This window comes from Mobula birostris, chromosome 14 (assembly GCF_030028105.1).
Source record: "Mobula birostris isolate sMobBir1 chromosome 14, sMobBir1.hap1, whole genome shotgun sequence".
Lineage (NCBI taxonomy): Eukaryota > Metazoa > Chordata > Chondrichthyes > Myliobatiformes > Myliobatidae > Mobula > Mobula birostris.
This window is the reverse complement of record NC_092383.1, coordinates 75,091,808-75,380,165: the sequence shown is the minus strand read 5'-3', so window position 1 is coordinate 75,380,165 and position 288,358 is coordinate 75,091,808. Positions and strand designations below refer to the sequence as shown.

Sequence of the window (288,358 nt, the reverse complement as noted above, 5' to 3'; positions counted from 1 at the left end):
TCAGCCTCTAAGTTAACCTTCTGGGAGTCTTGCACGCAGACTCCTAAGTCCCTCTGATGTTTGAAACGTCTCACCATTCAGATAATAGTCTGCGGTATTGTTCCTTTCATCCAAATGCATTATTGTACATTTCCCAACACTGTATTCCAGCTGTCACTTTTTTGCCCATTCTTCCTATTTGTCTAAGTCCTGCTGCAATTGCATTGCTTCCTCAGCGCTACCTACCCCTCCACCTGTCTTTGTAACATCCAGAAACTTTGCCACAAAGCCATCAGTTCCATTATCTAAATCACTGACAATGTGAAAAGCAGCCGTCCCACTACTGACCCCTGAGGAACACCACAAGTCACTGGCATCCAGCCAGAAAGGTTCCCCTTTATTCCCACTCACTGCCTCCTGCCTGTCAGCCATTCCACTGTCCATGCCAGTATCATCCCCAGAGTCGATGCAGTTGATGATGGTGTGAGAGACAACGGCCTGGTGTTCCTTAGTGGGGTCATGTTCAAGAGTTAAGTAAAATGTGGTGTCTGAGAGTCTGAGAGTTGCTGTCTGGCTTCAGCAAGGTAGAGCTCAGTCTGCCAGACTACTACAGCACTCCCCTTATCTGCGAGTTTGATAGTGAAGTTGGGATTAGAGCGGAGAGAGGGGACAACAGCGCATTCAAAGGGAGTGAGGTTAGAATTGGAGAGAGGAGTGTTAAAGTTGAGACGGTTGACGTCTCATCTGCAATTAACGATAAAAAGATCCTGAACAGGCAGAAGACAGAACAAGGTAACCAGGAAGAGGAGGAGGGTTAAACATGGGAGAAGGGGTCATTGGTGTGGGCCGGAAAGTCCTTGCCAAAAAAGACCAGGCACGGAGAAGAAGAGCTCGGCGTCATGGTAGGCACGGAACTCAGTGGGGTACGGGTGCAGGGAGACAAAGGTGAGGGCCTTAGTGAGGACAGAATGTTCTGCCCCAGAGAGGGGAAGGTCGGAGGGAATTGTGAAGACCTGGCATGGATGAGAGCTGGGATCAGAGGGGCGAAGAGGGTTGGCAGTGTCTGAGGAGGGAGGAGGGTTGGGGTGTTCAGGGAAGGTGGGGTGGGAGGAATATGAAGGCACTGAGGACCCAAGAGCTGACAGTGGGGCCTGAGAGACACGGGACTGCAGAGTGGTGGTGGGGGAAGGGGAGGCAGGGGTTCCAGTGGCAGCGTGTAAAGTTTCGGCCTGGAGGTGCTGTCGGTCAAGGTCCAGGCAGGAGTGGGAGCTAGTGGTCGAACAATTGCAGTTTGAAGGTGGCTGGGATCGTTGGAACTGCAATTGACAGTGGTTGAATCTGCGTTCTGAATCCTCTTGGGATTGTTGGAACTGGTGCTGGCGATGGTAATGTCTCTAGTACGGAGATGCTCAGAGCTATCGGGGCTGGGACAGTGACATTATGCAGGCATCCAGCACTGGAATTTAAGCTGGTTTCTTCAGTCCAGAGAAAGGGGAGATGTTGCAGCAAAGGTCTGGGGGAGATTGTTATCCAGGTTGTTCATTTGACCCTTGATCATAAAAAATGTTGCTGCTGTCTTTCAGAGAATCCAGGTAAAGCACTGCATGAAATGCTCAGGAGCTGCATGGGTTATCTATCCATTGCTCTGAACACATCACTCTAGCTCCTTGAGGACTCTGTAACCCCATGCTCTTGTGTTTCTTTGGTTTGATTGGCACCCATGTTTTCAACCTCCTTGATTCTGAACTCTGAAATTACCTCGTGTTGTTTCTTTACAGCACTCCTTAAAACCTAGTTTTTTGAAGAATGTATAATAACTCACCTTGCAAAGTGAAATCAATGGCTCTATTATGAAGATGTTACATGACACTAAAGACATAAATAAAATTTGCGGCTGATGTGCCTTGGCTTTAAACTTAGTCCAATGACCCAATCATGACGACAATTTCTGACATTAAAGCTATAAATGCTATTTACGTACCTTGACTACTGGGAATGGTAGGGATGCTGTGTTACTGGGTCGCATCTCTGCAACCTGGTGGGCATTTTCTGCAAAGTGAACTTTTATTACTCACAGCAATTGGAATCGGTATGTTAAAGCAAGCTTTTTATTTCCAGTTTAAAATTAAAATGCAGGTTACCACACCTACTGCATATTGGGTAGCGTGAAGCACTGGAGACCAGATTCAAAGTGACCACCAGAATGCGAGATGGAGAATAAAAAGAGATAGCTCATTAGTAACTAATGGTTTTAAAGAACCATCTAAATAAAAAAAAAGCTTAAAACACAAATTGTTGAGGGAGGGTCTACTTGTCAATTTGTTAAAGTTGGAATGATTTTAATTCTGGTGTAGAGCTCGTTCAGCCTCTCCCCTTGCACATTGAACAGGCTGATTCACCAACACAATGGCTGGGAAATTATTATCAGCATGCGGCTATTGTTCTCCAGTCACTGGGCTGTCCAAACAAAGCAGTCGTTCTGCAGACGCACGTTTTGAAAAGCAGTTGGAGGATGAGAGTAAATAGCACATTTTAGGCACTGAAAACAGGCAGGTTTTGATTCCAACAGACTGTCATCTGCTAGCTGCATCTCCACCTTGTGTTCAGTGTAGAAGTGGAACTGTTCTGGCCTGGTGATTTCGGGTAATTGCTCACACCCATCGTCCCTTGAAGTTGCTGTAACAAAGCTGACCCTTTGCCAGTTAGTTGGATACATGGAGCCATGATATGATTAAGGAAAGGACTAGGTTTGTCCTATGTTGTAAGGATCTGTCCTGGGACCAGCATGTAAGTGCATTCACAAAGAAGGGCACAACAGTGCTTCTCCATTCTCAGAAGTTTGCGTAGGTTTGGCTTGTCACCAAAAACTTTGACAAGCCTTGAGAGATGCAGAGTGGAGGGTATCCTGACTGGTTACATCACAGCCTGGTATGGAATCACCAATGCCAAGGAACGGGAGAGTCAACAGAAATTGGAGGTTACAGCCCAGTCCATTGTAGGCAAAATCCTCCCCACCATTAAGCAGACTTAAATGGAATGTTGCCTCAAATAAAGCAGTATCCATCCATCATCCAGTCCAAGCTTTCTTCTCATCAGGCAGGATGTACAAATCCCTTAGGTCCCACGCCACCAGGTTCAGAAACAGTTACAACCATCAGGCTCTTGAACTGGCATGGATAATTTCATTCATCACAGTTCTGAACTGATTCTACAATCTCAAAGACTCTTTCAAAGTCAAGTTCTTTGTATTAATTTTGTTTGCACGATTTGTCTTCTTTTGCATATTAGCCATTTGTTAGATGTTGTTTAACTGTTATTTATTATTTCATAAATACTATGTTATTTATTTTCCAGTAAATGCCTGTAAGAAAGTGTATCTCAAGGCAGTATATGAAAACATATATATACTTTGATAATAAATCTTACTTTGATGGGCTACCTGGCCAGGATACCATTTTTCCTGACTAGGCACTGGAAGAATTGTGGGATTGTGGCTGGAAACTCGATGAACTTTGGCTCATAAGGGAAACTGAGGAGATGAGGGAAGTAGTCACCCCTAAGTTGCAGGAGACAGCCGAATGTGTGACTTTCAGGAGAGGGAAGGGGAATAGTCAGCCGGTACAGGATACTCTTGTGGTCATTTCCCCCAAATAACAAGTATACCATTATGGTTACTGTTGCAGGGTGGGGGGCAACCTACCGGGGTGGGGTGTCACAGCGACTGGGCTCTGGCAGAGGAAGCATGCAGTGGTGATATGAGATCCCATAGTTAGAGGAGTAGAAAAGAGGGTCTGTGGATGCGATAGAGAGACCCAGATAGTGTTTTGCCTCCCAGGCGTCAGAGACAAGGACATCTCAGATTGTGTTCATGTCATTCTAAAGAGGGAGGGGGAGCAGCCAAGTTTCTTGGTACATGTTGGTACCAGTGACATAGGAATGAAAAGAGAGGGAATTTAGAGAGCTAGGTAGAAAGGTGAGAAGTAGGACCTCCAGGGTAACAATCTCTCGATTGCTGTTTGTGCCATGCGCCAGTGAGGGAAAGAATAGGATAATTTGGCAGATGAAAACGAAGCTGAGGAATGGTGCTGGAGGCAGAGTTTCAGATTTATGGATTACTGGGATCTCTTCTGAGAAGGTATGACCTGCACAGAAGGGACAGGCTACACCTGACCCCAACGGAGATGAAAATCCTTGTGGGCAAGTTTACGAGAGCTGTTGGGGAGGGTTAAATCTAATTTGACTGGGGGATCGGAGCTGGAGTGATAGGGCCAAGGAAAGGGATGTTGGTTTACCAGCAGAGGTAGTGTATAGTAAGACCGTTGGGAAGGACAGGCAAATAGTAGGGCAAAATTGCAGTCAGTGGGATGAGTTGCAGTGTAAAAGGGGGACAAAATTGAAAAGGGTGACAAATACAAGACTGAAAGTGTTATATTTGAAAGCACGCAGATAGAAGATCCTGTAACACATTTTGAGATTGGCAGGTGTAACTTTGTTGGTACCACTGAGTCAGGGTTGAAAGACGATTGTAGCTGGGAGTCTAATATCCCAAGGATGATACGTGACCTATCAAAAGGACCGGCAGGTAGGCAGAGGAGGAGCAGTGGCTCTGCTGGTAAAAAAAAAAGAAAAGTAATCTTTAGAAAGAGGTGACATAGAATCAGAAAATGTAGAATCCTTATAGGTCGAGTTAAGAAACTGGAAGGGTAAGAAGACCCTGATGGGAAGTATCCACACACCTCCAAACAGTAGCCAGGATGTGGTCTACAAATTACAGCGGGAGATAGAAAAAGCATGTCAAAATGCAATGTTACATTAGTCATGGGGGATTTCAATACGCAAATAGATTGTGAAAATCAAGTTGATGCTAGATCCCAAGAGAGAGAATTTGTGGAATGACTCCGAGATGGCTTTTTGGAGAAGCTTGTGGTTGAGTTCACTAGGGGATCAGCAATTCTGGGTTGGGTGTTGTGTAATGGACCAGATATGATTTGGTAGCTTAAAATAAAGGGACCCTTAGGAAACAGTGTTCAGGATATGATAGAATTCATCCTGCAGTTTGAGGAAGGGGGAAGCTAAAGTCAGATGTACCAGTACTACATTGGAGAAAAGAGAGGCATGAGAGGGGAGCTGGCCAAAGTTTATCGAAAGGGGACACTAGCAGGGATGACAGCACAGCAGCAATGGCTGGAGATTCTGGGAGCAATTCAGAAGGAGTAGAATAGATACATCCCAAAGAAGAGGAGGTATTCTAAAGGCAGGATGATGCAACTAAGGCTGACAAGGGAAGTCAAAGCCAACATAAAAGCAAAAGAAAGGGCATATTATAGAACAAAAATTAGTGGGAAGTTGGAGGATTAAGAAATTCTAAAAACCAACAGAGGGCGACTAAGAAAAAACATAAGGAGAGAAAAGATGAAATATGAAGTTAGGCTACACAAAAATATTAAAAAATATATACCAAAAGATTTTTTTCAGGTATATAATAAGGTAAAAAAGGAGGCAAGAGTAGATATTACACCACTAAAAAACAATGCTGCAGAGATAGTAACAGGGGAACAAATAAATGGCAGACAAACTGAATATGTATTTTGTATTGGTGCTCACTGTATGCTGGAAGTTCGAGTGTCAAGAGGCAGGAGTGAGTGCAGTTGCTATTACTAGGGAGATGATGCCTTCAAAACTGCAACGTCTGAAGGTAGATAAGTCAACTGGATCTGGTGGAGTACGCCCCAGGGTTCTAAAAGTTGTAGCTGAAGAGATTGCGGAGACATTAGTACTGATCCTTGAAGAATCAATAGATTTAGGCATGGTTCTGTAGGGCTGGAAAATTGCAAATGTTACTCCACTCTCAAGAAGGCAGAAGAAAGGAAATTATAGGAGAGTTACCCTGATCTCAGTGGCTGGGAAGATGTTGGAGTTGATAGTTAAGGATGTGGTTTCAGGGTACTTGGAGGCATATGACAAAATAGCTCAAAGTCAGCATGGTTTCCTTAAGGGAAAACCCTACCTGACAAATCTGTTGGAATTCTTTGAAGAATTAACAAGCAAAATAGATAAAGGAGAATCAATGAAAGTTGTGTACTTGAATTTTCAGAAAGCTTTTGACAAAGTGCTGCATATGAGACTGCTAAACAGGATAAGAGCCCAGGGTATTACAGGAAAGATACTAGCATGGAAAGAGCATTGGCTGACTGGCAGGAGACAAAGAGTGGGAATAAATGGATCTGTTTTGGATTGGCTGCCAGTGACTAGTTGTGTTCCACAGAGGTCGGTATCAAGACTGATTCCTTTTTCATAATATATCAGTGATTTGGATGATGAAATTGATGGCGTTGTGGCTGGGTTTGCAGATGATACTAAGGTAGGTGGAGGAGGAGGTAGTGTTGAGGATGCAGAGAGGTTGAGAAGGACTTAGGAGAATGGGCAAAGAGGTAGCAGATGGAATACAATGTCTAGACTATTTTTTAAATGAGGAGAAAATTCAAAAATACGAGGTGCAAAGTGATTTGGGGGTCCTCATGCAGGATTCCCTAAAGGTTAATTTGCAGGTTGAACCAGTGGTGAGGAAGGCTAATGCAATGTTAGCATTCATTTCGAGAAGACAAGAATATAAAATCAAGGATGTAATCCTGATGTTGTATAAGGCTCTGGTGAGACCTCACTTGGAGTATTGTGAGCATTTTTGGGCCCCTTATTTCAGAAAGGATGTGCTCACATTGGAGAGATTTCAGAGAACATTCAGGAGATTGATTCTAGGAATGAAAGGTTTATTATATGCGTGGCTCTGGACCTGTATTTGCTGGAATTTGGAAGAATGAAGGGGGATCTCAAATTTAATCTATTGAGTGTTAAAAGGCCTTGATAGGGTGGATATGAAGAGCATGATTCCTTGGGTGGGGGAGTCTAGGACCAGAGGGAACAGCCTCAAAATAGTGGGACGTCCATTTAGAAGAGAGATGAGGAGGAATTACTTTAGTGAGTGGCTGGTGAATCTGTGGAATTCATTGCCACATGCTGCTGTGGAGGCCAGGTCACTGAGTGTATTTAAGTCAGATGTTGATAGGTTCTTGATTAGTCAGGGTGTGAGAGGTTATGAGGAGAAGGCAGGAGAATGGGGTTGTGAGGAAAATGGATCAGTCATGATGAAATGCTGGAGCAGAATCAATGGGCGGAATGGCCTAATTCTGCTCCTGTCTTGTGGTCTTATCAATCCTGAGACAAGACCCAGTGCAATTATAACAGTAGACCAGTGGAGTCTGCCTCCATCTGAAGCTCAGTGCAGTACACAGAGTCCCCTCGGCATCCGGAGACACAAGAGACAGCAGGCGCTGAAACCTCGCACAGCAATAAGCTGGAGGGACTCAGTGGGTCAAGCTGCATCTGTGGGAGGAAAAGAATTGTTGAGATTTCTGATCGAAATCCTGCAGCAGTCCTGGTGTGGGGTTGTGATCTGAATACCCGACAATTCATTTCCTCTCACAGTTTCTGCTCAACCCCCTTTTAGGAAAAATAACTTCATATCTACAGCTCTTTGTGAGAAGAAGAACTCCCTGATTACCTTGATCGTCTATGGTTGAAGTGCTTGTTATAGGGACCCAAAATATATTAACAGGTTATATATTATTGTAATAAATTAATAGAATGGGCTCATACTATAATTTTTTTAAAGATCAGCCTTTAGAAATTATATAAGAAATTATACTGAAACATTTTCACTGCTGCCCAGGAATCCAGAATTTAATTTCCTTTGGCATTGTGTACATCTTTGGCCCAGACTGTTGCTTCAAGGTCATAAAAGAGGTTTTTTATTTCAGATTCAACTTGTGTGGGGCTGGCTGGTGCATGCTTGAAATGAGGTGGGCTTGCCAACAGAGCACCGGCTTCTCAGCCCAATCTCACGCTGTGCTTGGTCAGGGCTCTGTTCCTTCCCTACGCCTCCAATTTTAACCCTAGCAAGTCTGAGGGTGGCAACTGCATTCAGCTTCTGTATATGAATAGTACAAAAACACAGTTAGAGCTTTTATCAGCTCATTGTTTTAAAGGCAGGTATGCTGCCATTCCATGGTTTAGAAACATAGAAATCTACAGCACATTACAGGCCCTTCGGCCCACAATGTTGTGCCAACCATGTAACCTACTCTAGAAATCGTCAAGAATTTCCCGAACACATAGCCCTCTATTTTTCTAAGCTCCGTGTACCTAAGAGTCTCTTGAAAGACCCTGTTGTATCCGCCTCCACCACCGTCACTGGCAGTGCATTCCATGCACCCACCACTCTCTGTGTGAAAATCTTACCTCTGACATCCCCCTTGTACCTACTTCCAAGCACCTTAAAACTATGCCTCCTCGGGTTAGCCATTTCAGCCCTGGGAAAAAGCCTCTGGCTATCCACACTACCAATGCCTCTCAGCATCTTATAAACCTCTATCAGGCCACCTCTCCTCCTCCGTCACTTCCGATGTGCATATGATAAATAAATCTGGATCTGATCATGAATCTCAACCTTTCTTTCCTTTCAGGTTCAGGATATCTGTGAGGAAGGAAAAACATGCAAATCTGCCACATCCTTAACAACCTGAAGTTAACCCCATATACTTTTAGCAGCAACTTGAACTGATGCAATGCTGCTAACATTGCAGCCAATTTGCAAACAGCAACCTCCCACAAACAACGACGTGATAGTAATCAGGTTTATCAGTATTTTCATGCTCGGAATGGTGTGTTTCAGATGCTGAACCTGGAATGCTGAATTCAGAGAGGGGATAGTGCATGCAGAACAGTCCATCATACGTCAAACAAAATTGATAAAAATGCTCCATTTAATAACCATAAACCGGCCAGGCTAATACTGATAGTGCAAAAGCTTCTAGGGGCCAGAAAATTTGATTCAAATCAATGCATCGCCCTGGAAGACAAAGGATTAATTAAGAACAGCCAGAACAGATTTAAATACAGCAAGTCACGTATGACAAATTCAATAGAATTCTTTCAGGAAACAATGCAGTGAATTGTGAAAATGAAATGCAGTGGGTGTTTATGTCTGGATTTTCTAAAGGCATTTGATAAGGTGCTGCATAGGAGACTTGCTCATAAAATGTTGGGATATGGCATTAAAAGGGAGTGTGACAGCAGAGACCGCAAATTGGCTAAGTGAGTGAAAACACAGAGTATATCTATTTTCCACTTGGAGTTTAGTGAATGATGGCATGCCAGGCATCAGTATTGACACAACTGCTACCATAATTACATTAAAATATCCAATTGTTCAATTGCAAAACTGTTCAATTTTTTTGATGATTCGATAGAAGGAAGGGTAATACACTGAGAGGATTCAACCGTAACTCCAGAGTGGACACAGATCTGATCAAAAATGGCAGATAATATTCAATATAGAGAAATGTGAAGACATAATGTTCCAGAAGCAAAATAAGGAAAAAATGTATAGTAAACAGTAAAAAGCTTAGAATGTTAGGGGTATTTATATTTTTGTGATTATTATTTTGATTGAGAAAGGGACAGACATAAAATCCAAAACAAAAATGTGAAATTATGGATCAGGCTGGAATGGTGGTACAGATTTTCCTCAAGACTCACTTCATGGAACATAGGAACATACAAAACTGAAGATGAATAGGCTAGGCCATCCCTCGGACCTGCACAATGTGATGTCATTGAAATATGTCGTCAATTTACTGTCAGTTTCAAAAGTCAAGTAGATTTGAGAAAGGGAGAAATTTATAACTTAAGAAAGCACACTTAGAAAGATAAATTTTATGTGAACTTACTACATTCTTGCACAAGGTAGGACCACATTGAAGGCAGCATAGATAACAGAATTGTAACTTAAATCATGCTGAATTAGTATAGGATTTTCTCATTGTGATTTCCCTTGGAGCTGGAGGAATGAAAAGGCATTGCATTAAGCATAGTGTGGATTGTAAAGAGTTCGTGATAATAACATGACACTAGATTGATGGTTCAAATTCTTCTCCAGAGACTTGAGCACAATAACCTTCAACTCAGTGAAAGACACTCTTTGGCCTACCAGAAACCTGATGGTCTTCTGGGACAGAGAGCTGTCTGAAGGGGAATGCTGCCGACTGGCCCATTCCAGGCTGCAGGAGTACATACTGAGGGATGCACTGAAGCTTGTTGCACCAGCACAAAGGCTCTGTAGGGGAGGAGCACAGTCTAGGCTCCTTCTGCTATTGGGCATGGAGGGCTGAGTCAGGTGGGAAAGCCCTCAAACACTGGAAGGGTGTACAGCCCCAGAGGGCCACAAGATTGATAAAGTGTAACTCTATGGAATGTATTGACCATAACGACATTAAGAATGTAAAATACTTTGTAATGTATATTCTTTTATATACCTTAAGACCATAGGACCATGAGACATTGGAATAGAACTAGGCATTTTGGCCCATTGTGCCTGTTCCACTATAGATTATAGCTGGAATCTATAAATCATAATTGATTTATTATCCCTCTCAACCCCATTCTCCTGCCTTTTCCCCATAACCTTTGACACCCTTACTAATCAAGAACCTATCAACCTCTGCTTTAAATATACCCAATGACTTGGCCTTTATGGCTGTCTGTGGCATAAATTCCACAGATTAACCACCCTTTGGCTAAAGAAATTCCTCCTCATCTCTGTGTTAAAGAGACGCCCTTGCATTTTGAGGTTTTGCCCTCTGGTCTTAGACACCCCCACTATAGGAAACATCCTCCCCACGTCCACTCTATCTAGACCTTTCAATATTCAATGAATACATTCATTGCTACACATTTTTTATTATGAATAAAGTTTATTTTTGAAACATTAACTTCCGTGCATACTTTGTGGGGAAGGAGTGCATTCTAGTGTTCTTGCACCGGTAGACATTGAGAGGCTAAGTCTGGAGTAAAAGCCTCTCTAACACTTGTAGCTGCCCAGGAGGCCAGGTAAGCAGTAATGTGTCTGTACACACAAACTCTGCTAACCTCTACAATGTTAGAACTGATTATGTTGTTACTGCATAGACTGAGTAACATGATGAATGTAAAGAGCCATGGAGTTCTTTTATGCACTTGGACATACTTTTCAGGAATAAAGTTTATTTTTGAAATGATAAAACAGGCATATGGATAATGTTGCAGTTTTCTCATATTTACCGACAGATCATGGATGGTGGGAATTTGTGTCCAATACTAAACGGCCTCTGGACCCAGGGTAAAATCATATTCCTTGCCAAATGTTCTGACTGATCCTTTGTCCCATTTACCATCAAGTTTGATGACTTACTAGCATTGGGATGTGGTTCTGAAGTACTTGGCTATGCAGCAAGAACTGTGTTGGGGTGCACAGCCAAGGTAAAAATAAGAGCCTGAGATTATGGAGATTATGACAATAGCACTATCTTTCTGATGCAGGAATGAACCTAGCCATCTGATGTGAGGATCTCTTGTTATTGCTGCACTCTTTTGTACTGTACTCCACGTTTAGGCAATGCTCCAAGGCTGCTACCCTGCCTGAATGATTTTCCAATTAAACTGGACACCAGGAATGGATTGTGTCTTCAGAGAAAGGAGGGAAGAATGTAACAAATGTGGCCCCAACCTAATATATCCATTTTTGTGTGGTTGCACAAGGTCTGCACAATGGACGTGCTTGGGACAACCTGCAGTGGCAATGACCTGGACAGAACTTCCTCAAAGCCTGTGCAAAAAGGATATGGTAGACCTTATTGGAAAGCTCCCTGAGATCATTTGGAAGAATTCCTCATCCCCAGAAGTATTAAAGAACTGCCAAGCCCTTGCTGGGCTGACAGTGAGGACACAGACAATAACAGTATGTTTCAAGTGACATATTATTCCACTCCTTAGGGGGATGTAAACCTACTCAGGTGAGTAGGGCCAAAAGGTCTGTTTCTGAGCTGTCTAATCTGTACGCTACTTCAAAACAGCGATGAGCTTCTGGGGCATATTTATTTAGCAGCATCGCTAATGATGACTAAATCACCTTGTTATAATTTCATAGAAAACTACGGCACGGAAACTGGTCCTTTGGCCCATTTAGCGTCGTCCCATCAACCTGCACCTAGACCAGAGCCCTCCATAATCCTCCCATCCATGTACCTATCAAAACTTCTCTTAAATATTGAAATCAAAGTTGCTTCCACCACTTGTGCTGGCTGCTCATTCCACACACTCACAGCCCACTGAGTGAAAAGGTTTCCCCTCATGTTCCCCTTAAACATTTCATCTTTCACCCCTTAACACATGACCTATAGTTGTAGGCTCACCCAGCCTCAAAGGAAAAAGTTTGCTTGTATTTACCTTATCTACACCCCTCAAAATTTGGTATACCTGATTTTGTTAGATGTTGTCATGTGAAAAGTTACTGTTGTGCTTCCTATATTCTAAGATGAACTTACTTACTTTAAGGTTCTTCAGGTTGTCATAGCTGGAGGTGGTAATGGGGATAAGCTCCCACTACCTATTAAATGCTGCCAATGGCATGGATCTCGAATAGCCTCTGACAACAAAGTCTAGCTCCTGGTCTTCACGTGTGGCCTAGTCACTAAGCCAAGCGGAACCATTTCTACTGACGGGAGAAGGGGCAAAGGCTGGTTACCAGCACCTTAAAACCAGTCATTTTAGGCAAATAGGGCTCATCAGCCATAATTGGCAGCTCATTTAGAAGGAAAATGCTGATCTGAAACCTCTGCTGCCTTGTGGCTGGACCCACTCATGGAGAAGGTTTCGAGAATAAGCCTAGTGGGAAAATCCCAGAGCTGGAGTCCCTAGTGCAGTCCAACTTTGAGTTCAATGCTGAATAGCAACTCCTGTGATGCCACTAGTGCCAAAGCGTATGAAAGACTGGATGAACTAGGCTTATACTCGTTGGAATTTAGAAGATTGAGGGGGGATCTGATTGAAACGTATAAAATCCTAAAGGGATTGGACAGGCTAGATGCAGGAAGATTGTTCCCGATGTTGGGGAAGTCCAGAACGAGGGGTCACAGTTTGAGGATAAAGGGGAAGCCTTTTAGGACCGAGATTAGGAAAAACTTCTTCACACAGAGAGTGGTGAATCTGTGGAATTCTCTGCCACAGGAAACAGTTGAGGCCAGTTCATTGGCTATATTTAAAAGGGAGTTAGATATGGCCCTTGTGGCTAAAGGGATCAGGAGGTATGGAGGGAAGGCTGGTACAAGGTTCTGAGTTGGATGATCAGCCATGATCATACTGAATGGCGGTGCAGGCTCGAAGGGCCGAATGGCCTACTCCTGCACCTATTTTCTATGTTTCTATGTATTGGCCTCTGACGTTCCTTTGGACTCATCTGCTATGTGGAAAGAGGGAGCTTGCTGCCTGGGTAACAGCTTGCATACCAACTTGTGTATTACGTAGACAGCTAGGACGCAATATCATTGGTTGACCCCAACCAATGGAGGGCCTCAAGCCCCAACTTCCTTTAAGCCCATCACTACTCTGGGATATCTGCAGACTGCAGCTTGGGCCAGTAGGTGACGATCCTTCTTCTCGTAGGGAGGAGACTTTTGGATCTTCTGTTGGCACTTCTGTGACTCTGGATTTTTATGGGATAGGTTGGCTAGTCCTAAGTCCAACACTGCTCCTTTCGAGCCGGGCTTGGAATTGTTCATTGCGGAGCTTTTAATTGACAAAGCAGTTGCATTAATGACTTAGCAATTTATGGGACTGAACTTAAAGTCTAGTGAAAGAAGCTGAAGTTCCATCATGACCACTGGGAAATCCAGAATAATGATGCAGATGGATAAGTGCAAGAATCTATTGATATACTTTGGGGTTGGTGGTTTCCTTCCTTGCATCGCGTGGCTTATAGGTCAGCTATAATATAGTTGACTCTTAACTCAATGGTGCGGTGAACAGTTCAAATCCAGGGCAGTTTACAGGTAGGCAATAAATGGCACACTTGTTATCTGACCCCACATGGAAACAGGATGACCATGCATCAAACGTACTTAAATAGCTTTTAAGATGATTTAAAATGTCCATACGACTTCATGTCTCTCTTTCAAATTAAAGTCAAGCATTAGAGAAGTTTCTTCTCACCTTTTCCTTCCTCAGATCGAATCCACAACATTATGCTCTGTGTTCATTCGAGTCTTGGCTAGTTCACACTCAACCTTACAACCGTAAAAAAGTTCCAATAAACATTATCTCCTCTCATTTTTCACTGTAGTGCTCAAGCCAAGCAAACCTTGCTGAGTCGAAAAGGAAATCAGTATTTGGTTTACGAGGTGCCTTTTCCTGCCCTTTCTCTCTCTCAGTACTGCTGTGTGAATGGCTCCAATCTCTACTGCCTCTCTGCAATTATTTTAACTCGTGAATACACATTTTCAAAGGAATTCATTTCTGCAGCTTTCAAAACACATCCATGATTTGCAACCGCCACAGAAATGCTCTTTCTTTACTGAGTAGTTGCAGTCTGGATCACTGGAGGAAATGAAAAAAAAACTGAATTGAAAGCTGATCAGTCACCTCCAGTAAAGCTGAGCTGTTTCTAATTTCTTTCTACAACAGAGGGCTAGAATAACAACCCAGAGGACAAGAGTTCATGTCCCACCTGTGCAGATTGTGAGTTCAAATTCAGGTTAAGAAAATCCAGAAATCAAAATGCTACTACCAGTAAATATGACCATTAAACTCTCTGACGATTGTAAAATCTAACAGGGTCATCAACATTCCTTTAGGGGAGGAAAGCTGCAGTCTTATTCCAGGTTTATATGTAACTCCAGTTTGACCACTGACATGACTGATCATAAGAGCAGAAGTAGGCCAATCGACCCATCGAGTCTGCTCCACCATTCCATCGTGGCTCACTTAACACCTCTCTCAATCCCATTCTCCTGCCTTCTCCCTGTAATGTTTGACACCCTGACTAATCAAGAATGAATCAGCCTCTGCTTTAAATATACCCAATGACTTGGCTTCCAAAGCCGACTGTGGCAATGAATTCCACAGCTGCACTACCTTCTGGCTAAAGAAATTCCTCTTCATCTCTGTTCTAAATGGACGCCCCTCTATTCTGAGGCTGTGCCTTCTGGTCCTAGACCCACTCACTATAGGAAACATCCTCTCCACATCCACTTTACCTAGGCATTTCAGTGTTCGATAGGTTTCAATGAGATCCCCCCTCGTTCTTCTAAACACCGGTGAGTACATGCCCAGTGCCATCAGTCCTGTTTTCCTTCTCTATTCTTTATTACATTCTTCCATTGCCTGAGGCCACTTACTGTGCAATACAGATTTCTGCTGAAACATGCAGATGAATGTGTGGATGTAAAAAAAATGTTGTGCACTGCGGAACAGTTCAAAACTGTGTGAGAGGTAAACTCGACGACTTCAACTTAAGCAGGCTTCGCTCAGTAAACTGGGTGAAAGTTTGCCTGTGAAGTTAACTTAAGTGAACTTGAGTTTGTTGCTGGTCTGTCTGAAGTGAAGCAAAGGCCTCCACTTGCTCTGCACCTGGCTGACGGGGAGGACAAAATGTGTTCAGTTGTCTGTTCACAAGCTAGGGCTCACTTTCCAACAAGCTTTCACCATGAAATTAGTCTCAGCTCTGGCTGCAATTATGAACATAATAGTTTTGGTGATGAAGATTCTTCAGCATGTTTCTGAAGGCAGGCAATAATTCCCATGCATTCTTGTGATATTCTACTCCCATAATCCCTGTGTATAATTTTGGTGTGCATCTTGCAATAGTCCACTGACTGTTACTGCTGGCAAGTAGGCTTTACTTACTAGATGAGAGGCCCATGTCTTCATTTTGCTGCTCCATTGCAAAGGCTCATCAAGGTAAGCTTACCATGAAGTTTTCCTCTCTTTGGCAGTCATTTGGTGAGACCCTTTCTCAGTGCTCCTCTTCTGTGATTTGCATTGCTTTCCAGCTCTTTGACCACTTTCCCCACCTCTGTTAAGTTTTGCAACTTCAAAAATTAATCAAAAGGAAAACTCGAGAGACCAGGAAATAATGTGTCTACTCTTAGTTTAACTTTTACTTTAGTGTGGCACGCTTATGTCATGGTGGTGTGATGATGTATGCCATTCATGTACTTTTACATATAACCCATAATGAATTATGTAAACAATGAATGCTTAACGATAGATTTACAGTATTACTCAAATATTAATGAAATGTTAAATACACAACACTCCTCTCTGCTTAGCTATAAACTCCAACTCAATATAGAATACATCAGCATAGCAAATTTTAAATTGTCCCATTCAGGCCTACAGGTTTAATTGCTGTGGAGGATTTCTTTTTCTTCTGGGACAATGTCTTTCTTGACAAGGGGGTGGGGGGGTCACTCTGCTGGGTTATCTTGTGGCTGCGAAATGATCTTAGGTTCTGGGGGTTCCTTTACAGTGGTTATAAGAGTTGACTCTGGGACTGAAGGAATTGGTTCTGACAGCTCTAGACACCTTTCTTCTCTAACAATCAACTCTGCTCTCCTCAACTGATTGATGTGTCATCTCCAGATGACATCGGACGCAATCTCCACCAAGTAGAGGAGTGGGCCAGTTCTGTCCTTAATCTTTCCAAGTACCCACTTTTGATCACCTCTGTAATGCTTTGCCATGTTTGCTTGTCCCGGAGTGAAACATTAAACCTCCTTGTATGAGGAGCCCTCCATTTGTCTCAGCTGTTTTGTCCTGCATACTCCTTCTGAAATTGGGTTTGAGGAGATCCAAGTGTGAGTGCGAGGGAGGGCCTAGGAAGGGCCTAGCTGGTGAACTGTTGGGTGTGGAGTGTGCTGCATTGCGATATGCAAGGAGAAAATTGGCAAGCTTCTGATTCAGTGTAGTGTGTTCTGCTGACGTTGCTCCTCTTTCCCCACATAAGGTAACCCCCATAAAGGGCAAGTTCAATCCAGCGCTGGTAAAAAAGGGGGAACTGGAATTTCTGCTCCTCATTCTAGCCAGTTTGGGAGGCAATATATAGGTCTTTTCTGGTTTCCCTTTGGATCATCTCTGCTGTAATAGGGAGACTTTCAATTTGCATTAGATTAGATTAGATTATGAGGACACACAGTCCTCTTTTATTGTCATTTAGTAATGCATGCGTTAAGAAATGATACAATATTCCTCCGGTGTGATATCACAGAAACACAGGACACACCAAGACTGAAAAAGTAACAAAAACCATATAATTATAACATATAGTTACAACAGTGCAACAATACCATAACTTGATGAAGAACAGGCCATGGGCACAGTAAAAAGTTCAAAGTCTCTCGGAAGTCCCACATCTCACGCAGACGGGAGGAGGAAGAAAACTCTCCCTGCCATGCCTGACCACAGTCCGACTCTGAGTCATCCGAAAACTTCGAGCTCCAATCAGCCCTCTGACACCGAGTACCGAGCACCATCTCACCATCTCTATCTGAACGCTTCGACCCCGGCCTCGGTCGCCAGCAGCAAGCAAAGCCGGGGATTTTGGGGCCTTCCCTCCATAGAGTCTCGATCGCACAGTAGCAGCGGCAGCGAACCGGGTATTTCAGAAATTTCTCCAGATGTTCCTCTGTGCTTCTCACGTCTGTCTCCATCAAATCAGAATTGTCAGAATTGTCCACGGCATCCTACTTACAAATACAATACCATTTCTCCTCCTGCCATTAGGGAGAATACATCAAGAGGAATAGTCCTCTTTTGTAAACGTTCCAGGTATTTCCTTTTCCAAGGGTAAAGGGTCAGTCCGTCAGCATTTCCATGATTAGCTCTCCTCTTGAATTCGATCTTGTAGCTGTGTCCTCTAGGAAACTGAGACCATCTCTGCAATCATGCTGCTTCTGTTAGTGGATCACCCTTCTAAGGATTGAAAATGGACAAATAGTGGCTGATGATCAGTAATGAGGGCAAACTTTCTCCCATACAAAGTGAAATGAGTGAAATGTTTTACACCCCAAACTGGACTCAAGGCCTCTCTGTCAATCTGTGCTTAAATTTTCCTCTGCAGCAGTAAGGAATGTGATGCAAAGGCAATGGGGCTTCCACTTCTGTTACTCATAACATATGATGTAACTGCACCTATACCATAAGCAGAGGTGTCACAGGCAATCCTCACTGAATGATGTAGATCATAATGTGGGAGTACAGTCTCTGATGTCACCATTTCCTTTACCTTTTGGAAAGCTACCTCACACTGCTTTGTCCATTGCCATTTCTTTCCGATCTCCAGTAATGAGTTAAAGGGGTGGAGCACAGCAGTCAGGCTTGTCTACTAATTGACAAATCCTAAAAAGTACTGTAACTGTGACATTTACCAGCACTGCTTGAATTTTCTCAGCATACTTGTGCAATGCTTGTGTGTCAATGGCGTGACCTCAGAGTGATGTGTGCTTTAAAGAATTCACACTTGTTGCATCATGCTCTGAGCCCATAATCCTCTAATTAACACTGTCTTGAGATTTTGGAGATATTCCTTGTCATCCTTAAAAGTAACAATGATGTCATCCAGGTAACACAATGAGGGCTGGGCAGCATCTGGTCCATAGCTTTCTACCAGAGTGCAGGTGATATGCTACTCCAAAAATAAGCCTATTATAGCAATAAAGCCCCTTGTGATGTTTATGGTGAGAAATACTTATCTCCATCTGTAGGTAGGCTTCAGCTATGTTCACTTTCCCTCCAAGAAGGTTTGCAAAGATATCCTTTATCCTGGGCAGAGAGTATTGATCTATCCTCAGTGCCAAAAGATCCTGACAGACCCATTCTTCTTAGTTACTGGGACCACAAGCATTGTCCATAGGCTCCACTCAATCTTGGAAAGAATTCCTTAAGCCTTCATGCAATGTAGCTCACTGGCTAAGCGATCACAGATGATATAAGGAACCAGGTGGGTTTTGCAAAATGTGGGTGTGGCATTTTCATTTGTCACTTTTCTACCCTTGATATACTTGAGTTTTCCAAAGTCACCATTGAACACTGCTCTGGCATCATCCAGTACCTTCCTTAATTCACTTTCAGTTGACTTTGTTACAGATAATGTGGCATGTAAATGGCGGATCGATTTCCAATCAAGTTGTAGTTGTCTCAGCCACTCACTCTCCCACAATGTTGGCCCTCTTGTTTTTACCATGTTTAAGTCCAATGTGACATGTTGGCTGTTGTATTTCATCATTATGAATGTTATTCCCACAGCAATTATCTTTTCTCCAGTATAAGTTCTTAGTTGGATATCTGCTGGCTTCTGTTCAGTATCTTTGAAAGCCATCCAAACTCATCTTGTGGAATGATTGAAACAGCAGAGCCAACGTCCAAATCCATTTTAATAGATTTGCCATTCACTTCTGGTTTAAGTCATATTGCTTGTCCATTGTGAGTTTTCACATTATAAATATTAAGGCAACCAGTCCTGTGTCACTCACAACATCAATAAATTTTTCATCAACTGCAAACAGATTAATGCTCTTTTTGAAAATGCAACTTGACGTTTTTGTACTTTTCTCTTTCCTGTGCAGTCCATTTATTTTTGTCTACCGAAGATTCTCTTTGTATGTGTTCCTCTTTGTTGCATCTTCCGCAAGTTTCACCTTTGTATCTGCAACCGCCTGAGTGTGCGAGCCCCTGCCACAATGGTAATTTGTTTGGCCAGGCTGGTTTCTGCTTAGGTAGTGCAATTTTATTCATACTCATTTTCATTTCTGACTGCAACTCAATTACGTCTGTTGTTTCCATTGATACAGCACTTTTAGCTGCTCCTTTAAATGTGAGTTGTGCTTCAGTTAGGATCTGTTTTTGAATACTTTCTTGTAAGATTCCACAAACTGAATGATCTTTCAGTGCATCATTAAGACCATTACTGAACTGATAATGCTCAGACAACCTCTTCAATTCAGCCATGTACTCTGAAATGGGCTCTTCTCCCTTTTGATTCCACTTATGAAACCTAAATTGTTCTGCAACTAACAATGGTTCTGGTTCTAAATGTTCCTGCACTACGTTCATGATATCAGTAAAGTTCATTTTGGCTGGTTTGGATGGTGCAACCAACTTTCTAAGAAACTGTATGCTTTTTCACTTATTACATTCAGCAAAATTGGCACTTGTTTCTCATTGGCTATTCCATTTGCTTTAAAATACTTTTGTGTAATCAAACACGTCTTTCTTATGTAGCCAGCCATTTCTGCTTTTCCTTTTTTTAAAAAAAATTTATGATCTTGTACTTACTGTTTATGAACCCATGAATTTGGCTGTTTTCTGTCTTATTTTTAAACATAATTATCTTTGTGCTTTCCTGAAGAAGCATATGCCACTCTTACTTGACTGATTCTCTCCTTTTGAGAAGAAAACATACTGTGATTTACATAGTAGGGCAATTAAGGGTTATGGGGAAAAGGCAGGTAGGTGGAGATGAGTCCATGGCCAGATCAGTCATGATCTTATTGAATGGTGGAGCAGGCCAGATGGCCTACTCCTGCTGCTGTTTCTTATGTTCTTCATTTGAAACTGGAAAGTCTCCCTGCACTTCAACATGTAGGTAATCATCCTTGGGGTTTTCCTTTACTCTACTTGCCAAGGCCTTCTCATGCCCCCTTCTTGCTCTTCTCAGCCCCTTCTTAAGCTCCTTTCTTTCTTCCCTATATTCCTCAGTAGACCCATCTGATCCTTGCTTCCTAAACCTCATGTATGCTGCCTTCTTCCACCTGACTAGATTTTCTACCTCACTTGTCACCCATGGTTCCTTCACCCTACCATTCTTTATCTTCCTCACTGGGACAAATTTATCCCTAACATCCTGCAAGAGATCTCTAAACATCGATCACATGTCCATAGTATATTTCCCTGCAAAAACATCATCCCAATTCACACCCGCAAGTTCTAGCCTTATAGCCTCATAATTTGCTCTTCCCCAATTAAAAATTTTCCTGTCCTCTCTGATTCTATCCTTTTCCATGATAATGCTAAAGGCCAGGGAGCGGTGGTCACTGTTCCCCAGACGCTCACCCACTGAGAGATCTGTGACCTGACCCAGTTCATTACCTAACACTAGATCTAGTATGGCATTCCCCCGAGTCGGCCTGTCCACATACTGTGACAGGAATCCATCCTGGACACACTTAACAAACTCTGCCCCATCTAAACCCTTGGAACTAATCAGGTGCCAATCAATATTAGGGAAGTTAAGGTCACCCATGATAACAACCCTGTTATTTTTGCACCTTTCCAAAATCTGCCTCCCAATCTGCTCCTCTGTATCTATTCCACTACCAGGGGGCCTCTAGAATATCCCCAATAGAGTAACTGCTCCCTTCCTGTTCCTGACTTCCACCTATACTGACTCAAAAGTGGATCCTGCTACATTACCCACCCTTTCTGTAGCTGTAATAGTATCCCTTAAATGATACTTAGCCAGCTCCATCATGGGCACTAGCCTCCCCAGCACAGAAAACATCTTCAAAAGACAATGGTTCAAGATCCGTTGTGAAGGACCCTCGCCATCTGCAGGGCCGAACTTTATCAGGGCTAGGCTGGGCTGCAGAGGGGCCCAAAATATGTAGCTATCATCATGGCGGACAAAAAAAAAATACGACAATGGAGCACAGAAAAGAAAAAAAGAAACAAGAAAAAGAGGACCATGAGAAAGAGGCATTAAAAAAGACATTAAAATTGACAGAATTTTTTAAACCTGTTCTCGATGATGCAGCAGTACCATCGCTCTTGTCACAGTCTGAGACCGGCGGACAAATGGAGACTTGTTCAACAGCTCGTGCTAGCACCAGCATTAGCACAGGACCACCGTCCTTGCCACAGTCAGCAGCTAACGTTGAAGAGGCAGAGAGCATGACTTTGGGATCCCCGACCACAGAGGCCTCCGAACAACCAGGTTGGGCCGCCATTAAAGTTAACGTTACTACTACTAGGTTTTTTACTCAGAGAGTGGTTGGTGCGTGGAATGCACTGCCTGAGTCAGTGGTGGAGGCAGATACACTGGTGAAATTTAAAAGACTACTAGACAGGTATATGGAGGAATTTAAGGAGGGGGCTTATATGGAAGGCAGGATTTGAGGGTCGGCACAACATTGTGGGCCGAAGGGCCTGTACTGTGCTGTACTTTTCTATGTTCTATGTTCTATCTCAGAGTTGTTTTAAAACTTTCTCCTCACAGCTGTTATGTTTTGCAACTCCAGAAATTAATCAAAAGAAAAACATGGGAGAGCTGGGAATAACGTGAATAAACTCTTCTCAGGCTTCCAGCCGGGTACAGGTGTCAATTATAATTGGCACTTCGATGGCCAACTCTGACATCTTCATCAGGTTTGGCAGAATTGGTCATCGAAACGTTGGTTAAAATTGATACCCGTACCCGCCTGGAAGCCCGAGAAGAGTTTATTCATCATATATGCCGGGAAAGCACGAGATCCTTTTACCTGGGAATAACGTGTCGACTCTTATTTTTGTTTTTACTTTGCTGAGGCACACACTTATGACATGGTGGTGTGATGGCATATACCATTCATGTATTTTTTACATAAAGCCCATAACAAATTACGTAAACAAGCAAAGAATGCTTAATCAAACAATGTATTTACAATATTACTCAAATATTACTGAAATATTTAATACACAACACCAGCTCCCACACACATTTTCATACTGGCTATCTCTTCTCATTCTATCCTGTCCTGTGCAGGATCTTAACCTGAAGTATTGACTGTCTATTTCCCTCCATAGATGCCACCTGAGCCATTGACTTTCTCCAGCTCCTTTGTGCATTACTCCAGATTTCCTGCATCTGCCGTCTCTTTTGTCTCCAACAGACTTTAGGAGGCTTAATAGGCCCTCGAACTACTGAGTCCTACTATGTTTATAAATACAAGAGATTCTGCGGAGGCTGGAAATTCAGAGTAATGCACACAAAATGCTGCAAGATCTCAGCAGGCCAGGCAGCATCTATGGAGAGGAATAAACAGTCGATGTCTCAGATATGTCAGCTGCTTATTCCTCCCTATAGATGTCTCCTGACCTTCTGAGACTGATGTTTGACTCTATTCCAAGATCATTTGGTTAACTCTTAACATCTTTCAGAGTGTCTGAGGTGAGGTAATAAATACCAGGCTTGGCAATGATACCCAGATCTTAGAAATAAATAAACAGAAGATAGTCAGACTTTATGTCATGGAGTACCAGAGAGTGTTGAACTAGTCTGGAAACTAATATCTTCTTAATTGGCTGGGGCTTTTTAAATGTAAGCGCACTAAACAGGAGATGAATGATCGCTTTTTCATTTTGCCTCAACTGGAAGTATCTGCTGTTTTGCCAGTGGCTGCATTTACTGCTGACTCTGCTTAAATAGAATTGCAAAGTCTTGCGCCTGTCTGCTCCGATTTGCATCTGTGCTTACTAGCTCAGACTTGCTCTGCAGGGATGAATGCAGACAGGGTCATTTGCTGGGCATCCTCCTCTCCCTGCTGTTTCTTTCTTAAATGAAGCTGAGCAGCAAAGAGACAAAGGAAATAAAGAAACTACAGGCACACACTTAACTACTTTCAGCCATTCCATTTAGTCTATGTAGACAGAAAACGGAAGAAAGGCTTGCACATGAAAAAACCTTTCACTAATTCAGGGGATCCCAAAAGGCTTTACAGTACTTTGCAAATGTCATCAGTGCTGTAATGTAGGAAACATGACACTTAATTTCCAGTCATCAAGCTCTATAAACAGTAATGTGATAATGATGAGATAATCTACATTTTAGGTCATGGCTCATAGAAAGAAGTTCCCCCATTTCACGTACATCTGCTCTCACGCCATCCTCCCGCCACCCCACTAGGAATAGGGTTCCTCTGGTCCTCACCTACCACCCCACCAGCCTCCGGGTCCAACTTATTATTCTCCGTAACTTCTGCCACCTCCAACGGGATCCCACCACTAAGCACATCTTTCCCTCTCCCCCCTCTCTGCATTCCGCAGGGATCGCTCCCTACACAACTCCCTTGTCCATTCGTCCCCCCCATCCCTCCCCACTGATCTCCCTCCTAGCACTTATCCATGTAAGCGGAACAAGTGCTACACATGCCCTTACACTTCCTCCCTTACCACCATTCAGGGCCCCAAACAGTCCTTCCAGGTGAGGCAACACTTCACCTGTGAGTCGACTGGGGTGATATACTGCGTCCGGTGCTCCCGATGTGGCCTTTTATATATTGGCGAGACCCGAAGCAGACTGGGAGACCGTTTTGCTGAACATCTACGCTCTGTCCGCCAGAGAAAGCAGGATCTCCCAGTGGCCACACATTTTAATTCCACATCCCATTCCCATTCTGACATGTCTATCCATGGCCTCCTCTACTGTAAAGATGAAGCCACACTCAGGTTGGAGGAACAACACTTTATATTCCATCTGGGTAGCCTCCAACCTGATGGCATGAACATCGACTTCTCTAACTTCCGCTAAGGCCCCACCTCCCCCTCGTACCCCATCTGTTACTTATTTTTATGCACACATTCTTTCTCTCACTCTCTTTTTTCTCCCTCTGTCCCTCTGAATATACCTCTTGCCCATCCTCTGGGTCCCCCCCCCCTTGTCTTTCTTCCCGGACCTCCTGTCCCATGATCCTCTCATATCCCCTTTTGCCTATCACCTGTCCAGCTCTTGGCTCTATCCCTCCCCCTCCTGTCTTCTCCTCTCATTTTGGATCTCCCCCTCCCCCTCCAACTTTCAAATCCCTTACTCACTCTTCCTTCAGTTAGTGCTGACAAAGGGTCTCGGCCTGAAACGTCGACTGTACCTCTTCCTACAGATGCTGCCTGGCCTGCTGCGTTCACCAGCAACTTTGATGTGTGTTGAAAGAAGTTTCCCATTCTTTTTGGGATCTTTAGCACTCAGCTAAGAGTGTAGATGGGGGTCTTGCCCAAGAATGGAAAAGCCTACAAAAAGTAGTGTATGCAGCCAGTCTTTCCCAGGAAAAGCCCTCCCTACCATTGAGCATATCTACAAGGAGCACTGCCACAAGAAAGCAGCATCCTTCACTCTCAAGGACACCCACCATCCAGGCCATGCAGCCTTCTCGCTACTGCCATTGGGAAGGAGGTACAGGAGCCTTAGGTCCCACAACACAAGGTTCAGGAAGGTTTGCTACCCGTCAGACCCCACTTGGGGTACTGTGCTTAATTCTGGTCGCCTCACTACAGGAAGGATGTGGAAACCATAGAAAGGGTGCAGAGGAGATTTACAAGGATGTTGCCTGGATTGGGGAGCATGCCTTATGAGAATAGGTTGAGTGAACACGGCCTTTTCTCCTTGAAGCGACAGAGGACGAGAGGTGATCTGATAGAGGTGTACAAGATAATGAGAGGCATTGATAGTGTGGATAGTCAGAGGCTTTTTTCCAGGGCTAAAATGGCTAGCATGAGAGGGCATAGTTTTAAGGTGCTTGGAAGTAGGTACAGAGGAGATGTCAGGGGTAAGCTTGAGTAGTGAGTGTGAGGAATGGCCTGTCGGTGACAATGGTGGAGGTGGAAATGATAAGGTCTTTTAAGAGACTCCTGGATGGGTACATGGAGCTTAGAAAAATTGAGGGCTACGGGTAAGCCTGGGTCATTCTAAGGTAAGGACATGTTCGGCACAGCTTTGTGGGCTGAAGGGCCTGTATTGTGCGGTAGGTTTTCTATGTTTCTGTGTTTCTTCAACCATCAGGTTCCTAAAACAGTGTGAATAACTTCACACACCTCTATACTGAACTGATTCCACAGCCTATAGACTCACTTTCAAGGGCTCTACAACTCATATTCTCAATATTATTTATGCATTTATCTATCTATCTATTTTTATTTTTTTCTCAGCTCAAGCTGGTAAAACCTGAGGTACGAGCATAGCCAAGCACTCTCATTTCTCAATTGATAGGAACTTTCAGACTATTGTAGTGGTGTTTAGTATAGTGAATTTCTGGAGATTTACATAAATAGTGCTGTGTATGCCTAATTGTTTAATGCTATTTGTGTAGTGACTTAGGGATGATGCCAGTTGTAGATATTACTATCAGGACAATTTATACCCTGTTCATGTTCCAAAGTCTTTCAATTTCCTCTTTTAATTCAGCATACTTCTGATGTTTTTCACTTATTGACTTCTGTATGTTATGTGTACTTGGAATAGTAATATCTATTAAGCAAGTTGTTCTTGCTTCTTTATCCAGGCAGTTGTTATGGATTGTCCTATCTGTAATAATAGATCAGTCGTGATATAATTTGTAAGACTCTGACCCTAAATCTGTATCAGGCTTGTAAGGTATGGTTTCTTTTATGAATTTGTATTTTAAAGCAAGGTTTTGGTGAAAGTTGTTTGCCACTTGATTGTGCCTATGTAGGTAATCAGATTGAGTTAAACTGTTGCAGGATCCTGAAATGTGTTGGCTTGTTTCTGGTCTCTCTTGGCATTTTCTGCATTTATTGTCTTGAATTTATTGGTCTTTTATTATGTATTTTTGAAAATTTTCTGTGTTAACCACCTGATTCTGTGTTGCCACAAAGTTCCCCTGTGGTTCTGGGAAGAGGTCTCCAACTCTGAGCCAGGCATTCGACGCTTCCTTGTCGATATCTAGTCTGTCCAGATCGTGGGGATATTGTGCTGTTGTGTAAATTTTTATGTCTGTTGTTCCTCTTCCTCATTCTGTCCTAGGAAGTGTTAATCTAAGTGCATTTGAGTGTACATAATGTTTTTTAAAATTTGTCATTTCAGTTTTTATTTTTCTTTATAAATTTTCCAAGTTGGCTTCAAAGTAAGAAATTATGCCAAAATAGTACATGAATACAGGTATGACAAAATTGTTTATCGCCTTTGTTATATTTTTACTATTGAGCTCTGTTTGGCAGATTTTCTTAAGCCTTGAAATAAATTCTGTCGAAAGTTTTCCCTTTATCGCACTATGATCTATTTTCTTGGCAACACTCACAACATGCTGGAGGAACTCAGCAGGTCGGGCAGCATCCGTGGAAACAATGAGTTGATGTTTCGGGCCGCAACCCTTCGTCAGGACTCAGGGTCCTGACGAAGGGTTCCGGCCCGAATCGTCAACTCATTGTTTCCACGGATGCTGCCCGACCTGCTGAGTTCCTCCAGCATGTTGTGAGTGTTGCTTTGTCCCCAGCATCTGCAGAATATTTTGTGTTTACGATCTATTTTCTTTGCTTGTTGATATCGTGGATACATACATGTTTCATATTCATCCATTGGTCGTATTGCATCCTGCATTCATTCATTCATCCATCTGTCCATTTATTTCTTTCTATCTATCTATCTATTTTTCTGCCTATTCATTATTATTATTATTGTCATTATTATTTTTTTTAATCATCTCAAGCTGGTAAAGCCCGAGGTGTGGGCAGAGTGAAGCACACTTATTTCTCAATTTCTAGGAACTTTCAGACTATTCTAGTGGTGTTTAGTATCATGGCTGTGTGAAGATTGACATAGATATTGCTGGTGTAGGCCTAATTGTTTAATGCTATTGTGTGGTGCCTTCAAGATGACACTAGTTGTATTTATTACAATTGGGACAACGTTTCTCCTGTTTGTGTTCCAAAGTCTTTCAATTTCCTCTTTTAGTTCAACATATTTGTGCTGTTTTTACCTATTGATTTCTGTAAGCTATGTGTGTTTGGAATGACTATTATTATTATTATTATTATTATTATTATTATTAGTTTTTCTGTATTTGCACAGTCTGTCTTCTTTTGTACTTTGGTAGTTTGTCAGCTTATGTGTGTAACTTTTTATTTCTTTGTTCTGCTGTGAATGCTCACAGCAAAATGACACTCGGTAGTATATGGTAACATATGTGTATGTCAATAATAAATTTACTTTGAGCCTTGAACTTTGTAACCTCATCTTATTTCTGTCACTTCTTTCTTGGTACTGCTCCAGAAAGGCAGCCTAGATTTTCTGAATAAGTTATCAAATGGGACTTGGGGGTAAAAAGCTTGTCCTACATAGAAACATACATAGAAAATAGGTGCAGGAGTAGGCCATTCGGCCCTTTGAGCCTGCACCGCCATTTATTATGATCATGACTGATCATCCAACTCAGAACCCCGCCCCAGCCTTCCCTCCATACCCCCTGACCCCCGTAGCCACAAGGGCCATATCTAACTCCCTCTTAAATATAGCCAATGAACTGGCCTCAACTGTTTCCTGTGGCAGAGAATTTCACAGATTCACCACTCTCTGTGTGAAGAAGTTTTTCCTAATCTCGGTCCTAAAAGGCTTCCCCTCTATCCTCAAACTGTGGCCCCTCGTTCTGGACTTCCCCAACATCGGGAACAATCTTCCTGCATCTAGCCTGTCCAATCCCTTTAGGATCTTATAGGTTTCAATCAGATCCCCACCTCAATCTTCTAAATTCCAACGAGTACAAGCCCAGTTCATCCAGTCTTTCTTCATATGAAAGTCCTGCCATCCCAGGAATCAATCTGGTGAACCTTCTTTGTACTCCCTCTATGGCAAGGATGTCTTTCCTCAGATTAGGGGACCAAAACTGCACACAATACTCCAGGTGTGGTCTCACCAAGGCCTTGTACAACTGCAGTAGTACCTCCCTGCTCCTGTACTCAAATCCTCTCACTATAAATGCCAGCATACCATTCGCCTTTTTCACCGCCTGCTGTACCTGCATGCCCACTTTCAATGACTGGTGTATAATGACACCCAGGTCTCGTTGCACCTCCCCTTTTCCTAATCGGCCACCATTCAGATAATAATCTGTTTTCCTATTTTTGCCACCAAAGTGGATAACTTCACATTTATCCACATTAAATTGCATCTGCCATGAATTTGCCCACTCACCCAACCTATCCTAGTCACCCTGCATCCTCTTAGCATCCTCCTCACAGCTAACACTGCCACCCAGCTTCGTGTCATCCGCAAACTTGGAGATGCTGCATTTAATTCCCTCATCCAAGTCATTAATATATATTGTAAACAACTGAGGTCCCAGCACTGAGCCTTGCGGTACCCCACTAGTCACCGCCTGCCATTCTGAAAAGGTCCCGTTTATTCCCACTCTTTGCTTCCTGTCTGCTAACCAACTCTCCACCCACACCAATACCTTACCCGCAATACCGTGTGCTTTAAGTTTGCACACTAATCTCCTGTGTGGGACTTTGTCAAAAGCCTTCTGAAAATCCAAATATACCACATCCACTGGTTCTCCCCTATCCACTCTGCTAGTTACATCCTCAAAAAATTCTATGAGATTCGTCTGACATGATTTTCCTTTCACAAATCCATGCTGACTTTGTCCGATCATTTCACCACTTTCCAAATGTGCTGTTATCACATACTTGATAACTGACTCCAGCAGTTTCCCCACCACCGACGTTAGGCTAACCGGTCTATAATTCCCCGGTTTCTCTCTCCCTCCTTTTTTAAAAAGTGGAGTTACATTAGCCACCCTTCAATCCTCAGGAACTAGTCCAGAATCTAACGAGTTTTGAAAAATTATCACTAATGCATCCACTATTTCTTGGGCTACTTCCTTAAGCACCCTGGGATGCAGACCATCTGGCCCTGGGGATTTATCTGCCTTCAATCCCTTCAATTTACCTAACACCACTTCCCTACTAACGTGTATTTCGCTCAGTTCCTCCATCTCACTGGACCCTCTGTCCCCTACTATTTCTGGAAGATTATTTATGTCCTCCTTAGTGAAGACAGAACCAAAGTAATTATTCAATTGGTCTGCCATGTCCTTGCTCCCCATAATCAATTCACCTGTTTCTGTCTGCAGGGGACCTACATTTGTCTTTACCAGTCTTTTCCTTTTTACATATCTATAAAAGCTTTTACAGTCCGTTTTTATGTTTCCTGCCAGTTTTCTCTCATAATCTTTTTTCCCCTTCCTAATTAAGCCCTTTGTCCTCCTCTGCTGAACTCTGAATTTCTCCCAGTCCTCAGGTGAGCCACTTTCTCTGGCTAATTTGTATGCTTCTTCTTTGGAATTAATACTATCCCTAATTTCTCTTGTCAGCCACGGGTGCACTACCATCCCTTTTGCCAAACAGGGATGAACATTTGTTGCAGTTCATCCATGCAACCTTTAAATGCTTGCCATTGCATATCCACCGTCAATCCTTTAAGTGTCATTTGCCAGTCTATCTTAGCTAATTCACGTCTCATACCTTCAAAGTTACCCCTCTTTAAGTTCAGAACCTTTGTTTCTGAATTAACTATGTCACTCTCCATCTTAATGAAGAATTCCACCATATTATGGTCACTCTTACCCAAGGGACCTCTCACGACAAGATTGCTAATTAACCCTTCCTCATTGCTCAAAACCCAGTCCAGAATAGCCTGCTCTCTAGTCGGTTCCTCGACATGTTGGTTCAAAAAACCATCCTGCATACATTCCAAGAAATCCTCTTCCTCAGCACCTTTACCAATTTGGTTCACCCAATCTACATGTAGATTGAAGTCACCCATTATAACTGCTGTTCCTTTATTGCACACATTTCTAATTTCCTGTTTAATACCATCCCCAACCTCACTACTATTGTTAGGTGGCCTGTACACAACTCCCACCAGCGTCTTCTGCCCCTTAGTGTTACGCAGCTCTACCCATATCGATTCCACATCTTCCCGGCTTATGTCCTTCCTTTCTATTGCGTTAATCTTTTCTTTAACCAGCAACGCCACCCCACCTCCCCTTCCTTCATGTCAATCCCTCCTGAATATTGAATATCCCTGAACGTTGAGCTCCCATCCCTGGTCACCCTGGAGCCATGTCTCTGTGATCCCAACTATATCATAATCATTAATAACAATCTGCACTTTCAATTCATCCACCTTATTACGAATGCTCCTTGCATTGACACACAAAGCCTTCAGGCGCTCTTTTACAACTCTCTTAGTCCTTTTACAATTATGCTGAAAAGTGGCCCTCTTTAATGCTTGCCCTGGATTTGTCGGCCTGCCACTTTTACTTTTCTCCATAGTACTTTTTGTTTCTACCCTCACTTTACACCCCTCTGTCTCTCTGCACTGGTTCCCATCCCCCTGTAGTGAACTAACCTCCTCACGCCTAGCCTCTTTAATTTGATTCCCACCCCCCAACCATTCTAGTTTAAAGTCACCTCAGTAGCCCCCGCTAATCTCCCTGCCAGGATATTGGTCCCCCTAGGATTCAGGTGCAACCTGTCCTTTTTGTACAGGTCACGCCTGCGCCAAAAGAGGTCCCAATGATCCAAAAACTTGAATCCCTGCCCCCTGCTCCAATCCCTCAGCCACGCATTTATCCTCCACCTCATCGCATTCCTACTCTCACTATCGCGTGGCACAGGCAGTAATCCCAAGATTACCACCTTTGCGGTCCTTTTTCTCAACTCCCTTCCTAGCTCCCTATATTCTCCCTTCAGGACCTCATCCCTTTTCCTACCTATGTCATTGGTACCTATATGTACCACGACCTCTGGCTCCTCACCCTCCCACTTCAGGATATCTTGGACACGATCAGAAATATCCCGGACCCTGGCACCAGGGAGGCAAACTACCATCCGGGTCTCTGGACTGCGTCCACAGAATCGCCTATCTGACCCCTTTACTATCGAGTCCCCTATCACAACTGCCCTCCTCTTCCTTGCCCTCCCCTTCTGAGCTACAGGGCCAGACTCTGTGCCGAAGGCACGGCCACTGTCACTTCCCCCGGGTAAGCTGTCCCCCCCAACAGTACTCAAACAGGAGTACCTGTTGTTAAGGGGCACAGCCACCAGGGTACTCCCTATTACCTGACTTTTCCCCTTCCCCCTCCTAACCGTGACCCACTTGTCTGCCTCCCGTGGCCCCGGCGTGACCACCTGCCTGCAACTCCTCTCTAGCACCTCCTCACTCTCCCTGACCAGACGAAGGTCATCGAGCTGCAGCTCCAGTTCCGTAACGCGGTCCCTTAGGAGCTGCATCTCGATGCACTTGGTGCAGATGTAGACGTCCGGGAGGCTTGGAGACTCCAGGGCCTCCCACATCCGACACTGAGAACAGCAAACTGCCCTCACACTCATACTGCCCCTCTCCTCAAATAACAACAGAAAATGAATGCCAAACCTTCCTCGCCTGTTTCCGCCTAAGCCCGTTGAGCCGAAGCCCTTAAGTCTTCACTCTGCTCCCGGCTCACTCCGCCGCCCGCAAACTACGCTGCCCGCTCTATGAGGATCTGTTCCTTTTAAATCTGCTGCGCTGCACAGTCCTTTTGGCTTGGAGGTAAGTTGGTACACTTTAAAAGCACTTAATTGTGTATAAGGAGCATTGGGACATCTTTAACAAAACAAAAATTACTGGAGAAATGCAGCAGGTCAGGTAGCGTCTATTGAAAGGAATATAAACCTGACCCGACATGGAGTTCCTCCAGCCACTTGTGTATGTTGCTCTGGATTTCCAGCATCTGCAGAATCGTTTGACTTTGGGACATCTTTAACCCATGAAACAAGTTGTAAAATGCCAGTTGTTCTCTTTTCACCAATTCCAGCCTGAAGTAGTTCCCTGTGAAATGTTGTTCCTGATGTCACATGTGCTGATTAGAAATTAACAAGTACTGAAAAACCAAACAGACCTGCAGATGCTGAAAACCTGAAATATAAACAGGAGGACATAGAGTTAAATCTTTAGGTTAAAGACACTTAGTAAGGACTCATAAAGTGCTTAGTGGCAGATGTAACTCATCCTAGTTGTAAAGTGACATCAGTACAAGATAACCTCAGGTAGCCACGCAGATGGTCTAAATAGTCACCAACTGTCTCTTCAGCTCCAAATCAGTATAAATGAATTCTGTGTGGGTTGAGCTATTCTAGATCAATGCTTAAATCCACCTTGACTAGTTGTCAACACTCAGATAACTTGAGGTTTACAGTTAAGATTTTATGATTTAAATTCTTGATCCATGAAAGCTGATGTAAAAATCATCTCTCAGTTTGAGACATGACTTGCAACATTTAATAAAAGTTTGAATAAGTACATGGACTGCAGGAGTATGCGGGTGGATAAATACATGGATGGGTGGGTATGGAGATATGGGTCAATGGGACTAAGCAGAATGACAATTCAACACAGACTAAATGGACTGAAGGGCCTGTTTCTGTGTTATTAAGTTCCATGACTCTGTAGTTCCAGACAAGGTTTATGAGAATGATCCCAGGAATGGAAGCATCAACTAATAAGGAAAATTTTATGACCCTGGGCCTGTATTCGCTGGAGTTTAGAAGAATGGGGGGAGGGGGTGTGGGATCTCATTGAAACATTGGATATTGAAAGGCCTGAATACAGTGGACGTGAAGGGGTTGTTTTTTACAGGGGGTGAGTCTTGAACCAGAGGCACAGCCTCATAATAGAAGGGCATACCTTTAAAACAGAGATGAGGAAGAATTTCTTTAGCCAGAGGGCGGTGAATCTGTGGAATTCATTGCCAAAAGTGATTGTGGAAGCCAAGGCATTGAGTGAATCTGTGCAATTCATAGGGTATTTTTAAAGCAGAGGTTGATAGGTTAGACCATAAGATATAGGAGCAGAATTAGGGCATTTGGTGCATCGAGTCTGCTTCGTCATTTCATCATGGCTGATCCATTTCCCCCTCAGCTTCAATCTCCTGCCTTCTCCCCATATCTGTTCATGCCCTAACTAATCAAGGGACTAGCAACCTCTGCCTTAAATATACATAAAGACTTGGCCTCCACAGCTGCCTGTGGCAACAAATTCCACAGACGCACCACTCTCTGGCTGAAGGAAATCTTCCTCATCTCCATTCTATATGGATGCCTCTTTATTCTGAGGCTGTGTCCTCTGGTTCCTGATCAGTAAGAGTGTCAAAGGTTACAGAAGAAGGCAGGAGAATAGGTTTGAGAGAGATAATAATCAACTAGGATGGAATGGTGGAGCAGACTAGATGGGCTGAAAGACCTAATTCTGCTCCTCTATCTCATGGTCTTATGGACTCTGTGACTCCAGTTTGGAGCAGAAGAAAGTAATTTGGATTGTAAAAAATATGGTGTAATGTAGAGATTCAAGCCAAGTGCTTTTTAATTACAATTATTGCTGTACTAAAATTCAGTCCAACCATGGCACTCGTCAAGAATCTTTATTTAGTTTGGAATACCGAGCAATATTCTATTACAAATTATTTGTTGGAAGGACCTTAAAACTATAGGTCTCTTTGTCCCTGTCAAGACTTTCCTCTCAAAATGTTCAGGCCCCTGAAAGTCAACCATAGTACTATTTAATCACTGCTGTCTTAGCTACTGTTTCAGTTTTCAATCTTATTCGAGAATCTCTTTAGGACTTGACTGTGACTTCCACTTCTTAACAAAACACAAATGCCCAGCAGAAACCTGTGCGGGCCCATGAGAAGGAGTCTCCATAACTTTTCAATCTCATTCACCTAGATTTACACAGAAGAGGAAGCTCTTTCCGGGTCAGTTCCGCTGAGGTGTTGATGAGTGATCAAACTGAACCCTTTTTGAGACTGAAGAGGCCATCTTACAATAACCAAAATAAGAATCAGTAACTATTTAGTGGAGAGCATTTTGTAACATACATACCAAGGAAAGATATACTTCAGAGCCAAAAGAGGCTGCAGATGCTGGCATACGGAGCGACAAGCAATCTACTGGAAGAACGCAGTGTGCCGAACAGTTTGCTTCGGTATGCACCAGTACATAAGCATCAAGCCACTGTGGTACTTGGCAAAGTCTTAGATCACTCACTTCATAATTCTTCTAATTGATGGCCCCATTTAATTAGATTGAGTATGAAATTGCTGCTCTGGGTCTCAGTGTGTTCAGCCATCTATCAGAACGTCAGCTTTCCGCTTCATTTCTGCTATGGCTTCAGCAAGAAAGGATACCAGTATGGGGTGCGTTTGAAGACTGGAGACTTCTTCTATTGGGGAATTAAACTCTGGTTGAAATAGCTATGATGCAATTAATATCAAGGCTGTAAAGAGAGAAACCAAGTGGCTGCCTAGTTTAAAAGTGTTGTTTGCACCCTTTAAATGATATTATGTTTTGCTATAGGCTTTTGGCTTTTAGTCATCATTCTCACTATGAAATTTTAAGTTTTAAGGGCTGCTGTTTCTCATCATTGTAAATCCAGACTGACATCCAAAGATAACTTGAAGTGCCTTTTAATGTTGTTTGTGGGACAATTCATACCAGATGAATACTCTAGTAAGTGTTCCACAACTCTGCTTTTTACACTCCACAAGGGATTTCTCACATTGCACAGGGTAACCGTTCCCACCCATTCTTTGATTGGCACTTTACCTCCCAACCGTTCAGCTACAATGCCCCAAAGGTTATATAAAAGCTACAGTTAGGTTTACACAGCTTCCTTCCCAGGCTGGGTGTGGTTCCAGGAACACTGGCAACCTTCCAGTCATCATACTAAGAGGTTATTCTTCCTTTGAGAATGTTGACACAGAGTGCTCATGCATTAGTTTACTGCAGGAAGGAGCGAAAGGCCCATTACTGAAAAATGCAATCATCGAATCTTAGACATATTATAGCACAACAGGGGGATATTCAGGCCACAATGTTCGTGACACGCAGGGGAGCTCTTCAGATTAGTGTTGTCAAACTCCATTCAGGTTGAATGCTATCACACCATCTCTCATCAATCTGGTCATTATTGCATGGGCCTCAACATTGTTGACGTTCAGTAGTCGCTTCATTACACAGACCACACAACAGATCACCTGCTATTGACACAAGTGGCTCCAGGGGACATTTCTGCCCAGTTGAGTCTGTGGCAGGTACCGAACAAATCAACGTGAGAGTTGAATCTACGGCTTTGCGCTTAGCAGTTTGTTCATAGCGGATGAACTTGCCCATGTCCATAAGACCAATAAACTTAGAAGCGAAGTTAGGCCATTCAGTCCATTGAGCCTGCTCTGCTGATGTGTTGCCCTCTCAACCCCATTCTCCTGTCTGCTCCCTGTAACCTTTGACACTCTTACTAGTCAAGAAATTATCAACCTCTGCTTTAAACATACCCAATGACTTGGCTTCTACTGCCATCCGTGGCAACGTATTCCACAGATTCATCACCCTCTGGCTAAAGAAATTCTTCCTCATCTCCTTCTATTCTGAGGCTGTGCCTTCCGGTCCTAGACTCGCCCACAATAGGAAACATCCTGTCTATGTCCAGTCTATCTCGGCCCTTCAATATTTGATAATTTTTCTATGAGATCCATCCTCATTCATCTAGACTCCAGTGAGTACAGGACCAGAGCAATGGTAGAATGGCCAAGGATATAGTCCTTATGGAGACAAAGTCCCGTCTTCATACTGAGAAAGCCTTCACTCCTGTTGCACTGAATGAGAGGTCTATGTATGATCTCTGGAAAGCCATCTCATTGGTGAAGTGGCAACTCTACACTAAATGTGAATCACTGAAGGATCGTTGGCAGTTATGGAGGGGCTTGAATGCTATCGCCTCTTACAAAGTTAAATTAAGCGACGTAGGCAACAGCAGGGCATTGCTTACAGATGAGCTCAGTGCCTTCTATGCTTGCTTTGACTGTCAAAACATGGCGGAACCATATCAAACTGCCACAGCCCCTGATAATCGTGTGACTCCAGTCTCTGAGGCTGACGTGCAAGCAGCCTTCAGGAGGATGAATCAAAAATAAAGCATCCAACCCAATGGGGTACCTGACTGTGTACTAAAGACTTGTGCTGATCAACTGGCTGAAGTCATCACTGAAATTTTTAACCTCTTGCTTTGGCAGTCTGAGGTACCCACCTGCTTCAAGCAGGCTTCAATTATACCACTGCCCAAGAAGAACCTGCCTCAATGACTATTGTCCAGCAGCACTTACATCCATAGCGATGAAGTGTTTTGGAGGTTGGTGATGAAACATATCAGCTCCTGTCTGAGATGTGACTTAGATGCATTCCAGTTTGCCTGTTGGTGTAACAGGTCCACAGCAGGTGCCATCTCATTGGCTCTTCGGTCAACCTGGAACACCTGGACAGGAAAGGTGTAAACATCAGGATGCTCTTTATCAGCTACAGCTCAGCATTCAACGTCATAATCTTCTCAAAACTAATCAATAACCTGCCAGACCTTGGCCTCAATACCTCCTTGTTTTTGGATTCTTGACTTCCTCACTTGCAGATCCCAGTCAGTTGGGATTGGCAACAGCATCTCCTGCGTGATCTCCGTCAGCACAGGTGCACCACAGGGCTGTGTGCTCAGCTCCCTGCTCTATTCGCTTTACACTTATGACTGTGTGGCCAAGCACAGCTCCGGTGCCATATTCAAGTTTGACGATGACACCACTGTTGTGGGCCGAATCATAGGTGGTGGCAAATAGGAGGGAGACTGAAAATTTAGCTGAGTGGTGCCACAACAACAACCTTTTACTCAATGTCAGCGAGACCAAGGAGCTGTTTATTGACTTCTGGGGGAGGAAACCGGAGAGGATCAGAGGTGGAGAGATTCCTCGATGTTATCATTTGTGGAGGACCTGTCCTGGGCCCAGCACATAACTGCAATTACAAACAAAGCACAAATGCACCTCTACTTCCTTAGGAGTTTGCGAAGATTCAGCATGACAACTAAAACTCTGACAAGCTTCCATAGATACATGATGGAATGTATATTGATTGGCTACATCACAGCCGGGTATGGAAACACCAAGGCTCTTGGATGGAAAATCCTATGAAAAGTAGTAGATATGACTCAGTCCATTACTAGTGAAGCACTCTCCACCACTGAACACATCTACATGCAATGCTGTCACAGGAAAGCAAAATCCATCATCAGGGACCTTCACCGCCCAGGACATGCTCTCTTCTCACTGCTGCCATCAGGAAGAAGGTACCATGGCCTCAAAACTCACAATGACAGCTTCAGGAACAGATATTACCCCTCAATCGTCAGACTCTTGAATCAAAGGGGATAACTTCACTCAAATTCCTTTGCCCCATGATTGAATTGTTTCCACAAACAATTAACTCACTTTCAAAGTCTCTTCATCTCAAGTTCTTCATATTTATCGCTTATTTATTTATTATTATTCCTTTCTTTTTGTATTTACACAGTGTTTTGCACATCGGTAGAATGTGCAAATTGCTGTGGGCTTCCATTGATTTTGTTGTGGTTATTATTCTATAAATTTTTTGAGTATGCCTGCAAGAAAATGAATCTCAAGGTTGTATATGGTGATGTACAAGTACTTTGATAATAAACTTACTTTGAACTTTGAAATGAAATAGATTGATGGTGCATTATAGAGTTCACAGTTTATAAAAAAAACACATCCCTGCGGTCTGAGGCTGCATTCTTTTGAACAAGAAGATATTGCCAAATCCAGCAGAAGAGTTTCAAATGGACAAACTGGATTTGTACATTTTGGCCATTCAGCCCATTTGTGCTTGTTCTTTATCAAAATTTCCCGATGCTTTCCTCATTACCCTGTGGTTCAGATTTCCACTCAGATATTTAACCAATATTTTTCTTGAAAATTATGTAAGGCTCTCTGCCTAAATTGCTGTGGCAGTTTTTTCCATGATCCAACAATCCTCTGTGTAAAGAAATCTTTTCTTAACTCCAAGTTGGAGGATTTTATTTATTTAGAGATGCAGCGCGGTAAAAGGCCCTTCCGGATCAATGAGCTCATGCTGCCATGTGACCAATTACTGATCCTTATGTCTTTGAGACATGAGAGGGAACTGGAGCACTTGCCAGAACCCAAGCAGTCTTGGGAAGAACTTACAAGCTCCTTACAGCCAGTGGTGGGAATTGAACCCATATTACTGGGACTGTAAAGCGTTACACTAACTGCTATGCTACCACGCCTATGTACTTCTCAATTCTCTCAGTGGATTTTAAACTACCCCAAAATGTCCTTATACTGATCTATATTATTGCAATTCCCTTTCTCTAATTACACATTCCCTTCATTTGATATCATCTTATGATTTGCCTCATTCACTTCCAACAAAATAATGTGTTGTTCATTTTCCTCATAGCGTTCTAAACCTGAGACACAGTTTTTGTTTAACTGAATCCTATAAAGATGCGGGCTTTCAAACTCAAAATGCAGACCTTATAAATCCCGAAGAGAAGTAAACCTGATACGCTATCTGATTGCATTTGGCATCTTTTGAATTTTACTGTGGTTGAATCTTCCTCATTGACACTTATAAGAGTAACCACAATTTCAACCTATGTGCTTCACTTCCGCTAACATTGATCATTATTAATTCCACAGATGTCCTGTCCCTTCACCCCTAGGTGTGCTCCAAACTTTCACCCTTGTCTCCCCGTGATTTGTTGTCTGTAAATTGTTTCAGTCTGGTCACCAATATGATCAGCATTAATTATAAGGCAACACACACAAAATACTGGAGGAACTCAGCGGGTCAGGCAGTGTCTATGGAAAAGAGTAAACAATCGATGTTTTGGGCGGAGAAACATTTTCAGGATTGATGATCCTCCAGAGTCCTTATGAGGGGTCTTGGCCTGAAACATCAACTGTTTACTCTTTCCCATTGATGCTGCCTGGCCTGCTGAGTTCCTCCAGCATTTTGTGTGTGTTGCTTTGGATGTCCAGCATCTGCAGATTTTATAGTGTTTGTCGCATAAATTACAAAGCTGTTGGTTATTTCAGAACAGAATGGCCATAAACTTTTAGATCATTAATTCTAAGTTGAGCTTTGGCCTGCTCTGCCACCCAGAATCCATATAAAGTGTTAACAGAAAGTGGAGAATTGTTCGAACTAACTGGTTAGACCGCACACAGAGCATTATACACTGCTCTGGTCTTCATCATACACTAAAGTGCAAAAGAGATTACGGGAACAAAGAAATCATAAAAAAAAAAGGGAAAGAGAGCGGATGCCTGGATAGAGGTCCTTAAAAGTGTCAAGTGTTTTGTTTTGTGTCAATGTAGGGAAATTGTTCCTACTTACGGTGGAGATCAGGAGAGGGAGTATAAACTTAAACTAACCGCTGATAAATCAAGAAACAATGCAGGAGAAAATGTTTTCATCTGCATCGTGATTAATTTCTTTGGTATGTTGGGGTTGAGGAGTGGTGATGGCAGGGAAGTGTTTAAGGGATGCATTATCATTGCATGTACAGACATATTTTAGGAGAAATAGAACAGAATCATATGTTATTAGGGTTGGAAGAATTAAGTAGATTTGCACATGCTTGTGTGGAGCATAAACTTTGGCAGGGGCCAGAAGCACAAATGGATCGGTTTCAAAGATATCTGCAGCTACAAGGGCGGGTGACTTCAGCTCCCATAATAGTAATTGGCACCTCCTTAGTGCAAAAGGTTTGGATGGGGGTGGAATGTGCTAAGTGTGTCCAGGACAGATTTCTGACAGAGTGTGTGGACAGGCCAACTAGAGAGGCCATACTGGATCTAATATTAGGCAACAAACATGTTCGGATGGCAAATCTCTCAGTGGGTGAGAATTTTGGAGACAATGACCACTCTCCCTGATCTTTAGCATAGCCTTGGACAGGAAAAAGAACAGACAGTATGGGAAAGCATTTAAGTGTGGAGGGCAAATTGTGATGCTATCAGATGGGAACATGGGAGCATAAATTGGGAATAGATATTCTCAGGGAATTGTGCAATGGAAATCTGAAGGTAGCTGGGGCTTCCTTTGTACCTTTGAGGCAGGGAAAGGATGTTAGGGTGAAGGAACCATGGTTAACAAATGAAGTGGAACATTAATTCGGGAGGAAGAAAGAAGCATACTTAAGGTTTAGGAAGCTAATATCGGACAGGGCTATTGACAGTTATTAGGTAGCAAGGAAGGGGCATAAGAAGAGACTTAGGAGAGCTAGAGGGGGACACAAGAAGGCCTGGGTAAGTAGGATAAGGGAAAACCCCATGTTGTTCTACATGTACAGTATGTGAAGGACAGGAGGATGACTAGAGTAAGTATTAGTCCAATAAGGGATGAAAGAGAAAACATGTTTCTTAAGTCAGAAGAGGTAGGTGAGGTCTTTAATGAATACCTTGGCTCAGTATTCACCAGTGACAGAGACCTTGAGGAATGTAAGTTCAGCAAAGAACAAGCTACTATGTTAGAACTTGTCAAGTTAAGAAAGAGGATGCGCTGAATTTTTGAAAAACACTAGTCGCTGGAGCCAGACAGGATGTACCCCAAATTATCATGGGAGCGAAGGAAGAGTTTGCTGCATGTTTGGTGATGATCTTTGTGCCTTCTCTAGCCACAGGAGTAGTACCAGAAAATTGGAGGATTTGAAATGTTATTCCTTTGTTCAAGAAAGTTAATAGGAATAATCCTGGGAATTATAGAGCAATGAGTCTTACATCAGTGGTGGATGTACTACTGGAGATGATTCTTAGTCACAGGATTTACGAGCATTTGGAGAAGCATAATCTGATTAGGGAAGGTCAACGTGGCTTTGTGCAGGGCAGGTCATGCCTCACAAGACTGATTGACTTCTTTGAGGAAGTGACAAGCAAATTGATGAAGGAAGAGTGGTGGATATGGAGTGTATGGATTTTAACAAAGTGTTCAGCAAGTTTCTCCATGGTGGCTCACTCAGTAAGTCAGAAAGATTGGGATCCAGGAAACTTGGCCATGTGGATTTGGAATTAGCTTGTCCACAGAAGGCAGAGGGTGCCAGGAGATGGAGTGTATTCTGCCTGGTGGCCTGTGACTAGTCATGTTCTGCAAGATCTGTTCTGGAATGCCTGTTCTTTGTGACTTTTATAAATTACTTAGATGAGGAATTGGAAGGAGGATTAGTAAGTTTGTAAATGACAGAAAGGTTGGTAACATTATGGATGGTGTTGAAGGCTGTGGTAGGTTACAATGGGACATTGTTAGGATATAGAGCTAGAGGAGTGTGAAGTGATACACTTGGCAAGATTGTACTTGGAGACAGAGTACAAGGTTTTTGCCAGGATTCTTCACAGCGTGGAGGAACAGAGAGATCTTGGGGTCCATATCCATAGATCATCTAAATTTGCCAAATAAGTTGATAGGGTTGTTAAGAAGGCTTATGATGAGTTGGCCTTCATTAGTCAGGGATTGAGTTCAAATGCCATGAGGTAATGTTAAACTCTAGTTCAACCATTTCTCATTGCCTCAATATAGGAAGGCTGTGGAAGTTTGAAGAGGGTGCAGAGGAGATCTATCATGATGCTGCCTAATCTGTTGAGATTCTCCAGCGTTTGTGTGTCATGCTCATCACTAATATCATTATCATAAAATAGATCAGAATAGTTTGAAACAATTGTCAGTAATGTCAGATTATACTACCCCCTAACTTTCTCTCTGACTGAACATTCAGGTGGGAAGTTCATGCCCAATTTCATGAGGTGTATTTCTTGCTGGTGATGCTTTGTGTCAGAAGCATAAAGTCAGAGTCAGCATAAAAGAAAAAGAGAGGTCTTGGCCCGAATCGTTGACTGTTTATTCATTTCCATAGATGCTGTCTGATCTGCCAAGCTCCTCCAGCATTTTGTATGTGTTTCTTTGAATTTCCAGTGTCTGCAGAATTTCTTATGTTTATAAAAGGAAAAGAGATGGCAGTCAAAGGAGAGGGCATATAATATATTGTAGCAAAACATAGTGGGAAGTTAGAGGATTGGGGATCTTTTAAAAAAACAACAGAAGACAACTAAAAAGCCATAAAAAGAGAACAGATGAAATATGTAAGTGAGCCAATAACATAAAAGACGATGAGAATTTTTTTTTAGATGTATTGTATCAAGAGTAAAAGAGAGGCGAGAGTGGATATCAGATCTCTGGAAAATTGTGCTGGAGAGGTGGTAATGTGGACAAAGAAATTACAGAAGAACTTAATAAGTATTTTGTGTCAGCCTTCACTGTGGAAGGCACTAGCAATATGCTGGAAAATCCTGAGTGTCCGGGGGCAGAAGTGAGAGTAGTTGCTATTACTAAGGGGAAGGTGCTTGGGAAGCTGAAAGGTCTGAAGGTAAATAGGTCACCTCGACCAGATGAACTGCATCCCATGGTTCTGAAAGAGGTAGCTGGAGAGATTATGGAGGCACTAGTAATGATCCTTCAAGGATTACTGGATTCTGGAATTGTTCCAGAGGACTGGAAATTGCACTCTACTCTATAAAAAGGGAGGCAGAAGAATGGAAATTATAAGCCAGTTAGCCTGACTTCAGTGGTTGAGAAGATGTTGGAGTCCATTATTAAGGATGTGGTTTTGGGTACTTGGAGACACATGGTAAAATAGGCTGGTGAGTATGTTTTCCTTAAGGGGATATCTTGCCTGACGAATCTGTTGGAATTCTTTGAGGAGAAAACAGGCAGGATAGACAAAGGAGAGCCAGTGGATGTTGTTTTCTTGGATTTACAGAAGGACTTTGACAAGGCGCCACACATGAGGCTGTTTAACAAGACAAGAGCCCATGATATTACAGGAAAGATATTAGCATGGATAGAAGCTTAGCTGACTGACAGGAGCAAAGAGTGGGAATAAAGGGGGCCTTTTCTGGTTGGTTGCCGGTGACTGGTAGTGTTTCACAGGGGTTGGCATTAGGACTGCTTTTTTTCACATTATATGCAATGATTTGGGATGATGGAATTCATGACTTTGTGGCCAAGTTTGCAGATGACATGAAGACAAGTGGAGGGGCAGGTTGTATTAAGGGAGTAGAGAGTCTAAAGAAGAGCTTAGATTGGGCGAATGGACAAAGAAGTGGCAGATGAAATATAGTGTATGGTCATGCACTTTGGTAGAAGGAATAAAGGGATATACTATTTTCTAAACAGGAGAAGTTTCAAAAATCAGAGGTGCAAAGGGAACCTTTCAGGATTCCTGAAAGGTTAACTTGCAGGCTGAGTCGGTGGCAAGGAAGGGAAATGCAATGTTAGCATTTATTTCGGGAGGACAAGAATATGAAAATTAAACTGAGGATTATAAGGCATTGGTCTGACTGCACTAGGATTATTGTGAGCAGCTTTGGGGCTGTTATCTAAGAAAGGCTGTGGTGGCATTGGAGAGGGTCCAGAGGTGGCCTATTTCCGTGCTGTAATGGTTATATGGTTATATGTGCATGGGAATGATTCCAGGAATGAAAGAGTTAATGTACAATGAGTATTTGATGGCTTTGAACCTGTACTTTCAGGAGTTCAGAAGAATATGTGGGGGGGGGGGAATCTCATTGAAATCTATTGAATATTGAAAGGCCTAAATAGAGTGGATTTGGAGAGGATGTTTCCAATAGTGGGTGAGTCTAGGAGCGGAAGGATGTCCATTTAAAACAGAGATGAAGAGGAATTTCTTTACCCAGAGGATGGTGAATCAGTGAAATTCATTGCCATGGATGGCTATGGACACCAAGTCATTGAGCATATTTAAAGCCAAGGCTTATAGAATCTTGATTAGTCAGGGTGTCAAAGGTAGGAAAGAGGGGTTGAGATGGTTAAAAAAATCAGCCGTGATGGAATGGCAGAGAAGACTCGATGGACCTAAGTCTAAATCTGCTCTCATGTCTTATGGTGTTAAGGTCTGAATTTTATGAAATTATGTCTGCAGTTTCCAACAAACGTTATTGAAGAAACAATCAGACTATTAGCACAGTATATTCCAGAAAACAAGGACATGCCTGAATTTATGTTGTGACTTCTATGCCTTTGGGTTTGAGCAAATCTCTTTACAGTCAGCAGGTCACTGACTGCAAATTCTCACCTTGGTCACCTGCCTTCTTGTGTGATATATGGCGATGGGCACGCGGGGCACTACAGCTGCCACTAAGTTGACTTCTTTATTGGTAGGTCTATGACTGAGATAGACCTGCCAGCTCTGCTGTCTTCTTTCCCTCCCAAGCAATTAACAACCGTACAGTAATTTTACCTCTGGCCTCAAGACAAGGGAAAGGAGTGACAGCAAGCTTTCTCCTTCTGCACATTCTGAAGACATCAAAAATGCATAAGCAACAGGCTCATTCATTGTGTAAACATGCTCCCAAAGTGGGTGAGTCAAGGACTCAAGAATTATGATGTCTAGGATAGTTCATGGGCCGAGATGTGAAATTTGGAATGAAAATTGGGCAAAGTACGTTAGTGGATGCGGGGATGTGCCAAATCAGGAACTCAGAAATATTTTGAGCCTCTCAAGCCTGCTTTGTCATTGAACATCTGACCCTCAACTGCCATCTTTATTGTGATACAACTTATCATAGATTCGATTGTATTTCTTTATATTTACTGTGAATGTCCACAAGAGAATGTTTCTCAGGGTAGTTTAGAGTGACATATACTATTACATATACATTTATTTGATAATAAATTTACTTTGAACTTTCCACCTCAATTTTATTTGCTGAACTTGGTTATGTAACGTTTAAAACTGACTAACAAAATTAATCTCAGATTTGAGAAATGCAAATGAAGGACTTCACATCAAAATCAAGTCTTTTCCTATCTGCCCTATCTCCTTGGATCATCAAATCCCATTAACATTTAAGGATATTGATTAATTATCAATGATTCAAGAGTCCTAAGATTTAACCCTTATATTAGACTTCAGGAAGGTTAGGTATAATGGTGTCTTTTTACCAGGGAAAGTAACTTTGTCAAAGACAAAGTCAAGTTTATTGCCAATTGCACAGGAACGGGTATGCAGTGAAAAAGTTACTTGCTGCAGCATCACAGGCACCTACGTCAGAGGGTTCCACCCGCCACCCTTCAGATACCTCAGGTTGATGCTGGGACATAGGTTATTGAATGCTTCTTGGATTTATAAGGCACTTACAAATTCCTGAAATTCTGGGTGGCATGGTAGCACAGCTGTTAGCGTAACATTTAACAGTGCCAGCAACCCGGGTTCGGTTCCCTCTGCTGTCTGTATGTCCTCCTTGTGACTCCATTCTCTTCCGGATGCTCCAATTTCCTCCCACATCCCAAAGACGTGCGGTTGCAAGATTAATTGGTCACACGGGTGCAATTGGGTGCTGTGGGCTGTTGGTCTGGAATCGCCTGTAACTGTGCTATATCTCTAAATAAATAAAAACTTAATTTGAAAAATAATTTATACCCAATAGACTAATGTATGTAAAGAGCAAAATTTGTAAACCAAGAGCAGTAACTAAATCCTTACCCTAATCTTACAGAATCATGTTTAATTCTCACCCTGCTTGAATATCACTACTCCAAAATAAATTCAGGAGTTACACAGGCAATAAATTCTCATCTCACTTGGACTGTTGCCCCATTAGGAATTTGGCAGTCTTATTACACCAGTCTATATTAATAATCTAGTTGGATTTGTAAGCTAACTACAGCTTTCCATTGGCACGAGAATTCAGTCTAAAATTCTAACTTATTCAAAAATGAATTCTCCAATAGATGATCAAATATGTTGAACTTTATTTGCCTTAGCTCTGAATTTGTGTCCAGTAGCTGACATTCTTTATTTAAGCTGCCTTTACTCTTAACTCTCTGTAACCCCGCAGCCTTATCTTGGCTGATCTTGTTACAGTAGTACTGTCATTTTGGTAGTGCTGCAGCGTTTGTGATACTGTGCTGCTGATCCTGCTGCACCATTTGTGGTGGTGCTGCATTGCTGGTGATGTTGTATTGCTGACACTGCTGCATTTCTGTGACATCGCAGTGTTTGTGCAGGGGTGCTTTGTTGATGGCAATGCATTGCCTGAAGCGTTGCCATAATGGTGACGGTGCACCTCTATTCTGGTACTGCTGCGGTGTTTGAGATGCATCAGTCTTGGTCTGTTGCAGATTGATGTGCTTGACTTATTACGCAGGTGTTGATGTCCCTGAAGTGTTGGTTGCTTCAGTTTGTCAGAGCTGATAGTGCTCCTTTCTGATATAAAACTAAGGCCCTTCTCATTGACAAATGACGGGACCAAACGATGATAAAGCACTATGACCATTACTTGTTTACCTGGACATTTCCCTCATCTGCTTATTGTGGGAATTTACGGTGTGACATAACTGTGATCATTGAAATATAATCCTTTAAGGCTCGATGGAAGTGAGACTGTAGACCATGACTGTCAGCATTTTCTTCAAGTAACAGGATTTTTCAGCCTATGTTTGATAAAGCTTATTGTCACATGTCTCTTTATTTGACATCTTTCCCTTTCATTGCAACATGTATCTTCACAAAGCTCAAGGTTGTTTGTATACAATGAACAAAATGCAAGATTTTTTTTACATGCAGTGGCCACTTTATTAGGTACACCAATGCAAATATCTAATCAGCCAATCATGTGGCAGCAACTCAATACATAAAAGCATGCAGACATGGCAAGAGGTTCTGTTGTTCTTTAGACCAAACATCAGAATGCAGAGGAACGGTGGTCTAAGTGATTTTAACTACAGGATGATTGTTGGTGCCAGATGGATGGTTTGAGTATCGCAGAAGCCGTTGATCACCTGGTAATTTCACTCACAACAGTCTCCAGAGTTTACTGAGAATGGTGAGAAAAACTTAGAAAATACATCCAGTGAGCGGCTATTCTGTGGGAGAAATCGTCTTGTTAATGGGAGAGGTCAGATGAGAACGGCCAGACGGGTTCAAGCTGACAGCAAATCAATTAACCACGTGTTACAAAAGTAGTTAGCAGAGGTGCATCTCTGAACCTTGAAGTGGATGGGCTACAGCAGCAGCAGACTGAAAAGAAGCTTAGAAAAGTAGAGGGCTATGAGTAACCCTAGTCATTTCTAAGGTAGGGATGTGTTCAGCACAACTTTGTGGGCCAAAGGTCCTGTACTGCGCCTAGGCTTTCTACGTTTGTAAGACCAGGAACATACCCTCAGCGGCCAGTTTATTAGGTACAGGAGGTAACTAATATAGTGATCACTGAATGTACTGAATATTCCATGCTTTGGTGCTTTATTTATGGTTTCTGAGTAATATTCTTCACATTGTGTAATGGCCCTTCATCACTAAAGCAATCTTGATGGGGTGCGTCTTCTGGCCTGTGTTTGTTTTAAAAGGTAGAGTTAGGCATGTGTGTGTGCAATAAGACACACTGTGCTGGAATATGTGTCCCACATGGCTTGGTCAATCTGCCAAAGCGCCTGTTTCAGATTAGATTTTAAAATGAGTTACCACGAATTCTGGCAATTTTACAAAGAGTTGGATCTCACATTTTTTTTTCATTTCTTTTTATAAACAGGCATAGCTTTATTTTTTTCATGAACAAGATACAATCTTTCTGAAGATTCAATGGCAATCTGTAATAGCAAACTGATCCGCTGTGTGTTTTCATATTTCCATTTTGAAATTGGAAAAAGTACCTCAGAGAATTCATAAAAAACCAAGAATTTGAGTGTTTAAAGTTTGTTTCACTATCTAAGTTACTATTTGATTTGAATTCCTGATAAAACGGTAGCTGGTGAAGAGAGGTCTGTTGAACTCTAGCCTTCATTGTGATGTTTATTTACTCACTTACTGCCTGTTACGTCACTAACATTTAGGGCTGCAATGAAGGTCCTCCATCTCTGTCTGTCCTTGGCCAACTTCTTTGTTGTGCCCCAGATGTGGTTCAGGGTCCTCATTTCTGCCGCTATGGTATGATGCCAAGTTGTCTTTGGCCTCCTGCGCCTCCTCTGCTCTTCAAGGTTCCAATGAAGTGTTGTCTTGATAATGGAGTTCACCTCTCTTCTCATCATGTGCCCAATCCATCTCCAGTGTTTCCTCATGATGGTGGCGACCATGTCCTCTTAATGATGCTGAAGGAAGTAGAATACAGTTACAGATCTTTCTTGGTCAGAAAATGCGGGGCATCTTCCAGAGGCTCATGGTGTGGAGTGATGAGAGTCTGGCAAGGTCGCTCTCTGTGTTGCACCATGACCCATACAAGAGTCAGATTGCGGGCGCATGACAGAGAGCGACCTTGCGAATTTTACATAGACCAAATAACTATTGTACGTTTGTCTTACCTCTAGTAATAATGGATCAGCGAATCTCCATCAGCCTTTCAAACATTCTCCTCCATTCAAATGGATTTGGCTGATATGGTTCTAACCTCCTATGCAAACTTGCCTTTATGTTATCTGCGTCATTGCAGTAAGACTTGCAAAAACTTGTTCATCAATAGCCGACACTTCTATGCTCTTGTCCTCATTGCACTTAAGTTTAATATCTAAAGCTCCCTGAGAAACTGAAAACAATCTTCACACTCTTTGTGTTTTCCTATTACCTCCTTAAGCTCAGTAAAATATAGCTGCTAATTGTTAATTGAGGTTATCCGGAGAGCAGACTGATGAACAAGATGGGTAATGTGTTACAGACGGGATCTTCCTCTCCAAAGTGTTGAGTTAGCATTATAATCTTTCTCTTGTGGAAATTTCCTCGACTATGGGACGACATACTCAGCTGAAGAGTGGAGGCAAGGGATTAATGCATAAGGCAAGAATTTGGAAATGTTAGGGTGGAAATTCACCATCTGCTGCAAATGATGTAAATGCTGGGTACTGATTTTCCCTAAATCAAATGGCATTTTGGGAATACTTTCAATAGAAGGACTGCAGTGATTAAAGATGCCATCTGAAGGACGATTATGTATTGCCTTTCAACGCTGCCCTTGCATTGACAACCAGATCATGGCACTTAATTTAAAATGGTATACAACTGCACTTTTAAACTTCAGTGAATGGAACAGAATTTCAGAAGCAGAACTCAATGTGTGTGTGTGTTGCATGTTTATTGCATACAGTCAACTCCCCCTCTCCTGAAGGTGGCAATCTTGCTGAACATCTAGATCCATAAATGCTTGCAGTCCTCTGGCAGCTGGTTCAAGTATTCATTGTTTTTCATTAGTCTGGGTAACAAAAAGCTTTGGGTTCCTAACCTCAGATATTTGCACCAGAAAAGCAAAGGAGTAAATTATCTCCAATTTAGCAGATGTTCCAATGAATTGAGGGGTGATTTAATCACATTTCATACGTTAAATGGATTCAATGGGGTCAATGGAGAAAAAAAGTATTTGTTGGAAAGGGGAATGCAAAGGAAGAGTAAAATTATGAAGAAATTATTTGCTCAGGCACTAGAAGAAAATGTAAAAGTGCTGCAAGTCTGTAGATCCTGAAGTGGGATTGAAACCTTTAGGAGTGAGATCAGTAGATTTTTGGTGGTATGGTTATCTGGGACATGAGGCAAAACTGGAAAATGAAAGGAAGGTATAACTTAATCACAGTCTAGTTGAATGATGGTACTGAGGCCTGAATGACTTACTCTTGTTATTTAGGATGGTACTTATTTTTACTCATAAAACACTGTGTTTTAAAATGGATTTTCTGATATCAGTTCTACCCTACAGATTTTGGTTTATATTTTGAACACTTTTCGTCACCTGAAAAATTGGGGGTAGGGTTGGCTTTGGAGATGCATTCAGTCCCAGGCCAAAGTCAATATTCCAGGAAACTCATCTCCAGCACCAATCAGTCCATGCAATGGAATTTCTGATCTAGTTCTTCTCACCCAAGAGCACAGACTGGAGTGCGCAGGAGAAAGAGAGGAGATCTTATAGAGGTATACAAAATTATGAGGGATATACAGTTGAAGTCAGAAGTTTACATCCACCTTAGCCAAATACATTTAAACTCAGTTTTTCACAATTCCTGACATTTAATCCTGGAAAACATCCCCCGTCTTAGGTCAGTTAGGATCACTACTTTATTTTAAGAATGTGAAATGTCAGAATAATAGTAGAGAAAATGATTTATTTCATCTTTTATTTCTTTCATCACTTTCCCAGTGGGTCAGAAGTTTACATACACTTTGTTAGTATTTGGTAGCATTGCCTTTAAATTGTTTAACTTGGGTCAAACATTTTGGATAGCCTTCCACAAGCTTCTCACAGTAAGTTGCTGGAATTTTGTTCCATTCCTCCAGACAGACCTGGTGTAACTGAGTCAGATTTGTAGGCCTCCTTGCTCGCACATGCTTTTTTAGTTCTGCCCACAAATTTTCTATCAGATTGAGGTCAGAAAGTGATGTCAAATCTGGTTCATCCTTGGGAGCAATTTCCAAATGCCTAAAGGTACCATGTTCAAATGTACAAACACTAGTATGCATGTATAAACACCATGGGACCACGCAGCCGTCATACCGCTCAGGAAGGAGACACATTCTGTCTCCTAGAGATGAATGTACTTTGGCGCAAAAAGTGCAAATCAATCCCAGAACAACAGCAAAGGACCGTGTGAAGATGCTGGAGGAAACAGGTACACAAGTATCTATATCCACAGTAAAATGAGTCCTATGTCGACATAACCTGAAAGGTTGCTCAGCAAGAAAGAAGCCACTGCTCCAAAACCGCCATAAAAAAGCCAGACTACAGTTTGCAAGTGCACATGGGGACAAAGATCTTACTTTTTGGAGAAATATCCTCTGGTCTAATGAAACAAAAATTGAACTGTTTGGCCATAATGACCATCGTTATGTTTGGAGGAAAAAGGGTGAGGCTTACAAGCCGAAGAACATCATCCCAACCATGAAGCATGGGGTTGGCAGCATCATGTTGTGGAGGTGCTTTGCTGCAGGAGGGACTGGTGCACTTCACAAAATAGATGGCATCATGAGGAAGGAAAATTATGCAGATATATTGAAGCAACATCTCAAGACATCAGCCAGGAAGTTAAGGCTTGGTCACAAATGGGTCTTCCCTTCCAAATAGACAAAGACCCCAAGCATACCTCCAAAGTTGTGGCAAAATTGCTTAAGGACAACAAAATCAAGGTATTGGAGTGGCCATCACAAAGCCCGAACCTCAATCCGATAGAAAATTTGTGGGCAGAACTGAAAAAGCGTGTGCAATCAAGGAGGCCTACAAATCTGACTCAGTTACACCAGTTCTGTCTGGAGGAATGGAACAAAATTCCAGCAACGTACTGTGAGAAGCTTGTGGAAGGCTATCCCAAATGTTTGACCCAATTTAAACAACTTAAAGGCAATGCTACCAAATACTAATATAGTGTTTGTAAACTTCTGACCCACTGGGAAAGTGATGAAAGAAATAAAAGCTGAAACAGATCATTCTCTCTACTATTATTCTGACATTTCACATTCTTAAGATAAAGTAGTGATCCTAACTGACCAAAGACAGGGAATGTTTTCTAGGATTAAATGTCAGGAATTGTGAAAAACTGAGTTTAAATATATTTGGCTAAGGTAGATGTAAACTTCTGACTTCAACTGTAGATAGAGTGGATACTTGCAGGCTTTTTCCCCTGAGTTTGGGGTGAGATGAGAACTAGAGGTCACAGGCTTATGTTGAAAGGCGAAATATTTAAGGGGTATCTGAGAGGGAATTTCTTCACTTAGAGAGTGGGGTGAGTGTGGAATGAGCTACCAGCAGAAGTGTTAGATCTGGATACATTTGTGACATTTAAGAGTAATTTGGATAAGTAAACGGATGAGAGATGTATGGAGGGCTATGATCCCGGTGCAAGTAAATGGCACTAGGCAGGACACAAGGCTGGCATGGAGTAGATGGGCCACATGGTCTGTCTGTGCTGTAGAGACTCTATGACTCTCACTTACCAGATTGTTTTTATTCATATATTGTTTGTGAGGTAACCATCTTGCCACATCTCCTGTGGAGATAATCCATGTTGGGAAAAAGAGAAATTAAATCCTGCTAGAAAATATGCACTGGGATAGGATCTTGATATGGAAAAAAGGTGAGCCAGTTTAATCAAGTACGAGTTGTACCTGAAATTCATACTCAAGCCTAATTGTAATAATTGGGTTTAGTCAGTACCAGTTATTGGATGGACACAAATGCAAGTATAGAAATTCTGCGATTTTCTGGCACCAAGATTTGAACACGTGGAAGAGAATGTGATGAGAGCAGTCATCCAGATTGCCAGATGCTTTAGTCGAAAAGATGGAAAGAAAGGCAAGTGCCCCACAACAGAGGTAGCCAACTAGCACCTACACATCATGCCCAGTGGTACAGCTGGTAGAGACCTGGGCTCAATACTGACCTCAGGTACTATGTGTGTGGAGTTTACATTCTCCGTGTGACAGTATGGGATTCCTCTCTGTGCTCTGGTTCTCTCCAAAGTCCCAAAGAAGTGCAGATTGGTAGGTTAATTGGCAATTCTAAATTGGTTCATTAGGTGCATGTGTGATAGAATGTGGAGGAAGTTGATGAGAATGTATAGAGAATAAAAAATGGGATTAAATTAAAATTTCTGTAATTGGATGGCTAATAGGAGGTGTGGGCTGAGTAAGCTGAGGGCTCTGGTGCCATACTGCATCTCTCTAGGATGCCATGATCCAATAAGGAGCTTTGCTGGCAGACAATGAATGAGGTCAACATTAGCAATGAAAAGGCCAGTATTGGAAAAAGGTTAATTACTTCATATGCCAGTAAACATACTCTAGGTTTAGGAGGCCATTAAATGGTAAGGTGACTCTGTCATTCTCATTGGAGAATCAGAATCAGGTTTATTATCACCGTCGTGTGACGTGAAATTTGTTAACTTGGCAGCAGCAATTCAATGCAATACATAATCTAGCAGAGAGAGAGAAAAAAAATAAAATAGAAAATAATAAATAAACAAGTAAATCAATTACTTATATTGAATAGATTATTTAAAAATGTGGAAGAAAAGAAATACTGCATATTAAAAAAAAAAGTGAGGTAGTGTCCAAAGCTTCGAAGTCCATTTAGGAATTGGATAGCAGAGGGGAAGAAGCTGTTCTTGAATCGCTGAGTGTGTGCCTTCAGGCTTCTGTATCTCCTACCTGATGGTAACAGTGAGAAAGGGGCATGCCCTGGGTGCTGGGGGTCTTTAATAATGGACGCTGCCTTTCTGAGACACCGCTTCCTAAAGATGTCCTGGGTACTTTGTAGGCTAGTGCCCAAGATGGAGCTGACTAGATTTACAACCTTCTGCAGCTTCTTTCGGTCCTGTGCAGTAGCCCCTCCATACCAGACAGTGATGCAGCCTGTCCGAATTCTCTCCACGGTGCAACTACAGAAGTTTTTGAGTGTATTTGTTGACATGCTAAATCGCTTCAAACTCCTAATAAAGTATAGCCGCTGTCTTGTCTTCTTTATGACTACATCAATATGCTGGGACCAGGTTAAATCCTCAGAGATCTTGACACCCAGGAACTTGAAGCTGCTCACTCTCTCCACTTCTGATCCCTCTATGAGGATTGGTATGTGTTCCTTCATCTTACCCTTCCTGAAGTTCACAATCAGCTCTTTCCTCTTACCAACGTCGAGTGCCAGGTTGTTGCTGTGGCACCATTCCACTAGTTGGCATATCTCACTCCCATCACCACCTGAGATTCTACCAACAATGGTAGAAGTGCTTGAATGTGGTTGCTGGAGACTTTTCTGGAGACTGATAAGGAAACTTAACAACTAAGGGATCAGTCGAGGCTCAGGTCTGTAGCATGCAACAAAGGTTTATCATTCCGTACATACATGCACGCAGATGGCTGGTGAGTATCGCAGAAACTGAACAGATGAGAACATTCATGATTACACCTTTCTTTGGTCCATCCCAGAAAAATGTATTTACATCCATCACATGCAGAGCCAGCTAGATGTCCAATAAGCTATCTGGTGAACCATCTTACAGACAGCTTTGATTTGTCCCATGATGTTTACCATTCATTCTGTCCATCATTCTTGGGCATTGACAGTGACTTTAATATTCAGTAACCATGTGATCCTAGCTTGTGTCGTCTCAGCACAGATAATAGAGCGCTGTTAGACTGCTTGTAAAGCTGGAGGAATGTGGTCAGGTTGGATAATACCTCACAGATTATACCTCACAATTGCAAGCATTTCTACTAATGTGATGTTGCATTCACCCTGGCTACAAACAGCAAGACAAAGATGGGGATTGAGTTGTTCCACATGAACTGCACTTAATGTTGGCAGCAGGTCTACAGCAACATATAGTCCACAAAAAAAAAAAACAAAATCAGGTGTTTGCCCTGCATTCAAAGTTTTCACCATTATGATTGCAATCCAATTGTATCGAATTGGATTTGTGTGCGCGCTGTTAATTGGACATGATTTTATTCACTCATGATTGGGAAGCCCACTCCATTACCTGATCCCCTTGTCTTCATCACCTATATCTCACCTACAAAGGAGGAATAGATGGCTTCATTCTCCAATAAACATCCTCTGGTCATGCTCTCTACTATGGCTGAACACTATGGCAGCTCCTGGAATGAACTTGAAGGCCAGAATGCGAGAGTTGCTGGAATTCCTCTCCTAGTGCAATTCAATGGCTGAAGTCTTATTTCTAGTCACCTTAGTGGTCATCAGTATGGGGAACGTTAATTCCAGCTCATCTGTTATTTTATATGTTTTACCTGTGGGACTCAGAACAGATGCAGTGTCCCGAAACATGGTACCCAAGTGACACTGTACATAGAATATTACAGCACAGTACTGTTTTACCGACCTCTTAACTTACTCCAAGATCAATCTACCCCTTCACTATTACATAGTCCTCTATTTCCTATCCTTCATCTGCCTGCAAAGGAGCTTCTTAAATGTTCCTAATGTATCTGCCACCACCCTTGGTAGTGCTTTTCATGCACCTACCACTTTCTGTGTAAAAAAAACCCTAACTCTGACAGATCCGCTAGAATTTCCTCCAGTCAGTTAAATGTGTGTCATCTCATATTAGCCACTGCTGCCCTGAGAAAAGGCACTGGTTGTCCACTAAATCTATCTCCTTTATCTCTTACACACCTAAATAAAGTCACCTCTCATCTTCTTTTATTCCAAAGGAAAAAGTCCAAGTTTATTCAATCTTTCTTCATAAGACATGATCTCTAATCCAGGCAGCATCTTACTAAACCTCCTCTTCACCCTCTCTAAAGCTTACACATCTTTCCTATAATGAGGTGTCCAAAACTGAACAGAATACTCCTATTGTGGTCTAACTAGAGCTGCAACATTACCCTGTGGCTCTAGAATTCAATCCCTGTACTAATGTAGGCCAACATACCATATGGCTTCTTAATAACCCTATCAATTTGCGCGTGGACTCCAAGATTCACCATCAGGATTATAAACCACCACCAACAGATGAAATATGCTCTATTGTAATCCGTAACCTCAAAGCAAAGCATTTCCTTCATTCAAAGATTACTTTCAAGCCAGGGTTCACTGATGAGCGGAGAAGGCTTTGCTGGGAGAAGCATCAAAATGAGGTGTCAAATCCGATGAAGCTGCAACACAGGACAACATGTGGTAAACATAACTAAACAATCTCACTGCCAATGAATTAGATTGATGCTCTGCACTCCAGCCACACCTGTTTATAAATGGAAGAATTCAATTAAACAACTAAATGAAACTCTAGAAACATTCTCATTCTAAACAAGGGCAGGGTCCAGCTTGTGAGTTCAAGAGTCAAGGCTAAGGCATTCCACCCATCTTCAGCCATGTATAGAAACATAGGAACATAGAAAATAGGTGCAGGAGTAGGCCATTCGGCCCTTCGAGCCTGCACCGCCATTTATTATGATCATGGCTGATCATCCAACTCAGAACACCGCCCCAGCCTTCCCTCCATACCCCCTGACCCCCGTAGCCACAAGGGCCATATCTAACTCCCTCTTAAATATAGCCAATGAACTGGCCTCAACTGTTCCCTGTGGCAGAGAATTCCACAGATTCACCACTCTCTGTGTGAAGAAGTTTTTCCTAATCTCAGTCCTAAAAGGCTTCCCCTCTATCCTCAAACTGTGACCCCTCGTTCTGGACTTCCCCAACATCGGGAACAATCTTCCTGCATCTAGCCTGTCCAATCCCTTTAGGATCTTATACGTTTCAATCAGATCCCCCCTCAATCTTCTAAATTCCAACGAGTACAAGCCCAGTTCATCCATTCTTTCTTCATATGAAAGTCCTGCCATCCCAGGAATCAATCTGGTGAACCTTCTCTGTACTCCCTCTATGGCAAGGATGTCTTTCCTCAGATTAGGGGACCAAAACTGCACACAATACTCCAGGTGCGGTCTCACCAAGGCCTTGTACAACTGCAGTAGTACCTCCCTGCTCCTGTACTCAAATCCTCTCGCTATAAATGCCAGCATACCATTCGCCTTTTTCACCGCCTGCTGTACCTGCATGCCCACTTTCAATGACTGGTGTATAATGACACCCAGGTCACGTTGCACCTCCCCTTTTCCTAATCGGCCACCATTCAGATAATAACCTGTTTTCCTATTTTTGCCACCAAAGTGGATAACTTCACATTTATCCACATTAAATTGCATCTGCCATGAATTTGCCCACTCACCCAACCTATGCAATTCACCCTGCATCCTCTTAGCATCCTCCTCACAGCTAACACTGCCACCCAGCTTCGTGTCATCCGCAAACTTGGAGATGCTGCATTTAATTCCCTCATCCAAGTCATTAATATATATTGTAAACAACTGGGGTCCCAGCACTGAGCCTTGCGGTACCCCACTAGTCACCGCCTGCCATTCTGAAAAGGTCCCGTTTATTCCCACTCTTTGCTTCCTGTCTGCTAACCAACTCTCCACCCACACCAATACCTTACCCGCAATACCGTGTGCTTTAAGTTTGCACACTAATCTCCTGTGTGGGACCTTGTCAAAAGCCTTCTGAAAATCCAAATATACCACATCCACTGGTTCTCCCCTATCCACTCTACTAGTTACATCCTCAAAAAATTCTATGAGATTCGTCAGACATGATTTTCCTTTCACAAATCCATGCTGACTTTGTCCGATCATTTCACCACTTTCCAAATGTGCTGTTATCACATCCTTGATAACTGACTCCAGCAGTTTCCCCACCACCGACGTTAGGCTAACCGGTCTATAATTCCCCAGTTTCTCTCTCCCTCCTTTTTTAAAAAGTGGAGTTACATTAGCCACCCTCCAATCCTCAGGAACTAGTCCAGAATCTAACGAGTTTTGAAAAATTATCACTAATGCATCCAATATTTCTTGTGCTACTCCCTTAAGCACCCTGGGATGCAGACCATCTGGCCCTGGGGATTTATCTGCCTTCAATCCCTTCAATTTACCTAACACCACTTCCCTACTAACATGTATTTTGCTCAGTTCCTCCATCTCACTGGACCCTCTGTCCCCTACTATTTCTGGAAGATTATTTATGTCCTCCTTAGTGAAGACAGAACCAAAGTAATTATTCAATTGGTCTGCCATGTCCTTGCTCCCCATAATCAACTCACCTGTTTCTGCCTGCAGGGGACCTACATTTGTCTTTACCAGTCTTTTCCTTTTTACATATCTATAAAAGCTTTTACAGTCTGTTTTTATGTTGCCTGCCAGTTTTCTCTCATAATCTTTTTTCCCGTTCCTAATTAAGCCCTTTGTCCTCCTCTGCTGAACTCTGAATTTCTCCCAGTCCTCAGGTGAGCCACTTTCTCTGGCTAATTTGTATGCTGCTTCTTTGGAATTGATACTATCCCTAATTTCTCTTGTCAGCCACGGGTGCACTACCTTCCTTGATTTATTCTTTTGCCAAACAGGGATGAACATTTGTTGCAGTTCATCCATGCAACCTTTAAATGCTTGCCATTGCATATCCACCGTCAATCCTTTAAGTGTCATTTGCCAGTCTATCTTAGCTAATTCACGTCTCATACCTTCAAAGTTACCCCTCTTTAAGTTCAGAACCTTTGTTTCTGAATTAACTATGTCACTCTCCATCTTAATGAAGAATTCCACCATATTATGGTCACTCTTACCCAAGGGGCCTCTCACGACAAGATTGCTAATTAACCCTTCCTCATTGCTCAAAACCCAGTCCAGAATAGCCTGCTCTCTAGTCGGTTCCTCGACATGTTGGTTCAAAAAACCATCCCGCATACATTCCAAGAAATCCTCTTCCTCAGCACCTTTACCAATTTGGTTCACCCAATCTACATCTAGATTGAAGTCACCCATTATAACTGCTGTTCCTTTATTGCACACATTTCTAATTTCCTGTTTAATACCATCTCCGACCTCACTACTACTGTTAGGTGGCCTGTACACAACTCCCACCAGCGTCTTCTGCCCCTTAGTGTTACACAGCTCTACCCATATCGATTCCACATCTTCCCGGCTTATGTCCTTCCTTTCTATTGCGTTAATCTCTTCTTTAACCAGCAACGCCACCCCACCTCCCCTTCCTTCATGTCTATCCCTCCTGAATATTGAATATCCCTGAACGTTGAGCTCCCATCCCTGGTCACCCTGGAGCCATGTCTCTGTGATCCCAACTATATCATAATCATTAATAACAATCTGCACTTTCAATTCATCCACCTTATTACGAATGCTCCTTGCATTGACACACAAAGCCTTCAGGCGCTCTTTTACAACTCTCTTAGCCCTTATACAATTATGCTGAAAAGTGGCCCTTTTTAATGCTTGCCCTGGATTTGTCGACCTGCCACTTTTACTTTTCTCCATAGTACTTTTTGTTTCTACCCTCACTTTACACCCCTCTGCCTCTCTGCACTGGTTCCCATCCCCCTGTAGTGAACTAACCTCCTCACGCCTAGCCTCTTTAATTTGATTCCCACCCCCCAACCATTCTAGTTTAAAGTCACCTCAGTAGCCCCCGCTAATCTCCCTGCCAGGATATTGGTCCCCCTAGGATTCAAGTGCAACCCGTCCTTTTTGTACAGGTCACGCCTGTGCCAAAAGAGGTCCCAATGATCCAAAAACTTGAATCCCTGCCCCCTGCTCCAATCCCTCAGCCACGCATTTATCCTCCACCTCATCGCATTCCTACTCTCACTGTCGCGTGGCACAGGCAGTAATTCCAAGATTACTACCTTTGCGGTCCTTTTTCTCAACTCCCTTCCTAGCTCCCTATATTCTCCTTTCAGGATCTCATCCCTTTTCCTACCTATGTCATTGGTACCTATATGTACCACGACCTCTGGCTCCTCACCCTCCCACTTCAGGATATCTTGGACACGATCAGAAATGCAGCCCCATCATGGCTTCTGCTTGGGATTCCTGCCATCACCAAGGTCAATCTTTGGTTCATGTGATTGATGGGCTTGAGTCATGTGATAGCAAGAAGCAGCTGAGAACACAGGAAGCTGCTAAGTTTATAGTGTCATTCAGCATTCAAAACCCTTGCTCCAGAATTGTCTATGCCTCAAGACAAGCTTTTTCCAGTACAGTTGTATCACTTTCATTGACTCAATAATATAGAAAAAATCCCATGCATGGATTTAACCGTGCATAAGAAGCAGCATAAATCTAATACATCTAATCACTGCCCAATCAATCATCATTAACAAAGTTATGGACTTACGCACTAATTTTCCCCCTGGTGCTGCAGATTCTTTTCACATCCCTAAGAAGGGCTGTAGGAAAACTGATCATTATAAATTATCCCAAAGTAGGTGCATTTAAGAGAATTGGAGATGGAGGCAGGGGGACAAAGGTTGACAGGCATGTGAAAGAGAATAGGCTGGAGTTAGGGTTAGGGTTAGAACAAATTACTGGAGAGGAGTGGGATTGGTCTGAGTTTCAGTATTGACATAACAGGATGAATTAGCCTCTTTCTATGTTATGAGGAAATAACTCATCATTGGAATAACTAAATTTGATTTGGAACTTTTGCAAGACTAGTTGTGTATTTACAGTTATAGCACGGTAAGAGGCCCCTCCTTCCCAACAAGCCCATGCCACCCAACTACGAGAATGCAGAACGTGTGCATGTGGTGAATCGATCGGGCCTCCTACGTGCAGAAGGCGGCCCTCTCTTCTCACGTGGACTTTCAAATGTGCATGTCTTTTTGTCTCGGCAGGCCCGGTTCATAGCTCCTGCACTGTAAGTTGCTTAGCGTGTACAGTGGCTAACATGACTCAGTAAAATCCTTTAATCCTACTGCTCCATTGTCATTATTTCTTTGCACATGCGTAATGGCCCGTACATCTTTGGAATGTGGGAGGAAACCAGGGCACCATGGGGAAACCCATGCGGTCACAAGGAGAATGTACAAACTCCTTAGAGACAGTGGCAGAATTGAACCTGGATCACTGGGACTGTAATAGTGTCATGCTAACCACTACGCCATTGAGCCGCCCCATTGCTGGTGTTGCTTCAGACCTCATTACAGTGTTGGTGTGAGTTGAATTTGAGAGGCGAGGTGAGAGTGACTGCCCTGACATAAAGATAATATTTGATCCAATGTGGCTTAAGCAGACCCCGATAGAAATTAAGTCAATGGGAACCAAAGAAAAAAAACACTCCAATAAGGATGGTCGACATCAATCATCCTGACCCCAGAACATTACTCTTTTGGGGCAGTCTGAGGCCCAACAACCTCCACCAGGTTCATGAATGCCCAATGTTTAATCATTAGATCAGCAGCAGGGAAATATGCAGGAGGTGGCCTTCCCATTGCCACATCTGTCACCATCAACATCTTGGGGTTCACCACTGATCAGTAAATAAATACCAGACTTAAAAGAACAAGTCACAGGCTTGATAGGCTGCAACGTAATTCAGCTCCTGACACTCCAAAGTACTTTCCTTTAAACTACAAGGTATTAGACAGAAGGGTGAATCCAACTGCATGGGTGAGCGTAGCTCTAACATCCACCATGGTAAACATCCATCCCCTCCACCACCCAGGTGGAGTGGTTGACTGTCTACCTTCTAGAAAATGACTCCATATACTCATCCATCTTACTTCAACAGCACCTTCCACATCTACAATCATTAAAACTGGGCACTGGAATCCCATTCCCTATATGCTCCCTTCTAAACTGCACACCATTCTGACTTGGAAATTGAACACCATTCTTTTAACAGCACTTGGTCCAAATCCTGAAACTCTCTTCCCAACAATGCTTTGGGACTAACTTCATCAGAAGGATGAAGGAGCATAGCGTAGTGCTATTACAACGGGCAGAGACTGGATTCAATTCTGCCACTCTCTTACGTTCTCTCCATGACTGCATGGGCTTCCTATGGGTGCTCCAGTTTCCTCCCACATTCCAAAGAATTATGGATTAGTAGGTTAATTGGTAGCTTTATTATGCATGGGTGAAATTGGGTGGTGCAGGCACATATGCCGGAAGGGTGAGTTACTATGCTGCATGTCTAAATAAAATAAGGAGGAATTCAGTTGTTCAAAAATAAACCTCACTGTCATTTTCCCAAGGGCAATTAGGAACAGCAGTAAATGCTGGCCTTACCTGAAATGTTCAGATGGCTGGTGACAAATTCATTAAAATATAAACACTTGGAGGAAAGATCTCTTGAGCACAGTCCATTATTTTAGTGCTTCTTCCCTCAAAGTGCCCATGCCTTTTGATCCATGCATCTCCACCTTGTCATGCAAGGAACCTCTGAGACTATAACAAAGCATTCAATTTTGACTGAAAGTGTACATGATTGCCAATTGCAGCACGATTTTACCAACAGTACTGAAGTTCAACAAATCTGCAAGTAATTGTGAATCTGTTGGAATATCATCGACGTTGAGGGGGAGGACAGTGGATTCTTCCTGCTGCCAATGCCAGGTTTCCCCTGTGTACTACAGTTAACATGGTGCATGAGTAACTTGACTTGGCAGGAAAGGATCACTGGTACTAATGTTGCTATCACCCCAAGCTGAGAGTGTGTGTGTGTGTGTGTGTGTGTGTGTGTGTGTGTGCGTGTGCGCGCGCGCGCGCCCAGTGCAAGATTGAGAGATGGATTGAGGGCCACACTGTCCATAGGGTGCAAATATGGTGACGTATACATACCTTAACAATAAATTTGCTTTGAACTTTGACCTGCTGGATCCCGATTTGTGAACGTCATACAATTCAACACCTGTAGCATGGGGAAAGGATAACTTTGCAGTGGAGCTCAATTTCTCTGCTGGCGAAGTTTCGAAAAAATAAACTATTGTTAATTAGATAGTTGCAAAGTGAGTCATTCAGTGGAACATGGCAGGCTTGCTGATTCTGTAACTCTTCCCCAGAGAAGCTATTAAAAAAAGCAACTTCTATTTATAACAGAGGGTGTTTATGCAAGTAATTAGTTTATGAGGGGGCTCTTTTCCGAGCATGTTTGTTATACCTCTTTGCCAGTAATAAATGGAGAAACTGTTTCTTAGTATGCAAGGCACAGAAATCCTGCTGGAAGGATAATCCTACTCTGAATAAAAATGTTATTAAAGGAAAAAAAAATGAAATGGTAATTTGTATATAAGCTGCGAAGCTGTTTTATCAATCTCCTTATACCCTGCTCATAATTTTCTACAACAGGACAGTGTCCATTGAAGGCTCAGTGAATGATGTTTTACTGGACTACACATAATGTAGTTGGATTATGTGCCTCAGTACTTGCAAAGCGAGATCAGTCACATTTCTCACTCCTGTCACCGTCCGGTGATCCATCCACTAAGGGAAGAATAGGGTCTAGCCTGACTATACCATCACTAAGATGAGGGAGATGCACAAGTATAAAATCGACAATTAGCCCAAATCCAATCCGACCACAACAAAACTAAACCTATGTAGCAGCACAAGAGATTCTTCAAATGCTGGAAATCCAGAGTAACACACACAAAATGCTGGAGGAACTCAACAGGTCAGGCAGCATCTATGGAGAGAAATAAAGTGCCGACATTTCAGGCCGTGACCCTTTGTCAGGGTGTGTTGTAGAAAATGCAAGCGGGGTATAAGGAGATTGATAAAAGAGCTTCACAGCTCATATATAAATTATCATTTAAGTTTTTTTCTAATAACATTTTTATTCAGAGTAAGGTGTATATTAATGTGCTGCTTGTCCTGACCTGGAAGTATTTTGTCAATCAAGTCAGACTGGGCATTTAACCCAGAAATGGGCACTTAACCCAGAAATGGGCACACCAGATTGGAACTCTGAAAGAAAGGACAGAAAATGCTGAAAAATTCAGCAGGTTAGTCAATAGCAAATTCCTTGTCCTCCCTCAATTGTGCAAACTTGAAACTAATGACCAGGCACCCATTCCCCACTTGCCAAGAACCACATACTGTACATAATTTAACTGCTAACAATGAGTTGAATTAAGCTAGATAAGGTACTAAGCTGAATTGGAACAATCTCATCCAAATCACATGGTTTGGCAGAATGTAGACCAGACCAAATGTGATCTACTAATCTACTGTCAGCTTGTATCAGACTATAGTTGAGTCTGATATATTGGCTAGTTTCTAAAGATCTACTGAATTAGTGAACTGCTGGAACCCTTGCGATTCTAGATCTATCACTGGGACAGCATTCTTACAGCATTCAAGGAAGGAGGTAAAATGATCCTAGAAGTGTCCTGGAAATGACAGCTTTGGCTCTAGTCCCAGTGGGTTTAAATTTCAATACAGAAACAAAGACTCTGCCAGTTCCATCACAGGCACTAGCCTCCCCAACATCCAGGGCTTCTTTGAAAGGTAGCATACATCATTAAGGATCTCACCGTCCAGAACATGCTCTTTTTACATGACTACCTTCAAGGGGGAGGTACAGTTGCATGAAGACCCACACCCAACAATTTAGGAGCAGCTTCTTCCCCTCCATCATCAGAACCCATGAACCCATCACTATACCTCTTTTGCACTATTTATCTATTTTCGGGTGGTGGGGTAGAGCTATGTCTCTACCAAAGGAGTTGTAGGGTGCTCCTTCCTTCCGCTAGACTACGAGACTATGGTCATCCTTGGGCAAGATACAGCACCTGCTTATCACCTACCCCCCCCCCCCCACTGGTGTCAGGGTCACTTGAAGCTATGGGAGCAGGTGGTGGATGGTCATATGAGCAGCTGGTGCACATCACAAGTCCTGGCAAACCAGAATCAGGTTTATTATCACCGGCATGTGTTGTGAAACTTGTTCACTTAGCAGCAGCAGTTCAATGCAATACACTAAAAAGAAGAAAAATAAATTAATAAATCAATTACCGTATGCATTAGACATTAAAAATCATGCAAAATCAGAAATAATAAACATTGAAAAAGTGAGGCAGGGTTCACAGATTCAATGTCCATTTAGGAATCGGATGGCAGAGGGGAAGAAGCTGTTCCTGAATTGCTGACACGAGACAGACAATCTTTGAAGAGTATTGATAATGGCTGGGGTTACCCATCTTGTAAAGACACTGCCTAGAAGAAGGCAATGGCAAACAACTTCTGTAGAAAAATTTGCCAAGAACAATCATGGGCAAAGACCATGATCGCCTTTGTCATACAACACAGCACATGATGATGATCTATTTATTTATCTGTTATATCTTAGAGTTTTTTTTAATGTCTTGCACTTTGCTGCACAAAAACAATAAATTTCATGACATACTGTATGTCAATGACAATAAACTGGATTCTGATTTTAACACTCCCAGTGCAAACATGGGTGTGTTCTCTTTAAAAAGCTGATTAAATGAATCATTCTCCAAATGTCCAATGATAATCCTTCAAAGAAGAGGTAGCGAATTCTCCCTGTTTTATTGGATAACATGTATCCTCGACCTAATGAAATCAGATGATCTGGTTATCAGTGCTGTGTTTTTTTTTGGGACCTTGCTGTATACATCCATGCTGCCTGGCCTGCTGTGTTCCTCCAGCATTTTGTGTGTGTTACAGAGATTGACTGTTGTATTTCCTGTACAACAAAAGTTGTTTCACTTCAAACATTTTGTGTTCCTTTAACTTTGGTGCAGTGTTGCTTTGTTACACCTGCTGTAATTTGGGAACATGCTAACACTGTGAAAGGTACTAACCAGTGCAAGTTTTTCTATTTATTTATTTATTGAGATATGGCACAGAATAGGCCCTTCTGGCCTTTCAAACCACACTGCCCAGCAGTCCTCCAATTTAATCCTAACCTAATCATGGGACAATTTTACAATGACCAATTAACCTACCAACTTGGTACACCTTTGAACTTTGGGAGAAAACTGGAGCACCTGGAGGAAACCCATGTGGTCATGGGAAGAACGTACAAACTTCTTACAGGCAGTGGCTGGATGAAAAGTTAACGAGATTGGGGAGGAAGTGCGAGTTTCCACTAGATATTCCAAACATTTCAGAAGGAGTATATAGGGTAGACCTTTTATTAGACAAACATACAACGTACTTTTAATTTTTTTTTCAGAAAGATTCAGGTAAAACAGGAAGGTGAAGACCATGAAAATGAAACCACATTACATAATTCATGGTCACTGCTGTGTTCTGAGAAAGGATGGTAATGCTTATTAGGCACTCAGAAATTAAGCCATCAAAAAAGATCAATGCAAAGTGAGCAATTAATGATCCAAGACAAACCCATGAATTATACCTGCCCATTTAGAACACAACAAAGGGAAAATTTGCTTCCTCATTCTGTTCTAAATCCAAACTCAGATCCCAGGGACAAAAGAGGCTTTACAACTACTATACAGATCTCAAGTGCTCTCAATAATCTGAACAAAAATCCAAACAGAAAACTTTCTGATTCCAAAAGCTTTAATGAGCTTAGAAACATATTCAATACACTCATTAAACGATGTTGCATTTTCCCCACCATTTCCAAGTGATTGCTGCCAGGCTGAGACTGTATAAAGATGGTCATGTGGAAATATTAATTAAATGAGCGGATTTATGTCCAGCACTGTAGGTTTACTGTGTCATACTTGCTGTTAGGTCAAGCTGACCTCTGTGCTAGAGTTCCCATTATTAGCTTCAGCAGACGTAATAAATGGGCAAGAGCATTAGCATAAGTCCGCGCTCTAACTGAGCAAAGCAAAAGTTTAAGGATTAGAGACAAAAACAGATAAAGTACGATGAAATTGCAACACAATAAATCACTCATTTGAATCACATCGGGGGGCAGGCACAGTTAATACAAGTGGGCTTTTCAAACAACACGGATCTTGTCTGATTTTTGCGACAGTTATAAATAAATTAACATTTAATTTGCATTCATTATCCATTTTTTTTACAAAATGTGACTGTCAATTTACAGTCTGCCGCAAATCCCCCAGAAGATCCTTTGTCCCTTTAACCCCAATCTTTCTGACACAGACACTTCTGTCCATTGGGAATGGATGCCTTTAATTATGGTGCTAACATGTGTGTTCTGTTCTCCTACAAAGTAGTGCCACCTAGAGAAAAAAATGTCCTCCTCTAATTTCCTTCTTCTGACCCTTCCGAGACACCTATCACTTTTTGAACTGTATCTTTGTTGTATGATGCACTTCAGATTAAGGTCTGAGAGGAACAGTGAACAACCTCACCTAACTCACAATGCTGCAGTTTCTGGGGCACGGCCGAGAGTGACCCAGAACACGGTTGCTTCATTCTTCTCCTGATTTACTTACGAGGCTTGATGCGGAATTGAGCCATGCATCTCAGGATAGTCCAAGGCTCAACCTGGGACCAGCACCAGAAGAACAGAAACCAGGGAAACAGAAATCAGGATTCTTAAAGAGAAACATAAATATTTGAAACTCAAGCAAGAATAACATTGACTTCTCTAACTTCCGTTAATGCCCCTCCTCCCCTTCTTAACCCATCCCTTATTTATTTATTTATTTGTTGTTTTTTCCTTTTTTTCTCTCTCTCTCCCTCTCACAATAACTCCTTGCCTGCCTTCCATCTTCCTCTGGTGCTCCCCTCCCCCTTTCTTTCTCCCTAGGCCTCCCATCCCATGATCCTCTCCCTTCTCCAGCCTGGTACCCCTTTTGCCAATCAACTTTCCAGCTCTTAGCTTCATCCCTCCCCCTCCTGTCTCTGTTAACATTTCGGATCTCCCCATCCCCCTCCCACTTTCAAATCTCTTACTATCTCTTCTTTCAGCTAGTCCTGACGAGGGGTCTCGGCCCAAAACGTCAACTGTACTTCTTCCTATAGATGCTGCCTGGCCTGCTGCATTCTACCAGCATTCTGTGTGTGTTGCAAGAATAAGGTTATGTTGGGCCATAAGTCCACCCTTGTTTACAGAAAGGTGCTGGAAAAGGGCCAGCAATGTCATAAAGGAAACCAGCCACCCTGGACTGTTTATCCCACTCCCATCAGGGAGGAGGCAACTTAGCATCCATGCCCGTGTCACCGGATTCAAAAACAGTTCCCTTCCCCAAGCAGTAAGACTGATCAACACCTCCATCCACTAACCCCCCAGACATCCCACCTCTCCCGGAACCTCCGGGAGTCTCCCACATATTAATAGTGGCTCCGTGATGCCTGCAAATTATATACAATATCACAGAGATCAATTTTTTTGAGAGCGAGCGAGAGAAAAGCAAGAGAGAGTGCGAGAGTGACCACGAGAGAGAGCGAGCGAGCGAGAGAAAAAGCAAGTGAGAGCGCTTGACAGTGTGCGAGCGACCACGAGAGCGAGCGCGAGGCGCCATGGCAGAGTGTTCCAAAAAAAACATAAAACGTACATCACCCCAGACTACACTAAAGTGTACCCCTGCCTAACAGGGGTCAAAAATAATGACAGTGTTGCTGGCTGCACTGTTTGCAACAATGACTTTTCTATTGCCCACGGTGGGTTAAGACTGTAAAAGACATGTTGAGGTGAGTTTAACAGGTGTCATTCGTTCATTAGCATAGCTAATGTTATTTAAACTAGCTGGCTAGCTGCTAAGGAGCTATTCTATTGCAGACATCCCACCTCTCCTGCAAGTCTCCTGCAAATTGATGGTGCTACCTCCCTGAAATGAGTTTTTGCAGGGTGGGATATCTGACTAACCCACCACTGTACACCCCCCACAACCACTAATTTTGTTCTCCTTTAAACTTGTGTACTGGAATGAGATTAAAAAATCTTGTGACCCAAATACTTTTGTGGACAGCACGGTAGCGTAGTGGTCAACGTAATGCTACCACAGCGCCAGCACCCGAGTGCAATCCCACTGCTGTCCGTAAGGAGATCGTACATTCTCTTCATGACCACTTTGGTTTCCTCCAGATTCTTCCCACATTCCAAAGGTGTACGGCTTAGTTAGTTAATTGGTCATATAGGTGTAATTGGGCAGTGCAGGCTCCTTGGACTAGAAGGACCCGTTACCATGCTGTATTTCTAAACAAACCCTGGATTTGGAGGTTGACCAATAGACTACTAATGTAGCTGAAGCAAAGATCTTCTTAAATTTTAAGAGTTGGTTAGATAAATCATTAAAAGGAAGAAGTGAGGACAGATTAGTACATGTGGATTCAGATGTTGCTCTGGTGGAGAGAGAATATCACTGTGGCCTGGATGGGTCAAAGAACCTCTGTCCGGACTTGTCAGGCCACTGGAGCAGGGATTCAATTGCAGACTCAGTACTGTGCACCCAGCGATATTAATTGAGTAACAAATCCCGAGGTGCAAACCAAGTCGGCGTCATAGTTCAGGCAGAGATCAAAACATCCAGAGAAATCTGAAAACCAGAATCGGGAAACAGGCAGAGTCAATATTCAGATGGACAGAGTACAGGTATGAATGCTGGAAAGGCTCAGGAAAATTCACTGGCACAATCTGAAAACAAACAGGTGAAAACACGGGACTAAAATACACTGAGCAATAAACAGAGAGGCAGGTGATAGGTGGAGCACAATGAGACAGAAGTGACAGCAAAACAGGAAATAATAAGAAACAGATGAGAGACAGAGTACTCAGTAATACAGGGGCCGGAGTAGAGCAGGAGAAGGGACAGGAGCACCTGGGGCATGAAAACAAACAAGAGCACATGGCAATACAAAACCACAGTCTGACGGCTAGGGGAAAATACACACAAAGACAAAATTCAACTGGAGGTACTGACAAGACTGTAAATTGTACATGAAAACAAATATACAATTGTCCACACTTCATGGGTAATCTGAGACTAACCACTGGTTGGAGGCAAGAAAAGTAGCCATTCTCCAAAAATTACTTCTCACCAAACAGTACGAAAAGAATGGAGAAGATTCAAAGGTATGGGAAGGGTAAAAAAAATGCTTTTACTGGAAGCAATTAACATATTTATTCAATATCAAGAAAAATGTCATCCTATTGTGGGTTCTGAAGAATTTAAATGTAGCACACTGTCAGGTTTCACTGCTACTGTAATGGCCTCTCTGTAATGTTTCACTGCTAATGTAATGGTTTCTCTGTAGCAGCAATGTTTGGGTCATGAATGGAGATAACAGGGCTTGGAATGTGGGGGGGGGGAGGCATCCAATGAGAGAAGCGTTGTTTCTTGTGAGTCTGGAAGAGAGATTTTCGCGGTCTTTTGGTCGGCGAGAGAAGGAAGACGCGTGTGGAGAGAGAGCTGGGAGACCACCAGATGGAGTGGACTGGGAGCGAGGGTCCGAAGGTCGGCGACGCTCGGAGGAGGTCGAGGGTTGATGAATGTGAGCTGTGAGCTCCAACATGCACTTTTGATTTTTCTCTTAAAAATGGGCCTTTTTCTTTTTATTTTCTTTACTAATCCTATTTTCATATTAAGATTTATAAAGTTCAATCATTTAATTGCATGTGGTGTACTGTCTGATATTTTGTGGTTTGGATTTGTAACCGGGCAACACATCACACAGCATCCACACGAATGAGATTTCTCAGTTTGGCGGGGTCAGAAGTTGTCTTCCCCTAGACAAACATGTGCTGGCCAACCCTAAGGGGTTACATAAAATAGATTAAGTAGGTGGAAATTGGACTCAAAAGCTTTTGGATAAATTGGGAGCTTAATGCCATTCCCGAGTCTCTAGGAGGCTGTGATTGTAATGAATTTCCCTGGTTTTCCTTCAATCTCCATTACCTAAACCAAAACCATTCATCATTGATGAATCCAGATGTTAGGCACCGGCACATGATTTTTACCTGAATCCAAAAAAGGTTTACTGTGCCACCTATGGAAGCAGTACCTCAGTTAATTCCATCACAGCAAAATGTATAGAAGGCCAATGGAAAGATCAAGAGACAACAACAGCAAAATGCATTTATATTGCAACTTTAATGTTGTACAATATCCCAAGGCACTTCACATGAGCATCAACAAATAAAAATCGACACTGAGCCACAAGACAGTATTAAAACAAGTGGCCAAAAGCTTGAATAAAGAGGTAGGTTTTAAAAAGCACCTTAAAGTAGAAGACCAAGGCAAAGAAAGTTCTGGTGGGGAAGTTTAGATCACAAGGCCAAGCAGCTGAAGGCACAACCACCAGTGGCAGAGCATTGGTAGTGATCAATGCTTTAGCATTCTTATAACAGCTCATTGACCTGGAATGTTAACTCTGCTACTCTTACTACAGATGCTGACTGACCTGCAAAGTATTTACAGCATTTCAGGCTTCCAGCATTGACAATATTTTGTCTTTCTCTGTCCATATTGCTGCCCCTTCACTCCACAACATTTTGCCAGCAGTGACTTAGTGAATGGTATCTTTACAAGTCTTCACACTCTTTAGCTAACTATATTGGTGGTAGCATGGACAAAACTATGATGTTAAGATTCCACCTCCCATATAAAAGCAATATTACACTGATAGCATGACCCAGGAATATTGCCCAGGAACACAAATACAATGGACTACATTTTCAAACAATGTCATCATTCATTCAATTTGATTTTAATATTACATACTAGCAATAAATTATCAACCTGGAGTTTGACAGGTTTATGAAGAGTAGGAACTAATGGGGGAAAGAGGTGTGTGTAGTCATGGTGATAGTCCTATAAGTCAGTACAGAAGGAGGTGATTCAGGCCATTGAGTCTGTGCTGTATCTTTAGAAGTGGATTCCAGTTAGTCCCAGTTTCCCGAACTTCTTTCCCCCCTAAAATCCAGCATTTTTTCCCTTCTCAATATTTCTGCTTTCTGAAGCAGCAACCTATCACAGAGCACTGCAATGTCTGAAGCACTCATTTTATAATTCACCATTACCATCTCCGGTTAATTTGCCAATTGCCTTGGAATTATACCCTCCAGCCTTTGCTCCATTATCCAATGGAAAGAGGCATTCCCCTCATAATTGTAAATTCTCTAATTTCCTCGTTGCTTTCTCTGCTCCAAGAGCAAGATGCCCCCATCCTTCTATTTTCCAATTTTTTCCAATTATACTTTGGAATCTATACCCACTATGCTGAACATATCCTCTTTGTAGATATCCTCAATACCACATATACAGCTATGCTTTTGTGATCAAGTTGGAATGATTGGCAGGAAAGGTGTCACACCACCGGCAGATTTTTCAAATGTTTACCTGTATCACTAATTATACATGCTTCACTCTTAATAACACTCTTGTCTTTATGCTTTTAAACAGCAAAGCAGTACTGAGGAAATCCTGTACCATTTGAAGCTGTGTGTTAGGCAATCAATCCAAATCCGTTCATTCTGGTCTTCATAGTCCTGATGAATGGTCATTTGACCTGACACACCGACACCATCACAGTTGCTACCTGGTCTTTTAAGTAGTCCCAGTATTTTCTGCTTTATTCCAGTTTATTCTCTCAGGTGGATGTAAAAGATCTTTTGGCACATTTCAAAGAGCAAGGAATTAGGTGTGGTGGCCTGGCCAATACTCATTCCTCAACCAACAACGTTAAAACATTTTATCACAAAGGTTATTTTTGGAAGCTTGCTATGTGTAAATAGATTGCTTCATTTCCTGTATTGTGATGGTGTAACAGACTTAGTGGTACAGTCACACAACATGGAAATAGGTCCCTCAGTCCATCGCATCTATTCTGACCATCAGCCACTCATTTACATGACTCCTACATGCATCCCATTATATTCTTCCCACATTCCCATCAACTTCCTGCAAATTCTATCACTTACCTATACGTCAGGGACAATTTTCAGTGGCCAGTTAACATAACAGCCACAAATGCTGGAGGAGCTTGGCAGGCCAGGCAGCATCTATGGAAAAAAGTACAGTCAACTAAGTCTTGGCCCGAAACGTCGACTGTACTTTTTCCTGTAGATGCTGACTGGCCTGCTGAGTTCCTCCAGCATTTTGTGTGTGTTGCTCGGATTTCCAGCATCTGCAGATTTGTTTTGCCCCAATGCACTGTGCTTCATTTCATTTTTTAATATTTTTGTGTGTGTGACCATCTGAAAGGTCTTTGAAAAGTCCAAAAATCACACCTATTAGTTCATCCTTATCTAATCTGAGAGCTACAACCTCAAAAATTTCTAATCCATTTATCAAACACGATTTCCTTTTCATGACTCCATGCTGACTCTGCCAACCTTGTTCTTATTTTCTAAGTGCCCTATTACCATTTCTTTAATAATAGATTCCAGCATTTTCAATACAAGGGGCGGATCTGAATTTCCCTGTTTTCTCTTTCCTTCCTTTCAAAAACGATAGGGTTATATTTGCTATATTTGCAACATATGGAAAACATTTTAGATTGATGGAATTTTAGAACATGGCAATCAGTGGAAAAATCAACTTTTCTATCGGCACCCTTTCAAAACCATAAGATACAGACCATTAGGCCATGCAAATTTATCATGCTTCAGTTCAGTTCCTTTTTTATGAATGTTAATATTTCACCTCCTCATTCACCCCAAACCCACAGCTATCCAATATTTCCTGGACGTTTTATGCCCTAGAAACCATTTTCCCTTCCCAATGTAATTTCTCCTCTTTGTCTTTCATAGACCCACACTAATTTTAGCTATTTTTTACACATCTATATCAGGTCTTACAATCTCTTTTTTCCTCACTATATTACTCTTGTACCCACTCTCTTCTTATCAAATGAACATCTCATCTTCCATCCAGATGAAAGGCTTTGACCTGAACTATCGACTGTACATTTCCCTCGATTGATACTGTCTGATCTGCTGAGTGTCTCCAACGTTTTGTGTGTTGCTCCACGTTCCAGCATCTGCAGTCTCCTGTGTTTCTCTTATTAATGCCTTGGTTCTCTTTCTGCTGGATTCTGAAATATTCCCAATCCTCAGGCATATTACTGTCTTTTGGAATATTTTTAGCCTTTTGTTTTGATTTAATATTATCTTTAATTTCTCTTGACAATCTGTACCATTTTTTATGGCTTGAATGAATAATGTTTCTCAGAACCTACATATTAATTCCATAACTGTTGGCCCTTTATTTAATGTTACCCCTGAGGGATTTGGGAGTTTCACAGTTTGACATCCTAAGGAAGGAGCACTTCAGGAAAGATCTGGTGCAGCGAATCTTGATTTTAGTGTGAGGACATTGGGAGGAAGTGGAGTGCTTGGGGTGTAGCAGCATTGTAAACCGAGCAGCCCCAAACATCTGAACAACCTTAACTATTAATGTTTCATTCAGGAATACAAGAAAGGTAAAGTTAGCTACCCAAAAACTAAAAAAAAAACAAACCTTGGCAAAATATTAAATTTGCAGACAACTTGATATAGCCCCGTTCACAAGTGAGCCATTCTGCCTTGGTGACTATTGAATCTAGAGCATCATGCAGCAACTAAACGTATATTGTATCAAACCAGAATACACAGAAATTAAAACAACACTCTTACTAGTTTAACTGCATTCTGTTTCAGTGTTCTAGTATTGGAATAAACAACTAGTTCCAGTTACTATGTTAACTCAAGGAAGAATTCACAGACTACAGAAATCATTTAATTTATTAGAGCTGTGGTAGATGTTTGAAGGAGACACCTGATTGGTCCTATTCCCCTGTTCTTTTCTGCTACTATGCAAATACATCCATTTAAATAGTTACCTAAATCTTTTTATAAAATTATTGCTGTGTCTGCTTTCAGCATTCTTCAAGACAGACATTCCACACGATAGCCAGTTACCATGATAACCAAATACTCCGCTTCCCTTCTTTTTTTTAAGGTTTGGCAGCAGGGAGTACTGATACCGCATTATAAAACTTGTATTATTTTCTCATCTAATGCAAATTAGTTTCTATACATTTGTGTTGATAATATTTCCAAAGAAAATTTTATCACAGATCAAGCAGAGATTCCATCACCTAATTCACAGCTGCCATTCAAAGCACATGGTCAGATGTAATAAAGGTCAATAATCTGAGTGGGTACATCCACTGAGCAGTTTATTTCCTTCAATAGCTACTGGACTACACAAAACAGTTTTAATTCCAGCTAGGTCAAAGTTTTAGGTAAGTTTCTTTAGGGTGAAGCAGATGGCCTTGGTCAGACCGAGAGAGATTGGCCATTGCTCTTATTTAGCAAACCTTCATAGGCACAAAAATAATGAATGCTGGGGATGTTCGGCAGATCAGGCAGTATCCGTGGAAGAGGAAACAGAAGTAATGTTTCCGATAAACTATCTTTCATTAGCACATTTTATCATAGTTCAGATAAAAGTCATCAATCTAGTAGGCTAATTCTGCTTCACTTCCTTGAAATGTGGCCTGAGTTGCTAAGTATCCCCAGCATTCTTTCTTTTAATTTCAGATTTCTGCAGATTTCATCTGCAGGATTATTATTTCTTCCTTTTTGCATCCTCAACTGGTAATTTGTCTGGAAGTGGGGGAGTGGAGAACTGGAGAAGGTTATGGAGAAAAGAAATACTTGGCTGTGATCAAGCACCTTCCTATATCTGCAGTTTAATTGTCTTTTGACAAGACAAAGATAGGCAATGTAACTTTATTTGAATTTGGAGACCAGCAGCAGTGAAGGGAAGGGCCAGTTTAGCTGAAGGGGCCATTATAACATGAGGTGACCAGTGGAAGTACTATGAATTCATGAGAAAATTGGACCTTGTTTTCTATATTTTTTCATTCTTCATAATAAACTTCACATGTGGGGGGAAAAGATCCCAAGAAGTCTGAAACCTAAAACCTGTTAAGGTTAGCTTACAAGTTCTGGTTCTTCTGGTCCCAGTAGTGCTTGGTTGATTGATTGCAAGCAGCTATTTGGCTGGTTGTCCTGCCTGACACTTAACACTTAGTGCAGCATTTGTTGGTGTGAAGTAGCTTGGTGATGGGGCAGCCTGTGGTATACAATGGGTATACAATAGGTGGTCCGACATAGCATTTATTTTATATTAACTTTTTTTTAGAGATACGGCACAGTAATAGGACCTTCTGGCCCAACGAGCCCATGCTATCCAATTCCACCCATGTGACCAATTAACCTACTGTACTGACCCGTACGTCTTTGGAATGTGGGAGGAAACTGGAGCACCCGGAGGAAACCCACATGGTCGCAGGGAGAATGTACAAACTCCTTACAGCCCGCGGCAGGAAATGAACCTGGGTCGCTGGTGCTGAAATAACGTTATGCTATTGTGCCACCCTGGTAAGGAAGGGTATTTTTCAGGTGGCCACAGGATGCAGTTTGCCAAACTCCCTCTCACTATTTTCCTCATGTAAAAGTTATTGTAAGTACCTGTCCTATCGAAGGGTCTCGGCCCGAAACGTCGACTGTACCTCTTCCTATAGATGCTGCCTGGCCTGCTGCGTTCACCAGCATTTTTTTGTGTGTGTAGATTGTAAGTACCATTCCTGTCCCCAGTAGTGTTAATAGGCTTCAAGCAAGAAGAAACAGCCGTCTCTTACCCTACAGATGGGATTCAGGTTTTCAAAGGAAATCTATGGATAAGTGAGTTAGATAGGTTGAACATCCTCTCCCACTGGAAACCAATGTTATCGTGTACCACTGTCAAGCATAAGTAATGAAATTATTTTTTGCCTTCACTTTGTCAGAGCCTCTTAGTAAGTCATTCACTGTGAGGCATAAGCGGTAGATGTTGACCTAGCAGTGTGAGGATTGGGAACATAAAACTAATCCCTCCTTAGCAGTGCTCACTCACAATCTGACCAGATTCACCTCAACAACTTTCTACCTACAACAGCTCTTCCTGCCCCACTTCCTGCAGGAAGCAAAGTCAGGATCGTATCCTTGAAGACTGAAGCTTTGATTCATAATGAAATTATCAGAAGAATATTCTAATGGGTAAAGGGAAACAACAAAATCCTGTTCACAGAAAGCTTTGGAAGTTGAAAAGTTTGAGCAACAATTGGCAAACCTTCTAGCTGACTAATAAAAAAATTGAAATAGATGTCACTAACACCACAGTGACATACGTCTCATCTTTATGTCTTGACAGCCACCAAGATGAAAGAGATTTGCAAACTGTTCCTTGCTCGTCGTCGAACCTTGAAGGTACATCATGACCAACCATCCAGTCAAACTCTCATTAAGTTCTGGACGAGATTTCCAGAATTCACATTTAAGAGGAGAAGCAGAGGCCACAGCACTCCATGCAGATCTCCAGGCAGTCTGCCGACTCGCAGCACGCATCCACGATCCCGCAGTCTGGATCGCAGGGCAAGTCACAGGCCGCACATTCCTCGGAGCCGCAGCAGAAGCAGCAGCAGGAGGTGTCGGAGGTGCAGGAGCCGCAGGTCGCGCAGTCTAGTACGATATTGCACAGGGTGAGGAACTGGCAGAAAAGGCAGGCTAGAATACAGTGCACGCAGCAGTCTAAGGGAGTGAGAGTGAGAGAAAGAGAGATTAGAGTTGTTCATCACTTTGACTCTGACTAATAAAGGTCATCTACGTGTGTGTTCCATCTGCAGACAATATTAGAGCCAAGTCCAGTTCTATTCCCAACCAGTGCACAGTGAGATCACAGGGCAGAGATCACGAGCAGAATCTACGACTGATCTCTTCTCTCTAATTTAGGACTTATTTATGGTAAATCTGGGTTCAGAAACTTTACTTATTTTCACACTCTCTAACATGGGAGTCATTGGTAAGGAACTGGGAGAGGAACCTTGGCTAATAACCCTCCGTCTAACCCAAAGTTCAGCAGACAACACTAGAGTGCTGGAATCCTATGGATTTCCTTTCTTTCTAAACTAGGATAGCAAATCATGTACAGGACACTTGGCAGATTTTCCGTCCCTCTACACGAGGGGTCAATGGGTGGTAATCTGGAGTTGGGAATGGGCTTATTTCTGTGCTCCATCTAATAGAGTATGTCCTTAGTGTTACTTTAATTGACTGATCAAGAAGTTCGGATTGTGTCTGAGCATGTGGAGATCTCAGAGCCTTATTTTGTTCATAAATTCCGTGTTTTCTGAGGTGAACTGCTTCCATCCATGAGAAAACCAATTTCTACTTGAAAATACTTTCTCACACTTAATCAGTGCTTCCAGTTTCTACCCCAATGGTTTCTGTGGCAGTGTTAAACCCCACTGCACCCTAGTAACCATGTGTCTTCCTGGCAGTAACAGACTGATCAACCCTAAGTGCCGTCCTGATTCAGCCCTCACTGACTTTCCGGTCTCATCCGCTTTCTAGGGAGTCAGATAGTTTCTCAATGATGCTCACAGGCAGCTATTCTTCTTCTTCTTGGTCCCTTAGCTCCCATGGAGCATGGGCCATTGAGGACCTCCCGTCTCCATCGTCCAGAGTCGATGGTATGAAACGTTTCTGCAATCCATTGTACCCAATGTACGGGACCGGACTTATCCCTTTCCACTGCTCACGATGGAGACATAGGGTGGACTTGCTGGTGGGCACCTATGCTGCTAACCTATCCCACAAGACCAAATGATGTAGGAGCAGAAGTAGGCCATTCAGCCCATCGAGTCTGCTCTGCCATTCAATCATGGGCTGATCCAACTCTTCCAGTCATCCCCACTCCCCTGCCTTCTCCCCATACCCTTTGATGCCCGGGTTAATCAAGAACCTATCTAACTCTGCCTTAAATGCACCCAATGACAAGGCCTCCACAGCTGCGTGTGGCAACAAATTCCATAGATTTACTACCCTCTGACTAATTTCTCTGCACCTCTGTTCTAAATGGACATCCTTCATCCTGACGTCTTGCCCTCTTGTCCTGGACTCCCATACCATGGGAAATAACTTTGCCATATCTAATCTGTTCAGGCCTTTTAACATTTGGAATGTTTCTATGATATCCTCCCTCATTCTCCTGAACTCCAGGAAACATAGCCCAAGAGCTGCCAGACATTCCTCATACAGTAACCCTTTCATTCCTGGAATCATTCTCGTGCATCTTCTCTGAACCTTGTCCAATGTCAGTATATTCTTTCTAAAATAAGGAGCCTAAAACTCCACACAATACTCTAAGTGTAGTCTCACGAGTGCCTTATAGAGTCTCAACATCACCTCCTTGCTCTTATATTCTATACCTCTAGAAATGAATGCCAATATTGCATTTGCCTTCTTCACCACCGACTCAACCTGGAGGTTAATCTTTAGGGTATCCTGCACAAGGTCTCCTTTGCATCTCTGCATTTTGAATTCTCTCCCTATCTAAATAATAGTCTACCCGTTTATTTCTTCCACCAAATTGCATGACCATACACTTTCCAACATTGTATTTCATTTGCCACTTCTTTGCCCATTCCCTTAAAGTTTAAGGCTTAAACTATCCAAGTCTCTTTGCAGGCTCTCCGTTTCCTCAACACTACCCACTCCTCCACCTATCTTTGTATCACTGGCAAATTTAGCCACAAATCCATTAATCCCATAGTCCAAATCACTGACATATATCGTAAAAAGCAGCGGTCCCAACACCGACCCCTGTGGAACTCCACTGGTAACCAGCAACCAGCCAGAATAGGATCCCTTTACTCCCACTCTCTGTTTTCTGCTGACCAGCCAATGCTCCACCCACGCTAGTAACTCCCCTGTAATTCCATGGGATCTGAGCTTGCTAAGTAGCCTCATGTGCGGCACATTGTCAAAGGCCTTGTGAAAATCCAAGTACACCACATCTACTGCATCTCCTTTGTCTATCCTGCTTGTACTTTCCTCAAAAAATTGCAGTAGGTTAATCAGGCAGGATTTTCCTTTCAGAAAACCATGCTGGCTTTGCCCTATCTTGTCATGTGTCTCCGTAATCTCTTCCCTAACAATCCATTCCAACAACTTCCCAACCACCGATGTCAGGCTAACAGGTCTATAGTTTCCTTTCTGCTGTCTCTCACCCTTCTTAAATAGCGGAGTAACATTGGCAATTTTCCCAGTCATCCGGTACAATGCCAGAATCTATCAATTCTTGAAAGATCATTGTTAATGCCTCTGCAATCTCTCCAGCTAATTCCTTCAGAACCTGAGGGTGCATTCCATCAGGTCCAGGAGATTTATACACCCTCAGACCATTAAGCTTCCTGAACACCTTCTCAGTCATAATTTTCACTGTACATACTTCACTTCCCTGACACTCTTGAACGTCTGGTATTCTGCAGATGTCTCCTACTGTGAAGACCGATGCAAAATACGCATTCAGTTCCTCTGCCATCTCTGCGTCTCTCATTACAATATCTCCAGTGTCATTTTCTATTGGTCCTACATCTACCCTCAACTCTCTTTTACCCTTTATATATTTAAAAAAGCTTTTAGTATCTTCTTTGATATTAGCTGCCAGCTTCCTTTCATAACTCATTTTTTCCTTCCTAATGACCTTCTTAGTTTCCTTCTATAAATTTTTAAAAGCTTGCCAATCCTCTATCTTCCCACTAGCTTTGGCTTCCTTATATGCCCTCCCTTTTACTCTTACTTTGGCTCTGACTTCACTCGTCAGCCACGGTAGTGTCCTTCCTCAATTCGAAAATTTCTCTTACTTGGAATATATCTGTCCTGCACTTCCCTCATTTTTCACATTTTGCTGCTCTGCTGTCCTTCCTGCTAGTGTCTCTTTCCAGTCAACCTTGGCCAGGTCTCCTCTCAAGCCACTGTAATTTCCTTTATTCCACTGAATTCCTTTATTTCTTTATTCCTTTTGTCTTTCACTTGTTTAATTTAGTCAATCTAGCGACACTCTTAAAATTAGGTTTGTGAGGAATAAGACTCTGAACATTATAGATATTTACTTAATCCAACACATTATAAGAAGCCACACCATAACGAGTTGGCCCCATTGTTTTCAATGAGCATTTCTTTCTCCGGGACAAAGCTGAGGGTTATCTATATTATTGCCTGCAGGACAAAGCTGAGGGTTATCTATATTATTACCTGCAATCCAAGGCTTCAATGCATATGTAAAAGATCATGGATTTCTGTAACTTGCTGGCTGCTATTTGCCAGTGATTTCCCAATTGTACTCTGATAGTGCACTTATTATGAAGTCTAGCAAAGGAGAACAATTCCCGAGACCCACAAAGCAGAACTAGGACAAAGAACTGGTGTAGGTCTCACCCATTGGTAGGCGGTCTCCTATATTGATTAAACTGGGGAGAAATAGTAGGGAGGGATTAAGTGCTATTATTTTCCGGTGGTTCTCTAATTCTTTGAAATTATAAAGATGCTTTTAAAATGCGGTTTTGTGTTTAGCACTTTTTACATTTAGAATTTTAAAGTGATCCATGTTTTAACATTCTTGAATATATTCCAATACAATCAGGAACATTCAAAAATATTTTTAGTGTTTTGACAGCTTGACAGTCAAATGAACTAAGGGATTGGGTCAGTTACCTGTAAGATGTCTTGGCCAAACTTTCACAGATGTGGCTTGTTCTGCCTTTACCCACATGACAGGATCTGGAAGAAGTGTCTGGCCTCATTCTCAGCTTGAGCTACCAGTTTGCAGCAACTTCTCACCATGGCATTGCTTGAGGTGAGTTTGACCTACCAGTGGTGGCATGACCTTGGCCATTCTGTTTACCGGTCATTGCTTTATGGTAAAGTATGTATGTTAATAAAATGAAATACCCATGCCAGAGATTCTCACCTTCCTCTGCGTCAGAAGGGATCTGAGATGCTGTTGACCTGGAACTGGATTTGCTCTTCTTACTGCTGTGGCTGTTGATGGACGAGTAGGACTGCAGTTTGCCATGCTTGTAGTGCGAGGTTGATGGTGCCGAGTGTGCCACAGCACTGCTGTGCACTCTGGGTCCAACTGGAGAGAGGGTAACTGGACTCTGTGGCTTGTAAGCAGCTTCAGAGATGGTGCTGTTTGGCTGGGTGTCCTGTCTAACAGCATTTTGTGATGACACAGGGCCTACGGCAACCTTTCCTGGCGTGAAGTAACTTGTTGAAGGGGTAGGCTGCGGTTGACCTTTAGACAAGAGAAAATAAAAGAAGCTTTAATCTCCAGTATTAACTCCAGCTGGAAGGACAAAGGCAGTAAGCAAACAGGACTCTCACCAATCTCCCCCTTACGTCACTCACCTAACCCAGAGACCAGGGTTTCTTAACTGGGGTTCTGTGGAACCCTAGCATCCTGTGAGAGGTCGCTAACGGTTCCATGAGAGATCATGATTAAAAGAAATAAAGTTTTTTTTTTAACTTTCTGCAATGCTGGAGCTCACAGTGGTGGGCAGTGACCGAACTGCCCCATAAGCGATCTCAGGCCAGTATGACAGTGCGCAGGTGGACCGTGTTTATTTGGTTGAGTTCATTTTCAGTTTTTGTCACAAGATAGGGGAGGCCGTTGATAATTGGTGAGTGCAGTATTGCACGGAGGGGAGGATGGTAGGCTTTTGAGGAGCGTGAAGTGCATTTTCCGAGCATTGAATGGGCTCACCTAAATTGGGCTGTGACGTCAGCCTCTCCCGCTCAAATTACCTACCCCAATTCCTCTTATGTACCGCCAACTTACTTATGGGAGTGAACAAACTTCCAGTGTAGTAGGAAATTGGAGGGAAATTTTCATTCTAAAGATGGACCAGTGTGGTGATTTTTGAAGAGGAGGTGTGAGATGGAAGAGCAGGATTCTAGGCCTGGACCTACAGACAAACCTGATAAGGTTAGTGATGAAGAATTACAATATTCTGGTCATTTCACTGCACCAGTGCAACAATGGACACAAAAAAGTCCATCTTTACAATGAAAGCTACTGATCAATGGGTTTTACATGGACTGGTGATCCAAGTTGGCCTATTCCATTGTGCCAAGTCTGTGGCAAACAACTTTCACGTGTAGCAATGGCTCCAGCAAAATTGAAAAGACACTGAACTACAAATCACAGCTGTATGGCAAGAAAATTGCTGACTGTTTGAAATGACTCTTGGAATCTTAAAACAAACAGATTAAAGCTTTTGAAAATAAAGTCACAGTCAGAAAAAAGAAACAGGAAGCATGTTATTTAGTAGTTTTAAGAGCAATTCACTTGACAATATTTTTAAAAAACTGGGCAAAGAGCACACCAATCTCTTGCTACATACAGAAACCAGTGGCTTAGCAGAGGACGAATTCTCAACAGGGTGTTTGAGCTGAAAGGTGAATTGCAGAAGTACTTTCAAGAAAACAGTAGGCTAGATTTTGCTGAGTGCTTTGAAGATGAAGAATGGCTGCAGAAACTAGCCTACTTAGCAGGCATTTTTCATCATATGAACCAACTGAAATGGAGAAAATGTTTTAACTTCAAGTGACAAGATTCTTGGATTTAAAAGGAAACTAGATCGTTGGCAAAAGGAAACCTTGAAATGTTTCCACTGCTGCTTGGACTGAGAGTGAAGAAGGATATCAGAAAGTCTCGACTCTTATTGAAAACCACCTGGAAAAACTGCAGAACAAAACTGAACGGTATTTTTCCTCCTTTTCAATACAAGTGTATGACTGTGAGAGGGACCCTTTCTCTGAATCTTCTGCTCAGCCTGAGAACTGGACTTTGAGAGAAGAAGAAGAACTTTGTGAGATACACTCTGATCATGCACTCAAGATGAGAATTACTGACCTGTCCCTGGGCAAGTTCTGGGTTTTTGTGAAAGAAGAGTATCCTGCCATTCATAGGAAAACAACAAACATCTTGCTGCAGTTTTCAACTTCTTACATGTGTGAGCAAGCTTTTTCTTGTTTAAAAAGCATCAAGAGCAAGGATATTTATTGCTTATTTATTCATTATTATTATTACTATTACTACTTTTTTCTTTCTTTTTGTATTTGCAGTTTGTTGTCTTTTGCTCGCTGGTTGTCCAGCCTGTTGGTGTGATCTTCCATTAATTCTGTAACAATTATTGGATTTATTGAGCATGCCCACAGGAAAACGAATCTCAGGTGTGTATATGGTGACATATAGGTGCTTAGATAATAAATTTACTTTGAATTTTGATGCCACGAACTGTTTCTGTCACAAATACATGGAAGCATATAGTGAAATCCATTGTTTGTGTGAAGTCAAATCAGCTAGGATTGGGTATGGCAGCCCACAAGTGTCACCACACTTCTAGCGCCAACAGAGCATGTCTACAGTTCACTAACCCTAACCACACACTGTATATCTTTTGGTATGTGGGAGGAAACCGGCACACCCAGCGGGAACCTACGTATGTGGTGATAGGAAGAACATAGAAATTCCTTATAGACAGCGGGGTCTCTGAACTTACAGCTGGTGCTGTAAGTCGTTGTTTTAACCGATACAATACCGTGCCAAGCCATGTAAAGCAGCTGGAAGCATAATTTCCTCATCATTACTGGGGAAAAACATCCTGAATTTTCCGACCAGACTATTTTGTTAGCGTATCTTTACCACCTGAACTGAAACTTCAACAAATACTTCACTATCACGATTAAATGGGTCAACCTGATCCTGGCAGTAAGTGCCAAGTTTATCAGTTATGCCAAAAGTGGAAAGCTAAATCAGACGAGAAGGTCACTATTCAAAACAATCTACAAGTGGATTTCTTTCTGGAATCACACAAAGCAGATACTGATTACCATTTTGAACAATTTGATGTCTAATTTCAGTAAAAGGGACTGAAAAGGACAAAGGACAAAGGAAAAAAGGCAAAAAGCTCCCTAATTGTTTAGTAGGTGATTTTTTAAATGGTAAACATTCTTCCTTGGATCATTTTGCAGTGGGAGTGTCGTACTAATGATATTAAAACAATTCAGAATTAAAACTGCAGCTGACCTCCTGCCCAAAGTCCCATTGCCCCACGATATGTCCACCTTCTTGACATGTCTGACTGGGCATTGGTTAGGCATCAGAAACTGTTTCAAGACAACCTTTCTAGCAACCTATGCAAGACTTCATAATAATATCCATATATAATGATACCAAGAGCCCAATCAACATTTCCTACCTCATGGTTATAATTTCATATAAAATTATGAAAGGGATAGATAAGAGAGAGGCAGGAAAGTTATTTCCACTGGTAGGTGAGACTAGAAATAGGAGACAGCCTCAAGATTCAGGGGAGTAGATCTGAGACGGAGATGAGGAACTGCTTTTCCCAGAGAGCGGTGAATCTGTGGAATTCTCTGCCCAATGAAGCAGTGGAGGCTACCTCAGTAAATATATTTAAGACAAAGTTGGATAGATTTTTGCATAGTAGGCGAATTAAGGGTTATGGGGAAAAGGCAGGTAGGTGGAGGTGAGTCCATGGCCAGATCAGCCATGATCTTAATGAATGGCAGAGCAGGCTCGATGGGCCAGATGGACTACTCCTTCTCCTATTTCTTACGTTCTTATGGTACACCCTGAGGCACTGAAGTGAGTTCAATTATCAGCAAGGAGGAAAGACCACGTCACGTACCACAAAACTGTGAAGAACACCCATATGCAACAATGCTACACTCCCTCAGTACTGAGGTTAAAGCATTGCAAAACCCCCTCAGAAACTCTCAGTGTTGGTCCACTAATAAAGCCATCCCCTCACAGCACTGACTATCTGCACTGCAACATTACCTCAGTATTAACCTACAGGTACTTTAGCATTCTCTCAACCCTGACTTTGTGTCTCCATGTCAGAAACCCACAGTGCCAGTCCACTGACAGAGTAGCGCCCCTCAGAAAATGAAACCGGGAGGGTAAGTCTTGGGCTGGACACTGAGAAGAGGTCAATTGTCAGCAAGCAGGAAAGGCCATACCAGGTAGCAAAAAAACTGGAAGAAAAATTTAGGTAAGAACATCTACATCCTGACACCGTGATACCCTCAGTACTGATCCTCAGATAGTGCAGCACGCCCTCAGTACCGAACCTCTGATAATGTAGCACACGCTCTGCACTGACCCTCAGACATTGCGTACTCTTTCAGAGCTGATGCTCTGACATGACACTACACTCTAGGCACTGACCTTCAGAATGTGCGGCACTCCCTCAACAATGGCCTTCCGACAGTGTGACACCCCATCGGCAATGGCCTTCCGACAGTGTGGCACTTCCTCAACAATGGCAGTACCACACCCGCTCAACATTGACCCTCTCTCAATGCTGCAGTCCCCTCCCCGATTATTGTTTCTCAGACATTAATACCAAATGGACTATCCATCAGTGTGGCAGACACTCGGTATTGCACTGGAATTTTTGTTCACTCAAATCCTTGATTCTGGATTGACCCTACAATTTTTTAAATGCAGAAGACAAGGTATCACCCACAGAGATGTGCAAACAGGTACAGCTAATGAGATTTCAATTAAAAAGCCCTGCATGTCCAAGGTGAGATAATGGTTCCTGAATCCTGATTGAATTAATATGGCCCCATTTTATACAAATACACTACATTATCTGCCTGTGCTAATTAAAAGCTGTGCATTGGAGAGAATATAAAGACCCTGGGAAACTGAAATCAATCATCTCACTTCACATCAAGTCACTCGAGCAATTTAATTTTAACTTTTTAATTTAAGAAACATTCTGTGGTTGGTTCCAACCTGAATCAATTTGCTTTGCATTACTGAGCACTGCAGTTCTGCTCCTCACTTCCATCTGGTTTGGATACTTTATTCAACGGTTTAACTTTCTCTGCCCTCTCCTGTCCCCACTGTCTTTTCCGAGCTTGCACCACTGGGGGTTCTCAGTCAGCGGTGCCTGAGAATGGTCAGTTTTTGTTTTAATTATAAATGGGAGATCAGGAGCATTAATAAGAGAAAGGAGAATGGGAGGGATAACTCCTGGCCTGGACCTTGCTGACCTCCAAGAGGACCACAACCTTGCCTTAGGGCTCGGAGGCTTGCGTGCCTCAGTGACCTGGAGAGCTATGTTGGTTGGAGTCAGAGCTTTACGCTTTGGCTCTTGGTCGGATCATCTATGCCAAACAGGTCAAAGGGTAGAGGCCAGACTAATAGTAGTCCACCAGTCCTCTAGGTTTGGGGGGGGTTCAGCTCACGGCTAACCACCCTGACTGGTAAAACGAAATAGCCACGGAAACAGCAACACAGAATCTTTCTACATCTGAGTGCGACAGTCTCCACCCAGAACTTGAATGACTGACAGCAGCTACGGACGCGATGAACACTGCCAGAGATGGAGGACCTTCACTGCTGCCCTAAACACCAGCGGCGTAATGGACAGTACAGAGGACCTTGCTGAGAAAGTAAGAGGAAGCCAAGTTAGTTGATGGCATGAGCAAGTAGACCAGAGCGGAGATAATAACTCATTTGTGGGCTGTTCTGCTTTCACTTGTTGACACTACTCACAGGTTTCAGTCACACTATTAAATTGAGGAAAGAAATCATGGCGAATCATTCAAGGTTTCCAATGATAAACATCCCATTTAGATTTTAGCAAGATCTATCAAATTTGCCTGGTGTCCTCAATGTAATTGTGTGAGCTTTACAGCCTGTCTTTCTAAATTGTGGGTTAGCTAAGCAGCATTAGGGTATAGTGGGCAAAGGTCCATCTCTGTGTTTTAACTTATATTTTTCCTTAAACAAAACAGAATTATAGACATCTATGACACAGAGGGAGGCCACCACGTCCATATCAGCTAATAGCTTATCCTTTCAAATCTCACTTCCTAGGCCTGGATTTAGAGTCTAGTAGGTTACAGCATATAATGTGCATATTTAAATATATTTTTAAGTCCACTATGTTTAAGAGGTAGTTAAGTAGGTATGGCTTTGAAGGACATGGTCTTATCTTCGACAAGTGTGGTTAGTGCAGACGGGCAGAAAACATGGTCATGATGGGCCGAAAGGCCTATTATTATGTTCTACAGCTCCATGATTTCAATGAACCTCAGGATAGACCGAATGAGGTCTCTAGAACATGTTTCACACTCAGAGCAAAACTATAAACCAACGGGTTTACACAATAAGACAACACACAGAATAGGAACAGGATGAAGCATACAATCTCTGACATTCATTTCCATGGATGCTGCCTGGCCTGCTGAGTTCCTGCAGTATCTTGAGTGTATTGCTTTGGATTTCCAGCATCCGTAGACTTCCTCATGTCACACCTACTTGCCAAGGCTGATCTGTCAGCTAAAGCCTAGTGACATTCTCAATCCCCTAAATCACTTACTGGGTCCCCAAATTGGGGTCCACAGATGGTTGCCACGGGCAGCAGTGGAGGCCAAGTCATTGGGTGTATTTAAGGCAGAGATTGATAGGTATCTGAGTAGCCAGGGCATCAAAGGTTATGGTGAGAAGGCGGGGCAGTGGGACTAAATAGGATAAAATGGATCAGCTCATGATAAAATGGCGGAGCAGACTCGATGGGCCGAATGGCCTACTTCTGCTCCTTTGTCTTATGGTCTTATGGTTAATGGTAGGTGGCCATGGCATAAAAATGGTTGGGAACCCCTGAATTAAACAGTGTGGGTGTCCAAAAATCTTAAAGGCAGTCTCATATTTGAATAGCTCAATAATAGCATCCACATTCTTCTGCGGCAGAATTATAACTTCTTGACTGTAAAATAAATCCTGCAATATGACTGGACATTACCATTTCTTTTCCTCAATGGCTTGATAAGGAAGTATTCATGTGCTGTGTATTCACAATCTACTTTTCATGCATGTTTGATGGAAATACACCCTTAGGACTTCCCTAAACATTTCGCTGTCAGTAAAGAACTTTTAGAAACATAGTTCCTGTTATGGAGCAGGAAAAGGGCATACAGAAAGGGCTTACAGATATGGGCCCCAAGACACTGGAAGACATCCTTCTCCAATACAGTAGTTAAATGGAGTCATTTATATTTGACCTGGTACAAGGATTATTTTGTATGTACCACACAGCCTTGTCTCTCTCATACGTAAATTTCACCATTTCATGGGTTAGATAGAAAATAAACTACTGTACTCTACTGCCAAGCACTCCTTGGGCTGACAGAAGTCTTTTTACAGTTCAGAGGCACACTCCCGATTTTGGGTATATGGTTGGCTGTGGGAGGGGGAGGTGGACATGTTTTGTTGATTGTCTCCTCTCTTCTGAAGGGGGAGTACGCTGTCTCTGCTTGCTCACCAGAGGCCCTCTAGGCAGAGAGAGTGCTTTCGGAACACCAGGGACAATATTTAACTTCAAACAAGAGAAAATCTGCAGATGCTGGAGATCAAAGTTGCACACACAAAATGCTGGAGGAACTCAGCAGTCCTGCTCAAAGGTCTCGACCCGGACCGCCGACTACTCTTTTTCATAGTTGCTGCCTGGCCTGCTGAGATCCTACAGCATTTTGCGTGTGTTACCAATATTTTAACTTGGTTAGTTGATGTTTTAATAACATTATTTTAATACAGAACAGAGAAAAGAAACACAAAATGGTCTGAAAATAAAGATCAGCGAAGAGTGAGTACAGAATGAGAGATGCCAAGGTACCAACAATCAACGTTAAAATGATCTCTTTATCTCGTTATCTCATGTTCCAGTTATTTATTGCTATTTATTTGCATTTGCACAGCTGGTTGTCTTCTGCACTCTGGTTGATCTTTCATTAATCCTGTTATAGTTACTATTCTATAGATTTACTGAATATGCCTACAGGAAAATAAATCTCGTGGTTGTATATAGAGACGTATGTGTACTTTGATAATAAATTTACTTTGATCTTTGATGCAAAGATGCGACTGAGAAATGGGAGACTGGACTGCTCATGTTGATTTTAACAATCCTCTCACAATGCCAACAAGTAGCATTCCAATGGTGAATTTGTTTGTTTTGATCCAGTTCTGCCTGCAAGCTTTTAAATCTCAGTCTACCTCCTTACACTTCTGCATTAATCACCACCAAATGGCAAATGTGCAGACCATCATGGGCCACAAAATAATTACAGGAATCTTATGCACAGGATTTGAGATTCCACTTTCACTGGTCATATCGCAATCATATACCTGCTAAAAAGAGAGAAGACTGAACAAACTAGTTTTGGACAAGTTTGAGGTAGAGAAAGATAAAAACACTGACTGCTAATTCTTTTTTCGCAAATCCTGAATACAGACAATATTAAAATATAATTTGAAAAAGTTCAGATCATGGCAACAGAAGCAATTCCACTTAGTGATTTGGAGTATACAAAGCCAACCTCTTTTATACAACAGCCTGGGGCAGGTTTGATGGTTTTGACATGATATCAAACGCATATGTTTGTTGTCTGCAAAAATATTGGCTCAATGATCACTCTTCTCAAACAGAACCAAAGCTTAGCTATCAAGTAGAGGTTTTATTGTAATCCTGAAAAATCTAAAAATAAATCCAATTTTTAAAGTTCTCTCTCTCTCTCTCTCTGTCTCTCTGTCAATAGAACTTGTGGTGTTCCATGGTAGTGTAGCGGTTAGTGTGATGTTATTACAGCTCGAGGCATCGGAGACGGTCATTGTATAAATTGTCCTGGGATCAGACTACTGTTAAATAGGTGGGTTGCTGGGCAGCCTGGCTCACTGGGCTGGTAGGGCCTGTTCCGCCCTGTATCTTTAAATAAAAATAAATAAAAATGATGTCAATCCAAAATCTGCTTTGGAGGCTCCTTCATCACACAAGCACAACATACATACAATGTCATTCAGAACCTCAGACATCTGTATACAAAATTTACAAACTCTCTTTTACAAACATTCACAAACTCACAAGCACACACACATAAACCGACATACATTTAATATACACACATTTGCACTCCCACAGCCACACAAAAGCATAAAAAATTCAAATTAAATATACAGAAACACACATTAACATGCAGATAATGATGGGTGTGGTGTGACACTTCAAATTGTTCCTATATTCACTTTTTCCTTGGAATTGATCCTCACTTTCTTCAGCAGTAACCTGGCAGCTGCCTTCTTCTTGTTCCTGTTGAATTAACACTGTGGAAGGACTTGGGATGGGAACGAGGGGTCACAGTTTGAGGATGGGGGGAAGCCTTTTAGGACCGAGATTAGGAAAAACTTCTTCACACAGAGAGTGGCGAATCTGTGGAATTCTCTGCCACAGGAAACAGTTGAGGCCAGTTCATTGGCTATATTTAAGAGGAAGTTAGATATGGCCCTTGTGGCTACGGGGATCAGGGGGTATGGAGGGAAGGCTGGGGCGGGGTTCTGAGTTGGATGATCAGCCATGATCATAATAAATGGCGGTGCAGGCTCGAAGGGCCGAATGGCCTACTCCTGCACCTATTTTCTATGTTTCTATGAAACAGAAGCTGAACTGTCAGTAGTTGAGAAAGAAGATGAGCTCATGGTGCATAGGGTGGGTGGGACTTGATGCAAGAGGGAGGGGCAACCAGCGCCTGAGGGAAAGGGATGCTAAACAAAGCCACGTAGCATAAGAGTTAGGAAAGGTGATCAGCAGTACAGTGAAAATAGCCTTGGGAGCATAGAGCAAGTCTGGTAGCAAGGGAGCTCAGAAGGGATAAGAAACTAACAGACAAAAAAGCTAGATGGAGGGATAAAACAGAGGAGAATATCAGAGAAACAAACAACCTGCTAAAGGAATTAAGCAGATTTGAGCGATTGGAAGGAAAGGAACTATTGATTTTTCAGGTCGTAACCCTGCATCAGTGGGAGTATTAGAGGTGAATGAAAGGATAATCTCCACTTTAGGAACAACTACTTTATATGAGCTCTGAGCATTTCTTAGTGGAAGGTCAATGAAAGCAGGAAGAGGGACTTAGGTAGTTAAGTTTGAGGTGGAAAGAAGTAGAGAGGGATGGGGTTATGTTTTCACTCTCAGCCAATAAGGTTCCGGGTGATTTAGGCCAAGGAAAGGGGCTTTGGAAAGCATTTGGCAAACTCTAGCCAGTTCTCTAATTGAGCAGCTGAAATTAGCACATGCTGGGCCTCAAGGAGTAAAGAGGTGGATTCAATTTGTTGTGGAGAATTGGGCTCAGTTTCAGTGTGGTGGTTGAAGGTTGTGATACAATAAAAATCAATTCCTCCAACATGCAGTGCCCCCTGCAACAACAACCGTCCCCGCACCAACACAACCACATCCCCATCCCCACCCCTACCTCTGCTTATTCCACCTCCCACTCCTGCCCCACTCCTTTCCCAGTAATTCTTGTGCTTCCTCAGCAGCCAAGTCCCTGAAGCTGTCAAACTGTCATTCTGGAGTTCTGCTTCCTTTTAACCAGTCTGGTCTATTTGCGACTCCAGTGCCATACCAATATGGTTGCACCTTTTCAACACTCCTTAAGACCACTTATTCTTGCATGAATGAGGAAATAAATAAGAATGAGAGCTGCCCAACACCAGGGTGAAGTAACAAAAAAAAATTCCCTAACAGTGGTTGATAGAGATAGAGAGATTCAGAAAGACCGACACATGCAAGTGCACGTACACTCACAACCTTCGTGCCCTCATCGCACGTCGTGCATACTCAAAAAGCATAAACACTCATTTGCACTTTAACAGCAGGCAAAATATAAAGCTGTAAATAAACACAAGGTTTGAATTTGTGTACCACAAGCCAGAATAAAAACATACAAATAAAAGTGCCATTGCTAAGCTGGCAACAGTTTCTAGTATTTTAACTCCTAGCTGCCGGAGATGCTCCAGCGTTTTGAAACCTGAATTTTTTTTCCCTGTACTCTGAATTCGATCTATCCATTAAGTGGATTCTTAATCCCTAATAAAATCCATTGAAAAGGGTACAAGCAAGTAGTGGTGGTCATGCAATCAGTTGAGCTGAGTCTGATGCTCCACCATGAGGTTAGTTCCTTAATGCAAACTGCCTGTGTGTGACTTTGTTTAACTTGGGGAGACTGATGCATGGACAGCCACCACACAGTCTTTGACAGATCGGGGTCAGGATCCAGTGGCTTGGCATCCAAGACGACTGGGGACCCTTCACTGTTGCAGCCTCCTGCACGTGTGATGTGCCATCATCTTCCTCCAGCTCTGCTGCTGATCGCACTTTGTCTCGAGCTTCCGCCATGGGCGACTCTAGCAGGAGCAAAGCTCCAGACAGCATCGCTCTCGGGGTCTCAGGAACTATCCAACACAACAAAGTGACGACCCTCAGAGAAGTAAGTACATGTGAGGCAGGAGGACCTCAAACAAATTGTGTGTAACTTAGTCAGGGATTTACATGAAACTTCCAATGCACATTGATGCAGCCCACAGAGCAGTAAGTCACATGCACAATCCTTAAAGAAATGACAGCATTACATTAATAATTATTGTTCTCAACCACTGTTATATACATGACACACCGAAAAGTACTTTGAGAGATATTACAAATTTAAATTAGTCACAGTATTTCACACTCTCTATGAACTCCACATTGGTGCTAATGGTTCAGTTTTAAACTCAAAACGTGTTGGAGTACCATTCAGCTCTCAACTCAGGAATATTCCCTCATCTTGAAATATTAAGCATTTGTTTTTAAACAATGGTGGCTATCATTTCAGAAACCCCGATTATGATATTTGCTTGAGCACCACGTGCGAGGAGCAATGCTCTCATTTTCACAAGATCACTTCAAGAGCCATATACCTACAGCTGGGTGACAGGGTGGAGATACATCTCTACCAATGGAAGTGTAAGGTGCTCCCCTCCACTAGCCTGCAGGTCACCTTTGGGCAAGGTGTAGCACCCGCTTGGCACGGAAAGATCATGATTTCCCACATCATATGACACAGCACATAATATTTCTCTAATGCCACCTGACTCCAACTCAGTAGGAGGCCTCAGCACATAATTCCATTATGTGCAGACTGAACTCCTCTCCTTGTGACTTTTGTTTTAATGTTTATTGCATTTCAAGAGCCTTTCCTTTTTGCTTGCTTTCAAATAGAGGTGAACAAGACAAATACCATTTCAGTTCTTGACTGTTGAGGACTATGCCATTAATCGACGCTGTAGGTCAATGTTTCACTGCTATAGCTGAGTGATTCTTTATAACCTGTTTCTACAATGCCTCCTTATCTGCATAGTATTGTTTCTGCTACCCCACTTGAAGCAGGCTAGCAAGGAGAAGTGAAGTATTTCTTTATTTCATTGCTCTAATCTTATATAATTTCTTCTGGAATACTATGCATGCATGATTCCCACATGATTAAAGTACTGGTCAGCACGATGCTATTACAGCTGGGGCATCAGAGTTCAAAGTTCAATTCTGACATCATTGGGAAGGAGTCTGTACGTTCCTCCCTGTGAATATGCAGGTCTCCTCCTGGTGCTCTGGTTTCCTCCCACAGTCCAAAGATGTGCTGGTTAGCATGTTCATTGGTCATTGTAAATTGTCCTGTGATTAGGCTAATGTTAAATTGGTGAATTTCTGGGCAGCATAGCTCATTGAGCTGGAAGTGCCTGTTCCTTGTTGTATCCCTAAATAAAGTAAGTATTAAAAATTTCTTCCCATTTGGATGGTTATCAATCAATACTACAAGTAGGTCCTTGTCGTTTTTCACATGATTTGCAATGATATCACTGGCCACTTCACACCTAAAGCGGTGCTTTTACGGTATGTCTGCTGCAGTCCCCATACACGGTGCATCTACTAGTTACTTCATCTGTATCATTGTCCGTGACAGGACAAAGAACTAATCCCTTCAGCTTCACAGTCTCGCGATTGTGTCAGACAGTTTGTGTCTTTTATTAACTCTGTTTGATGAGCAAATCTTTCAAAACTAAATAAAGTGGTTGAAATTTGACCTTGTAATCACTGAAACACTACCACCCATAACTAACTAACTCAATAATCCAAAGCAGTGACTTAAAGCCAAAATGACTTACATAATACATGGTATTTTGGAGTAAATGTAACAGGCAATTCATTTGTTACTTGGAAAGTTGCCAATGTAAGTCAAAAAGTACTATGGAATCTTAAATAATGCTTTGCTTCCTCAAATACCTATAGTGCCGACTATGTATTTTACTTACAATTTGATTTTTTCTAACTTTCATCTTATGCCTATTAAAATGATGTATGGTAATAAGAAGGAACTGTGTATACCTTCCATTCTAGTTTCTAGTCATTATCCAATGGCAATATCAACATCTCTTAGGTAGGTATAGCGTGAGTTAGGCAAAGGGAAAGTTCCCGTTTATTCAACCACTCTGGGGAAGATACAACACAGGTTAGATAGTAAATACTCTCCATGCTTACAGAGTATACACAGTCCTGGTGGATACCGAGTTCAGTTAATCATGAGCATAAGAAAGTCTGCAGACGCTGGAAATCCAAAGCAACGCACACAAAGTGCTGGAGGGATTCAGCAGGTCAGGCAGCATCTATGGAAATTAATAAACAGTTGATGTTTCAGGCCGGAACCTTTCTTCGGGACTGAAAAGGAAGAGGGAAGACTCTGCCCAAAATCTTGACTGTTTATTCACTTCCACAGATGCTGCTTGACCCGCTGAGTTCTTCAGCATTTTGTGTGTGTTACAATGGGTACAGATTCCTCTACAAGTGGGACACGTGTGCCCAAGATGGCACATGCAAAACTTTTGTTCGCACACACCATGCAGTGCCACCTCACCCATAAAAAAGATACATAATGATTACAACAATGAGTCCTGACGAAGGGTCTCGGCCTGAAACGTCGACTGTACCTCTTCCTAGAGATGCTGCCTGGCCTGCTGCATTCACCAGCAACTTTGATGTGTGATACATAATGATTATTTTTACTGCCAAATGATTCTTTACAGCCTAAGAGCAATGAGAGGTTCACACAGGAAATGTCACTCATTAGCTTGGCTTCAGCTAGCTTGAAAGAACATGTGACTCTGGACAATGAGCCTTGAAATCCTTGCAGATTACAATATATATTAATGACTTAGACGAGGGAATTAAATGCAGCATCTCCAAGTTTGCGGATGACACAAAGCTGGGCGGCAGTGTTAGCTGTGAGGAGGATGCTAAGAGGATGCAGGGTGACTTGGATAGGTTAGGTGAGTGGGCAAATTCATGGCAGATGCAATTTAATGTGGATAAATGTGAGGTTATCCACTTTGGTGGCAAGAACAGGAGAACAGATTATTATCTGAATGGTGGCCGATTAGGAAAAAGGGGAGGTGCAATGAGACCTGGGTGTCATTGTACACCAGTCATTGAAATTGGGCATGCAGGTACAGCAGACGGTGAAAAAGGCGAATGGTATGCTGGCATTCATAGCAAGAGGATTTGAGTACAGGAGCAGGGAGGTACTACTGCAGTTGTACAAGGCCTCAGTGAGACCACACCTAGAGGATTGTGTGCAGTTTTGGTCCCCTAATCTGAGGAAAGACATTCTTGCCATAGAGGGGATACAAAGAAGGTTCACCAGATTGATCCCTGGGATGGCAGGACTTTCATATGATGAAAGACTGGATCGACTAGGCTTATACTCTCTGGAATTTAGAAGATTGAGGGGGGATCTGATTGAAACGTATAAAATTCTAAAGGGATTGGACAGGCTAGATGCAGGAAGATTGTTCCCAATGTTGGGGAAGTCCAGAACGAGGGGTCACAGTTTGAGGATAAAGGGGAAGCCTTTTAGGACCGAGATGAGGAAAAACTTCTTCACACAGAGAGTGGTCAATCTGTGGAATTCTCTGCCACAGGAAACAGTTGAGGCCAGTTCATTGGCTATATTTAAGAGGGAGTTAGATATGGCCCTTGTGGCTAAAGGGATCAGGGGGTATCGAGAGAAGGCAGGTATAGGGTTCTGAGTTGGATGATCAGCCATGATCGTACTGAATGGTGGTGCAGGCTCAAAGGGCCGAATGGCCTACTCCTGCACCTATTTTCTATGTTTCAATGTTTCTAGATGTGATGGACACATCAGTATTTGGATAGTAAATGACTGGACTAGTTGGCATTGGCCTAACTCTGCCTTTATATTTTCTTCTGGTGTTTGTGAGTGAACACTGAATATTCAGTGATAATAACAGTAAGTACTGTATGTAGTTTGGTTATTCCATGAATATTTAATTTCACATTCATATTTCTTGTTATGTATGAGATACAATAACAATACTATTTTAAAATTATATTTTTTTAATTGTCTTTTTATAAGATGAATATAAATAATTTTGTAAAATGCTTCATTTATTTCACTCTGTAAATCTAATACTTTTATTAGTAGTAAAGCACTGAATGCATGCAAATGAGCAACAGGGCTCAATCCTTTTTCCATATAAAGTCCATATTTATCATTACTAATTCATTAATTAATGATAATCTCGGCTCAAAATTACCATAACATGCCAGAGAATTTTTTTGTTCCATTATCGCCAATCTGGGCAGACGCACTCAAATAAAACCCTTGTTCGACGTTGTTCCATCAAAAGTTCCCAATACAATCAAAACGCAGGTTAGATGTAGAGTAAAGATCTCTCAGGTCAGTGACTGCAGGTGTTAAACACTGTGGTGCACAGTGCTTTAAAAATGTTCAAGGGTCATTGCCTTCTTGCTGTTTGCACATGCTTCACCTGAATTAACAGGCAGGCTGTGCATTAATTACAGAAAAAGCAAGAAGCGAAAGAAATCTCACAGCTCTGACATACAGAAGTTATTATTATGTCTGTGCTAACCACACCCATGCATTACATTTGCTAAGAATATGTTTGGGAAAATATACAATTAGTGGTTGAGATGTAAAAGGCAAATGAATAATCAGTGTGAGTAATTCTCGCTTTGTACAGTAAACACAATCAGAATCCATGTTATGTTTCATCAGATGTGAGCTGGCCTGCCTACATTTTACTTATAATGGAACAGAAGGAGAGCATTTGGCCCTTCATACCTGCGTCGGCTCCCAAGGGAGCAATTTACCTCTTCCTACAGCCCTTCTCCTTATTCTCCTGCAACTTAGTCTCTCACATGAAGAATTATCTCCTCCTTGACTTTTTATGCCACTTCTCTGCATTAAGAGATAACTTACAATTAGCCCACCAGCATGCCTTTGGGACCTGGGAGCAGTCTGGAACACACGAAGGAATTCCACATGGTCACGGATAGTGTCGAAATAGCTTCTGGGTTCAGCCTCAAACATAGGTGCCTGGAGCGTGGAGGTGGCAGCACTAACTCTCCATCTTACTATCCAATCTTTTCTGATTCTCAGTTGAGATTATTAGAAAATGGGTTAGACATGTCCGTTTATCAAGGGACACAAGCTGTAGTTCTTTAAATACCAGTTGACTACATACACTTCTCTTTCAATAATCTGTTCCTTCACATTTGCAACTCATATTAGGAAAGCTTTTATAACACTGACAGAAATGTTCCTGAACTGTTTACAACACAATCAAACATTAGAAAAATATATATTCATTTTCAATATAATTATATGAAGTCTCTCATATCTCAAAAGCACGAAAGAATGCCATAAAAATTTACTGGAATGATACAAAGATTGTAGTCATGAGTAGAATTTGTAAAAACAATTCAGTTTTCTTGGAATGACAAGAGAATTAGTGTTTGAAAGATTATTGTGGATTTTGAGTCATGAAAGTTCGTTTCCACTGGCTGATGAATAACAGAATTATCAATGGAAGAATGAAGAGAAAATTAGAAGAACATTTTTCAGTCAGGTGATAAATGAAACACAGAATCATTCTGGAGCAGGAGGAGAATATATGGTTAATTGAGTCCTTGCTGGCTCCTTGTAGAGTAGAGACAAGGGATTCTGCAGATTCCGGAAATCCAGAGTAACACACACACACAAAATGCTGGAGGAACTCAGCAGGTCAAGCAGTATATATGGAAGGGAATGAACAGTTGCTGTTTTGGGCCAAGACCCGAAATCAGTCCTGATGAAAGGTCTCGGCATGAAACATTGACTGTTTATTCCTTTCCATTGATGCTACCTGACCTGCTGAGTTCATTGTCGAGTAACCTGTTCTGTTCCAGACTAGATTTCTCCCCTCAAATTCTTGCAAATTACTTTCCTTTATGTCCCAACCCAACTCTGTTCTCAAAGCTCTGCTTGGTTCTGTTTCTATCACTATTAGGTAAGTTCCAGATCATATCCACTCTCTGCAATAAGATCCAGAAATTCCTATGTTCAGTGACATGTTTTTACGTACTACTTATTGAAAACGTATTTACTTTCTCAATGCTGAACTCAAGGCCTATAGTGAGCTAAATCCGACTTTCTGCTAGCATGATGTATTTCAGTACATTCTACCCTAGACCCTCAGGCCTCAGGAGCAGGACACAAACACTCAAAAGGCCACTGGGGAAGTTGCTCCAAGGTCAATGGCATCATTTGCACTGCTCTTTAATGCACATAAAAAACTACTGAATAGCTCAGAACCTGAATGCTGGAGCTGGTCTTAACTAGAGTGTTGAGGCCTGTTCCTTTTAGGAAACAATATCATCCCTACCTGAGCCACTACTGAAGGAACTATCAATTAGGATCTCCCAGCAGTTTTCATCAGGTAAATTCCTCATAAGAGCATGGAAGTACATTTAGAAATACAAAATAGAAGCACTTTTTAGATATTTGGTCCCTCACACTTGCTCTGCTCTTTAATGAGATCATGTCAAGAATTTCACCTCAGCACCACCTTTGCATGCCCTTTGAGCCATTTACTATCTAAAAATCTAACAATCTCCTTCAAAATATATGAAATGAATAATTCTCCAAAGCGCTATGAAGTGGAGAGTTCCTCCTAACTTTGAGGAAAGGAGAGTTGCTCCTGATTTCTGCACTGAGTGGCTGTTCTTTTATTATCAGACTGTGATCTCTGACTCTAGATGTCTCAGCTTGCAAATGTCTGATAAATCTCATCAGAATTTTTAATATTTTAATGACAGCATCTCTCATTCTTCTAAATTCTAGTGATTACAGGACCTGTTTGCTTAATCTTTCTTGATAGGTCCATCTTTGTGTCCCAGGAAGCAATCTGGTGAACCCTTTTTGAAATCGCTTTCTTTGTTGAGCATTTCCTTCCTTGTATAGGGAGACCAGACCTATGTACAATGTATCAGGTGCAGTTCACCAGGACCTTGTGTAATCTCAGGAAATCATTTTTAGTTTTGTATTTAAATCTTCTTATAGATTGCCAATTTGTTGTATATTGTGAGCAGCAGGGTCTCGAGCAGTACTCCCTACTCATAACTTGCCAATCTGAAAATGACCTGTTTGTGTCTACTTTCTCTTTTCTGTCGGTCAACCAGCCCTGCATCACACAGATATATAAACTCATTGCTGAGACTGATGGCAAGGGAGCTGTGTGGCCTTGGTTGTTGTGCGGACCAGGACCTCATGCCACATGGTGTTGCCTGTTGCAGCCGCCTATGGGGGCAGATGCCGGAGGCAGAGTGGGAGAGAGCAGAGGCCTCTGTGGGCCCACTGGAATCTGAACTGGGTTGAGGACTGGCTACTTCCGTCAGTGCTTCCCTGCAGTGTTCGCTCGGTGCTGCCCTCCGGTGCTTGACCGCTGCCAGGACAGGAGGCCAAACACAACTAGAAGAAAAGAAAACCCTCACATTCTGCTTGGGTGGCCTACAATCCAATGGCATGAATGTTGCACTTTCCATGTCTGGATAATCTACAACCTGCGTTCCTCACCCAACTCCACCAGTCCATCCAGGTTCCCTTTTCTCATCTTATCCATCACTGCACTCCACCCCACCCTCCTCTTGTTACCCTCTCCCATCTGGTTCCATCTGCCCATCATCCATGTACTTATCCACCTGAGGTTCTTCATCATTGGTTCACCTTTCCCATCCTCTTCCTTACCTTGATCTACTCAACAACCCCTCAGCTACCAGGCTTGATCTCCACTCCACCCTAACCAGTTCCATTTGCTTAATTTTATTCCCCACTCCCTTATTTGTTACCACAAATCACCAGCCATCTTTGTTGCGACACCCCACCTGGCTCTATCTACTTACCATCTCCTCATCTGGCTCCGGCTATTGCCTACCAGCTTCTACCTCACCCCTCCCTCTCACTCTGAGATACTGCTATTCTCCCTCTCCCCATGATTCAGGGTCGTGACCTGAAATGGGACCACCCATTTAGTTCCACAGTTCCTTCCAGTTGCCTTTCGCTTCAGATTCCAGCATCTGCATTCTCTTGTGTCTCCTGAATTACCAAGCAGTGTATCTCGGCCTGAAACGTCCACTATCTATTCTTTTCCATAGATACTGCCTGTTCTGCTGTGTTCCTCCAGCATCTTGCATGTGTTGCTTTGGATTCCCTGCATCTTCAGAGTGCCTCATGTTTATGATTAAGATCTGTTCTGTTCTGTAAGCCTTTGTGGGATTATGAATGAAAGCATTTCGCTTCATCTTCCATCGAGTGAGTCCCTTTTGTACTCAATGTGGGGGATGGGGTGTAGGAGTGGTTACTAACGAGTTGTACTGGGTGAAGTATTGATGGTAGGGATGTAAACTAATCGGTTAACTTTGTTGTCAATGCGCTGGATGACCTTATGAATGTGGCGAGGTTACGTTGACAGTAAAAATCCACAGAGAAAGATCAGAATGTTGAAGTCTTTCATTTTCTGTCAAGGTTGTGCTAAAGTGATGGGTTGCCATTATTGGTTTAAATTAAAAATGCTTTTCTACTACACACACAGACACACACACACACACACACACACACACACACACACACACACACACACACACACACGTCTTTGATACAGTTGTTAGGGATTGTTAGGGCAAAAATCTGCAGTTGGGAATCATCTCAAGTTCAAGGACTAACACAGCTGACAAGCCAGCAGAGATCTGAGGTAAAGCTTTATGGCTCTTGCTGGTAATGTGCGTCAACTCGTGCAAAATCATAATTTGGTGTCCAAAAGGGAGAATGATTTGCTGCTGAAATCCACTTAGATCTCTGAGGCAGATTGTGGTTATGTTTATGCAATAAAGACAGCGCCAGCAGGAATTTATAATCATAACTTGAGATAGCATCTGGAGGCCAGACTAACAGTGAGCCTGCATTACAGGCTCTTTAACCCATTCCAAACAAATCTCCAAACCAAATCCTTTACTTTATTCTCGGGTGACACTTTGATTTCTTGCACTGAGAAAGTATATCCTGAGATTTGATAATACATTCAGAGTAGGTGTTGAATATTCCAGTAAGGGTTATGGCCAACAGATCACCTCAGAGGCTAAGCTCTTCACTGACGTCCAGTTTTACATCCACATTACTGCAAGCAATGGCTCCTGTTTTGAATGACTCCTTGCTTCATCTAGAGGAGAATCCTATTTAGCTCCTTCTGCCAATAAAACACACACAATCTCTTCTGGCCATTTAATTGCACAGTCTGACAGTCTAGAAAGTGTCCGTGGCTATTGACCGAATTTACCACTGAGCTGTCAAGTAACTTTATCCTAGGATATATCATAAGACCTTTAGGGAGAAGATGAAAGAATGCAAAAGTAATCTGGTATTATTTTGCTGGTGTGGAAGGAAAAGCTAGCATGGACAGATTGATCTTAATGGATCTCTATGGTTCTCCTTCCCTTCGATTACCAAATACATCTGGGAGAGGGCAGGGGGATTATCACAACTGTGTGATGATCAGGAACAATAGACCTAATAAGCACTGGGGTTGGGCACAGGCCAATCCCGTTAATCACTAAATATTAAGGATATATAGTACACGTGTGTACATCAGGCATGTACATCTTCACTCAGCACTACACCGAACTGATCATTGAACAGAACCCATGGGCTCAGATTCAAGGACTCCACAGCTCATATGCTCAGTATTATTTATTGTTATTATTTATATTATTTGTTGCTTTTTGCATTTGCACAATTTGTCGATCGTTGTGTGCAGTTTTTCATTGACTCTGTTGCCCTTCTTTATTCTACTGTAAATGCCTGCATGAAAATGAATTTGGTGACATATAAATACTTTGATAATAAATTTACTTTGTGCTTTGTATTCTGTATGTATGTTTAGTTAAAATGTGTGTGTACAGTGGTCAACTTTTAATTCTTGTGCACATGCCTGAGGAATTGCAACGGAGTAAAAGGTCCTTGATCTCAGACTTTGAACTGAAATCTTAATTAAAATTAATACAATATTTAACAGGATTATCCACTAGATTTAGGGTTTATGCAATATCTTCCCTCACAACTGAGCATAAATAGTTGCACATACTAATCAGAAAAAGCAGGGGAGTTCTCTATAGTAAACAGGCTATTATTTGGCCTTGAACCAATTACCTACCAATTACCTTATTGCATTTTGTGGAATGCTCAAATTGGCTGTCATTTTTTCTTAGATTTCAGTAACATTACACTTCAAGCTTATTTCATTGGTTCTTCCCCTCTGCAATCAGATTTCCAAACAGTCCATGAATACTCCCTTGTTATAAACACTAGAGATGTTGCTGATGGTGGAAATCCAGAGTAACACACGCAATTGCTGGAGGAACTCAGCAGGTCAGGCAGTGTCTATGAAAATGAATAACAGTTGACGTTTCAGGCTGAGGCCCTTCATCCTTTAGTTACACTACTTATTTTTGTAATTTATAGTCATTTTATATTTTTTTACACAGTACTGCTGCTGCAAAACAACAAATTTCAAGACATACAAGCCAGTAATAAAAAAAATCTGAAGCAACACAGGCAAATTGCTGGAGGAACTCAGGTCTATGGAAATGAACAAACAGCTGACATTTTGAGCAGAGAGACCCTTCATCAGGACTGAAAAGGAAGGGGGAAGAAGCAGGAATTAAAAAGGTGGAGGGAGGGGAAGGAGGCTAGCTAGAAGATGATAGGGGCAGCCAGGTGGGTTTGAAAAGTAAAGCACTCGATAAGAAGGTATCTGATAGGGGAGGAGTGGACCATAGGAGAAAGGGAAGGAGGAGGGGACCCAGGCGAAGTGATAGACAGGTGTGAAGAAGTAACAGCCAGAGTCGGGAACTGAGGAGGAGGGGAGGGGGAGAGATTTTTTTTAAACTGGAAGGAGAAATCAATATTCATACCATCAGTTTGGAGGCTACCCAGATGGTGTTCCTCTTGCACCCCGAGGATGGCCTCTGATTCTGAAATTCTTCCATGTCCATCAGGGTGTGAAATTCAAGCTCTTCCCTTCCCGTACATTTGGATGGAGTAGAAGTTCAGACCAATTTCACAATAACTGCAGATATTCCACTCATTGCCTTTTCATTATAAATATGTTGTCCATCAGAGAAATTGATCCTTAAAATATTGTGGAAAATCACTAAAATACGACATGGGACAAATGAGTGAGACAAGGAAAGGGAAGATGGAAAGGCTTCAGAATGGATGAGGCAGTATGAAGTATGAAGTGCGATGTCCAACAATAATAGCGAGAGAGTCAGCGGGAGAAATACTGAAGTAGGCACAAACGGTGAGATTGAGGATGAAGAGTTTCTGAAGAGAAGTTGGCTGATCCTCCTAAAAATGAAGTTGTGCAAGTAGACTTCAGATATGTATATGCACATTTCACAATCAATCAATAAATAAATAAATTATATATATATAGTGGAAACAGTCAGACTGCTTCAGAGAGGACAAGTCAACCAAGAATTCTGCTGGGTGTGCAGTGATATTTATCATGATCATTTATTCTACATTTCCAGTGAAGAAATCAATATCACCATGTTGTGAGTAACAGACAGAAGCAACGTACACAAGTCTATTCACAAATGTATGCATCAGAGCTCCAGCTGACCACAGAGATTATGGAACCTCATGAATGAAGAATTAAGCACCACATGTCTTCTCAGCTCAGACAGGAAAAGGGTGGAATTACAGCACCGTGCTAAATATAACCCTGCATTTCCAGGTGAATATGTGATAAGCAAGGGTTTAAAAAGTTATTATCAGGAGACAGGAATGTGAAGCTATGGTCACTGTCATAGCAAGCAAGATCTCATCAAATTGCTAAGCCAGTTTGAGTTGTCTACACTTGTCCCAAACGTATTTGGCTCTAAGTGAAGGATTTGTACCTTTAAGAAATATGTACTTTAGAAAAGTGGATTGTTTTAGACTATAAGACCATGGGACATTGAAGCAAACTTAGACCATTTGGCCCATCAGGTCTGCTCCGATGTTCTATCATGGCTGATTTATTATTCCTCTCAACCCCATTCTCCTGTTTTCTAACCGTAACCTTTGACACCCTGACTAACCAAGAACCTATCAGCCTTAGCTGTAAGTATAAATCACGTAACCTCCACAGTCGTCTGTGGCAATGAATTCCATAGGTTCATCATCCTCTGGCTTAGGAAATTCCTTTTCACCTCTGTTCTAAATGGACGTCTGTCTATACTAAGGCTGTGCCATCTGATCCTAGGCTCCTCCACTATAGGAAACATCCTCTCCACATCCACTCTATCTAGGCCTTTCAATATTTGATAGGATTCAATGAGATCCACATTCTTCTGAACCCCAGGGAGTACAGGCCGAGAACCATCAAAAGCTCCTCAGACATTAACCCTTTCATTCCTGGAATCATTCTGCTGGGCCTCCCATGGACCCTCAGAATCAGGTTTAATTATCACTGGCATACAGTATGTCATGAAATTTGTTGTTTTGCAGCAGTAGACCAATACCAGTACTTCTTTTCTTAGATAAGGAGCCTAAAACTGCTTACAAGACTCCAAGTATGGTCTGATTAATGCCTTATAAAGTCTCAGCATCACATCCTTGGTCTCATATTTTAGTCTTCTCTTTCTTACAAGACATTTTTAAATTGGTATTTTTTTCAGCTTTCACACATCAGTGTCTGGGCCTAGAGACATAAGAGACTGCAAATGCTGGAATCAAGGAGTAAAAACGACCTTCTAGTCATGCAGATTATAAAAGTGGACAGTTGAGACCCTTCAGCTGGATTACAAGATTAGACGGAAGGTAGACCCATAGAAAGAGTGGGGAAGTAAGGGGCACAATTTGGCAACCAATAGGCAGACGAGTTGGGTATTGGGAGGGAAGGGCAGAACTAGCAACAGAGGCTGGGTGGTGATAAGTGGAGCCAACAAGGGGCTGCAGCTGATCTATTTGGATAAGTAAGGGAGGTGAAGAGTGGGCAGAAATGTTGGAGAATGGTGCAATGCATGTGGAGGCCGGTGAGGTGAAAGGACCAAGGGAAATCTATCCCTGTTCTGTCTGTGCTGAGGTGGGGTGAGAGCTGAAGTTTGGGCAAGTGTGGACGAGGGCTCCATTAATAACGGTATGGGGGAAGCTACGTTTCCTGAAAGAAGACATCAGGGAACTTATTCCCATTGAAAGCAATTGTCTGTTCCATTCTGTACTGGGTTATGAAACAAGGCTGGAACCAACCCCTGATTTAAAGACTAAATTGGTTCAGTAATGCCTGATATCCTGAGTCAGGAGTCCTCTCTCAGCCAAAGATAGAGCTCTTTCTGATAAATTATTAACCAGCAAAACATGCCAACTACCTAATCAAGCATTGCCCTGGCATCTGTTTGGAATTGTGGAAAGTTCTGGTGTTAGGGTGGGCAAGTGAAAGGAGAGAATAATTCTTGCTGGATTAACTACACAAACTAAATATGATTAGAAAAAAAAACAATGGTAGTAATTTTGTATATTAAAACAGCAATACAATTAGAAGCAACAAATTTGGTCAGCACACTGAGTAATCTCTACTAAAACCAGTAAAGAGAGGTGAGCCACCATGAGTCTTATAGTATTATCTTCCAGTTTCTTAGAGAGGCTAACCTATCAGTGGAACTTTGGAAATTATAGTGTACAATCTCCCTAGGTTCACTGGCATTTGATAAGAACCAGAATGGGAATCAGGTTTAATATCGCTGGTGAATGTCATGAAATTTGTTGTTCTGCAGCAGCAGTACATTGCAATACATAATAAAAATGATAAAATACAATTATATATAATATATAATAATTAGTGCAAGAACAGAGCAAAAAAAAGTGAGCTAGTGTACATGGATTCATTGTCCATTCAGAAATCTGATGGCAGAGGGGAAGAAGTTGCTGTTAAAACATAGTGTCTTCAGGCTCCTGTATCTCCTCCTTGATGATAGGAATGAGAAGGGAGCAAGTCCTGGGTGACGAGGATCCTTAACAGTGGATGTTACCTTTTTGAGGCATTGTCTTTTGAAGATGTCCTCAATACTGGAGAGCCTAGTGCCCTTCATGGTGCAGTAAGTTTGCAACTTTCTGCATCTTTTTTCCGATCCTGTGCAGTGGCCTCTTTGTATAAGGTGACGATGCAACCAGTTAGAATGCTTCCATAGCATATCTGTAAAATCTTGTTAGAGACTTTGGAGACATACCAAATCTCCTCAAACTCCTAATGAAATATAGCTGCTCTTGAGCCTTCTTCCTAATTGCATCAATATGTTAGGCTTGGGATATTGGCAGACATGTCGACATCCAGGAGCTTGAGACTGCTTACCCTTGCCACCACTAATCCCCCAATGAGGACTGGTGTGTGTCTCCTTGACTCCCCCTTCCCAAAGTCCACGGGCGATTCTTTGCTCTTACTGACGTTGAATGCAATGCTGTTGCGATACCACTCGACCAGCTGATCTGTCTCGCTTCCTGTCCCCATCTGAAATTTTGCCAACAACAGCTGTGTCATGAGCAACTTTATAGAAGGCATTTGAGCTATACCTAGCCACACAGTCGTGGGTGTAGACAGAGCAGAGCAGTGGTGCTGAGCACGCATTCCTGAGGTTCGCCAATGTTGACTGTCAGTGAGGAGGTGATGTTATTTCTGATCCTCACTGACCGTGGTCTCCCGATGAGGAAATCAAGGATCCAGCTGCAGAGAGAGGTATAGAGGCCCAGTTTTTGGAGCTTGGTTAGAATAGAGGGTGTGATTGTGTTGAACGCTGAGCTGCAATCAATCAACGTCAGCCTGATGTAACTATTTCTATTGTCCAAGTGATCCAAGGCCGAGTGCAGACTGCATCCGCTGTAGACCTATTGCGGTGATAGGCAAAGTGCATTGGGTCCAGGCCGTTGCTTATGCAGCTGTTTCTTCTGGTTGTGACCAACCACTCAAAGCACTTCATCATCGTAGATGTGAGTGCAACTGGGCAGTAGTCATTGAGACAGCTCAATCTGCTCTTCTTGGGCACTGGTATGATTGTCACCCTTTTAAAGCAGGTGGGAACTTCCAATTGCAGCAGTGAGAGATTGAAGATGTCCTTGAAGAAAGTAAATTGAGAGTAGTCAATATCCAAGCTTCTGCTATGAATCATGTCAGGGTTGTGGTCTTTGCACTGAGAGCATGGACTAGTAAAAATAATATATTGCACTTAAAGCTGCTGCAGCTTGATGATTTGAAGCTATAAGGAACCAAGAATTACAGCTCAAGAGACGAGTGTAAATAAGAGGGAGAATCCTGACAGATCCCATTCTCGATAGAGAGTTCCACATGCTAAGTACCCAGCCCATGGAACCAGGCAAGCAAGGCATGAACAGAAAGGGAATTATGTGTCCTTTAATTAACTGTCAGCCTCCTGATGTTCTCCTTACTTAACTGTATGGTGTGTAATAAGTGCCAGTCCTTTGTGAAGGCTTTTACTCTCGGGTTTATATTGTGCAGCCCTATATTGGGCAGCCCTATACAAAACTGGAAGAAAAGCACGTTTATAGACATTGGAGGTAATGCTGACCTGAACTGAGCTGATGGTACAGGTGAGAATAGTTGGTCATCTTACACCTACCTCCTGATTTTTATTTCTCCCATCTCTGATGCAAGCATCAGAGATGGGAGAAAATGCTGCTTAGAATTTTAAACTATCATAAAAGTAGCTGTCTGCAAACAAACTGTTGTTATAGTAAAATGTGAGATTGAATGCAGGGGTTGGCAGTGTCAATACATACCCCAATTTCAGACTATCCGGAGATCTATAGGGTTGCGCTTAAACCACAGCCCAGGATAATCATAGATCCGTCTAACAGCCATTCAGCTCTTTTGTAAAAAGAATTTAGCACAGTTATTATCTAAAACAAATCTGCATTCAATTTTGAACTAATTGGAAATGTCACCCGGAGATTCCAGAGATTGTTGCAGTTTGTAACAATGGACATGGACATATACAGTAAACCCAACGACTTTTTAATAAAGAGTAAGGCTGCCATCCTGGGATCTCATAACTTCATTACTGAGGGTTCTTTACCCAAATATGGGATTTCTTTATATTGAAATACCCAAGTTCTTCCCACTGCCTATCCCTGTTATCTGAACATATATCTTCGACTGAGTTTTTGCTTACTAATTTTAATGAAATCGCTTTTAATTTTTCCTTGTGTGACATAGTGTCAAATTATATCAAGATATCCTCCCATAAAGCACCTTAGGATAATTTCCTACTTTAAATGTTTGACAAGTCACTGACAAAAGTTAAAAATATGGAATGCTCGGAGGTAGCAGGGACGTCGGAGAGAAGGTTCACAAAAGGAGAGTAAGAGAGACGTTCTAGAGAATAAAGGAAGAATATTAATGCAGGCAGTTTAAATAGATCCATTTGCTGGTTGGCGAAGAGATTGAACACCAGAACGAGAAGCTGGGATTAATTTACTGAAAAGCCCAGTCAGTGTTGAGTTAGCGACCTTTCTGTTCTTAAAATCTCTGAAACTCTACTGTTTGGAAAATATTTGCCATCACCCAAAGGATTATCTCCTTGTTGCTGGCAAACTCCAGCTCTCCTTCATCTGGAGCTCAATCTGTTATTTATAACGCAGCCAAATGAATCTGTTTGGTATTGAAAGTCTGTGGAAAATGTGCTAGCAATTTTTTGCCATTATATTCATATGCAACTCAATACAAATTAAACAAACAACATGTTCTTACTTCTCCCGGGCCATATCAAGTCTAGAGGCACAGCCTGCACTCGGCTTTGAATAAACCCCATTGTGCTTCACAGGGCTGAGTCAGCACTCATTACAGGAGGCCATACCTAAAATAGCCTCGACTGATGTCAGAACTCAAATCAGTACAGCTGAACTTTTGGTAGCTGAAACAGAACAGTAAGTTAAAGTTTCAGGTCTAATATAAAATATTTTGTCTTTTCACTTTCCGATATTGCTGTTTGTGGGAACTGGCTGTACACAAAGTGATCATATTCCCAACATTCAACCACGAGATGTGAAATTGCATTGGGTTATCCTGAGGTTACGATAGGGAGAATAGGCAGCCGGTGGTGTCGTGGCATCTGCACCGGACTTCAAGGCGAGTGGTCCTGGGTTCGAATCCGGCCGGCTCCTTTCACGCTTTCCACCTGTGCTGGGTTGAGCATCGAGCTAGCAACTCAGCCTCATAAAAACCTGACGAGTGCTAAAGAGACACGCTATGGTTGCCACCTGATGTGCCAAAAGGCACGGAGAGGAACAACAGGATGATAGGGATGAACCTAGTTAGTTAGAGGTTTATTGTCTTTACTGAGGACAATGAGATTACAGTGCCACTCCATTCAGTGCAGAACAACATTCTGGCAATTCAGTTGCTAAAAATGAAAAACACAAGGTTGGTAGGTTAATTGGTCCTTTGTATAGGTAAGTGGGGGACTGATTGAAATGTGGGGAGACTGAAAATGGGATTGATATCAATGGATAGGTGATGGGCTTAGCATGGACTTGGTGGGACGAAGGGCATACTTCCCACACTGTATGGCTCTTAGACATACACATCATTGAAAGAAAAATTTATTTGAAGATTTACAAAGGTAACAGGCCCATCAAGCCCATGTGACCAATTAACCTATTAACCCATCTGTACGTCTTTGGAATGTGGGAAGAAACCAGAGCACCTGGGAAAAACCCAAGTGGTCACAGGGAGAACGTACAAACTCCTCCCGGACAGAAGTGGAAATTGAAACTGGGTTGCTCGCGCCATAATAGCATCACGCTAACGGCTACGCTACGGTGCAACCCCGAAGTGTTATGTTAACTGCTACACTACTGTACCACCATACATGGAGGGCTATGTGGGACGGATGGGTTAGATTGATCTTGTGGCATAGATTAAAAGATCAACACAACATTGTGAGCCGAAGGGCTTGTATTCTGCCTCACTGTTCTACGTTCTGTGTCTCCAGATTCATGATACTGCTTTCATCGACTGTCTTTATTGTTTTATCATTTTTTGACACTCTTACCTTAGCCTGAAGATTCAAAACTCCCTCTATTGCTTCGTGACATACCTGACTCATCAAATTTAGTGCAGAAAAGAATGGTCAAAATTACCTATTTAGAGATACAGCACAGAATAGGTAGACCCTTTTGGCCCTTAGTCCACACCTCTGAGCAACCCCCGATAACTCTGATTTATCCCTAACCTAATCATAATTTACAATGACCAATTAACCTACCTGCAACTTCTATGGCCCGTGGGAGGAAACCAGAGCTCCTGGAGAAAACCCACGCATTCTGTGTGGAGAATGTACAGAGACTCCTCGCAGAGGACGCTAGGATTGAACTCTGAATTCCGACGCCTTGAGCTATAACTGTGCCGTGCTAATCACTAGACTACTGTGGTTCCCCAGCCATTCTTCAGATGACTGCATATGACAATGCCATTCATTTGTTCAAATGGCCAAAGTGGATGTATAAGATCCCAGAGTACTAATTTGAAAATTGCTGTGGATTCTTGTTCAGGTTTATAAAAGCCAGCCCTGGTGTCTCCAGTCTATTTTGGAGCCCTCAGCACAGTAGGTTTGCAAAGAATCAGGCTGAGATTGCCTGAAGTCATTTGAAATACAGCTCTTAAAGCTGGCAGCAGGGTGAGACTTTCACAATGTCGGTCTGTGCCAATCTTTTCAGTCTCATATCGCTTAGTGTGCCACATCAACAACTGAGATAGACTGCCAAGTTTTGATTCCGACTGAGTTACTGAAGCTTGGTAGATTGTCATCAATGAGTTATGTCCTTTCCTACAAAGACAAAGAAGAGTAGCAGATTGGGAAAATTGAGTTTTAAACTCACTGCCTGAAAGAGAGATGGAGGTAGCAAACCTTATCACATTTAAAATGTACCTGATGGAGCACTTGGTGATATATAACCTAAAATGGAAGTAAGCGAAATCATTCTATTTGGTGCTAACATGTGCAAGATGGGCTGAACAGCCTTCACCTGTGCTCCAACATATCTGTGATTTAGGAGAGAAGAAATAAGAAAAGATATTCAGCCCTTCTAACTTAATTATCCCAGGAAGTACATGCAGTCTAATTCTTCATGCACAAATCCACCAGCGCCTTTACTTCCTGAGAAAACTAAAGAAATTTGGCCTGTCCTCTAAAGCCCTCATTAATTTTTATAGATGCACCGTAGAAAGCATTCTTCTAGGGTGCATCGCAACCTGGTATGGAAGTTGTCCTGTTCAAGACCGGAAGAAGCTGCAGAAGATCGTGAACACGGCGCAGCACATCACACAAACCAATCTTCCGTCCTTGGACTCACTTTACACCGCACAATGTCGGAGCAGTGCTGCCAGGATAATCAAGGACATGACCCACCCAGCCAACACACTTTTTGTCCCTCTTCCCTCCGGGAGAAGGCTCAGGAGCTTAAAGGCTCGTACGGCCAGATTTGGGAACAGCTTCTCTCCAACTGTGATAAGACTACTGAACGGATCCTGACCTGGAACTGGGCCATACCCTCCAAATATCCAGATCTGCCTCTCGGTTTTTTTCACTACCTTACTTTCCATTTTTCTATTTTCTATTTATGAATTATAATTTAAATTTTTAACATTTACTATCGATTTGTAATCCAGAGAGCGGGAAGCGCAAAATCAAATATCGCTGTGATGATTGTACGTTCTAGTATCAATTGTTTGGCGACAATAAAGTATAAATCCTGTTCAAAGTGTATAACATTAATAGCTGCAGAATCTAATACACACATATTAGAGGGCAATTTGAAGAGAAGGATGCAGGAAAGGATCCTTCTTCTCCAGCCCTTGACCTTTCCCACCCTATCCGGCTTCACCTATCACCTTCCAGCTAGCCTCCTACTCCTCCCCCCGGCTTTTATTCTGGCATCTTCCCCCTTCCTTTCCAGTCCAGATTACGGGTCTTGGCCTGAAACGTTTAATCATTTCAAACATAGATGCTGCCTGGCCTGCTGAGTTCCTCCAGCATTTTATATGCCCTGCTCAGGAGAAATAAATGTATTGCTCCATTTTCGAAATGGAATCCACAGTGTTCCTGGTTCATCTGATATTCAACAATCAGACTGTCCCTAAGTTACAAGTGTCTGGTTTATAAACATCTCATACATATGAACAAGTTCCTATAATCCTATTAAATTAAAAACCCTGACAGACATGTATATATGCATTTACAACATAGAACAGCCGAGCATGGAGACAGGGCATTCGACCCACAGTATTTGTGCTGACTATGATGCCGGATTAATCTGAGCCTATTTGCCTGCACGTGATCCCCATCAGAATCAGGTTATAATCACTTTCCTATGTCACAGCAAATTTGTTGTTTTGCAGTAGCAGTATAGTGCAAAAACAGTAAAATGACCATAAATTACAAAATAAATAAATAGTGCGAGGTAGTGGTTGGTTGGTAAATAAATAGTGCGAGATAGTTGATAGGTCCGTGGCTCTCTCCATTCCCTGCCTGTTGATGTATCTTTCTGAGTGACTCTTAAACACCACTATTGCGTTCACTTCCATCGTCACCCCTGACAGTGCATGCCAAGCATCTACCACTCTCTGGGAAAAATAAGCTCATCCTCTCACACCTCCTGGAAGCTTTACTGTGAGAAGAGGAAAGTCATGTCCTCAGGTATTTAAATTTTCTAGCCAGTTAAAAAGATTCACACTGCCTACCCGTTCTATGCCTTCCATAACTTTATAAACCTCTGACAGTCCACTTCTCAGCCTCCGGTGCTCCAGAGAAAACATTCCAAGTTTGGCTGACCTGTTCTCGGAGCTGATACCCTCTAATCTAGGCAATTTCCTGGTGAACCTCCTCAGCACCCTCTCCAAAACATCCACATCCTTCCTGCAGAAGAGTGATCAGACTACACAAAATCTTCCAAATATACAGACCAATCAAAGATGGCAGAATGAGTTTCCTTTCTCTCTTTTAGTAAATGTTCCTTTTTATCAGTCTGATGACATTCATTGCAGTACTGTGGAGATATTTTGACCCTATTGAATATTTTCTGACCTACGGACAAAATAAACTTAAGGGCCTCTATAAAAACAAAACCAATAGGACACCTGGAGACTGTCTGTAGTTCAGCAATCAGAGTTTGTGAGATTGAATCTCAAAAATCACCAAAAACAATCATGGCAGAAATATCTACTTCATTAAAATGTGCTGTCAAGATAGCAAGTGACATGTTTCCTCTAACTATTTTTAATGAGTCTAAACCTTTGCAAAGTTTGTAGTTCCTCCTAAAGATAATGAAATGGTGGTTGAAGCAGAAAATGTTGTAAACCCTCAGCAGGTCGGACAGCAGCTTTGAAAAGAGAACTAGAAAATAACTTTTGGGTCAAAGATCCTTCAATCAGGTTTGAAATGTCAATTCTGTTTTTCTTTCTACATATACTGCTTGATCTGTGGAGTGCTTTCAGCATTTTCTGTTTCACTTCTTCAGATTTTCACCTGTAGTTTCTAGGATATTCATCTATCTCTAGGTGGTTGCAAAGGGCCACTTCAAAGATTCAGGAGTTGGTTGCTTGGTATTGCTGGATATTCTGAAGGAACGGACTTGGAAGGCTTTAAATCCACAGTATAATCTACATTCTTTACAACCAGCCCACTTTTCAGCAGTGCCATAGATCACCAGTGACGCAACTTTACAGCAGTTAGTACGGATCTCACCCCCATCCAGTTACCCGCTTTTGAAACTAATCTCTGTCATTTGCATGGCATGCACAAGTTTATCAGTGCCCCAGTTTCCTCCAATAACCCAAATACATGTAGGTGGGCCAGTGGGCCCTCGGTGCAGGAGAGATCAAAGTTCAAAGCAAATTTATTCTTCTTTTTATTTATTATTCATCGAGGAATGAGACTGATGGGTATATTTTGTGGGCTGACATAGACTCAACGGGTTCAATGGCCTCCTTCTATATCATAGGAAAATATATCAGTTATCCAGTTGAACAGAAAACTAAATGCGTATTCATGCATTTGTCTAGATGAAATATACACTTCAATCATGCGATTGGTTGGCACACTTTTTCCTGGCGGCTGAGAAAGATTGGTTGAGGCACTGGGGAGCTGTCTGATTTTCAAAATCCTTCTCAACCAAATCTCACCCTAACGAAAAGTCCGGACTCTGATAGCTCAGATAATGGGGGACCTCTGCAGGGAACATGCCAGCCCTGACACCAGCTTTGACCCACAGCCTTGTGATCTGGAGATGAGAATGCCAAACAGATCTGTATGTGGTAAAGAGCATGGAATGTTTTAAAAGTGAAGAAACGTTTCTTGTAAAATGAATTTAAGGACTATAAAAACATTAGAACACAAAGTGGCCATTCATCCCATTGAGTCTGCTCCACTTAATTAAACCTGCACCACACTGCATTTAACCGCCTTTCCTCCATATTCTTTAATCCACTCACCCAACTTAATGTTTTGATGTCTGGTTTGATTTGAATTGCTCCTACATATCACCGAACCTTTGGGAGATATAGCTCCAGATCTCCAATAATCCTACTATGGAAAAGTGCTTCCTCATTTCATCTAAGTGGCTTGATTCTAGTTTTCGGATAGTGCTGCCTTTGTTTGGGATTCCCTTGCAGCAGAGAAAACCATTCCTCTGCATTTACTCAACCAACACCCTTTAATGTCTTAAACACCTGGATTAAGATTGCTATTCAACCACTACCCTCACGAGAATACAACCAACGTTTTGAAATATATTCTTGTAAATTAACCCTTTAATATCCACTCTGCAAAGAGTTTTTAACAACTTTTGTAATGTCAGTACTAACTCTTTTTGTCTTGTATAATTGTCCCTTTGACAGTTAGTCTCCCTTGCTTTTGAGCATGATTGTGATTTTGTTCTTTCTTCTCTGAATTTCAAAACCCGAAACTTTATCCAGTTTTGACGATGGGACATTGAGTTTAAACTTCAACAGTTTCACTGCTCACAGCTGTTGCCTTATCTCCCCAAGTGTTTTTTGTTTGCTTTATTTCAAATGTCCAGCAGCTGCAGTATTTTGCTTTTGCTTTTACAGTTTGGATATCGGTTAAAGATTACTGCCTTTTTCTATAAACTGCTGAATTACTGATGAAATCGATGAAAGGGGAAAATAGTCTTTGTTTCACAAAATAATCTGTAGATGCTGGGGTCAAAGCAACACGCACAACATGCTGGAGGAACTCAGCAGGTCGGGCAGCATCAGTGGAAAAGATCAATTGACATTTCGGGCTGGAACCCTTCGTCAGGACTGTAGGGGGAAGGGGCAGAGGCCCTATAAAGAAGGTGGAGGGAAGGTGGGAAGGAGAAAGCTGGTAGGTTCCAGGAGAAAAACCAGTAAGGGGAAAGATAAAGGGGTGGGGGAAAGGAGACAAAAATGCCATTCCCTATTCCCAGTTCCCCCATCTCCGCCGCATCTGCTCCGAGGATGAGGTTTTTCATTCCAGGACATCTCAAATGTCCTCTTTCTTTAAGGATCGTGGTTTCCCTTCTGCTGTCATTAATGATACCCTCACCCGCATCTCCTCCATTTCCCGCACTTCGGCTCTCACCCCATCCTCCCGCCACCACAACAGGGACAGAGTTCCCCTTGTCCTCACCTACCACCCCACTAGCCTCTGGATCCAACACATTATCCTCCGCAACTTCCGCCACCTTCAACAGGACCCCACCACTAAGCACATCTTTCCCTCTCCACCCCTCTCCGCCTTCCACAGGGATCGGTCCCTCCGCGACTCCCTGGTCCACACGTCCTTGCCCATGGATCTCCCACCTGGCACTTATCCTTGTAAGCGCAAGTCCTACACCTGTCCCTACACCTCCTCTCTTGCCACCATTCAGGGCCCCAAACAGTACTTCCAAGTGAGGCAACACTTCACTTGTGAGTCTGTTGGGGTCATCTATTGCATCCGATGCTCCCGGTGCAGCCTCCTCTACATCGGTGAAACCCGACGCAGATTGGGGGACCGCTTCGTCGAGCACCTCTGCTCCGTCCGCCAAAACAGACAGGATTTCCCAGTAGCCACCCATTTCAACTCTGCTTCCCGCTCCCACTCAGATATGTCCATACATGGCCTCCTCTACTGCCATGATGAGGCTAAACTCAGGTTGGAGGAGCAACACCTCATATACTGTCCAGGTAGTCTCCAGCCCCTTGGTATGAACATAGAATTCTCCAACTTCTGTTAATTCCCTCCCCCTTCCTTCCCCTAGCCCTATGTCACTCTGCCCCCTCCCCCAGCTGCCTACCTCCTCCCTCTTGGTTCCGCCTCCTTCTACTACCCATTGTGTTTTCCCCTATTCTTTCTTCACCTTTCCTGCCTATGACCTCCCTGCTTCCCTTCCCCTACCCCTTGATCTTTCCCCTTACTGGTTTTTCACCTGGAAACTACCAGCCTTCTCCTTCCCACCCTCCCCCCACCTTCTTTATAGGGCCTCTGCCCCTTCCCCCTACAGTCCTGACGAAGGGTTCCGGCCCGAAACGTCGACTGATCGTTTCCACGGATGCTGCCCGACCTGCTGAGTTCCTCCAGCGTGTTGTGAGTGAGTCTTTGTTCCAATAAGCACAAATGTTTTGAGAACATAGAAGAGTACTGCACAGTACAGACGCTTCAGCTGATGATGTCGTGCCAACCTCTTAACCTAGCCTAAGATCAATCTAACCCTTCCCTCCATTTATCTATCCTGTTTTGGGAGCGACTTGAGTCTTTCACCTACCCTAACAGTTATAAGTCATTTGTAAAGGAACACAGAACACAGAATGGGCACCAGATGCAGGACTTGAGACTGTGTGAGTCAGTTCCGTACTGTTGAATTTTCTTTCATCATCATTTCCAGCAAGGACTTTTCGGATGCCAGTAACACAGTGTTTTCTCAAAAAAGAACTTTCTCCAAACTCAACTCAGTTTCATTTGTCAATTTTCTGAACTGTCCACAGATTACTAATCTTTTAGTAACTGGAATTGCTCATTCTCTCTATCAAAACTTTCTTAATTCTGAACATGTTGAATAATTCTCCCTTAACCCTTTTCATCTTTAAGGAAATCAATCACAATTTCTTCAGTCTTACTGCATATCCACAATCCAAATATATATCTAGTAATCCCCTACATACTTACCAAGGCCTTGAAAGACATCAAGTCCTATACTTCAAATTGGACAACATACTCCATCCAAGATCTCACTCTTGATTTCTAAATATTTCCTTGTGTACAGAGCACAACTAGTTATGAAACCCCAGACTCCTACAGTTTTATTTAATAACCTTCTGAACTGACCTGCCCCAATTAGAGGTATTTGTATGCAAAACCATCCAGGTCATACCTTCTTGAAGCCGCCTTCAGGGAGGAGATTCAACAGACTGAGGTTTCACATCACCAGGTTCACCAGCATCTACTTTCCTACAATGACTAGGTTCTTGAACCGACCTGCACTACTTTAATTCTACCTCAGTAATGGAGCACTATGTACCGTCTCTTGCACTACCTCAGATTTGTCTCTGATTGTGTCCTTTTTTGCATTAAAGTCTTATTTTGAACTTCTATTTCTTTACTGCCTTATGTAATTTATGTATACCTATGTTCCTGTGATGCTGCTGCAAACAAACTTCTAATTGTGCATCCACCTCACCGTACTTGTGCACTTGATTATAAACACAACTTGACATTTGTCTCTGTATCTGTCCCCTTTTGAAACTGTACCAAATTTGCCTATATTGACAGTGCTGCTTCTCCATTTATTAAATTAGGATCTATCTGTTTTTCTCCTGCTAAACCACCACAAAAAAACAAAGGAAATCATGACAAACTCATTATGGCAAAATCATCTCAGCAAATCTCAACCCAAAAAGAACAGAGAGAACAGTTGTTTCCCCAAACCAGACTTGTCAAAGCAAATACCTTGGGGGCCGCAGAAGGAATCAGTGATTCTAGATACTGTAATTGAGATATTTCCTGTTGTTTAATAGGCACAAACCATGAAACCGCTCTTTGTTACTGCGTCTCATGCTTCAAGCAAGTCAATCTCAACACAGCCTGAACTCTGGCAGTGTGCCCATGCCTTCAATATAAGCAGGTTTCTATGCGCTCTGTCTCTCCTACCCCTGTTCCCTTCCCCTGGGATTTTCACTTCCAGGATGAAGCCACTGATTAAGATTGTGATTCTTTTGGATATGTCATCGCTGGCCTCCGGCAACAGGACTGGATGGAGGAGTGCTCACTTGTAAGATGGCATATTAAATCAAGATTTCACTTACTTGACGTCAAAGTAACTTTCAAATGGTGGTTAGGGAAGGTGACATTGCAGTGCAACTTACTTTTGGGAAGAGGCTACATGGAATATTTTGACATCTGAATTTTCAACAGAAGTCTTGCTATTTACATGCCGGAAGAGAATGACAGGTCAGGTGGGGGTAAAAAACTGCTACATTTCCATCATTGATGTCTGATCCTCACTATGAATATAAAACTTACCTTATTGCATCATCATTGGGGAAGTCTGATGTCAGATCAAGGACATCTTACTTCAAAAGTTATGTCTCTATATAAATGCGGTGTATTTTCAAAGCACGGTAATGCCTCCCCGATCTTATACCCTCAAACAGTAACTCCAATTCTAACGCGGTGACATTTCCATTTCTCACCATTTCCATGATACCATAAGACATAGGAGAGGAATTAGCCTCTTTGGCCAATCGAGTTTGTTCTGCCATTCCATCATGGTTGATTCATTATCCCTCTCAACCCTATTCTTCTGTCTTCTCCCCGTAATCTTTGACACCCTTACTCCTGTGATGTCAATGTATGAAGTGATCAACCTGTGGTAACCTGTGGCTAATTATAAGTAATTTCATGTGCTGATGTGCCCTAGAACTGTGCCAATACAAACAATTTCACTTCATAAAACCATTAAACCTTCAACTGTAGAAGGAAACCAGGTTCTATTTTTAACCAATCCAAAAAACCTCACTGCAACTTCCCTCAAAATGTTCTGCAAAAATTCTGATTAATCCTACTGTCCCATCCGCCATTTCCACATATCAACAGAAACCTATCACATTGTTTCCTGCTCCTTTCCGAAGTCCTGTATTAATCCAAGCTACTTGAATGCCTGCACTTTCCTTGGCTTCAAAACAATTAACAATTTTCCTTTTAAAGATGCAATGATATCCATCTAAGCAGTTTTAGTTTCCTTACATAAAGAGCTCATCTCAGAAACAAATTGACATAGAATGACTAGGAGAGGTTCAGCAGGTCTAGTGTATACTCACTGGAGAAATGAAGAAAGGAAAGTGATCTCATTTTTGGACAGAATGAAACAGACAAGGTATAGGATCAGACATGATCATATTGCCTGACAGAGCAGGCCAGAGAGGATTTATAGATTGTTCCTGATTTTATTTCTTGTGCTCTTATTATAAACTACACCCTAAAGCAAAACATTCTGGTCTAAAAATTCCAGTATGTAAAAAAAGAAATAACTTCCTAAACTCTCTCCAAATTCTCTGTAAATCTATAAATCTATGTGATTCTTCACCTCACCTACTCAAGTGGGTACAGTTTAAGCACCTAAGTTTCTCCTCATGATTACAGTACTTTTCCCCAGGCATCTTCCTGGTCCATCCAAAGCCTTTTGCAGCCTTTCTAAATGGGACAAAAGAAAAACCCTGCACACAATACTTTAAAAACGCAAACACGAGGAAATCTGCAGATGCTGGAATTTCAAGCAACACACATGAAGTTGCTGGTGAACGCAGCAGGCCAGGCAGCATCTCTAGGAAGAGGTACAGTCGACGTTTCGGGCCGAGACCCTTCGTCAGGACTAACTGAAAGAAGAGCTAGTAAGAGCTAGAAGGATCTCGGCCCGAAACGTCGACTGTACCTCTTCCTAGAGATGCTGCCTGGCCTGCTGCATTCACCAGCAACTTTTATGTGTGTTGCACCCAATACTTTAACTGTGGCTGAGAATATGTCATGTAAAAATTTATCACAACTGATTTACTCCTGTATTATTTTTCCATCCAAAATTAATTTGGCCTTTCATATGGATTAATTCACTTTTATCCAAACAATTAGTCACTACTTCATAAATTTCACTACTCTGGCAAACAAAGCTTGGCTTTAGTAAACTTATGAGCCACAAACAGTCTGTTGGAGGAACTCATCAATTTGAGCAGCATCGATTTTGGGGGAGGAATTCAAAGGTTCATTTTATTTTCTGATTTTTGTCTTCTCCAGATAGCCATGAAACACAGAAAAACCAGGGGGAGTTGTTTAAAAGCCATAACTTCCCCCCTCACGGACACGATAAAGAAAAAAAAAACAAAACTCACAAGCCCCGACGCACCCCCCAAACTCGAAAAAACTAACAGATTGTCCACAAACCTCAAACCCCCAACTCTGCAAAAATAGTGACAATAACATCAAATCCCCAGCCCCCTCCCTCACAGAAAAGAAACAGCGATAATAACATCAAATCCCAAACGCCTCCCTCACAGAGAAAAAACCGTAACAATAACATCAAATCCCAAACCCTTCTCTCACATGCAAAACCTATCAGGTTTGCCCATGCAGAAAAGCATTAGCAAACACCAACATCAGACCCCAAATCCCCAACTTTTCACATAAAAAGTGACATACCGCCAACCGCCAATCGGCAACAAGGAAGAAAACACCACAAACTGAATGAGACCATTAGAACGTACAGTCCAATAATCACATAAATCTCAGAATATCGAAACCATCTTTCTGTTAGCTTTCGAGGAGAGTAGTGGTATGAACTCAGTCATGAAGAGTGACCGCCATGCCAGGTTTGAATGCGAATGCCGTCGACTTGGCTACCAACCCCGTGGCCTCCATTGAAAGCCATAGCTGACCTCCTCTGCATTCACCTTGCTGCTTCAATCTTCCTCGATGCTTCAAAATAGAGTCACTCATGACCTCGTGCCCCGTCTCTGGTCTTTTCCATGAGTCAGCTCATGTTCTCGGACCTCTTCGGTCACAGTCTCTGCTCCTCACCAGGAGGCAGCTCTCCGGACACAACCAGAGCACCAGATCATTCAATCAAATTCCAAACTGCACCTCACAGGCTCCAACGGCTGGCATCACGCAATCAAGGCAAAGAGAATAAGCAGAAGATGTAGAGAAAGTGAAATAATTGAAGAGATTAGCCATGTGGAATATGTCACCCAAGGAATCATTGTTCACTAGCACCATCTTGACTAGAATTGTTGATATTTTGAGTTGAATTCCTGAAAATGGAGAGGTGAAACTCTTGTGTCTCCTTTAGTAAATTCATGCAGCCTGACTTGATTTAATCATTAATTTTTAAGTGCTTGTACTTTCTTCAAATGATAGATTTTGCTTTTGTCTAAAATGATACTAAGCTACCTTGTCCTATACTTGTTTAAATCATTCTCACACCATGAAGCATCTCAGTAGTAGTTTTTAGTCCAGGACAATTTTATTATCCAATAATCAATGACAAATTGTGACAGAGGATGGTGGAGTGTCTGGGTGGAGATAGGTACTGGGGAACTATAAGTTTGGAAGCTGTGTAGTGGAGATGTCTTGAAGTGATGAAATCAGTGATGGTATGAAAAACTGTGGCCTGATAATCTTCGGTGGGGTCATGGACAAGGGTATGAGGAGGTGTTCAAAGGAAGAGACTCAAGGAGAAATGTCGAGCGCCCATTTTTTTTCAAAGATTGTGCTCGACGTGCTGGGTTCCTCCAGCAGTTTCGTTTCCACAGGACACAGTAAAACATGAAACATGTTCTATTACTCTCTTCTGTACTTGAGGAACTCTACCTATCTACCTTGGGGTCGAGTAACTCGGACAATTTATTTTTTAGTAGTTCTGACGGTTCTCCATCATGTCCAACGATGACAGAACCTGTGCAGGAGAGATTTTAAAGTGGAAAAGCTGTTTCACCAGGCAGTTCCACTCTCTTGACCTCAGAAGCCCACGTCCAGTGGTACGAACAAGCACCAAAAACTGGTCTTATTTGATTGCAGTGGATGACATCTCCTGTACCTTGCCATGCCCTTTGCTGTCCATGGTGCATTGCAGTACCACCTTCCTGGCTGTTGGATCTCACCGTGGATATCATCTGCCTAGTCCGCCAGAGCTGACTTTGGATGCTGGGGCAGGCGTGTACCTAGTTCTAACAGAGGTTCCTCTTTATTCCTACGGGTGAGTCTCACTGTGATGAACAGAAGACCCATCACCATGTTAGATTCCAACAGTTTCTGCCGACAACAGGTAGAGTGTGCCGAGTCACCAGGCTATCCAACTTTCTCAGCGTGTGCACTAACAGGATGCTGTCTGATGCTTTACAGCTTCTACCATGGGACCAGTAATCCAAGGACCTTGGATTAATAAACTAGACAATTAGCTCTTCAATCATGCCATGGCAGTTTGACAGCTTGAATTTAATTTAAAGAAAAATGATCATGAAGCAATTAGATTATCATAAAAATACACGTGGTTTCGTAATGTCCTTTGGAGGAGGGAACACATTCTCTCTACACTCTGTAGTCTTAATATGACTTTAGTTTAACACTAACGGGGAACTTTCATCTAAAGTGGCCATAGCAGGCACATTCTATCCATCAACAACCTTTCCCTTTATCTCCATCCCTAACAGTGACCCGCCATTATTCCCACTGTCCACCTTCCTCCAAACAGACATTTACTTAGGTTTGGGCAGAGCCTAAGATGGTCATGACATGGAAAGCAGACTTTCAATTACGTGGGCACGTGGCCAAGTGGTTAAGGCATTGGACTAGCGATCTGAAGGTCGTGAGGTCGAGCCCCAGCTGAGGCAGCATGTTGTATCCTTAAGTATCCTTAAGGATACTTAACCACACAGTGCTCTGCGACGACACTGGTGCCAAGCTGTATCGGCCCTTCCCTTGGACAAGATCGGTGTCGTGGAGAGGGGAGACTAGCAGCATGGGCAACTGCCGGTCTTCCATACAACCTTGCCCAGGCTTGCACCCTGGAGAGTGAAGACTTTCCAGGCGCAGATCCATTGTCTCGTAAGACTAACGGATGCCTTAATGCCCTCATAATACGTGTTGTGTATACAGCGAAACATACAGTGAAAATGCATTTTTGCGTCAACGACCAACACAGGACCAACACAATCCTGATGAAGGGTCTCAGCACGAAACGTTGACTGTACTCTTTCCCATAGATGCTGCCTGGCCAGCTGAGTTCCTCCAGCATTTTGTGTGCGTTGCTTGGATTCCCAGCATCTGCAGAGTTTGTCTTGTTTGTGACTGAACACACTGGATGTGCTAGGGGCAGCCCGCAGAGTCGCCATACTGTACATACGGCGTCAACGTAGCATGCCCATAATGTACTAACCCTAACCCATATATCTTCGGAACCGGAGCACCCAGAGGAAAAACTCACAGTTACGGGGAGAATGTATAAACTCCTCGCAGACAGCAGTGCGAATTGAGCCTCAATCGCTGGTGCTGTACTGCATTATCCTAACTGCTACGCCACCCAGGTTTTCAGCAGAAACCTAAGCAGCATACCAAGGAATAGATTTATATCAGACATTCTGTTTACCTACAAAAATATCCAGAAGAAGTTATCAGTGTACATCAGTTAGAAAAATCCTTTGGACCTACAGGCATTTACTCTGAGTAGATTGCTCTGCTTTTATCTCATTCGTACATAATCCTTCCAGCTGTCAATGGTAACAGCTAATCAAAGTTGATTTCATCACTTGCCATGCTTTAAAACTAAATCCATTTTTTAAGTCTTGTTCTTTGCATTGCATCCTGCTAACTACCTAGCAGAGTGTCGAGACATTCCCCCTGTGGTGCACACTCTGTTTGCCTGCAGACAGGCAAGCCATTTTTTGCCACTTGCCGGGAGGTGTAATAATAGACAATAACCTGAAATAATTTCAGGTTTCCTGCCAAATGCAGCCACATTGAAAAGGATATTTTGGCAAATGGCTACTTTCATGGAGATTGGTATGAGTGCAATTCAAAGGACTATTAATCAGTGCCATGCTCTACAGTAGGATTTTCTAAGCATCAACATGTGCCACTGTCTGACAAACAGTGATAAACAGGTAAGATTTCCAACACTGCAAGTTTGAAATGGACAGTATAACTTTTTATTGCTGGGCTGTCCAAACCATTTTTCAAGCATGCAGAAAGGACTCCAATTTTCTCACCACATTAGGGTATCATTAGGCAGCTGAAGCATCATTTTGGCTAGCTCAATGATTGTCAGCATGTCCAGTATTAACTCCTGTGAGTAGTGACCAGCTGGAGCAGAGTGTTGGTATTCTATCTATTTCCTCTGTTTTTATCTGTTACCATGAACATTTTCAAGGGCTTATGAATTCTATTTTGAAAGTTAGTATTAAATTTTCTTCCACAAAATTTTCATGCATTGCACCCAAGGTCACATTGACTTGCTTGCTTTCAGAGTTTTGAGGGATGGAAAACGAGTATGTTGAATTGTTTCTATTGTTTAAGAGCCATTGAGTCATAGAAAACTACAGAAGAGAAAAAGGCTTCTTGGCCCATCTAGTCCATGCCAAGCTATTATTCTGCCTAGTCCCAACCATAGCCCGCCATAGCCCTTCCATCCATGTACCTATCTAAACTTCTCTTCAACATTGAAAGTAAAACTGCATCTACCACCTGTGCTGGCAGCTTATTCCACACTCTCAGCACCCTCTGAGAGAAGAAGTTTCCCCTAAAAACATTTCATCTTTCACTCTTAACCTATGACCTCTAGTCATGGTCTCACCCAAACTCAGTGGAAAAAGCCTGCTTGCATTTACCCTGTCCATACCCCTCATCACTTTGTATAGCTCTATCAAATCTCCGCTCAATCTTCTACTTTCAAGGGAATAAAGTTCTAACCCATTCAATCTTTTCTTATAACTCAGGTCCTCCAGTTCCGGCAACATCCTTGTAAGTTTTCTCTGTACTCTTCTGATCCCATTTATATCCTTCCTGCAGGTAGGTGACCAAAACTGCACACAATACACCAAATTAGGGCTCACCAATGTCTTATACAACTTCAACATAACATCCTAACTCCTGTGCTCATTACTTTGATCTATGAAGGCCAATGTGCCAAAAGCTTTCTTTACGACCTTATCTACCAGTGTATGCCATTTTCAATCAATAATGGACCTGAATTCCCAAATCCCTTTCTTCCCCCGCACTCCTCAGTGCCCTACCGCTCACTGTGCAAGACCCACCCGGGATGGTCCTCTCAAAGTGCAACTTCTCACACGTCTGCACGAAATTCCATCTGTCATTTTTCAGCCTATTTTTACAGCTGTTCCAGATGCCACTACAAGCTTTTATAGTCTTCCTCACTGTCTTGGTGTATTCGCAAATTTGCTGATCCAGTTAACCACATTATTATCCAGGTCATTGATATAGATGACAAACTACAATGGACACAGCACTAATCCCTGCAGCACTCCATTAGTCACAGGCCTCCAGTCAGAGGGGCAAACATCTACTAGAACTCTCTGGCTTCTCCCATTAAAGCCAATGTCTATTCCAATTTACTACCTTATCTTGAATGCCAAACAACTGAACCTTCTTGACCAACCTCCCATGCAAGACATTGTCAAATGCCTTGCTGAAGTCCATGTAGACAACATCCACAGACTTGTCTTCATCTACTTTCCTGGTATCTTCTTCGAAAATCTCTATAAGATTGGTTAGAGACAATCTACTATGCACAAAGTCATGCTGACTATCCCTAATCTGTTCCTAAATATCCAAATGCTCATGTATCTGGTCCCTTAGAATACCCTTCAATAATTTTCTCACTACTGATGTCAGGCTCACCAGCCTATAATTTCCTGGTCTTTCTTAACCAGCAGAACAACATTAGCTTTCTTCCAATCCTCTGGTACCTCAGCATCACGGGGGCCCCCCAGGGCTGTGTGCTCAGTCCACTGCTGTTCACTCTGCTGACCCACGACTGTGCAGCAATACACAGCTCAAACCACATCACCAAGTTCGCCGATGACACGACCGTGGTGGGTCTCATCAGCAAGAACGACGAGACAGCATACAGAGAGGAGATGCAGTGGCTAACGGACTGGTGCAGAGCCAACAACCTGTCTCTGAATGTGAACAAAAGAGATGGTTGTTGACTTCAGGAGAGCACGGAGCAACCATTCTCTGCTGAACACTGACGGCTCCTCTGTTGAGGTCGTTAAGAGCACCAAATTTCTTGGTGTTCACCTGGCGGAGAATCTCACCTGGTCCCTCAACACCAGCTCCATAGCCAAGAAAGCCGAGCAGCATCTCTACTTACTGCAAAGGCTGAGAAAAGTCCATCTCCCAACCCTCATCCTCACCACATTCTACAGAGGTTGTATTGAGAGCATCCTGAGCAGCTGCATCACTGCCTGGCTCGGGAATTGCACTGTCTCAGATCGCAAGACCCTGCAGTGGATAGTGAGGTCAGCTGAGAAGATCATCGGGGTCTCCCTTCCCACCATTACAGACATTTGCACCACACGCTGCACTTGCAAAGCTAACAGTATTGTGAAAGACCCCACGCACCCCTCATACAAACTCTTCTCCCTCCTGCCATCTGGCAAAAGGTACCGAGGCATTTGGGCTCTCACGACCAGACTGTGCAACAGTTTCTTCCCCCAAGCCATCAGACTCCTCAACACTCAGAGACCAGACTGACATCTACATCATTTATTATTATATTGTAACTTGTCCTCTGCTGTACCTATTGTCTTGTTTATTAATTATTGTACTGCCCTGCACTGTTTTGTGCACTTTATGTAGTCCTGTGCAGATTTGTAGTCTAGTGCAGTTTTTATGTTGTTTTACGTAGTCTAGTATAGCCTTGTGCTGTCTCACATAGTCTAGTGTAGTTTTGTGTTTTTTCATGTAGCACCATGGTCCTGGAGGAACGTTGTTTCGTTTTTACTGTGTACTGTACCAGCAGCTTATTTTCAAAATGACAATAAACTTGACTTGACTTGTCACTAAGGGTGATTTAAATATCTCTGCTAGATATTACCCCTGCAATTTCTGCTCTTGCCTCCCACAGCATCTGAGGGAACATCCTGTCAGGTTCTGGGGATATGTCCTCACGATAGCAAACATCTCCTCGTCTGTCATCTCTAGTTTAGAGGGTTCCTGATCTTGCTGCTGCTTTGCTTCACTTCTATAGACCATTTCCCGATTAAGTACAGATGCAAATAATCTATTTAAGATCACTCCCATTTCTTTAAGCTCCATGCATAGATTACCATTCTGATCTACCAGAGGACCAATTTTGTCTGTTGCAATCCTTTTGCTCTTAACATATCTGTAGAAGCCCTTAGGAATCACCTTCACCATGTCTACTAGAGCAATCTCGTGCCTTCTTTCAGCCCTCCTGATTACTTTCTTAAGTGTTCTCTTGCATTTCTTATAATCCATAAGCACCTCATTTGTTCCTACCATCCTATACCAGCTGTGCACATCCGATTTTTTCTTAACCAGGGTCTAATATCTCTTGAAAACCAAGGTTTCCGAACTATTTATCCTTAAATTTTTATTCTGACAGGTACATGCAAGCTTTGTAGCCTCAAAATTTCACTTTCGAAGGCCTCCCATTTACCAAGTTTTCCTTTGCTAGAAAACAGCTTGTCCCAATCCACACTTGCCAGATCCTTTCAGATAACATCAAAATTGGGCTGTCTCGAATTTCGAATCTCAGCCCAAGGACCATACCTACCCTTTTCCATAATTACCTTGAAACTAATGACATTATAATAACTAGATGCAAAGTTTTGCCATACACAAACTGCTGTCACCTGCCCTCGCATTCTCTAATAGGAGATCAAATATTCCACACTCTCTCAGTAAGACTTCTATGTATCGATTAAGGAAACTTTCCTGAACACATTTGACAAACTCTATCTCATCTAGTTCTTTCATAGTACGGGAATTCCAGTCAATGTGTGGAAAGTTAAAATCTCCTGCTATCACAGACTTAACATTTCTTGCAACACTCTATGATCTCTCTAAAAATTCATTCCTCTAAATCCTGCAGACTGTTGCATGATATAGCCCCATTAATGTGGTCATACCTTTCTTATTCCTCAGTTCCACCTATAAAGCCTCACCAGACAAATTCTCTAGTCTGTCTTGACTGGGCACTGCCATGCCATTTTCCTTGACTAGTAATGCCACCCTTCCCCTCTATAATCCCTCTAGTTTGTCATGTCTAAAACAAAGGGATCCTGGAATACTGAGTTGCCAGTCCTGTCCCTCCTTCAAGCAGATTTCACTAATGGCTCCAATATCATAATTTCATGTATTGATCCATGCCCCGAGCTCATCTGCCTTTCCTTCAATACTTCTTGCATTGAAATATACACAGCTCAGGATGTTAGTCACACCATGCTCAACCTGTTGATTCTTGAATTTGTCTGAGGTCCTAACAACATGTCTCCACAACCTCTCCACTGTCTGTTCTGGCACTCTGGTTCCCATTCACATTATGAATTGCCCCTTCTACTACACACTGAAGGACATTCACAATCTCAATATGAAGCTCAAGGCATGATATTTTTAATTCTGTTGTCATTTGCAATAATTCTCCTGAAAGTTTCCTCCTTCCTTGTAAAGATTTCATGTTTTCATAACATGTTTGATTGATGAAGCTTTACAGTCTCTGAAGTTTTCAGTTAACACTCTCACAATTCATGGTATTTATATTTAGCAAAAGGAATCAGGCTTTGGCAGCCAGGAGCCCAAATATTGTTTTGAGAATGAAGCAGTTTCTTTGATCTTTCTTCTCTTTTCAGTCCTGATTCCAAACTCAATTATCCAACACTTTACTCAACTAAGACACAAGGACTCATGTTGCTCCTGAGTTCCCATGAAAGGTACTTTGAAAGCTTGTGAGAAGACATAGATAAAGCTACCCAGCAATACTTATTTCTCTCTCTCTCTCTCTCTCTCTCCTACTCACATCCAACCTATCCTTTGCACATTCACTCCTTTTCTCCTTCCCTTATTTTTCCATTGCCTTTCCAAATTTCTCTTTACATCTTGCACAGCAACATAATACAAGTTGAGGATTTGTGCCATATACTGAAATGGTGCTGCTTTTTTAATTGCCCAGAATTGACAAAAAGCAGAAAGAGAAACAACAGCAGTACATAACATGATCACAGTTCCAGATTGCCTGGAGAGGTATTGAGATACTCAAACAGAATTGATCTGTGGCCTGGATTGATTTAGTTCAGTAGAGATGAATTATCAAAATTGGTCTCAGTGAATTTTTGGCCTTAGGGAGGGTCATCTGTGGAAAATAGGTAAGTGTTGATTCCAACTTAATCTGAAGTTTCTGGTTTTCTTTTTAACCATCATGGTCTAAACTAACTCAGTTGAGTAACCACCAAGTGTTACAGACCCCATCAAATCTGTCAAGAGTCTTTGCTCTGAGAAAAAACTCAGTCTAATGTGATAGCTGAAATTTTCCTTTCTTAAAACATAAATCTTTTCTCTAACTTCTTTCAAAGGCATGGCTTTCTTCCAAAAATTAGGAAAGAATTTGATGAAATATAGTCCAAACAGTCTTTTTTATAAACGTACAAGAACATCAAAGCTATTGTACTGTAAGCAAGTAATCATGGATCTTCAGGTATGTAACTGCTCCCTTTACATGTCCTGCTACTTCTAAAAGTATTGTGGGAGGAAATTTTTACAAAAGTAGTTTGAGCATTCAGCAAAAAATCTACCAATTTACAGAGAGTGGCAGGTTCAAGGGATGTGGCGGTGCATTTTAGCTGAGGACTATCAGTGTAAATCAGGAAACTGATGTGAGTTTCTGAATAGCTACATCTGGATTGGCAAATAAAAGAGGAGGAATCACTCTAGCCTTCCTGAATTCAGTAAGCAGTTAGACTTACACGTTATAGTATCTACTGATGAACTGTGACCTCCGGTCTCGTTCTCTGCTTCCTGCTCATTGAATGGCGCAGTATCCTCTCTCAACAATGCCTGGTCTTCTCCGTCTTCATTTTCATTCCCTGCAACAAGATTGAGTATTATTTTAAAAAGAGACTGAGTCACTATCACAATGGTGCTTTTGCACTACTGAGTATCGCTTTCCCCTACAACAGCAACAACACTTCAAAAGTAAGTAATTAGCTGCAAAGTATATTAGGACATCCTGAGGTTATGAATGGTGTCACATAATTCACATTCCTTCTTTGAATTATGTTCAGGTCACCCTGTGAGTGAAACGAGAGAAGAAATGACCCCTTTTTGGGTAAATCTTTATGATATCACAGCCCACACACAGTATGAAGTGGACTTTAAGGGAGGCAGAGTTGTGAGCAAAGATTATTTTGTCCTCACAATCCACAAAATCAAAACATGAGAAACTTTAATGTGAATTTTTAGATTACTTTAAACACATTACTAATCTTATTTATTTTTCAACCCTTGACAATTTTGCAAAAGCACAGATACAACTTCTTTAACCAATGAACATATTTAGGTTAAAAATCATCCTTGTTCTGAAGGAGAAGGATGAAGAAACCCACACTAGACAATGCCAAGAACCACCATAAAGTTCATGCCAAATAAATAAAAAAAATCTAAAAATGGTTTATTTACTTGTAGGTTATTTGAGGGAAACAGCAAATAAACATTCCTGTGGCTCTCAAAGACTCTTGTTTATTTTAAAACTATTTTATCTTAAGCTTGCGTTCAACCTAAATTAGGGGCATGTCAGAATTTTGCAGACTATAGTTGCTTACACAGTAAGAGCAATCTTTCCAAATCATTCCTAACGGCTCTTTGCCATAGATGGTTGCTGGGGACACGAGAAAATTCCCTGTATCCAGCATTGTCGGATGGCTTGTCAAATGAAAAATTTCCTTCACAGTTACTGGATCACAGCATGTCCACGTCAGGCTCTATCACAATTAGTAGATCTGTTATGTGAGAAAATAGGCTAGAAATTCTGGCACTGCTGATCCTCCCTAACATTTGTACCACTGGTCCAACAGTCCCCACTGAACTCTCGGTTTTCAAGCACAATCAAAAGGAAGAAAAGGTTGAACAAATTCTGCAGTGCAAACACGAGGAAATCTGCAGATGCTGGAAACTCAAGCAACACACATAAAAAGTGCTGGTGAACGCAGCAGGCCAGGCAGCATCTATAGGAAGAGGTACAGTCGACGTTTCGGGCCGAGACCCTTCGTCAGGACTAACTGAAAGAAGAGCTAGTAAGAGATTTGAAAGTGGGAGGGGGAAGGGGAGATCCAAAATGATAGGAGAAGACAGGAGGGGGAGGGATGGAGCTAAGAGCTGGAAAGTTGATTAGCAAAAGGGATACGAGGCTGGAGAAGAGAGAGGATCATGGGACAGGAGGCCTAGGGAGAAAGGGGGAGGGGAGCCCAGAGGATGGGCAAGGAATTATAGTGAGAGGGACAGAGGGAGAAAAAAAGAGAGAGAGAAAAAAAGTGAATAATAAATAAATAAATAGATAAATAAGGGATGGGGTACGAATGGGAGGTGGGGCACTAACGGAAGTTAGAGAAGTCAATGTTCATGCCATCAGGTTGGAGGCTACCCAGACGGAATATAAGATGTTGTTCCTCCAACCTGAGTGTGGTTTCATCATGACGGTAGAGGAGGCCGTGGATAGACATATCAGAATGGGAAAATGTGTGGCCACTGGGAGATCCTGCTTTCTCTGGCGGACAGAGTGTAGGTGTTCAGCGAAACGGTCTCCCAGTCTGCGTCGGGTCTCGCCAATATATAGAAGGCCATATCGGGAGCACCCCAGCCGACTCACAGGTGAAGTGTCGCCTCAACTGGAATGACTGTCTGGGGCCCTGAATGGTGGTAAGGGAGGAAGTGTAAGGGCATGTGTAGCACTTGTTCCACTTACAAGGATAAGTGCCAGGAGGGAGATCAGTGGGGAGGGATGGGGGGGACGAATGGACAAGGGAGTCGCGTAGGGAGCGATCCCTGCGGAAAGCAGAGAGAGGTGGGGAGGGAAAGATGTGCTTAGTGGTGGGATCCCGTTGGATGTGGTAGAAGTTATGGAGAATAATATGTTGGACCCGGAGGCTGGTGGGGTGGTAGGTGAGGACCAGGGGAACCCTATTCCTAGTGGGGTGGCAGGAGGATGGGGTGAGAGCGGATGTGCGTGAAATGGGAGAGATGCATTTGAGAGCAGAGTTGATGGTGGAGGAAGGGAAGCCCCTTTCTTTAAAAAAGGAGGACATCTCCTTCATCCTAGAATGAAAAGCCTCATCCTGAGAGCAGATGCGGCAGAGATGGAGGAATTGCGAGAAGGGGATGGCATTTTTGTAAGAGACAGGGTGAGAAGAGGAATAGTCCAGATAGCTGTGAGAGTCCGTAGGCTTATAGTAGACATCAGTAAATCAACTGTCTCCAGAGATAGAGACATAAAGATCTAGAAAGGGGAGGGAGGTGTCGGAAACTGACCAGGTAAACCTGAGGGCAGGGTGAAGGTTGGAGGCAAAGTTAATAAAGTCAACGAGCTCTGCATGCGTGCAGGAGGCAGTGCCAATGCAGTCGTCGATGTAGCGAAGGAAAATTGGGGGACAGATACCAGAATAGGCACGGAACATAGATTGTTCCACAAAACCAACAAAAAGGCAGGCATAGCTGGGACCCATACGGGTGCCCATAGCTACACCTTTATTTTGGAGGAAGTAGGAGGAGCCAAAGGAGAAATTATTAAGAGTAAGGACTAATTCCGCTAGATGGAGGAGAGTGGTGGTAGAGGGGAACTAGTTAGGTCTGGAATCCAAAAAGAAGCGGAGAGCTTTGAGACCTTCCCGGTGGGGGATGGAGGTATATAGGGACTGGGCAATTCTGAAGTGTTTGTGCTTGATTGTCAGCTTGAGGCTTCAACACATTGACAGATAATTTGAATTGGGAGGAACTTCTTCACACAGCGAGAGGTAAGTATATGAAACTTAGAGCTACATGCACCAGTTGAAACAGAGACCATAGATAGCATTAAATCACGTCGTGATGTAATTCTGAAGGAGAAAGAAACAGTGAAACAGGGGAAGTTGGAAAGAGAAGCAAATGAAGACAGAGGGAGACCATTTGACTCTCTGTGCTAATGTCAGGAAAGAAAGAGACACACAAGCAATTCCCACATCCCAATCTCCAATCTGGGGTTGTTGGTTATGATATATTACAAGTTTATCCAGGCAATTTAAAATTCACTTTTCAGGGAGTAAATTTCAGACCCCAAATATGTCTTTGGATAAAAACTCTTTCCTCAGCTTCTGTCTCATCTTTCTACCAATTACTTGAATTTGTGTGTCTTTGTTATGACCTTACAGCCAATGGAAATTACTTCCTGATCATTCTGTTCGGGTCTCCCATTAAGTAACACATCTCAATTGAATGCTCCTCAGCTTCCAGTATTCCAAAGAGAACAATCCTGCCAGAGTCAATATCACCACAATGTTAAAGTTCTCTGGAAATGGCAACATTTTCTCTCTCACGCCTCATTCCCATGGTTTGGTGACCAGAACCATATGTGATAGCCCTGTCATCCAGCTACTATTGATATGAAGCTGACATGAGTTTTCCTGCTCACATGCGCTCCAGCTGCTAAGAGTGAGCATTACATATGCTTTGTGTACAGCTTATCTGTCTCTTGCAACTTTCAGGGATCTGTGGAAAATGCTCACAGATCTTCCAATTTCTCTGACTTATTCAGTTTCCTACCTTTCAACTGGTCCCCCCCTCCCCTTTCCTCTGGCATCCCCAAACAGATTTTCCAATTTGAGTTATTTTCTGTTTTGGTTCTTTTTTCTGTTTCCAGTTAAACATCTCCTCAGAGCTTAAAGCTTTCATGGGGTCTATTACCTACAAGGTCATTTTTGGTATTACCTGCAAATGATTTAATGATGATCTCTACAAGTACCTAAATCACTGAAACCTCACACAAAGCTAGAGGCCTGGAACTAATCCTTAAAGAAGCCCAATGCACACAGCTTTCTCATCACTTCAATAAAAGACTTGATTGGAGTGGAGAGAGGTTTATGTGGTGTACACTGTTTCAGTTCAGTGGGACGTGTCTGTGCTGTGGATTCTACGTAATTCTATGCAACCATTTATCTCTCCACAGCTTTCTGCAGTCCAAACCTCCGCCAGCAGTAAAAACGGTCTGTAGGCTGAAGCAACACAGTCTGATATTTGTGCTCCTGCTATTTATCTGTTTTCTGTTCCAATGTTCATTTGTGGAAATGTGACAAAAGCGTAAATAAATCTGTGCAAATATGAGCGTTGTATGTGAGCAATGAGTCACGTAACCTCAAACAGGAGCCTAACCATGGAGCTGTCTGAATCCAATCTCCAAGTATAAATATGCACATTGCTGTTTGCTATTAACCCAGACGCTGGAGGATGACACTAATAGCACAGCAAACAGATTCAGGGTTTAAACTGAACTATTTTACCAGAAGGATAGCAATACAACAAAAATTCTGGCAAGGGAATTGAAAAGGGCATTCTGACCCATTCAGCTATCTTCACTGATGAGACGAGTACAATTTATGCTTCACTGACTTTCTCTAATTTACTTTCACTCCTAAGGGAAGTTCTCGGCTGTTGGGAAAACTTCCAAGGGCAGAAAAGTCTACAAAATAGTAAAAGGTGAAATAAAATAGAATACGTATGGAAGGATGGGAACTCTATTAGCAAGGGACACTTTCTGAGAGAATGACTTACGAATTAGGAAAGAGTACTGATGTCGATTGTATTAAAAGGCTTGTGTTTGTTTGAAAAAGGAGAAGGGGTAAAATAGAGAAGGTGGGGTTGAGGTGGGTAGGTGGGATTGATGTGTAGAGGAGGAAGGTAGGTGGATTGGTGTGGTGGAAACGAGAACTGAGGAACATGGTGAGATGAGGGGAAGTGGGCGCTGTGGTAACGGTAGAGATATGAGACACTGCGATGTCTGGCTAAGGTCATGGTTTATGGTGAGATTTAGGTGGGATCTGGGGCTTTAGGGAGTAGGTGGGATGGGCAAGTGACCAGTATCCATCACTCATGAATGCTGGGTTTATACACTATTTCTTGTATTGACCCACAAATTAACAGTGAATTGAAATTATTAGGACAACAATTGCACTTGCTTGTAATCCCTAGGCCTCTGGCCTAGTGTGAAATTTTTAAACTACATGACAATGCTAATTTAGGTGTGTGAAGAAACTTTGAGCTGATGTTCGACTCCATTTCGTTGATTAAAGCATCCGTTAATCACAATTAAAGCTCTGAGGAAAATTGAGACATTGAGGCAAATACGGAAGGTGAGTGAGAGTTCAGCGCTGACTGCTTGCTTTTTGATCACTGCTGAGAAGGAGTCTGAGCAGACCATCACTGTGTGGTTCTCAGTGGCAGACGGGTAGGCCTCTGCCTCATGTGGTGTCCCTCTCTTTCGATGAATGTCGGTGATATCGGAGGATGATATCGTGGCTCTGCATTTATGGATTGGACAACTGTATTTATGGAATCTGGACTTCGTTAGACACGGCTTTTATATTCTGTGTTTTTTTATTGCCCTTTCCTTTTCTGTTTCGTTGTGTGAGGTGAAGGGTTTGGGAGTTGACGTTCTGTTGTCTTCTGTTAGTTTTCTTGTGGGGGAGGGGTTGTTTGGGAGCCAATGCTCTTGCTCCATTTTGTGCGAAGGGAGGGGTTTTGGGGGTTGATGGTCGGGATGCTGTTCTTTTTGTGCAGGGGGGAGTAGGTTTGAAGTTTCTCCCTGAATGACTTTCATGTTCTTTCTTCTTTCATGGCTATCTGGAGAAGACGAATCTCAGAGATGTATACGGATACATATTTTGACAGTAAATGAGCCTTTTTTTCTGAACCTTTGATGGCCTGCTGCTCATCTCAGCACTGCCCATTGGTCATGGTATAGCAGTTTTACAACCGGATCAGTTACTGATCCAGTGGCATGGATCAGCAGTTCAAAGACCCACCCAACACTCCAGCTGTGAAATTTAACTTCACTTAGTAATGTGGAATTATTTTTTTAAATACCATTGCACAACTACCTAGTTGTTTTAATAGCGCATGTGGGTAGGCTAAAGGGGAAATAATCTGTCATTCGTTCCTGATGATCCTAAACCAACCAATGAAGCTGACTCCTAATTGCCCTCTGAAATTAATTTGCAAACTACTGAGCTGTACTGTTACTGCTACATTAAAACAGAGAAGGGTCTGGGCGAGAAATGTCAGCTCTTTATTCCTCTCCATGGACGCTGCCTGACCTGCTGAGTTCCTCCAGCATTTTTTGTGCGTCACTCTGGATTTCCAGCATCTGCCGAATCTCTTGTGTTCTAGAATAAATCTGATCCGATCATCTTTCATTAACTCCAAACTGAATTTGGGAAGGGCAGTGTTGCTTCCAGCACAGTAAACTTTGCAAAGTCATCCTTGCAAACATCTGAGGATTGGTGCCTGATCTGGGAAACCTGCCAAACATGAGTCACATCACAGCCTGACGTACTGAGAAACAAGACAGACCCACCAAAGAGGGCAGCACAGTGGTAAGTAGCTGGGAGTGATATAGCACAGACCCATCAGACAGGGCAGCATGGTGGTAAGCAGCTGGGAGTGACGTAGCACAGACCCACCAAGGGGGCAGCACTGTGGTAAGCAGCTGGGAGTGACATAGCACAGACCCACCAGAGGAGGCAGCACTGTGGTAAGCAGATGGGAGTGACATAGCACAGACCCATCAGACAGGGCAGCATGGTGGTAAGCAGCTGGGAGTGACGTAGCACAGACCCAACAGACAGGGCAGCACTGTGGTAAGCAGCTGGGAGTGACATAGCACAGACCCACCAGAGGAGGCAGCACTGTGGTAAGCAGCTGGGAGTGACGTAGCACAGACCCATCAGACAGGGCAGCATGGTGGTAAGCAGCTGAGAGTGACATAGCACAGACCCGCCAGAGAGGGTAACATCACACACAAAATGCTGGTGGAACGCAGCAGGCCAGACAGCATCCATAGGAAGAAGCACAGTCGACGTTTCAGCCGAGACCCTTGGAAGACCCTTGTGTGTGTTGCTTGAATTTCCAGCATCCGCAGATTTCCTCGTGAGAGGGTAGCATGGAGGTTAACAGTTGGGAGTGGCCTCAGGAGACCTCGTTGCTGATATTGCACATCATGAGGCATCAAGGCATCAGATCAAACATGGAGCAAGAAAGCTCCTCCATTCACTGATGGTGGACCACACTTTATTTACTTTACATGATCTGGGTATCACTGCCAAGGCCAGAAATTATTGCCCATCCGGTGAGCAGCCTTCTTGAACCTAGCTGCTGTCCTTCTGGTAAAGGTACTCCTTAGTGCTGTTGAGTAGGAAGTTCTAACGTTGAGACACTGGCGATATATTTCCAATTCAGAATAATGTGGCCTGCTGCGATTCAAGAAACTTGCTCACTACCCTCTTCTCAAGGGTAAATAGGGAGGAGTAACAAAGTCATTGCCAAGCACTGAAAAATTATTGCACCTTTAAAAAAATCTATAGTTGTCAATGTTGAATTATCAACCATTTCATCCTTCCTGAGAAAGGAAATAATCCAGCAGTTGTGTTTAAACCTGAGTACAGTTGGTGACCAAATACTATGCTTGTTATAAATAGGGAACCAAGTTTTCCCCTGAAGAAATTGTTGCATTGATACTGGACCTACAAATTGCACTCAACTGATCTTTTAACATAATGCTTTAAGCAGAAGGGTAACAGCAGTTAGACAAACAGCAAGAAGCTTAAAAAAAGTTTTGCTAATGTCCTGACGAAGGGTCTCAGCCTGAAACGTCGACTGCACCTCTACCTAGAGATGCTGCCTGGCCTGCTGCGTTCACCAGCAACTTTGATGCGTGTTGCTTGAATTTCCAGCATCTGCAGAATTCCTGTTGTTTGCTAATAACCTGGTAGTTTTATCTAGTTAAACTCACATTATTCTCTGGTATAACAATCTGCTGGAGGAACTCGAGCAGTATCTGTGAAGGGAAAGGAACTGCAACATGACCAGTTGAAACTCTCCATCAGGTTTCAACCTGAAGCATTGACAATTCCTTTCCTGCCATAGATGCTGCTTGCCTCACCTGAATTCCTCCAACTGACCACTTGTTGTTTCTGCTGAATTGTGTCTCCATTATTCCCTGGTATACAAAGGGGTTTCTTAACCTTCTTCTTGGAAAAATATAACCGGAATCTCTAAACTGAGATAGACAGGGCTTGACTCGGTCAACAAAATGAGCATTCCCTAGAAGACAAGCAAAATCTCACTGTGAGGGAGTTTGACTTGGAGACTTTTTAACAAAGCAATGGGTCTCGGTGTAGGTTCCCATGAGAACAACTGTGTCTGTACACAGTGCCTTTAACATGTACAAAGTGCCCTTGAATTAGAGCTTCTAAGGGAATGGGAATGAAGGTCTAGAGCTCCCAACTTAACAAACAAAGAAAACAAAGCTACAGAGGAGTTATTTAAAGTGTTGGAGCAGGCATATGGAGCTAATATAGATGGGAAGGGCAGCATTCCAATCAACATATTTTTGAATAATCTCAAATGAATTGATAAAAATAAATCAAGAAATGCACAAAAACATGAAGAACATGGCATTTGATCCTTTGGTGCTCTGCTCTCACTCATGCTTCCAGACAGAACACAAAGAAAGGTTTGTATTATGGGTTTCCTGCTGTCATCTCTATTTTGCAAACTGTGTCCTTCTCAATATCTCCAAATCACCTATTTGTACTGCCTTCTCCTCCCTTGAGGCTTTCAAATTTGAACTTAGGGACTAGGGTGAAAAGAGGAGCATGAAACTCACACTACAAACCTTTCTTTGTGTGCCTTATCTTTCCCATCTCGTCTCACCCTTCTCTTTCCTGCTCTCCAGCCACTCTTCTCTCTCTTCCCTCCCCCAATCATTCACCTTCCCACCTGCTCAAAATAAGAGAGAAGAAAATAGGCTTCAGGGGCATTTCTTCTCCATAAAATTCATTCCACATCACTGGTCCTCAAGATTAATCCTGTTCGTTTTTGGGGCAATGCACAAGTCTTTCAGAGGAATGTACATAAAGCCTCTTATTCTCTGTCCATTGACAAAAGGCAAAGATAACACCGCTTATTCAACATCATCAAAATACAAAGGGCATACTCAATGTTCAATCTTAAATTCAGTATTTCAGAAAAAGGTAACTAGAAAAGTATTTGTCAGACAAAAAATATTGCACAGCTGTGAGCAAAGAACAAGATAGGGAAACCTCTCCTGTCAGGTCTCTTTTCCCCCTTCCTTTCCAGTCCTGATGAAGGGTCTCAGCACAAAATATTGATTCTTTTATTCCTCTCCATAGATGTTGCCTGACTTGCTGGGTTCCTCTAGCCTTTTATGTGTGTTACTCTGGATTTCCAGCACCTGCAGAATCTCTTGTGTCGAAGACAGGGGAACTAACGGGATTGTTCTTTTGAAGAGTAACACCGGTATATTGGGTTAAATAGTCTCCTTTACAGCTGAATGATTCCAAAACTGCAATCCTGATGTTACAAGCATGTCTAGATAGAACAGGATCGGCCAGTTATTGCACCCTCTCATTGTGCAGCTGCTGCAGTATGAAAATGTGTACTTTGGCAGATTAGAGCAGGCCACTATGAAGTAAATGAGTAACATATACATTATGCACACTGTATTTGGATAGCCACTGTCCTTTACAACACAAAGCCTAGGCAATCCCTATTTGCTGATGGTAGAAGAACAAAGAGAGGAAAGGAGTCTTTGCTTTAAAGTCTTCACCTCAGCTGTGAAGGCAGTCCATCTGCATGTACCTACTCATGCAGATACTGTGAGCACCAAGTGTGTGAATGGCTAGTACTTTTGGAAGCAACAGCTCTCACTGTATAACGGTAAGGTTCCCATAAGATAAAGGAGTAGAATTGGGCCACTCAGCTGATCTGCTCTGCCATTCCATTGTGGCTAATTTATTCTCCCTCTCAACCCCATTATCCTGCTTTCTTCCTGTAACCTTTGATGCCTTGACTAACCAAGAACATATCAACCTCTGCTTTAAATATACTCAATGGCTTGGCCATTGGAATAAATTTCACAGATTTGCCACCCTCTGGCTAAAGACTGCACTGTGATCTTGTCTCGAAGGCCAATGTTGGAACATCTTTCAAGAACAAGAGTCCTCGCGTGCATCAGGCCCTGATGGTGTACCTGGTAGGGCCCTGAAAACTTGTGCCAAACAACTAGTGGGAGTGTTCAAGGACATCTTCAAATCTCTCTTTTCCAGTCGGAGATTCAAAAGGGTGAAAATCAGTGCCCAAGAAGAGCAAAGTGAGCTGTCTCAGTGATTATCACTCAGTGGGACCCACATCTACTGTGATGAAGTGCTTTGAGAGGTTGGTCATGGCTAGAATTAGTTCTTACCTAAGCAAGGACCTGGACTCGCTGCTATTTGCCTAATGCCACAATAGGTCTACAGCAGATGTAAACTCACTGGATCTCCACTCAGCCTTGCAACACCTGGACAATAGTATCACTTTCGTCAGGCTGCTCTTTATTGACTACAGCACAGCATTCAGCACAATCATACCATCGGTTCTAATCAAAATACTCCAAAACATGGGCCTCTGTACCTCCTTCTGCATCTTGATCCTTGACTTCCTTACCGGGAGACCATAACCTACGTGGATTAGAAATAACATCTCCTCTTTCCTGACAATCAACACTGGATGCTTGCTTAGCTCACTGTTCTACTCTCTTTCCACTCACAAATGTGTGGCGAAGCACAGCTCAAATGCCATCTTTAAATGTGCTGACAACACAACTATTGTTGACAGGATTTCAGATGGTCATGAAGAGGTGTACAGGAATGAGATAGGTCAGCTGGTTGAGTGGTGTTGTAATAATAACCTGCACCCAACGTCAATAAGACCAGCAAATTGATTGCGGACTTCAGGAAGGGGAAGTTGAGGGAACACACAGCAGTCCTCATCGAGGGATTAGAAGTGGAAAAGGTCAAGAGTTTCAACTTCCTGGGCATCAACATCTCTGAGGATCTATCCTGGTCCCTACATATTGATACAATTACAAAGAAGGCAGCTATATTTCATTAAGAGTATGAGGAGACTTGGTAAGTCACCAAAGACACTCACTAATTTCTACAGATTACCGTGGAGAGCATTCTAACTGGTTGCATCACCGCTTAGTATGGAGGGGCCACTGCACAGGATTGGAAAAAGCTGCAGAAACCAGCTCCATCATCGGTACTAGACTCCACAGCATTCATGACACCTTCAAAAGGTGATGCCTCAAAAAGGCAGCATCCATCATTAGGAACCTCCATCACCCAGGACGTGCCCTCTTCTCATTGCTACCATCAAGGAGGTGGTATAGGAGCCTGAAGACACACACTCAATGTTTCAGGAACAGCATCTTCCCTTCCACTATCAGATTTCTGAATGGACAAAGAACCCATGAACACTACCTCAGTATTTTCCCTCTCTTTCTGCACTACTTTTAATTTATTTTTTATATACACTTCTTGTAATTTATAGTTTTCATACATTCTATTGCAATGTACTGCTGTCACAGAGCAACAAATTTCATGACATATGCCGGTGATATTAAAACTGACTCTGATTCTGAAGAAATTCCTTCTCTTTCCTCTTCCAAATGGACATCCCTCTCTTCTGAGGCTGTGCTCTCTAGTCCTTCACTCACCCACTATAGGACACAAGTACCTAACATCCACTCTATCTCAGCCTTCCAATATTCGATATATAAGAGATTTCCCCCTTCTAAGCTCAATCGAGTATAGGCCAGAGCCATTAAATGGTTATCCAATGTTAAACCTTTCATTCCCAGGATAATTTTTGTGAACCTACCTCTGAAACTTCTCCCATGCCAGCACATCTTTTCTTAGATAAGGGTCCCAAAATAGCTTACAATACTCCAAGTGCAGTCAGACCAGTTCCTCATAAAACCTTAGCATCACAGCCTTGCTTGTATATTCTAGTTCTCTTGAAATGAATGCTAACATTAGATTTTCCTTCCTTACCACTGACTCAACCTACAAGTTAGCTTTCAGGGAATCCTGCACAAGTCCCCTGCACCTCTGATTTGTGAATTTTCTCCCCATTTAGAAAATAGTCCATGCCTTTATTCCTTCTACCAAAGTGCATGATCACACACTTCCCTACACTATACTCTTCTGCCACTTCTTTGCCCATTCTCTCAATCTGTTGAAGGATTTCAAAGGACAGACAGGTAGGCAGAAGGGTCGGTAAGTAATGACATCAAACCCTTAGAAAGAGATGATGCAGTATTGGAAGATGTAGAATCCTTGTGGGTAGAGTTAAGAAACTAAAATGGTAAAAAGACCGTGATGGGAGTTATAAACAGGCCACGAACAGTAGCCAAGATGTTGGATATAAATTTAAGCAGGAAATAGAAAAGTCAATGTTACTGCCCTTATTACATGCCTGATGGTGTGCTGCTGAAAGGTCTAGACCCAAAATTTCCCTCCATAGATGACGCCTGAGTTGCTGAATTCCTCCAACAATCTGTGTGAATTGCTCAAGATGTTCAGCACCTGCAGATTCTTGCATTTATGAATTCCTCCAGCAGTTTATTTATTTCCAAGCTTTCACCATCCATAGTCTCTATATGGTCTCTTTGCCCCACTCCCATCAGGGAAGAGGCTACGCAGCATTCATGCCCGGACTAGTGGACTCCAAAACAGGTACTTCTCCCAAGCTATACACACAAAATGCTGGTGGAACGCAGCAGGCCAGGCAGCATCTATAGGAAGAGGTACAGTCGGCGTTTTGGGCCGAGACCCTTCATCAGGATTTCTCCCAAGTTGTCTGGCTGATCAACACCTCCACCCATTAACCCACCCCACCACACCTACTACCACTACATACACATCACTTTCCCCACATACAAGCAATCTATGTATATAACATTAATCAGTACCTTGTGTTTTATATGATTGCTTTTATATTCATATTTATTGTTGGTTTTTCTGTTCTTTTACTGTGTTCTTTGTGCGTATTGTGTTTTTTAAATAGACAATAGGTGCAGGAGTAGGCCATTTGGCCCTTTGAACCAGCACCGCCATTCACTGTGATCATGGCTGATCATCCACAATCAATACCCTGTTCCTGCCTTCTCCCCATATCCCTTGATTCCGCTATCTTTAAGAGCTCTATCTAACTCTTTCTTGAAAGAATCCAGAGAGTTGGCCTCCACTGCCTTCTTAGGCAGAGCATTCCACAGATCCATAACCCTCTGCGTGTAAAAGTTTTTCCTCAACTCCGTTTGAAATGGTATACCCCTTATTCTTAAACTATGGCCTCTGGTTCTGGACCTCCCCCAACATCGGGAATATGTTTCCTGCATCTAGCGTGTCCAATCCCTTAATAATCTTATATGTTTCAATCAGATCTCCTCATCCTTCTAAATTCCAGTGTATACAAGTCCAGTCGCTCCAATCTTTCAACATATGAAATGATGAAAGATGCTGCATCTAATCCAGAGTAACAAACATCTTTTCTCCTTTACACTCATCTATTAAAGAATGACAACAAACAATCCTGAATTTTTAATCTTGAATCTGGGTGTGTGTTAAGTGGCCTTGAAGTGAGCATCAGACTACACATTCATGGCTTCAATAATATTGTCCAAAGTAATATCTGCTGATTCTGTCCCTGCCTCACTCAACCTGCTGCTGAAAGATCTTTGCTATCTTTTTGACTTTCCTGGTCCAGCAAATTCCTCTTTCATTCCAGCCTCCAAAAGCTTAGATTTGTCAAAACTCCAGTGCCTGTGTCCTCTTCTTCACCAATTCCTGTTTACACATCCTGTTTTTCAGACTTCTGTTAGACAATGATAAGTTTTAAATCTTCACCCTTGTTTTCAAATTGCTTTATGGTCTCAATCTTCCCTACTTGTGTAATCAACTTCAGCTCTCTAATTCTCTTGGACCTGCTGCACTCTTTGTAATTTGTCCTCTTAATCATGCCCGCTATCAATTGCTCCACGATAGGCACCATTCTTCAACAAACTGGATGCTATACTCTAGGATTCACTGCCTTTCTTTCTTATTTTAATTTATCTCTTAAACTATATCTCTCTAATTAAGCTCCTGGCTACCTGCTCTGCTCTGATTTGCACTTGCATTAGTTACTATAAAATCTTGTATAAATTCCCTTTGAATTGCCTTGACATTTTGTATTTCATTGTTAGATAACACAACAGTAAAATATTGCAGATGCTATGTATACAGTAGTTGTGTGTGTGTGTGTGTGTGCACGTGCACATGTACTCAGGGTCACTTTATGAGGTACACCTGCTCGTTAATGCAAATATCTAATCAGCCAATGCTGTGGCAGTAACTCAATGCATAAGAGCATGCAGACATAGTCGAGAGCTTCAGTTGTTGCTCAGATCAAACATCATAATGGGAAAAAATGTGATCTAAGTGACTCTGACAATGGAGATATTGTTGGTGCCAGATCGGGTGGCTTGAGTATCTCAGAAACTGTTGGTCTCCTGGTTTTTTCACACACAAGCCTCTGGAGTTTACAGGAAATGTTTCAAAACATATCCAGTGAGTGTGAGTTCTGTGGGCGAAGAGATTGTATTGATGACAGTGATCAGAGGAGAATGGCCAGACTGATTCAAGCTGACAGGAAGGCAACAGTAACTCAACTAACCACATGCTACAACTGGTACATTCAGAAATGCTCTTCCGGTGTGCAGAAAAACATTTCTGAATACACATGTTTACCCTTAAAATGGATGGGCTACAGCAGCAAAAGACCTCACTGGGTTTCACTCCTGTACGTAATAAAATGGTCACTGAATGTACATTTCTTATTCTGAGAGTTATGGCCCTCCCTCATCCCTCTCATGTTTGGTGAATCTCCATCCTCCTTTTAACTTCATTTCAGGATTTCTTCCCAAAATGATCAACACTGAAGATTCAAGTCCTATAACTCTCTGAGTGAAGGAAAAAGACTGAGCCCAAAATGGCACTGCTCATTGTAACTTGGAGTCTGTTTCCAGTCAGGCTCTCCTTCCACCAAGGTGTAGCAGTTATTAATAAATGGCAAGCCAACATGCAACATTAACTTGATGTTTCATGTGACCGTGGTTTGAAAAGATAAATCACTAAAGAGCTTGGATCTTATTTTCAAATGAATGGTGAACTGCTTTACATTATTGTTTTAAATAAAATTAGTTTTAAAAAAGGAGCTTGCTCATCCTTACGTTTTCAAATCGTAGACGTTCATTTGACCCTCATCAACGTTCCGCATGGACACAGACAATTAATAAAAGCTGCACACTTTATAGAGTGCTTCAATAGCAAGAAATTCTTTATAATTAAGAGATTCAGTCAGTGCCTTGTGACTGGAGGCACCTTTCCCCTTGATTTATGAGTCCCATTCCACTGCTTCTCCTGGTGATTAGTGATGAGTTACGGAAATATCTACAATTCAAGCAATCCCAGTCTTATCTGAAACTGTCTCCCTCGTTCCTTCTCGCTCCCTTTCATCCCTTTTATTATCTCCCTGTATTTCTGATACGGTGATCAATATTCTTAGCTTTCTCACCCTGCCTAAAAGCCACAATCCCTCTCACCTACCTGTCCCTTGCTATATTGAAATTAGGGTTTAAGAAAGAGAGATAGAGAGAGGTGTAGTCTTAGTTGGTTGAATTGGGGTGGTATGGATAGGGGACGCAGAGGGTTAAGAATATTTTGGTTGGATTGTTGTGGTATGGTTAGGGGATGTAGAGGAGTCAGAATGGTTGGTTGGATTGATATGGTATGAAATCTACTGAATTTACAGTTCTTGGGGACAGCGCAGGTAGTCAAAAGAAAGGCAACATGCCAGGAATGTCATAGAGTCATAGAACACTACACCACAGAAACAGGCCCTTTGGCCCATCTAGTCCGTAGCAAACTAAAAATCTGGCCAGCCTCATCAATCACACCAGAACCAGAGACCTCCATACCCTTCCCTTTCACGTACCTACTCAAATTTCTCTTAAATGTTGAATTGAACTCACATCCATCACTTCCGCTGGCAGCTCATTGCATACTCTCGCCACCCTCTGAGTGAAGAAGTTCCCCCTCACGTTCCCCTTAAACATTTCACCTTTCACCCTTAACCCATGACCTCTAGTTCTAGTCTCATCCTACTTCAGCGGAAAAAGGCAGCTTGCATTTACATTGATGTTTTACACAGACATCCCACCCTGCAAAAACTCATTTCGGGGACGTCTCAACCTCATTTCAGGGAGGTTCCAACTGGAAGTCTCACCCCTATAGCAGTCTGTGTCAATGAATTTGTTAATTTTGCAAGACATCAGATTCACAAGTGTTTTGTGAGACAGCTGACTTCTGGATTCTGTCTTAATGTGACGCACCATGCTGAATGCCCTTTCTACATCACAGTTAGAATTTGGCAGCACCAAAAGCAGCTTCATCAACTGGCAGAGCTCTTTGAATCTCAGCTGCCCTGTGCTCACAGATTTTACTTTGGACAGCTTCCCCCAGAACTCATCAACTGGCAAACTTTTGTAGTTTAGCACCAGTCCTTCAAGGTTAGTTGAGGTATAATACAGGACTCACCTCAACATATCTTTTACAGTCATTTAACCCACCATGGGCAATAGAAAAGTCACCGTTGCAAACAGTGCAGCGAGCAACACTGTCATTATTTTTGACTCCTATTAAGCAGGGGTACACTTTAGTGTAGTCTGGGGTGAAGTACGTTTTATATTTTCTTATTTTGGAACACTCTGCCATGGCGCTGAAGGACACTAAACTGAACTGATGGACAATGAAAGCGAGAGAGAGAGGTCGACTGTAAAGCCCGCCCACAGAGAAAACTGATAGGTGTACTTCGCACAAAGAGAGACCAATCAGGATATTTTTTTTCTTTCTTTCTTTCTTTCTTTTCCCCTCTCCCTCTCCCTTCCTCTATCGTTCACTCTCAAAAAAATCGATTTCTGGGATATTGTATATAATTTGCAGGTGTCAGGGAGCCACTATTAATATGCGGAGACTCCCGGAACTTCCAGGAGAGGTGGGATGTCTGTTTTACAGCAAAATCTCCAAAGCACGATTCTTCAATTCATGGAGAGCACGGCACTAGTTGCAAGATTACGACTTCTCAACGTCTACTCTCCCAAGAAAAATCTCATACTGTGTAACAACTAGCCCTCAAAATTCAAACCAATCAGCTCCTTGCTTTTGCACTATTTACCTGTATTTATAAAGCTCAGGATCTCATTTGGTGAATGCTTTTCCAAATCTTTAAACTTGTTGAGTGTAATTCCAACGTTATATATTGAAATCAAGACACAATAAAACAGAGCAGAGCAGCACTTTATAAATTCAGTCCATGGCCCAGATAAAATCGCTTTTGTGCCTGATTCTCTCATTGACATCAATATTATTTCTCCTATATTTTTCTGCTCACCAAGGTGAGTTACTTATCTGCTTCTGCTGTCTGAACTGGCCTTGAACCTTGTCTGGGTCAGAAACATCACAAGTATGTTCATCTGACCCTGGCATATCCCAAGTTTATCATTTATCTAGTTCATCCGCCCAAAATTATTGTTGATTTAAATTTTGGCAACATTTTTGCAATATTAGCAATTTTACTGTGAACATGCACATAGCAAATGTAAGGTCATTGGATACATCTTTCTCAATGTCTGACAAAATAATGTGCATTAATCCATATTTCATAAATTGCACAAGGTATCTCGTCCTCCTGTCCTCTAGAGTACGCAACCAAGCACTGCAAATTCTTACTTATTAATATCACTAATATTAGCCTGTCTATAAGTGAATAATTTTTGAAGCAATAGATTTTAATAGAGTGTACTGAAAGAAACTGTTGTGAGATTATAAAAACAGGATTGTTGTCGTTAGGGCAGATGAAGTTAATGAGAGAGTTAACGGACTTATTCAAAAGGGTGAAGAAAACCTGTGGTCATGGATTGAGATTTATTGACAAAATAAAACATGAGATATAAGGATATTTTTATGCAACAGTCATAATTTAGAATACACAACTGAAAGAGAAATGGAAAAAGGTCTAATTGTAACACTCAAACAGAAGATTAGATGTAATCTTGAAAGAAGTAGGAATTGCTGGATTATGGGGAAGGAAACAAAAACAAGGAAATATTGCTCATTTGATTGGTCTTTCAAACAGCCATAATAGGCATAATAAGCATGTTGTATGATTCTCACTATGATTTTCACATTGCACTTTGGGCAAAGCTACGACTCTGAGGTGGACAAGTTCAGGTCTTGTGGGCAAGACCCCACTTTAGTAAAGGAGCAGACTGTTTGCCCCACTCGGTCAGGGGAGAGGCTACACAGCATCCACACCGGGATCACCAGATTTGAAAACAGTTATATCCTCCAAGCTGTCAGGCTGATCAACAGTTCCACTTATTAACCCATCCCAGCCCACTAAGCACCATCACTAGTTGATTGTTTCCTGCCAGAGTCACCTTATGTACAGAGATACTCCTGTACCTAGCATCGCTTTATGTACTACAATAAGTCTATGTAAATAAACTATCCTTATGTATTTATATTAATTGTGTTCTTTCTGCTTATTGTGTGATTTTTATGCTGCACCAGATCTGGAGTAACAATTATTTCACTCCCCTTCACACTTGTGGACTGAAGAAGGACAACAAACAATCTTGAATCTTGAGATGAAGCAGCTGCGGAGATGGCTACTGAGGGTCTTGGACACAATTATGGAGGACTCAGCACCTCGAGTAGCATCTATGGAAGGGAATAAACATTTAATGTTTTGGGCCAAGCCCCTTCATCGGGGGATCTTCTGCACCTCTGATTGACAATTTAGAAGCCTGCTGTTGGTTATTAATGAAGCTGCTTGCTCACTTAATGTCCTTCTCCAACCACAACCAGCTGAACAAGAGGGTAAAAAGAAAACATTGATAATGATTTCAAATGTCAATGTACATTTATTATCAAAGTACGTACTGTATATGTCACCATACAATGCCATGAGGTTCATTTTCTAGCAGGAATTCACAGTAGAACGAAGAAATATAATGGACTCAACCCTACACACAAAGACTGACAACCACTGTGCAAAAGAAGACAAAGGGTGCAAATACAAACAAAAACAAATAATAATGAGAACGTGATTTATAGAGCCCTTGAACGCGAGTCATATGTTCTAAGGCTCCTCAAGGCAAACCCAGCTTCCAATGCTCACCTGTTGCTGCAGTTGCACAATGTTTGAAGAGGACTTTGAGACAAATTGGGACTCTTTGCCAAGGTTTCACCAACACTCCATTAACTCTTCATTTGGATTTTGAAGATTTCACCCAAAAAAGTGTGAGCATTGTGCTACTCAAGCTTCATAGGAGAAGTCAAAAGAAAGATAATGCTTGAAGAAGGAGAGCATGCTGGAGATCCCTCTTGATAGTGTGAAGTACTGGAATAAAAGACAAGTAGAGCAGTGCTGGCAGCCATAGGAGAGAGAGGGGCAGGGGATAGCCATCTTCCTCTGGATATCCTTCACCAAATCACCAAGATCGTCTGCAGCTTTTCCCTTAGCTCCTGAAATATTCAGTTACACTAAACTCTGCATTGTTAGTGGAAATGGGTGGGTGGAAATTTCACACACCACTGACCCACATTGCTTCTAATTTCCAATTCTTCCAATTCAACAATTGAACTCAGAAATTACACACATTTTCTAAAACCAGACAGTCAAACCACTAAGCTTCATTTCATCTTTTCTAAAGTAAAAGTTTGTCCCACAAACTTAAGAGGAAGGAGGCACCTTTCTCAACTCAAACTAAAGAATAATGGTCTGGAGAGAGAAGACAACTTCATCACTTCTGGATCCTGCAGCAAAGCAGAGGGGTACATGAACATGAACATTGCAACAACAAGTAAGAAAATGCCGGGGCACCACTTCTCTGCATTTGCTCTAGCCTCCTTAGTCTTTATGTGGGCCACTCACGCAGGAGCATGCCTATTTCAGTATTACATGGAGAAGAACTGTGCGAGCAGGCACCAGACAGACAAGCCCAGAAACTACCTCAGCAAGGTGCTCCTGAGGTGAAAACTTAACCCATAGGTGCTGTGTAACACTCTTTCAAATGTTTCATGGGTGCATTTCTTGAGGAACTATGAGTGGCATTGATGCTTTGTATGAGAATAGTCATGGGTTCATAGAGTCACAGAACACAACACCACAGAAAAAGGCCCATCAGCCCATCTAGTCCATCAACTGTACCCGGACCATTGCCCTCCATACGCCTCCTGTCGATGTACCTATCCAAATTTTGCTGAAATGCTGAAATTGACCCCATGTCCACCACTTCTGCTGGCAGCTCATTCCACTCTCTTACAAACCTCTGAGTGAAGAGGTTCCCCTTCATGTTCTCCTTATATATTTCACCTTTCACCCTCAACCCATGACCTCTAGTTGTTAGTCCTACCAACCTCAGTGGAAAAAGCCTGCTTGCATTTACCCTATCTATACTCTTCAAATTTTTGTATACCTCTATCAAACCTCCCCTCAATCTTCTACATTCTAGGGAATAAAGTCTTAACCTATGCAACTTTTCCCTCTAACTCAGGTCTTCAAGTCCTGGCAACATCCTTGTAAATTTTCTCTGCACTCTTTTGATCTAATTCACATCTTTCCTGTAGGTACGTGACCGAAATTGGACCCAACACTCCAAATTAGGCCTCACCAGCATCTTATACAATTACAACATAATATCCCGACTTCTGCACTCAAAACATTGATTTATGAATGCCAATGTGCAAAAAGCTTTCTTTACAACCCTATATACCTGTGATGCCACTTTTAAAAAATTATGGGTCTGTATTCCCAGATCCCTCTGTTCTACCACACTCCTCAGTGCCCTACCACTTACCATGTAAGACCTACTTTGGTGGATCCTCCCAAAGTGCAACACCTTACACTTGTCTGTATTAAATTCCATCTACCATTATTCATCTGGTTTCACCAGCTGGTCCAGATCCCGCTGTAAACTTTGATAATCTTCCTCATTCTCCATTACATCTCTAATTTTCATGTCATCAACAAATTTGCTGATCCAGTTTACCACATTATCATCCAGATCATTGATATAGACAATAAACAAGAACAGACCCAGCACCAGTCCCTGTAGCACATCACTATTCACAGGCCTCCAGTCAGACACTCAACCATCTACTACCACTCTCTGGCTTCCACTGTGAAGTCAATGTCTAATTCAATTTACCACCTCATCTTGAATGCCAAGAGACTGCATCTTCTTGATCAACCTTCCATGTCGGACCTTGTCAAAGGCTTTGTTGAAGTCCATGTAGACAACATCCGCTGCCTTCATCAACTTTCCTGGTAACTTCCTCAAAAACCTCGATAAGATTGGTTAGATACGATCTCTAATGCACAAAGCCATGTTGACTATCCCTAATCAGTCCCTGTGTATCCAAATAATTATATATCCAGTCCCTTAGAATATCTTCCAATAACTTTCCCACCACTGATGTCAGGCTAACCAGCCTATAATTTTATGGCGTATTTTTAGAGCCTTTTTGAAACAATGGAACAACATTAGCAATCCTCCATTCGTCTGGCACCTCACCTGAGGCTAAGGATATTTTAACTATTTCTGCACTTGCCTCCCACAGCAAGTGCCTCAGGGTCCGCCCCTGAGCACGCTTTCCATCCGTGTTGGCTTGAGTGTCGAGTACGCAACTTGACCTCAAAAAACAAAGGGAAAATACTGCAAAAATATCTGTGTGAGGAGTGCCGCGCCACACAGTCTCTCTCTCGCTCTGCACCTTGGAAAAAGCTATGAAAAATCCATTATCACGGACGCACGCACGGACACGCAGACGCACAGGCATGCACATACAGATGCACACGCACAGACTCGCATGCACGCAGGCACACGCCAAAAAAAAATAGAAAGGACTTAGAGGAGAATGGGCTAAGGAGTGGCAGATGGGATATAATGTCTTGAAGTGTATGGTAATGCACTTTAGTGAAATAAAAGGGTTGCTTTTATTCTAAGTGGAGAGAAAATTAACACATTTCAGGTGCAAAGGAATTTGGGAATCCTTGTGCAGGATTCCCTAAAGGTTAATTTGCAGATTGAGTCGGTAGTGAAGAAGGCAAAAGCGAAGTTAGCATTCGTTTCAAGAGGACTAGCATTCAAAAGCAAGGATGTAACATTGAGACTTTGCAAAGCACTGGTGAGGCCTCATTTTAAGTATTGTGAGCAGTTTTGGGTCCCTTACCTAAGAAAGCATGTGCTGATATTGGAGAGGGTTCAAATGAGGTTCACTAAACTGACTCCAAGATTGAACAGCTTGTCATATGAAGAGAATTTAATGGCTCTGGGCCTGTATTCACTGGAATTCAGAAGAATAAGGAGTCACCTCATTGAAACCTATCAAATGCTGAAAGACCTCAATAGAGTGGATGTGGAGAGGATGTTTCCTATGGTGAGAGAGACTAAGAACAGAGGACGCAGCCTCAGAATAGAGGGGCGTCCTTTTAGGATGGAGTTGAGGAGGAATATCTTTAGCCAGAAACTGGTGAATCTGTGGAATGCGTTGTCACAGGCAGGTGCTTAGGCCACGTCATGGGGAATACTTAAGGCAGAGGTTGATAGATCCTTGATTGGTCAGGGCATGAAGGGATACAGGGAGAAGGCAGGAGATTGGGACTGAGGGGGAAATGGATCAGCCTTGATGAAATGGCGGAGCATACTTGATGGGCCAAATGGCCTAATTCTGCTCCTATATCTTATGCTCTTATATCCACTACCTCCCACCCTCCACAAAACAATCAGCTCTAATACTCAAATGGCAAAATAGTACAAAGCAAATGTAAAACCAAAACAGAGGGCAGACAACAAAGCAAAAATTAGTGGGAAGATAAAGGATTTGGAAGCTTTTAAAAACCTACAGAGAGCAACTAAAAGAATCATTAGAAGGAAATGGGTGAAGTATGAAAGCAAGCTAGCAAACAATATCAAAGTCGATAGTAAAAGCTTTATCGAGAGATAAAAGTGGATATAGGACTGCTAGAAAGTGAGGCAGAAGAAATAGCAATGGGGGATAAGGGGATGGCAGATGAACTAAATGAGTATTTTGCATCAGTCTTCACTGTGGAAGACACTAGCAGTGTGTCAGATGTTGAAGTGTGTGAAGGAAGAGAAGTGAGTGCAGTTACTATTACAAGGGAGAAGGTGAACAAAAAGCTGAAAGACCTAAGGGTATATAAGTCACCAGGACCAGATGAAATGCATCCTAGGGTTCTGAAAGAGGTAGCATTAGTGATTGTGGCAGCATTAGCAATGATCTTTCAATATCATTGGACTGGAAAATTGCAAATGTCACTCCACTCTTTAAGAAAGGAGGAAGGCTGCAGAAAGGAAATTATAGACCAGTTAGCCTGATCTCAGGGGTTGGGAAGATGTTTGAGTCGATTGTTAAGGATGAGGTTATGGTGTACTTGGTGACACAGGACGAGATAGGACAAAGTCAGCATGGTTTCCTTAAGGGAAGATCTTGCCTGACGACCCTGTTGGAATTCTTTGAGGTGATTACAAGTTGGATAAATAAAGGGGATGCATTGGTGTTGTATATTTGGACTTTCAGAAGGCTTTTGACAAGGTGCCACACATGAGTATGCTTACCAAGTTAAGAGTCCATGGTATTATGGGAATGTTACTGACATGGTCAGAGCATTGAATGATTGGTAGGAGGCAACAAGTGGAAGTAAAAGGATCCTTGTCTGGTTGGCTGACGGTGACCAGTGGTGTTTCGTAGGGGTGGGTTTTGGGACTATTTTTTACGCTGCATATCAATGATTTAGATCAGTGGTCCCCAACCACCGGGCCGCGGACCGGTACCGGGCCGCAAAGCATATGCTACCAGGCCGCGAGGGAACGATATGATTTGGCGATATGAGTCAGCTGCACCTTTCCTCATCCCCTGTCACGCCCACTGTTGAGCTTGAATGCACGCGAGGTCATTACGCATGCGTCATCCATGTCAGCGCGGGAAGGAGGTCAAATCCTTGAGCTTGCAAATGACGACGGGCTGAAAAGCATGTTTGATATAACATCTCTGCCGGCATTCTGGATCAAAGTCAAGGCTAAATATCCTGAGATAGCCACGAAAGCACTGAAAACGTTGCTTTCATTTCCAACATATCTTTGCAATGAATGCAATGAAAACTAAATTGCAGAATAGACTGGACATAAGGAACCCCCTTCGAGTATCGCTGTCTCCCATCACCCCTCGATAGGACCATCTTGTTGCAGGAAAACAAGCATTCAGCCCAGGCCTCCTACTGATTCAGCGATATCGGTGTGTTGCAATGATTTTATATGTTCATACGGGGAAAATATTTGCTGTGTGTTAATATCCAAACATTACTTAAAATGTTATGATGCTATTGACTTACTTATATAACCACATAACAATTAGCACGGAAACAGGCCATCTCTGCCCTTCTAGTCCGTGCCGAACGCTACTCTCACGTAGTCCCACCGACCTGCACTCAGCCCATAACCCTCCATTCCTTTCCTGTCCATATACCTATCCAATTTTTCTTTAAATGATGATACCGAACCTGCCTCTACCACTTCTACTGGAAGTTCGTTCAAAACTTACTTCAAGCTCCCCTGATAATTGACTTATTGCTATATTCATGTGAGGAAAATATGCGCTGTGTGTTTAATATTAAATTCATTAGATAAACCCTTTTAGAAATGAAATTGAGTGTATTAGCCACTTATCACCTATATTGTGTTCATGATTAACACCCCCCCGAACAGATTCACCAAAAATGGTTTGTAGAAAAAAATCGGCACGTACACGCATGCGCAAATCACGCATTCACACTGGTGCCCGCGCAAGGCTTCATGGTCATTGTAGTCTTTCTCGGGGTAAACCCAACGTATTTTACTTGAATTTCCGGCATCTGCAGAATTCCTGTTGTTTGCGTATTTTACTGCTACTCTTGTTCGTTGGCATCCCTCCCCCCGCCCACCCTCCCCCGCCCCCCACCACCCCGGTCGGCCGGTCTGCAAGAATATTGTCAATATGAAACCGGTCTGCAGTGCGAAAAAGGTTGGGGACCCCTGATTTAGATGATGGAATAGATGGTTTTGTTGCCAAGTTTGCAGAAGATATAAAGATTGGTGGAGTGGCAGGTAGTGTTGAGGAAACAGGTAGACTGAAGAAGGATTTAGACAGATTAGGAGAATGGACAAGGAAGTGGCAAATGAAATACAATTTTGGAAAATGCATGGTCATGCATTTTGGTAGTAGAAATAAATGTGCAGACTATTTTCTAAATGTGGAGAAAATCCAAAAATCTTAGATGCAAAGGGACTTGGGAGTCCTCGTACAGAACATCCTAAAGGTTAACTTGCAGATTGAGTCGGTGGTGAAGAAGGCAAATGCAATGTTAGCATTCATTTCAAGAGGTCTTTGATACAAGAGCGGGGGATGCTGAGGATTTATAAGGCACTGGTGAGGACTCACCTTGAGTATTGTGAACAGTTTTGGGCTCCTCATTTAAGAAAAGATGTGTTCACATTGGCGAGGGTCCAGAGGCGGTTCCACAAGGATGGTTCTGGGAATGAAAGGGTTATCATACAAGGAACGTTTGATGGCTCTGGGTCTGTACTTGCTGGAATTTAGAAGGATAAGGGGGGAAATCCCATTGAAACCTTTCGAATGTTGAAACGCCTAGACAGAGTAGATGTGGAAAGGATGTTTCCCATGGTGGGGGAGTCTAGAACAAGAGGGCACAGCATCAGGAGAGAGGGATTTTAAAATAGAGGATTGTTTAAATTTCTTTAGCCTGAGGGTGGTGAATTTGTGGAATTTTTTTACCTCAGGCAGCTGTGGAGGTCAGGGTGTTGGGTGTATTTAAGGCAGAGCTTGATAGGTTTTTGATTGGACATGGCAGCAAAGGTTATGGGGAGAAGACTGGGGAGTGGGGTTGAGAAGGGGAAAAAAGGATCAGCCATGATTGAATGGCGGAGCAGACTCGATGGGCCAAATGGCCAAATCATGCTCCTATATCTTTTCTTTACGCTACCCAGCTCAGTCATATCACCCATTACCATCTCAACAGCCAATCACCAGCAACTCACACAATATTGTGATCTGACCTTTTGGAGCCCTACTATTTGATGTTTTAACCCTCACCACAAAGAATTTTCCACATCTGCCTACCCTGCATGCCCACCAATACTGTAGGAAGGGCTCCCAGAATAAGCAAGCAAGACCGACTCTACAACAAATGGGCATTTTGCACGGCAGCATTGTACAACAAGTCCTCATGAAAACATTCCTGCTACGCCACGCATTGCCGATTTAACATGCCTTTCCAGAAAATCTTCCACAGCATTAGTGGATAAAATTACAATTAATATCAGCAGTGGGAAGAACTCATAAATGGACAAAACCTACACATGGAAGTAGGGAAAATGATTGGATAGATTGGATAAAGACCATAAGACATAGGAGCAGAATTAGGCCGTTTGGCCCATTGAATCATTGAATCTGTTCCTCCATTTCATTATGGCTGATCCATTTTCCCTCTCAGCCCAATCTCCTGTCTTCTCCCACTATTCTTTCATGCCCTGACTAATCAAGAATCTATCAACTTCTGCCTTAAATATACCCAACTCCACAGCGACCTGTTGCAACGAATTCCACAGATGCACCATTCTCTGGATAAAGAAATTCCTCCTCATCTCGATTCTAACAGGACTCTCCTCTATTTTGATGCTGTGTCCTCTGGTCATACACCCTGCACCATAGGAAACATCCTCTTCACATCCACTCTACTGAGGTCTTTCAACATTTGATAGGTTTTAATGGGGTCACACCTCATTCTTCTGAATTCCAGTGAACTGAGGCTCAGAGCCATCAAACGCTCCTCATACGACAAGCCTTTCAATCCTGGAATCATTTTCGTGAACCTCCTTTGAACTCTCTACAATGTCAACACAACCTTTCTTCGATAAGGGGCCCAAAACTGTTCACAATGGCATGTGGAAGGATACTTGATGGATGGTTATCATTCATTATAGAACAAAAATTCGATAGCAGTGGAATAAACAGCCTTGAATCTATTAACCATATGAAAATCCAGTGGATAAAATCCGTCATTGCTCTGTTATTCAACAACACTGTCTTTAGTTGATCGAGAACCTCAGGCCAGACACAAAACTCGCGGTTTTACAGGCTGTAATAAAGCTTTCGTCCAACATGATTCTGCAACTTAGACTATATACATAGACAACTCTAAAAATGATTAAAATGTCACCAGTTCTGCCTCTGGAAGAATAAGCAAGCTAGCATTAGTGTACTCTCCCAGGCCACCAGTCCCTGCACTTACATTCACTAAGCTCGATTGGGCAAAACGTGCTATTTGACTGTCCAATACCGGCTCCTGAAGCAAACCTTTTACCCTGTGCTCAGTTACTAGAAGATGTTCAAGGATTCGCTCCAAACCTCCTTGAAATATTGTAACATCTCCATTGATTGCTGGGAATCGGAATCAGGCTCATTATTAGTCTTTTATGATGTGAAATGTGTCATCTTTGTACAGTGCAAAGACATAAAATTATTATAACTTACTAAATAAATGAATCAATAGCGCAAAGCAGGAATAGCGAGTGTTCATGGATTTACACAGCATTCTGAAATCTCATCGTGGAGGGGAAGAACTGTTTCTGAATCATTGAGACTGTGTCATCTTGCTCCTGAAACTCCTCCTTGATGGGACTAGCTAGAAGACTAGAGGCTCAAAGTGCAGGACGAGCATTCAGGTCGGCACTTAAGTCTATGCCCTGAGAGCTTTCAAAAGCTGCGTGTAACTGACAGAGGGAGTAAAGTACCTCACAAACTACCCACCCTTTAGTCCAAATCCCAGAAGCTCCTCCTGTCCTTTGCGTGGAAGAGCCTGTGTTTCCAACATTGGCCTCATGAATTACCTCAGAACCCACAAAACTGGAATGGAAGCAAGTCATTTACAATTCTGTGGCACAAAAGGCGTAGTCGGATAAAGTCTTGTGGTACTATTTTTGCAGTGTTTTGTAAGTTTCCATTTTCATTCCTTAATAAAGCAGCAACTTCAACATTTATCGAACATGTTTATTACAACTCCACTTTTAGTTCTGTGAGACAAACACTACCAAGCTAAAAACAAAAAACACTTTCTGCTCAAATGGATTTTTTTTTCTAAATATGTTTGTCATTTCAATTGCAGCTGTGTTTAGCGGTAATATCAGACTGCAATTTTATAAGGGACCACACATCTCACTATGTATTTTCTTGAGTGTGAATCAAGGATAATTATGAGTAATTTTGCAATCTGAATATCTAAAAGTAGCAATGCACATTTTTTTGAAATTCTTAATTTCAGTGATTTTGTTTGTAGGTTCCATTGCCTGCCAGTCTTGGTGTCAGTTGGGGAAAAAAATTAAGCTTTCATTATTTTTTTTAATTGCAAACCCTCAGATGACATCAAGGCCTCAGAGTTTTAGCTGAAAGGAACAAAACCAATTTGGAAAAAGCAGTTAGGTGACAGGGATCATACCGTTTCAAAAGCTGTACTGATGCTATAATTGAGCTTTAGTCCTGAGAACGACTTAGTTAAGAAGCAAGTTATGATGCGATATTGGCAGGAATGCACGTTCGGAGCTAAGCAGGCACAAGAAAGAAAGCTACAGAGAAGGCTGATTCTCATAGTTAAAGACCAGAAAGATTGTAATGGAAGATCAAAAGTATCAAGATGCATTGATCGTCAAAATACGTATATGCATAATAGATTACATCTTAAGAGGCGGCAAATTGGTTCCTGGAGACACAGGATGGCCGACTATCTCTTTCCCTCTATAAATGCTGCCTGATCTGCTGAGTTCCTCCAGCATTTTGTTTCTTTAACCCCATTAGGTTCATGCCAATGGGCTTAGAAATTAACACCACACCTCTTCCTTTCTGCCATCATGGACCAACTTTGGTCCAGAGTGAGAAAAAGGCCAACAGGGGCTGGGGGAATTTGGGTGGAGATTTTAGATTGATCATTGGATAAATGGGATCTTGGAGGAGGCAGCCAGGCCCAGGGATGTTTGCTTTGATATTGCCACCTTGTGGAGCATGAAGGGTGGGAAGTGGAGATTGGGGTCATCACTGGAGAATGCAGCGCTAGGGTTGACTGTGCAAATTGAAGGATTTGGGCGAAGGAAGATAAATAGAATTGGAGCCAGAGCCATTTCAATGTTGGAACCAGGTGCATTCAAGGTGTTTTTGATCAGGGAATGAAATCGATGTGTGAGGGTTATACAAAGACAGGAAGGTTTAGACAGAAACTAAGTGAATGGCATTCCCTCACTAGAATCTCAGTACACTACATTGCTAACAAAATTTAGCTGTGCTAGGAGGGAGCAATTATGATTGTTCTAATCTCCCTGACAATCATCCAAAAGACACATTTGTCAGGGACTAATATTACTTGCTGTATTTCTCATGCAAGAGTCATGCAAGCTTCTGTTGAAGGCAGAACAACATTGAAATTCAAAGCATCTGGCTCTGTCCACCTGGCAATCTGAAGAATGTGAGAACCGGTTGTCCCAGAAAATCCAAGGAAGGGTTGAACTCCAAGAAGATATCAAAGATAAGGTTCTACCCCAACACCAATGGTTACTACCTTTTCATGACTGGTCACCTGAAATGAGAGCGATAGTCTGCAATTATTCTAGCTTCAAAGAGAGTTCCCCCAAGAATATTCCTAATAATCTAACTTTCTCCCCTCTGACTCTCTTATCTCCATAAAGACTGAGCAATACAGTAAACAGACAAGCCTGTCCTGACCATGAGGATTTGATGGGATCAAAAGTGAGGTTTTTTATGGAAAAACTGTCTTTTTTACTTTGATCCTCTACACTTCTAAACACAATTTGGCAGCAGTTTACACCTTTCTATTAAGTTCTTTAATAAAGCCATCAGCTGACAATTAGCTGCCACACAATGTCAAAGTCACTTCTCGTGTTTCTGAATGACACAAAAAACCATGCCTGCTTTTACTCTGAGCACATGCAAAATTATTGTGGTCAGCTACACCTCAATGCCTGCTCTGCCAAAACTTATTAGAAATTCAGTATCGTTTAATCCTGTTGGAACCTAGCCCAGACTGCTGGGAGTGAAACTGGCCATGTGCTGCCTATTATGTGTTTTGTAGACAATGTCCGTCCAGTTTCTCATGAATCTCCAGGACATAACAGCCTCCGAGAGGCCTTGCTGGACAGGCTATTGACGGTGCTTCACAGTTTCCAAACCACCCTGCTGGGGGTTTGGTGGTTTCTGTATCTAACCCGAGCTGTGCACAGTCCAAAACCGATGTTAAAAGTAGAATTCTCCCTGTTCCTGCACCCCCATCTTTCATCCAGATGACCATTAATCTCACCAGAAGAAAACTAAGTTCTGCAGTCCAGTCCCACTTATGCCAAAAAAACAGGAAACATCTGAGTCAGAGGCTTTCTTGGCAGCAAAAGTGTCAACAGGAATGGTGCCACCTGATTTCTTTAAACACCTGAACAGAGCAGCTCACTGGAGGCAATGCCGTCTGGGTGTAAAAGCATTCAGGAAAAATATTTATTTGCCTGTAACACCCAAAGCTAAATATTGAATGCACATGAAACCACAGATCTTGATCTGTTTAGAAATATCTGCCATTTATTCCTCTAATCAGTTTTTGGAACTAAAGCCAAAAGAAAAAGAAGGGGAGAATTAAAATGATGTGGGATAACTTAAGAGGAGAATTCTCCTTCTCAAAGACATCCTTTGGTATATTTCCACTACCATCAACACTCTACATGGAAACATCTAAACAATTACTGGGTACAGACCTTTCTACAATGGAAAGCACCCAGTTAATTCCACCTTCATCTGCCATCCATACTTTCAGCGTGAGGTCACAAGCTAGCAATCAATCGCAGAGTCCCTTGCTAATCCTTCATGGAGCATAGGCTATATAGAACACCTCATTTGGAATGAAAAAAATAGTAGTCACAAACACAAGAAAATCTGCAGATGCTGGAAACCCAAAGCAACACACACAAAATACTGGAGGAATTCAGCAAGACAGGCAGCATCTATGGAAATGAATAAACAGTCAATGTTTCGGGCTGAGACCTTTCCTCAGAACTCACCGAATAGTGGTAGAGACCATGAGAAAAATGTATTATTATTAAACCTATTTAGTCCATGAATGTTCTCCTGGGATGGAAGTGTGCTGTCCTTACTGTACCTGACTTCTTATGTGACTCCAGGATCCAGCAGTTGAATCTTAACTAGCTCCTCACCTTTGGGGATTTTAGTGAGGGGGCAATAAATGCTTGCATTGCCAATACTGCCATCATCTTGTAAACACATTTTTTTTAATAAAAGATAAATCAGCATAGTTCTGAACCTGGAGGATTGCTCATTTAAGTTTTTGTCCAGCTAGGAATTATGTACAATATAAACAAGTTGGCTGATGGTGAAAGCCAACAAACACTTCCTGACTAAAACGGGTGACATTCCTCACACCTTGGTATCACGGCCAGGTATTGAAACATCAATGCCCAAGAATGGAAAAGCCTACAAAAAGTAGTGGATACAGCTCAGTCCAACACAGGAAAAGCCCTCCCGACCTTTGATCATCTACAAGGAATGCTGCCACGAGAAAGCAGCAGCCATCAACAAGGACCCCACCGCCTAGACCAGGGGTTCCCAACCTTTTTAGCACCGCGGACCGGTTTATTATTGACAATATTCTTGCGGACCGGCTGACCGGAGCGGTGGGGTGGGGGGGGTGTTCGAGTAGGGTTAAACTTACCTCAACATGTCTTTTACAGTTAGGGTTGCCAACTTCCTCACTCCCAAATAAGGGACAAAAGTAGCAGTCAAATCCCAGGACACTTTACCCCAGCAAAGACTACCATGACCATGAAACCTTGCGCGGGCACCTGTGTGCGCATGTGATGTGAGCATGTGTATGTGCCGATTTTTTTCCCCACAAATCAGTTTTGCCTTCATCTTCCTGACTATACTGTACATACATTATTTCTACTTTATATAGGCTGTGTATTTATCATATCATTCCTGCTTTTACTATATGTTAGTGTTATTTATTTTCGGTTTTATGTGCTATTTGGTATGATTTGTTAGGTTATTTTTTGTGTCCGGGAATGCTCAAAGATTTTTCCCATATAAATTAATGGTAATTCCTTCTTCGCTTCACTCCATTTCGGCACGAAAGGTTTCATAGGAACGCTCTACCTTAGCGGGGGAAATACGGGACAAACCAATTTAGCCCAATGTACGGGATGGCCCAGCATATACGGGACAGTTGGCAACCCTACGTTCAAGTTCAACAGTGCGTGACAGGGAATGAGGAAAGGTGCAGCTGACTCATATCGTTTCCTCAGAGCCCGGTAGCACATGCTTTGTGGCCCGGTGGTTGGGGACCGCTGATCCAGACCATGTGCTCTTCTTGCTGCTACCATTGGGAAGGAGGGGCAACAGCCTTAGATTCTACAACACCAGGTTTAGGAATAGTTATTATCCTTCAACCATAAGGCTCCTGAACCAGTGAAGATAACTTCACTCACCTCAATACTGAATAAAGCTTAAGGACTCACTTTCAAGGACTCCACAACTCATGTTCTCTGTATTATTTATTTATTGATTGATTTATTTTTGTGTTTTCACAGTTAGTCTACTTTTGCACATTGGTTGCTTGTCAGTCTTTATGTGTAGTTTTTAATTGATTTTATCATATTTCTTTGTTCTACTGCCAATGCCTACAGGAAAATGAATCTCAGGCTAGTATATGCTGACGTAAACATACTTTGATATTGAATTTACTTTGAGCACATCAGATTGAACTGAACAGTGGGAAGGGACACTGAACATACAAAACAAAGAAATAGAACTACAACTGGCTTATTTTACTCTGAGGATGAAGGATAGCCTTTCTGTTCCAAGTCTTCCCCAATAACTAGCAGGTAAGAAACACGGCCCCTGATTACACCGAAACATCTTCTAGCATTGGAGTCACTCACAAACTTAACAAAATCACCCCCACCTTCACTTTTCTCTTTTAGCTAGGCACTGCAATTAAACACATTACCTAAAATATACCACACATAACATCACGTAAACAATGGATTATTTTTAGTATAGTTAATGAAAATAAATAGGCAGATACAGAAGCCAAGTTAGATGAAATAATACCTAGAAACAGGACTGAGGTAATCAAACTATTAATCTATTCACCAATGATGTTGCCTTGAGGTACAAATATTGGCCAAGAAAGCTTCACTCACTGCTTTAAATAAAAGTCTCTTGGCATCTTTAGCGGTTATTGACCAATCTAAAAGTTAGTACTTCCAATAATATAGTTCTTCTACAATTACAACCAGGAACATCTCCATTACATGTTTGAGTGCTGCAATCTCCAGTTGAGAATGAATGCTAAAAATTAAACCAACCTGATCTCAGTCAACTCTAGTAGTGCAATATCAGCACTCTTAAATTGAAGCTTCTTCCAGTGGAAAAAATACAGAATATCTTTTGATCTAACATACTCCACAAATGTCCATCAAGAAATAAGTCACAGAGGAATTCCTTACTGGTTTTTAAGTTAGTATCTTGGACAAGCCTGTAATCCTATCTATATTCCAGAGTCACTCCCCAATGGATAGAGAAGTCTGAAACTCCCCCGACTTCAACACTTAACTTGTGGTACTCCTGCTTTCAAAATCTGCTCGTGGGGACTCAAACCCTTTGATGTTGCCAGATTTTAAAAAATAGATATTAAGGGCTCCATCTTTCCTCTGAGGAAGATATAGACAAAAAGCTTACTGCATCTTGCAAAAAGCAAAGGAGTTCTCCTCATTACTACAGCTAACATTTATATTCCCTACAAACAGTAGAGAGACATTTGGCAATTAATATATTCCTGATATTGGAGCTTGCAGTGCATAAATTATTTGGTTCAAATTGATTGGTTAAAGCATTTTTAAAGGTTTACATTAGCTCTGAAACTGAAAAGTGAATCAGAATCAGAATCTCCAGCATACGTCGTGAAATTTATTAACTTTGCAGCAGCAGTACAATGCAATACATAATAATGAAAAAAATTGTGAATACTTATTCTAAATAGTTAAATTAAATAATTAGTACAAAAAAGTAGAAATATCCATTTATATGCATACAAGCCAGCTGCAGTGGTTTAGAAAAATAAGGAAAAAAGGTGTCATCTGTTTGCCCCTTCATGACTGTTCCACCATTCAATATGGTTGCATCTGATCCTTTACTGTACATTAGCAACACCTTCATATATTAATCCTAAATTCCGAGTTTCTCTTAATTTTTATCAGTCTTTGCCTTGAATGTGATCAGTGACTAAGAGAGACATTACTTCTGGGTGAATAAATTTCTTCTCGTCTCAGCCCCTGACAACTAACCTCTTATTTTGAAACAGTGGTGCCTGGTTTCAAACCTCAGCCGGACAAAACAACGTCTCTGTATCTACTCCTCCATTTTAAACACAATGAAACTAATTCTGGAAGAACTCAGTGGGTCAAGCAGCATCTGTGGAGGCAAAAGGTTTCTTCTTCTTTTCATAACCTCTCAATAGCATTGGCCCAGTGTGCTTCATCCATCCTCAAAGGGCAATTCTTCTGTCCCAACAATCACCCTGCTGAACCTCATGGTTCTCCCTTTTTGAGAAAAATGTCCTTCCTTTGGTAGGGAGATAAAATCTGTGATGAGATTACAGCTGCACTGTTTTTTTAGGAGTAGTCTCACCACAGCTCCATTAAGCTGCAGTAAAATGTCTTAATTCTTAATCTTTAGTCCTCTTGCAATAAAGACCAATACACTGCTACCTTCTTAAGTGCTTGTTGTATTGCTGGATGTTAATTTTTGGTCATTTTTATATAATTGAATTGAATTGACTTTAATCTCTTACATCCTTCATATACATGAGGAGTAAAAATCTTTACGTTATGTCTCCGTCTAAATGTGCAATATGTAATCATAGTAATTTATAATAATTTATTATAAATAGAACAGTCAATGTAATATAGTGCACCCTCCTCACACTGCCACCCAATTGTGTATCATTAACAAACTTGACAACTTCCATTCAGTTGTCTCATCAGATCATTAATGTAAATATTGATGGCTGGAGCATGAGCTATGGGAAAGATTGAAGGGAATAAAGCAAGAGGAAGACAAAGACAAATGATGATGGAGACAGCAGCCAGAGAACTGGAAATGAATACCTATGAATTGATTCACTTGACCCGAAACAGGAGTGTGTGAGCCATGGCAGTCAAAGCTCAAACTGGGCACGGCACCTGATGATGATGATGATGATGATGATGGAGCATGAGCACTGGTTTTGCATCAGCCCACTATACTACCTCCTGATCTGAAGATGATCCTCCTTTTTTGTTTTCCATCTATTAACCAAACCTTAAGTCACATCACGATGACTCCCGATCCCAGGTGCTCTAGTTTTTAAAAATCTTTTCTGCATCTTACTCTTTGGATATAACCTCAACAAACTAACAGATTTTGAAAATTATTTCCCTATCATAAATCCATGCTAACCCTGCAAATCCTATTATTATATTCTATCATTCCCTATTAGCACTTCTGTAATAGAGATCTGCAGTTTCCTATTTTCTCTCTCCCTCCAGTTTTAAATAAGATCACTTTTCATATCTTCAAATCATTCTGGGGTCTATGGAATTTTGGAAAGTGACTCCAGCAGTATCTTCAAAGTCAACTCTTTCAAAACTTTGGGAAGCAGGATCAACAGATGCTGAGGAGTCATTGGAGTTCAATCTCATTGCTTTCTTCAAAACTATATATTCTACTTAACAAAGCAATATTCTGTCTGGGTAGCCTCCAACCTGATGGCATGAACATCGACTTCTCTAACTTCCGCTAATGCCCCACCTCCCCCTCGTACCCCTTCTGTTACTTATTTTTATACACACATTCTTTCTCTCACTCTCCTTTTTCTCCTTCTGTCCCTCTGAATATAACCCTTGCCCATCCTCTGGGTCCCCCCCCCCCCACCCCTTGTCTTTCTTCCTGGGCCTCCTGTCCCATGATCCTCTCATATCCCCTTTGCCAATCACCTGTCCAGCTCTTGGCTCTATCCCTCCCCCTCCTGTCTTCTCCTATCATTTTGGATCTCCCCTTCCCCCTCCCACTTTCAAATCTCTTACTCACTCTTCCTTCAGTTAGTCCTGACGAAGGGTCTCGGCCTGAAACGTCGACTGCACCTCTTCCTAGAGATGCTGCCTGGCCTGCTGCGTTCACCAGCAACTTTTATGTGTGTTGCTATTCTACTTAACAGCAGTTTCCTTCAGCTCATTATTCTCTCTTGACCTGCTGCTCTCTACTTGTTTCTTTCTCCTTGAAGGTAGGCATACACATTTTTATCTAATTTCTCTGTGATTCACTTATTTCCACTACATAACTTCTTCTGTGTCAAACTTCAAGAAATCTTATTCACTTTTGATTTTTCTTTACTTTTAAAAATACTCAGAGAAATCTTAATAGTCTGCTTTTATTTTTTTCTCACAAGGTTATCTACTCAAGTGCAGGTGGCAGAGAATCTGCATCCAATTTAGTAAAGGAACAATAAACTCTTGAACTGTCATATCAGGAGTAATTACTGTACATTACATCAACATGGCTCTTAGCTCTCACCATTTCTATAAGAATGCTGCCTTCCAAGACTTTGAACACTATCTAATGAGATCAAGTCTTTCCATCTTGCAGAGGAATTGAAGCAGTGAAGATGTGCTGAAGAGGATTCTATTTGTCTTTGGGGACACCATCTGTTGTTCCAGAATTATCAATCAAACCATTTAAACTGCAATGCATTTTTTGTTCTGGAACATACATACACTAATGTTGCAAACTAGAAAGGCAAAGGCAAAGGAAGTGCTGATGTCAGATCTCCAGTGTTCCCACTGCTTCAGAGTCTGCCGAGCCATTTAATTGGGATAATTTCAGAACAAGACAAATGCCATCATATTTCCTCAATGTGAAAAATATCCTACACTTTATACACAGCATGTCAAATGCCTTAGAACCCGCATTTAATCAGCTCATTCTGACAAAATCTCTATAAGTGGATGTCTGTACAGATAATTACAAGAGGTTCCACATTTTCTCTTCTATACTCTCCCTCCCTCTTTACTAGCATTATCCCTGCTCCTGCAAATGTGCCCACAGGTTTATCCTTTCTGAAGACTGGATATTCAACTCTTCCTGTCACCTATGTTGTACCTGCACTCAAGCCCTCACAAGCATCTGGAACACAGTTCTTTCATCACTTTCCTTCGAGGGTTGGTTGGAGGCACTTCTGTCTCAAGTTAAGAAGATCTGGCTCAACCCTACACCAGAGGCCTGGCTACAAAATCAAATGCAACATTTCCTACACGAGTATTGAGAAGGTACTGCGTTTTGAGTGAAATATCACACCAAGACTCTATCTGACCCATCAGAGGATGTGAGAAATAAACAAGAGCACTCTCTCAAACATTGGGCAAGTGAATTATTCCTGGTACACTAGCTAATATCATCTTTCATCCAACCCATAGGTTACATTAATACTGCTTTGAGGCTATTTCTTGCCTAAATTACAGTATGATGTTACAATGTGGGATGCCTAAAGAACATGAGATCTGTCTGAGATCTTGGATTCCTACTAATCAAAGTTAAAAGAGGTAAATTTAAGCAAAGCTAACTAGAATGGAGGGGAGTGCTGGTCAAGTGTCAAAGCCATATGATTGTGAGTCAAAATTAGTCATATCAGAATTTTGAGAATCATATTTGAAATATTGTCCATTATTTTTAAACATACAATCTTCAAAGGAACATAAATGTATGGCAGACAGGGTAGGATTTAAGGGTCAGGAGGCTGCTCAGCCTCTTCAGATTCCACTTTGCTGCGATCTGTTTTAAAACTCCATCAACTTATCGCAATAATAATAATAATAATAGTAATAAAATCTATCAGGTTCAGTTTTAAGATATCCAAGTAACTTCCTACCTCAACAGCTGTTTGTGAAGCACAGTTCCAGATTTCCATCACTGTTAAAACACTTATTGACACCATGCTAGAATACACTATCTTCAATTTACATTATCCCTCCTTGTACTGGACACTTCCTAGCAAACAAATTAAATTCTCTTTACTCGGCCTACCATTTCCATAATCATCCTCAGTCGTGGTACCTAATGTTAAGTGCTCGGAAGTAAGGGAGCAAAAACATTGATATGGGAGGGGTGGGCCACAATGAGGTGTTAATCAGTGCATGGCTGGTGATCAAACTTTCAGACACAAGCAAATTAAATTCTGCAAATTCCCCTCTCCACGATTATAACTCATTCTCCTCCTTAAGTAAGCAGTTTTTTTCGTCTTAGATATTTATTTACTCTAGTATTTCTATGTATGATGTTGTCACACGTTACTCTAATGTTCTCTGTATATCCATGTTATGGGTCTGATGTTGGATGGGGTTCATGTTCTTTGCTATGTCAAAGCAATAAATAGAGACTACTGCCCTGTAGTTTTCAAGAATCTTAGACCTTCCAGGGTAAAAGATCAGGGTTCAAGGTTCAACTTCATTTATTTACACATATTAGGAATTTGCTGTGGTGTGTTGGTCACGGATTGACATACAACAAGAAAACAACAACATTCAACAATTATAAAAGATACAAATAAAGTTGGAGGTTAAAGTAATGCTATGGAATAAAATATGCATAAGTACATAATACCATCATGTATTTACAATGTAAGGAACATCTTAAAAATTGGTTTCAAGTATTCACACTGCAGTGCACTGATGAGTCATGGGGGGGGGTCTAACTAGAATGGTTGATCAGATTAATTGCCTGGAGGAAGAAATTTTTAAGATGGTGTGAAGCTTTTGCTTAATTAGACCAATAACGCTTTATAGAAGCTAGCTTTTGGAAAGGGCAATTTGCTGGGTGGCTAACGTCTGCAATGATTTTCTTGCCTGCCTTTTTATCTTGGACACATACAAGTCCTGCAGTGATGGTAGACTGCAGCCTGTGTTTTTTTCTGCTGACTTGATGGTTCACTATAGTACATTGAGCGAGGATGCTGCACCAAATCGGACAGGAATGGCTGGTGTGAGGATGTTCTCAATGATAAGCGGCGTAGATTTGCTCCGGTATGTTCCAGGGAAATGGAATTTCACCAACAGCTGCAAGAAATACATCTTCTAAAGAGCCTTTTGTAATGAAGGAGATATGATTCTCCCACATGAGGTCCTGTGAAGTAATGATGCCCAGGAACCGGAATGTTGAAATGGTGCTAAGTGTAGGGTTGTTGATGAAGAGTGGGAGGGAAGGTAGTCCTGCCATTGCCTCAGTTTCAGGAGGGAGTCTAAAGCAGGTCTGCGTTCTCTCATATAAAGTGACTGAAGACTGTTTTATTTGATTGGTTAGAAAAACTACAATTACTTTTGAAAATGTAAGATAGAAACATAGAAACATAGAAAATAGGTGCAGGAGTAGGCCATTCGGCCCTTTGAGCCTGCACCGCCATTTATTATGATCATGGCTGATCATCCAACTCAGAACACCGCCCCAGCCTTCCCTCCATACCCCCTGACCCCCGTAGCCACAAGGGCCATATCTAACTCCCTCTTAAATATAGCCAATGAACTGGCCTCAACTGTTTCCTGTGGCAGAGAATTCCACAGATTCACCACTCTCTGTGTGAAGAAGTTTTTCCTAATCTCAGTCCTAAAAGGCTTCCCCTCTATCCTCAAACTGTGACCCCTCGTTTTGGACTTCCCCAACATCGGGAACAATCTTCCTGCATCTAGCCTGTCCAATCCCTTTAGGATCTTATACGTTTCAATCAGATCCCCCCTCAATCTTCTAAATTCCAACGAGTACAAGCCCAGTTCATCCATTCTTTCTTCATATGAAAGTCCTGCCATCCCAGGAATCAATCTGGTGAACCTTTTCTGTACTCTCTCTATGGCAAGGATGTCTTTCCTCAGATTAGGGGACCAAAACTGCACACAATACTCCAGGTGCGGTCTCACCAAGGCCTTGTACAACTACAGTAGTACCTCCCTGCTCCTGTACTCAAATCCTCTCGCTATAAGTGCCAGCATACCATTCGCCTTTTTCACCGCCTGCTGTACCTGCATGCCCACTTTCAATGACTGGTGTATAATGACACCCAGGTCACGTTGCACCTCCCCTTTTCCTAATCGGCCACCATTCAGATAATAATCTGTTTTCCTATTTTTGCCACCAAAGTGGATAACTTCACATTTATCCACATTAAATTGCATCTGCCATGAATTTGCCCACTCACCCAACCTATCCAAGTCACCCTGCATCCTCTTAGCATCCTCCTCACAGCTAACACTGCCACCCAGCTTCGTGTCATCCGCAAACTTGGAGATGCTGCATTTAATTCCCTCATCCAAGTCATTAATATATATTGTAAACAACTGGGGTCCCAGCACTGAGCCTTGCGGTACCCCACTAGTCACCGCACATCAGGAATGCCATCACATTCCATCAAGGTATCAGGCACAGGGCCGATCTCCAACCTTAAGGTGTTACAGAAGAATAGAACAACCACTAACTTTAAGTTTAGGTAATAGAGCTCTCCAATCATTGTAACCTATACCACAGAGGGAGGCTATTCTGGCCATCATGCCTGGCCTGGTCCGTTGTGACAGTAATCCAATTAGCTGAAGCAACACACACAAAATGCTGGAAGAACTCAGCAGGCCAAGAGTAAACAGTCAATGTTTCCAGCCGAGACCCTTAATCAAGACATGCTGCTTGACATGCTGAGTTCCTACAGCATTTTATGGATGTTGCTTCAGATTTCCACCATCTGCAGATTTTCTTGTATATGTGATACAGTTTGCCAACTCCCTTTTCTTTCTACAAAGTCCTGCAAAGTCTTTCCCTCAGGCATTTATTCAATTGTTTGTTTAAACTAGTTTTGGATCTCCTTCCACTATCTTATGACAGTGCCTTCCAGATTGTCAGCAGTCCACTGTGTAAAACAGTTACTTTCCTGAAATTACACACACAAAAGTTACACATATATTCGTGTTTGTCTTTTTTGAAGTTACTTTTTACCACTTGTCGGAAATCTATGTCCTCTCATTTTCCAACGACCCTGTTACAGTGAAAAGGTTTTTCTCCATTTATTCTGTCAAAACTGTTCACACTTTTGAAACCCCCTGTAATCTTTTCTTTCTCAAGTAAGCAGGTCCATCATCCTTGATCCCTCCTGCATCCTCACAAGGCCCCAACATCCCCCCCCCCCACAAAGTGGGTGGATCAACGTTCAAAATAAATTTATTATCAAAGTACGTATATGTTACCATATACTAACTTCAGATTCGTTTTCTTGTAAACACAAAGGAGATTCTGCAGATGCTGGAAATCCAGAGTAACACACACAAAATGCTGGAGGAACTCAGCAGATCAGGCAGCATCTACGGAAAGGAGTAAGGAATCAACGTTTCAGGCTGAGAAACTTCATCAGGACTGGAAAGGAAGTTGGGGGTGGGAACCAGAATAAGAAGGTGGGGGAGGGGATGGGAGAAAGGTATTGGAGGGGGCAGTGAGAAGCTGGGAGGTGATAATTGGAACAAGTCAAGGGTTGAAGAAGAAGGAATCTGATAGGAAATGAGAATGGACAATGGGAAGAAAGGGAAGGAGGAGGGGCATCATTTTCTCATAGGCAGTTACAGGAAATAAGTAATACAACAGAATTTTGTGAAAATCTATATGGAAATAGAGATATTGACTGGCAAACACCATGGTGCAAAAGAAGGCAAACTGTACAAATAAAAATAATACTAAGAACATTGACATGTACCAAGTTCTTGAAAGTACGAATGTTGGTAGAGGGGACTAGGACTCCAGTTAACGTAATTCAAAGGTCTGCAACTGACCTAATTTAGCTGCATTTCTTCATTCCCCACCACTCACATCTTTCCACATACAGTACATGTCAATAGCTCTCGACTTGGCTTCGAGGCACCTAAACAACACCAAAACAGATATCAGGCTGCCGTTTATCGATTACAGCACAGCGTTCAACACCATCATCCCAGCAGTACTTATCCACAAGCTTCAAGACCTGGGCCTTTGTACCCATCCACCCCCCACCCCTCTGCAACTGGATCCTCAACTTCCTTATCAGGAGAGCATAGTCAGTGTGGATTGATGGTAACATCTCCTCCTCGCTGACCATCAACACAAGTGCACCTCCAAGGTTCATGCTTAGTCCACAGCTGTACTCTCACTACACTCATCACTTTGTGGCTAGGCAAAGCTCAATTGCCATCCATAAATTTACCGATGACACCACCGTAGTTGGCACTGTTGATGGCAATGAGGAGTTGTTCAGACGTGAGATAGATTGGCTGATTGAGTGGTGTCACAATAACAAACTTGCACTCAACATCAGCAAGACCAAGGAACTGATTATGAGCAGTTGGGACTCATCAGCTGTGGTTGGCAGCTCATCTAGATGAAGGAAAACTCTGATCCTAAACCTCCTCTGCCTTGCAGCTATACCCACTCAAGGGGAAGGCTTCGGGAGTTATCTCCAGTGAAGACTCTGGAGCTGGAGCCCCTAAGGCATCCTACGTTGAGTTCAATGCTGACTGACAACTCCTGCAACACTGCTGGTGCCAAATTGTATCGGTCTCTGCCGTTCACTTGCATTCATCAGCTGCATGGAGGGGGGTGAACTTGCATCACGGGCAACAGGTTGCTCTCCATATTGTACTGCCGTGGGTTGTGTATCAGGTAGACAGATGGGAACAACATCCATGGTTGACCCCAATCACCTCTGTCGTTGTTCGGTTTACCACTGCCTCCCCCCTCTCCAAGTCCAGGGTGCAGTGAGTGGTCCACTTAGCAGAGAAGATCACTGGCTATCATTTAAAGACTTGCTCATTGCCAGAGCGAAGAAAAGAGCTGAACAAATGACTGCTGACTCCATCCACCCTAGCGATCACCTATTCACCAAATTGCCATCAGGGAGATGCTACACGTCCATCACCACCAGGACCACACATCATCTCTGAAGCTTCTTTCCTGTATCTGCCCCGCTTCTGAACAAGACTCACTCAGGTGTAATATCCTAACTGCCCCTGCACAGCATTCATTAAATGGTCTTTCCTGCTCTTCTAGTTTTGTAGATAAATATTTAGTCTGTTCACATGTGCACATCTATCTAAGTTTGATTATTGATATTTCCACATATGACTGTTCTGCTAATTGTTGATTGCTCATCGTAAACACAAAATAATCTGCAGATGCTGGGGTCAAAGCAACACTCACAACACGCTGGAGGTACTCAGCAGGTCGGGCAGCATCCGTGGAAAAGATCGGTCGACGTTTCGGGCCGGAACCCTTCGTCAGGACTGAAGAGGGAAGGGGCAGAGGCCCTATAAAGAAGGTGGGGGGAGGGTGGGAAGGAGAAGGCTGGTAGGTTCCAAGTGAAAAACCAGTAAGGGGAAAGATCAAGGGGTGGAGGAGGGGAAGCAGGGAGGTGATAGGCAGGAAAGGTGAAGAAGGAATAGGGGAAAACACAATGGGTAGTAGAAGGAGGCGGAACCATAAGGGAGGTGACAAGCAGCTGGGGGAGGGGGCAGAGTGACATAGGGATAGAGGAAGGGAGGGGGAGGGAATTACCAGAAGTTGGAGAATTCTATGTTCATACCAAGGGGCTAGAGACTACCTAGACGGTATATGAGGTGTTGCTCCTCCAACCTGAGTTTAGCCTCGTCATGGCAGTACAGGAGGCCATGGATGGACACATCTGAATGGGAGTGGGAAGCAGAGTTGAAGTGGTGGCTACTGGGAGATCGTGTCCGTTGTGGCGGACAGAGCGGAGGTGCTCAACGAAGCGGTCCCCCAATCTGCGTCGGGTTTCACCGATGTAGAGGAGGCCACACCGGGAGCACCGGATGCAATAGATGACCCCAACAGACTCACAAGTGAAATGTTGCCTCACTTGGAAGGACTGTTTGGGGCCTTGAATGGTGGCAAGAGAGGAGGTGTAGGGACAGGTGTAGCACTTGCGCTTACAGGGATAAGGGCCGGGTGGGAGATCCATGGGGAGGGCCTCTGCCCTTTCTCTCTTCAGTTCTGATGAAGGGTTCCAGCCCGAAACATCAACCGATCTTTTCCACGGATGCTGCCTGACCTGCTGAGTTTCTCCAGCGTGTTGATAGCTCATGGCTGTTCATATTATTGTATTATAAATTGGTGGCTGCTATTGTGTTGTCTGTTTTGGTATTGTCCTGTGTTTTATGCTTGGCACTGAACCACAATCAATTCTGGTACGTTTCACATACTGGCAATAAAGTGATTCTGACTAAAGGGTGGCGAATCTGTGGAATTCATTACCACAGGTGACTGTGGAGGCCAGTATATTTAAAATGGAGGTTGATAGACTCTTGGTAAGAGTGTTAAATGTTACAGGAGAAGATAAGAGAAAGGGATTGAGAGGGAAAATACATCACCCATGATTGAATGGGGAATCAGACCTAATGGGCCAAATGGCTTAATTTTACTCCTATATCCTATCTGCCACAAAACAAATTTGACGACATATGCCAGTGATAATATATCTGATTCTGATTCTACACTTTGATTATGTCATAGTAGACTATGCCAGTTCTTAGAGGGATCCCAGCAATTCCATTTTCTACTTACTTCCACAGAACCTATTCTCTTAGTCAATCCTAATTCTCCTGCTACCTACCAGCTACACTTCTCTGGCCTTCATCAGTCAGGGTACTGAGTATGAGAGTTGGGATGCTATGTTGTGTTAAACAAGAGCCTGGTGAGGTCACAGTTGGAGAATCATGTACAGGTTTGGCCACCCTGTTATATGAAAGATGATATTAAGCTGGAGAGAGTGCAAAGATTTACGAGAATGCTGCCAGGACTCAAGAACCTGAGTTACAGGGAGAGATTGGGCAGACTGGGACTTAATTTCCTGGAGCACAAGATACAGGGAGATGACATTATAGAGGTGTATGAAACTATAAAACTATGTAAGGCAGGGTAGGGTGAATGCACACATTTTATTTTCAAGGAAAGGGAAACACAAACTAGAGGATGTAGGTTTAATGTGAGAGAATGAACTGTCAGAGAAAGTAGTTGAGGTGGATGCAATAACTACTTTTAAAAATATATTTGGATAAGTATATAACCATATAACAATTACAGCACAGATACAGGCCATCTCGGCCCTTCAAGTCCCTGCTGAATGCTTACTCTCACCTAGTCCCTCCGACCTGCATTCAGCCCATAACCCTCCATTCCTTTCCTGTCCATATAGCTGTCCAATTTTACCTTAAGTGACAACATCGAACCTGCCTCAACCACCTCTGCTGAAAGCTGGAAGCTTGTTCCACACAGCTACCACTCTCTGAGTAAAGAAGTTCCCCCTCATGTTACCCCTAAACTTTTGCTCTTTAACTCTCAACTTATGTCCTCTTGTTTGAATCTCCCCTACTCTCAATGGAAAAAGCCTATCCATGTCAACTCTGTCTATACCCCTCATAATTTTAAATACCACCTCTATCAAGTCCCCCCTCAACCTTCTACGCTCCAAAGAATAAAGACCCAACTTGTTCAACCTTTCTGTAACTATATGGGTAGGAAATACTTAGAGCAAGGATTCCAAACCTCCTTTATGCCATGGACCCCTACCATTAACTGAGGAACCGTAGAACCCTGGTTCAGAGGGATACAGGCCAAGTGTAACTCATGGGACTGTCTTCTGGTGGGCACTTTGGTCAGAATGGATAATTTAGACCAAAGGGCCTACTTCCATGCTGTACACTATAGGCCTAGAGCTAATTTAGAGTCGCCAATTATCAATGTATCTTTGCGATATTGGAGAAAAAGGGAGCATAAGGAAGAAGCGCATGAGGTGACAGGTAGAACAAGCAAACTCCACACAGTCAGAACAACAGGTTAGGTGCAAATCTGAAGGACATGGATCTCTGCATCATTTTCATTAACAGAATTATGTGAAGAAACCAATTTGTTTCTTAAATTATCAAAGAATTTTAAGATGTTTGTAAGTATTTTAAATACTGAAGGAATTGGATTGGACAGGAAGTGGCAAGCTAATTTGGAAAAGTAACAATAGAACCAAAGAATGGAAAGGTTCCAAGGAAACCACGCAGCTCATCTAGACCACGATGGTTCTCAGAGCAATCGCATCAATCCTATTCCTTCCCCATGCCCCCCACACACCCCCACTCATCTCCCTCACATCAAAGTCAATTTATTAAAGTAAGTATATGTCACTATATGTTACCTTGAGTCATTTTTGCAGGCACTTACAGGAAAATAAAGAAATACCATAGGTTTTATGAAAAACTGAACATAAGTAAGTATTGATAAACAAATATGCAAAAGATAAATTGTGCAAATAAATAATAAATAATACTGAGAACACGAGTTGTAAAGTCCTTGAAAGTGAGTCTGTAGGTTGAGGATTCAGTTCAGAGTTGAGGTGAGTAAAACTATCCACTGGCTCTGGATGCTGATGGTTGTCGTTGAGCCTGGTGATAGGGGACCTGACGCTCCTGAACATCCAGTAACGAAAAGAGAGCATGACTTGAACGGTGGAAGTCCTTAATGATGGGTGCTGCTTTCTTGTAACATGTAAATGCGCTCATTGCTGGGTCAAACCATTCACAGTGATGATTAGTAAGTGGAAGATATGGCCAGGAAGAAAAATCAACATTTTACTTTTATTTATTTAGAGAAATAGGACATTACAGGCCCCTCCGGCCCTACGAGTCCATATTGCCCAATTAACCTACTAACCCGTATCTCTTTGTATTGCGGGAGGAAACCGGAGTACAAACTCCTTTGGAGGAGGAGGGAGGAGAAGATGGCGGCGCGATGCAGCACGCGCGGCCGTTCCGAATGATATCATATATGTTAACTAGGGGCCGTGCCCAATCCTGATTTGATGGAGACAGCCCTGAAAAGCATGGAGGAACATCTGGAGAAACTTCTGAAATGCCCGCTTCGCTGCCGCTGCTACTGTGTGATCGAGAATCTTCGGAGGGGAAGGCCCCAAATCCTTGGCTTTGCCTATTGCCTGTTGCTGGGGCCGGGGTCGAAGCGATCGGCAGAGATGGTGCTCGATGCTCGGTGTCGGAGAGCTGGTCGGAGGCTCGGAGTTTTCGGACGGACTCGGAGTTGGACTGTGGTCAGATGCTTCTAGGATGCTGCATTGGCAAGTTTGCAGCGCTGGAGGTTCACTATCTGCGTGAGATGATGGGACTTTTGAGAGACTTTGAGACTTTTACCATGCCCATGGTCTGTTCTTTATCAAAGTACAGTATTGCTTTGCACTGTTGTAACTATATGTTATAATTATGTGGTTTTTTCAGTCGGTTTGTCATGTGTTTCTGTGATATCATTCTGGAGAAACATGTATCGTTTCTTAATGCATGCATTACTAAATGACAATAAAAGAGGACTGTGTGTCCTCTTAATCTAATCTAATCTCACAGGGAGCAGTGGAATTGAACCTGGGCCGTTGGCACCGAAATAGCATTATGCTAACCACTACGTGACTCCCACCTTTGACCCAGCATTTTGTTGACCACAAACACAAGAAAATCTGCAGATGCTGGAAATCTAAAGCAACAGACACAAAATGCTGGAGGAACTCAGCAGGCCAGGCAGCGTCTATGGAGATCAATGAACAGTTGATGTTTCAGGCTGAGACCCTTCTTCAGGATCCTTCTTTTGTTGGTCAACTGCTTTAAAAAGTCGCTGGCGGACTATTAAGTGCGTCGTAATGGCCCATCAAGCAAGATATGTTTATAGATACAAAAGAAGATGAGGTTTGAATCATAATCTGACTTAATTTTGATGAGAGACCTTTCAGAGCGATCTTTGATGAATTGATGTGTCTGGGTAGGTGGTTAAATGGTAGCTCTCAGTGTGTAAGTGGCCTTTTCTGCATTTCATGCTTACTTATGATTCCGCTGCTATCTTGGCCAACCTCCAATGCACTATAAACGAGAGTTCATTTTAAACTCTGCAGCCAGTATTCTCACTCACTCCCAGCCCTATTCATCCTTCACCCTTGGCCTACATTAGCTGCTTATTGAAATGCTTCCAACTGGGAATATTTCAATCTAAAAATTGTTATCTGTGTGTCTATAACCCAGCTCTCAATTCAAGCTTTTGGTACACTGTCTTAATATATTATTATGTGGCTCACTGTCAATGCTCCATGGGATTTCGTGGGATGCCTCTTTTCTTTATAGGTGCTAGAAATCCCTGCTGACTATTTCCCCTTTCCCAATTCTAAACTGCACCCCATTGTTTAACTAATCAGTCAAATTTTAAACCAATGTTCAATGTAACTTTAGATATTCCATTTAATATCCTGTATGCACCTTAAAGCCTCCACTACTTAGCTCTTTTCCTGGAATGAAAAGATACATTCTCCTTGGTCCTTCCTTGTTATTCATCAGGGATGACATGTTCTAACCTGCTTCTGAAGGAGTTATTTGGACAATCGTGCTTTTCTTGGCTCTTTGAACGAATGATTCAATTAATCTCACTCTTATGCCTTTTCAGTATAGTGTTGTAAAAAAAACTCCCTTTCAAATATTTATCTAATTTGCTTTTGAAAATCGATATTAAATCCACTTCCACTCCTTTAAACAATAAATTTTAGATCTGAACAACGTCCTGAATAAAAAGCACATTTCTCAATTTTTCCCTTGGTACTTTTGTCAATTTACTTAAATCTGTGCTTTCAATTATTAATGTCCCTGTTGCATGAAACAGTTCCTCTCTAATTAAGAGTCAAATGCACAGAAATAGGCCCTTCTGCCCATCATATCTATGCCAACCCATTTGTAGTAATCTTATTTAGTAGCATTTGGTTGTTGCCAACAATGCCTTGGAACTTCAAATAGTTATCCAAGTGTTTCTTAAATGGTTTGAGGCACTGCCTGTTTCATTGCCTTTGACTCTTAATCGTGACAGACTACAGTCGTCTAAGTGAAAATATTCTTTCCCAAAGTTCAAAGTAAATTTATTATCAAAGTATACGTCTGCATCATCATATACTACGCTGAGATTCATTTTCTTGTGGGCATTCACAGTAGATCAAAGAAATACAGTGGAATCAATGAAAAACTACACACAAAGATAGACAAGCAACCAACATGCAAAAGAGGACAAACTGCAAATACCAAACAACTGAAAGATAAATAAGCAAGCAAATTCATTCTAAACCTCTTCGCCTTATAGTCATGAGCACTCTGCTCTCAGACACTTCTGCCCTGGGAAACGTTTCTTCCTGGATGCTGCATTTATGTCTCTCCTTATTTTGAATATCTCTCAGGTCACCCTTCAGACTCCTCTGCTCCAAGGAAAGTAAGCCCAGTTTATCCATTCTTTCCTCAAAATTGGAACATTCCATCCCAGGCAACACCCTGGTGCATCTCCTCTGCCCTATCTCCACTGGAATAACATCATTCCTATAGCGTAGTGATCAGAACACTCAATCAGAATCGCAATATTAAATCCCTTAACTTAACACCATTATTAAATCTCCTTTCTCTATGGAAAGCAATCCTGGCTTCTCTGTTCTCTCCACATGATTGAATCCATAATGGGTTAATAATCAGTTCTGACCCTCTCTAGCTGTCCATCCAGAGTTAGAGAAAATACATCAGCTGAAGTCGAGCATGCAAGTCTATGAATATTTGAAATATATACATGACCACCATGCTTGGCACTAGTCTCCTTCAAATTTCATTTATAACCATCAGACCATAAGACATCTGCCCATCAAGTCTGCTCTGCCATTCCATAATGGCTGATTTATTATCCCTCTCAGCCCCATTCTTCTGCCCTCTCCCTGTAATCTTTGATGCCCTTATTAATGAAGAACTTATTATCTTCTGCTTTAAATATACCCAATGACTTGGCCTCCATAGCTGTCTGTGAATTCCACAGATTCACCACCATCTGGCTAAAGAACTTCCTCCTCAATTCTGTTCTAAAGGGATGTCCTTTTCTGAGGCTGTTCCCTCTGGTCCTAAACTCCATCCCTACAGGAAACATCTTCTCCATATGCATTCTATCTAGGCCTTCCAATACTCAAAAGGTTTCAAGGAGATCCCCTCTCAACTTTCTAAACTACAGTGATTATTGCTCACTGAATGAATCTTAAATCTCACTGTGGCAATATGATCATAATGTCCCATTGTAAATCCTTCATGAATGGCAGATTTTATTGTAATATTTATATTTTAATTCACCTTCCACAATAATAATTTGTACTTACATGGTGCAGCAACATTTCCCAAGGTATCTTATAAAAATTTAATGAAACAAAATTTAACACTGAGCCACATTAGAACAACAGCACAGGCTCTGCAGCCCACATTGTGCCATCATTTTAACCCACTCCATGACCAATCCAATGCTTCCCTCCTGCATAGTGCTGAATTTCTCTTGTGGCTATTTGTAGAGTCTCTAAAGCTTCTCAAATGTATCTGCCTCTACCTTGGCAGCGCAGTCCACATCCCCACCACTCTCTCTGTATTAAATACGACTTGACATCCCCCCTAGACTTTCCTCCAATTACCGTAAAACTATGCCCTCCTGTATTAGCCTTCTCTACCCTCAGAAAAAGATGCTGGCTGTCCACTATTCCTTGCCTCTTATCATTTTGTACACCTCTATCAGATCACCTTCATCCTCCTTCACTCCAAAGAGAAAAGCCCTAGTTCACTCAACCTTCCCTGATGAGAGATGTTCTCCAATTCAGGCAACATCCTGGTAAATCTCCTCTGCACCCTCTCTAAAACTTGCACATCCTTCTTAGAATGAGACAATCAGAACTAAACATGATATTCTAAGTATAGTCTACCTAAAGTTTTACAGAACTGCAACGTTAGGGCTCTTGAACTTAATCCCCAACTAATGAAGACTAACACACCATACACCTTCTTAACCACTCAATGAACTTGTGCAGCAACTTTGAGGGATCTATGGATGTGGACTGTAGATGTGTTCCGTTCCTCCACACCACTAAGAATCCTACCATTAAACCTGTACTCTACTTTCAAGCTCAAACTTCCAAAGTGTTTTAACACTTCACACTTGTCTGGATTGAGCTGGATTGTCCATCTCTGGATCCTATCAGTGTCCTGTTGTAACCTACAACAATCTTCCATATTCGGAGATATTACTGAGCAAAACTTAGCCAAAGAGGATCTTTCTAAGAGTTTTTCTAGAAAACAGAGAGGTTTTGGGACAGAATTCCCAATGCACTTGAGGGCATAGCACTCATTGTGGACCAATTAAAATTGCAGTTACGAAGGAGGGCAGAGTTGCAAAGGGGCTAATTGCATGAGCATTTTGAGCCTCTATTCACTAGAATTCAGAAGAAGGAGAGGTGACCTAATTGAAACCTATTGAATGTTGAAAGGCCTTGATAGAGTGGATACAGGGAGGAATAGTGGGAGAGTCTAGGACCGGAGGACCCAGCCTCAGAGCAGATGGGTGTCCTTTTAGAATGGAGATGCAGAAGGATTTCTTTAGCCACAGAGGGGTGAATCTGTGGAATTCATTGCCGCAAGTGGCTGTGGAGTCTTTACGTATATTTAAGGCAGAGGTTGATAAATTCTTGATTGGTCAGGGCATGAAGGGATGCCGGGAGAAGGCAGGAGTTTAGGGTTGAGAGGAAAAATGGATTGGCCATGATGGAGCAGACTCGATGGACGAAATGGCCTACTTCTGCTCCTATATCTTATGATCTGGGTGCTAGTTACATGATCTGGTTGGAGAGAATAGGAACCTGGATCAATGAGCTAAATAATCCTGTGACTTATAGATACATAAGGCAGGATGGAGATTCTTGGTGAGTTCAGCAATCTCTTGGATGCATCTGATGTGCTGCTCACTCACCTCGTTACTAGGATACAAGAGGCTATTTTACATGTTGTTAAAATAGAGTTATCGAATGCTGGGAAAGCAGAACAAATCTACCCAGCCTGAGGGAAATTGACATTCCTTAAACAGAAATGAAAGCAGTTACCCGTCAACTGGTGATAAAATAATTTCTATCAAAAGTCAGTGGAGAACATGTTCACATCATTCTCGCTCATATATAGTTCTATACTTAGCAAGATTGGACTGCATACCACTCAGTTTTAGAACTTTAATAAAGAAAAGTCTGCTGTTTCTTCTACAACTTCAAAAATCCAACTAAGCGCTTCTGAATACTTGTCAGGCAGGAAATCAGATTCAATTAGATTAAATTAATTTGTTTTCATATACACCAGAGAGCAATAAAATTCTTTGAAGCTCACAAAATAAACAGGACACTTGATGATAATAAACAATAAGTACAAAAAGCAAAGGAAACTGTAGAATGGTGCAGATTGCAGCTGAGTTTCTGAAGCAGTACAACAGAAATTCTTAAATCCAAGTTCCTACAAAGAACACTGAGGTTGTAATGACCTCTGTTAAAATAATGAAATGGTTCTTTTACATCAACCTGAGAATAAATGGGACCTTGGCTTAACACTTACCCACCAAATTGGCAGCCTGGGTTACATACAGGGTCTCAAACCCACAATCTTCTAACACAGCTTACACTCGCGCCAAGTTAGCTTAAAATCTATAAAAATTCTGAGCCATATGAATCGTCACAATTCACGCACCATATTCAACTTTGAGGTTCATGAACAAAATGTCCAACGTTCCTTTCAAGGTAAAGGAAATGTTGAACAGTGTTTGCTTTCAACAACATAAGATCAGTATTAAAAGCACGAAACAGGATGGAATCCTATGTGTGCATCTGGATGTGAGCCTCGACATATCTGGGCATGAGCATCTGGGTGTATGTCTGTTTCTGAGCCTTTATCAGGCTGACCCTTGATCATGTGTGTGTGTGTTTATATCAGATTATGGCTTGAGACGTGTGTGTAATTGGATCTTCCTTAGGTTTAGGTTTATGTGTGAAGCTTTCCCGTGGGCCATTATGCTTGTTAATATATCCTAATCTATGCCTTGATTCCCTGTTTTTCTGTACAATAGTGTACAACCATAGTTCTACCAGTAAATGTGATTGAAATTGTTTTATACTAAAAATGCTCAACAGTCATGTCAATGAGAGTACTCAGTGTGTGTTATCCTTCCACTAGTTTCCCTGTGTGGCTCGGTTTGCCTATTGATTTACCACATAAGATTTCGGTAGGCTTGCATGTTACATGTAAGGTGCCATATTTTTTGTGTGCATGTTAAGATTATCTGATGTAACATTCGTGTTCTTCACTGGGTCAATGCTTCTATCTGTGGGTGTCATTTATACCAAGTCTCTTTTGAATTCTAAAAACATTTGCGTCTGTTTTAAGTATACGTGTATGCATTTGCATATTTTATGAGATTAGGTTTTCTGTTTGTGTCTGTTTATTTACTGATTACTTTTTGTTTCCCTAACTGCAATCTTGCATTCATCTCCGTTGAATGGTTCCATCTCTTTCACTCTGGTTTTTTAACGTGTGTGTGTGTGTGTTTGCGCGCGCGCCCCTCTCCGTGTTCGTACTGTATCTGTCTACTCTGAATATTTCTCTCCCTGACCCTCCCGTTGACTGGGCCTCCTTACCTCTGTCCCGGGATGGTCGGGTTCCTTGCGCTGTAGGCGCTGCTCCTCCCTGCTGTGTGTGATTGCAGCCCTTGTTACCTTGAGACATTGGTTGCGGCTGAAAACGGAGCTCGGTGAACGAATAAAGCGACGGCCACTCGTTAAACCGTCCCTTTAAATATGTTCTAGAGCCACTTTACTGAAAGATGAACAACTTGCCCAAGCGCGAAACATCGCCTGGTATGGGGTTCAGAGGTGGTTCACTGTACAAACTTTCCTGAAACTTTCTCGGTCCAAGTTCTGTCTTCTTCCGAATGAATCATGCAGGGTTCTTTTTGTTTTTTTTTAAAGCAAACTTTGCAAACCTTATCGATTTCACTGAGGCCAAAAAAAGTTTTAATTCAGAAGCTCGGAATTTGCAACTCTCAAACTTGTTTTAAAAATCTGTAACTATTTTCTTTTCAAACTTCACTGTCTCGGGAAGTTGCTTTTGGTTCCCTCTGAACTCCTCTGGGTCGCCCAGCTTGTGGCTTCTTGTGACTCAGATCGCTTCCCCAGTGACTCCACTAAAACCACTCACATACCGCCTCGCTCCCCCTTTCTCTCTCCTCCTGAAGCGAGAGGCGGAAACCGCCTGGATTCCGGGATTTCTCAGTTTCCTCCTGCAGGACCTCTGCTTCGAGAAGAGAGCTGCAACTCGTTCGAAGTTTACCCAGCCTCTGGGAGAGAACAGGATCGCAAGTAAACCTGCGAGCCAATCTGCTGCGTGGCTGGAAACCCGGGTGTCGTCAGGATGAATCATCTGACATTGGGAGAAAGCTAAAATTATTTATTTGTTGTTTCCTTTTAGTTTGGGGTAACAATGGCCATCCTAAGAATCGCAGTTACCTCTGCATGATTTATAGAGAAGGTGAGGGGGAAATGTAGGAGAAAATGTCTTCTAATTTCTCATTTGAAACTGAATCACATTTATGTTCCAAAGATACTATAGGTTTCGCGAAGGCACATCGCAAGCAGACCACATCTACCCCGCCACTCAAATGGACTCCTTCAGTCTGTTAGTCTCTGGTCAGGAACTGGTCTCAGTGGTGGATCCCCCCTCCAAAATATATTAATCCCTTTCTAGGTCCATTGACCAGTACAGGAAAAGGCCCTTCAGCCCACCATGTTGTGCTGGACCAATGAAATTAGTAATCAAATGGCCAACTAATCTCTTCTGCCTACACAATGTCCATATGCTTCCATTTTCCTCACATTCATTTGCCTATCCAAATGCCTCTTAAGTCAAGTCAAGTCAAATCGCTTTTTATTGTCATTTCGCCCATAAACTGCTGGTACAGTACACAGTAAAAATGAAACAACGTTCCTCCAGGACCATGGTGCTACATGAAACAACACAAAACTACAGTAGACTAAGTGAGACAACACAAGGCTACACTAGACTACGTAAGACAACCAAAAACTATACTAGACTACAGACCTACACAGGACTACATAAAGTGCACAAAACAGTGCAGGGCAGTACAATAATTAATAAACAAGACAATAGACACAGTAGAGGACAAATTACAATATAATAATAAATGATGTAGATGTCAGTCTAGTCTGGGTATTAAGGAGTCTGATGGCTTGGGGGAAGAAACTGTTACCCAGTCTGGTCGTGAGAGCTCGAATGCTTCGGTACCTTTTGCCAGATGGCAAGAGGGAGAAGAGTTTGTATGAGGGGTGCATGGGGTCCTTCACAATACTGTTGGCTTTACGGGTGGGGTGTGTAGTGTAGATGTCTGTAATGGCGGGAAGAGAGACCCAGATGATCTTCTCAGCAGACCTCACTATCCTTAATGTATTTGCTTCTAGCACCACCCCAGGCAGTGCATTCCAGGCACCCACAACTCAGTGTTAAAAAATGTGCCCCTCACATCTTCTCCCTCTCACCTTAAATAGTGGTAGACATTCCAATCCAGTCAGAAAGGTACTCCCTGTCTACACTATCTATGCCTCTCACAATCTTATCAACTTCTATCAGTTTGTCCCTCAGGCTCTGTTGCTCCAGAGAACACAACCCAAGTTTGTCAAACCTCTCATTCTAGCACAAGCCCACTAATCCAGGCACCATCCTGGTAAACCTACCCTACACCCTCTCCAAAGCCTCCTCACCCTTCCTATAATAGGCAAGCAGACCCGTAGGTAATACTCCAGATGCAGCTTAACTAGAGTTTATGACACTGCAAGATTTGTAAAGCGTCCAGGTGTTGAGTAAGAAATTTTGGGAAGTCAGGTTGCAGCTGGATCAAACTTTGGCCGGGCCATTTGAAGTATTGTCTGCCTTACAGGAAGGATCGGGAAAGACTGGTGATTTTAGAGACGGTGCAGAAGTAGATGCTGTTTGGATGATAGAGTGCTCACTACAAAGAGAGTTTGGTCAACCATGGATTATTTTCTCTGCAGAATATATGAAATATATAACATAATGGGAACAACTTTTTTATATCGGAACAAACTTTATTCATATTTTAAAATTGTTTACAAGAATGAACCATGCAATGCCTTTTCATGTTAGATTCATAGTTGTGTTCCATTACATTCTACATTCTTTAAAACCAATAAGATTGTTGCCACTCACCCACTGGGGGGGTGATACAAAGTTCAAAATTCGAAGTTAATTTATTATCAAAATACATATATGTCACCATATACTACCTTGAGATTCATTTTCTTGCAGGCATGTGCAGTAGAACAAATAAGTACAATAGAATCAGTGCCGAACTGCTCACAAAGATTGACAAACGACCAATGTGCAATAATTAAAGGGCTTGCTGATCCAACCCAACCCCTCCCTGTCCAGTAGCTGAAGAATCCTATACTGTAGTCCTCCCTCGTTGAGCCCTTGCGGTGGCTGAATCAAGCTTCAGTGCGTCTCTCAGCACGTACTCCTGCGGTCTGGAACGTGCCAGTCGGCAGCATTATGAGAAAAGATTAGGTTGACAGAGTCATAGACACTGGCAGATTCTGAGTCTTTTACCCAAGCTGAAAATATTGAATACTTAGAGGGCATCATTTTAAGAGTGAGTGGGCAAAAGTTTAAAGAAGATTTATGAGGCAATTATTTGGACTCAGAGAGTAGTAGGTTCCCAGGGTGCTGGTAGAGGCAGGTACAATAAGCTGCATTTCTAAGGCATTTTGAGAGAAACATTAGCTGGCAGGGAATGGAAGGATATTGACCATGTGTAGGAAGACCAGATGAGTTTAGATTGGCATTATTGTCAGCAGAGCCATTGTGGGCTGAATGGCCTTTTCCTATGCTGTACTCTCCTCTGTTCTATCGCTACAACAGGAAAAAAAGGAAGCTTTTTATTCATAGAGTTCCTTTCCTCTCCTCAATCTGAAACCAATGAAATTCTTTGCAAGGCAGCACAGTGTATGGACTAATAAGCAAATTTTAATTAGCAGCATAGTGATCATTTGTAAATGCATTGAGATAATAAATTCAGAGTGAGTGAATTGAAGAAGAGTAGAAATCAGAAATTGCTGGAAGAGAAAGGAGGGAACAAACTAAGTGCTGGCAATCTGAGATGGAGGGTTGGAGAGCTAATCGTGAAAATTTGCTGAACTCTCTGTTGATCCCGAAAGCCTGTAATTTGCCTTTGCCAGCCAGCTCCATCAACACTCAGGTCATCGGGCATTCAGTCTGTTTTTCCCTCCAGATAATCTCAGGAGCATTTTCTGTTCTCTCTGCCTCATACACTTTTGCTGCAACTGTTCCCACTTCTGATAAATCATTGATCTTGGGCAGTAACTCTGTTTCTCTCTCCATAGATGCTGTCTCCTTCCAGCAATTTTTGTTAGATGTCTGGTTTTCGGCATCTGCAGTAATTTCACTCTGGTGCAGTCACAGTGACTTTAGTATCACTGGACTGGTTACTGACTTACATTGGTTCCATTATGGCTATTATTCTATTATGGATTTATTGAATACACCCAAAAGAAAATAAATCTCGGGGTTGTATATGGTGATATCATCATCGTTGTTGTGGCTATCCCTTGAGGTTGAGGATGATGGTCTTCGTTCTGAAGAAGTGGCCCACGGAGTGAAGACGCCCGTGTGTGTATTTGTTTAACGTGTACTTGATGTTGCACTCCAAGAAGCATATGATACTTCACAAATCAACCAACTGATTCCAATGGCATGGAAACCACAACGATTGGAGCTGATGGATTTGTTGCAGCCTTCATCTGCCTTCACAGCCGTTGAGTTCGAAGTAACTTCGTCCGCCTGTTCTACCGTATACTTGGACATATGTATACTTTGATAATAAATTTACTTTGAACTTTGAACTTTAAAAGTCCATCTGGTTCACTAATGTCCCTTTAATGAACTTTGAGCCCTCCCCATTAACCCCATCATCCTTGCTCACCAGGACTATGTGCTGAACCCATTGCTGAACAAAACTCACTCTTGACTACAGAGCCAATCACCCGAGTAATCACATTGTCAATTTTGCAAATGACACGACAATGGTGGGGCTCATCACCAACAACAGTGAGATGGCCGAAAGACAGGAGGTGGAAGAGCTCGAGGCCTGGTGCCAGGCGAATAGCCTCCTCCTGAATGTCGACAAGACAAAGGAGATGGTTATCGACTTCAGGAGAACTCGCACCACTCACCCTTTACATTGGCAGCACAGCCGTGGAAACTGCAAGCAGTTTCCCAGAACACATCCTACACAGTTAAGAAAGCTCATCACATGTTTAGTTTCTGAGAGGGCTGAAGAGAACTGGACTTTGCACATCCATATTACATGCCATCCTACAGATGTGCAGTAGAGAGCATCCTGGCAAGCTGCATCACTGCTTGGTATGGAAACTGCACTACGGCGGACAGGAAGGCTCTATAACGGGTAGTCAAAACTGCCCAATGCATCAGTGGTACCAGCCTACCCGCCAACAAGGACATATATACAAAAAGCTGCTGAGAAATGGCCAGTAACATCATGAAGGATACCACCCACCCTGCTCATGGATTGTTTGTCCCACTCCCATCAGGGAGGCGGTTACGTAGCATCCACACCAGAACCACCAGACTCAGCCAAGCCAGCTATAGCATCCTCCCTGTTAATCCAGTTGCCTGCATTTGGCCCATTACCCTCTAAGCCCCTACCTCCACATACTTATCCAAATGCCTGTTAAATGTTGCTATTGTATTCACCTCACCCACTTCCCATGGCAGCTCATTGCAGGTGCTCACTGTCCTCTGTATTAAAAGGTTATCTCTCAGGTGTTCTTAAATCTTGTATCTGTGCTGTCTCATATTGAACTCCCCAAAATTGGGGAAAAAAACTATGACTGGCCACCTTATCCATACCCCTTCTGAGTTTATAAACTTCTTGGAGATCACTCCTCATTCTCCTGCATTCCAGGGAATAAAGATCCAGTGTGGCCAACCTCTCCCTGTAGCTAAGAAACTCTGGTTCAGGCAGCATCCTTGTAAATCTCTCCTGTACCTTCTACAGCTTGACAATGTCTTTCCTATAACAGGTACACAATACTCCAAATACAGCATCACCAATGAATTATAACTGCAATATAATATCCCTACGTTTAAACTCCGAGCTGGCTGGTGTGGTGTGGCATCCGCACCAGCTTGGAGGCGAGTGTTCCCAGGTTCGAATCCGGCCAGCTCCTTACACACCTTCCGTCTGTGGGGGGTTGAGCGTCGAGCTAGCAACTTGGCCTCGTAAAAAAAGAAAACAGACTAAAATGCTAAAGAAACGGTGAGGTTACCACCCTATACACCACAAGGCGTGGAGAGAAACAACAATTTCTAAATTCTGCCCTGACTGATGAAGGCCAGCATGCTAAAAGCTATCTTCCGTACCCCGTCTACTTGTGCGTACAGTTTCACCGAACTGTGCACTTGTACTCCCAGCTCCCTGTGTTCCAATGTCCTGCCATTCACTCTATAGATTTTAAACTGGTGTGACTGTCCAAAATGCATCACCTGACACTTAGCAAAGTTGGAATCCATCTGCCATTCTTCAGCCATCTCCCTATCTTGTCAAGATCTCTTTGCAATTCATTGCAACTGGCATCACTATAAGCAGAACTCCATAATTTACTATCATCTGCAAGCTTTCCACTTGTATTATGTATACTCATAGCCAAAACATTTATAAAGAGGATGAATAACAGATTTCCTAACATTGACTTCTGGGACACCCCACTAGTCCTGGATCACCTGTAGGTTTTCATAAATAAAATGGCAGCAGCGTTTTAAGTTTCAGGGAACTGTAGTAACTAACTTTATTGTCAACCATATGCAGAACATAAAGCTCAGTACTAACCTTCAGATCATTATGTCATCATGTCAGATACAGCCTCTTAAAGTGAGCCCCAATTCAATGTTGGTGGCTGTGAATTATGCATTTGTTTCCACCCATGACACTAACCTACACAGGCCCCCTCAGTATTCACCAAAACCAGCATTGAGAGACTGTCTGGAGCTTGGACGAGCCACCCAGCTTGGGTTCTGTGTTCCATGGTGCCGTTGGCTCATCCAGAGGTGTGTTGGCATATTCATGGTCACGTTGTGATGCCAGGGAAATGGTAGCTGAATCCTCCAAATCTTGCTGGACTGGTTTAAGGCGATCTACCGAAATACATTCAAGTTTACCCCTCCTATCTATGATAAAGTCTTTTCTCTCTGTTCCAAGACAAGGAACAGGCGATCGTAAGGGGTCCTAAGAGGATGTTGGTGTGCATCATAGTGAACGAAAGCATGTGAGGCAGAATGTAGCTCAACAGGAACCCAAGAGTGTTGTACGCCATGAAGGGATTTAGGATTGGGTGCACAAGAATTGAGTTTACTGTGGAGTGTGAAACACTGCTGTGAGGTCAAACAGGCAGTTGTGGCATCAGGAATAAAATCACCTGGCACTCGTGATAGCTGCCCATACACTAACTCAGTCGCAGGTGACTGCAGGTTCTCTTTTGGAGCTGTGCTGAGCCCCAGCAGGACCTATGGGAGATGACCATGCCAACACTCATCTAAAAGGGAAGATCTCAGAGCAGCCTTTAATGAGCGGAGAAACCATTCGCATAGGCCATTGGACTGCGAGTGATACGCCGCTGTGTGATGTAGCCTAACGCCGAGGTTCTGGGCCATGGCAGCCCAGAGGTTTGACGTGTATTAGGGACCTGGCTTAAAGGAACTATCAACTGGGGTGCCAAACTGAGCAGCCCAGGTGCTGGTGAAAGCCCAAGCCACCTCAGCAGCTGCCGTCGACGCTAGAGGGATGACCTCTGGTCACCTGGTCCACATTGACATGGGGGTGGGGGGGAAGAGGGCCAACCAGGTCCACATTGACATGGTCAAGCCATTACTCAGGGATTTCAAAATGTACCAGTGGTGGCCGAACATGACAGTTAATTTTCACTCACTGACACTCAAGGTATGCTTCACTCCAATCATGCGCATCCATTCTAAGGCCGTGCCACACAAACTTTAGTGCATTCAGTTTCTGTGAGGCCTTTCGGCCAGTTTGTAGGCAGTATGGGGTGAGGGCGACTGGTTGAAACCTTGCCCAGGAGAGAAACCCCAGTTTCCCTGAACTTAATGTCAGCCAACCGCAGGCCCACTACTGCTGTTCGGTAAGCTTGGACCTCTGGGTCAGTAGCTTGGTCGGCTGCCATGCTGACACAGTTAACCCTGATGTGAATAGCCTCTACGGCTGGCTGTAAGGGCAATCAACACAGCATTGTTTTTCCCTTTGATATGTGGTATGTCAGTCATGAACTCTGATATGTAGGCCAGGTGGCATTGCTGACACGCCGACCAAGGATCTGATATTTTGGCCATTGCTTGCTTGAGGGGTTTGCAGTCAACGAACATTGTGAAATAGCGACCCTCTGGTAGAAAACAAAAATGGCAGATAGCCAGATACAGACTGAGAGGTTTGCGTTCAAATGTGCTACTCTTCCTTTGGGGGGGTGGGGTGGAACTGCTGGCTGAAGAAGGCAAGTGGCTGCCACACGCCTCTGACCAACTGTTCATGCACCACACCTGCAGCACAGTCTGAAGGGTCAATAGTAATGGCTGCAGGTGCACCAATACGGGCATGTTGGAAAGAGCTTGCTCGTCCTATCAAATGCTCTGGTCATATTCGCCGACCAAACCAGCACATAATTAGGGGCATTGCTTTTAAAGGCACTGTACAGTGGGAGCATAAGTCAGCAGCTCACAGAATGAAGGGTGATGGAAATGCACCATATCTATAAACTCTGGTAGTTTTTTATTAGTGCAGGGTGGTGGGCAATCCATAATAGTGGTGACTTTTGATGGGAGGGGTTTTGCACCTTCTGTGGAGATGCAATGGCTGAGAAAGTCAATGGTTGACAACCCAAAATGGCACTTAGCAGGATTAATTATCAACCAGTGCTGGCTTAAGCACTTGAAACGTGCGTAGAGATTTGATATGTGTTCAGATTTGGATGCATTGGTGACAAGCACGTCAACCAGGTAAACAAAAACATAATCTAAGTGTTTAAGTACAGAGTCCATCCGCTGATGGAAAGGTTGTTCTGTATTTTTCAGCAAACTCAGCCTTCGTGGTGGCCAGCTTCTCTGGGTCCAGTATATGCATGCGGCCAATGACCAGCAGGTCAGTTGTGGAAATGTGGCACTCAATCGCATGTTTTATGACTGTAGTTGAGAATGTGGTTGACATCACCTGGCACTCGTAATAGTTGCCCATACACTAACTCAATCGCAGACGACTGCAGGTCCTCTTTTGGATCTGTGCTGAGCCCCAGCAGGACCTATGGGAGATGATTGTGCCAACACTCATCTATCAGGGAAGACCTCAGAGCAACCTTTAATGAGCGGAGAAACCATTCGCACAGGCCATTGGACTGCAAAGTCCTTGACATCCACAAGCAAGTACCATAGTTCCTAAGGTCGATTAACAGTCCTTGGGTGCACAGGAAATCTGCGCCTAGCAGGGGTCTAGCCACTTCAACGAGGACGAAGTCCCACATGTAACGTCGCCCACTGAAGCAGAGTGTCACCTATCATGTCCTATAAGTCTGGATCTTGCTGCCGTTGGTGGCTTCCAATGAGGCTCCACTCAAGTCTGCCATACAGACCACTTGTAGGTCATCACCACATCCACACCCTCACCATCAATAGCAACATTAGATACCTTTTCATCCTCAAACGAAACATCCACTGTCAGGCAATGGAATTAGAAATAATTGCTAAAAATATTAAGTACAAATTTTGGCTCTTAAGAGAAGCTGATGGTGAGAAAACTTCATTGGAGGTATAACATACTTAACATTGGATGTGATTAATGATTTTGGGGAAGGCACTATTTTTCACATAAAATTGCTGGAAGATCTCAGCAGGTCAGACAACATCAATGGAGAGAAATAAAAAAGTCAATGTTTCAAGCAGAATCTCTTGTGTTTTTGCATTATTTTTCATTTGCTTTATTGCTACAGTTTGTTCATCAGAAAGTTCAGCTACTGAAAACATAATAGGTGAATTTGTTTCTCTCAAATATTGCTTTGAGGGAGTCAGAGTGTGGTTGCAATGGGAGATATGGAAGAATTGCAATGAGAGAAATGCAAGCCAAAAGGGCAATGTTAGAATCATCATGTGGGATTTCAATATGCAGGGAGTTTTGGAAAATCAGATTGTTGCTGGATTTTAGAGTGCTTATGAGATGGTTTTTTAGAGCAGCTTGTGGTTGAGTCCATTTGGGGATCAGCAATTCTGGATTGGGTGTTGTGCAATGAATCAGAATTGATTAGAGAGCTTAAGGTCAAAGAACCCTTTGGGGCAAGTGGACATCACATGATCGAATTTGCCCTGAAGTTTGAGACGGAGAAGCTAAAGTCAGATGTGTCAGTATTACATTGGAGTTAAGGGAATTACAGAGCAATGAGAGAGGAGTTAGTCAGATTTGATTGGAAAAGAACACTGGCAGGGATGACAGCGGAACAGCAATAGCTGGAATTTTTGGAAGCAATTCAGAAAGCACAGGATATATACGTCCCAAAGAGGAACACGTATTCTAAAGGATTGATGACACAACAGTGGCTAACAAGAGAAGTCAAAGACAACATAAAAGCAAAAGAGAGGGCATACAATAGAGCAAAAATTAGTGGGAAGTTAGAGGATTGGGGAGCTTTTAAAAACCAACAGAAAACAACTAAAAAAGTCATTAAGGTAAAGACGGAATATGAAAGTAAGCTAGCCAATAATACTAAAGAGGATTCCAAATGTTTGTCAGATACATAGAGTGTAAAAGAGAGGTGGGAATGAATATCGGACTACTGGAAAATGATGCAGGAGAGGTAGCAATGGGGAACAAGGAAATAGCAGACAAACTGAATAAGTATGTTGCGTCAGTCTTCACTGTGGAAGACACTAGCCGAATGATGAAAGTTCCAGGTGTCAGGTATCATGAATTGTGTGAAGTTACCATAACTAGAGAGAAAGTTCTTGGGAAGCTGAAAGGTCTGAAGGTAGATAAGTCATCTAGACCAGATGGTGTGCACTCAGGGTTCTGAAAGAAGTGGTTGAAGAGATTGAGGAGGCATTAGTAATGATCTTTCAAGAATCACTAGATTCTGGAATGGCTCCAGAAACTGGAAAATTGCAAATGTCACTCCACTCTTCAAAAAGGGAGAGAGGCAGAAGAAAGGAAACTATAGGCTATTGAATCTAACCTCAGTGGCTGGGAAGATGTTGGATCCAAATGATAAAATTGGCCATAGTCAGCATGGTTTCCTCAAGGGAAAATCTTGCCCGACAAATCTATTGGAATTCATTGAAGAGATAATAAGCAGGATAGACAAAGGAGAATCATTTGATGTTGTGTACTTGGATTTTCAGAAGGCCTTTGACAAGGTGCCACACATGAGGCTCCTTAACAAGCTACGAGACTATGGTATTATAGGAACGATTCTAGTATGGATAAAGCAGTGGCTGATTGGCAGGAGGCAAAGAGTGGGAATAAAAGGAGCCTTCTCTGGCTGGCTGCCAGTGACAAGTGATAGGTGTCTGTGTTGGGGCCTATTCTTTTTACATTATATGTCAACGACTTGGATGATGGAATTGATGGCTTTATTGCAGAGTTTGCAGATGCTATGAAGATAGGTGGAGGGGCAGGTAGTTTTGAGGAAGTAGAGAGGCTCAGAAGGTCTTAGACAGATTAGGAGAATGGGCAAAGAAATAGCAGATGGAATATAGTGTCAGAAAATGTATGGTCATGCAATTTGGTAGAAGAAATGAAAGGGTTGACTATTTTCTTATTGAGAGAAAAAGAACTGAGGCACAAAGCGACTTGGGAGTCCATGTGAATGATTCCCTAAAGGTTAATTTACAGGTTGAGTCTGTGGTAAGGAAGGCAAATGCAATGTTAGCTTTAATTTTAAGAGGATTATAATATAAAAGCAAGGATGTAACATTGAGACTTTATAAAGCACTGGTGAGGCCTCAGTTGGAGTGTTGTGAACAGATTTGGGCACCTTATCTTAGAAAGGATGTGCTAAAGCTGGAGAGGATTCAAAGGCAGTTCACAAAAATGATTCTAAGATTGAATGGCTTGTCATATGAAGAGCATTTAATGGTTTGAGTCATAAGTAGCTAGCTATCTGGACACAAGTTGGGGTCTGATCAGCCCCGGCTGGGTCACCTGGAGGAGGGTGTATGATGTTGAAAGACCCGAAACACCCGATGATTCCAGAACATGACTGAAGGCATCAGTAGATATATGTACACAGCCTGTATTCCCTGGAATTCAGAAGAATGAGTGGTGGCCTCATTGAAACCTATTGAATGGTTAAAGCCTTGATAGATGTTTTTTTCCTACAGTGGGACGGTCAATGACCAGAGGACACAGCCTCAGAGTAGAGGGGTGTCCATTTAGAATGGAGATGAAGGGGAATATCTTTAGCCAGAGAGAGGTGAATCTGTGGAACTGTTTGCCACAAGCAGCTGTGGAGGCCAAGTCTTTAAGTATATCTAAGGCAGAGGTTGAGAGATTCTTGATTGGTCTGGGCATGAAGGAATATGGGCAGAAGGCAGGAGATTGGGGCTGAGAGAAAAAAATGGCAGAGCAGACTCGATGGGCCAAATGGCCTAATTCTGCTCCTATATCTTATGGTCTTATAGTTACTGATCAATGCATACATTCAGCACTGATTCCCATTATAATACAACTTCCACACATTAGAGAAGTGCCAACAGCTGAATGAAAATTGCGAATGGTTTGATTTTACATCATGCACAGAAAGCCAAAGAATCAATAGTTCATCCGTAGTCTACTTAACTGTGAAATATTTTCAAAGGAGATTATGAAGGAATGGGGACCTAAGTCGGCATTTTAATACATTATGGTTAAAGAGATTAGTTTGATAATTAATTAAAATGGCTTTAAGATGCTCCTAAAATTCTGCTACATTTAGTAAGTAAAGAGGAAATCACATTGAAACCTACCAACTAGAGTGTGAACGTGGTGAGGATGTTTCTAGTAGTGGGAGAGTATAGGAGTAGAGCACAGCTTCAGAATAGAAGGATGTCCCTTTAGAACAGAGATGAGGAGGAATTTCTTGAGGCGGTAGGTGGTGAATCTGTGGAATGCATTGCCAAAAGATGGGTGTGGAGGCCAAGTCATTGGGTAGAGTTAAAGGTTTTGATGACTGATGATGTTAAAGATTACAGGGAGAAGGCAGGAGAATTGGGTTGAGAGGGAAAATAAATCAGCCATGATTGAATAGTGAAGCAGACTTGATAGGCTGAATAGCCTATTTCTGTTCCTATATCTTATGGTCTTATATTAAAAAGAGAAAAATTGGTTCTACTCATTGCAGGTGCCCTCAAATTACCTCATGAGCAGTGCTGGGTCAAGTGGTATCTAATTGACCTGAGGATTTAGACCCTGGTGCTTAACAAAATGCAGAAAAACTTCATCATCATATATTATAACTTGGTTCCTTAACCAATTCAACGTAATTTACTGTACACCAGCCTTTCTTCTCTTCTCCATGTTAGCTAATATTGTTCATAGTTCTCTCATCACAGATAAGATATTCATTGCTTTCAAATCTGTCAGCATTTTTTTCAACAGTTGATAATTCTGCCAAAACAATCACCCAAACTCCAACTTATCTTACTAATGTCCTTGACTGCACTATGACTTGCTGAATGTTTGCATTCTTGGAGTTTCATTTCTGAATTTTTTTTTCTGTATCTGCCACAGTACAGAACTAAAATTACCTTTATTAAAATCAAGAGTGACATGCGGATATGACAGAGGTAAATTGTCTCAGTGCGTTTGTCTATGGCCTTTCGCACAGTACACAGCATCCTCCTCCATTACTCAACACCACTGTCCAGTTGGATAGGAGCAGCTTTATCCTTTCAATTACAGCTTTAGAATTGTCTACAAAGTCTTAACTTTTCACTCACCCACAGTTACATTCTGATGTCTCTCAATCTTTCCTTGACTCATCTGTGATTTACTCATCAGATTGGGCAATGTTTTCAAAAAAGGGGTTGTTACCAAAATGTACATTACAAGTTGTGAGGTGTACTTCCCCACTGCCGTTCTCTGTCTCCAAGATGGCAGCCTACTGGACCAACATCCAACACCAACTCCAAAGCCACTTGTCTTCTTTTCATGCCACAAGCCTTCCTACCTGGCCATGAACCCCAGCCTCCTCTCAGATAACATTAAGGATTGAAGCAGAGAGTAGTGTAGCAGTTAGTGTAATGCTATTACTGCGCCAGTGATTACCGTTCTGGGTTCAATTCCCATCACTGTCTGTAAGGAGTTTGTACATTCTCCCTGTGACCCCATGAGTTTCCTCTGGTTGCTTCTGTTTTCTCCCACATTCCAAAAAAATTGATGTACAGTTCGGATTAGTGAGTTGTGAGTGTGCTATGGTGGCACTAGAAGTGTGGCGTCATAGACAGCCTGGCCAGCATAATCCTCACTGATCTGATGCAAAAGGACACAGTTTGCTGCATTGATTCATTCCACTTCATTAGCACCATCATTGAAATGTTCCCAGAACCTATGGGCTCACTGTCAAGGACTCCTTATCTCAGGTTCTTGATATTTATTGCCTATTTTTCTATTATTATTATTTCTTTCTTTTTGTATTTGCACAGTTCGTTGTTTTTTGCACAGTGTTTGAATGGCCAAGTTGGTGCAGTCTTTCATTGATTCTGTTATGGTTGTTATTTTATGGATTTGCTGAGTATGCTCACAGGAAAATGAATCTCAGGTTTGTATACAGTGACAGATATGTACTTTGATAATAAATTTACTTTGAACTTTGTTTCGATGTATTCAAAGTTCAAAGTATGTATACTTTATACAACCTTGAGATTCGTCTCCTTATAGGCAGCCATGAAACAAAGGAAGTCAACAGATCCCATTGAAAACAAAAGGAGGACGTCACTCTGTGTGCAGAAAGAGAAGAAAAGAAAACAAATCTGTGCGAACAATAAAACCAAGCAAACAGCATTCAGAACTGAAGTCCACAAAGCCAGGCATTGCATCAGCTGACCTGGAGGTCCACCAGTTGCAGGCTCAGCCTCCGTTCAGCACAGAGATGAGCAAACCCTACAGAGCAGCTAACCGAACCGGACTGTCCCTTGCCTCTGACCCTTTCAATCTGGCCCGGCACTTAAATCATCCAAAGCTCAGGTCCTTCCTCTCTCTCTGCCACTTCAATACGCCCTCATGCTCAGGGCTTGCTGTTTCAATTTGGCCAGTACCTGCCCTTTCCAATTCAGCTTGGCTCTTAAATCGATTTGATGTTCCTGTGACAAATAAAGCTAGTCTTCAAATCTATACCTTTAAGCAAGCTGCTCATCAAAACTTGAAAAAACTGTATGTCTACTATAAGCCTACGGACTCTCACAGCTATCTGGACTATTCCTCTTCTCACCCTGTCTCTTGCAAAAACGCCATCCCCTTCTCGCAATTCCTCCGTCTCCACCACATCTGCTCTCAGGATGAGGCTTTTCATTCTAGGACGAGGGAGATGTCTTCATTTTTTAAAGAAAGGGGCTTCCCTTCCTCCACTATCAACTCTGCTCTTAAACGCATCTCCCCCATTTCACGTACATCTGCTCTCACTCCATCCTCCCGCCACCCCACTAGGAATAGGGTTCCCCTGGTCCTCACCTACCACCCAACCAGCCTCCGGGTCCAACATATTATTCTCCGTAACTTCCGCCACCTCCAACGGGATCCCACCACTAAGCACATCTTTCCCTCCCCACCTCTCTCTGCATTCCGCAGGGATCGCTCCCTACACAACTCCCTTGTCCATTCGTCCCCCCCATCCCTCCCCACTGATCTCCCTCCTGGCACTTACCCGTGTAAGCGGAACAGGTGCTACACATGCCCTTACACTTCCTCCCTTACCACCATTCAGGGCCCCAAACAATCCTTCCAGGTGAGGCAACACTTCACCTGTGAGTCGACTGGGGTGATATACTGCGTCCGGTGCTCCCGATGTGGCCTTTTATATATTGGCGAGACCCGACGCAGACTGGGAGACCGCTTTGCTGAACATCTACGCTCTGTCCGCCAGGGAAAGCAGGATCTCCCAGTGGCCACACATTTTAATTCCACATCCCATTCCCATTCTGACATGTCTATCCACGGCCTCCTCTACTGTAAAGATGAAGCCACACTCAGGTTGGAGGAACAACACCTTATATTCCGTCTGGGTAGCCTCCAACCTGATGGCATGAACATCGACTTCTCTAACTTCTGCTAGGCCCCACCTCCCCCTCGTACCCCATCTGTTACTTATTTTTATGCACACATTCTTTCTCTCACTGTCCTTTTCCTCCCTCTGTCCCTCTGAATATACCTCTTGCCCATCCTCTGGGACCTCCCCCCCCCCCTTGTCTTTCTTCCCGGACCTCCTGTCCCATGATCCTCTCGTATCCCTTTTGCCTATCACCTGTCCAGCTCTTGGCTCTATCCCTCCCCCTCCTGTCTTCTCCTATCATTTTGGATCTCCCCCTCCCCCTCCAACTTTCAAATCCCTTACTCACTCTTCCTTCAGTTAGTCCTGACGAAGGGTCTCGGCCTGAAACGTCGACTGCACCTCTTCCTACAGGTGCTGCCTGGCCTGCTGCGTTCACCAGCAACTTTGATGTGTGTTGCTTGAATTTCCAGCATCCGCAGAATTCTTGTTGTTTGTCATCAAAACTTGTCTCTGTGCACCTTTTAATCATCTGCTTTATTGTCCTCTGACATAACTTGATGTCAAATTTTATTGCTTCTACCAAGTGCCTTGGGGCATCATGTAAATATAAGTTCCTTGTTGCTGTTGCTATGGGACAAACTGCCCCTATTTCTTATAAAACAGCTCACCTACCAGCAAAATGCTGGTGGAAACTCACCAGGTCAGGCAACATCTATAGAAATGAGTAAACAGTCGACGTTTTGGGCCAAGACACTTCTTCACGATTGAAGGAGGGTCTTGTCCTGAAATGTCGACTGTTTATTCATTTCCACAGATGCTGCCTGACCAGCTGAGTTCCTCTACCATTTTGTGTGCATTGCCTTGCATTTCCGGCATCTGCAGAATTCTCTTGTGTTTAACAGCTACCACAGTCAGTGCCAGAGGAACCTTGCTCATATATATTAAACAATGCAAACATCTACCAGACTGAATTAATCAAAGCTGTGTCTGGATTTGTGTTTTTTAAAGACTATTTCATTTTTTGAAAGCGTGGCCTCACAGAGCTCCCAGGTGTTTGAGACTGTGGCCACTAATTTTGATAATCAAAACCCAATGTGCTCGCCAATGGATTTCCTTCACAGTTCTCTACCATTCTCCAACCAGAGGTAACTACAGACAAAGCAGAGATTATACAGCAATTGGAAGCTGTTAGATTCATGAGACAATCATAGGTTCTATTTCCTTGGTACAAAAGTTTGTCTGTCTACAAAGAGTTTCTTTACTGGATACTGGCTAATAGTTAACATTTATTGAGAAGAAAACAGGAGGACTTACATTGTGACATGAAGGGGAAAGAATGAATCTTGTAGCTACATAGAACACTTATGGCCTCAGTTCATCTCAGGGCTTCATCATCAAAGATATTACTAAAAGTCCAGACACTGCTGTGGGATATGCAGTTAGACTGTCCATTGCAAATTCCAGAAATAGAAATGAGGTAATGATCAAAAGCTCTGCTTAATAAGTTTTGGTTTCATGTGACTGATAGCAAAACTAACAGTGCAGAAATCCCACATCCTGTTGCTTCACTAGGATAATTCCCTCTTAATGTTGCTTCCCTGCCTGTGCATCACTGCCACAAGACAGACTCTGAGAGGGCAGCTCTCCCACAATATTACATCTACACCCCGGTGGCTAACTTATCAGGTACCTTCCGTACATGATAAAATAGCCACTGAGTGCATGTTCATGGTCTTCTGCTGCTGTAGCCCGTCCACTTCAAGGTTGGCATGTTGTGCCAGTCTGTACACCACTGATGTAACGCAAGGTTGATTAAGTTACTGTCACTTTCCTGTCAGCTTGAACCAGTCTGCACAGTCCTCTTTGACTTCTCTCATTAATAAGGCATTTTTTGCCCATAAAACCGCTGCTTACTGGATTTTTTTTTGCACTATTCTCTGCAAACTCTGGAGACCTGTGTGCGAAAAACCACAGGCGATCAGCAGTTTCTGAGGCACTCAAATCACCCGTCTGGCACCAACGATCATTCCACCGCCAATGTCACATAGACCACCTCTCCTTCCTCATTCTGATGTCTGGTCTGAACAACAGCTGAACCTCTTGACCATCTCTACATTCTTTCATGTATTGAGTTGCTGCCACATGATTGTTTGATTAGATATTTGCATTAACGATCATGTGTACCGGTGTACCTAATAAAGTGGCCACTGAGTGTATGATCATGAGGCCATTCCACATTGCAACATACCTTCAGTTCTGCACAAAGACTGTCAGCATTGACAGTGAGTTTCCAGCTTTGTACTGAGATTTAATGTTTTCTACCTTAAGACCTAGAAGTGCAGTTCACTGTCAAGGCTGATACCTACTATTGTGAGGGAAGAAAACAAGTTATAAGCACTAGAGGTTCTGCAAATGCTGTAAATCTTGAGCAACACACACAAAATACTGGAGGAACTCAGCCAGCCATTCAGCATCTATGGAGGGGATAAACTGTCAACTTCACTTCCAGCTCTTAAGGTAGAAAACATTTCAGGCGGAGACCCTTCAGCAGGACTGGAGAAAAAAAAAGATTATGAGGCTTTTGATCTTTAAACATTATTGGTCCCTTTGGGTACCCTCATGTCCTAAATTCCCTGTAACGTATACAGTATTGTATAACATTTTGAATAAATTAAGTATATATAATCAGAATAATAACTGGAACTGACAGCAAAGTGGGAAAGGGAAAAGAGTTGTAATGACTACAGGACTTCTAGCTTAGACAGTGAGCGAATATTCTCAATAAGAGAAGGAACACTACCCTGAGTTTAGCAATTAATTGCAACAGATGGGAGAAGCATGGGGGAACATTTAGTGAGTAGTGCTCATAACATAACAATATCCACGTTAAAAACTAAGAAGTAGTTTAAACAGTCATCAACTGGGGAAGAAGAGATTGTTGTTTTGAGTGAAGGAAAATGGAATACATAAAAATAAATTGGAAAAATATGCTGCCGAAGAAACACAAATATTTAAAGCCACGATCAATTGAGTTAAACAAAACTTCATAGATAATAAAGAAAGAAAAGTTGAAGATATAAACACATTTAGCCTGTATATAATAAAAATTGACAAAAGGAAAACGGAGTACAAAAAGCTTAACATGTGAAAAAGAAAGTGAAATACAAAGTAAAACACCCAAAACTGAATTACTGAAGGGTATATATAAAAACTCTCTAGATCTACTTGAGCACTTCACTCACCAACATAACAAGAGCTATGGACCAGGTCATGGTAAATGGGATTAGTATAGATATGTTCCTGATGATCAGCCAAAGGGCTTGCTCTGTGTTTTATCACTTTATGACTCTATACCTAGAAGAGCAAAATAATTTATAGACATATGAAGAACAAGTAAAAGGTCAGCTGCCACCAGGAGTTACAAAGGATAAACTCAGATTATGAAATGGTGCTGATTATAAATAATTTCTTTTTGCCTCAGTATTTATCATGGAAGCCATAACAGCAAAAATGATACCATAAGAGCTCACAAAGAATAGAACTGCACTTAGGACAGAAGACAAAGGAAAATAACCTCTAAGCTAATAAATGTAATATTAATATAAAAATTATTTGCATGGTTTGCATTCATACTGTCATACGGCGGTGGCTGGGAACGGACCCAAGTGCAAGACACAGACACTGAAGTACTAGGGACAGGACCAGGATACAGGGCAATGGCAAGGACATGGACAGGAAAACCTGGAACCTGGAACAGGACTGGACAAGAGAGCTAGGAGCCCGGGCTTGGACTCCAAGCCAGAAACTGGACAAGGACCCAGTACCTGGGGTCTTGCTTCTGGCTCGACCCCAGAACTAGGCAAGGACGAGGCTTGGCAGGCAGGCAGGATGAGGCTGGAGTCTTCAGGCTCGAGGCTAGGCAGGAGGCTGGAGTCTTCAGGCTCGAGGCTAGGCAGGAGGCTGGAGTCTTCAGGCTCGAGGCTAGGCAGGAGGCTGGAGTCTTCAGGCTCGAGGCCAGGCTTGGCAGGAGACTTCAGGCTTGAGACTTGAGGCGAGGCTGGAAGCTGGAGGCAGGAGACTTAAGGCAAGGTGAGGCTGGAGGCAGGAGACTTGAGGCGAGGCGAGGCGAGGCTGGAGGCTTGAGGTGAGGCTGGAGGCTGGAGGCTTGAGGTGAGGCTGGAGGCTGGAGGCTAGAGGCAGGAGACTTGAGGCGAGGCAAGGCTGGAGGCTGGAGGCAGGAGACTTGAGGCGAGGCGAGGCTGGAGGCTGGAGACTTGAGGCGAGGCGAGGCTGGAGGCTGGAGGCAGGAGACTTGAGGCGAGGCAAGGCTGGAGGCTGGAGGCAGGAGACGAGGCGAGGCGAGGCTGGAGGCAGGAGACGAGACGAGGCGAGGCAAGGCTGGAGGCAGGAGACGAGATGAGGCGAGGCGAGGCTAGAGGCTGGAGGCAGGAGACTTGAGGTGAGGCGAGGCTAGAGGCTGGAGGCAGGAGACTTGAGGCGAGGCGAGGCTGGAGGCTGGAGGCAGGAGACTTGAGGCGAGGTGAGGCTCCTCCTGGGCAGGGCGCGGATCACCACCCGACAGAGGCAAGGGACAGGAAGGGCCAGAATCAACCCCAGGTAATGGCAAGATGGCCTGGCTTACCTGGGCAAAGGCAAGGGACAGGAAGGGACAGAACCAACCCCAGGTAACAGCAAGACAGCCTGGCTTACCTGGGCGGAGGCAAGGGACAGGAAGGGAGCTAGGTACAGGGTGGCTCCAGGACAAGACTGTAGGCGAGCTGAGGCGAGAGTTACCAGCAAGACAAGGCAAGCTTCTGGCAAAGTAAGGTGAGATGAGAACTTCAGGCAAGGCGAGAGTTACCGGCAAGACAAGGCAGGGCTTCAGGCGAGGAAACAGAAGGCAGGGGAAGGGATACAAAGAGTAGGACAAGAACAATCCAGCAGCCATGCCCTGGTCTCTGAAGGTATTTATGCAGCCAGCCCCAATGAGCATCAGCTGCCTCAATTAGCTCAACAAGAACAGAAACAGGGCAGATAGGAAAACCTGGAGCAGGGTCGATGGACCAGACAGTGAACCGGAATACAGACCACGGACCGGACCATGACACATACATGCATATTAAAAGATATTCAGAGTGAAATACCTGGGTATTTAAGCATATTTGTAAGTGCTTTATTATATATAGTATATTATATAATTATATATATATATATATTTATAATTCATATATATTCTATTTATTATAACGTATATTATATGTGTATATATAATGTCATGAAAAAATGAAATATTGCTAAAGGACTGGCAGACAACAAATGCAACTCCTGTGCATAGTAGAAGACCGTAAAACCAGAAGACATAGGAGCAAAATTAGGCCATTCGGCCACTGAATCTGCTCCACCATTCCATCATGGCTGATGTATTATCCCCATGAACCTCATTCTCCTGCCTTCTTCCCATAACCTCTGATATCTTGATTAATCAAGAACCTATCAACCTCCACCTTAAATATACCCAGTGACTTGGCCTACACAGCAGTCTGTAGGCAATGAATTCCACAAATTCACCACCCTCCGGCGAAACAAATTTTTCCTCATCCCTGTTTTAAATAGATATTCGCCAATTCTGAGGCTGCTCTCATTGGTCTTGGACTCCTCCATTATAGGAGCCTTCCCATATCCACTCTATCTAGGCCTACCAATATTTGGAATGTTTCAATGGGATCTCCCCTCATTCGTCTAAACTCCATTGAATACAGGCCCAGAGCTATCAAAAACAGTCCTCATTGCATTTCTGGTATTGTTCTTGTGAACCTGCTCTGGAACCTCTCCAATGCCATTTTTTCTTAGATAAAGGGCTGAAAGCTGCTCACAATACTCCAAGTGCGGTCTGACCAATGCCTTATAAAGTCTTCAGCATTACATCCTTTCTCTTGTATTCTAGACCTTTCGAAATTAATGCTAACTTTGTATTTGACTTCCTTAGCATTGACTCAACCAGTAAGTTAACCTGTAGGGAATCCTTCATGAGAACTCACAGGTTCCTTTGCACCTTGAATTTTTAAATTTTCTCCACATTTGGGAAAAGTCCACAGCTTTATTCCTTCTACCAAAGTACATAACCGTACGTTTCCCTACACTATATTCTCTGCCACTTCTTTCCCATTCTCCCAATCTGTCTGTCCTTCTGCAGGCACCCTGCTTCCACAACACTATGTGCCTCTCTACCTATCTTTGTATCATCTACAAACTTAGCCACAAAGGCATAAATTCCTTTATCTAACTCATTGACATATAACATGAAATGAAGTGGTCCCAACATCGACCGCTATGGTACATCACTAGTCAATGGCAGCCAATCAGAAAAATCACCCTTTATTCCCTCTTTTTCCCTCCTGCCAGTCAGCCTTTTACTCCACTGTAATACTGATATATCCAATTTTAGCTGGTCATTCTCAAGCTGCAAGGTGAATTCTATCATATTATGATCGTTGTCTTCTATGGGTTCCTTTACATTAAGCTCTCTAATCAAATCTGGGTCATTACATAACACCCAATCCAGAATTGCCATAACCCTAGTGGAGTCAACCACATGCTGCTCTAATAAAACCATCACAAAGGCAGTCTACAAATTCTCTCTCTTGGCATCCAGCACCAACCTGAGTTTTCCAATCAACCTGCATATTGAAATCTGCCATGACGATCATAACATTGCCTTTCTTACATATCTTTTCTATCTCGCATTGTAATTTGTAGTTCACATCCTAGCTACTGTTTGGAGGCCTGTATAAAATTTGCATCAGGGTCTTTTTTCCTTGTAGTTTCTTAACTCTATACACCAGGATTAACATCTTTGGATCCTATGTCACCTCTTTCTAAGGATTTGTTTTTATTTTTTGCCGACAGAGCAATGCCATCTCCTCTGCCTATCCCTTCGATACAACATGTATCATTGGATGTTAAGGTCACAACTATGACCTTCTTTCAGCCATAACACAGAGATGCCCACAATGTCATACCTGCCAATCTCTAACTTCACTACAAGACCATCTACCTTATTCTCTATACTGTGTGCATTTAGATATTAACGCCTTCAGTCCTGTATTCATCACCCTTTTCAATTTTGGTCCCCTGTTACACTTTAACTCATCCCACTGACTGCAATTTTGACCGATCATTCGAATGCCCTTCCTCATAGTCTAACTACACGCGGCATCCGGTTCTATACCAAATGCACCTCAGCCCCATCACTCTAGTTCCTACCCCCCTGCCAAGTTAGTTTAAAGTTGAATGAAATATAGCCCAATTAGCTCATCATCTGCAGTAGGAACAATCGAACTCTTAATTAAAGATTTAAAAGAGAAATGAACAGAAATGAAAATATGCTTACCTATATATGCATCTGTTAGTCTCATGAGACCATGGATTTGCGCCTTAGAAGTTTTCCAGGGCGCAGGCCTGGCCAAGGTTGTATGGAAGACCAGCAGTTGCCCATGCTGCAAGTCTCCCCTCTCCACGACACCAATGTTGTCCAAGGGAAGGGCATTAGGACCCATACAGCTTGGCACCAGTGTCGTCGCAGAGCAATGTGTGGTTAAGTGCCTTGCTCAAGGGCACACATGCCAAGGCTCGAACTAGCGACCTTCAAAAACGAATGCCTTAACCACTTGGCCACGTGCCAGCACATTACCTATAATGTATGGGGAAACAGTTAGAGTTTACCCTTGTGAATGCTAACTGTGCCTGCATAATAATGACTTCCTTCAGAGTGTGAAATACTGAAGTTTGAAATCAATCACTATTGATCTGAATGGGCTCCGAGATAAAGTCTATCAAGGAAGTGAAAAATTGGGACAATTCCTTATCAGTTACAATGAGCATTGTGCACATACCTCTTGTAGAAGGAAGGACCTAGTACAGGGGCTTCCTCCCGTTGAATTCATTAGGGGAACAGTTGATAAGGGAGCAAGTAGCAGCTCTGAGCATTCAGGTATTCTAATCTTTTTATAACATTTCTAATGATCCCAAATGTTTAAGTTTGTAATACTTTTCATTGTCTTTCAATTATTGTAGGCATTTTGGAATATTTAAAACATCAGAAATATCTTTAATATGTTTATCAGTGTATTCACCAATTTGGCTGACTTGCTGTCAATGATGTTTAGCTCTTGAGGACAAGTCTTAATCAACACAATCTCTGATATTCCTCCTCCTCTACCAACAATACTCTCCCAGTCTTTGATACCACACCCCTTGCATCACAGCAGGTACCCTGCCTCTGATACCTCACCTCCTGCACCAACAACCTCTCAGTCTGAAACCCCAACCCCTGCACCAATAACACTCTCCCACTCTCTGATATCCCATCCCCTGCAGCCATAGCACTCTGTCAGTTCCTGATAACCCACCCACAACATTCTCTCACTCTGATATCCACTTTCTGTACCAACACTCTCCCAGTGTCAGATACCCCACACCTTGTACCAACAACACTCTCCCAGTCTCTGAATCCTTACCCACTGGACCAACAGTACGCTTTCAGGCTCTGATACCCCACTCTCTGCACCCACAACAATTTTGTAGTCTCTGATACTTCATCTCCTGCACCCACAATACTCCTTTAGTTTCTGATACCCCAATTCCAGCAACAACATGAATCTCTCAGCCTCTGATATCCAATGTCCATGCATCTATTTCCAATCTCCTGGTCCTCTGATCTCCTCACTGGCCTGACCCACCCAGCTACCTCTTCAAATTGCTAGGCTCTAATGCATGCTCATCCCATTCCCAATTGGACTGGCATTCTGAGAGATCCCCAGCCTGGATTTGGGTAGTGTAATTTTGCCCCCAAAGCTGTCAAGGATATGTTCCCTCCCACCTTGGTTGTCTACAGCCCCCTCAGCTGCACCATCCTAGCATGTAGCAATGAATGTACTTGAATTTCTGCGTACGGATGTGTCTCCTTGGATGTAACTGCCCTCTGCATATATAAATAAAAAGTGATGGAGGCTCAATCTGCAGGATCAGATGGGCATTGAAGGTAAACTAACAGCTTGATATTTGCAATAGTGGGCTAGATTCAAATTAGGAAGCAGTGTTACATCCCTCTTGAGATCCAAGTGTACATTCAGACATGAGTCCATGCAATAAATTTGTGCCTTCAGCACACCATACAATTAATATCTCCTGATCCTGTTGAGATAGCAGCACAGAAAAGAAAACTCTGAATGCAGTGAGTTTCTAGAGCTGTTATTTGAGGGACTAAATACTGACCAGAACACCAACAATCTGCCTCTACAATTAAGGTGCATGAATGATAGTAAAATGGAGGCTATATTGTCACGTACCCCGTGACGGGAATAAAGAACCAGCAGAGATGGAAAACACTTTGGAGTCCAGTATTTCTATAAACTAATAATATTTATTAGTAACTACGCAATACAGTAATATAAATATAGATAAATCGAACAGGCTGGCAATGATTATATATATATAACTAAGTATATCAGTAAGTGTGGAAATATATGTATGAAAAACCAAACTTCTTTAAGTCTAGGAGTAAAAAGATACAGCCTTACGATGATGAGTAAAGTTCAGTTCAGTTTGTGGTATTTAGTTGAGTAGTGATGGAGAGAGAGAGGGAGAGATTTGAGTCTTCAAGTGAGCTGACGCCGTTGATCTTCTTGTTGTCCTTTGAAATCCCTTAAAAGTCACCGACTGTGACTTTAACAAAGGGGACCGGTTTTCTGTGGTGGAGCTATCTCCCAGGCAAGGGTGGACACATGGACAACTCCCCACCAGTCAACCCCTTTTCTCTTTTCACTGCAAGAGCGACTGATCGATCCACCTGATCGATCCTCCAAAACCCACTTTTCCTGCGGGCACAACAATGCTCATTCAGTGTCCAGAGCATGTGTCTGAGGTCTATCATCTGACCTCCTATTTTATCTTCCCGTGTTGAGCATCAACTGTCACTCAAATAACTCCTCCTTCCTCTCTTTGTGTAAGAAATGCACAAGCAGGTGACTGTCCGTGAGAAGTATAAACAACCTGTCGAAAATCATAACATCGAGTGTCCATGAAATAACACCCTCGGTCACCATAGCAACTTACGAGCTGCTCGGTGCCATCTCTCCAACTCAGCAGCAATCCAAAAGTTAACCAGTTCTTTCTCGTTCCTTAAAGTGACAGTCCAACAGTTAGTCTTTGTCTCACTCTCTGTCTCTCTCTTTTACCATCAAGTTGTTGGTGTTAAATAATTCTCTCTCTCTCTCTTTTCAAAAGCACAGTTCATAGGGGTAACTCAGGATCCCGCCACAATATGGATGGGAATAGTTAGATTGATCTTAGAGTAGGTTAAAAAGTCGGCACCACATTGTGGACCGAAGGGCTTGTACTGTGCTGTAATGTTCATTATTTTATGTAATTTATGTTGCAGCTGTATAAAACTTTGGTGAGGCTTCACTTCAGATCACCTTCGCAAGGTGTCAGGCCCTGATTGTGTACTTGGTAGGGCTCTGAAAACCTGGGCCAACCAACTGGTGGGTGTGTTCAAGGACGGCTTCAAACTCCCACTGCTGCATCTGGAAGTTCCTATCTGCTTCAAAAGGGTGACAAGCAGATCAGTACCCAAGAAGATCAGGGTGAGCTGCCTCAACAACATTCTCAGCGGCCCTCGCAGCTACTGTGATGAAGTGCTTTGAGAAGTTGGTCACGGCTAGAATGAACTCCTGCCTACACAAGGACCTGTACACACTGCAGTTTGCCAATCGCCACAATAGGCCTACAGTGGAGGCAATCTCTCTGGCTCTCCACTTGGCTTTGGATCCCCTGAGCAATCGTAATACTAACGTCAGGCTGCTGTTTACCAACTGCAGCTCAGCATTTAACACAATAATACCCTCAGTTCTAACCAATAAGCTCCAAATACTGGGCCTCTGTACCTCCCTCTGCAAATGGACTTTTGACTTCCTTACCGGGAGACCACAGTCTATGTGGACCGTGAATAACAACTCCTCCTTGCAGACAATCAACATTGGTGCACTTCAAGAATACATGTTTAGCCCACTGCTCTGCTCTCTCTACACTCATGACTGAGTGGCTAGGCATAGCTCAAAAGCTATCTATAAATTTGCCAGCGACACAACTATTGTTGGCAGAATTTCAGATAGTGACGAGGAGGTGTACAGGAGTGAAATAGATCAGCAGGTTGAATGGTGACACAGCAAAAACCTTGCATTCCACGTCATTAAGACCAGATAACTAATTGTTGACAGCAGGGAGGGTAAGTTGAGGGATCAGAAGTGGAAAGGGTGAGCAGTTTTAAGCTCCTAGGTGTCAACATCTCTGAGCATCTATCCTGGACCAAACATATTGATGCAATGACAAAGAAGGCATGACAATGGGCATATCTCATGAATCTTGAAGAAGGGTCTCAGCCTGAAGTGTTGACTATTTATTAATTTCCATCGATGCTGCCTGATCTGCTGAGTTCCTCCAGCATTTTGTGTGTTTTGCCATATTAGGAGTTTGAGGAGAAATGGGTATGTTCTCACGAACACTCACAAATTTCTACAGATATACCATGGAAAGGATTCTAACTAGTCGCATTACCATCTTTATACTTTATACTTTATTGTCGCCAAACAATTGACACTAGAATGTACAATTGCCACAACGATATTTGATTCTGCGCTTCCCGCTCCCTAGATTACAAATATGAAATATTAAAAATATTAAAAATAGTAAAAGTTAGTAAATATAAAAATTTAAATTATAAGTCATAAATAGAAAGTAGAAAAATAGAAAGTAAGGTAGTGCAAAAAAACCGAGAGGCAGGTCTGGATATTTGGAGGGTATGGCCCAGATCCGGGTCAGGATCCGTTCATCAGTCTTATCACAGTTGGAAAGAAGCTGTTCCCAAATTTGGCCATACGAGTCTTCAAGCTCCTGAGCCTTCTCCCGGAGGGAAGAAGGACGAAAACTGTGTTGGCTGGGTGGGTCGAGTCCTTGATTATCCAGGCAGTACTACTCCGACAGCGTGCGGTGTAAAGTGAGTCCAAGGACGGAAGATTGGTTTGTGTGATGTCCTGCGCCGTGTTCACGATCTTCTGCAGCTTCTTTCAGTCTGGTACAGAGGGGCCACTGCACAGGGTTGAAAAAGCTGCAGAAAGTTGTAAACTCAGCCAACTCCATCATGGGCACTGGCCTCCCCAACGTCGAGAACACTTTCAAAAAGGCGATGCCTCAAAAAGGCGGCATTCACTGTTAAGGACCCCTATCATCCAGGTCGTGCCCTCCTCTCGTCAAGAAGAAAGTGCAGGAGCCTGAAGGCACACAGTCAATGTTTCAGAAACAGCTTCCTCCCCTCTGCCATCAGCTTTCTGAATGGACCAAGAACCCACGAACACTTCCTCCGTACTTTATCCCTCTCTTTTTGCCTTACTTATTTAATATATTTTTTATATATACTTCCTATTGTAATTGATAGCTTTATTACGATGTACTGCAATAACCTACTGCTGCATAAAAACAAATTTCATGAATGTGCCAGTGCTATTAAAACTTTTATATGAAATTCTGGTTGCCACACTACAGGAAAGATGTGACGACTTTGGCCAGGGTGCAGAAGAGGTTCACTGGGATGTTGTTAGGGTGAAAGAGCATAAGCTATGCTGGGAGGCTGGACAAACCTGGATTGTTGAGGGCTGAGGGGTGACCCGACAAAAGCATATAAAAGTATAAGAGGCATTGACAGTCGTTTCCTCAAGGTGGAAATATCAAATAGTAGAGAGCTCAGCTTTAAGGCAGGGGCTCCCATCCCAGAGTCCACAGACCCCTCGATTAATGGTAGGGGTCCATGGAATAAAGAATATTGGGAAACCCTGCTTTAAGGTGAGAAGGGGGAAGTTTCAATGATATATAGGAAACACATTTTTTAGACACTAAATGCCTGGAACAGTAAAAGTTTGTAGTAAAAGCAGATACAATAGCAATGATTGATTAGACAGCCAAATACACACGCAGGACAGGAGTAGAGCAATAAGGGAAAATTGCAGGTAGATGAGATTAGTTCAGATTGGCACAGGCATGGTGGGCTTGAGGGTCTGATCCTGTTCTACAAAGCAAAGAAATGCTGTCAGGGGTTTAGTTTAATGTGTCAGCAAAAAGAGAACACTTCTGACAGTGCAGTCCTCTCTCAGTATTCCACAAGATTATCAGATTAGTTTATGTTGAGGTCCACAACAGGAGCTCAAATCCAGAACCTTTCAAACAGGTTGCAACGTTGACTCAACATTGGCCCATTAACGAGCCTTAGCCAAGCATTGGAGAGTTCCACCAGTCCGTGTGACATTTCTCATTTCACGGGCCAGCTATTGAGCAATACCTCTGATTCAGGTTCATTAGCTACTTAGCGACAAACTAGGGACAGCTTTGTAGCTGTGGTCCCGTAATAATAAAAAGAAGAGGGCACTCACCTCTCTGAGTTGTTTTGCCATTCAATTAGATCTTAAAATACTCAGTGGTGAACAGATGAAATACTGTGCAAGTCTCTTCCCTGTGGCAAAGGATTTTATGATAGCAGGTTAACTTCAAAGGTTCAAAGTAATTTTATTTTCAAAGCACATATATGTCAGAAAATACAACGCTGGGATTTACTTTCTTGTGGGCACTCACAGTAAATACAAAGAAACAATACAATCAATGAACTAAAAGATCACACATAAGAAGACAAATGCAAAACACAACAAACTGCAAATGCAAAAAAATGGGGGTGGTGGAGAGACAGAGAGACAGAGAGAGAGAGAGAGAGAGAGAGAGAGAGAGAGATAATAAATATCAAGAACATGAGATCAAGAGTCCTTGAATGTGAATGGATAGGTTGTGGGAACAGTTCAGTGTTGGGTTAGTGAAGTTATCCCTCCTGGTTCAAGAGCCTGATGGCTGAGTAATAACTGCTCCTGAACCTGCTGGTGTGGGTCCTGAGGCTCCTGTTCTTCTTTCCTGATAGCAACAATGAGAAGAGAGCATGGCCTGTGTTGTGTCTGTGCACAACTATATACCAATTAAATAATAGCACTATGCGGGAGATGGCTTTTACTGGTGTACAGTATTAGGGAGATAGACAGAGACAGAGACAGAGATAGAGAGGGACAGAGAGAGAGAGAGCGAGAGATGTGTATGTGTAGAAAACAGCATATGTGCAGCCAACAGATAAATACATAGTGTTGGGGGGGGGGGGGGATGCATTACACTTCCTCCCCTTTAGATTAATGCAACTTAAAATTGTATATGTGCAAAACATTCAATTTCCCTTTCATAAACCATTATTCTAAATAAACATGCTTTCACCGTAATAGTCCATAACTAACTTCTGTTTCTTTCATGGTAGCACCTCTGGACCTGTGGAGTGGCATTGGGTTTGGTAGGTGTCTTGTCTAAGACTACGTTCTCAGTTTCCGGTGTCATGTTGCTGTCAGTGACGTCATCACTGAGTGGTAAGTCTGGTGACTGTAATGTGTCTGCCTTGTTGGATGCAGTAAACTCAGGTGTGTTCTTCAGTTGAGCATCCTATATCTGGTCCACGTGACGTGTCCGTGTCAGATCTTCAGCATCCACTGTGTACATCAGTGGTCCGGTACTTGTAGCTGTCCTACCAGGTATCCACTTGTCTTCTCGGTAATCATGTGCTAGGGCTTCCTGACCAATCTTGAAACTCCTTGTTGCTTCACTTGGCAACTGGCTGAACTGTTTATTCTGTACTTCCCTCCGTAGATCTGGTTTTGGGAGGTCATACGAGATCTCAGATTCCTGTTCATGAACAGCATTGCAGGTGTTTGATTTGTCATGGCATGAACAGAGTTCCGATACACAAAAAGGAAGCTATCCACCTTGTGCTGTAGAGAAATATCCTCCTTGTCCGTCGCCTTAATGGACTTCTTGAAGGTTTGGATAAAGCTTTCAGCTGACCCGTTCATTGCCGGGTGGTGAGGAGCTGACTTGAAATTCTTCATAAACATTTGGAATTCTTCTGACGTGTATAGTGATCCGTTGTCACTTACAATTTGTTCTGGTAAGCCATTTCTGATGTAGATAGTCCTCAGGACAGAGACAGCCTTTGCTGAGGTGGCTGACTTCATCAGAATAACCTCCAGCCACTCTGAATGAGCATCCACAGCAATCAGAAACATGGAGTCCATGAATGGCCCAGCAAAGTCAATATGTACTCTTTGCACGGTGACAACGGCCACTTCCACGGGTGTAATGGTACCCATGTGGGTGCATTTTGAAATTTTTCGTAACCTGAACAGCTTTTGGCCACACCTTTGATTTACCTATTGCTTCTCAAACACTTCTCATTAGGATTAAGCAGCTGTGACATTCTTTGGTTAGTGCTACCAATTGGGCTGCAATTTTACATTCAGTAACTTTATGCATTTGCTTAGTTTTGTGTTTGAGACTTTTCATACGGTTGTGCTTTTTTGTCTGCTTTGCACATTCTCTGTATGTCTGTGGCACTTTCTGCAGACTTTTTCCTTGAACCAAGAGTCACTTGCATCATGGGAGGATTTGCCACATCGATAGCATCTTTGGCTTTTGCACCATTCAGGGACATTTTGTGCATTTCACAATCTAAACTCCTTTTCTGTAGTTCTGCTGCATCCTTTGCTTGCAGTCCCTAATGATATGGCAATGGTCAATGCCCATTCTAAGGTTAGGTCTCTTTCTGATGGTAGCCTCTTTTGAGTGCTTTGACTGTGCATGCCAGATACAAGCCTGTCCCTTAATGCTTCAGATAGACAATCTCTAAAGTCACAGTTTGCGCAGTTCTGAAAAGTATTCAGAAAGGCTTTCATCTTTTGACTGACTCCTTTTGTAACATCTAAATCTCTCAGCTGTTACCAGTAGTTTAGGGCTCAAGTGATTTCATAAAATTGTAACAATTCCATTGAAAGTTTTGCTTGCTGGTTTTGCAGGGATTACTAAGTTGCATAAGAGACTGTACGTTCTTGGGCCCATTAAGCTAAGAAGTGTAAGGGCTTTCTTTTGCTCCTCCACATTGTTCATGTTACAATACAGTTCAACCCTCTCGATATAGGACTCCCAGCCTTCATTAGCACTATCAAATTTGCCAACTTTCCCAAATGAAGCAATCACCATGTTATTTTCACTTTAAACTCAGTGTGTTGTTCACTGTTACTCACGCATCTTTCGGCTTTCTTGTGATGTTTAACTCCTGCTGTTTCATTCCGTAACTGTCGGTACAGTTCGTGATACTCTCTGACATTCAGGTTCATACTCATCACCAATTGCACAACCTTGTATCAATTAAATAAAGGCACACATGCAGGAGATGGCTTCATCTGCGATATTCGCTTTGGAGACAGAAAGGAGAGGGAGAGGGGAAGGGGGAGGGGGGAGTGTGGGGGGGAAGAGAGAGAGAGAGAAATGTGCATGAGTAGACAGCAGCACACGTGTAGACAACAGATCAATATGTAGTGCTAAGTGCGGGGAGGGGGTCATTGGCCTAAAAGAAATAGATCCATACATTACAGCCTGGATGGTTGGGGTTCTTGATGGATGCTATGGATGCTGGCTTCGTGCGACAGCACTCCATGTAGATGTGGTCAGTAGCGTGGAGGTCTTTACTCAGGATGGACTGGGTTGAATCCACTCCTTTTTTGTTTCCAATTCAAGAGCATTGGCTAAGTTAAGGAAAAATCCATTAACTCCAGACTGCTCCATACCCTTTTGGTGCCTTGGCCCAACAACAACCCATCAATCTCAGGTATGAAAACTCCAACTGACTCCCATTATTCATTATGTATGAGGAAGGGCGTTCCAAATTTGATGAGACTTTGGGGGAAAGTTCTTCTTGATTTTTACTGCTGCACAGCACTCTAACATTAGGATATTAGTTTGGAATCTTGTTACTCGCTGCTTATGATTCCAAATATTTGGCTGTTTTATTTGACTTCCAAACTTTGTTGCACATATGCAGTAACTTAGAAACCCATAGACATGCTTGGTAGGCCAAATCCACCATTTTGGTGAGCACAGCATTAAGTATTCTCCAATGCAAAGTAAGGTGCAATGCAATGCACTTCTTGCATTCACTATTAACTTTGACTGCAAGCAAGATCTAAGTCAGTGGTCCCCAACCTCCGGGCCATGGACCGATACATTGCCGCGAAGAATGCAGTGGTGCAGCAGTAGTCGGAACGCACTCAGCACATCTATAAGAAAAAAGCCAAAATAAACAAGCTCATTAATTAGGTGCCGCCCGGCATGTAAATGTTGGCCCAGATCAGAGTCGATGCAATCGGCATGTACAGTAATGTACAGGATGAAAACAAGGTAGAAAATTCCTCTTTGGAGCGAAGGAGGATGAGAGGAGACTGAGTCGTGGTGTACAAGATCAAGAATCAACAAACTCATTCGTAAGGCCAGTGATGTTGTGGGAATGGAACTGGACTCTCTGACGGTGGTGTCTGAAAAGAGGGTGCTGTCCAAGTTGCATGCCATCTTGGACAATGTCTCCCATCCACTACTTAATGTACTGGTTGGGCACAGGAGTACATTCAGCCAGAGACTCATTCCACCAAGATGCAGCACAGAGTGTCGTAGGAAGTCATTCCTGCCTGTGGCCATCAAACTTTGCAACTTCTCCCTTGGGGGTCAGACACCCTGAGCCAATAGGCTGGTCCTGGACTTATTTCCTGGCATAAATTACATATTACTATTTAACTATTTATGGTTTTATTACTATTTATTATTTATGGTGCAACTGTAACGAAAGCCAATTTCCCCCGGGATCAATAAAGTATGACTATGACTGAGTGGCATCGGTGTAGTGGATAGCCATAGACTTTCTCCCAGCTTGGAAATGGCTTATACTAGGGGGTATAAATTTAACGTGATTAGAGGAAAATATAGATGTCAGATATATATATATAGCTGCTGGGGGATGTCAGAGGTAAGTTCTTTTCACAGTGAATGACAAGTGCATGGACCACTCTGCCGGGGGTAGTGGTTGAGGTACTGTTGATATATTAGGGGCAGTTAAGAAATTCTTAGATAGGCACATGGATGATAGAAAAATTGAGGGCTATGTTTGAAGGAAGGGTTGATGATCTTAGAGCAGGACAAAAGAACAGCACAACTTTGTGGGCTGAAGGGCCTGTACTGTTCTATGTTCTATAATTGAAATATTTACACTTATTTAATTTACTTTGTTTTTAATTACTTTTAAATATTTTAGGTGTTTTAGCTAATTAGGTTTTGATTTTTTCATTATTTTCTTCAGGTTAATGGTTTATAAATGCTTCTGAAGATGAGGGAAATTTATGCCATTAAAAATCATCTGCATCTCTTATAATTGGCAACACTTGACTCTAAGCTTTGCCAGCCTCTCAAAGCTTACCTGGTTGGGCCCTCAACCCTACACATACAGAGGTCCTGCGACAGCTCAGTTCACATTTTTGGTCTCCAGCATGTGCAAGGTCAATGAGTTTGGCCCTCCGAATTCAGGCACGGTGAATGTGGCACAGGGGTGAGGAGGGAGGGGAAAGCATGGGTCCATCCCATTATCCTGAATTTCTATCAAACTTCTTTCAATACGTTGAATGGGCCATTCTCAGCGTTCCAACACACAAGGGGACACAACCTTTGTTGTGCAACTTGTCCTCCTAATTTTATCTGTTTAAATCCATGCCTCTAGGGTCTGGTTTCTGACTTGCCCAAATGCACATAACCAATGGAACAAAAGAGTTTTCAAGACTGTATTTAAAGCCCAGGGGAACGCCAGGTTTCAACGTAAGTGGTTTGGAATGTAATTGGAAGGAACAGAAGTTTTACAAACTTCACTGGTTGTATTTTCATATCATGCATCATTACCTCTGGACTTGATAATACTGATGCTCTCCTGGATGACCTCTCAACTCGTACTCACTCTAAACTTGATCGTCAAAAACCCTGTTGCCTACAGTATGTACATAGTTTTTGTTGTTCAGTGCTGATTGTATATAAAACCATGTTCCCTGATCAGTCCTGTGCTCACTGTACAACAAAGCCAAGCAATCCCTCAGTTTGAAAATTCTTATCCTGTATTCAAATCCTCTGGGTCCATATTCCTGCCCCTCGCTATTACCATCTCCTGGCTTACAAACGGACGTTAATCAAGTATGTCTGGTGAATAGGATTGACAGGATTATGAGGAGCATTAAACCAGGTGTGGTGTAAATTTGTGCTCTGACAGGTGGTGCATGTTCATACAATGTAGGTAAGGTTATATCATAACTTTTGAATTTGATGGAAATTGAATTTGATTCAGAAGGCATTTTATTTATGCAATTGGTTTGGCGATTATGAAATACAATGTTCCAGAGGATAAAAAAGGATCTTGTGCTTTCCTGCCATATATGACGAATAAATAAACTCTTCTCGGGCTTCCAACCGGATACAGGTGTCAATTATAACTGACGTTTCGATGACAAGGTCTGCCAGCTGCATCAGGGATGATGCCTGGACATGTTGTGTCTGGAGGTATTTATACCCCCATAGTCTGTCCCTCCTGATTGGTTAGTCCTCATCTAATCAGGTGAGAGAGTGGAAACCTGATTGGATGAGACTATCCAATCAGGAGGGACGGAGTATGGGAATATAAATACCACCAGACTAGACATGACCAGGCATCGTCCCTGATGAAGATGGCAGACCTTGTCATCGAAACGTCAGTTATGATTGATACCTGCACCTGGCTGGAAGCCCGAGAAGCATTTATTCTTCCAGGCATTACTTTAAACTAAAATCACAAATGATATTCACTTGAGCAGTTTGTATATGGAGCAACAGAAAAGAAAAATTATTTAATGATTGATTGACTGAATCAACCCATGTTACTTTTACCAATTTGAACTGGATAATAACTTCTGTTCCTGATCTGGGATTTGGTGTCTACAGTAAGTGAACAAATTAACCCATTCACTTTATTTATGCCATTTTATGGGATTTTCTTCCTTTGCTTCCTGTCCAGTAGTTGGGGCTTTGTCAACGATTCTGTTAAGGCTGCTTTTTGCCAATACTAGATTAATTTGTTGATTTTTTTCATCTGGACATTTGTAATTCAAAGTCCCTCCTGGCCACATAGCCAACTGTCCCTGCAACATAGTTTCTAGACCTGGTAGACTTCTACTGAGATTCTGAAACACCAGGGTCTGATCCAATAACCCACCACTATCCCCCTTCCCAGTTCCAAATGATGTAGGGAGCTATTTCAATATTCCACAAGGAAATCAAATCTAAAAACATATATTTCAAAGGGGGAGTATGGTAGAACAGAGAGACCTTGGAGTTCAGGTACATTATTGCCTTAATGTGGAGTTACAGGTAGACAGGATGGTGAAGGAGGTTTTCATCAGTCAGGGCATTGAGTATACAAGTTGAGAGATGGTGCACGGTACAAGATACTGACGAGGCCACACTTGGAGTATTACCTTCAGTTTGGTCACCCTGCTACAGGAATTAATTTACTAAACTGGAAAGAGTGCAGAAAAGATTTACAAGGATGTTGCCAGGACTTGAGGGACTGAATTATAGGGAGAGACTGGACAGGCTCAGACTTCATTCCTCAATGTGTAGGAGACTGACTGGTGATCTTAGAGAGATGTATAAAATCATGAGGGTCATGGACAGGGTGAATGCACTTGACCTTATACCCAAGGTTGGGCAATCAAGAACTAGAGGGCATAGGTTTAAGGTGAGAGGGCAAAAATTTAATAGGAACTTGAGGGGTAACCTTTTGTACAAAAGGTGGTGTGCTTTTGGAAGAAGCTGCCATGGGAGGTGTTTGATGCAGTTAAAATGACTATTTTAAAGGACAGTTGGACAGAAACATTGTTAGGAAAGATTTAGATGATTGTGGGCCAACTGCTGGCAAATGGGACTAGCTTGGATGGGTATCATAGTCAGCATGGACCAGTTGGGCCAAAGACTCTGCTTCCATGCTGTATGTTTCTACGATTCTACATAATGTACTTCTAGGATTCAGGAATGATAACACCATTTCAGCAAGATCAAACTGCAATGGTGAATGAAATTTCCCTTCATACGAAGGAAGTACCAAGGTCAAGAACACGAAGCCTTGGCTTGGACAGTACAAGGTTCTTGGATCGTGGCTAGAACTGGACGAGACCCTGAAGCCGTGATTTGGTCGAGGGAGAGACAGGAACGCAGAGCCTTGGTCGAGCGAGAGACAGGAACATGGAACACAGATCCGGGACCCCTCCTTGGAAACAGGACGTAGAGCCGGGACTCATTACACAGAATGCAGAATACATCGAGATGGTTCTCAACACAAGGCAGTGGTAGATGGCCGGACCTACCTAGTGAAGGTGTGGACACAGAGACAATTCAAAACAACAATAGACAGTTCCTTATCTCACTCCAGCGATTGAACTTGACAGCGTTAGGCGAGGGTTACAGACGAGGCAAGGCGAGGCAACAGAAGGAAGGGGAACAGAAGGGATTCAGACAGGGGGTTTGGACAGGAACAATCCAGCAGCCTGAGGCTTCTTCTTCTTCTTCTTCTTGTGTTGTTTTATGGCAGTTGGCAAACCAGCTTTTAGGTGCATTACCGCCACCTGCTAGACTGGAGTGTGGATAGTTGGATAAACAAGAGAAGGGAAAAGAATTGCATTCCCTATATTCTATATAATAAACCTGAGTCTTTCAGATACTTCAGGATACGGATCTGTATTTCTCTTGAATTCCCATTTAAAATGTCTTCTATACCCACATCAGTTTTTTTTTGTTTATCTTAAGCAGCCAGAGGCTGAATCCTGAAGCTATTTATGAAGGCAGCCCAAAGAGCGAATCAGCTGCTTCAACAGAAACTGGGGAAAACCGGAAATCCTGGAATAAGGAACATGGACCGGACCGTGAACCGGAATGTGGATTTCACGGACTGGACCATGACAGAAGTGGAGAGAGTGAGCAGCTTGGGGTTCCTGGGTGTCAAGATCTCTGAGGATCTAACCTGGTCCCAACATATCGATGTACATATTTATAAAGAAGCAAAACAGTGGTTATGCTTTATTAGGAGTTTGAAGAGATTTGGCATGTCAACAAATACACTCAAAAACTTGTATAGTTGTACCATGGAGAGCATTCTGACAGGCTACATCACTATCTGGTATGGAGGGGCTACTGCACAGGACCAAAAGAAGCTGCAGAAGGTTGTAAATCTAGTCAGCTCCATCTTGGGTACTAGCCTACAAAGTACCCAGGGCATCTTTAGGGAGCGGTGTCTCAGAAAGGCAGTGTCCATTATTAAGGACCTCCAGCACCCAGGGTATGCCCTTTTCTGACTGCTACCATCAGGTAGGAGATACAGAAGCCTGAAGGCACAGACACAGTGATTCAGGAACAGCTTCTTCCCCTCTGCCATCCAATACCAAAATGGACATTGAAGCTTCGGACACTATCTCACTTTTTTCTAACAACAGTATTTCTGTTTCTGCAAATTTTAAAAATCTTTTCAATATATGTAATTGATTTGCTTGTTTATTTATTATTTTTTTGAAATTTAATTTATTATTATTATCATCATCATAATTTTTTCTCTGCTAGATTATGTACTACATTGAACTGCTGCTGCTAAATTAACAAATTTCACGTCACATGCCGGTGATACTAAAACCTGATTCTGATTCTGATTCTTGTAGACTAAATATCAGTTCCATGTTATAAATATGCCGATTGTGGCCCCACCACCCCCATCCCCCTGGCCACTTTGAAATAGGCTTATGTAATGTGAAGCTGGTAAAACACTTAAACTGAAGATAGCATCTGAACTGGTGCCTTGTGAGACACTTGTGCACCATAGTGCAATATCTAATGGAAAACAGCCAAACAAAGTTCAGGCATGTGGTCCCACAGTGGATTTGAACTCCAATTCTTTACAGAAAGCTGTTCATAAATACAGTTCAACAGAGACATGCACAAAACATACAGAGAAACACACAGAGCTCATGTATGCAGTCAGACACTGAAACAAGAGTAGGTGTGATTTTCTTAGTTCCAGTGAAATGCCAAAACCCATTTCCAACAAATCCCTGACTCATTATCTCCTTTCTTATCAGTATCTTCCTTTCCAATCACATCCCTCCCTATCCCCAAGCTCCTTCTTCCATTAACATTAAAGAGTATCTGCGTTAATTGACCATTACCTTTATCAGTTCAATTAAAAACAAATATGCAAGTCATACCAAGCTAAATATCTGTGCACACGCCCACCAGGTTTCTCCTGAAACAAAGGATACAAAAGATAATGTCCAGGAATAGGAGTTTACACTGGCCAGGCATTCCCTTTGGTCCCGATGTAATCACTATGCTTTTAATGTGGGGTCATCTACTTCCACAATAGTTGGTCTCCAGAGTTTTCAACTGTTTCCTCTGCCAAAATCCTCCATTCTTACTGTCTTTCTTATCCAATAGATCTGTTGTGTTTTGAATTTGTTGGCTCAGGCCTATCTGGCTGATCTGTGTCAGCTTCTCATTGGCTCTGGCCCCAGGTTACAAGTTGTGTTACTTCATTGCTCTTGCACCAGACTTCTGTTTCATGTCACCTCTTTGTTCTCTCTTGGTCAGGCAAGTTCAAACTAATTCAACCAGGTCAGCCACACGCTGGGCTCAGGTTATTTCAGGCCACAAGCTGTTCTTTTCATACACCTGCCACTTCTGCCAAATTGAATTAGCAGCTTCTTCTTTGGAAATTATTGCTGATTTAGCAGATTATTAGTGGTGCCCACTTCCCAATTGCTCTTATCTAACCAACCCAGTTCACAATATATTAAAGAAAGTCGCAATTATCAATCCTCCCCTGTTCTGATTCCTGTGAATTGTCCTCCCTACTTCCAGACTTAGAGAGTCATAGAGAAATATAGTGTGGATACAGGCCTTTCAGCTTAATCTGTCTGTGTTAATCATGTTGTCCACACAGCTAGTCTTCATTTCCTCTGTTCAGCCCATACCCCTTCAAGGCTCACTCTTCCATGTACCTATCCAAATGTTTCTTAAATGATACTATTGTATGTGCCTCAACCAATTCCTCTAGCAGCTCATTCCAGATATTCAGCATCCTCTGTGTGAAAAAGTTCCTCCTTAACTCCCTAGTAAATCTTTCCCCTGACACCTTAAGCCAGTGGTCCCCAACCACTGGGCCACGGACCGGTACTGGGCCACAAAGCATATGCTACCGGGCCGCGATGAAACAATATGGTTTGGTGATGTGAAACGATATGAATCAACTGCATCTTTCCTCATTCCCTGTCATGCCCAGTGTTGGAACTTGAACGCACGCAAGGTTGTTACGCACGCGAGGTCGTTACGCACGTGAGGTCATTACGCATGCGAGGTCATTACCCACGCGTCATCCATGCCAGTGCAGGAAGAAGATCAACTCCTCGAGCTTGCAAATGACAATGGGCTAAAACGTATGTTTAACGTAACATCTCTGCCGGCATTCTGGATCAAAGTCAAGGCTGAGTATCTTGAGATAGCCATGAAAGTACTGAAAACATTGCTTCCATTTCCAACATCATATCTCTGCGAAGCGGGCTTTCTGCAATGAATGCAACAAAGACTAAATTGCGGAATAGACTGGACACAGGAACCCCGTTCGAGTATCATTGTCTCCCATCACCCCTCGATGGAACTGTCTTGTTGCAGGGAAACAAGCGCAGGGCTCCCACTGATTCCGTGGTATTGGTGTGTTGCAATGATTTTATATGTTCATACTGGGAAAATATGCGCTGTGTGTTTAATATTAAATTCGTTAGATAAACTCTTTTAGAAATGAAATTGAGTGTATTAGCCACTTATCACCTATATTCCGGTCGTGATTAACACCCCCCCCTTCACCCCACCGGTCGGCCGGTCCGCAAGAATATTGTCCATATTAAACCGGTCCGCAGTGCAGAAAAGGTTGGGGACCCCTGCCCTATGCCTAACCTTGTTCGTTTTGAACTCCTCAACTCTGGGGACCAGCTGGCGGTGTGGTGGCATCAGCACTGGACTTCAAAGCAGATAGTCTTGAGTTCAAACTCAGCCGGGTCCCAACCTGGGCAGCAGCAGTATCTGAGCAGAAGAAGGCCTGGCACTCTACTCCTGTATCTTGCCTTGTGGACCCCATGGTCGGACTTGACTAAATGACTGAACAACAACTCTGGGGTAAAGACTTTTAACTTCCACCTTATTTATACCTCTCATAATTTTAAATGCCCCTCATTCTTCTACATTCCAAGGAATAAAAAACCTAGCCCTGCCAACCTTTTCCTATAACTCAGGACCTGTAGTCCAGGCAACAGCCTTGTAAACTTTTCTGCACTCTTTCCATTTAACCACATTATTTCTAACACAGGGTGACCAAAACTGTACACAGAACTCAAAGAGCTTCATCATATTCCACTCCCACATCATTGTTAACTTTCTGTACATCCATCATCTGCAAACCCTTCCTTTTGATCCCTGACAATTGACCATCTCCCTCTCTGAATGTCCCTTACTATACAACACCCCATTTAACAGTTATGTAAAAGTTTCTTTACCCAAGCCATCAGACTCCTCAATACCCAGACCCTGGACTAACACCAACCTACTGCCCTCTACTGTGCTTATTATCTTGTTTATTATTTATTGTAATGCCTGCACTGTTTTGTGTACTTTATGCAGTCCTGAGTAGGTCTGTAGTCTAGTGTAGTTTTTGTGTTGTTTTACATAGTTCAGTGTAGTTTTTGTATTGTTTCATGTAGCACCATGGTCCTGAAAAATGTTTTCTCATTTTTACTGTGTACGGTATCAGCAGTTATGGTCAAAATTACAATAAAAGTGACTTGAATTGACCTGACTTGACCTATTACAAAATGAAATATATAGAAGTAGAGGAATATAGCACAAGACCAGGACTTTTGGCCCACGATATCTGTGCCAAACATGATGCCAAATTAAGCTAATTTCTTGTGCCTGCACATAATTTATATTCTGACATTTCCTGCATATTCACGTGAATATCAAAAGCCTTGTAAATGCCAATATCATTTCTGCTTCCATCACCAACCCTGACAATGTGTTCCAAGCACCAACCATTCTCCATGTAAAAATCTTTTCCCATACATTTCCTTTAAAATTTCACCTTATCATAATCAGTTGTATGTATTCATGTTAATCCTTCTGTCCCTTACTCTCCTACTGTCCGCCTTGTTAATCTTTTGAACCCCTTATTACCCTTCTCTATTTCCTTTTCAGTTGTCTACATCTCTAGTGCCCTCCCTACCTTCTGGTCCTTCTTCTGATCCTCTATCTCCAGCTCAATCAATCCCTTCTCTCCTTGCGTCCATCCACTATCTTCCCTCTCCCTTCCCATCGTGATGAAATCTCACTCATGGCTGTACATTCCTCCTTTATCCTAACTACTCCTTCTGTCATATTTGCCTCTCTTCTCCACTCCCTTACAATCATCCATCTTCCATTCAGGCCCTCAGTCCTTTCCAGTTGCACCTTCTCTTCTCTAATCCCTTTAAGTTTGCACATATTTGGAATGCACGGAATGGACTAGAATCACAGATTTGTGGCAGCTAATAGACATCATAATATTGAATGCTTCACACAGTTGTTCTCAAACTGAACCCCTCTTTGCTGATAGGCATCTGGGCAGGCCTTTCTTTAGCTCAGCCATCTGTGGTGAATTGTTGCGAGATGCTCCCAACCATGCCAGTTTCTGGGATTTAGGCACTCCAGCTCTCCAGAGTATGGTTAACTGGCACAGCCCTTTTAAGGGTTCAGGGTGGTCCCGCTATTTGGCAATTATGTTTTGGGTGCTAAAAATTGAGTATTTAATGAGCACCTGAACTGACGTTCAGCGCTCAATAGTAAGCCCTACTAGGGATTTCGTTTAGCATTTGTTTTGTGCTCCATTCTCAATCCAATGTGATACCGTGTGTCGATCCTTTCTTCGGAGACTCCAGCATTTGGGTTCAAGCCATCCTTGTCATGGACTTTCATCACAGTACAGTTGAGCCAACATGGACCCAGTGGGGTATCAGAGCTTTTCGTCAGCTGTGGCCAGCCACAGCAAGAAAGTTTCAAGACAGAGCCTGGAGATACGTGACCTCCAGGTCACTGTGTGCCAACTATTGCAGGGAGGAAGCCGAAGTGGGCTTGGGTGAGGCTGTTGGTTACTCTGCAGAGCCAGTCCAGCTTCCAACCATGGAGAGATTCAACAGTGATCTGGGTTCTTGCAATGACTTCCTCATCCAATGCTCATTAGTGTTTGAACTCCTGCAGTCCCGTTTCCCTTTGGCGTGTGGAAAGGAGGCTTTCATTATCTCTCTTCTGACTGGAAGAGCCCTGGCCTGCGCCACCGCGCATTGGGAATGCAGGTCAGAGATTTGCTCGCACTCGGAGGAATTCATGGCTGCCATGAGGAAGGTGTTTCATCACTCCGCCAGAGCCATCTGTGCCTCGGACCACCTGATGAAGGTTTGACGGGGGGACAGTCAGTGACCAACTATGCGATCGAACTTTGGACTTTGGCCCAGTAGAGTGGTTGGAAAGAGGAGGCCTTGGCCACACTATACCGCCACTGACTCTGAAATGAACTGAAGGATGCCCTTGCCTTGGGAGAGCCAGCAGAGAACTTAGAGGTTCTGATCGACCAGCTCATCCATCCTGATAATCATCTAGCAGAGATCAGGAGGTCGAAGAGAGCTGGTCCGAGCTCGGTCACTATGCATCACAGTTCCACTCCCCAAACTCGGACCATGACTAGCCCGTCATCTGCTCAAGATCCAGTCGAACCCATGCAGGTCAGTTACACTAGACTCTCTGCCGATGAGAGACCCCGGCATCAAGGGCAGATTTGCTGCCTTTACTGCGGGGAAGCAGGTCATCTGCTGGCTGAATATCTGAAGCTGCAGCCACCTAGGGAACTGCTAAGGGCATCCCGTGTCAGGAGGACTGTGATGGTAGCAGCCACTATGGCCAATCCCACAGATTCAGGTTTTGTGCTGGAGGCGGAGTTCACCCGAGGTAAGAACTTGAGGCTTTTGTGCACTTTGGGGCAGTGGGTAGTTTTCTGGATTTAGGAACCACCTGTCGGTTCAACATACCGCTGCGAGCAACTGTCTTGGATGGCCGTCTGCTAGGTTTCAGGCAGATCCAGGTACAAACTGTTGTTTCGCAGATAAGGATAAGGAATCATGTGGAAGACATTATTGACTCTCCACTCTCCACTCGTATCCCTGACCCTCGGGTCCCCTTGGCTGCCTCAGTATAACTCATCCACTCTTCCACCCTATGATTGTTCTATAGACCAGCTGCCTGTACTTGTCCCCCACGGGGTCAACTGAACACATTCTCAGGCCCAGAGAGAAGCACAATGGAAGAGTATATAAAGGAGCCTCTTGTTACGGACTTCATTCTGCCCTCCACCTCACCCGCCAGCGCAGGCTTCTTCATACAAAGGAAAGGTGGGATCCTGTGGCCATGCATTGAGTATAGGGGAACCGTTACCCCATTCCACGCATGAATATGGCCTTCTAGACATGCCAAGGAGTGAGAGTATTTACAAAATTAGACCTACAGGGTGCCTACGGTATAGTCTGTATAACGGAAGGCAACAAGTGGAAGACTGCATTCAATATACTGATGGGGCACTACAAGTAGCAGGTTATGCCCTTCGGCCTTGGGAACACACCAGTCATGTTCCAGGCCTTTGTAAATTATGTGCTTCGGGATTTTCTCCTTAAGTATACCTTCATCTGCTTGGATGATATCCTAATCTTCTCAAAGTCCATGGAGGAGAACGTCACTCACATCAGGGACATTTTAAAGAGGCTTCTAGATGGTGGACTTAACGTCATGTTGGAAAAGTCTGAATTTCATGTGAAGATTATTTCATTTTTGTGTTTCATCATCTCCAATGGCAATCTCAACCAAGACCCGGGCAGTCAGAGACTGGCCACCACCATCCAGTATTAAACAAGTCCAGCGATTCCAGAGGTTTGCTAACTTCTACCAGCAGTTCACAACAGCTCTCATCTTGACTTCTCCTAACCCAGAACTTCCCTTCATCAGGGAGGTGGACACCTCAGACATCAGAGTGGGTCTCAACAATCATCTTCAGGCAATAAACTGCACTTCTGTCTGTTCTGCTCCAGGTGGCTAAACCCAGCAGAGAGGAACTATGACGTCAGGAATCAGGAGATGCTTGCGGTTAAGTTAGCTTGGAGGAATGGTGCCACTGGCTAGATGGGGCCAAGAACCCTTTTATCGTTTGGACTACACAAGCTGCTGGCTTATATTCAGGAGGCCAACAGGCTGAATTCCAGGCAGGTCAAGTAGTCTTTGTTCTTTGAACGCTTTGATTTCAACCTGACTTATCGACTGGGGCCAAAGAACCAGAAGCTGGATGCATTGCCCCATCAGTTTGTCAAACCGGAACGAGAGGAGCAGCCTACCACCCTATGCCAGGGTGGTAGTGCTAATTCGTTGGGGAAACTACGTCCTTGTTCGCACGGTCCAGGTGCAAATGGTCCTCTGGGTCGGCTGTTTGTACCAAGTTCCATCTGGTCCCAGGTATTCCAATATGGACATTCGTTGGGAATGACCGCTCACAAAGGGATTGCCAGGACCCTAAAGTTTATCAAGAGGAGGTACTGGTGGTCTAGAATGATGAAGGAGCTCAGCAGCATGTGCAAGGATGCAAGGTGTGTGCCCGGAACAAGGAGCCCTGTACCTGACCTCAAAGGCTCCTCTACACCCTACGTATTCCAGAAAGACCATGGGCACATATCTCCATGGACTTTCTCACAAGTCTTCCACTATCCAAGGGAAAGACAGTCATCATGGTGGTTGTCGATGGGTTTTTGAAACTCTGCAAGTCCATCGCCTTGGAGAAGCTACCATTTGCAGTGGAGACAGCTGAAATCGTCCTGGATACTGTGTCTCGATCCTTGCTTCAGATACCCCAGCATCTGTGTACAAGACATCCTTGTCAAGGACTCTCATCACAGTAAATACCCTCACACACATTTGCACAACCTCTGCAATAGGGTCCTATAGACATAATCCAATTGTTAGGATATAGATAAAGATGGTAGTTGAAAGAAAAAAAACATTATCTCACTGGGACAGAAGTTTACAATGAAACAGTTTTTTTTCTCCTTTCATAATGAATTATACAAAACGAACTAAAATAGGAAATAATATGATGTCCTGCAGAGACTCCCACAAGAACTAAATTGATCAAAGTGATCTGCCGTTACATTATAGAAACATAGAAACATAGAAAATAGGTGCAGGAGTAGGCCATTCGGCCCTTCGAGCCTGCACCGCCATTTATTATGATCATGGCTGATCATCCAACTCAGAACCCCGCCCCAGCCTTCCCTCTATACCCTCTGATCCCCGTAGCCACAAGGGCCATATCTAACTCCCTCTTAAATATAGCCAATGAACTGGCCTCAACTGTTTCCTGTGGCAGAGAATTCCACAGATTCACCACTCTCTGTGTGAAGAAGTTTTTCCTAATCTCGGTCCTAAAAGGCTTCCCCTTTATCCTCAAACTGTGACCCCTTGTTCTGGACTTCCCCAACATCGGGAACAATCTTCCTGCATCTAGCCTGTCCAATCCCTTTAGAATTTTATACGTTTCAATCAGATCTCCCCTCAATCTTCTAAATTCCAACGAGTACAAGCCCAGTTCATCCAGTCTTTCTTCATATGAAAGTCCTGCCATCCCAGGAATCAATCTGGTGAACTTTCTTTGTACTCCCTCTATGGCAAGGATGTCTTTCCTCAGATTAGGGGACCAAAACTGCACACACTGCACACAATACTCCAGGTGTGGTCTCACCAAGGCCTCGTACAACTGCAGTAGTACCTCCCTGCTCCTGTACTCGAATCCTCTCGCTATAAATGCCAGCATACCATTCGCCTTTTTCACCGCCTGCTGTACCTGCATGCCCACTTTCAATGACTGGTGTATAATGACACCCAGGTCTCGTTGCACCTCCCCTTTTCCTAATCGGCCACTATTCAGATAATAATCTGTTTTCCTATTTTTGCCACCAAAGTGGATAACTTCACATTTATCCACATTAAATTGCATCTACCATGAATTTGCCCACTCACCCAACCAATCCAAGTCACTCTGCATCCTCTTAGCAACCTCCTCACAGCTAACACTGCCACCCAGCTTCGTGTCATCCGCAAACTTGGAGATGCTGCATTTAATTCCCTCATCCAAGTCATTAATATATATTGTTATCCAGGTATCACTGAGTCCCTGGGCAACACCTGATCCATAGCTTTCTGCCTGAGTACAGGTGCAGATGCTACACCAAAAATAAGCCTATTATAATGGTTAAACCCTTTGTGAGTGTTTATGGTGAGAAACGCTTCAGCATATATTTCCATCTCCATCTGTAGGTGAGCCTCAGCTGTCCACTTTTCTGAAGTACTTCTCTCCAGAAAGGTTTGCAAAGATATCTTCTATCCTGGGCAGAGGGTATTGATCTACTTTGGACTCAATTCAACCTTGGAAAGAATTCCTTTAGCCTCCATGTGACCTAGCTCACTGGCTACTCCATCATGGATGTTATAAGGAACCAGACAGGCTTTGTAAAACTTGGGTGTGGAATTTCCAATTAACACCATTTTACCCTTGATATGTTTGAGTTTTCCATTGCCATTCTTGAACACTGCTGTGGAATCATCCAGTGCCTTTCTTAATGTAGTTCTCTTTCAGTTGACTCTATTGCAATGTACGTGGCACGCATAGAGTGGATGGATTTCCAATCAAGTTTTAGTTGTCTCATCCAATCATGGCTTCTCAATGCTGGCTCTCCTGTTTTACCACATACAAGTCCAATATGCCTTGTTGGTTGTTGCATTTTGCTGCTATGAATGTCATCCCCACTAGAGACAGGAAGGATTTGCAGATTTTCTCATGTTTCTGGTAGGAAATCGTTTCAGGTTTGTTTTCAAGCTTCCTCATCCCTACTGTTATGTTTTGTAACTCCAGAAGCTAATTGAAAGAACAACACAGGAGCCGAGGTATTTGTTTATAGAGATTTTTAAATCTTTTTTTAGTGTGGTGCTCACAAATGACGTGTTGGCGTAATAACATATGCCATTCACATACTTCTTACATATAATCCATAATGAATTATGTGAATAAACAATGAATGCTTAATCAAAACATATTTACATTACTCAAATATTACTGTAATATTAAATACACTACACCTATGATCTTGTACTTCACCATTTACCTGCACTACACTTTTCAATAGCTTTTATATTTTATTCTGCATTGTTATTGTTTTACCTTATTCTAGCTCAATGCAATGTGCAGTGATTTGATCTGTATACACAGTATGTAAAACAAGCTTTTCACTTTATCATGGTACATGTGACAATAATAAACCTAGAGCAATACCAATTGGGCTTGCAATGGAAATTTAGGGGTGGTGTTTACCTTGGCTAGTCATCTAGAATCAGGGGTCACAGTCTCAAATGAAGGGTTGGCCAGTTTGGACAGAGGTAACAAGATATTTCTTCATCAGGAGCATTGTGCATTTTCCACCCAAGAAGGCTGTAGGAGGTCTGTCAATGACCACATTCAAGGCAAGGATTGTTAAGATTTAAGAAGTCAATGGAATTATTGGACATGGAATTGGAACAGGAAAGTGGCGTTGAGGTAGGAATGACCACGTCAAATATCAATACTGGCACAAGGAGCTCAATGGTTTTCTCCTGCGTTATTTTCTAATGTTCATGCAGGGTTAGTTTTGCACTGCAAAGTAGCACAGTAAAGTGATATGGAGTAAATAATCCATACTAAGAGTAGGATAGGATGATAAACATTTGTAGAGTCACTGAGCGAAACTTCCCTACTCTTTTTCATATGTGTTCTGTTATCTTCTATATCTATATGAGGAAGAATGCCAGATCTTGGTTTGGTGTCCCATCTGAAAGATGGTACGTGTGACAAAACATTTCTGAGGGTGCTTTGATTAAGTCCTCATGAGAAAGTAAACAAAAAAGCAGCAATCCTTTAAGAGAGGAAATGCATAAGGCTGGTCTTGAGCAAGAATATTGTTGGTTTCACTGCTCCCTTTTTCCTGTTAGTCACATACCAGGAATGTTCACTGCATCCACTCGCGTCAGAATAATACCATAATTAATGGCTGGTAGGAATCTAAAAAACTGGGAACATTAATTTTTGGGAACTTTTAAAAGCTGGTCTAGACTGCAATAAATTTCATTAAGATTTGACTGCTGGGCTCAGATCAAAACCGCTTCCCATCCGTGCAACTAAATTATAGCCAACCATCAGATTCCAGAGAATCACGCTCTATTGAGAAACTGTGGCTTAATAATAGCATTGTGATTGTTGTGTGAAAGATGTTGCTTTATTGTGATTCTACTATTTTTGTAAGGTGTTGTAATGTAGTTCCAACAGATCCATCTGTCTCAATAAAACTCATGCATAAAGTACTTTTGTAATGTCTGCACAGGGTAACATCATGTGAGTACCAGAACTTTCAGGTTCCTTCATTTCAGTCAAAAACATTATCCTGACCCTAGCATTCATTCATGATCGTTGGGTCAAAATTCCTGCGACTCTCTAGATTACAGGGCTGTGGAGGCACTTCCACCTCATGGACTGCACCAGTTCAAGGAGGCAGCTCACTAACAGGGCATCTAAGAAATAGCCATTAAATTAAAAAATATATAAGTTAACAGGGCAAACCAAGCATTGGACTTCATCACCAGAGTGTGATAATTAATATGCAGGAGAAGTTAGACAAAAGAACATTCTGTTAAAAGAAGTTGAGAAAATGTACAAACATGTTGTAAATCTCTGCAAACTCACTGGGGAGGTTGAAGGTCCAATGCTGACAGATCCATGAGCCCACTGGAGGCTGAGGGCTGAAGACATCCTGCACTGGGGTTAGAGGATTCTGTGAGTGGGAGGGAGGAATGAAGCTTGATCTGTTGTTGCTTTAGTATTTGGTATGTTTTTTTTGTTGTGTTTTGTGTTGTTCTGCTGAGCATGGTGGTCATGTTGTATTGGCACTGGAATGTGTGACAATACTCGTGGTCTGTCCCCAGCACATCCTTCAGTTGTGTTGGTTGTTAATGAAAAATGACACACTTCACTGTATATTTTGATGTATGTGCAATAAACAGATCTGAAACTGATCTGAATCTGAACCAAGATTCACAAGACTGGTATCCAAACTGAGCGACTCTGAGGAAGAATCTCAGTGTTTTACTTTAGGCCGGAAAGGGTAGAGAGTTGAGGTAATCAAGATCTCTATGGCAAGGACAGGGTTGGTTTGGAACTGGAAGGAAATGGGATGAGAGGTGAGGTGAACAAAGTGGAAATGGGAGAGGAAAAAGGAAGAGTGCATCTGAACTATTTGCAGTTGCATCCGGAGACACATTCTTCTTGGCTTTCCATTACTTACCTATGGCTTTAGGCCATGGTAAATGTGCTTTGGTGAAAGCAGTAATGTTCAAGTATTATTCTCATGATCTACATTCTTAAATGACTATTTACAAGACATTTGAGTCTTTGCCATGAAAATTCCACCTGGAGGATCATTCACCCCCTACACTTTAACGACTAGGAATCGGGCATGAAAGAGAGAGAACAATTGTGTGCACAAATACATCTTCGTGTTCCTCTGGAGCACCTTTTCCTTACCGTACTAATTATGCAACATGCACTCAGTGGCCATTTTATTAGATAAACCTGCACACCTGCTCGTTAATGTAAATACCTAATCAACCAATCATATGGCAGCAAATCAATGCATTAAAAACTTGCAGATACGATCAGAAGGTTCAGTTGTTGTTCAGACCAAAGATTAGAAAAGGGAAGAAATGTGATAAAACAAAAATAAAATCCAATGAACATTGGTTCTGTGGGTGAAAATGCCTTGTTAATGAGGAGAAAGTCCAGACAGGAAGGTGGGAGTAACTCAACTAACCACATGTTATAACAGTGGTGTGCAGCAGAGCATCCCTGGATGCACAATATGTTGAACCTTGAAGTGGATGGGCCACGGCAGCAGAAGACCATGAACATGCACTCAGTGGTCACTTTATTAGGTACAGGAGGTACCAAATAATGTAGCCACTGGGTGTACACTTAAAGATATTGTTCCTGTGGTTGTCTTCAATAACAATGCTGAGACTGTGGAAGGCAATCCCACGACTTGGCCACTTCTATTTCATGAGCCAAAGACAAGGCCATACCTTACTCCCAAGTTACAGCGCATACCTGCTGTGGTTTTATCAACACATCATGTGGTGTTAGATATGTGGACCTTTGGTGGAGCATGGTTCTAATCAGTCACAATACGACCCTTGTTCCTCTGCTGCTTGACTTCACACAAATAGGATTGGGCCAAGATTGTATTTTCCTTTGAACAGTTCTGAATTGATATTGAAGAGCATTTAATAAAATGTGATTTGAGATGAAGTGGGCTACAAGACAAGCTGTGTTTTCTCTCTCCCTGCAATTCTCACTGAGGGTTATAATTCACTTCCAGTCCTCTGACCCAGATAAAACATTATTTTCCAGATGTTCTATTTTATGATCTGCTGGAGAAAATACCTCTAGTTTGATAAAAAGGTACTAAATATTAAAAATAAGATTGGGTCAAGCATGATCAAATGAGAAGTCTGAAAGGCTCCTTTACCCATATTCCCCACACCCTACTTGCTGGAATAAAAATTCAGCTCTTGATGATTTAATCTTGCTGCATGAGGTGTGATCTGATGACTTCCTGACAGCTACCAATTGCAAAACAAAATGTTTGTGAACCCTTGGCAATTACGTACCTGGGTTTCTGCATTAATTACTTACAGAACATGGTCTGATCTTCATCTAAGTCACAATAACAGACAAACACAATCTGCCTAAACTAAGAATGCACAAACAATTGTACTTCTTCTCATCAATACTGGGTAAACCATTTTAAAAAATCACAGTCTAGGTTGAAAAAAGTATGTGAACCTCTGGGCTAATGTCTTTTACAAAAGCTATTTGGAGTCATGTATACAACAGGAATTCTGCAGATGCTGGAAATTCAAGCAACACACATCAAAGTTGCTGGTGAACGCAGCAGGCCAGGCAGCATCTCTAGGAAGAGGTACAGTCGACGTTTCAGGCCAAGACCCTTCATCAGGACTAAATGAAGGAAGAGTTAGTAAGAGATTCCAATCAATGAGGTGAAATTGGAGCTTGGGTTGTAGAAGTGTCTTGCTCCATAAAAAAGGCACACAAGGTCAGGTTACTGATAGAGCCTTCTCTTCTCAAGAAAGATCTATTTAAGTACACCATTCCTTGATCAAAACAACTTTCAGAGGACCTTAGAAGAAGAATTGTAGAGGTGCATGAAGCTGTTAAAGGCTACAAAAGCAGACCTGAATATTCATCAGTCCACAGTAAGAGAAATTGTCTACAAATTGAAGAAATTCAGTCCTGTTGCTACTCTCCCTAAGAGTGGGCATCCTGCAAAGATCACACCAAAAGCACAACATGCAATGCTGAAAGAGTTGAACAAGAACCCAAGGATAACAGCAAAGGTCCTGCAGCAAACTCTAGCACTTGCTAAAGTTTCTGTTTATGTGTCCACTATAAGAAAAACATTGGACAAGAATGGTGTTCGTGGAAGGACAAGATGGAGGAAACCACTGCTCCCCCCCAAAAAAAAACTGCTGCTAGTCTCAAGTTTGCAAAAGGTCACCTGGATGTTCCATAATGATTTTGGCACAATGTTCTGTGGCCAGATGAGACAACAGTTGAACTTTTCGGCAGAAATGTACACCGTTATGTTTGCAGGAAAAAGGGCACTGCACACCCACACCAAAACCTCACCCCAACTGTGACACATGGTGGAAAAATCATCATGGTTTGCTGCGTCATGGCCTGGACAGTCTGCAATCATTGAAGGAACGGTTAATTCAAAATCGTATCAACCTTTTACAGGACAAAGTCAGGGTAGCAGCCTGTCATCTGAAGCTTAATAGAAGTTAGATGATGCAACAAAATAATGATCTGAAACATAAGAATAAATCAACAGCAGAATGGTTTAAAAAGAAGAAAATTTGTGTATTGAAATGGCCAAATCAGAATCCAGAGCTTAACCTAACTGAGATGCTTTGGCATGGCCTGAACAGGGCTGTTCATGCAAGGTATCCCAGAAATATTGATGAACTGGAACAGGTTTGAATGAAAGGGTGGTCTAAAATTCCTCCTTGCCATTGTACGAGTCTGATCAGCAGCTACAGGAAACGTTTGGTGGAGGTTATTGATGCTAAAGTAGGTTCTACCCTTTATTAAATACAAACATTCACAAACTTTCTCCAGCCTGGACTGTGAATGATTAAACAATATGTTCAATAAAGACATGAAAAATATAATAGCGTGTGTGTCGTTAGTTAAGGAAGATTGTGTTTGTCTGCTATTGTCTTAGATGAAGATCAGACCATATTTTATGAGTAATTAATGCAGAAAACCAGGTAATTGCAAAGGAATCACAAATTTTTTCTTGCAGCTGGCATTGAATGCATGGCCAGTGAAATGAGGTTTACAAAACAAAAATGGATGGTATGCTAAAACACACAGGAAACATAATCCTTGGCAAAATTATGAGATCAGTTGTAGGAGGTAAAAATAAATGGATTGCACAACACAGAATCAGCCCATTCAGCCTAACAGCTCTTTGCTGATGTCTGTGCACCTGTAAAGCCTCTTAGCTCTTCATTTTAACAAAAATTGCATTAACATGGTGTTCTTTGTGAACTCCCATAGCATTGTACGGGAAAGAAGTACTTTCTTTCCCACCCTACACACCATGGATATTCTCTGTTCTCCCTTCTCCCATAAACCAGAAGATACAAAACCTTGAAAGCACATATCAGGTCCGCTTTGATCCTACTGTTTTTGGACTTTTGAAAAGACCTCTTGTTCGATAAAATGGACTCTGGACTTCACAATCTACTTTGTTATGATCTTGCACTTTATTATTTCCCTGCACTGTTCTTTTATCCATAGACTTTTCTCTTTATACTGCATTATTATTGTTTTACCTTGTTCTACCTCAGTACATGTAATGACTTGGTATGTGTGAATGATATGTACAACAAGCTTTTCACTTTATCTTGGTACGTGTGACAATAATAAATCAATACCAGTACTAACTTTCAAAACATAGAAAATCAGACAGCTGGTTTATAGTCTGTACATCCAAGAAACACCAACATGATAATGACCAGGTGTTCAGTTTTAGTTAAAAATTAGTTGGGGTGTGAGGGATATCTGTATTTTCAGGTTCAAAGCAATTTTAACATATCACATTAGATCCACATGAGAGAGCAGAGTGGACATCAATTCATCGCTGGATATGAACAATCCAACATTACCAACATTCGTGGCAGACTTGACTCAGGTTTGTGGAGAGAAACCAGAAACCACATGATCTGACTCATAGACTCAAGCACCACCACTGACTCACAGCTAACACATCCTGCATCAGTTGCTTTCTGTTCATTCAGTTCGCCTTGTGTTTACTTAGCTTTCCCATGAAAGCATCGTTTAATTCCTGCCGATCATTTGCACAGTCTGACAATGACACAGCGGCACTGACATAACTCTTATTTGCTGGTGGGTGGGGGAGGAATAGGTGTTAACAACTAAAGAGGAAAGGGACGTCATAAATCTTAAAGAAAAACATTCAATAAAGAAAAGTTAGCAATGACATCAGTGACCTGAAAGGATGCAAACAAAACCAAATTGATTGTAAGAACTTTAAAAGAAAACTTGCAAGGAATATCTAAATCAACATTAAAAATTATCACAAGTCAGTGAGCAAATGTGAGCATTTTAAAACATCTTTTAGTGCAATATTCTAAATAAGAATAGTAAACTGGCGGACATCTTGGATAATCAGTGTTTCTGCAGTCTTATCTTTCCAGAGAAGCCAAGAAAAATAGTATTAAAGTTGGGACAGAATGATCTGAATTATTCAAAGTGAAACGACAGTCAGTAAGAAAATGATGGACATTAAAGAATGACAAAACCCTGAGCCCAGATGGATTTTTAAGGAAGTAAATGGAAATATTGCAGATGCCTCATATATAACTTTCAGAGGTTCTCTCAATTTAGAAATTGTTCATTTTTGTTAGAAATTTGCATATTTATGCAAAGCTGAGTCAGAGAACACTTAAAAAATCCAGTTAAACTAAAATTCTTTGCTGCTATATGACCAGAGTCTATAGCTAAGAATAGAGCCACTGATTGAAAACTTCAGGATATTCAGCTGCAGTGGGCCAGTTTGGATTTATAAAGGCTATGGCATTCCTTATGAATCTGATGGATTCATGTGGATGACATGTTATTAATTGTAGGGACCTTAAGAATGTATTTGATAAAGTCCTTCATAAGGGACCATTAGCTAAAACGGAAGCTTGTGGAAATGAAAGGATCTTTGTAGTACAGTTCTTCAAAGGCCAGGTTAAATCAGACTGAGGACATCTTGGGATGAGATATTGACCTTGAAGGAAATGCAACATAGATTTACCAAACTATTATCTGGACCCCCAAGGTTAAATTCCATACATAAATAAGGGTTGTATTTTCTTGAATCTGGAAAATTTAAGACTGATTTGATTGAAATTTCCAACACTTTGATGGGAACCAATGGGAACAACTTCACACACAAAATGCTGGAGGAAATCAACAGGCCAGGCAGCATTTATGGAAAAGAGTTCAACTAACATTTTGGGCTGAGACCCTTCATCAGGACGGAAGCAACTTCTACTGGTTGGAAAGTTGAAAAGGGAATACTCTGAAAATTTGAGCCAGTTGTCTGAGATATGAAGATTGAAAACACTTCAGCAAAGAGAGAGTAGAAATTCAGAGCTCTTCCATCCTGGCAGATACATGATCAATTACTTGACTTTTGTGACAGGATAGTTATCTTTAAATCTGAATTTGAGAGGTTTTGTTAACCAAAAGTTGTTCATAAAGATGGGGAGAAATTGATTGTATTAGAGTTACTTATAGATATTCTATAACCTCATTGAATGACAGAACAATCTCAAAGAACAAAATGGTTTAATCCTAATATTTCAAAGGATCATCCCATACTGTTGTTGCAATTATTGAAAAGCTTTTCTACAAACTGCAGATAATTTTCTCTAGTTGAGGCCACTCTTACCGATTGTGAATTTGTGCTTTGGTTTCTGGTGCCTCTGTTTCTGTGAAGTGAATTGAATCTCCAGAATGAAGATTTGCATTGGTCTATCATTCTGAAAATACAAGCATGATGTTTGCATTTGGCTTTTTTCTCTAGCATGAAACTTTCACTGCTCTTGTTTGCTGCAGCACCATCCCTTGATGTCACCAGGATTTGGCAGGGAAATCCAGGTCCTAAAGGTAATGTAAAGAGAAGAAACTAGCATAACAGAAGCAAAGAACTATGAGGACTAACGTAAGTAAATCAGTCAATGAATTCCTCTTCATCACAACTTGGACAGGGCCCAATACAATAGATGCCTAATAGGACAGGGAAATTGAAAGGCACACATAGCGAGAGAAATGGTGACATTTTCCTCTGTTGGCACTAGGCTCCACCAACCAAGAATACAACATATAATGTAAGATTGAATCCCACATGGGGAAACTAACACAAGGTATGGGACAAAAACTCCACTGAGAAGAGAGTATCATGCAACATGGAACTGGGCCCAACTAACAGGAAAGTCCAATGGGCCATATCTGTGGGAATTATTTGAAGAAATAACATGCAGGATGGACAAAAGAGAATCAGTGGATGTGGTGTACTTGGATTTTCGTGAAGAAAGGGAAGGAGGAGAGGAACCAGAGTTGGGTGGTGGGCAGGTGAGGAGAAGAGAAAGGGAAAAGAGGGTAACCAAATGGAGAATGGAAAAAGAGAGAGGGAGGGAGAGGGGGAGTAAGTATTGGAGGTTATGGAAATGTATTTCATTCTATAGATGCTGCCTGACTTGTTGAGTTCCTCCAGCATTTTGTGTGTTAATGTATTTGCTAATTATAGGGGATTTATTGCAGTTGCATAGGGGTGCATTGTGTAATTAGGGACTGAGCCCCACTGACCTAGAGAGCTTTATACAATACAACAATGTACCCCACCAGCTAGGGGAGCATCGTGCAATATGGGACTGTGCCCCAGTGGCCAGGAGGATACTGTCCATTATTTTAGCAGTACTTGATCTGAGCTCCCCTGGACAGGAGGATACTTGTTGGACTGAGCCACCTAAATTGGAATGTTCCAAGTCAGTGTTCGATCTGTGGGTGTTAGCTGATGCTAGGTGTGTAGTAGCTGCAGATAGTTCTAATATTCCTCAGCTAGAGAAAGAAGGAGCAAGCAAAAATCTCCTGAACACCAGAGATTCTGCAGATGCTGGAGATCTTGAGCAACACACACAAAATGCTGCAGGAACTTAACAAGTCAGGTAGCATTTATGGAGGAGAATAACTTATTGATGTGCTGGGCCAAGACACTTTTATCAGAACTGGAATGGAATAGAAGCCAGAATAAGAAGGTGGGGGTGGGAGGAGTACAAGTTGGAAGGTGATAGGTGAGACCAGGTAAGGGGGGCAGGTGGGTGGGAGAAATGGAGGATGAAGTAAGAAGCTGAGAGGAGATGGGTGGAAGAGGGAAAGGGCTGAAGGCAAAGCAATCTAACAGGAGAGGATAGTGGAAAAAGGAAGAAAGAGAATGAGGAGGGGCACTAGAGACAGGAATGGGCAGGTGAAAAGGAGGAGAAGGGAGAGAGGGTAAGCAGAATAGGAAATGGGAAATGGCAAAAAAGAGGAGGAGGGAGGGTGGAGAAAGATATTTCCCTCCATATTTGCTTGTCTTGCAGAGTTCCTCCAGAACATGGTTTGTGAATGGCATTTCCTGATTAGTTACCCACTGACTCCCCCTACAGGAGCATCCATGTCAGGCAGCAGAATCTTGTCCAACATGCCTAACCAAAATTCACCTGCTGTTTGTTCAAAGGATCACTTACGGATGTGCAATCTAACACCTGTAGCAGATTATATTTCCAAACAGGGCAATTAGAAGAGGGAGGGGAGAGAAGACTTTTAAATTTGTCACTTGTCTGCCAATTGAGTTTGTGAATCATAATTACTGTCAGAAAAAAAATTGAATCAATCTCCAAGTAACAAAATTGCTTGAAGTTGCTAAGATGTTTTTCAAACACCAGGAAATTAAACTGCACCAGCATCTGGTATTTGGTTCAGTCAGCGGGGATTGTTAATAGTAAAACACTGTTTATTACTCCCCATCTCACTGTATAGTTGACATAAAAGAAAAGTTCTTTAAAAATATCATTCTTGCTTGATGTATATAGAGTGCAATAAATTCCTCACATAAAGTATTGCCAAAGTAATCAAAAAAGAAGCTGACTTTGAATTATTGTAAGGAGAGTTGGATGAGGAGCAATCTTTATTTTAAAATGGATGTATTTTAACACTGGTGGCTCACATTAGCAAAAGATTAAAACCTCCTTTGCTTGCCAAACTTAATCTGAGCCAGGTTATTGAAACCCATTGAGCATATTGACCTTCTCTGTCTAGTGAAATTGGACCCGACAATGAGGTAGGCACTCTTCAGCTCATGATCAAAAACTACAAGACTTGAGAAAATTAACTTCAGCCTGAGAATAATTGCCACAAGCACTACTTTAAGTGGTCTTTCATCGAACTAGATGACACCCCTGCCACCTCTGCTTAGGTTTACCAGCACCCAGTGACAACAGCAATTTTAATCATAGCTGTGTGTGGAAATGATTCCTTTGAAGGATGCTGAAGGAAGGATCTTTCAAAAGTGTTTTGATAGATGTCTTTAAAAACATGAAGTGGTTTGGTAGGGTTGACTTAGAGATGTTCACAGTCATAGGCAAGGCCACATACATCTGTGATCATAAAAATGATCACAGAATAGAGAATAGAGAATAGAAATGAGCAATTCCAGTCAGAAATTCAATACCTTTAGGCTTATGAGCGTGGTTAAACCATAAGACATTGGAGCAGAATTTGGCCATTCAACCCATAGATTCAGCTCCACCATTTGTTCATAGCTGATTTATTTACCCTCTCAACCCCATTTTCTTGCCATCCCTCCATAATGTTTGACACCCTTACTAAGGAAGAACCTACCAACCTGCACTTTAGATGTAGAATGGTGGGTTAGTACATTTGCAGATGACACCAAGATTGGTGGAGTTGTGGATAGTGTGGAAGCCTGGCAAACATGATACAGATCAGTTGCAGATATGGGCAAAGAAATGGCAGATGGAGTTTAACCCAGATAAATGTGAGGTGTTGCACCTTGGTAGGGCAAATGCAAGGAGACAGTACACTGTTAAGAACAAGATCCTTAAGAGTGTTGCTGATCAGAGTGATCTTACGATCCAAGGTCATAGCTCCTTGAAAGTGGCTACACAGGTTAAAAAACTTATGGATACTTGCTTTTATTAGTCAAGGCATTGAGTTCAAAATTCAAGAGGTTATGTTGCAACTTCATAAAACTCTGGTTAGGACACATCTGGAGCATTGTATACAATAGGCAGGATGTTGAGCCTTTCAAAAAGATGTAGAAGTGGTCTACCAGGATGCTGCCTGATTTAGAGGGCATGTGCTATTACAAGAGGCTGGATAAACTTGGGTTGTTTTCTCTGTAGTGCCAGAGGCTGAGGGAAGATCTAATAGATGTTTATAAGATTATGAGAGACATAGATAGAGTGGACAGACAGTATCTGTTTCCCAGAGCATGCATTGAAGGTGCAAGACGGTAGGTTCAAGGGGGATGTGAGGGATAAAGTTTTTTAACTCAGAGAGTCATGAATGCCTGGAATGCATTGCCTGGTATGGTGGTAGAGGCAAATACATTAGAGGTTTTGAAGAGACATTTAATTAGCAACATGGATGTGAGGAAGATGGAGGGATATGGACACAGTGTAGGTAGGAGGGATTAGTATTTGGATGTTTTTGATTTGTTTTTTACCTGGTTTGGCACAACATTGTGGGCTGAATGGCCTGTTCTGTGCTGTACTGTTCTATGTGAATATACTGAATGACTTGGCTTCCACAGCTGTCTGTGGCAATGAATTCCACAGATTCACCAGTATCTGTCTAAAAGTTGGGCACAGTGAATGTAAAGGGAAGCTAAATAATTATTCAATGGCTAAAAGCGCGTATATGGCCATGGGGTGAGGTAAAGTGAGCAAAGGGAGAGACTTGTGTCACTTATAAGTACCAATATTGCATAGTGGTGTCAAATAACTATTTCAATGCCCTAAATTCCATTCAGTTCCTTAAGGACCGAAGAGTTATTTGAAGGCTGTCTGCTTAGATTTTCCAGTGATTGATTCATTGTCCAGCAAGACCTAACGGGTGTCCTTGGAAGCGGAACAAGTCTCAAGGAATGTAGACAATGATACTTTCTCCTCTGGAAGTAAACAGCTTCTGGAGTTCTTCCTCCTTCGGGATTTGGGGATTCTGGCAATAAAGCATTAGGGTTGTATATATTTTAAATTAAAAGTGACAAGAAATGAAAAGGAGAAAATAATAAATTATAGATGGCCAGTGAATATTGTTGCCGGCTTAAAGGAATAACAAATGTGAGAGAAAATTTGGGATAATTCCAAATAGGGCAATATTTAGTTTTAAACACCAGATCTTAGAAAAGCTCAAGTGCATCGGATGGATATTCTAGTCATCTCCAATCCCTGGCAGTAAGAAGGATGACCCATCTTTTGAGTTTCTCCTCAGCTGGCATGACAGGGCATGCAAGTGAGAACAAAAAACATCTCTTTCAGCTCGATGTCCTGTTGATGTTAAAAGTCCTTGACTGCCATAATCCTGTTGATTTAGGTGTTGTTCAAAAGGAATGAAGTGGGCATTTTCATTATCGTAACAGTGGTATCAAAGAAAGAAGAGCCAATTTCCTCATTATTTCCAGGGGATAACACCAATTTACATGCATTGGGATAACGTAGTAAATGTACTGTCTTATGTGACTATCTGTTTTTATTCAGCGTCCTCTTCCAGGGACCCTGATGCCACTTTCAAACCTGTTAATCATGTTTTATTCTGTTTTGTTTAACGACTGGTGGGGGTAGTTGAGGAATATGAGGGGAGGGTGAATTGCCTGTATTTAAGTTATGGTTGCTGTGGTAAATGCAATGGATGAAAGAAGATGGGTTGGTTCTGAGCTAGAGAGGCACAGCAACACGGGGAAAAGTCAGAAAGTTAAGTTTCAAGGATAAAGTGTGAAGTTGGGCAGGTGTGGGTTGAGTTCAATGGGAGGAGGCCAACTAGTGTCAGAACCGTGGCAACATTTATGGGCTGCCCAGCACAACTCTCAATGATTTGATTTAAACAAACAGCACATTTCGCTAGCTGTTGTGATAGATAAAGCTAATTTTTAGATTGTTACTTAAAGAAGCTGTATACATGTGTACGGTTGGACGACAATTAAATTTGAAATTGGGCTTTGGCTTTGAGAAATAAAGGCAAGAAAGGTTCTGCTTGGGAGATTTGGGGAGAAGGTAGAGACAGCGGATGGTGAGATTATGGACAGAGGATGGGGTGAATGAGATTCAGGGTTAAAATAAAACAATATGGTGTGAAAATGGTTGTGTCTGACTGGTAGGAGCTCAGTTTGCAGTCATGAGGGAGCACTGTACATGCATAGACAGATACATAAATATATACAGTATAGACACACGTACACTGCTCCCTATGCAAAATATATGCACACATACATATCTGTACATGAAGCATAAATATGGTTAGAGAGAAATAGTCCTGAATGATGGATTAGATAATCTTAAAACCCCAACCCCATCCCCACAGAAAAACACATTTTGAACAGTGTGATAAGTCTTTTTATTGCATTTTATAATGCCATTATCAATAATTAGTACTGAATACATGCAACTAAAACTACTGTACATTTGTTTAATGTCTGCTGTACAGACAGGGAATATCGGGTTACAAATATGCTGGGGGTGTTTTTACAGCATGAAGGAATGGGCAGTGACTGATCTTAGGGACGCTCGCAAACCCTGCAGGTCACAGACAACAATGCAATTTTACAAATACCATTGCGAGCAAGATTTAGGGGAAAACGTGAGAGGGAGGGAGAGGGAATGAACCAATTACCTTCAGGTAAATGGATGGTTGTCAAGAACTGAAATGTTTTCACTCTGCCTGACCCTACAGTGCAGCCAGACAAAATTATGGAAAAATAAATATACATACTGAAACCGATTTAAATCGGTCTGTTGGTCTCTTGTCCCAGTTTATTACGGCCGCTATGAGCTGTAATTCTGGTTCACCTTTATGACTTGGGAACTTGGCTAGATTCTTGAAGCTGGACACCAAGCGACATCTTCTTTTTAACAAGAAAATCTACATAATGCATTTAACAATTACACCTTGAACCAGGTTTGACCTGGAGCGCACAGGAACATAAGGTTTAAAATCTTTAAACATTTCCACAAGGGTTGGCGCCCATTGTCTGAAAGTTATTTATTTACATTTCTTGTAAGCAAAGGTTCTGACGAGTGGTTAAATATTCTTGTCTCTTCAGTCTTCGCACTCCGATGGCGTCTGCACTGTATATCTTTATTGTTGGTTCAATAATGTCTTTTTGACCGCTTAAGCAAGATTTTGTTAAATAGGATTTTATTTTGTTTCGTTCAGTCCACTCAATATTTTAATCATCAGCCCTCCCTTCGCGCTTCAAACACCCTTGTGAAAACATTTAAAAAAAACAATGATCTCACCTCCCCAGTTACATCATTCAATTCCCAGTACCAAGACCAATAAAAGAGCTCATAACTCAGGACACATCTCTCTCTCTTGGTAACTTGTCCAACGAGTGTGTGACAAGAATCCCAAATCTAAATCCAGAAAGCGTGCAACTTTTGGAGAAGTAAAAATTACATTTGGCAGACCTGCGCATTTGATCGTAAACTTGTGGGATGACGGTTTCTTGAAGTCGTTGCATGGGCTTGTATCAAGCCCTTGTCCCCATATTAGTGAGTGGACGATCAAAGGCGTTAGCGCCGCAGTGTGGATTGCGTTTTCTCCGATGGATTGTGCCTGTCCCTCCGTGCATGGCATCAGCTGGGCACCGTGGAACAACGCGGGCTCAGCCGAAGGAGAAAATATTTACCCAAACTGAGGATTTCTTCTTTAAAACATTGTTTTGGTTTGGAAATGTAACAAAGAATACAATAAACACAACAAACTATTGGATTTTAACTCTCCAACCCCACCCCACCAACAGCGACGGCCAAATATTTTGCTGGGTCACCAAGGAGGTGGGGTCAACGCTAACAAGTTGCTCCCCTCCCTGACTCCCCAAGGAGGCAGCGCTCCAACGCAAGCATGGTGCTGGTTGCTATCGTTGCTCTCCCCCCCCCGTAAGAATTCATCCCTTCATGTATCAAATTGCACGGGCCTTGGACAGCGGAGAATTCTGCAAAAGTCAAATCAGAATTGGGAAAGAATTCTCCCTCAGAAAGCAGAGGTCCAGGCACTGGAGGTGTGGATTGCGAAGGTAGAGAAAAGAATTATTTTGGTCCCCTTGAAGAGTCAACATGACGAACTTCGTTAAAAGCACGCTTTGAATTCATCTCCTGCCAGGTAGAATAAGTGGACGCTAGCAAACCTAGCCCCTTTTAGTGATCTAATTTCACTTCCCATAGTAACGAGAACAATTATCCCTCGGAGAATGCACAACAGGGTGAATTCTGAACGCCCACTCTAGCATTGACAGCCGTCAGATTCCGTCTAACCGCGCACTTTTTCAGCGCTTCACGCCTGTCCCCTATCTTTCCAACCCTGGACCGTCCGTCCGATGCCATACTAAATCCACCAGCAATTCTTAGGCCACTTAGGGGCGAGCAGGAGAAAAGTAATTTAGCCTCCGCTGAGTACATTCGCTAACTCTGATCACTGGCACGAGGCGCGTCTTTTTATAGAGATTTCATTTCAAACACCATGACAAAATAATACAGATGTTCAATTCACAAATGCTTGATCTTGATGTTTTTAAACACTGATGTGGCAAATTGTGATCACAAAACTTTTAATTAAAGATGTACACAAGTTTGTTTTTCCTTTGGAAACATTTCTTTTGCTTAGACGAATGATCAAAGAGATAAACACAGATTATGTGAATTTGAATCTAATCTTTCAATGAGCGCGGAGTGAAATTCCCTATTATTTAATTTTTGGTCCTATTTATCATGTAAAAATGTTTCTCCTCGAGGTAAAACACACGGTGAATACAGGAATAAATCGAGAAAAAATAATTAAAAAATCTTCGCATCAGAGAGAATTAACACAATACGCTGATTAGGGAAGTATCAAAATTATTCTAAGATAAATATACAAACATTACCTAAACCACTTATTTTTAAACCTACGTGTTTCCCCCGCCCCCCGAAAGTTGATACATCGTCTCAAATGCCATATGGAATAACAAGGCAATCAAAATAATAGGTTAATCTAACCCGCTACATAACCTGCGGCAAGCTATGTCAGAAAAGGAAGCGCATCCACAGCAGAATAAGCAAGTCTAAAATCAAAACCAGAGCTCGAAGCCGTACGATATCTAAACAAGTAGAGGTGCAAGCAACTTACAGAATATACACCAATACATAAAATATCGCAAAAAAAAACGAGTTTCTGCCCCTCTTTAATGTCCGTTCTGACTAGGTAACTAATATTAATATTATGCACTTTTAAAACATTTTTTTGCGTTTTTACAAATGTGTCTTAAAGTTTTATTTATTTATTGAAAATTCAGTCCTTGAGGTCTCCACGTTCTTCCTTTGTAATATGGAAGAAAATAAAATTAACAGTTTTTTTCTTAACCCCACTCCCTCCCCCCCCCAACTTCCCACCCCATCCACCCCACCTTGAAAATTCCAATGCTCAATTTGCAGGTTTGTCAACCGACAGCTTCAAGCATTTATTAATTCAGGCTTGTTTCTATCCAGTCCCATCCCCCAGCTCCCCACCTCTGCTTTAATTGTGGGGATTTGCCATTTCCACAGAAAACAAAGCTCCCATTCTATTTGAACATCTGGCAGAGGAGTGCGCTGGGGACTGCTGGAGGGGACAGAGCCTGTGGCTTTCACTGTGTTACTGCTTGCCCATACACTTGTGCTGTCAGGCAAGATATCTTCATCAAACAGAGGTAGGTGCACGATCCCACAACTACTCGCACAGCACCCACCTCCACCTTTCAAGCAATGAGATGCTGAGAATGGGGTCTGGCTTAGAGTTTTCTCTGTTATTTCATTCTGGGTTGCCAAAATTTGTGGCAAAAATTATTTTAAAAATACCGATTACAGTATTAAACAAATGAAAATAATGGAGTTCTAGAATTAGACTTAGTGCAGCATTATATACAGAATAGTTATCCCACCACAGTGTCTCATCAAACATTCCTAGGGTAGATATAACTTGGGTTAGATACTGTGTAAATCTCCCACAACATTGTATCTCCATATATTTCTACAGTGCAAAGTTGATCTATTACTGTGCTCTACCATGAAGTGCTCCTTGGACAGGTCAGACACAGTGCAAGTCTCCCAATGCAATGTACATTCCTAGGGTGTATACAGCACAGGTAGATAAGGAGTACAGCTAACTACTCGAGAACAAAGCCTCACCAATGAATTGATGCAATTCCCCACAGGATCTTCTTCTGGGATCTGTTTGAGACTCCTGACTTAGTGCTAATTCCTATGCATTGTGTGCACTTGTTATGCAACCTGGCAGATAGTTTAGGACCTGCATTAATAAATGCTTGAAGCTAAAGGAAGAAGATAGGAGAAAAACTGTTGGAATAATCAAGCCAGATCCTGCAGTGAGTAAGGTTCTCGTTTCAGTTCAGAAGCACTTCCAGCAGAGAGCTGGTTTGCTGCTTAAACATAGTTGTGTGAATTGAATGCAATTAAACTCACAACTTGCATGGATTCTGCTCCAAAAGTATGAGTGACACGAGGCCTGCTACTGTAGGAAGTCAAAATTAATTTAAATAAGCACAAAGTACACACAGAAACACTTAACACAAAGTGAACTACTTTTTCCCCCAAGTTACATTAGTATCAGCAAGTGCGTCCTGCCCTTTAGTAAAAGTCTTTACTATAAAAAAAGGTTTGAATTTGCTGAGGTACATGTTAGGAGTAATACAATAGACCTTTTGGTCTATTATCCACAGCAAGGGATATATTATTATCATAAATGTGGAAACAAGAAGTGGGACATCACATATCAGATGCATCTTCTGTGTGCTGAAGTCCATGGGAGGTGCAACAGCCCAACAGTGAAGATTCTCTCTCAAAAAAAACACTGAACCAGCTTCTCTTTTAAAAAACTGACTTGGGCTCATGTATTTACACAACAGGGCATGTCTTTTACTTACATAGGTGCACTGGTTGTTAATCCTTTCCATAAATACAATCACCCTGAGATCTCACCTCATCTCCCTCCTCCGTACCCAAAGTCAAACATTGCTGCTAAATCAAGATTGAAATTCAAATCAGTATCTAATAATTAGTTGAATTCAAAATTCCTCATCAATCCCAAGAGGAACATTAGAATGAGGAAAGTGGCAGATTAATCATTTTGAAATGAACTAAGATAATAAGGTGATAGAGTGGCAAGCAGCAAGGCTTCAGACACCCATGAGTTCATTTAACAGTAGGAGATTGGTGAAGACTCTTGCTGAGCCCCAGTTAAATAAAACCCTGTGCTAAACCATTCTACTTCCATTCTTTTTTTTTGGAAATTCACATGTTAAAGCTAATACTCTTGACCATTTACGATCAAAAAAATCTTTAGTAACACACGGAGCATTGTGATGCTGCAGAGAATTCCTGATCCTTGAGGATTCCTTGTATTTGGTGCTTTCAAAACATTCGTTTGCTTCTAAATAAATTCTGTCAGTTCTTTGGATTTTTGGTCTTAATTCCTAAGTATTTGTGAGATCCAGGTTATTATTATAAGAAATATTTAAATAAAAGTCTTTTTTCATACTAAATCTTATTCCTAACTGCAGCGAAAGTGGATGTCCTGATTTCTAGCCACAGATTGCAAGGAGGTAGTAGTATACAAATTCGCAGTGTTTCTTTCAGAGTGTAGTCGAGGTGATCTGGATGGGGCTACACCTAGTCTGATGGTCAAGCATTGAGTGTGTGGAATGCCCTGCCAGGGTGGTGGTAGATGCCATTAGGAACACTTAAGAAACTCTTAGATAGGCAAGCAGTGCTGGAAAAATGGAGGGCTATGTAGGAGGCAAGGGGTAGATTGATCTCAGGTAGGTTGAAAGGTTAGCACAACATCTCAGCCTGAACTGTGCTGTAATAGACAACCAAGAAAGTAATGGTGGAAGTACGTTCAAAATTTTACAGTGTTTTGGGAGAGAACGCAGCAGTCAGTGAATCAGTGCCATGATTGGACTAGGTCAAGGGAGAAGCAAAGAAATGTTTTCTTTACGGACAGAACTTGCTAAAGAACAGGGAGTGACTCACAACCAAGAGCTTTTGATGCAGACACTGAAACATTTAAATAAGTACAGAATTTTTAAAGGAAGTAAGTTAGAAATAGAAGAGAAGAAATTTAGAAATAGAATTCAGGTAGGCTGATCCAGTTGAGGAGTCAGCATGAATATGGTAACCGAATGGCCCACTTCCAGGGATATATACTTAGTTGGTTTCCATTACGTTAGAATGACAACAAAGAGCCTTGTCCAATGAAGACTCAATACAATAGATTTTTAACCTCCCAGTTTGCTTTACAAATAGGCTGGCTGTTAATGGATTGAAATGCAAACTGGGCAGTAAGTGATGGATTGGCAAAGTCAGTCATATGAATGATGGCACACTCATCATGATCTACCTACTCGTCCACACATTGGACCAACTCCCGTCCCATTTGTGGAAGAGTCTGCAGTTTCCATGTTGGTCACATTAGTCATATCACATTATCGATTCCAGGTAAGATAGGGGCAATTTGAAAACTTATTCTCACATAGAAGTTATTTATTTTGTGATTTGGTCATTCAACGTCAATGAAACTACCTTTGATCGATTATTGAAATCATCAGTTACCTACTTGTGGACTGACTCCTCCACTTTTCCAGTTTGGCAATGTTTAAAAAGGTAAGCAGACCAATAGTTTCAAGAACTAACCAACAGGTTAATTTTGTTCCCAAGGTAATAAATGCCTCATAAAAATTACAATGAAAAATTGCGCATTGTGAATAATGAAAACTTTGCCACTCTTCAGTTTATATTCAACAGTCCCAGTCACACAGATAAATAAAAATAAACTTTAGCGATACACTGAAAGAAACACATATGTTAGGGGGATAAGAACTAGGAAAAGTTGTTCTTCCTGTGGAAAATTGTGCCATTATTGCTTTGGTCCGATATATTAATTTCTAGTGAATCTTGCCCTTATCTAGTTATCAAAATACCTCAATAGACCAGCAGGTCATTCAGTTGTGATGCAAATTACAACCTTTTATGGTGAAGTTTGTTTCCAATTGTTTTTAAATAAAAAGGGCTGTGGCTGAGGTTATTTGGTAGTATTTTTAAAAACTCATTTTTCCTCCAGTGGTTTTGAATCCAAGCTCTGTCAAACATTTAGTGATTGTTAATCTTGAAAGTGGCTATTTTTTAAAAATGGAAAGGGGGTGAAATTGCCTTTGGCAAAATTAAGTAGTCATCATAAATAAATTGGCAGCTTCATGTATATGATGTCTATTGAAGTCAATGGCTGAGAATAAGCTGTGGTATAAAACTAACTGTAGATTCACTATTGCCCATTTGTGTGTATATCAAAAGTCTACTTCATTTTTACCCCGATATCCTGACTCCAACAAGAAACAAAGAGAATAAATCAGAGCAAACATTTGCTGGCTAACCAATTGCCAAATGGATAGACAATCTTACTGAGTGTAGTAGAATTGGAGACGTTCTCCTAAAATATACTTAATGGACAATGATCTTGGAGGTGACTAAGTGCTTTACAGACAGGAGGGTTGTTGCATTAGCCATTAATCTTATTAAGCATTGAAATATTTGGAGAAAATTATCCTTTTCCGTCTTTCCATGCACATAATATTCCCATCTTCGGAAATCTGTGCTGGCTGAAACTACTACCTTCTCTTAACATGCTCCCTCTGTATTAACACATTTTTAAGTTCAAATTTCCTTCAAAATAAGGCAATTAGAAATAAAATGCAAACAAATTAGTCAAAGGCAAATAAAGAAATATTTTAACTATGGCTCAGTCCAGAACAGAAATACAGTTTTTGAATACCTTAAAATGAGTCCAATTTAGAGATTATTTTGGACCAAGTTTCAAAACGTTGCTAGTTTTGAAATAAGATGAAGAAAGACGTCAATTTTTACTTCAGTCGAAGTTAGCGTTCTTCTCACAGATCGGCATTGGCATTACAGATCAGTATTACATGAGAGGTGGAGTGTGGAAATTTTCGGCTCATGCTGTTACTATTAAGGTTTATATTCACCCTGTCTTTCCTCTTATATTTTTGAGGTTGCACTTTAAACGGAGATGTGGCATTAGCCACAGTTTGATTTTTCCTGAGGCATCTATATGCTAACAATTCTTTGGTGAACACCATGTTCACGAGGGAACCTTATAAAATTTTAAATAATTTGTTATCTTTGGTGAATTAGAAAGTAAAAATGCAAAATGAAGAATTATTAGAATTTACGATTTCAAAATTTTTAAACTTTGAATTAGAGCTGGAGATCAGGTGTAAGTTTAATCCACCCTTTATAGCCATAAACTGATTAAATTGCCTGCCTACCCCTCTCCGATTTTACTTAGCACAAATTCCAATCAGGCTCAAGATCAGGCAGGTATAATAGAGATGGTGGCCTGACCCTTCACCTGCATGCCAGATGGGAAAGGAGGGAAATCCATGGGGAAGAAATTTGCTTTTGCCAGTGGTACAAAACATGTGGTATTGATTTGGATGCTTGTTATATATGCCACCTTAGATTTAATCCATTAGGTGGAATTCTGCAAATACTGGCATGGACCCGTAGGGGTGAGTGCCTCATTTCTATACCAAAACTGCGTTGTAAATTATTATTAAGCACCAGATAGATGATGATGCCTCTTGTACCACTGGTGAGGGATTAACTTTGAGGCCTGATTATTGATGAGAATCTGGGTGTGAGTTTAACCCAAGCTTTTCTCTCAGATGCTGATTGCTTTGGATGACAGTGTGTGCTAAACTAAAATCGGCCCCCATGCCTCTTTGATAATGATTTCACTTCCAACCTATGGAATGGCATCTTTATTTTAAGAGAACAATTCCTTAAAAAGTTCAAGAAGTTCATGAGGCTGAGTGATTACACCTGCTCCTATGTTGCAATGTTAGAGAACATTCATTAAGATGTAGAAGGTCAAACACTGCAAGAAGACTGGATCAAGGGTAGGCCATGTGGCCCACCCTGCCATTCAACATGATCACTGCTGATCTGCTCCAGGCCCAAACTCATGTCCTGAGTCGAAACCCAAATGCTCTGATTTTTTTGAAATTTACCTGTCTTCTCTTCAAATACCTCCAGTAATTTAGCATCTACAAAGCTCCAAGATAGAGAATTGCACAGATTCACTACCCTAAGTGACGACAAATAACTGCCTTCCTGTCTTATAACTTTGACTCCCTCATTCAAGACTGGCACTAATGGAAACAACCCCAGTTCGCCACCTTCTGCTGAGTGTAAGATCTGTTAAATGCTTTGAAGATTTTGTCACTTCCCTGTGCTGTACTCATGACAGGTGTAAGTTCCAAGAATCAACAATGAGATTCTGGATCCAAAACCATTCTAGTGATTCTAACTCCCAACAACTCTCCCGTTTTCTGCTGGTCTCTGCCAATCCACTTCAGCCACAAAACTATGGATGTCATCAGTCAAGTCCATCTAGCAACTGACCTTGGACAGCTACAATAGATGGTCCATTCAAGCAGATGAGTTTCCTATCTACCAATTAGATTTAAATCCTCCGGCTATTTTGGGAAAAAAGCAAAGCAAAGGGAATCCAAGACACCCCAAACAAGAGACCATGAGCCAGGCATACAATTTCTGCAAACTTCCAGGATTTCTGAAAATGATACACGCTTTTAAATAAAGTTAATTATAACACAGAAAGAAATGAGGATATTTTGACATGTATGACACAGTGGTTATAATCTTTTATGTGTTCCAGGATTATGATGGTTTGTGATGTGCAATATATCAGGATTGATAATTAATTAGTGGTCATTACATTATTCATGATTCCACTTTCTATGATATAAATGACCTTTTTTACTCAGCAATGCTAATGGTGTTGTCGTGGAAACTCTAATGCCGCACAATATTTCAATTTTTCCCTCCTTGTTTCAAAATGTCATGGAAACAATTAATCTTTAACTGCCTCCATCTGAAGGAAAAGAAAGCCCAAGATTTATAGCTTGTATATCCAGAGTTTTATTGGATCCCATACAACTGGGGAATCTCCAGTTGCTCGCCTCTGGGTCACATAATAGTTTTGTGTCCTTGCAGTCTGGCCCTTAATTCCTTATATCTTAAATCTGCTTATGTTCATTTCTCCTATTCTTTTTGACTTTGTGAAGCCTATAGAATTGGAAAAAGTTTGTTCTTAGCTCTATCTACTCTTCTGCTAGATAAATCAGAGTTCCCGGATCTGTTAGTGTCAGTGGTGTAAATTATCTGACAGTTAATAGGCATAAGAACAAATTAAGAGTATAGGAAAACTTCCACCTTCACTACTGAAGAAAAACAGGTTCATAGGACACCGAAGGCATAGCAGATTATTAAATATGTTGTAGTCCCTGCTCCAATCTGTCTCATTCCATTCTTTCAAGAAGGGACCTGGAGAAACATTGCACAACAGTAAACATAAAACTCCTTTTCAACCTTTCTACATCTAACTTTGATACTTAAGGGGGGCAATGGATGGCTCAAAGAAGGCTGTGCTATCAATTCATATGCAGAACAGTAATCAGCTCTGTACAGTCAACAAACTTCTTCCTCACTGTATTCATAGAAAGATGTTTGAGTGATGTGAGAGCGGGTCACCGGGATCTTACTGGCAGAACCAGCTGAACAGAATAAAGCTGAGGCAACTTCTTATTCGCATACTATTGGCTGACCAGAAGATTGAGTCATTGGACTAATTGATCAATGCAAATATTTGGAGATAGGGTAGCAAAGGTTCTTCTGTAACACAAGTGTAACAGTATTAGATCCACATTGAAAATAAAGATATTTAGAATCTCACTCTGACCAGTGACCAGACAGTAACTCAGTTAAGTGGTAACTTGACAATATCATTTCTTGTGTAAATCAGTCCACTCAGAGCCCGTGACCCCCTGCTTTCCTTCAACTACATCACTGCTCACCAATAGAAACTCAGTTTTCAGTTTGGTGTATTAAAATTACTGCCAGGATTCTCATAATACACTAGTGGCTAAAATTCAAACAAATTCAAAAGCTACTTCATTGGTTGTAAATCACTTTGGGAATATTCTGAGGTGGTAAAGGTGATACTTAAATACAGTTTTTTCCCCTGCCCTACCAAGCTCTACCACCCAGCAACCCCTGATTTAATCTTAACCTAATCATGGGACAATTGACAACGATCAATTAAGCTATTAACCAGCACATTTTTGGAAATGTGGGAGGAAACTGAAGCACCGAAAAGAAGTCGACACGGTCATGGGGGGAACGTACAAACTCCTTACAGGCAGCAGTGGGAATTGAACCCAGGTTGCCTGTAATGTAAAGTGTTGTGCTAACCATTATGCTACCATGCTGCCCCCTACTTCTACCAATATTTTCTCCCTCCCATCTCTCTAGCTTCTTCTGTACGTGGAATAAGACACAGAGTGACATGCTGGATTTTCTGTTTGTGAATATTCGGTATATCACAATAGCTGTACTATAACTTTTCACCATATGCTGGAACCTCAATTGCTTCATGCTCACAGACCCTTCCCAGGAATGCTTCAAGATCATCCTATGGAATCGTACTTTCAGTTCGCAGTGTCCATGTGCAGCGATACTGCTTTCAAATATAGTGCTAGGTCAGAGAAACAAACCAACGCAAGTCTGGGCTTCAGTTGAGTTTGGCTCTTTCCAATTTCTGTATGAAGAATTCTGCTTACCGAAATACTGCTTTCTTCTACTTCACTTAGAGAGGAAACAATGCTTAGGCCTACATAGAGTGGACGTGGAGAAGATGTTTCCAATAGTGGGGAGCCTAGGACCACAGCGTACAGTCTTAGATAGATGGACGTCCCTTTAGAACAGAGATTATTTTTTTAGCCCTTGGGTGGTGAATCTGTGGAATTCATTGCCACAGATGGCTGTGGAGGCCAAGTTATTAGGTATACGTAAGGTGGAGTTTGGTAGGTTCTTGATTCGTAAGTGCGCCAAAGATTACAGGGAGAAGGCAGGGAAGTGGGGTTGAGAGGAAAAATAAATCAGCCACGATGGAATGGAGGAGCAGAAGTGATGGGCTAAATGATCTAATTCTGCTCCTTTGTCTTATGGTCTTAGTACCATTTCTGGCAGAATCCCGTGGTGAGATGCCAAATACTTGAAATTGAGATGGTTGGGAGGAGAATGAGATGGCTTCCATTCTGAGCATCACCCACATGGAATTTGTGGGGAATTAGACACGTATTACATTCTGGCTGATCTGGATTACACTGGCTTTGACACATCCTGTTGGTCAGTAACTTCACAGCAATGCTACTCAGTCACACTCATCTAAATGAAGAATCAAGTGGCCCATCCACCTTTAACCCAGCATTCCATTCTAGGAATTAGCTACACGAGCATTCCAACAACCAGAAACAAGAATGCAGCGGTCCAGTTTCTGAACAAAGATGCACTCAAGATATTGGTTTGTAAAATGGGTTAGTTTTGTGCAACTTCTTTCATTATTTTCCATTGGAGGAAACTAGGTAATGTTCCATCCTGTTTACAGTCCTTACCCCCACATCTATCACCCTGCTCCGGGCAACATGCCTCTCCCCATCCCCCCCCCCATCCCACCACTGTTGTCTTCTTTCTTGCCTCGGCATACTACTGACTGAGAAAAAAATAACCTGTAAAATCTATGTTGATGATGTCAATTGGAAGAATTGTAGTTTTCCTGCTGATTCACCTGTTCTCACTTGTAACCTGTCCTTGTAGAAAATCATAGTTTGTACATTGCTCAGTCTGCATCATGCCACAGAGGAATACTGCAAATATGTCATATTTCTTTCTGGTGATAGAAATTGCTTGGTGTATTTGCATTAATTAAATAATCAATGCTGATTTCAATACAAGGAAATGAATGAGCAAAAGCTACAACTGGGTGATATTATAATCATTCTTTGGGAAATTTGGTTTATCAAGATCCTTTCAAAATAGCATTACCTGTGATTTTGTTGAGGTTGGTTGAACAATTATCAATAAGCATCTTTTCCCTCCTGCCCTCCTAATTAGTCTTTCCAAATGTGTTCCATCAACCCCACCCTCTATCCTATCTACTCCTGCCTATTCTTCCTTTCCCCTCCCTTTCTTTCCCTTACTGAGTCCTTCCACCAGTCCTCCCTTCTGCTTACTTCGCCTGCTCTTTGTAAGTCCACATGTCCAGTCTGTCCCCTGGCATTAATTCAGTTCTCCATTTGCTCTGCATGAGTTTATCAATGGGCGCCAATACCAATAATCTTGGACCTTCTGGTACAAAGAAAAGTATCAGTCAACTTGAGTGGGAGGAATAACAACAAAGTTCAGACAGAAGCAACAGAAGACATATTTGCCCTTCCATTCAAAGTTTTGAATACTTAAGTAGATTTATATACTGCCCTTAAACCTTCATGGGTTTGATATATAGAAAAAAAGAATTCAGCTTTAGAACCTTGTGCCTGGAAATATGAAGTCACCCCTTGTCCACTTGGTTCTCTAAACATTTTCTCTGCAGTTGTACCTTTGATTAGGTCTCCGTCAACAGAATCTGATCTTCAATCATTTACAACATAACGTTTAAGTAGGAAAGTTTTAAAGGGTTCATCATTTTCTCTGCCCTCCCCTTCCAAGACACATTGTTGCTCACCACCCTCCCGCCCCATCCCGTTACTCTGACCCAATATAAACACAAAAGCTAAAATAGCAGTGGAAGTTTAAAGACATTAACGCTGTCCTGGGTGGATCGTTCATTTGGATCTCCTCAGATGTTAACTCAAGTGAGTGGGTTCAGATATCCCACAAACAGTTCTGCAGTTACCCTCTGCATAAATACAATGTGCCTGTTGAGCTATCTACAGCATTGAATAGAAAATATTCAAATTGAGGTACCTTTAAAGCAGGTTGAAAATGTCTGTTTTTTTTTGGCCCTAATGGTGAATAAGCAACATTATTCACATCACAGGCCTGTGGTGACTACCTGCCAGTTCAGAAGACTAGTAGCCATCTCTGTATTAGCGGCAAAACATTTGGGAAGAAAAGGAAGAAAATAATAGTCATCAGCTTCACTTCAAAAATTTGGAGCTGTTCAATCTACACCCAACAAATTGGTTTGTGTTCCATAGCTCCATTATTAGAGGACAATCAGAATTGCGGTTGGAAACTTTGAGTATATGTTGGCATTGAAGAGCTGGCTCCTTGGCTTCATCCCTCAGTCCAGATGAGTCAGGACCAGGAGTTGTTGTTGGGTGGATGTGCAGGTGAGAGGTCTGACCCTGTTTTGTTTTTATCTTTTTTTAAAAATGACTTGAAGTGCTCGAGTTCCATGCTATTCCAATTCTTCTGTTGTTAGCTCCTCCTCCATCTCTCTAGCTTCCTGCATTTCTGAATTCACATTGGCTGCTGCGATGAGAGAGACAGGCGGGTCATCCTCCTCCAGCTCTGCGGGCTCTTCCTTGATGTGCACTTGGTGTCTACGTTGAGATGGGAAAAAATGGAATGATCTGTAACAACAGGCTGGAAAATACTTCAATTGATTTAAGGTGCTTTCCATTAATTTACACATAGACCATGAAAGAGAGAAAGTAGTGCATTTATATGGTACTTTACATGTATAGAAGTGAGACCTCCCAGTGCCCACCAATTTTAATTCCACTTCTCATTCCTATTCCGACATGTCCTTCCATGTCCTCCCCTACTGTCGTGATGAGGCCACACTCAGACTGGAGGAGCAACATCTTATATTCTGTCTGGGTATGCTCCAACCTGATGGCATGAACATCGACTTCTCAAACTTCTGATAATGCCCCCACTTCTGTTCCCCATCTCCTTTTCCCTCTCTCACTTTATCTCCTTGCCTGCCCAACTTGTCCCTCTGGTGCTCCCCCTGCTTTTTCTTCCTTCCATGGACTTCTGTCCTTTCCTATTAGATTCCCCCTTCTCCAGCCCTGTATCTCTTTCACCAATCAACTTCCCAGTTCTTTAGTTCACCCCTCCTCCCTCCCAGTTTCACCTATCACCCTACATTTCTTCCTCCCCTCCCTTCTAACTCTGACCCCTCATCTTTTTTTTTCTCCAGTCCTGCTGAAGGGTCTCGGCCTGAAACGTTGACTGTACTCTTTCCTTAGATGCTGCCTGGCCTGCTGAGTTCCTCTAGAATTTTGTGTGTGTTGATTAATTCCAGGTACTTTTCAACTCTAATCAGTGCCATCAAGTAGAAAATACTGCTTCCGTGGGTACTTTTATCACACATTGACACAGATTGAAGGGTCCAGCTGATGGTTAGTTCTGAGTTAGCAGCTTAGACCACAGAACAAAGGAAACTCCTTAAAGCCAAGTGGTTGCATGGGATATCGGCTGAAGGCAGATTCAGCTTGCACATGAACCATCTCCAACCTACATGATGGATAATAGGTAATGGAAGGGGACAGGAATCCACAGATGGGCTGACAATCATTAGAACAAGACTGCACTAACAACGACGGTTTACAAATTATAGTTAAAGCACGAGGGACCCCAGAGTGTGGATATATTTTTGTATCCCTTAAGGTAAAATGAGCCTTATTTCCTTGAAAAACATACAACTAAATCCAAATAAAGAATGATGGGCATAACTTTGGAGAGGTGCAGACAGCCCAGCGCATCTGTAGTTGTGAACCTCCCATGATTCAGGACATCTACAAGGACAAGTGTGTGAAAAGGGCCCGTAGGATCACTGGAGACCCAAGTCATCCCGATCACAGTCTATTCCAGCTGCTACCGTCCGGGAGGCCGTACTGCAGCATAAAAGCCAGGAGCAACAGGCTCTGGGACATCTTCTTCCACCAGGCCATCAGACAGATTAATTCATGCTGAGATGAGTGTACTCGATATTACATTGACTATTCTGTTTATTATAAATTACTATATGATGCGCATTGCACATTTAGATGGAGATGTAACGTAAAGATTTTTACTCCTCATGTATGTGAAGGATGTAAGAAGTAAAGTCAATTCAATTCATTCCAGTAAGTAAACATCTCTTAGATGGATAAGGGCCGAGCTTCATTACTGTCCACTTAGAATAGTTTGTTCAATCAATAATTAATATTCATACCTCCTCTCAAAGAAAACACTATCACCTCACAGAAAGTAAGAACATGCCCTAAGTTGATCAGTATTTAACATTGGCACATAGACCCTCCTACAGCTCAAATGGCATTGTTCCAGGCATGCTTGCTCCTTATTCTCCAACCTGCTTATGTAGCTGATGTGCACCTTCTGCCACTGAGAATTCTATTCGCCCATTCAATCCATGGCCATGTTACACCCTGTTCTATTACGGGCTACAAATCCTGACAGAATGTCCTGCACATGTACTCACCTCACCCTCAAATGCGATCCAACAAAATACCACCAGCTCTCCATCCTCAATCCTAATCAATCCAAACGTTTCAAGATCATTACTTGATGGGGAATTTATTTTGCGTAATGCCAGAAGAGGATCCAATTGGCAGTCCATCCATATTACACATTAACATTCTCCCCGCCTAAGTGACCTTCCCAAATGGTGATGAATGAAGGACACTCTTGCACTGTGCAATTTATTCTCAGAATTTGGTAACATATTTTTATAGACAGAAGTCTTAGCCATTTGTGTTGAATGTGTATCCAAGAACCCTCAATGAAACCTTGTGTTCAACGTCCTCACTAACTATTCATCTTTATTTACAATCAAAGAATATGCTTCAAAATTCCTTTCAGACATAATTCCTTCTTACTTTGGAGACCTCCAAAAGCAGAATGAATCTTCAAAATCACTGCACTCTTCCAAAATGGTTGTCCTGTGAATATCTGATTATTGTAACTGCCACCATCCTTTGTAGCGTCAGCTTCCTAAATCCTCAAATTTGGAATTCATTCCTTGAATCTCTTTAGTTCCCCTGTTGAAGGGTCTCAGCCCAAAACATTGACTCTTTACAACCTCTCCATAGTTGCTGCCTGACCTGCTGAGCTCCTCCAGCATTTTGTGTGTTACTCTTTAGTAGATATTCCTTCTTAGATCGTGCTTTTAACCAATCATTTCTCACCAGTTCCAATACTTCCTCCCTTGGCTCTGCGTTAAGTTCTACCCGATTCAGCACACAAGTAGCACCCTGAATTATATGACACAAATGCAGATTATTGCCATTCTGTCTGGTATTTTACCATGTAAGGCCTCCATTGTATCGCAGTGCACAATCGCCAGGCCCAGCCCAAAGCCTGTGAAATTGAATCATACCCGTGCTGTTGAGGGGAGAGCCCTGGACTGCTGCTTCCATTGCTGTTCACTTGCTCCACAGTGCTGCTGACATCATCGTGACCCACGTGCATCAGGCCGCTGGCTGATGTGTTCATTAAGGTCGGGCTGTTGAGCAGCTGCATGTTGCTTTCAGCCAAAGCTGCCTGGAGAAGAGGGACAGAAGGTTGATTAACAGTTAATGTGGTTTAAGGTTATTTACCTTTCTGAATGCAGAGATTTACAGTCTCACTATCTCATGGAGTAGTTGAGGCAAATAGCTGAAGGGAACCTGAATACATATTTGCAGGAGGAAGAAATGAAGAAAACATTCTGTAGTTCTTTTGGAAACATATAGATATCAGGAGCATTACTGAGAGCATTACAGTTCCTCACATCTGCCCTGTCACATATCAAGACAATGGATACAATCACATGCCTAAAGTGATCTCTGCCTTGAACCTGTGCATCTACTGATCATTCACTTCCCTTTGAGATGGGGAATTTAGCATTCTCACAATTCCCTGAGCAAAGAAATTTTACTTCATCTCAGTTCTAAACATCTTGGTTTCTGATCTGACTTTAATGATTTAGACCTTAAGACATAGGAGCAAAATGAGGCCCCTTGGCCCATTAAGTGTGCTCCACCATTTGATCATGGCTAATTTACTTCCTCTCTCAACTCCATTCTCCTGCCTTCACCTCACAACCTTTGATGCTCTTACTAACTAATACTTATGAACATCCACTTTAAATATACCCAATGATCTTTGGCCTTTATATCCTTACATCCCACCTACAACTTCCTGTATAGGATTATATTGTGAACAAGTTTGGATATATTATACTTGATCCCCAATACAACTTATTGAAAATAGTTTATAAATAGCTTCATCACTGATCCTTCCTGGTCTAGGTAGTGAATTATCCCTCCATGTTCTAATCCTTAATCGCATGATAAGAAGCTTTTTATCAAAAGTTTTCTGAACATTCACATTTAATATATACACTTATTACTCCTTACCTGCCCTGCCAGTTACACTCTCAAAAACACTCCAATAGATTTGCCCTTTTATAAAATCTCTACATCTTGACTCAGTAAAAGAAGGAATCTGATAGAGACCTTTATGATTATAATTATGAAAGTGTAAAGAAGGCATCTCTGGGAGGCTAAAACAGATTATTTTTCATAATTACTCAACTCGGGCGATCATTACTAGACACAGTAGGGAATTCAGGTGAAACTAGTGATGAAGAATAATAAAAAATGGTCTTTCCCCTGACAAATATCCACAACTCTTCCCTTTGCAGAGTGTGCAGGAGAAAGCAGTCAATGTATAACCACCTCACCTCCTACCCACCATCATCCCACAACACACCTCCTCTTCCTTCAACGTCTGCACTTAGCTTCCATAGGCTCATGTTGCTGTAATGTGTGTTCAGGCATAAAGACCTGAAGCTCCAAGGGCTGTTACATCTGTAGGATTGGAGATCATCAAAACTGAACACTGCTGTGCAAACACTGATCAATCCCTGGTTAATAGTCACTTGCCTCTCAGCCCACGTTTAACCTCATTCTAAGCATTTAGAATAATAATTACTTCAGTCTAAGGCACAGCAGCGCTTGAGAGGAGCTCCCTGTAGTCACCCTAGTATGCAGATGATCTGGCACCTTCTAGTGGCAGGACCTAGTACTGCAGCACTGCCAGTAAACTCATAGGGTAGAACTCCTCCCCTTGTTGAGTGACTTTTGCACCAAATACTCCATGGTAAGTTCATGAAAATATTAGACTTATTCCAGCTATGGGATAATCCATTTATCTTCTCAAAATAAGGGATAAAGGACCGAGAACATGTTGTCCATCTTTCAACTATTGAAACAGTATTTTTACCCAAGCCGATACTTGCTTTGAAGCATGGATTGAAATATTCAGCCCCTCTCACCACGGTACAACTCACTAAATAGGAATAATTTCAAAATACTTTCTCTGATCCTGCATAAAGAAACATCGCATTTGTGCTGTGCTGTAGTGGTCCATGACTTCAGTCAACATAGGGGTTAATTCTTCAGCTATAAAAATACTTCATATGCTGAACCAGTTTCATCAGAAACCATGGGAGAGAGCTGGAGTTTCAAAGCTGTCTGACCCTGGGAAACTCCTGATTAGTGGAAACACACCTAGCGATCATTTATCATGAAGGTTATTTGGCTCCTAAGTTGGAATGCTGCAGTGCATTTTAAAGAATACTTTCAACTTTCCATGTCTATTATGATGTTTTAAAATGAGAAAAAAACCTGGAAGATATCAGCAGTGATTCACGGGAGTCAGAAAAATATCCCAATTTTTAAGATGCAGCTAGATTATTTTTGTGAGAGTGCAGAAGAAAGCTATAAGGGTTAATAACAGCCTGAATCTCTTTCTCTACACTCTATTTTTCCTGTTTTTTACTTCACCCACTTTCTCTCACTCTCAGTCAGTCAAATTTTCTCTGGTTCCCTCCTTCTGACGCTGTATCCCTCATGTCTACCTTTGTTTCCACATCACTGTCTTTCTCTGTCTAGCCATGTTCACCCTCCTGTCTTTTCTATAGCATCCACTTTCTCTCTTCATCTCAGTTTCTCATTCTATTTCTTAATAACTCTTTGTGTCTGTTTGTGTCCCTGCCCTTTTCTCTTGTTCTTTCTCTCTCTCTCTCTCTCTCTCTCTCTCTCTCTCTTCGGTCTCTTCATCTCCTCTTAAGATAAACTGGCACAAACTACAAAAACAATTGATGATACTAAGTGATGACTTCTCTGTTATGTCCTTGATATGCATTAATCCAATTGCACAAATAAATCAGCCCCTGGTACTAATCACACTGCATATGTGAGTAGGGATTGGGTTGGATCTGAATGCATGGAACTGCTGAATAGACGGTGAAGTGCAGTCTGCCTCCTGTGAGTTATCTGAGGCTTTCAGTGTTCATAGGTTCAAAGGTTCATTTTATTATCAAAATATACAACTCTGAAATTCTTCTTCTCCAGATAGCCATGAAACCAAGAAAGGGACATATTGACCCCCAAATCACCCCTCACCACACACATAAAAAAACGAGAAAGATTGGGTGAAAAACACCGTATAAAAAAAACTCAAAAAAAATCTACGGTCCAAGTCCGTATCCAAATCACAGAAAACCTGGGTAGCACTCTCCGGGTCCAGCACCAGGCCTTTCCCTCTCCATAGCAGAGCGATCTCACCAGCATTGCCACCTGCTGCCCAGAAGCAACCAAAACTTGCCCTTTCTTTTCCTGACACCTCACTTCCAAAGTTCTTTTCAAACACTGATTGATTCACACGTTACCGGTGGGCTATAGTAGTCCACCAGACTGTTTCACACAACTTCTCACAAGAGTTCTGTCTTCATTATTTCCTGCTGTTGGTGCCACGTGGGGGAGAGGGGGGCTGAGATGCAGGGATTATTCCCAGCAAGCTCACTCCTGATGATACAATCACATAAGATGCCATTTGGGCCATCTGTGCCTGCATGTTTAAATTGTGATTTGATCACTCTCACATCCATGCTTTATCTCTAATATACTTGGAAACTTCTCAGTTCTGCCTGAATTAAACTACTGGAGACATGAGAGGATTTCAAATTATAAATGGTTTCCCTTTCCCATACAAGTGAAGAATCACAGAATGGAAAGAGGCCCTTTGGCCCACAGAGTCCATGCTGACCCATCAACTCCCATTTGCACTGATCCAAGGATGGTCACCTTGCCGTGGTAGAGAGACTTGTGAGTTCCTGAGATCCCGAGACAGATCTCATCAGGAGGTCAGTTCCTGGTAGGGCGACCCATAGTGGTAAGCTCAAGGGGGAGGTTCTAGACAAAGAGCGATCCAACCAAGACTGCAACAGTGGAGCAGACGGATGATACACCTCAAGGGCAGTGAAGGCAGAGGAAGGCTGCAGCAGTGAAAGGTCCCCATTCATCCTGCATGACATGCAGCTGGACCCTGATCATGCGGACCATACATCAGCTTCCCCCATTAAACAAAGTAATGTGCTGGCACCAGCCCCTGAGGAGAATATTATTCTCGGCTCGAGTGATTGCACTATTACACTGATCTCATTTCAAACTTCTCATATTCTCATCAACCCCCTCTGGCCTCCACAAACACAGTGTAACTTAGTCCAGCCGGTTAATGTGCCAACCTACACAGATTTTGGATGTGGAAAGAAACCGGAGCACCCAGAGGAAACCCACATGGTCGAAAGGAACGCATGCAAACACCACAGGGACAGAACCAGAGGTCAGGACGAAACCCAGATCGCTGGAGCTGAGAGGCTTAGCAACACCATGCCACTCTGTGTTATTATGCAGTGAAGGATAGACGCTACTTCCACAGTACGAGATCCCTTTCTGCTCACTCTTTCCTCACCATCGCCTGAGACTAGCTCAGTGCCCCCACATTCCCGACACCAGGAAACAATGACTCCAGAGGGTTCCTAACTCCAATCACAGCTATTGCTCCCTCTAAGCTGTGTGGGTGCACATCCGTGCAGTAGCTGAAATGAACTTCCTCTTTCAGGAATGGCCTGGACACGCTTCTACTTATAATCCATGTTCAAAGTCTATCATTTCCACTGTCCATTCATCTCCACATTTCCAGTTCTGTGATACATCTAATTTCATTGAGTGTCAGCAATGAAGGCTTAGTTTTAATCTAATATCACTATTTTGTGTCGCCCATCAGGCCTTATCTCACGGCAACACCTTTATTTTCTTCTTATTAAATCTCCCTAGCCTTGAATGTTCCTCCTTGTTTCCCAGAATTCTTGCTCCTGGGAACAAGTCAGTGTACACTTTCTTGGACAAAGGTGCCTGCTACTAATCAGTTTCCTGAAGAGAATACTTTCTCACTAACAAACTATATAGTGTTTGTTTTCTCCAAATTCTATCTCATGGTTCTTTTTCCCATCTGGCTATGTATAGAATTTGTCCATCATTATCATTCTGTCTAACTGCCACTGACCCTGAAGAGTAGGACCTGAGGAAATTCCTTTAGACATAGGACATAGGAGCAGAATTATGCCATTCAGCCCATCGAGTTTGCTCCACTGTCATTCCTTGCATTATTCTCTTCAAAACTATCTCCTCTCCCAAATTCACTAGATAGATCTATCAAACAACATCAGTGCTTTAGCCAACATCCCAATATTGATCAACACACACAGAAAGGAATTCTCAGCCAGAAACGTTGTGTGTTTATTTCCCTCCATGAAGAATCTCTTGTATCTCACTATTGAGGTTGTAGTTACCTTTAGTTACTGTAAATGCCATGCTGCCTGCGTGTATACCTCACCCGAAACTGACGCTCAGTTCCAAGCTCAGCCATGGACATAAACCACTTGTGGGGGGGGGGGGGGGGGCAGGAACAGAGAGAATGATTCAACAAAGCTTAGAGCTTCCCTGAGGAAATGCAGCATCTCCACTGAGTATTGGGAATCTCAGACTCAGGACTATTGAAGGAAGAGGAGGAGGACTTAGGAGGAGGACTTGGAATGAAATTGAGAACCTTGAATCCGTGAATAAGGAACACACAAAGGCCCTACATAGGTGATAGGAGGAGGAATTATTCTCACAAATTACCACCCACCTGCCTGAACAGCCACTACCGTCCCCATCTAAGCAAGAGTCTGTGGATTTCATTTTAGCCTCACTGGCCACCTCAGAACCCGCAGAAACAAAATGGAAGCACACCACTCTTCACCCCTAAGGACTGCCTAGCATGAAGGAGAAGGCAGAAAGACGTGTTGCAGCCTTTTACCGCTGATATTAGAGCCCCAGTAAGGAAGCTCCAATGCACAGGATAAACCAAAAAGCTGCAGAGGGCTGTAGGCTGAGCCAGCTCCTAGCCACCCCACCATCGAGGACTTCTTCAAAAGGTGGTGTCTCAGGAAAACAGTATCCATCATGAGGGACTTTGAACATCCAGGATATGCCTTTTTCTCATTACTACCATCAGGGTAGAGATAAGGGACGCCTGAGGACACACACTCAACATTTTAGGAACAGCTTTTTCCCCTCCACTATCAGATCTCTGAATAGCCATGAAGCTACAAACAATGCCTCACTATTTTGCATTATTTATTAATTTTTTATATTTTTAAATTGCAACTTATAGTCATTTTTTATGTATTGCACTGTACTGCTGATGCAAAACAACAAATTTCAGTGCATACATTATGTCAGTGATAATACACCTGATTCTGAATGACGTGTTGATATTAAGATAGTTGGTTCAAAACATTCAGAAAATGAAAAGTAGGTTTTACTGAAGGTTAAAATGAGAAGAGGATGCTTGCTAGCAGCAATCTTCAGCAAGTAGGACCTAGATAGCTGAAGGCACAGTCATCGATAGTGGAGCAAAGAAAATTCAAGTCATGCAAGAACAAGAAAGAAAGCAAGGATTTAAAAATAAAGATGAGAAGTTAATGAATTATTTGCAACTTGAGCTGTTTGTTGAGATTAACTATGTCTGTAGTTCTTGTTTCTTTTTTGGAGTGGGGGGGGGGTCACACTCCACTATGTAATTTTACCATCTGAGTCCAGGTAATGTGCCCCTGTGTCTGTGGACATTTGGCTGTTGGGGAATTACCACTGACCCTGACCCTGACCCTGATAATTACATAAACACATAGTTGTACGTTTAAACCCAAGAACAGGGACAGCAGCTTACTACATGGTCTCTCATTACTGTCTATCCAACAGTGCTTCCCACACTCAGTTCAGTCTCTCCAAGTCACCAGCTCCAGCTCAGAAACAAGGGGGACTCAGGATGGTAGAATCTGGAAGAGATACTCAAAGTAGCCAGCTGGTGTCCCTCTCTCACTGTAAATCCAGCCTTGGTTTGCTTTAGGAAAAATCTTGGATGATCAGGGGATGTGGGTCAGTTACTGAGAGTTGATTCCACGAACAAAGAGAGCCTGTTTGTCAGTTCCTGTAAGTTCACTGGCTGCTCCGGGCTCCCTTTGAAGTGAGTGCATGAATTTGTCCTCGTGCAAGTTCGTGCAAGCGCAGTCTTATGAGTGTGTAAACGTGTGTCTATAAATCTGTGAGTGTGCAGGGATAGTGTGTAATAATAATGTGAGTGGGAAGAGGTGTGTGTGTATGTGGTATGTCTGAACGAATGTATGCCTCTCTGTGTATGAGTGTGTAGAATGTGCACAGGAGCACATCAGTGTTTGCACACGTGTGTGACGGTTGTACACATGAGTGAGTCTCTGTGCGAATAGAGTTGGTGGGGCAGAGCAACTTGGCGCAGATGCCTCTGCGCTCTCAAAGCCAGCTGCGACTTACCACCTGCCCCAGACAATGAATGGGCCGATATGCGGAATGGTGACAATCCTGTGGAACAATCTCTCACCAAGACTCAGCAGAGCTGGATGAGAGATTGCTGCACGTGCTTGATGGTGGACATGATGGGAGTGAGAACATTAATAATCACTCTGATCTACATATTGTGTTTCCACACAGGGTGCGAGTCCTGCCAGAAAAAGTGGCTGGGATACCTCCCAAAAACAGCTCCTCCAAAGAGGCTGCATTCCCCCATTACTGCACTTGAGTATCAGCCTGGATCATCTTTTCATTATCAAATTGTTGTTTGCTGCATACAAATCAGCTGCCACATTTCCTGCATTAAAGCACTAACTATTTCAGAGGTGCTTCTTCAGTTCACTTTTGGACATCCTGATTTCAGGGAAGGTGCTTAATAAATACAATTATTTCATTTTTAAAGCTTCTAATTCTAGTTAATTTTCTTTAAACATTTCCAATGAGGAGACGTTTTTTAAAAAAAGGACTAAGGTCCTGTAGATTATAAAATTCTCCTCCTCCCTCCTATGACACGTGGCTCAGGAGTGGAAGAAAATAGATGGGTGGGGGGGGGAAGAAAAACATAATTGCAGGTTTGCATCCAACCTTTGCTTTTCTTTCTAAACCCAATTATTCACCTCAACCCACTGGAAGTAAAATCGACCTTGATTGTCCCTTACACATGTTTGCACTTGGTACTGAGCACCATTTGCCGAACAGGCCAAGAGGATGAACAACTGCCATCCTATTGTAGGCATTATCCATCCAACAGCGTCTCCATCAAACAAATTGCAAGGTACCGTCATCATCTGTCACCTGGGCCCTGCACTGCATCTGACCGGATCACACTTTTCCACCAAACAATTTCCTGGTCCGTCTCATCCCTGTATCTGTTTATGGAGACTTCTTTAACCTCCCTTGAAACCACCTTCCTAACTCCAGGAAGGCGGAGGAAAAGCTGTTGAGGGTGCAAATGAATCGTTTTAAAGGGCAAGGCTGCTTGTACTGTTGAAACATTAAACCATAAGACTTTGGTAATTTCCATGCTCTATGATTCTTAGTCAAATATCAATCTAAGCAACGCTTAAGGCCATATTTGACATTAGGAGACAATTGAAGGTTTCTGTGTTTAGTTTCTACAAACCATAGCTCTAGACCAGGGGTTCCCAACCTGAGGTCCTTGGACTTCTTGCTTAATGGTATTGGTCCATAGCATATAAAAAGGTTAGGACCCCTGACATTACTCAAGAAAACTGGAGAATTATTGCTTACCTGGTAGCTTGAGTTAAGTGCTCCACCATATCCAAGTCCTGTAATCACATTCTTAACTAAGGTTGGACTTCTAAAAAAATAGAAACTTTGGTTAGCAAAAGGACATACGATTTTAAACAATCTGCTATAACAGAATAGTGTATAAAGCAATTAGTCCTGTATTTTTTTTTACTGGTTCTGAGAGACATTGGCCTGCAGAATGAACTCTCTTTGCACTATCCCACAGAATGTTTAGCAAACAAAAATAGGCTATTTGGCCCAACTGTGCAAACGCCTCCTCCTCTTTTTCATCTCATTGGAACATTATCTCCTTCGATTCTTTCTCATCTTGTCTCTAGCTTCCACTTGATTGCATCAAAGCAATTCACGCCACCTACTTCCAGTCAAAGCAAGTTCCACACTCTCACCACTTCCTGGTGGACGCTACTTTTGAAATTCCTATGGGATTCACTAGCTTTTGTACTGATGGGCATCTTTTGGGAAGATCGTCTGACACGGGCTTATCATACTGTAATTTGTGATATTGTTTCATCTGAGCTCTATGGTAAATATTTAAAAAGTGAGATGAAAATCCTTATCATAATTTCTGATGCCTCTCCGATTTCCAGCGAAAGCAATTGAGTCACTTGTGGAAATTCTGATTATGCTCTCTCTGATTTACTGAAATTAACACTTGCATTTCTTTTAGATTCAACTTAAGTTCCATTCTGAGAATCCGTCAATATATGTTAAAATAGAAGAAAGTTTCCTCATAAATATGAGGAAAGAATAGAGGAGACTGAAATTGACAGTGATTCTTGTTGAATTTTGCCTATTCAATCAAAACAGACTGAATACTTGGATTCCAAATCTGAGTTTGGGTAGAATACATTTACATACACCTTATTTGACTTATTCTTTTGTTGATTTTCTGATGGGCGAATCCCAGCATTTAATGTTTTATTCTGGGTATCCTGCAATGTTTTTTAGATATAGTAATCTAGTTCTGAATCTTTCAGTGATATGGTCACACAGGGCCTGTTGATGCCTTTGGAGGACACTAAGGTCACTGTGCATTGTGAGAAGATGGCAACATGCAGAAAAAGTAAAAGCTCCAGTGAGAGCCGGCAGTGACAATCAGCACCTTACCCAGTCATCTTTGGTGGCCTTCTCTTTTGGTACTCTAGTTCATCAACCGTCCAGACCGCCCCTTTTACATTCTCCACTCGTACAAAACACTTGTGAAGACTGAGGTTGTGACGCACAGCATTCTGCAATGTACAGGAGAGAAGGGGAGAAATGAGCCATGCATTGAGAAATCTGATCTGCATACACAGTAAACTAGGTAACAGAGGGATAATTATGAGATGGAAGGCTCAGAGGACGAGAGTGGTCCTTCAGCCAATCTGATTCCCTTTTTCCTAAATCCCAATTCTAAAGGCTCACAGAACACAAGAAATTTTGCAGATGCTGGAAATCCAGAGAGCTGCACACAAAATGGTGGAGGATTTCAGCAGGTCAGGTAGCATCTCCAGAGAGGAGTAAACAGTTAATATTTCAAGCCAAGACCCTTCATCAGGACTGGAAAGGAACAGGGAAGAAATGGCTTCTTCTTTTGAGAAATCAGATGTTTCATTAGTGTTCCCAATGTGCTGGGCCAAAATCATTCCAGCCCATTTGACATAAAGAACAGGAACTCGAACTGGATGATGTTACACCCTTTGCACAGAGGAATACGGCAATAAAAATCTGGCAGAACATCTGGATGTTGCCTAGATTGAAGATTATCAACTATAAGCAGAGCATGGACAAATATGGATTGTTTTCTTTGGTGCATCAGAGGCTGAGTAGCCAGCTGATAGCAGTATATAAAATTATGGTAAGTTAGTTAATCTGAGTCTTTTTTTCCCAGGATGATAATGTCAAAAACAACAGGACAAAGCTTAAGATGAGAGGCAAAATGTTTTCTTTTATCTCCAGAATTTAGTTCTTAGATTTCCCTTCTGGGAGCAGATATCCCAAGACTCTAGATTGCTATTTCAGTAACATACACATTGCATTAAAGTTCAGCCTTCAAAGTAACTTTATTATCAAGATACGTATGCAGTATGTCACTGGTATTCACAGTAGATACAAAGAAACATTACAGGGTCAATGACAAAACTACACACAAGGACAAACAACAACAAATTGCACAAATACAAAAAGAAGGACAAAATGATACATAAATAGATAGATAGATAGATAATTAATTAATTAATATTGAGTGGTAGAGTCCTTGAAAGGAAGTCCATAGGTTGTGGAATCAGTTCAGTGTTGTAGTTAGCATTATTAGCATGTATGTTAATACATTAATGTGTACACAGTATATATGTGTCCTACAGAGCGTACGGTCTATAAGGTGCACTATGTAGCTCACCAAATTTGTTTAGCAGCACTCTGTGGATGGATGGGAACACCACCACTGACAGGTACACACCATTTTAGATTTGGAAATATATTACCAGTCTGTGATTGATATTGGGTTGAAATCCTGCAACTCTGAACCAGCAGCACTGTGAAGATACAGTACCTGACTCTCAAAGTAGCCTGCAGTGGCTCAGGACGTTGGTTCATTAACCCCTTTTCATCAATAAGTACAAGAGATCCTGCAAATCTTGAGCTACACACACAAAATGCTGGAGAAATCAGCCAGTCAGGCAGAATCAATGGAGGAGGAATAAACAGTCGATGTTTCAGGCCAGGACCCTTCATCAGAATTGGGGAGGAAGCCAGGACCCTTCATCAGAATTGGAAAAAATTGGGGAGGAAGCCAGGATCCTTGATCAGAATTGGAAAGAGTTGGGGCAGAATAAGAAGGTGGGGGTAGGGGTACGAGTTCAAGCTGGCAGGTGATATTTGAGACCAGGTGAGGGGAAAGGTGAGTGAGTGGGGGGATGAAGTAAGAAGCTGAGTGGGGATGGGTTCAAGAGAAAAAAAAGGTTGAAGAAGAAGAAAACTGATAGGAGAGTACAGTGGACCATGGAAGAAAGGAATGTAGGGGGAGAACCAGTAGGAGGTGTTAGGCACATGAGAAGAAGAGAAGGAATGAGTGAGTAATCAGAATGGGAAATGGGAAAAGAGAGAAGGAGAAAGAGAGAGACCAGAAGTTGGAGAAATTCCTGTCCATTCCATCAGGTAGGAAGCTACCAAGATGGAATAAATGCTCGATTTACCAAATATGCATATGTTATGAATTAATATAAATTAAAAACAAAATACTTGGTGGCTTGTGTTATGACTTTCGGTGCCTGGAGATTGAGTGAGAAAGAAAACACTGACAGAAGCAGGAAGTCTGGAATATCAATGTCTCCTTTTTTTTGCTTCAGGGTACCCTATAATAAACTGATATTCTAGACTATCCATGCTTAACACCGGATTCTCAAAATGCTTCGAGTTAGACACACAAATTGTTCCTAACGCTAGTAGCTAAAGACTGATCACTGGGGTCGAGGCAAACCCTTTAGACTCCAGAAGAGGAGGTTCCTAATCCACATCTCTGCAAATTTTCATTTGAATTTTGAATGTGGCCTTCAGTTTTTTTCAGAATTAATTAGCATGTGGAAAACCAGCCGCATTTTAAATAAATACTTTTAAAAGCTTATCGGGAATGCCATCAATAAAAATTAAATACGAGACAATGAAACTCAGATGACAGGCAGTGCTATTGTGCTGCAAGTGTTGTTAAAAAAAAGAGCCAAGCCACAGAATGTAAGTGATATTATTTTTCAGTCTGTAAAACTGGAGTATTCGTTCTCATCTAGTTATCCCAGATCATAACACAAATCATTTTTTTTACCCAAGCCCTTTAATGCTCCCTTTACAATTTCATGTAGGTTTCTACATATTTTGAGCTCTGCATGAAGCAAATTATTTGGCAAAGATTACATTACACCTACCTAAAAAGAGAGGAAAAGAATCCAAAGAGAATATTTCCACATCTAAAGGCTGTAATTGTGTTAAGGCCAGTCACCAAGGAAGCAGATTTAATTTATGATAGCTTTTTACATGAAGCCTTTTGAAAAGACTGACAACAAGTAACTAGGGAGGCAAAGAAAAATTCTCAGCTCGGCGCACTCGTACATTGCCATTCTCTTTCTTGAATTAGAAGATCATGAGTTTTAAATTCCTCTCCAAGTGGATACTAACTCTAACACCGTCAGAGCATGCAAGGCTGCTAGTGCTGAGGAAATGGTGCACTATCGATTAAATACTGGCAAGGAAGTCTCCGGCGACTGGAGGGAAACGTCTAAGGGAGTGTTCTGCTGTTGGAGTGAAGGTCTGAGGGAGTGTTTTACTGCTGCTAGGAAGGGATTGAGGCAGTGTTGTACTGTTGGAGGGAAGGATGGAGGGTGTTATACTGCTGGAAGGAAGCACTGAGTGAGTGCTGTACAGGTGGAGGGAATGGAATGAGGGAGTGCTTTACGGTTGGAGGGAAGGACTGAGACAGTTCTTTGTTATTGCAGGAAAGGGGTTAAGAGAGTGTTCTACTGTTGGAGGGAAGGGATAGAGGGAATGTTGTCCTTGGCAACCTCATCCACTTCCATTATGGGCTCCCCAGCATCAAGAACATCTTCTGAAAGCGATGCCTCAAAAAGGCAGCCTCAAGGACCTGCATTACCCAGGATGTGCTCGCTTCTTATTACCACAATGAGAGAGCAGGTACAGGAGCCTGAAGACACACCCTCAATGCTTTAGGAGCTGCTAAATTACAAATTACAATTTACTACTGTAATGCATGTATTACACTGTACTGCTGCCTCAAAACAACAAATTTCATGACATATGTACGTCAGTGATATTACACCAGATTCTGATAATTCTGATTCTGCTCCCTGTTATGTAGGAGGTGCTGGGATGAGGGCAGAAGTGTGGGAGATTGAGGAGATATGGGTGGGGGCTTTATTGATAGCAGAGGGGAGAAAATTCTGTCTTCTGAAAAGAGAGGATATCTCAGATACCCTGGAATGGAAAGCCTCATCAGGCCAACAGATGCAGTGGAGACAAAGGAAACAAGAGAAGGGATTATCATCCTTGCAAGTGAAAGACTAGGAAGAGGTGCAGACAAGATAACGGTTGGAATTAGCGGGTTTGTAAAAGATGTTGGTGGATTATTTGTCTCCTAGGGTAGAGAGAGGGAGAGTTCAAGAAAGGGGTGACAGGAGTTGGATATGGAGCAGGTAAGTTTGAGGGCAGGGTGGAAGTTGGTGGTGAATTTGACAAAACTGAGGAGCTCCATTTGGGTACAGGAAGCAGCTGCAATGCAGTTGTCAGGGAAAGAGCTGGAGAGTGTTACCACTGTGGGCTTGGAACATGGGTTGTTTTATGTGTCCAATAAAGAGGCAGGCATAGCTGAAACCCATGTGAATGCTCATGGCTACAGCTTTGGTCTAGAGAAAGTGGAAGGAGAAAAAGTTGTTAAAGGGTGGGTACCAGTTCTGTCAGATATAGAGGGTGGTGGTGGAGGGGAACTGGATGGGTCTATTATCACGAAACAAAACGGGGAACCTTAAGGCCTTCCTGATGGGGGATATAACTATACAGAGATGGCATGCACTGTGAATGCAGGTAAGAACACTGAAGAATTTCTGAGCTCTGAAAAGGTGTATCCTTAATTCAAGACACATGCTCTATTCTCACCAGTAGCAGCTACCCTCTCTCATGCCCACCTAATCATTCAGCAATGTTGTAAATGCTGGGGAGGTTTGTTTTAACAGAATCTGTGTGCCAGGGATCTTATCTTGTTATCTGATATGAAGTATTCACACCTGTATGTGTGCACAGGCAGACACACTCAAAAGTGCACATGAGTCCAACACACACACACATATATAAAGATACATACACATGAAAGATGCAAGCATTCATGTGCAAGCAGTTCAACCTCCTTCCTATTAGTCTGTTGCAGACATCATCACCAACTAAACCAGTGTCCAGCTATAGTTAAAGTCAGAGCCAATATTCCAACACAACCAAGGTAAATACGGCTGGACCATTTGAGATCCTACCCAAACCAGTCCCTGCAAAGCCATTCAGCCTACTGGGAGGAAGAAAGAGTAGGGTAGCAAAATAGGGAGATGGCAGATCAAAACAGATTTTAGCCAACATGCTTATCATTCTTCACCAGCAGACAAAGAGTTAAACCAACGCTGAGTGCGAAACAAATGATGTGTCTTCCAGCCGCAGATTATTATACAGCTTTTATCTGCCAATATTCCTTGTAAAAGAAAAGGACTAATAAAATCTGGATACAATTCTCCCAAAGACAAATAAATTGCCTCAGAATCCTTGTATTGTGACTGACTACATTATTGTTTTAAATTTGTCTGTTATAATAGCAAATATAATTTTACATTTTAAGAAATGCAAGCAGTTTTCTTGACCCATATTTTCTCTTTCCTTCTTTATGTGTGTGTGTGTGTGTATGCCACTCTCTCAATCTTTCTCTCCCTCCCATCACCATCCACTTCTCCCACTCTGTCTCAACACCCACCGATCTTCCTTTCCACCGTCTAACTGGATAATTATGAACACTGTAACAGTGGCGCACATTAAGAGCAGCTCTCTTCAACTTTGCAAATTAGAATGACCCCAATTTCAGATAAAGGCCTGTATTTATATTTGCATTTCCAATTCATGACGGAAGATTTATTCATTCTGTTAAAACATTAGCAGCAATTTGAAAGGTCAACCACCAAAGACAATACAAATAAAACATGTGAAACAAAAAAAAATTAAAATTAAAGCTTTGAGGAAATTGGTTGGAAAAAAGCAAGAGGTCCAGCTTCTCTTCCTCAATAATTAGGACTCATAACCTTCACAGAAAATTGAGTCTTGACTTTGATCATTTTAATTCAGATTTTTCTGAACACATCTTATTATTTTTTCCTCCTGTTACAATTCCCATTATCAGTTTAACTTATTGTTTGACAAATTTCTCCATCACCATCGTTTCAGCCCTCCTCCAATGTTATTCTTTTATTCATTAACAAGATGTGGATGACACTGCTTTGACAAGCATTTAATCTCAGGACAAAAATGCCCTTGAAGGATGAGGGTGTTTTGCCTTCTTGAACTGTTGCCACGCAAGTGTTTCCAAGTGTCGTTAGGAAGGGAGTTAACAGATTTTGACCTGATGATAATGATAATGCAATAGGTTTCCTATTTCTGAGTCTGCTGTATAATTTGGATGGGATCCTGGAGGGAGTGATGACCAAATGCCTGCTGCTCCTGTCCTCCCGAGTGCTCTCCTAACATAGCTGGTCCCTTGGTGGTGACTCTTCCATATCATGTCACCAGGCTCTGACGTGTAAGATGACACGATGTACTATTGAGAGCAGTGCACATAGGGTAGTGTCCTCCAGGTTGAGAAGACTAAACACAGATTGGATTATTGCCTTAGAGTCATGGAGTTATACAGCCATTGCCCAACTCTTCCATGCTGACTAGTGTGCCTCTTGAGCTAGTCCTATTTGCCTGCATCTGCCGTGTCCCTCTAAGCCAGGGGTTCCCATCCTTTTTTATGCCATCTACCCCTACCATTAACAAGGGATCTGTGAATCCTAGATTGGGAATACCTGCTCTAAACCTTTCCTATCCATATAGCTATCCAAATGAAGTTTATGTGCTGTTGTTGTCCCTATCTCTGTTACATTCTCTGGCAGCTCATTCCATACATGCACCACTTGTCTGTGTGAAGAAGTTGCTGCTCAGGATCCTTTTAAATCCTTTCCTTCTCACCTTAGACCTTTGCCCTCTTTAGTTTTTGGTTCCTTTTCCTTGGGGTGAAGTTTGTGTGCATTCCCTTATGGAAGGACTTTATGATTTTGTACACCTCTATAAGGTCACCCATCCTCTCTAAGGGGACACATCTCCACCGATGGAGGTGTAAGGAGCTTCTTCCCTCTGCTACCCTGCAGGACATCCTTGGGCAAGATGTAGCACTTACTTAGCGCCCCCCCCCAACCCCCGTCACATGAAGCCATGGGAGCAGGTGGTCAATGGTCATATGAACAACTGGTGCATATCACAAATCCTGGTTATGTGACCACTGATGCCAGGCATACAGTCTCTGAAGAGTATTGATAACAGCTGGGGTCACCTGGCCAGAAGATGGCAATGGCAAACCACTTCTCAAGAAAAGTTTGCCAAGAACAATCATGGTCATGAGACCATGATCACCTATATCATATGAAACGGCACATAATGATGATGGTCACCCATCAGTCTCCTGTATTCCAAGAATTAAACACCGAGCCTGCCCAACCTTTCCCCATTACTCAAGCCCTCAAGTCCTGGCAACATTCTCACAAATATTTGCATTCTTAGAGGCAATCCTGGTGCAGGGTTTCGAATGAAACATCCACAATTCCTTTCCTCCCACACGTGCTGCTCGGCCCACTGAGTTCCTCCACCAGACTGGTTGTTGTTCTTTGCACTCTTTCTGGCTGAATGATGTCCTTCCTATGACAGGGTGATCAAAACCCCACACAATACTCCAAGTCTGGCCTCACTAATGTCTTGCAGAATACCTGTATTTGATCCAGAGAGGTATCTGAAAGCTGTTGTCACTTGTCGTCTTAATTCAGTCTCACTCCCATTGTCTCTGTCTTCAGCTTCCTCTACTAGCAAATAGAAATTTGATGGGTCGTGCCTCACCTTCTTACTGGGCACTTTTGCACCTCTCCGGATTCAACATTGTTCCACATATGCACATTAGATTTTCCACATTTCAAATTTCCAGCATCTACCCTATAGTTACAGTCAAAGAGTCATAGATCGCCTCAGCACAGAAGCAGATCCTTTGGGCCATCTATCCATGCCAAATTATTATTCAGCTTACTCCCATCAAACTGCACCTGGAGCATAGCCCTCCATATCCCTCCCATCCATGTACATCTAATTATCGCTTAAATTTTGAAATCGATCCCACATCCACCACTTTTACTGGCAACTCATTGCTCACTCTCACCACCCTTTGAGTGAAGAAGGTCCCCGTCATGTTCTCTTTAAACAATTCCCCTTTCACCCTTAACCAATGACCTCTAGTTCTATTTTCACTCAGCCTCGATGGAAAAAGTCTGCTCGCATTTAGCCTATCTATATAGCTCTATATATAATTTTATATAGCTCTAATTTTATATACTGTACCTCAAATCTCCCCTCATCGTCCTACACTCCGGGGAATAAAATGCTGACCTGTTCAACCTTTCCCATTGGTCATTTCAGCTTCTGCTTCTCCCAATGAGACCTCTACGAGAGTGACCTTCTGATCCTGTAGTTTTCCCAGCGATAATCTAGCTTACTTATTGTGCTATTATCTGGGGCCTTTGCTATTAACGAGTTTTTCATTGTTTCATACCAGTTTGGGAGTGCAAATTCAGGTAAATAATTTTAGACTGGAATTAAAAATCTACCATCGGTATTAGTAACTATGAAATGTCTGCACTACTATAAAATTCCGCCAAGGGGACAAAACTATCCCAGGTGTCAGGTCTTGAAGGTACTGATTCTCTCCAAAGCACAGTTCCTGAGGTGCTGACTCTCCCTAGGGTAGAGTTCCTGAAGATAATGACTCTCCCTGGGATACAGTTCCTGAAGATAATGACTCTCCCTGGGGTACTGTTCCTGAAGATAATGACTCTCCCTGGGGTACAGTTCCTGAGGATAATGACTCTCCCTGGGGTACAGTTCCTGAGGATATTGACTCCCCCTGGGGTACAGTTCCTGAGGTGTTGAGTCTCCCTGGGATGTAGTTACTGAAGATTATGACTCTCCCTGGGATACAGTTCCTGAGGATAATGACTCTCCCTGGGGTACAGTCCTGAAGATAATGACTCTGCCTGGGGTACAGTTCCAAAAGATAATGAGTCTCCCTGGGGTACAGTTCCTGAATATAAAGACTCCCTGGGGTACAGTTCCTGAGGTGTTGAGTCTCCCTGCTGCAGTTCCTGAAGATTATGACTCTCCCTGGGGTACAGTTCCAGAAGATAATGACTCTCCCTGGGGTACAGTTCCTGAGGTGCTGACTCTCCCTAGGGTACAGTTCCTGAGGTGTTGACTCTCCCTAGGGTACAGCTCCTGAACATAATCATTCTAACCTGGCTACCATTTTTAAACATTAAAGATTAGCTTTATTTGTCCCATGTAGTTCAAGCATACAGTGAAGTGCATTGTTGGCATGAAGAGTGTGCTGGGCAGTCCGCAAGTGTCGCCACGCTTCCAACGCCAACATGGCATAGTCACAACTCACTAACCCTAACTGTATGCTTTTGGAACATGGGAGGAAACTGGAATTCCCGGAGCAAACCCATGCGGTCACAGGGAGAATGTGCAAACTTGTTAAAAACAGAAGTGGGAGTCAAAGCCTGACCTTGGAGCTGGTGTTACATAAAACATTGGAGCTAACCGCTCTGTTACCATGCTGCGCCAGCCTCTGTCTCCTGAACTATTCCTGGATGTGATGACTCTCCCTCAGGCACAAGTTCTTTGAGATACAGTTCCTTTCGCTGGGTTACTGTTGCTAGAGGTCAGTGCCTTCAGGAAGCATTCTGCGTCAGCACTTATTTACTGGCTCCACTGTGCCAGATTAACACACGGGTTATGGTTTAAATCACAAATTGTAATGAGCAACACACACAAAACACTGGAGGGACTCAGCAGGTCAAGCAGCATCAATGGAAGGGAATAGAGAGTTGACGACTTGGGCTGAGACCTACTTCAGGACTTAAGATAATGCTATTCTTCCAGAGAGTAGATCAGTAAACTGACCGTTTGGAAGATGACAGTTTTGGGTAGGTTTTGGTGAAGTCTGCATTGTTTTAGTGTTTCTTTCGTGACTGATCATCCCCACATTTCTGCCTTCCATCTTGCTCCACTTGCCTGCTCTGAAGCACGTCTTTTCCCCATAAATGAATGAGATTTCCTGGGACTGGGTTAGTCTGATTGTGGCTCTGTAGTTGTAAGTGTGAATTTTTAATGAAGTTCCAATGATGCTCTATTTAGCTATTTCAAAGATAAAGCCCTTGGTTTCTGTCTCTGAAGCTACTCAGCTTGTTTCAAATGTCACTGCCTCCTGTGTTGAAGGCAGACAAAAAAAAATTCCCAGTGCAGAAGCGAGATAAATAGGATGCTCAATGACTTGCTAATAATCACATTAAAACATTTGTTTATGTGCTGGCGTGACTGACACACACGAACCTCTGATTGAAGCAGCCACACCAAATCTCTCAAGGCTGTTTAATCACACAGGGATAAGTTTAAATTAACTTGGCCTGATAGTCACAGTGCCACATTATAAAGCAATTGCAAATCTACGCACAGCTAGAAAATTTTCTTCCTCTTTTTGATTTAATAACTGCACACTACGCCTTTCATTTTTTTCTCTTGCTTTAAAATAAAACAAATACAGTTTTTTAAAAAAGAACATACTCTTCAACCTACTTTGTAACTTCAGCCTTTGACCGAGGGTCTTAGGTCAACAGACATTTGATACCTCTTCTATATTGTGTGACAGCCCTAGGGATCTGATCATTGAGTATGGAATGGAAGGCGTCTATGCTCAAAATCATCACTGAGCTCAATTCTGCCTCACTCAGGTAAGGTATACAGATGCAGACATTCTGTTTCTCACACATACACTCCGATAATAGTACAGAATGCTGATGTGGTCTAAAACCAAATATTCATTAACAATCCTCATACAGTATGTGCATCACACTGAGCACAGGGGCCCCCCCAGGGCTGTGTACTCAGTCCACTGTTGTTCACTCTGCTGACCCACGACTGTGCTGCAACACACAGCTCAAACCACATCATCAAGTTCGCCGATGACACGCCCGTGGTGGGGCTCACTAGCAAGAACGATGAGTCAGCATACAGAGAGGAAGTGCAGCAGCTAATGGACTGGTGCAGAGCCAACAACCTGTCTCTGAATGTCAACAAAACAAAAGAGATGGTTGCTGAGTTCAGGGGGACACAGAGCGACCACTCTCCACTGAACATCGACGACTCCTCCGTAGAGATCATTAAGAGCACCAGATTTCTTGGTGTTCACCTGGCGGAGAATCTCACCTGGTCCCTCAACACCAGCTCCATAACAAAGAAAGCCCAGCAACGTCTCTACTTTCTGCGAAGGCTGAGAAAAGTCCATCTCTCACCCCCCATTCTCACCACATTCTACAGAGGTTATATTGAGAGCATCCTGAGCAGCTACATCACTGTCTGGTTCGGAAATTGCACCACCTCGGATCGCAAGACCTTGCAGCGGATAGTGAGGTCAGCTGAGAAGATCATTGGGGTCTCTCTTCCCGCCATTACAGACATTTACACCACATGTTGCATCCGTAAAGCAAACAGAATTATGAAGGATCCCACGCACCCCTCAGACAAACTCTTCTCCCTCCTGCCATCTGACAAAAGGGCACCAAAGTATTCAGGCTCTCACGACCAGACTATGTAACAGTTTCTTCCCCCAGGCCATCAGACTCCTCAATACCCAGAGCCTGGACCGACACCAACCTACTGCCCTCTACTGTGCATATTGTATTGCTTATTATTTATTGTAATGCCTGCACTGTTTTGTGTACTTTATGCAGTCCAGGGCAGGTCTGTAGTCTTGTGTTGTTTTGTGTTGTTTTATGTAGTTCAGTGTAGTTTTTGTATTGTTCATGTAGCACCATGGTCCTGAAAAACGTCGTCTCGTTTTTACTGTGTACTGTACCAGCAGTTATGGTTGAAATGACAATAAAAAGTGACTTGACTTGACTTGACTTGAATACAAAGGTCATATTTGTGGACTGCAAAAATAATAATTTGTTTTTAAACTATGAAGGGTGATTGATAAGTTTGTGGCCTAAGGTAGACGGGGTCAATTTTGGAAAACCTAGTACATTTATTTTTCCTACATTTACACACTTAGTGCAGCGGTTGTGGAGCATATGGATCCCTTCTTTGTAGAAGTCAGTGTCTTGGACCTCCAGAAAGCGGTCCACAGCAGGGGTGATTGAAAAGTTTGTGGCCTAAGGTAGAAGGAGATGAGTTATTAACTTCAAACTTTCTGCATTTTCACTCAAAGAGTTAAACTGCGTGTGTATGTAATAAGAGCTGTATAACTCATCGCCTTCTAGCCAAGGCCACAAACTTATCAATCACCCCTGCTGTGGATCACCTGGAGGTCCAAGACGCTCTCATTACATGCACGTGCAGTTCAACTCTTTGAGTGATAATGCAGAAAGTTTGAAGTTAATAACTCATCTCCTTCTACCTTAGGCCACGAACTTATCAATCACCTCTGCTGTGGACCACTTCTACAAAGAAGGGATCCGTATGCTCCACGACCACTGGACCAAGTGTGAACATGTAGGAGGGGACTATGTTGAAAAATAAATATGCTAGGTTTTCTAAAATTGGCTCCTTCTACCTTAGGCCACAAACTTATCAATCACCTGTCGTACTTCCTCTTAGCTTCTGGGGGGAAAAAAGTCTTTTATTGCTATCTCTTGTTGAATGATGGTCTTTGAAATTCAGATCTGTGTGACTTCACCCACCGGTCTAGTTCTAGAGGACTAGGATATAAGAGCAATAATGTAATGAGAAGGCTTCATAAGGCATTGGTCAGACTGCACTTGGAGTATTGTGAGAAGTTTTGGGGCCATATCTAAGAAGGCATGTGCTGACATTGGAGAGGGTCGAGGAAGGTTTATGAAAATGATCGCAGGAATGAAAAGGTTAACATATGTGGAGTGTTTGATGACTCTGAGTCTGTAATCACAGGAGTTTAGAAGAATATCAAGGGGATCTTATTGAAACCTATTAAATATTGAAAGGCCCGGATAGAGAGGAGATGGAGAGGATGTTTCCAGTAGTTGGCAAGTCTAGGACCAGAAGGCACGCCCTGAGAATACTTTATTGTCGCCAAACAATTGATACTAGGACGTACAATCATCACAGCGATATTTGATTCTGCGCTTCCTGCTCCCTGGAGTACAAATCAATAGTAAGTATTAAAAATTTAAATTATACATCATAAATAGAAAATAGAAAACGGAAAGTAAAGTCGTGCAAAAAAACCGCGAGGCAGGTCCAGATATTTGGAGGTACGACCCAGATCCGGGTCAGGATCGGTTCAGCAGTCTTATTACAGTTGGAAAGAAGCTGTTCCCAAATCTGGCATAGAAAGACATCCCTTTAGAACAGAGATGAGGAGGAATTTCTTTAGGCTAAAGGTGGTGAATTTGTGGAATTCATAGTAACAGAGGGCTGAATTATTGGGTACACTTAAGCAGAGTTTGATAGGTACCTGATTAGCTAGGGTGTCAAAGGTTACAGGGAGAAGACAAGAGGATGGGGCTGGGAGAAAAATAAATCAGACATAATTGAATGGTCAAGTAGACTCAATGGGCTGAATAATCTAATTTGTATTCAATATCTTATGGTCCCATAGTGTTATGTTTAATCTTGGTTCATCCATCATGTTCCTCTCTCCTATCCTTTCTAGTATTGATGAGTCCCTGCACTATGATGGTTGATCGTGCAGTAAAATCTAGTGGAATCACTCCTGTACATCTTCTCGATTATATTATTGATGACAAGGGGATCTGCCATTGGAGTGCTGCTTCTCCCGTTTTTAGTCGTCCCTCAGGATTGAGGGCGACTTGCTTTTATTCCAGTCCTTTGGGTTCTGAAAGGCCTGATGAGGCCATGTAGAGCTGGCAGATTGTGCCTTGAGATAGTGAGGGAGGTGCTTGGTGTGTGGTGGAGTGGAGGGTGGTGTGCTCAGACCCTGCGTGCACCAAATTTAGATGTGTTACCAGAAATAAAGCCCTGAGGATTTCAATGCCCATCAAAAATACCATCTCCATTTTGAGCAGTCCCAGGACAAGGGTTCAGAATCTGGTTTAATATCATTGGTATATGTTGTGAAATTTGTTGTTTTGCGGCAGGAGTACATTGCAAATGCATAGTGATAAAAACTATAAATTACAATAAAAAAGCATATATACTGTAAAAAATAAAATATATAAGTAGTGCAACAAGAGAAGGGAAATTACTGAGGTAGTATTCATGGGCTCATTGTCCATTCAGAAATCTGATGGCGGAGGGGAAGAAGCTGTTCCTGAAACATTAAGTGTGTGTCTTCAGGCTCCTGTATCTCCTCCTTGATGGTAGCAATGAGAAGTGGGCATGTCCCGAGTGATAGGGGTCCTTAATGATGGATGCCGCCTTTTTGAGGCATCGTCTTTTGAAGGTGTCCTGGATGCTGGGGTGGCGAGAACCCATGATGGAGACGGCTCTGATGATGGATTCCTCTGGACCAGTGAGGATTGTATTCCGTTGCCCGCGTCCTTAGTCAAATCCACCTTCCATTAGGGCAGACAACATTGTATTTCAAAACTAAAGGACCAGTACTTGTTGTTGCTTCTCCACTGTTCTCATTCTTTCCCTCCTTCCTGCTTGTTACTTGACCTCAGAAAGGGGAGAGTGACGCACATCCTCCTGTCTGTATCAGTGGTGTTGAGGTTGAGACGGTTGAAAGCTTCAGCTTCCTAGGGATGAACATCAACGATCGCCTGTTTTGGTTCACCCACCTGCACATCATGACCAAGAAAGCTCACCACCACCTCTATTTCCTCAGGAAGCGAAAGAAATCTGACACGTCCCCATCAACCCTTACCAATTTTCATTGCTACCACACAGAAGTCATCCTGCCTGGATGCATAATGGCTTAGTATGGCTACTGGTCAGCCCACGACCACAGGAAACTGTAGAGGGTGATAGTCACACATCAGCACATCTTGGAAACCAACCTCCCTTCTATGGACTCTGTCTATACTTCGCACAGTCTCTGTAAATCAGCCAACATAATCAAAGACCCTATCAATCTGGACATTCTCTCTTCTCCCGTCTCCAAATGAGCTGAAGATACAAAAGTCTAAAAAGATGTAGCACAAGGCTCAAGGGCTGTTTCCATCCCACTTTCTCAGACTATTAAATAGTTCCTTCAAATGATAAGTAGGACCCTTGACCTCACATTCTATCTCGTTATGACATTGCACGTTACTGTCTACCTGCTCTACATTTTTCTCTGTAGCTGTTACACTTCATTCTGAATTGTTATTGCTTTACCTTGTGCTACCTGAGTGTGCTCCCTGATTATCTGGTCTGTATGAACAATATG

The 288,358-nt window shown here is 42.3% G+C and overlaps 2 protein-coding genes across 6 annotated transcripts in view; both read right to left on the bottom strand.

Annotated features, from left to right (window-relative positions):
- Positions 1–70,870: 70,870 nt before the first annotated feature.
- Positions 70,871–185,604, bottom strand: mdfi (MyoD family inhibitor). Its single transcript, XM_072278683.1, has 4 exons — positions 184,886–185,604; positions 130,894–131,013; positions 81,547–81,873; positions 70,871–77,324 (listed from the first exon to the last, which is right to left on the bottom strand). Exons 1-4 carry the CDS (start codon positions 184,971–184,973, stop codon positions 77,071–77,073), a joined length of 789 nt encoding a protein of 262 aa, XP_072134784.1. The 5' UTR covers positions 184,974–185,604; the 3' UTR covers positions 70,871–77,070.
- A 74,330-nt stretch (positions 185,605–259,934) lies between these two features.
- foxp4 (forkhead box P4) overlaps positions 259,935–288,358 on the bottom strand; it is a 465,538-nt gene continuing 437,114 nt past the window's right edge. For all 5 annotated transcript variants that reach the window (XM_072278682.1, XM_072278678.1, XM_072278679.1 and 2 more), the window contains exons 14-17: positions 273,292–273,413; positions 272,164–272,233; positions 263,535–263,698; positions 259,935–260,748 (exon numbers count right to left, since the gene is read on the bottom strand). In XM_072278682.1, coding sequence (XP_072134783.1) covers positions 260,604–260,748; positions 263,535–263,698; positions 272,164–272,233; positions 273,292–273,413 — 501 coding nt within the window. In that variant the 3' untranslated portion in view covers positions 259,935–260,603. The remainder of the gene's footprint in view (positions 260,749–263,534; positions 263,699–272,163; positions 272,234–273,291; positions 273,414–288,358) is intronic.

What these genes read in the sequence shown, in the direction of transcription:
- mdfi (XM_072278683.1), bottom strand. Translation starts at nt 184,973, where the DNA reads ATGTCTCAAGGTAACAAGGGCTGCAATCACACACAGCAGGGAGGAGCA. An exon ending in ATCAGTAGATACTATAACGT is followed by an intron (nt 81,874 to 130,893) that starts GTAAGTCTAACT and finishes TCTTGTCTAAAG; the next exon opens with GTCAACCGCAGCCTACCCCT. An exon ending in CCCTTCTGACGCAGAGGAAG is followed by an intron (nt 77,325 to 81,546) that starts GTGAGAATCTCT and finishes TCACTCCCTTAG; the next exon opens with ACTGCTGCGTGCACTGTATT.